The 265000-nt window shown below is 38.9% G+C and overlaps 12 protein-coding genes and 84 non-coding genes across 104 annotated transcripts in view; 89 read left to right on the top strand and 7 right to left on the bottom strand.

The window, feature by feature from the left end:
- ntd5 (ntl-dependent gene 5) overlaps positions 1-4935 on the bottom strand; it is a 10083-nt gene extending 5148 nt beyond the window's left edge. The window contains exons 1-3 of the mRNA XM_060869306.1: positions 4803-4935; positions 3587-3730; positions 3125-3316 (exon numbers count right to left, since the gene is read on the bottom strand). Coding sequence (XP_060725289.1) covers positions 3125-3316; positions 3587-3730; positions 4803-4869 — 403 coding nt within the window. The 5' untranslated portion in view covers positions 4870-4935. The remainder of the gene's footprint in view (positions 1-3124; positions 3317-3586; positions 3731-4802) is intronic.
- A 5337-nt stretch (positions 4936-10272) lies between these two features.
- Positions 10273-28324, bottom strand: dbpb (D site albumin promoter binding protein b). 2 transcript variants are annotated; one of them, XM_060870539.1, is made up of 5 exons: positions 27957-28324; positions 27582-27762; positions 23934-24314; positions 16951-17195; positions 10273-12311 (listed from the first exon to the last, which is right to left on the bottom strand). In XM_060870539.1, the coding sequence occupies exons 2-5, from the start codon at positions 27730-27732 to the stop codon at positions 12093-12095; spliced, it is 996 nt and encodes a 331-aa protein (XP_060726522.1). In that variant the 5' UTR covers positions 27733-27762; positions 27957-28324; the 3' UTR covers positions 10273-12092. The 2 variants fall into 2 exon arrangements, with proteins under 2 accessions (XP_060726522.1, XP_060726521.1); XM_060870538.1 differs by having other exon boundaries at positions 27546-27762; positions 27957-28314.
- A 1968-nt stretch (positions 28325-30292) lies between these two features.
- si:dkeyp-69b9.6 (uncharacterized) lies at positions 30293-38776 on the bottom strand. The gene is made up of 4 exons (XM_060870537.1): positions 38487-38776; positions 36961-37174; positions 34297-36609; positions 30293-34176 (listed from the first exon to the last, which is right to left on the bottom strand). Exons 3-4 carry the CDS (start codon positions 36356-36358, stop codon positions 31796-31798), a joined length of 4443 nt encoding a protein of 1480 aa, XP_060726520.1. The 5' UTR covers positions 36359-36609; positions 36961-37174; positions 38487-38776; the 3' UTR covers positions 30293-31795.
- A 1892-nt stretch (positions 38777-40668) lies between these two features.
- On the bottom strand, positions 40669-53833 carry LOC132846030 (protein shisa-7). 3 transcript variants are annotated; one of them, XM_060870536.1, is made up of 7 exons: positions 53342-53833; positions 53185-53228; positions 46402-48503; positions 46131-46282; positions 45458-45523; positions 45080-45268; positions 40669-43792 (listed from the first exon to the last, which is right to left on the bottom strand). In XM_060870536.1, exons 3-7 carry the CDS (start codon positions 47241-47243, stop codon positions 42867-42869), a joined length of 2175 nt encoding a protein of 724 aa, XP_060726519.1. In that variant the 5' UTR covers positions 47244-48503; positions 53185-53228; positions 53342-53833; the 3' UTR covers positions 40669-42866. The 3 variants fall into 3 exon arrangements, with proteins under 3 accessions (XP_060726519.1, XP_060726517.1, XP_060726518.1); XM_060870534.1 differs by having other exon boundaries at positions 53185-53833; XM_060870535.1 differs by lacking the exon at positions 53185-53228.
- Positions 53834-60917: 7084 nt separating this feature from the next.
- On the bottom strand, positions 60918-69079 carry ube2s (ubiquitin-conjugating enzyme E2S). The gene is made up of 4 exons (XM_060870533.1): positions 68531-69079; positions 64717-64864; positions 64413-64603; positions 60918-62702 (listed from the first exon to the last, which is right to left on the bottom strand). Exons 1-4 carry the CDS (start codon positions 68531-68533, stop codon positions 62358-62360), a joined length of 687 nt encoding a protein of 228 aa, XP_060726516.1. The 5' UTR covers positions 68534-69079; the 3' UTR covers positions 60918-62357.
- Positions 69080-72042: 2963 nt separating this feature from the next.
- On the top strand, positions 72043-78689 carry josd2 (Josephin domain containing 2). Its single transcript, XM_060870531.1, has 5 exons — positions 72043-72218; positions 72714-72887; positions 76969-77094; positions 77223-77417; positions 78371-78689. The coding sequence occupies exons 2-5, from the start codon at positions 72766-72768 to the stop codon at positions 78480-78482; spliced, it is 555 nt and encodes a 184-aa protein (XP_060726514.1). The 5' UTR covers positions 72043-72218; positions 72714-72765; the 3' UTR covers positions 78483-78689.
- A 3425-nt stretch (positions 78690-82114) lies between these two features.
- ttyh1 (tweety family member 1) lies at positions 82115-103931 on the bottom strand. 3 transcript variants are annotated; one of them, XM_060870528.1, is made up of 15 exons: positions 103371-103931; positions 98575-98731; positions 96369-96592; positions 93894-94005; positions 93288-93613; positions 93065-93160; positions 92194-92266; positions 90772-90847; positions 90371-90426; positions 89306-89398; positions 89075-89167; positions 88812-88951; positions 87133-87300; positions 85494-85572; positions 82115-83844 (listed from the first exon to the last, which is right to left on the bottom strand). In XM_060870528.1, exons 2-15 carry the CDS (start codon positions 98707-98709, stop codon positions 83761-83763), a joined length of 1755 nt encoding a protein of 584 aa, XP_060726511.1. In that variant the 5' UTR covers positions 98710-98731; positions 103371-103931; the 3' UTR covers positions 82115-83760. The 3 variants fall into 3 exon arrangements, with proteins under 3 accessions (XP_060726511.1, XP_060726512.1, XP_060726513.1); XM_060870529.1 differs by having other exon boundaries at positions 83749-83844; positions 87240-87300; XM_060870530.1 differs by lacking the exons at positions 82115-83844; positions 85494-85572 and having other exon boundaries at positions 87158-88461.
- Positions 103932-106880: 2949 nt separating this feature from the next.
- leng9 (leukocyte receptor cluster (LRC) member 9) lies at positions 106881-112474 on the bottom strand. 2 transcript variants are annotated; one of them, XM_060870526.1, is made up of 6 exons: positions 112126-112474; positions 110298-110397; positions 109786-109907; positions 109537-109694; positions 109279-109447; positions 106881-109003 (listed from the first exon to the last, which is right to left on the bottom strand). In XM_060870526.1, the coding sequence occupies exons 1-6, from the start codon at positions 112166-112168 to the stop codon at positions 108081-108083; spliced, it is 1515 nt and encodes a 504-aa protein (XP_060726509.1). In that variant the 5' UTR covers positions 112169-112474; the 3' UTR covers positions 106881-108080. The 2 variants fall into 2 exon arrangements, with proteins under 2 accessions (XP_060726509.1, XP_060726510.1); XM_060870527.1 differs by having other exon boundaries at positions 109786-109904; positions 112126-112472.
- Positions 112475-112754: 280 nt separating this feature from the next.
- flcn (folliculin) lies at positions 112755-127956 on the top strand. 2 transcript variants are annotated; one of them, XM_060870524.1, is made up of 13 exons: positions 112755-112904; positions 112998-113075; positions 113287-113496; positions 113659-113805; positions 113979-114200; positions 114840-114997; positions 115126-115217; positions 123751-123905; positions 123995-124108; positions 124358-124481; positions 126249-126374; positions 126476-126578; positions 126831-127956. In XM_060870524.1, the coding sequence occupies exons 3-13, from the start codon at positions 113287-113289 to the stop codon at positions 127036-127038; spliced, it is 1659 nt and encodes a 552-aa protein (XP_060726507.1). In that variant the 5' UTR covers positions 112755-112904; positions 112998-113075; the 3' UTR covers positions 127039-127956. The 2 variants fall into 2 exon arrangements, with proteins under 2 accessions (XP_060726507.1, XP_060726508.1); XM_060870525.1 differs by having other exon boundaries at positions 112781-112904; positions 113052-113075.
- Positions 127957-129533: 1577 nt separating this feature from the next.
- On the top strand, positions 129534-137628 carry zgc:174888 (uncharacterized protein LOC558116 homolog). 2 transcript variants are annotated; one of them, XM_060870521.1, is made up of 5 exons: positions 129534-129869; positions 130058-130170; positions 130315-130383; positions 134270-134401; positions 135116-137628. In XM_060870521.1, the coding sequence occupies exons 1-5, from the start codon at positions 129857-129859 to the stop codon at positions 135467-135469; spliced, it is 681 nt and encodes a 226-aa protein (XP_060726504.1). In that variant the 5' UTR covers positions 129534-129856; the 3' UTR covers positions 135470-137628. The 2 variants fall into 2 exon arrangements, with proteins under 2 accessions (XP_060726504.1, XP_060726505.1); XM_060870522.1 differs by lacking the exons at positions 129534-129869; positions 130058-130170; positions 130315-130383 and adding an exon at positions 131701-132792.
- Positions 137629-146592: 8964 nt separating this feature from the next.
- Positions 146593-155378, top strand: grwd1 (glutamate-rich WD repeat containing 1). Its single transcript, XM_060870520.1, has 7 exons — positions 146593-146846; positions 147302-147419; positions 147647-147809; positions 148270-148480; positions 148568-148713; positions 148858-149049; positions 154650-155378. The coding sequence occupies exons 1-7, from the start codon at positions 146630-146632 to the stop codon at positions 154956-154958; spliced, it is 1356 nt and encodes a 451-aa protein (XP_060726503.1). The 5' UTR covers positions 146593-146629; the 3' UTR covers positions 154959-155378.
- Positions 155379-157327: 1949 nt separating this feature from the next.
- Positions 157328-157396, top strand: trnaq-uug (transfer RNA glutamine (anticodon UUG)). The gene has a single exon. It is a non-coding gene; the product is annotated as a tRNA-Gln (tRNA).
- A 512-nt stretch (positions 157397-157908) lies between these two features.
- trnaq-cug (transfer RNA glutamine (anticodon CUG)) lies at positions 157909-157980 on the top strand. The gene has a single exon. It is a non-coding gene; the product is annotated as a tRNA-Gln (tRNA).
- Positions 157981-158573: 593 nt separating this feature from the next.
- trnaq-uug (transfer RNA glutamine (anticodon UUG)) lies at positions 158574-158645 on the top strand. The gene has a single exon. It is a non-coding gene; the product is annotated as a tRNA-Gln (tRNA).
- Positions 158646-159072: 427 nt separating this feature from the next.
- On the top strand, positions 159073-159144 carry trnaq-cug (transfer RNA glutamine (anticodon CUG)). The gene has a single exon. It is a non-coding gene; the product is annotated as a tRNA-Gln (tRNA).
- Positions 159145-159349: 205 nt separating this feature from the next.
- Positions 159350-159421, top strand: trnaq-cug (transfer RNA glutamine (anticodon CUG)). The gene has a single exon. It is a non-coding gene; the product is annotated as a tRNA-Gln (tRNA).
- Positions 159422-160017: 596 nt separating this feature from the next.
- trnaq-uug (transfer RNA glutamine (anticodon UUG)) lies at positions 160018-160089 on the top strand. Its single transcript has one exon. It is a non-coding gene; the product is annotated as a tRNA-Gln (tRNA).
- Positions 160090-160603: 514 nt separating this feature from the next.
- Positions 160604-160675, top strand: trnaq-cug (transfer RNA glutamine (anticodon CUG)). The gene has a single exon. It is a non-coding gene; the product is annotated as a tRNA-Gln (tRNA).
- Positions 160676-161271: 596 nt separating this feature from the next.
- trnaq-uug (transfer RNA glutamine (anticodon UUG)) lies at positions 161272-161343 on the top strand. The gene has a single exon. It is a non-coding gene; the product is annotated as a tRNA-Gln (tRNA).
- Positions 161344-161770: 427 nt separating this feature from the next.
- trnaq-cug (transfer RNA glutamine (anticodon CUG)) lies at positions 161771-161842 on the top strand. The gene has a single exon. It is a non-coding gene; the product is annotated as a tRNA-Gln (tRNA).
- A 205-nt stretch (positions 161843-162047) lies between these two features.
- trnaq-cug (transfer RNA glutamine (anticodon CUG)) lies at positions 162048-162119 on the top strand. The gene has a single exon. It is a non-coding gene; the product is annotated as a tRNA-Gln (tRNA).
- A 596-nt stretch (positions 162120-162715) lies between these two features.
- Positions 162716-162787, top strand: trnaq-uug (transfer RNA glutamine (anticodon UUG)). The gene has a single exon. It is a non-coding gene; the product is annotated as a tRNA-Gln (tRNA).
- A 514-nt stretch (positions 162788-163301) lies between these two features.
- trnaq-cug (transfer RNA glutamine (anticodon CUG)) lies at positions 163302-163373 on the top strand. The gene has a single exon. It is a non-coding gene; the product is annotated as a tRNA-Gln (tRNA).
- A 596-nt stretch (positions 163374-163969) lies between these two features.
- Positions 163970-164041, top strand: trnaq-uug (transfer RNA glutamine (anticodon UUG)). Its single transcript has one exon. It is a non-coding gene; the product is annotated as a tRNA-Gln (tRNA).
- A 427-nt stretch (positions 164042-164468) lies between these two features.
- Positions 164469-164540, top strand: trnaq-cug (transfer RNA glutamine (anticodon CUG)). Its single transcript has one exon. It is a non-coding gene; the product is annotated as a tRNA-Gln (tRNA).
- Positions 164541-164745: 205 nt separating this feature from the next.
- trnaq-cug (transfer RNA glutamine (anticodon CUG)) lies at positions 164746-164817 on the top strand. Its single transcript has one exon. It is a non-coding gene; the product is annotated as a tRNA-Gln (tRNA).
- A 596-nt stretch (positions 164818-165413) lies between these two features.
- Positions 165414-165485, top strand: trnaq-uug (transfer RNA glutamine (anticodon UUG)). The gene has a single exon. It is a non-coding gene; the product is annotated as a tRNA-Gln (tRNA).
- A 514-nt stretch (positions 165486-165999) lies between these two features.
- Positions 166000-166071, top strand: trnaq-cug (transfer RNA glutamine (anticodon CUG)). The gene has a single exon. It is a non-coding gene; the product is annotated as a tRNA-Gln (tRNA).
- Positions 166072-166678: 607 nt separating this feature from the next.
- Positions 166679-166750, top strand: trnaq-cug (transfer RNA glutamine (anticodon CUG)). The gene has a single exon. It is a non-coding gene; the product is annotated as a tRNA-Gln (tRNA).
- A 205-nt stretch (positions 166751-166955) lies between these two features.
- trnaq-cug (transfer RNA glutamine (anticodon CUG)) lies at positions 166956-167027 on the top strand. The gene has a single exon. It is a non-coding gene; the product is annotated as a tRNA-Gln (tRNA).
- Positions 167028-167623: 596 nt separating this feature from the next.
- trnaq-uug (transfer RNA glutamine (anticodon UUG)) lies at positions 167624-167695 on the top strand. The gene has a single exon. It is a non-coding gene; the product is annotated as a tRNA-Gln (tRNA).
- A 427-nt stretch (positions 167696-168122) lies between these two features.
- trnaq-cug (transfer RNA glutamine (anticodon CUG)) lies at positions 168123-168194 on the top strand. Its single transcript has one exon. It is a non-coding gene; the product is annotated as a tRNA-Gln (tRNA).
- Positions 168195-168400: 206 nt separating this feature from the next.
- trnaq-cug (transfer RNA glutamine (anticodon CUG)) lies at positions 168401-168472 on the top strand. Its single transcript has one exon. It is a non-coding gene; the product is annotated as a tRNA-Gln (tRNA).
- A 596-nt stretch (positions 168473-169068) lies between these two features.
- Positions 169069-169140, top strand: trnaq-uug (transfer RNA glutamine (anticodon UUG)). The gene has a single exon. It is a non-coding gene; the product is annotated as a tRNA-Gln (tRNA).
- A 427-nt stretch (positions 169141-169567) lies between these two features.
- trnaq-cug (transfer RNA glutamine (anticodon CUG)) lies at positions 169568-169639 on the top strand. The gene has a single exon. It is a non-coding gene; the product is annotated as a tRNA-Gln (tRNA).
- A 205-nt stretch (positions 169640-169844) lies between these two features.
- Positions 169845-169916, top strand: trnaq-cug (transfer RNA glutamine (anticodon CUG)). The gene has a single exon. It is a non-coding gene; the product is annotated as a tRNA-Gln (tRNA).
- Positions 169917-170512: 596 nt separating this feature from the next.
- On the top strand, positions 170513-170584 carry trnaq-uug (transfer RNA glutamine (anticodon UUG)). The gene has a single exon. It is a non-coding gene; the product is annotated as a tRNA-Gln (tRNA).
- A 514-nt stretch (positions 170585-171098) lies between these two features.
- Positions 171099-171170, top strand: trnaq-cug (transfer RNA glutamine (anticodon CUG)). Its single transcript has one exon. It is a non-coding gene; the product is annotated as a tRNA-Gln (tRNA).
- Positions 171171-171766: 596 nt separating this feature from the next.
- Positions 171767-171838, top strand: trnaq-uug (transfer RNA glutamine (anticodon UUG)). Its single transcript has one exon. It is a non-coding gene; the product is annotated as a tRNA-Gln (tRNA).
- Positions 171839-172352: 514 nt separating this feature from the next.
- On the top strand, positions 172353-172424 carry trnaq-cug (transfer RNA glutamine (anticodon CUG)). The gene has a single exon. It is a non-coding gene; the product is annotated as a tRNA-Gln (tRNA).
- A 596-nt stretch (positions 172425-173020) lies between these two features.
- Positions 173021-173092, top strand: trnaq-uug (transfer RNA glutamine (anticodon UUG)). The gene has a single exon. It is a non-coding gene; the product is annotated as a tRNA-Gln (tRNA).
- A 427-nt stretch (positions 173093-173519) lies between these two features.
- Positions 173520-173591, top strand: trnaq-cug (transfer RNA glutamine (anticodon CUG)). The gene has a single exon. It is a non-coding gene; the product is annotated as a tRNA-Gln (tRNA).
- Positions 173592-173796: 205 nt separating this feature from the next.
- On the top strand, positions 173797-173868 carry trnaq-cug (transfer RNA glutamine (anticodon CUG)). Its single transcript has one exon. It is a non-coding gene; the product is annotated as a tRNA-Gln (tRNA).
- Positions 173869-174464: 596 nt separating this feature from the next.
- Positions 174465-174536, top strand: trnaq-uug (transfer RNA glutamine (anticodon UUG)). Its single transcript has one exon. It is a non-coding gene; the product is annotated as a tRNA-Gln (tRNA).
- Positions 174537-174963: 427 nt separating this feature from the next.
- trnaq-cug (transfer RNA glutamine (anticodon CUG)) lies at positions 174964-175035 on the top strand. Its single transcript has one exon. It is a non-coding gene; the product is annotated as a tRNA-Gln (tRNA).
- A 205-nt stretch (positions 175036-175240) lies between these two features.
- trnaq-cug (transfer RNA glutamine (anticodon CUG)) lies at positions 175241-175312 on the top strand. Its single transcript has one exon. It is a non-coding gene; the product is annotated as a tRNA-Gln (tRNA).
- A 596-nt stretch (positions 175313-175908) lies between these two features.
- Positions 175909-175980, top strand: trnaq-uug (transfer RNA glutamine (anticodon UUG)). Its single transcript has one exon. It is a non-coding gene; the product is annotated as a tRNA-Gln (tRNA).
- A 515-nt stretch (positions 175981-176495) lies between these two features.
- trnaq-cug (transfer RNA glutamine (anticodon CUG)) lies at positions 176496-176567 on the top strand. Its single transcript has one exon. It is a non-coding gene; the product is annotated as a tRNA-Gln (tRNA).
- Positions 176568-177163: 596 nt separating this feature from the next.
- trnaq-uug (transfer RNA glutamine (anticodon UUG)) lies at positions 177164-177235 on the top strand. The gene has a single exon. It is a non-coding gene; the product is annotated as a tRNA-Gln (tRNA).
- A 427-nt stretch (positions 177236-177662) lies between these two features.
- Positions 177663-177734, top strand: trnaq-cug (transfer RNA glutamine (anticodon CUG)). Its single transcript has one exon. It is a non-coding gene; the product is annotated as a tRNA-Gln (tRNA).
- A 205-nt stretch (positions 177735-177939) lies between these two features.
- trnaq-cug (transfer RNA glutamine (anticodon CUG)) lies at positions 177940-178011 on the top strand. Its single transcript has one exon. It is a non-coding gene; the product is annotated as a tRNA-Gln (tRNA).
- Positions 178012-178607: 596 nt separating this feature from the next.
- Positions 178608-178679, top strand: trnaq-uug (transfer RNA glutamine (anticodon UUG)). The gene has a single exon. It is a non-coding gene; the product is annotated as a tRNA-Gln (tRNA).
- A 426-nt stretch (positions 178680-179105) lies between these two features.
- Positions 179106-179177, top strand: trnaq-cug (transfer RNA glutamine (anticodon CUG)). Its single transcript has one exon. It is a non-coding gene; the product is annotated as a tRNA-Gln (tRNA).
- Positions 179178-179382: 205 nt separating this feature from the next.
- On the top strand, positions 179383-179454 carry trnaq-cug (transfer RNA glutamine (anticodon CUG)). Its single transcript has one exon. It is a non-coding gene; the product is annotated as a tRNA-Gln (tRNA).
- Positions 179455-180050: 596 nt separating this feature from the next.
- On the top strand, positions 180051-180122 carry trnaq-uug (transfer RNA glutamine (anticodon UUG)). Its single transcript has one exon. It is a non-coding gene; the product is annotated as a tRNA-Gln (tRNA).
- A 427-nt stretch (positions 180123-180549) lies between these two features.
- Positions 180550-180621, top strand: trnaq-cug (transfer RNA glutamine (anticodon CUG)). Its single transcript has one exon. It is a non-coding gene; the product is annotated as a tRNA-Gln (tRNA).
- A 205-nt stretch (positions 180622-180826) lies between these two features.
- trnaq-cug (transfer RNA glutamine (anticodon CUG)) lies at positions 180827-180898 on the top strand. The gene has a single exon. It is a non-coding gene; the product is annotated as a tRNA-Gln (tRNA).
- A 595-nt stretch (positions 180899-181493) lies between these two features.
- Positions 181494-181565, top strand: trnaq-uug (transfer RNA glutamine (anticodon UUG)). Its single transcript has one exon. It is a non-coding gene; the product is annotated as a tRNA-Gln (tRNA).
- Positions 181566-182079: 514 nt separating this feature from the next.
- On the top strand, positions 182080-182151 carry trnaq-cug (transfer RNA glutamine (anticodon CUG)). The gene has a single exon. It is a non-coding gene; the product is annotated as a tRNA-Gln (tRNA).
- Positions 182152-182747: 596 nt separating this feature from the next.
- trnaq-uug (transfer RNA glutamine (anticodon UUG)) lies at positions 182748-182819 on the top strand. The gene has a single exon. It is a non-coding gene; the product is annotated as a tRNA-Gln (tRNA).
- A 427-nt stretch (positions 182820-183246) lies between these two features.
- On the top strand, positions 183247-183318 carry trnaq-cug (transfer RNA glutamine (anticodon CUG)). Its single transcript has one exon. It is a non-coding gene; the product is annotated as a tRNA-Gln (tRNA).
- A 205-nt stretch (positions 183319-183523) lies between these two features.
- trnaq-cug (transfer RNA glutamine (anticodon CUG)) lies at positions 183524-183595 on the top strand. Its single transcript has one exon. It is a non-coding gene; the product is annotated as a tRNA-Gln (tRNA).
- A 596-nt stretch (positions 183596-184191) lies between these two features.
- Positions 184192-184263, top strand: trnaq-uug (transfer RNA glutamine (anticodon UUG)). The gene has a single exon. It is a non-coding gene; the product is annotated as a tRNA-Gln (tRNA).
- Positions 184264-184777: 514 nt separating this feature from the next.
- trnaq-cug (transfer RNA glutamine (anticodon CUG)) lies at positions 184778-184849 on the top strand. The gene has a single exon. It is a non-coding gene; the product is annotated as a tRNA-Gln (tRNA).
- Positions 184850-185441: 592 nt separating this feature from the next.
- Positions 185442-185513, top strand: trnaq-uug (transfer RNA glutamine (anticodon UUG)). The gene has a single exon. It is a non-coding gene; the product is annotated as a tRNA-Gln (tRNA).
- Positions 185514-186027: 514 nt separating this feature from the next.
- On the top strand, positions 186028-186099 carry trnaq-cug (transfer RNA glutamine (anticodon CUG)). Its single transcript has one exon. It is a non-coding gene; the product is annotated as a tRNA-Gln (tRNA).
- A 596-nt stretch (positions 186100-186695) lies between these two features.
- Positions 186696-186767, top strand: trnaq-uug (transfer RNA glutamine (anticodon UUG)). Its single transcript has one exon. It is a non-coding gene; the product is annotated as a tRNA-Gln (tRNA).
- A 427-nt stretch (positions 186768-187194) lies between these two features.
- trnaq-cug (transfer RNA glutamine (anticodon CUG)) lies at positions 187195-187266 on the top strand. The gene has a single exon. It is a non-coding gene; the product is annotated as a tRNA-Gln (tRNA).
- A 205-nt stretch (positions 187267-187471) lies between these two features.
- On the top strand, positions 187472-187543 carry trnaq-cug (transfer RNA glutamine (anticodon CUG)). The gene has a single exon. It is a non-coding gene; the product is annotated as a tRNA-Gln (tRNA).
- Positions 187544-188139: 596 nt separating this feature from the next.
- On the top strand, positions 188140-188211 carry trnaq-uug (transfer RNA glutamine (anticodon UUG)). The gene has a single exon. It is a non-coding gene; the product is annotated as a tRNA-Gln (tRNA).
- A 514-nt stretch (positions 188212-188725) lies between these two features.
- Positions 188726-188797, top strand: trnaq-cug (transfer RNA glutamine (anticodon CUG)). The gene has a single exon. It is a non-coding gene; the product is annotated as a tRNA-Gln (tRNA).
- A 593-nt stretch (positions 188798-189390) lies between these two features.
- Positions 189391-189462, top strand: trnaq-uug (transfer RNA glutamine (anticodon UUG)). Its single transcript has one exon. It is a non-coding gene; the product is annotated as a tRNA-Gln (tRNA).
- Positions 189463-189889: 427 nt separating this feature from the next.
- Positions 189890-189961, top strand: trnaq-cug (transfer RNA glutamine (anticodon CUG)). Its single transcript has one exon. It is a non-coding gene; the product is annotated as a tRNA-Gln (tRNA).
- A 205-nt stretch (positions 189962-190166) lies between these two features.
- trnaq-cug (transfer RNA glutamine (anticodon CUG)) lies at positions 190167-190238 on the top strand. Its single transcript has one exon. It is a non-coding gene; the product is annotated as a tRNA-Gln (tRNA).
- A 593-nt stretch (positions 190239-190831) lies between these two features.
- On the top strand, positions 190832-190903 carry trnaq-uug (transfer RNA glutamine (anticodon UUG)). Its single transcript has one exon. It is a non-coding gene; the product is annotated as a tRNA-Gln (tRNA).
- A 515-nt stretch (positions 190904-191418) lies between these two features.
- On the top strand, positions 191419-191490 carry trnaq-cug (transfer RNA glutamine (anticodon CUG)). The gene has a single exon. It is a non-coding gene; the product is annotated as a tRNA-Gln (tRNA).
- A 596-nt stretch (positions 191491-192086) lies between these two features.
- On the top strand, positions 192087-192158 carry trnaq-uug (transfer RNA glutamine (anticodon UUG)). Its single transcript has one exon. It is a non-coding gene; the product is annotated as a tRNA-Gln (tRNA).
- Positions 192159-192672: 514 nt separating this feature from the next.
- Positions 192673-192744, top strand: trnaq-cug (transfer RNA glutamine (anticodon CUG)). The gene has a single exon. It is a non-coding gene; the product is annotated as a tRNA-Gln (tRNA).
- Positions 192745-193340: 596 nt separating this feature from the next.
- Positions 193341-193412, top strand: trnaq-uug (transfer RNA glutamine (anticodon UUG)). Its single transcript has one exon. It is a non-coding gene; the product is annotated as a tRNA-Gln (tRNA).
- A 427-nt stretch (positions 193413-193839) lies between these two features.
- Positions 193840-193911, top strand: trnaq-cug (transfer RNA glutamine (anticodon CUG)). The gene has a single exon. It is a non-coding gene; the product is annotated as a tRNA-Gln (tRNA).
- A 205-nt stretch (positions 193912-194116) lies between these two features.
- Positions 194117-194188, top strand: trnaq-cug (transfer RNA glutamine (anticodon CUG)). Its single transcript has one exon. It is a non-coding gene; the product is annotated as a tRNA-Gln (tRNA).
- A 596-nt stretch (positions 194189-194784) lies between these two features.
- Positions 194785-194856, top strand: trnaq-uug (transfer RNA glutamine (anticodon UUG)). Its single transcript has one exon. It is a non-coding gene; the product is annotated as a tRNA-Gln (tRNA).
- Positions 194857-195283: 427 nt separating this feature from the next.
- Positions 195284-195355, top strand: trnaq-cug (transfer RNA glutamine (anticodon CUG)). Its single transcript has one exon. It is a non-coding gene; the product is annotated as a tRNA-Gln (tRNA).
- Positions 195356-195558: 203 nt separating this feature from the next.
- Positions 195559-195630, top strand: trnaq-cug (transfer RNA glutamine (anticodon CUG)). Its single transcript has one exon. It is a non-coding gene; the product is annotated as a tRNA-Gln (tRNA).
- Positions 195631-196226: 596 nt separating this feature from the next.
- On the top strand, positions 196227-196298 carry trnaq-uug (transfer RNA glutamine (anticodon UUG)). Its single transcript has one exon. It is a non-coding gene; the product is annotated as a tRNA-Gln (tRNA).
- Positions 196299-196725: 427 nt separating this feature from the next.
- trnaq-cug (transfer RNA glutamine (anticodon CUG)) lies at positions 196726-196797 on the top strand. Its single transcript has one exon. It is a non-coding gene; the product is annotated as a tRNA-Gln (tRNA).
- Positions 196798-197002: 205 nt separating this feature from the next.
- On the top strand, positions 197003-197074 carry trnaq-cug (transfer RNA glutamine (anticodon CUG)). The gene has a single exon. It is a non-coding gene; the product is annotated as a tRNA-Gln (tRNA).
- A 596-nt stretch (positions 197075-197670) lies between these two features.
- On the top strand, positions 197671-197742 carry trnaq-uug (transfer RNA glutamine (anticodon UUG)). The gene has a single exon. It is a non-coding gene; the product is annotated as a tRNA-Gln (tRNA).
- Positions 197743-198256: 514 nt separating this feature from the next.
- Positions 198257-198328, top strand: trnaq-cug (transfer RNA glutamine (anticodon CUG)). Its single transcript has one exon. It is a non-coding gene; the product is annotated as a tRNA-Gln (tRNA).
- Positions 198329-198924: 596 nt separating this feature from the next.
- On the top strand, positions 198925-198996 carry trnaq-uug (transfer RNA glutamine (anticodon UUG)). Its single transcript has one exon. It is a non-coding gene; the product is annotated as a tRNA-Gln (tRNA).
- A 427-nt stretch (positions 198997-199423) lies between these two features.
- trnaq-cug (transfer RNA glutamine (anticodon CUG)) lies at positions 199424-199495 on the top strand. The gene has a single exon. It is a non-coding gene; the product is annotated as a tRNA-Gln (tRNA).
- A 205-nt stretch (positions 199496-199700) lies between these two features.
- Positions 199701-199772, top strand: trnaq-cug (transfer RNA glutamine (anticodon CUG)). The gene has a single exon. It is a non-coding gene; the product is annotated as a tRNA-Gln (tRNA).
- Positions 199773-200365: 593 nt separating this feature from the next.
- trnaq-uug (transfer RNA glutamine (anticodon UUG)) lies at positions 200366-200437 on the top strand. Its single transcript has one exon. It is a non-coding gene; the product is annotated as a tRNA-Gln (tRNA).
- Positions 200438-200951: 514 nt separating this feature from the next.
- Positions 200952-201023, top strand: trnaq-cug (transfer RNA glutamine (anticodon CUG)). Its single transcript has one exon. It is a non-coding gene; the product is annotated as a tRNA-Gln (tRNA).
- A 17173-nt stretch (positions 201024-218196) lies between these two features.
- Positions 218197-218268, top strand: trnaq-cug (transfer RNA glutamine (anticodon CUG)). Its single transcript has one exon. It is a non-coding gene; the product is annotated as a tRNA-Gln (tRNA).
- Positions 218269-252110: 33842 nt separating this feature from the next.
- Positions 252111-265000, top strand: part of pals2a (protein associated with LIN7 2, MAGUK p55 family member a) — a 14742-nt gene continuing 1852 nt past the window's right edge. The window contains exons 1-12 of the mRNA XM_060870519.1: positions 252111-252244; positions 256526-256628; positions 259452-259570; positions 260297-260449; positions 260739-260888; positions 261177-261404; positions 263027-263158; positions 263259-263355; positions 263521-263592; positions 263727-263888; positions 264014-264216; positions 264991-265000. The exon at positions 264991-265000 is cut by the window's right edge and continues 119 nt beyond it. Of these exons, the coding sequence (XP_060726502.1) occupies positions 256598-256628; positions 259452-259570; positions 260297-260449; positions 260739-260888; positions 261177-261404; positions 263027-263158; positions 263259-263355; positions 263521-263592; positions 263727-263888; positions 264014-264216; positions 264991-265000 (1357 nt within the window). The 5' untranslated portion in view covers positions 252111-252244; positions 256526-256597. The remainder of the gene's footprint in view (positions 252245-256525; positions 256629-259451; positions 259571-260296; positions 260450-260738; positions 260889-261176; positions 261405-263026; positions 263159-263258; positions 263356-263520; positions 263593-263726; positions 263889-264013; positions 264217-264990) is intronic.

Below are 265000 nucleotides of genomic sequence, written 5' to 3'. Positions count from 1 at the left end.
AGCTCCCTTTTACTCAATATTTACTTAATAATTATAATAATTCACAATAGTGACTAAATAATATACTTATGATAAATAATATGAATAGGTCCAGAGATTAAGGGGTTAAATGAAACCGACTCATGTTGGAAGGAAAGGCTGGCACTGCACTGGCAAAGCATTCTGTTGAAATAATATACTGTTTTGGATCCTATACTGCTCTATTCTGCTTTAGTTGGCTTTTGTGAACATGAATAAGAACAAAAAAATTATAATTTTCTTATTTATTTATTTATATTTTAATATATTGTTAATATAATTCTATGCATAATGCAAAAAAAACCAATAAAGCATATTATAACCAAAATAGATAGATAGATAGATAGATAGATAGATAGATAGATAGACAGACAGACAGACAGACAGACAGACAGACAGACAGACAGATAGATAGATAGATAGATAGATAGATAGATAGATAGATAGATAGATAGATAGATAGATAGATAGATAGATAGATTTCATTAAAGGAGATTTTGACCAGTTATGAAGCCAAAGCTTCATAGTGTGAGACGTCTACTTCGATGCTTAAACAATGCTGAATGTAACACCAGAGGACACAAAGGAGTGCAGGACGACTGGTGTTGTGTTGACGGATGGGAAGATGGATGAATGAGTGGGTGGGTGGGTAGGTGGAAGGGAGGACAGATGAATAGTGTACAGCTTCACAGCGATCCATCTGGAATGATCTGTTCACACATTCACTTGACTCATATCTGGCAATCTCTAACATGCGTGGGAGATTTAGTGGTGAAAAGAGAGGAAATCTAACACATTTACAATGTTGGCATGTGTGTGGATTCTCTGCTCTGTCATGTCACTGAGCTGCAGGTGCTGTCGTAGGAATGCTCTCTAAACGCCCACACCTCCTCTCTGCCTGCCGCTTTAGTCCTGGAAATATCTCTCAGTGTACAGAGTGTGTGGGTTCCTCTGCAGGCAGGTCAAGCTCATACAGCTCTCACTAGACTCTTGTACTTTAATGCCAGAGAGCTTTGCACAAATCATAGTGCACCTGTCTTTGTATATGATAGAGTGAGAGACAGAGGAAAGGAGTTAGGAAGATGATTTCCTGGTGATATTTATGTTTATCTATTTACTTATTTGTTATACTCTTTAGATTTTTAAGTAGTGTTTCTAAGCAAATATCAGTATTATGTGCACTTCTTATTCTGCCAAAAGATTGCTGTGCAGTGAAGATATTTATACCTGGACAATAATGTAAGCACACTTACAACCGTTTACTGTACTTGTCCTGCAGTCTTAGACAATTCTTATTCTACAGTACAATTTTTGTTCTCTAGGATCCCGTTGGTCCCTTATGTAATCAGGACCTTTGGAATCATCCACCCCACCTTTACAGCACCACTGCTATACACACTCTTCCGCAGTAACTCCATGCTGACATTTAACTAAGCTTTTCCTATGACTATATAATCTTAGTTATTCAATGCTTACAAAACTACCCAATGCTATACCTTACATACAATGCTTCATTCCAGAGCACTTCAGTACTCCATAGATCGAACTTGTTAGTACAGGACTTTGCACAGATGCTCGATCAAGACTCCCAGTCAATACCATGAACTCAAACCTCAAACCATTCCTGAACTGATATTGCAGTGTAGCAGGGCACATTATCGAAGACCGTTACCATAATTAGATGTACTTGGTATGCAAATCTGAGCACTCTCACTGGACTGCGTTTATGCTTAGCTAGATGAGATGCACTGTGTGTTCTGACACCTTTCTATCACAGCCAGTTTAAACTTTTTCAACAATTTGTGATACAGAATCTCTTCTGTGGGACCGGACAAGACAAGCTAGCCTTCGCTTATCTCTCACATCAGTGAGCCTTGGGTGCCAATGGCCCTGGTCTGGTTCACTGGATTTGCTTTCTTGGAGCAGCTTTTATAGATTTTAAGCACTGAATTCAGGAACATCACACAGCACTTGCTGTTTTGAAGATGCCCTAACTCAGTCGTATTGCCAGCATAATTTGGCCTTGTCAAAGTCATTCAGATAGTTACCCTTGCCATACATTTCGAGAACTGATTGTTCACTAGTTGTCTAATATATTCCACCCGTTGATAGGTGAAACTGTAACAAGAAAATCAGTGTTATTCATGTCCATTAAGTGGGTTTAATGTTATCGCTGATCAGTGATCAAACATGTTCCAGCCTAAGTTCTATAAATATATGCTTTGCCAAGTTTGGAGTGAAAGAACTCAAGTGGAACAGTGCCCTGATCTCAGCCCCACTGAACACCTTTGGGATGAGCTGGAATGTACACAAGGCCTCCTCCCAAATTCCCGCAGCCATACTAAGATCTAGTTGAAACTGCATCAGAAGAGTAGAGTTTATTATAGCAGCAAAGGGGGACTAATTCTAGAAATAGACCTAGTCTTAAAGTGGACAGTGAGTGTATATTATGCTTTTTTTAATCATTTAACTTGTTGATTACAACATGCTGCCTGTTCTTTGAAGTATTTGGTCACAAGATGTTTATATCAATGATTAAAAAAAGTAAGACTTCTTGAGTACAGCAACTCATACTGTACATTTCATTCAACATTTACTCATATAACGACAAACTGACCAGAGATTTTCTTTGTCAATGAGAACTGGTGACTTCTAGTGACATGAGAGGTAGTGACTGTTAGTGAATAGGTGTGGTGTGTCCAATGATGTGACAATGCTGGAAAAAGTTGAACTTTATGCAAATTTGGAGCTCCTTGGTGCAGCAACTTGCAATGTTAGTGAAGACAGTAGAACACAGTGATCTATGGCAAAGAGCACACAGTGTTTCTCCTTCATCCAGAATGATACATATATGCACTGCTGAATTATATATATACAAACACAATTAGTTGTTCTATCCACTGATAAACTTATTACTATGGCAACTTTTTTTAGGAATGCCCACTGGCGACCTCCTGGTACAGCGGCTGGCGACAAAATTGCTGGATGTGCAAATGTGGCATAAGTGTCCATCATAAAGGTTGTTTCTTACAACCTATCTGCTAGTGTTCATGCACTGCTGAATTATTTAATGTGTTTCTAAGGTACTTTTAATGTTGTTACTCACCTGTACACTCAGGATCATCACCACTCCATTGTCGGTCACCTTGGCACCGGCGGATAACAGCATTCAGGCCATTGGCCATGGTGTACCCAGGATGACAACGCACTTCCAGAAGAGCAGAGAAAGAAGGAGATGAAGAGATGAGAGCCACGTCGAAGTGTTCACCGGCAGGAAGAGGCCACGGACATGTCCGAGCTGTTGAAACGGTTTTAGAGTTACAAATCTTTACTAAGTTAGACTTTAAAGAATTTACATAACCTTTCTCAGAACAGACTTAAATTATTTGTGATGTGGATGCTAGCAATTATTTTTCTGCTCGGAAATGTTTTTCAGTGACATAGATATGTAGTTTTATAAATGTTTTATGAACAATAACCAGTTAGCACAAACTTTACAGCTCTTACATAACACTTTTACATATATAAGCATTGTGTAGGTGTTATTATAGTGTTGTAAGAATCTGACCTGGAGCCACACAGCTGAGTCCGCATGGTCCATCGCATAAACACTGGCGCTTGTTGCCACAATCATCATCTTGCTTGCACTTTTTAGGGCATGTTCGTGTCCTCTCATTACCCAGAATCCTATCTGGGCACTGTTCAACCACCTCTGTTACAGCAGAAAAGAAATCATATATATATAACACAATGAAGAGTGTTTATCACATAAAAGACACTTTATGTACCTTTGGCTATAATGTTACACACATCACTACACAAAAAAAAAAACTTCAACCAAATTAGTTGGTCTTAGTTGTTTTAGTTCAGGATTTAAAATATATTAAAATACATATTATGTATTTTAGAAAATTCCTCAAAAAAGCACTTGAGAAGGTTTTATTGACCTATTATAAAAAACAAGAGAGCTTTACTTTCTTTCATTTTGAAAGAGAAATTTTCTTTCATTTTGAAACAACTTTTTTTTTTTTAAATAAAATAATTAAATAATTGAAATGAAACAAAATCGATTCCTTAAAGTTTGAACAACAATTCAAAAACCCTGACAAAAAAATATAGAGAATATTATTGTATTTGTATGCATTTAGTTATCCTTATTTATATGTGAATAGATGACGGTCATAAAACACGTCAGTGCTAATGTGGTCCATGGAATTTATTTTACAGTTAAAGTGATCCCTTACTGCAAAAGAACCCCTGATTTAAAGATTACTAAAATCAGTGTGCATCCTGCTAGTAAGATAGTGCTAAAGGGGCTTCTATGTGCTAGTTTTATAAATACAGTTTATACAGCTAAAGGCAAAGAGAGAAGACCATGTAGAAGAAACGGATTTCAAGGAACTTTCTGCAGAGCCACTGATAAAGGGCCTCTTCCTAAATTCCTGAATGACTAATGTAATTAAATGTACGCACGCACACACACATACACATTAAACATTTTCTCCCAGACCTACAATAGGTATTACACTGAAATGGATAGAATGGTTAAAACACACACATAACATATTTATTAAGGAATAATATATGTATAAAAAAAATAATATTTTACCATATATATATATATATATATATATATATATATATATATATATATATATATATATATATATATATATATAAAATATATAATTTTACCATATTTTAAAACATTCAAGAGATGCTAAGTCATGACAACTCTGTCTCTGTCTCTCATTCTCTTTCACATGCACACAGTGTGTACTCACCTGATTGCCGGGACAGGCTGATGAGCGCCCACACACAGAGCAGAAGGAGCAGTTGAGATGTCTCCATCGTTCCCTGCTGTTTCACAGGAGATCTTATGACGGAGTAAAGCAAAGAGTGGGCTATAAAGATGGGGTAGAGGGGAGGTAGGAGGGGGGTGCTGTGATGGGGTGATCATGAGGGCGGAGTGGAGAAGAGGGCACATGCAGGAACTCACACACACACACACACATCTGGTTTGTGTTTTAAACACTTGCTAAAATTCCCTTGTAAAAGAACCTTTCACCCAATTCTCTTAATGCCTACTGAGTACAGTCACCCACACTCAATCACACACACACACACACACACACACACACACACACATACACACACACACACACACACACATACACACACACATGCAAAGATACAGAGACATGCACCTCGTATTGTTCTTTTTCTGTTTCTCCCTTTCTCTACCACAGACCACACAACTGCAAAAGTGTGATAACTGTCTCACACTTTAAAAAAAAAACAAAAACAATTAATATATAACATCCAAATGTTGACCTTGTGAACCTTGTGAATTATTGTCTTCAAATAAAGGTATATGGAAATACGCAAGCAAACAAGTAATTAAATAAATAAATAAATAAGTGTAAATGTATAAATGCACATCCTTGCAGTTTCAGCAACAAGTCAGCTAATTGCCAGGTGAAAACTTCTGTGGAACATCCCTCTCCATGCCACCAGAGGTAACCCTTGCCGGAGTACTAGCACTTCTGGTTCACGCTCACTTCCGGATTCACAGTATATATACAGACATAGTTAGAAACACGTTAGTGTTTTGCTTCAATTCCAAGCCGTTGTTTATCCATTGTTTCTCTGCTTCTTTGTTCATGACCATTGTTTTGTTTTTCATCTTTTTTGCTTTTCATATTGCGTTTTTCAGATTGCTTGTCTCGCTGACTTTCTATTCAGGTTACTGAACATCTGCCTGCTTCCTGTTAGTGTGTTTGCCTCGTGTTTTGGTTTGTTTGAATTTGGATTTACTATTAAAACTCTACTTATGGATTCTACTTAGTCGGTTTTCTTACAAAATAAGGAATCTTAAAGTTAGCGTGCTCCATGCCACAAATGAGCAGCTACTTACCGCTGTTTGTGGACTTCTGCCCTTACAGCCCCAATCAGCCAAGTTGGTTTCCTGATCAATTCAATAGCTCTGCAACACCAGTGTAATATTTACTTTGCCCACCAGCCAGAGGCCTTCAGAGATGAGGTGCCATTGTCTTCTCTTTGCTAATGGGTTCAGCCCTTGATATATATATATATACAGTATCTCACAGAAGTGAATACACACCTCACATTTTTGTAAATATTTATTATATCTTTCATGGGACAACACTGAAGAAACGATATTTTGCTACAATGTAAAGTAGTGAGTGTACAGCTTGTATAACAGTGTAAATTTGCTGTCTCCGCAAAATAACTCAACACACAGCCATTAATGTCTAAACTGCTGGCCACAAAAGTGAGTACACCCCTAAGTGAAAAATGTCCAAATTCTGCCCAAAGTGTCAATATTTTGTGTGGCCACCATTATTTTCCAGCACTTAACCCTCTTGGGCATGGAGTTCACCAGAGTGTCACAGGTTGCCACTGGAGTCACTTGCCACTCTTCCACTCCTCCATAATGACATCACAGAGCTGGTGAATGTTGGAGACCTTGCGCTCCTCAACCTTCCATTTGAGGATGCCCCACAGATGCTCAATTGGGTTTAGGTCTGGAGACATGCTTGGCCAGTCCATCACCTTTACCCTCAGCTTCTTTAGCAAGGCATTGGTCATCTTGGAGGTGTGTTTGGGGTTGTTATCATGTTGGAATTCTGCCCTGAGGCCCAGTCTCCGAATAGATGGGATGCTGGCATGATGGCATGCTCTGCTTCAGTATGTCACAGTACATGTTGGCATTCATGGTTCCCTCAATGAACTGTAGCTCCCCAGTGCCGGCAGCACTCATGCAGCCCCAGACCATGACACTCCCACCACCATGCTTGACTGTAGGCAAGACACACTTGTCTTTGTACTCCTCACCTGGTTGCCGCCACACATGTTTGAAACCATCTTGAACCAAAAAAGTTTATCTTGGTCTCATCAGACCACAGGACATGGTTCCAATATTGTATGCCCTTAGTCTGCTTGTCTTCAGCAAACTGTTTGCAGTTTTTCTTGTGCATCATCTTTAGAAGAGGTTTTCTTCTGGGATGACAGCCATGTAGATCAATTTGATGCAGTGAGCGCCGTATGGTCTGAGCACTGACAGGCTGACCCCCCACCCCTTCAACCTCTGCAGCAATGCCGGCAGCATTCATATGTCTATTTCCCAAACAAAACCTCTGGATATGATGCTGACGCGAGGCCTGTTCTTAGTGGAACCTGTCCTGTTAAACCGTTGTATGGTCTTGGCAATCTTCTTAGCCTACGCCATCTTTATGAAGAGCAACAATTATTTTTTTCAGATCCTCAGAGAGTTCTTTGTCATGAGGTGCCATGTTGAACTTCCAGTGACCAGAATGAGAGAGTGAGAGCGATAACACCAAATTTAACACACCTGCTCCCCATTCACACCTGAGACCTTGTAACACTAACAAGTCACATGACACCGGGGAGAGAAAATGGCTAATTGGGCCCAATTTGGACATTTTCACTTAGGGGTCTGCTTACTTTTGTGCCCAGCGGTTTAGACATTAATGGCTGTGTGTTAAGTTATTTTGCAGGGACAGCAAATTTACACTGTTATACAAGCTGTACACTCACTACTTTATATTGTAGCAATGTGTCATTTCTTCAGTGTTGTCCCATGAAAAGATATAATAAAATATTTACAAAAATGTGAGGGGTGCACTTACTTCTGTGAAACATTTTCACCCTGATTCTCTGCTACTTTGTTCATGACCATTGTTCTGTTTTTCATTATTCTGGTTACCGATTTTCTGCTTGCCTCCTGTTATTGTTTTTGTATAACGTTTTGGATTATATGACTTTTAAACTCAGCTATTAAAGCTCAGCTTATGGATACTACATTGTCGGTTTCCGACTCTTCCTTACGCTGTTACAAAAAATGTCCTCGCACACAGTTAAACAAAAATAAAAATAGTTTTAACTGTTCAAATGTTTCACTGATTTTTATTCTTAATCACCCACTGAATAAACTTTCGCTCTCTTCATCCCAGACTTTTGTTCAAATCCTATTCTTTGGATGACACAGAATCTTCTTCAGCAAAAATAATGAATTATTTGTTTTCAGCTTTGTTTTCTGTCTATATCATAGTTACATGTTTCTTTTATTCCCTGACCTAGTATCTGAAGGTCACATCCTCTCTGTGTCTGCATGCCTGATTGGGAAATGGGTGATAGATTATTATATTAAAGAGAAGCACAGTGCTCGCTCTCTGGAATGACTGGCAGTTAATAAAAATAAAAAATAAAAAAAAAGGTCATACAAAGGGTGCCACTGTTGTTTATCAGTTCAGTTTAAATTCAATCTAAATTAAATCTAATATTATTCAATCTAGTATTATATATACTGTATATATATAAAATACAATATATTAGAAAAATCTAATATATATCCCAAAGAATTTTATTTTTTCACGAAGTAAATCTCTTGTATTTATTCACTGTATAGCCAAAATATTTTGAACTCTTGAACATCACTCTTATATGTTTGTTGGATATCCCATTCCAGATTTAGTCCTCAATTGGTTTTGATTATAATTGCTTGTGTTATAATCTCCTCTCTTCTGGAAAGGTTTACCACTAGGTTTCGCAGCGTGGCTGTGAGGATTTGTGCTCATTTAGCTACAAAAGCATTAATAAGAGTATTGTTCATCAGAGTACTTAGAAACCCCATGAAACAGTCACTTCTGACCTCTTTAGGGTCAAAGATATGAAATGACAAATATGCAGACTTCATGGTTTACCTATTAAAATGAAAACATCACACACACAAGCAAAGTGAGACTGGAGTCTGTTGACCCTTGGCAAATCTGGCTCTAAATATATACACACTATATATAGTGCTCAGTATCGTACACAATTTATGCAGTGCAATGTATTAAGCCATGCAGATATATATATATAAATCAGCAGCTTCAGCCAATGTTCACATCAAACATCAAAATGGGGGAAAAAATGTGATCTCAGTGAATTTGACTGGCGTGATTGTTGATGCTAAATGGGCTATAAGTATTTCTATAATGATGATCACCTGGGATTTTCACATGCAACAGTCAGGAGTTTACTCAGAATGTTGTATGGCAATAAAGAAAAAACAGTGAGTGAATCACCTCGTAAATGAGAGAGGTTAAAGGAGACTGTTTAGGCTGACAGAAAGGCTACAGTAACATAGATATCCACTCTGTGCAATTGTAGTGAACAGAATTCCCGCATGTTTAACCTTGAGGCAGATGAGCTACCGCAGCAGAAGACCATGTCAGTTTACACTTCTGTCAGTCAAGAACAGAAAGCTGAGTCTGCAATAGACACAAACTCACCAAAACAGGTCAATTAAAGACTGTAAAAATGTAGACTGATATTCATAGTTTCTGCTGAGGCTCACAGATGGTTGGGTCAGAATGTGGCACCAACAGCAAGACTCCAACACCAACAGCATGGACCCAACCTGCCAACAGTGTCAACAGTCCAGGCTGGTGGAGGTGGTGTAATGCGTTGGGAATGTTTTCTTGGCACATTTTAGGCTGTTAATACCAATCAATTATCACTTGAATGTCACAGACTATCTGAGTGCTGATGCTGATCATGTGCTGCATCACGTCATGTCCACAATCTAACGGCTACCTCCAGCATGACAAAGCACCATGTCACAAAGCAAAAGTCTCTCAAACAGGTTTCATGAACATTAATAACAATAAGTGCATAGACAAACAATAAGTGATCTTCAGCCACCTTCCCAGTCACCAGATCTGAATCCAAGCCTTAGTGAAGATTTGAGAGAAAAGTCAGGCCCTACCCAGTATTTGCACAGTGTTTGAAAATAAAGTTCTCAGTAAGTGTCTGTTTGTATGTGTGCATTTACTCTCTAAAACCACATAGAATTAGGAAGATTCTATGACCTGGCCTGGAAACCTTCCTCACATCATCAAAACATTTGTCAGAGTGTCACAGTTGGAAGACCCCACAGAAGTTTCACCATGAGGTCACTAAAATATGTACAAAACCATGCCAGACTTTTTTTTTTAACAAGGTTTACAAGAATACAGGGACTGTTTTCTTTTCTATTAAAACAATTTAATAATAGCAACTGTTCTGCTTTTTAGAGGGGAAATGTTTCCTGCATATATTTTCCTGATGTTGCATGAAATTATTCAAATCTCTTTTTTAGAATTTCATGTAAAGTGTAAAGTGTATAAATAGTTTGAAAGCCTCCAGGCTGTAACTGTAAACAAGTAGACACAAAAATGAACAAGCTTGTGAATAAGAATTATTTATTTGTGTTCTCCATTAAAAGACATTTTCTGGAAATACTTTGGCTAAGAGCAAAGTGGTCACTGGGATGCATAACTCAAGGATGGTGTGGATGAGTGTCTTGTATTCGTGGGTCTGTTAAACAAGATGGGAAGTTGCAGGAAAAACATACTGTCACTGCTGACACAAAAGATATAGGTGAGAAAAAAAAAACAACAACAACAAAATAAAACACCTCAAACACCTACATCACCGATAAAGACTGAGCGGAATGTCTAAACAGAAATTAAAAGCGCTGTTCATTTTGTCAACAGATTGTGGTGACCACTGTGGCTCTATAATGCACTCTTCAAGATAAACAAATCCGGTGAGAGCTATCAAAGAAGAAGTGGCCTAAAACATGCACAATTAAGGAGAGAGTAGTGCATTTACGGGGACAGAAAAACAGAGCGAAGCTAAACGATAAAACTAAAGTTAATCCTATTACAAGTAAACATAATATTTAGTACATTAAGAATTCAAAGAACTTTATAAGTGATCTAGAGAAAGAAACAGATATAGAAGCAGAAAGGAGAAGTAAATAGCCATGGCACTATTAAAGGGAAGTGCATCACGCCATGATTTCAATGCAATTATAACTCAGATTCACAAAACTTAGACTCAAGAAGATTAATCCAACTCAAGGGCATGATGTATAACTATTCCTGGTCAGACTACGAGAGATGGAAAAGTAATGGTGCCTGGAACAGCTTTGCACACTCATGCAAGCCACCTACAAAAGCACAATCAGTCCAAAAATGCAAATCTGTCTGGAAAATATACTAAATATCTGTATACAATACAGACGGTATGTTCTACACAATCTGGTAAGGATAATTCTTTGTCATTTGTATCAGTATTATACAAGCGTATGCTTTGCACAGCAAGGATAATTTCTATAGAAGGTTCAAGTATGCGAGGGACTTAAACAATGTGGCACCAACAGTTCTGGTGATCACAGACATTGCAGTGTTAAACTGTGTGGGAGGAAAGATAGGAGGAAATGTCTATTTCAGTAATAGGAAAAAAGGAAACTGAGTACATGTGTGAAGATTCATTTCACTATACATTTAGAATTCAAATCAATGAAGAAAGAGTGAAGAAAAAAAACAGTCAATATTAAGCCTCACAATCCATCCCACTTTCTCTCTCGATGTCTTTTGCCCAATTATCGGCACAAAGTCAAAAGTTTAAAAGAAAGAAAAACAATCTAAAACTCTGCTAGAACTCTTTCATTACAAAAGCATAAAAAGTTCACAATTACTTAAGTGCTTGAATAAACCCAAACTATATATTCTTTTAGCAAATTTAAAAACTCACTTTAGCTTTCACAGTCTGAAATTATTATTCCACCAATTTGATGAAATCAAATTTACTCCAATATGACTATCCCTCCTCATCTGTTATAGCTCTGTAAGTGCTTTTTAAAATACCTGCGATATCTCTACATTCTCTCTTGATCTCACACTGTCCTGAAATAGTCTTTCATATATATATGAAATACAATAATACATCAAATATTCTCAAAAAGATTCCTCTTCCCACATTGTTTGCCTCTATTTATAAAAATATACATTTCTCTCCTGTATGGAAAAACATTTTATCCTATATTTAACTTCTCATCAAAGTATAAACAGGCTTTTTGTCCATTTCCCTGCATTACTCTTTCTGTCCATGTGTTTCTCTTTTCCTTTTGTGCCTCTGTGTGAGATTCGGCTCATGTCCATTGTCGCTCAGCACATTCAGAGATTCATATAGCTTTAGGTCTTTCTCTTCTTTCTTGTTCATAACTGCTCCAAGTAGCGGCTCTCGTATTTGTTGAGGATGTTACGGCAGCGGCCAAGCTCCTTGCGCATATTAGACACTTCCTGTCGGAGCGCAGCGTTCTCCCGCTCCAGAAAGGCGGCACGCACCGAGATCTGGTTCTCTTTCACTCGCCGCGCATCGCGAGAGCGTTTAGCTGCCTCGTTGTTCTTCAAGCGACGACTCCAGTATTTCTCATCCTGTACACACAGAGAGAAACAAAAGCCAGAGAAGTCAGAGAAACAAGTGATACAATAAGCACATAGATGCGATCGGAATCCTTGGCCGAACATACACACCGCGTGTCATCACAATAAGACATTTTTTGCTTTAGATATTAGACACTTTCTGTTTCTCTGAATTCGCCATAACTTTGTCGCCTCGCCATGGCAGCACCGTTCGAGATATCAAAAATCCCTTAGCAATTTAGCAAGTGCAATGTCTCGGCATCATGTTCACCACGTTTGATGTCAATTGCATGAATTCCCTAGGAGGAGTATTTGAAAGTCCATTGCATGCAACTGTGAAAAAATCCACCTTTGTGACTGACACACTTCCTGGTGCCTGTTGGTGGCGCTATGTCCGAGATTCACAACAGGCACATCGATGCGATTGGAATCCTTGGCCGAACATAAACACCGCGTGTCATCACAATAAGACATTTTTTGCTTTAGATATTAGACACTTCCTGTTTCTCTGAATTCGCCATAACTTAGTCGCCTCGCCATGGCAGCACCGTTCGAGATATCAAAAATCCCTTCGCAATTTAGCAAGTGCAATGTCTCGGCATCATGTTCACCACTTTTGGTGTCAATCGCATGAATCCTCTAGGAGGAGTATTTAAAAGTTCATTGCATGCAACTGTGAAAAAATCCACCTTTGTGACTGACACACTTCCTGGGGCCTGTTGGTGGCGCTATACCCGGGACTCACAATAAGCACATCGATGCGATCGGAATCCTTGGCCGAACATACACACCGCGTGTCATCACAATAAGACATTTTTTGCTTTAGATATTAGACACTTTCTGTTTCTCTGAATTCGCCATAACTTTGTCGCCTCGCCATGGCAGCACCGTTCGAGATATCAAAAATCCCTTCGCAATTTAGCAAGTGCAATGTCTCGGTATCATGTTCACCACTTTTGGTGTCAATCGCATGAATTCCCTAGGAGGAGTATTTAAAAGTTCACCACATGCAACTGTTGTGACTGACACACTTCCTGGCGCCTGTTGGTGGCGCTATGTCCGAGATTCACAATAGGCACATCGATGCGATCGGAATCCTTGGCCGAACATACACACCGCGTGTCATCCCAATAAGACATTTTTTGCTTTAGATATTAGACACTTCCTGTTTCTCTGAATTCGCCATAATTTTGTCGCCTCGCCATGGCAGCACCGTTCGAGATATCAAAAATCCCTTCGCAATTTAGCAAGTGCAATGTCTTGGCATCATGTTCACAACGTTTGATGTCAATCGCATGAATTCCCTAGGAGGAGTATTTAAAAGTTCACCGCATGCACTTATAAAACAATCCAAAATGGCCGACTTCCTGTTGGGCGGAGCTCATAGTTTAGAGCGCGAAAGTTGTTCGGGTCGATGAGATCTATATGCGTACCAACTCTCGTACATGTGCGTACATAATTGCCCGATCTGTGCACCAATGTTTGTTTTTGCATTACAGGGGGCGCTACAGAGCCCCCCTGCCACGCCCGTATTCCAACCTTTGTCCAATCCTAGTGTCGCGCGACTCTGACGTGTGTGCCAAATTTCAAGAGTTTTCGAGCATGTTAAGGGACCCCAATTGGCCAATGTGTGGGAAAAAATAAAAAAAAAAAAAAAAAAAAAAAAAAAAAAAAAAAAAAAAAATAATACTCCCGAGGAAAAACAATAGGGCTTCGCACCATTCGGTGCTCAGGCCCTAAATATAGCTGCAAGCAGCGATGACGGGCCTTCGCACGTTTGTTCATCGCTATACGGTGCCTTCCAGAAAACAATGCACGGTGGGCAAGTGCATCAAGTGGGTAAATATCAGTGGACTATTTTATGTTGTTACTGACCCATTTGGGGACTGTAGGTAAATGAAACCCCACATTTTAGACAAACGGGGGCGCTAGTGAGCCACTTAAGAGACACACCTTTGTCTGACCTTTTTGTCCACACTTAACAGCCGACAAATGTGATGTATGTGTCAAATTTCAAGTTAATCTAAGCACGCCAAAAGACTTAAATATGCCTGAAAAAGAAAGTAAAGTTTGACACGTTACCATGAGAACAGTGTTTGAGATATCAAAAATCCGTTCGCAATTTCGCATCTGCAATATCTCTGCACCATGTTGGCCAAGTCTGGTCTCAATTGCATGAATCCCCTAGGAGGAGTATTTAAAAGTTTACTGCATGAAGCTGACAAAAAATCCACCTTTGTGACTGACACACTTCCTGGGGCCTGTTGGTGGCGCTATACCTGGGACTCACAATAAGCACATAGATGCGATCGGAATCCTTGGCCGAACATACACACCGCGTGTCATCACAATAAGACATTTTTTGCTTTAGATATTAGACACTTTCTGTTTCTCTGAATTCGCCATAATTTTGTCGCCTCGCCATGGCAGCACCGTTCGAGATATCGAAACTCACTTCGCAATTTAGCAAGTGCAATGTCTCGGCATCATGTTCACCACTTTTGGTGTCAATCGCATGAATCCTCTAGGAGGAGTATTTAAAAGTTCATTGCATGCAACTGTGAAAAAATCCACCTTTGTGACTGACACACTTCCTGGGGCCTGTTGGTGGCGCTATACCCGGGACTCACAATAAGCACATCGATGCGATCGGAATCCTTGGCCGAACATACACACCGCGTGTCATCACAATAAGACATTTTTTGCTTTAGATATTAGACACTTTCTGTTTCTCTGAATTCGCCATAACTTTGTCGCCTCGCCATGGCAGCACCGTTCGAGATATCAAAAATCCCTTCGCAATTTAGCAAGTGCAATGTCTTGGCATCATGTTCACCACTTTTGGTGTCAATCGCATGAATTCCCTAGGAGGAGTATTTAAAAGTTCACCACATGCAACTGTTGTGACTGACACACTTCCTGGCGCCTGTTGGTGGCGCTATGTCCGAGATTCACAATAAGCACATCGATGCGATCGGAATCCTTGGCCGAACATACACACCGCGTGTCATCCCAATAAGATATTTTTTGCTTTAGATATTAGACACTTCCTGTTTCTCTGAATTCGCCATAACTTTGTCGCCTCGCCATGGCAGCACCGTTCGAGATATCAAAAATCCCTTCGCAATTTAGCAAGTGCAATGTCTTGGCATCATGTTCACAACGTTTGATGTCAATCGCATGAATTCCCTAGGAGGAGTATTTAAAAGTTCACCGCATGCACTTATAAAACAATCCAAAATGGCCGACTTCCTGTTGGGCGGAGCTCATAGTTTAGAGCGCGAAAGTTGTTCGGGTCGATGAGATCTATATGCGTACCAACTCTCGTACATGTGCGTACATAATTGCCCGATCTGTGCACCAATGTTTGTTTTTGCATTACAGGGGGCGCTACAGAGCCCCCCTGCCACGCCCGTATTCCAACCTTTGTCCAATCCTAGTGTCGCGCGACTCTGACGTGTGTGCCAAATTTCAAGAGTTTTCGAGCATGTTAAGGGACCCCAATTGGCCAATGTGTGGGAAAAAATAAAAAAAAAAAAAAAAAAAAAAAAAAAAAAAAAAAAAAAAAATAATACTCCCGAGGAAAAACAATAGGGCTTCGCACCATTCGGTGCTCAGGCCCTAATAACAGCCTTTCTTTCTTTAAGGACGCAAATAATATAGAAAGAACATGGAACATTCAAAACACTGTAAGCACTCCTCGCTCTAAGGAACTGGGTTTCACTGTATGATGATTATAAAGCTGAATTCAGGATGCATTTCCCTCAGGGATCAATAAAAGTCTCTCTCTCTCTCTCTCTGTCTCTCTCTCTGTTTGTATGAGCCAAGTAATAAAGCAGAGTTAGACAAAAATTGATTCTGGAAGAGAAAGACAGAAAGAAGACTGTACATGTGGAGTGACAATCTATTTCACAGAGAAGGGTGAAGTTACAGTTATCAACCCTTCTAAACACAGAGAAAAATGGAGTTAAAGATTGAGCTGCATCCCCAAGGAGCTCTGCTGTGGTTTAGTGGTTTTTATCTTAGCGTTAGAACAATGGTAAAAAAAAAATGACACCACGAGTGCAAGGGTAAACAGAACAGATCTTAGCTGCTGTGCAAGAATGTGTTATCAATTGCACAGAGCTTTGAGACTTCACTTTCAGGATAAGAAAGTAAGTACAGCAAAATACTTATTGGACATTTTTTCAATCTGTATAAAAAAATGAGTTATTATCACTACAAGTCTGATATAAAATTCAATGTGAGATGTTTTCCCTCTGTTGGGATAATCTTACACAGAATTTTAGAGGATGAAGACAAGACCTTTACAATTTTCAATGCTTATGATTGTTCGGTTTAATCGGAATAATCGGTTTGATATCACCATTTTGAAGACAGAAACATTTGTGTGAAAAAATCCAATAAGTTTTTTCTTTTCTCTGAAAATATTACCCCTAGTAGACTAGGTAAGGAAAGTCTTAAAGGGCTGATTGTCTTGTCTACTTATACTCTACATATAAACCATTAACCAACACAGTAATAGTTGCAAATTCCATTTTTTAGACTCTGATTGAAAAAAAAAAAACTTTAGAGAAATAAATTGGATTATATAATTTAACCCAATAAGTCTTTATGATGCTATTATATACAACACACAGACAGATTTTACCTTTAAACTGTCAGGGACGAGCATCTTCCGGGCCTTTTTGATCACAGGCTGTGGCTTGAGATCGTCTTCACTAAAGCAATGTGTGCGGGGATCAAACGCCTCCTGACCTGGGACACTGGACAGGGCCACATCAGCAGGGTCAGGGTCAAAGGTCGTCAGTATGTCATTGGCATTGGTCATGGGTGGGGCAGTGAGTGGAGGGCAGGAGGGTGATGGAGTATTCTCGAGGCTGCCCTGAGGAGGACCTAATTACACAGAGAGACAGTGGGGTGTGAGAAGGTAAGAGACAAGTTGAGACAATTGCTGTACTATATATATATATATATATATATATATATATATATATATATATATATATATATATATATATACTGTCCAGACCCTGAAGCACAGGATTGCATAGACTAAGCATCCAATGTAAATCACACAATATCTGATGCTCAGTTGCAGTATTGACGTGTTGTTTTTAAATCTGGTTAATTACATACAATTGATGGTTTTTAAACAAAACTATACTACACAATATATTAATATATTTTGCAGTATTTGACACTCAAATGCTTTATATACTGAAAAAGCACATCATTTTACCATCATTTTCAAGAACTTTTTAAGACCATTAAAATAAAAAAAAATCTGCAATAAACAGAAAAAACACTCAAACAGAGCAATCCTTTTATATATAAAAGACTTTTAAAAGACTAAAGTGTTTCAAATGGGCCTTCAGTGCTTTTTTCCCTATAGTTCCAAATTTATACAGTTTCCTGCAGCACACACAACTGAAAATGTATGGGTCAGTCTTGCTTTTTATCCATTTGTATATTTTGTATCTTCTTTCCATGCCTCATTAAATTTAAACTTATCCATTTTCAGGGTTCAAAATAACACCTGCCAACTGCACCTAAAAACTCACTTTCACTCATGAACACACAAAGATACACACAAATACCCTCTCTTCGCTAGGGATGCTGTATCATAGCTGACCCTGTGCAATTTAATATGACAAATAATCTTGCCACGGGGGATGAATGCCAGTGACTTCTGTGCCGGTCCCAAGCCCGGATAATTAGACAGGGTTACGTCAGGAAGGGCATCCAGCGAAAACGTGGCAAGTATAAATCGCCAGTTAGATTAGATGGTTTGGACATGTACAGAGGAGGGAGATGGTTAAACTGGTAGAAGGATGTTGAAGATGGAGCTGCCAGGTAAGAGGTCAGGAGGAAGAAGAAGAAGAAGAAGAAGAAGAAGAAGAAGAAGAAGAAGAAGAAGAAGAAGACAATGTTTTGAAATGCAAATCCCTCTGTCTCAAGTCTCTCACTGTCTTGTTCTGACTTTCTCACCCAGAACCTGGATTGAGAGACATGGATTTTCAATTGTTTGAAAAATCGAGATTTTTGTTGTTATGGAAACTGTATATCCCAGAACAAAATATCAATATGTCTTTCTTTGAATTCGGATTGTTCTTGACAGAGAGCGCTGTTTTTGCAATTTCATTCATTCATACATTCAACCCTGGTATGTCTTAAGGCTGGCTACTACAGTATATTCAATCTAGCAAGTTAAGACACAGTAAGGTAAGGTTTCGTTTGTTGTAATTAACTAAAGCTTTTAGTCTTTGTCATTTTGAAATAGAAAAGAGAAAATGTGTACATGAGATTACTACACATCCTTATTTATTGATCTGGGATCAATAAAGTATCTATCTATCTATCACACACAAACACACATACACACGCGATAAATGTACCTCGTTAACATTTTAGAGGTCTGTGTTCCTTTGCAATCCATGTGAACTAAAAGATTCAAATTGCAAATTTTCCTACAATATTAGTGTTAAGTTTAAACAAGCCTTTTACTTACAAAAGTGTCTGACGAAGTATCTTAGGCATTGTTTCACATTTACAGTAATAACTTGTAATTGGGTATAAACAACTACATAATATAAATTGTAAAACTCTAAAAAAAAATACTATGGAAAGAAAGAAAGAAAGAAAGAAAGAAAGAAAGAAAGAAAGAAAGAAAGAAAGAAAGAAAGAAAAGATTTGAGTGGTTGAACATGTCAGTTAAGTGTGTTGTTCAAAGCATACATTTATAAACAGTGCCATGCTGTCGATTCTAGACACAATAAAACACGGTTCATTTCAACTCCACTGCCAGTTGTTTATGTTTTTCTTACAGGAAAAGACTTTATAGTGCAGCAATAACTATAGAAATTGTATAATAGGGATATAAGTAAACAGAAACATACTGTATTATTCAGAAGGAACAGATAACGTGTCCTAAAGAAATATGAACAGACAAATGAACAAAAGATGCAGCATTTATTTTTGTTGCTGTTTTTTGGTGAGATTTTAGAGCTTTCCAGCCACAGAGACTGAGGTCCAGCAGGACAGATCATCCTCTTTTCTCAGTTGTTTTTGTGTTCAACAATGGTAATCTGTAATAAGTGTTTTTATATGTAGAACATGGCAACCCTGCTCAAAAAACGTCATGCTCATTAACACGACTATTTTATTATAATTTTATTGTCATGTCGTACGCTGTGTATGCAAAATTCTAACCGACTTCTATTAGACAAAATGTAGAAATCCTGGCAAACTCGTCAGATGTGACTTCTGTGAGTGAAAGATTAACGGATTTCTTTGTTTGTTAAATGCTGTAAATGTAATACATCCTGTATTTACATGACAACTCTTGTCAATCTATTACTACAACATGGATGGAACTGATTGCACTAACTACATTAAAAAAAAACCAGCTATAGCTGTGCAAACATCCAGTCATATGATTATAAAGGAATAAATTCCAGTGATGCAAAAAAACTATAACTGATTATGAAAAATAATCAATGTCGAATGTCGAGACAAACGAATGGCTCTGAAAGTCAGCGATTCAAAGAGCAGAGAAAAAGTAAGGAAATTGAAGAGCCATGAAGGTTTTTTTATATATATTCTCTTTTTTTAATCTCTTTGATCTCACTTCAGTCTCTGCAGGTCCCACACAGCCTCCATAACGTGCTTATGAGAAACCAGGTCATGATACAAGTATACATCAACACTTCTATAAAATATTTAGATTTGCCTAACACTTGTGCACAGTACTGCATCTGAATTAGCAGTTCTAAATGATCTCACAGTGCAGGTGATGGGACTCGGGACTGAGAGATGTAACAACACTCTGCCAGAACCCACGGCAAACAGCCCAAAGTTATTCAGTATCAGTAACGGGGATTCTGTGTGCTTTTCAGAAATAACTTCTGCAATGCTGGCAGCTGATACTGAACATGATTGTAAGACGATGGCCCTCACGATTCAAAAACAGCACGTAAGCATCATGAGCCAAAAAATTTGTCTTTGCAGTGCTTTAAAATGCTTGCTCTCCTAAGCCTGCTGTTAGGAAACAGCTCTAAATCTTGTTTCATTGTCAGCTGCTTCTCTAAAGCTCACAGACTGCCTTGTGAAGCCTGAAGAACACTTGTGCATGAAAAAAAAAAATCACCCTGACTTTTAAATGAGGAATGACGCGTGGCCACTCGTTTAAATCTTCTCATGAACCTTGTAAATGTCTCATAAGCAGAGCTCTAAAGAATTTATGGAAAAGCATAGCATTCTTTTCACTGAGGTGACAGCAGGTGATAGCATACTCTGTAAGCTTTCTGTATATATATGTATATATATATATATACACATATATGAGACATTTTCTGCAACATAGTCCACATCAAATAATCAAATATTTAATTTATTTTGCTATTCTTTACATTTCCACCGGAGGGCAGCAGGTAAATACAGCAAACATTTCATGACTGAACAACAATTCTGTATTTCACTCTGCTCTCTCACCCCAACACACACACACACACACACACACACACACACACACACACAAGACTAAAAAGAGACGACCTTATATTGTATTTATGATTTTTGATTAGAATTGTGAGACCTGTTGACCTCTTGAAATATCAATCAAAAGTTGACATGATTTAATGAAACTGATTTAATACTATCAGAACAAAATAAAAGAAAAGAGGCCAGAATCTCTCTCTCCCTCTCTCTCTCTTTCTCTCTCTATCTGCTGCTAAGAGTAAACATTTACTCTGAAGTACAGTTGTTCTATTGCACTGTCATGCACATGCACACACATGCACACGCACTCACCAGAGCACACACACATACACACACACACACCTAAATCCCTCCCACTCCTCCCCCTATCCCTCAGTCTGCTCCACACTTTGTCCTGGCACGTGATCGAGCATGTGCACATGGACCGTGTGTTAACACGCACGCGCACACACACACACACACACACACACACACACACAAGCACACACACACACACACACACACACACACACATCCTGTCATTCTTTATGTATGATTTTGTTCCATCTTGTCCTTCCATTCTCTTCTATTACTTTTCCGATTCACTATTGCACTCTCTATCATGTTTCTTTTTAACCCCCAATTCCACCCCTTGTCTTTTTTCTGCACTCTTTTATCTTGTGTAGTCGCTCTGTCAGCATGTGAGGACTGATAGCAGTTTACTTACAGTACATTCCAAACCCAACCCAATCTTAACTGCTTTATAACGCAGGATAAACAAGGGCCATACACACACACACAGACACACACATTAACCAAAGTCTTATAAAGGGTACTTTTAAACACTGCAATATTCCACAGTTACTGCAGCAATATCACAGAGATTCAATATTTGCATGCTTTTATATGTAAAATCCTACAAACCCCTGAAACCTTTTAATTAACATTTCAAATCCTACCACTGGATACAGGCCCCATGTGCTCACTACTGACAAACAGATAATACCACAAACATCCTCAGGATTTTAGACAGTGAAAAACCCAAAGGGAATTGGGATGCGAGTTCTAAGACATATATTAGAGCAGAGACTTCTGTTTACTGAGCTACTCGCTATGGACTTCTTTTTTTTTGTCTTATACATTTATACAAGTGCAGTCAATCTAGTTTCTAGTTCAGTTGAGCTTGCGCTTACACAGCAAACAATCATATTTCCTTTTTTCATTTTGTAGAAAATCTAAGAGATGTTATATTCTGACTCAAAAGATGTCGGTTCTAATATTTCTCTAATATCCTTATATTTCTTGAAATGTAGAAAATGTTAACATTCTTTCCTGTTATTCGTGTAGATATTTCTTAAGAGTCTGCTTATGTTTATATTTAGCATTTTAAATATCCATTAAATAAACGGGGACCAACTAGTCTTATTCTGATTCAGTGATTTGAATTTTAACTAAATTACCAGACCTGCCTACTGTTGTGCCTTTTGTGTAGGAGATCCAAAAATCATCTGGGTTATCACTACAAAAAATATCAAAAAATATAAAGTAAAATTGAAAATGAGCCAAATGATATGTGGAATGAGAGGCACAGGTGTTTAGACCTCTCTGATATTAACAAACCTTATCTCCTTGTTCCAGGAAAAATAGAGAATATATATTTACATTTCCAGCATTTGGCGAGACACCCTTATCCAGAGCAACTTACATTCATCTCATATTATCTCATTTTATACAACTGAGTAATTGAGGGTTAAGGGACTTGTTTAGGGGTCCAGCAGTGGTAGCTTGGTGGTCCTGGGATTGAACTCACAACATTCCTCAAATTGACCTCAAATTGTTTCTCCATCCCATCCCACGGATGATGGATCAGATTGAGGTCTGGGGAATATGGAGGTCAGGTCAATACCTTGAAATCTTTGTCATGTTCCTCAAACCATACCTAGACAGGGAGCATTATCCTGCTAAGAGGCCACTGACATCAGGAAATACTATTACAATAAAGTGGTATGCAATGATGTTTAGGTAAACAACACACATGCGTCAGACCAGGCCACCTTTTTACATTGCTCCATGGTCCAATTCTGATGCTCACATGCCCACTGTAAGCACTTTCAGCAGTGGACAGGGGTCAGCATGAGCACTCTGACTGGTCTGCAGCCCCATACAAACAAAGCACAGATGATCTGAGTGTTCTGACAGCTTTCTATCAAAGCCAACATTAACTTTTTTTGCAATTTGTGCTATGTTAGCTCTTCAGTGGGTTCAAACCCAACAGCCTAACTTTTGCTCCCCACTCACAACCATGACCCATGGCTCACCAGTTGTTCTCCCTTAGATCATTTCCCTTATGTACTAACCACTGAATACTGGCTATTGTCAGAGTCACCCAGATCCTTACACTTGCCCATTTCTCCTGCTTCCAACACATCAACTTTGAAAACTGATAGTTCTTTTGCTGCCTTATACATCCCACACCTTGACAGGTGCCATTACGACGAGAAGATAATCAATTTTCGGTTTTTCGTCTGAATGTCAAAAAAGTCAAGCACTTTTCAGTTCATTTTAATGGTAATGATAAGAAAGTGATTCTTATCGAGATACTGTTTTGTTTTGTTTTTCCTTTTTGATCATATTTCTCTTGCACTCTCCTGTTCTCCTATCAGCAGCATCAACAGTAAAAATGTCAGTTATGGTAATGTAAGTCAATCAATTTGTAAAAGAATTAAATTGAAATGTGCTGTTCTGTTTCTCTAACTGTTTAATGCACATACTGCATTTATACATATACTATAACTATACTAGCTGTGTTTTCTGCACAGCTGCTAACATTATTTCACTCTTTAAAATAATAGTACTTTTTTAAAACAGGAAATAGTTGCGATGCATGTGTGCCGATCTCTTTTAGGCTAATCGTTCCGGACATTTATAGCAATATTTTAAAATGGAAAATCACAATCATGGAAAAAATCAATATCTCACAAGCCTGCTGTACAGCCTTATTGCGTCAGAAAACTACTTTGTTCTAAAATTAGCTGCATAATTGTGAATTATTATTCATATGCCATCTAAGCAATAATGTTTTTTTGCATGCCCCAAGTCAAGGTTAAAGTTTCCCATCTAGCACCAGAAATAAATGAGCCCACCAACCCAACTTACTGTGCAAGCATCCGGCAGCTCCCAGCATGCTCTGCTGCACCTGCATGTCCAAGCCAAGCAACGTAGGTGGTGAACCGGCAGAAGCTGAGGATGAGGATGAGGACGAGCAGGGAGAAGGGGATGTGGAGGGGCACTGCGAGCTCTGGGATGGGATCTGAGCTCCGTGCATGGCCATGCCGTTCTCCGTCAGGAACTCGCCCAGGTCCATGTAGTGTAGCTGGTACAAACCGGGATCAGAGGCCACTGTCCGCTCCCACAGGCTCTGAAAGGTACCTGTCCCTGTCCCTAAACCGCTGCCATCTGCTCCCTGCCCATTGCTGCTCCTGTCCCGGCTCGTGCAACGTCCCAAAGAATCCTCATCCATTTCCAACCGGTCCTTATCTGAGATGCAGAGAGGAAAGAAATGCAATGAAATACAGTATGCATATTGGTGTAAATAAACCACCCCTTGACCCCTTTTCCCCTTTGTAGCTAATGCTTTGCACTATGCTGCATATTAGGATTTCTGCTATTTCAACTATTTTTATTTAAATTTCTTTTATTTAGTGCTTTCAGCTTTACAGATTTCCCAAGATATAGATTCCTAATGAGAACAATAAATTCTCTATGATTACAGCAGCAGTTCTTAAAAACATATCCACAGATTATTCAATAAAACAAGGTTTTGCCTTAGCATAAACTGATTTCCCGACGTCTGAATTCGAGATGCTCTGTTTAGTGTCATTTCAAAGATTTACAAACTCAGCATTTGTCTCCTGGAGCCAATGATGTAACCGAATCATCAATGAATTATGATAAAGTGATATATATATATATATATATATATATATATATATATATATATATATATATATATATATATATGTAGATAGATAGATATATAGTCATGTCCAAAAGAAATATACTATACTAATCATGCTTTCACATGACTGTCATTTTTTTTCTGTAACAGAATTCAACCCTGAGTTCTCGGTGCATGTATGTTCACCTCAGTAGCTTATCTCTGTTTGCAAGGGCTTGAGCTTCTACAACATACTCGACTAATATACATCACGCCCATTCTGTAGGTCACTCTCTTGCATATGCTCGTGCTAATCTCCACACCATATGCTGCTACAAACATGAACTATCGTTCTAAAACGGATCAAAAAATAAAAGCAAGGAAAGCTGGATGCTAACCTTAAATCTGAAATGGCCACAGCTTTAGGCAGAGACAAAACACAAGAAAACTGTAAAACTTGAGCTTCAATCATACCGCATTAGTCTCATCATGCCTGGAAACTGCAAATCCACTTCTCACAGCAGATGCTGCTGCTATTATAGCCTGTATTATTGGAGTTGTCATTAGTAGTCTCACTGCACTACTGATGCTCAGCAGTGATAGTATAATAGTCCGTTTGACAATTAAAACACCGATTCATAATAGGATGTCATTAGCAATCGACTCCACATCATTTTCCAGAGATCGTTCAGGGTGGATATAATATACACTTGTGTTTCATGAGACTCGTAAAAGACTCTTTTTTTTTTTTGGACTCCGTTTTTAAGAATCCATCTATTGCCATTTCAACAAACGTGAAAACGGCTATTACGTTCATTTGTCATAAGTCATATCGGACGTGTGAGACACATTATCTGAACTAGAAATTATTTCATTATAACTACTGGCACTGCAGAAACGTGCATACGTTACATTTCCAGTAACGTTAACCTTTACGCTCTACTGTAGTGATAATAACACTATGAAGCGTAGACACTACTGATGTTAATAATTAGTTATAATACACTTAGACTTCTCACAGTTAGAATAACTAGTGAATGAAAGTATATCTGTAAAATGGAGCACTATCTTTTTTAACATGCATTTTAGATATGCCAATAAGCCTCTCGTTATGTTTTTTCTTTTTCTGTGCATCGTGACCTAACTGATGACGTTCTGAATTGCTACAGAGGTCCTGTATTTAAATCATCATTGCCTTCTGGTTATTTCAAATATTTCATGAATGGAAAAAAATCAATGTACTGATCCTTTTTTATAACTGAATGGCAATAAATCCCATATGCTTGACCGAGTGTAGTTAAATGCTTCTGGGCTGGCATTTGAGCTGCAAATAAACCTTTGGAATTAATAGAGCAGGTGGCTTTTCACTTGGTTTATAATCAGTCTAAGATCAAAATGCCTGATCCTTGACCAGGTTAATCATACACCAATTTTTGCATAGTCACTGTACAAAAGTAAAAAAAATAACCCTCGGTTTTCACTTTAGAGCAATACATAGGATCTCTTCTCATAAAGCTGATCTTGTGGACAACAGCTGTCAACATCTCCTTCTGCAAGGACATCTGAATGTGGGGCACTTTTTGATTGAGTGCATCAAAGCTGAAAAAATCTTCACTGATTATAGCAGATTCTGCCTCTGGTTAAACCATTTGCTGTGGTCTGTACTGCTGTGTATTCTAGTAAAATTCAATTGCTGCTAATGTATTGCCCCTTTATAGAATCCACATAATAGTCACATCCATTTTTCTTGGTTGTTTTTGGTGCATGTTCTTAAATAAACAACATTTAGTTATCTAAAGCTCAGCCACAGACCCTTTGCTCATCCAAACACTGCTGAAATACACCACCCATCTGAAACACTCTTTACAAAACATTCACATCAAACCAATGTGAAATTCTCTAATACTTCTTTTTTCAGTTTCAGTATTACTCTAACTGTATTTCTAATTGTCTAGTGAGTCAAATGGCAAAAGCAAAATAACAACATATGCCCATGTCATCTACTATAGAAAATAAATATTAAACAGTTATGGAATAAAGCTAGTTTATTTTTAGTACACCGTTAAACTTAGTGCATTTCTACTGAGATACTTTTAAGTTTTTTTATGGATGTTTGACAGTTTAGTTGACAGCAGATGAAGCAACAATTGACAGGGTTAAACCTGATGAAGCAGTTGGCAGGGTTAAACTTTATGCAAATGAAAACCGAACTGCAGTTTTCTAAACACGAACCAGCGCAGATTCTGCAGCAGATCCTTTCTTGTGACCAATCGTGCTCGTTAACATCAATTATTAAGCTGCAGACAGTTAATCAAGAAAGGAAATTTTTCTCAGACCTTCATAGACTGACCCACTTTGGTCTGATTGGTGAAATGACTACACTGCTTGTTCAAATGATAAACCAGTTTCTTATTGTCTGCGTCAAATTCAAAAGTCAAAAGCAAAAATATGACATGGTAGTGTTGCAAAACCATTCCAAAACCAACATAACCACTTTAAATCCATATTAACCCGCCATGTTAATTGCTTATCCAAACCTAGGCATGCAAAGAAATTTATATATATGTAGAGCGTCACAAATTTTTCTTGAATATCCCTGCCACAGACTGTACTGTCAAATGCTGATATTCACTACGTTGGCTACAAGCTCTACGTGTTTTATAAATAAAGATAGTTTAGTTTTTCCACTGCAAATAGCTATGTAGTTTTGGCATCCATGAGCTACTAGGAAAACCATGGAAACTAGCAAACTGGCAAACCAACATTGAATGACTGGCAAAAAACTGCCAGGGTTTGACAGTACAGACATCAGCTAGACATGTGTGACGTACCCTTTATTTCACAGCAGTCTTTAAAGCGCTGATCACCTTTGAGTGGGGTCTGGGGTGATTTAAGGTCAGGGCCGGTGTTGACTGGTCCAGTGATCAGTGAGTCTCCTCCTGCATGATCTAAACTCCTGAAGTGTGTTTTAGGTCCAGGAGGGGGCAACAGGCGCTGAGATGGAGGCCCTGCCATCATCCAGTCCACTATGGAGAGCTGGACACTACACTACTCAACACACAAACAACAAATCAGAGTGCTTTAAAGTAGAAACAGCAACTTTACTGTATAACTGTATAACTAACCAGAACAAGGCCCATGCAAACTAAACCAATTATTTATTATTCATATTATTACAACTATCATTAAGACATGCATTTAGAAACACTATTAATAGTCTTTCACTGTAAGTGGATATTTACCTTTAGTCTTCTTGAGAGCTCAGAAAAAAGGAAAGAGTGTCATTTTGTTGCACTTGGTGTCAGTCCAACGGATAAAACGCCCACTTAAGTGGTAGCAGAATATTTAACTTTAAACAGCTCAGTTTTGTCATGTATGTCCACACAGACCCTCACAGGCTGAACTGTCAGACAGCAGGAGAAACAGGTCTTGCAGAAGGAAAAAAGTTGCTCCTAGGAACACAAGGAACGATCATGTTTAATGTCCAACCGTGTTGAAAAGAACAGCCGTGAAAAACTAAGCCAAGGAAACACCGTCGTGTACAAAATAAAATAAAAAACAACGAATGAAAACAAAAAACGAAGAAAAAAAATAAAAGCATGCAGGACACGGGTGCAGCTGCGCAGTGCCGGTTGGTTGGACGTTATCGCTTTTTTTTTCTGCACCCGTTCCTCATCCTCCTCCTCCTCCTCCTCCTCTTTGAGCAAGCACGTGAGCCTCGCGCACAGCCGGAACGAACCAGGGGCAGTCACGTGACGTCACATCTCCCGCGAGCTCAGCAGACCGATTGACTGAATGGAGCGAGGAGACAAGAAGGCTTAACAAAGTGTACGTACAGGTAGCCAGAGAGCTGAAGGTAAATCTGGTAGCTCGTTTGCATTCACGGCGTACACTGAGACGAATAAAAAAAAATGTCCTGTCCTAATCCTAATCCTAATCCCTGTGCACACACCAGGACGATACGTGTGTATGCTTGTGGATGTCGTGTGCGAGGGAATTCCGTGTATCATCAGTGTGAAATATCTGATGCGTGTGTAGTAATGACACGCCATGACATCTCATGACAGTGTTTATAATTTAATCTGAGCGGTTGTCATGGGATTATATTATGGGATCGTTGGGACAGGGGGCTGTGTGTGAGTGTGGTGTTCATACTTGAGCAGAATTCTCAAGCAAACAACAGCCGTTTTTAAAGTGTTTATGTTCTCTATAGACGTTGGTATGGGTTGTCGACACGTCGCCCGATGGAAGAATTATCACAGGATTTTTAAAAAATGATCATTTTTGCTCCTAATCCGCGGACATATTTGGTCTCTTGTCTTCACAGAGAACATGTACACGCACGTGTACACAGCACGCGGAGAAGCCTGTGGCCGTGTCATCCCCCTCTTTGCTATTGGCTAAAAGGAACAAGGTTTCCGCCCCTTGAATCCGGTCATTGGCTACCGCGGTGTAATCAATCCCGCCCCCGTAATCTCGCCAGCCACAGCCGCGTGAGACTACTCAGTTTGTACCTCGTGTGTGTGTGTGTGTGTGTAGAATGTGCGTGCATGGTGCAGTGTGTGTGTGTGTGTGTGTGTGTCTGAGAGTGTGTGTGTAGAATGTGCGTGCATAGGGGCTGTGTGTGTGTAGAATGTGCGTGCATAGGGGCTGTGTGTTTGTGTGTGTGAGCGAGCTACACAAATGTAAGAAAAGGCTTATTTAATACATAATGTGTTCAAACATATTCTCATCCACTTTCAGTGTAATATTCAGTTGCTGTCTTCCTTCTGCAAACATGACAGGTTTAAATTTAAAGTCAATTTAATACTCCATGCATTCTCTAATTACCTAATAATTCTCTAAAAAACTAATTACCTACCTGCTATTTGCATTTTATTTTTTTAATGCAGCATAATTGACTGCTGTGTAGCCCTGACAGACTGCATTTCCCCTATTGTAAGCACATAGAAAAAAAAATGCAATTATGTTTTCTTGGAATTTAACATAAACATCAGAAACCCTTATTCTGCCACCTTGTGGTAAAAAGGGAAATGTGCAGCTTCAGATAGCAAAAAAATTATCAAGTACTTCTGTGTTACCAGGTACTAAACTGAGCTAAACATTACAGGACTGCGTTAAATTAAAACATTAGTTGAGTAAGGAAAGTAATTATACCCCAAGCAATTTCTGCTTAACTACTGTAACCCCAGTAGCATTCTTCATTTTGTGACAGTATTATCTTGGTTAAGAAGTGGATAAATAACCTTATAATACTAGTCATAGATCTCATGTCTGCAATGCATAAAGTAGGGCATTATACATAGGGGAACATATTTATCAGTTCACAGCATATTGATATGTGCTCAGGCATGCAAAAGTGATCAGAAGGTACTATTTAATAAGATAATCTGTAATGACATTTACTTTCTTGCGGTTCTGGAAAGGCAATTTATTCTCTCTCCTCTAATAATGAATTAATGGACCTGGGGTAAAAGCTGAACATATGGGTGTAAATAACGTAGAGATGTATATGGGGAAAAATGAGTGTTATTTTGGCAAACCAAATACAAGGGAATGCAGTGACAATAGAATGAACAAAGATAGAAGCTTTTAAAATTTTATTAAATGCTTGGGTATCATCAACAACCAGCTTATTATAGGTAAATAAAGTAATAGAAACATACTTGTTGGTTTACTTATTCTCAAAAAAAAAAAAAATTGAGCTATGGGTAGTATGGCCTCACTACATATGAAATTAAGAGAAAAGTATAAGGGATGCTTTCATAATTGGCAAGTGGGCAGACTATGTCTGACACATAATACAATAAGTAAGATATGAAAGTGATAACTTCCACTATCATTCCAAACTACCTGCAGTGTACCTATGATAAAAACATATTTCACCTTTGTTTTAAAAAAATCATAACAATAATAAAATATTGACACGATTTATATTACAGTACACTTGTTCCTCCCTATTTCTAGCTTAGACTCTATATATAAAAGCTTCACCATGCCAATAGGTGAAATTTCAAATTAAACAGGCTTTTTCACATTTTTGTGAAATTTAGATATTGAATTCTATTGTTATTAATGTATCTTCCAACCTGTTCCTTGAGAGCAACAACTGCAGAACATAATCTCTTCATAATCTACTGCTGAGTATGGGTATACCTTACATTTCTCACTCATTTGGATGCTCTGGAACACTCTAATTTTGTATTATAGTTGGTTAAAGAAATAAACCATGCGTGCAAGTAGCTCTCAATGAACAGGTTTGCATGTTTTTTTGTTTTGATTGTTGTTATTTATTATTTCTGGAAGCCTTTTTTCATTTTAAGTGCTCATTCTTCCTTCATGCTAGTTTTCACTCCAAAATTGGATACATCTCTTCTTCTGACTTACTCACTAGTATGAAGATGAGGGTACAAAGGAGTGCTTATTCTGGGATCGTTTTTTTTTTCTTCAATTTTCTTTTATACATTTCCAATTGTATTTCATATGGAACCAACCTATAGTCAACATTCATTCAACACATTAAGACCAGTGCTCAACATGCACAGATTTGAACAAAACACTGACCTTCCTAATACCTCCTTTCTTTTCTTCTTATGCTACTAATGCATTGTTACAAAGATCAAATCCCACACTTGTTCTAAGTGAACTACACATTATACATACCAGCGACAGAATAATTCTACAGAGCAACTGCTGACTTACAGTGAGTATTACCATTAAGGGAAATACTGTATTAGTAAAATGACTATAAATTCACCTAATGTCAGTGAAGGAGCCAAGATGTTGTTCAACACACACAATTGTATAAGACCCTTTTGCAAATGGAGCTGGGAATTTGAAATGTTGGTATCTTTATAAAAGACATCTGCAAAGCATTTGTAATTTTGCTTGTAGCAGTTCAGTTTGGACATTCGGTTTATGTGAGGAACCATAATGGTTAAATAGAAAAGAATAAACTAAGAGCAATCATCCTGACCTTCTGACAGTCAGATACCAAGCCTTAGTCTCTATTTTTGTCATGCAAAACACAATGTCCTTCTTGGTACTACATATTGAAGTCATTAAGCTTAATGAAGCACACTCAGTGACTGTACTGTATTTGCAGGGCTGAAATATTCCCTTTACTGTCTCCTCTTTTAAAGATTTTTCCTGTTGTCAATTTCAAACAAAGAGCACTTCCTCGTGTTAGTTCTGTCAGTTTTCCCCGGCAAGTTCTTTTGTGTCTTGTAAGGAGTGCTGCATTCCAGAAACGAGAAGGACAGCGTTTACAGGAAAATGCTCTATTAGATAAGTGAGAGCTTCTATGAATAAGGGCTGAAAGTAATTTGCGAGATTGTTTTCCACAAACTGCACATCTTAATCGACCCGAAGGGTAACTGACTCTTGGGCAATGTCTAGCTGCTATGTGGACCATAAGTGCTGCTCGTCGTGAAAATGTTGTGAGAAAACAGAAAGGACAAGGGAATCGTTTAAGGGGAACTTGAAAAGAGAGCAGTCTATATAGTTCTAATCCTCCTGAAGGGCTCAGTTCATACACAACTCTGCTTCCACTGCTACCTCTTCTAATCCTTAAAAGCATAGCCATTTTTTTTCTAAATTTACGTTGCCTTCTACGAAACGTTTTTCTCATTCTTCTCTGAAGTTTTCTTGTCTCAATTTTCTTCCTTTCCCCAGCTAAGAGATCCATCTGAGCCCCGTCCATTTTTGTGGTCTGACCCCATTCGTAGCCTATCTTCTCTCTCCCGTTCCGTCTTTTTTTTTTTTTTTTGCGTCGTCTTAGTTCCTCTTCACTGTGAAAGCTGTGGTGGTGGTGGTGGTGGTGTGGCTGAACATTAGCTGGATGCTGCTGGGTGAGAGAATGGTGTTGATGTTGCTCAGCTTGAGGCATAACAAGAGGGTGGATGGGTAAGTTTGGGTTGAGTGCATGTCTTTGGCCAGCTTGATACATGGGCTCACCTTTTACACCTGAATGCTGATGAGAATGTAAAGACGAACTTGAAGGTAGAGGCTGGGAGTATGGTGTGGCATTAGAGGAGGAAGGGAGAGATGTACTGGCATCATAGAAAAGAGGTGAGTACCCAGCTTGTGGTTGTGGTGGAGCATGCTGGTGACTATGAAGAACCCCACTGTGAGAATCCTCTTCTCCCTGGTTTCCACCACTGGGTGTCAGCTGGAGCAAAGCATTTGTGGCAGCTTCACTCTCAGATACTGAGCCAGCAACACTGCTGTCTTCTCCAGCGACACTAGTGCTCCCTTGTGGCGTTCCATGACCAGTACGGGTGAGGCCATGCTGAGAAAGCCTGTGTCTTGTAAGGCTGTTGGAATATGCAAAGGCCTTCCCACACACTTCACAAGAAAACAGCTTGTCACCCCCGCCTTCATGCACTGTTTGATGATGCGCAGTAAGATGGAAGTGATGACGGAATGACTTCCAACATATAGCGCATGTATAAAGTCTGGGAGGAGGATGGGGATTTGATCCTTGGGGTTTAACATCTTGTGGGTAAGGATAGAATGAAGAGTTACCTTGACCACCTGGGATCATACTTGCACCAGGAGCTGGGTAATTGCTAAGATTATCTCCTCCGGGTGTTGTAGGTACTTCTTCCATTTCGCCTTTCTGGTGTAGCTTTCCGTGTCTCTTAAGGCTTTGGGCATATCCAAAATCCTTTCCACAAAGAAGACATTTATAATTTTTCTCTCCAGAATGCACTGTGTGATGCTTACTAAGGTGAAAAGCCTCTCTAAAGTATTTGCCACACACGGTACAGTGATGAGGCTTTTCCCCAGTGTGAATTCGGTCATGCCTTCTTAGCGTTTCTCTTCTTGCAAATCCTCGACCACAGATGCTGCACAAATACGGTCTAACATCCCCTAGGCCCCCTGCTGACCTCTGGGAGGACTGCCGTCTTTTGGGAGGTTCTGCACCTGCTGGCCCAGGTTCCTTCTTTTTACGTGGCTTCCGAGGGCGTTTGGGTTTTCCACCTGGTGTCTGTTGAATTGATTGCTGGTGAAGTGCCAGGGTATCCTGGTTTTCACCACCTCTAAATGACTTCTCCATTCCAGATGTTGAAGATGGACCACTGGGTGAGCCAAGAGGGCCTAGTCCAAGACCTCCAAGTAGCCCGCCAATTATATCTCTTCTGTCGTGTTCCCGCCCACTATTGTTAAGCTCACTAGTCATGCAATTTGCTGCTGCAGCAGTGATAGCAGAAATAGCATTATTGACAGAGCTCGTAACATCGTCTTCAGAATCATCTAGTAGAGCAGAGAGGGGTAGATGTGGGTGTTGGTGAAGCTGCTGGTTTTGGCTTTGTGGGTGTGGGTGCAGAGTAGGAGCTAACGGTGCTTTCCTTAGTGCTGTTCCTGCTATGCCTCCACCACATGAGGATGTTCCAGCATAAAGGTTGCCTTGAGAGCGCTGGTCTTTGAAGTTATTGTAACCCTCACTCCGGTAAGACCCTGCATAACAAATCAAACAGTATGAATGCTGCATATACAAATATCTCCTTAGCACATCATACAGCACACGTTTATTTGCCGCACACACATACTATCCTGTAAGATAAATATGTGACTCACCCACTGCACTAGTTACCATTCCATCACTGGAAGCCCCTGTCTTACTGTTCTTGCCACCAACTATAGAGTTGCTACTATCACTCTTCGGTCTTGGTCCTCTGCCTGATTTGCCACAAGTGCCTGAGGCTGCATGGTTCAACAAAGAGGTACTCTCACGGAAACAGCGGCCACAGGCTGGACAACGAAAAGGCTTCTCTTCGTGTATCTTTTCGTGACGGGTGAGGGACTCACGCCGATTAAAAGCACGGCTACAAGTACTGCAGGCAAATGGTCGTGCACCAGAGTGGATGACACCATGCTGTAGCAGGTGTCCCTTTTTTTTAAATCCTTTTCCACAATCTGAGCAATGGAACGTCTTGTCAGGACTTTGGCATAAGGATGATGCTGAACTATCCTGGGTCGAGTGAGGAATACTTGGATCAGCAGGATGCAAAACAGGATTTACAACATTACTTCTTGTGCCTGCTGTGCCTGCAGTGGTCAACTCATGACTGCGCAAGTGCCTGCGCAGACTGGATAGGTGAGTAAAAGTTTTTCCACACTCTCCACAATGATAAAGTGGTTCGGGTTCATGTTGAGATGAACGAGGGTGCATGGAGCTATGATTGTCAGGTTTAGAACTGTTTGTCACCAGAACAGATGCGGATGTAGAAGTGGGAGCAGAGGAAGAGGATGATGACACAATTGAGGAGGATGATGGGGGAGTTAGGTGGGAAGGCGGATCTCTACCAAGTCCTGACATACCAACACGGCCACCTTCACCAAAGCCAGGTGTAGAATCTTGGCTAAGACCCCCTGTAGTGCTACTACTGCTGGAGTTATGATTTGCAGAGCCATGACTATTGCTGCTGCTAGTGTTACTGCTGCCATCAGTCTTCCGCTGAGGCAAGTACCCAGCCATTGCTTTCTTTCTCCTGCCTCCTCCACTTCCTCCTATTGCACTGTCTATTTTCCCATCATCCTTGGAGAGGGATAAATGTAAGGGCAGAGGAAGTGGTAAACCAGTTTCCTGTTGCATCAGAGATGCTAGCTGGTTTGAGGAGAGGACAGGGATCCCTTGAAAGTCAAAACTACTTAATGAGGAAGGTTGAGATGAGGAATGAAGAGGGTGATGTGGATGGGGGTGTGACAGAGTGTGAGTAGGCAGCTGTTGTTGTTGTGGTGGGGGCTGCTGGGGCTGGGGCAAGGCGCTTGAGTGGCTATGTGTGTGTGAGGAGTGGAGCGCAGGAGGTGGTGCAAGACCTGAACTCGATTCAAGACCTAGATGGTTGTGGCTTCCTTGCTGTACCAAAAATTGCTCTAGGCTGGAATTGGCTGGTACTCCAGATAGAAAATACTGATTAGCAGCTAGCATGCAACTAAACTGTTGATGCAAGCTTCGTGCATCAGACTGAGCCCCTGTCAATTGGTGACCAATGGAAGTTACTGCACTAGTGCTGGAAGGGTTGTTGGAGCTAGAACTTGAAGGAGATGGGGAAGAGGAGGATGGTCCAGGAGATGCTTGGGGAACAGAGAGGCCAGGATGTAATGGGGGAGGTGGAGGTGGAACAGATGATACTAGTCCGCCAATTCCTCCTGCACTTCCTCCACTTCCACTACTGCCTGCAAAATGGTCAAATCGCCCAACTCCTGGATGTAGTTGCTCTTGGGCAAGGGCTGCCTCAGCTGGGTGAAATGAACGCAAAAACTGAGGGTACCCACTCACGTGACTTCCTCCACTGCTACTGCTCCCAGACATCTTGCTTGATTTCCTTGAACTTTGTGAAGATGAAGACAGTGACTGCTGCTGTAGAGGAGGAGGGGGTGCACTCATTTTTGCAAAAATTGATGCAGAATCAGAAAAGGCACTGCTTCTAGTTCCTTGCAATGGGCCTAAGCCAAGTCCAGACAAAATGGCCCCAGAGGATTCTACTTGCTGCTGCTGCTGCAACTGGTGCTGGTGAAGCTGCACTTGCTGCTGGTGTTGTAGTTGTCGCTCTAATCCAAGACTTTTAAACTGATGGGCTTGGTGTCCACTGAGCATCTCTATGATGTCCACATTGTATTTTCCAAACTGGAACATTTCCCAGTTACTGAAACATGGGTGTGCAGTGGCAACACCTTCTGCTCTAGGAGCAGTAACAACAATCACACTAAAATTGCCAGATGAGGTGTTATAATGACAATCACTGTTGTTTCTCTAACCTGTTTCAACTCACCCTTGTGTATGGCCTGCTTTGAACTGATCTGCAGTTGACAATCACCAACTGTTGTGCCAAGCAGATGCTGCAGCGTAGAATGGATTTTCGGTATGGATAGTGATATTCCAAAGTTCTGCAACACACAATTCAAAGGCTGGATTTGATTTTTGAGTCTTTAACAGTTTTGTGGTTTATTGCTTGATGGTTACTTGAGTCATTGTCTGTGGTTAAGAAGTTGTCTTTCTTTTCGGTTCTTTTCTTTCATCAGTATCCTTGTCAGTAATGTTTTCCTTGAAATGCACTGAACTGGTCAGTCCATCATTAATGTTAATGGATTTGATTTGGTCTTTTATATAATATAAGTGAGAAGATGTGCAAATCACATATGGTGACACTTTATTTTCACATTTTGAAAGTGCTTATTGATGCTTTTGTTATGAAACAAAACCAAGATGACTAGATAAGACTGTTCTTGGTTACATACTTGAGTTCATGACCATCCTAGATACGGATATATATTTCCATGTGCCATGTGTTAGTTCATTGAAGTCAAAGACTGTTAATGTTTAATCCATTCAAGCCCAAGTGATATGCAATTCCTTTTCCATGTTTCAGCAAATATGCTTGGCATCTTTTCCATTTTTGAAGAAATTATTCTCAGATGCACGGGACGTTTCTCCACACCGCTCCTCTTCTCACTGTGAGACAGAAAGAGAGTGAATAGAAATGTAAATGTGTGAAGTCAACTTATTTCACACGCCCCTTGCTTCCCACCGCTCTGTGCAGTTAAAATTTTTCCCCTGTTCTTACAAGCCTCATTTAACTAATGAAATGTTGATAAATAGCTGATACAATGGATTTGGTAAGATAGAGCAGAAAAACAGGAAAAATCTATACCAGGCTTACAAGTGGAGTTTGAGAGCCTTATCCATAAAACACTGAAACACTGCATGTGAAACAAACCTAGAAGTGAAGTGGTGGCAGTGGTTATGCAAAACCTGTGCATCAGTGAACTATTTCTGTAATGTACACTTACTTGATTTTGTGCATGAATATGAAGAATTTTTTTTTTCTTAAATCAACCGATAAGAAAATGCCATATTCTTTATTACATGTGCAAAATGAAAATGTTTGTAATATAATACAAAACTGACTTTAGTAGTTATCATCCAGTTATAATATATCTGTCGTATTATATTATTATATAGCTGTTGCTTATTTTGTAACTAGACATTAAAAAAAAGTGATGCTTTAATTACTGTGTGGTTTTCTCTTGCCTCGTCTCTGGTCAAATATATCTTTATGTAAAAAAAAAATCATCTAATTCTTATATTTAATAAAAAAATGTACGGGGGAAAAAAAAGAGGCTCATTAATTGAACACGTCAATCACATCATTTAACACCTATAAAATGTTTCAGGTTTTTGCAGAGGGCCAAGTGAAAAGTGAACCTGCACGACGCTCAATTTCGCCATGCAATAAAAAAAAAAAAAAAAACACGATGCAAACGAATGTGGAGAAGTTGCACTTCTACTTGCACATTAATGTTTCCTTACACATTGCGTGCTGCTCGCATTGTGCAGGAAAATTGATGCTGCGGTGCCGCGCGAGTCAGAGGTGTGAATTTCAAATAATTATTACATCTGCGATACCGCTGTATGTCACACAAAAGGAGAAAAAAATGTCCGGGGAGCTCTGAAATCGACAAACGGATGCGCACATGCATGAAAGCAGCGTTACTTCAACATGTTACAGCGCGACACATTACAGATGCGCAACACCAGGAAAACCGTCGGCGTAGTCAACATGTCGTTAGCATGCAAAACATCTGGCTAATAGCACATAATCTGCTGCTATGTCATCGGTACATATGATGCGCAACCAAACATCTGCAAGCCCTGGATTGTTATTATTATTATTATTATTATTATTATACAGGAGCAACAACTCCAATAGCAAAACGCGTCGCAACGAAATCAAAGTCGAGACAATAAAACAGGCCTTTTTTACCTATGTATCCATCTTTTAGATTGGGAAAGAGATGAACGGGGCCTGCTACACTCTCCCACCCTGCCCCTCTTGCTCATATGCCCCCTTGTTCTGCGTGCTGTTTTCCAATCGTTAGCCAGATAGCTAGACCTTATGTTCGCCGCAACCTCGCTTCGTTCACACAGGCTCTTTTGTCCCTTATTCTTAAGTGCTAAACATTCTGTTCTATTTTAAACGACACCAAGCTTTGGTTGTAAACCGACGCACGTTTTAATTTTTTTTTGTCGGCTAAAATATTTAGGACCGTCTGTGTTTTTCTTTTTTTTTTTTTTTTCTTTTTTTTTTTTTTTTCCTTTTGGAAAGTAACGAATGACGTGTGAGCGTCAGGCGTTTCCGGATTTTTTTTTTTTGTTAGAGTACTTCCGGTTTTTTTGGGGTTTTTTTGGAAGTGCGCAATTTGTTTATAGTTAAGACTACGGCTTGGGTTTGATTCTGTCGCTGATAAATACAAACGGAAATTGTAGACCAGTAGTAATAATAACGCGATTATTGTGTTTTGTTTAAGTGTTTTGTTTAGAATTTCGCTAAACTGACTTTGGCGAAGCTAGAGGATGGAAGCTAATCAGTTAGCGCGCTAGCTTAGCAAGCCGGCTAACTAATATTGATGGCGTCGATTAACACGAGAAGTTTTTCTTACACATTTTTAAATTAGCAGTGTGTGTTTTATTTTTTTTTATTTCATTTTATTTTTTTTTTGTAGTAACATAACCGGGTAGAATTTGACAACATAGGACGTAAACAGGCAGTGGCCATTTTATTACAGCTTGACAGCTCAAAGTAAAAGCCTAAATGTCCGCATCAAAATGGCTGCCTCGGGTTGTTTTGGGTTTTTTTTGCACCGCTTTTGTGCAGGTGGACAGTGAATTCGGACAGTCCTGTGTAGTGTCTGATAAACTATATAATGTAGACGTTAAAATGTCGTGTGCTTTTAAGACAGTAATCTCAAAGACAGTTTTCATCAGTTGACTTTATTTTACAAAGGTAAACAATCATATTAGCCTTATGTGTAATCGAAGAGGGAAATATAAAACAAAGTGCTGAATAAAACAATAATGTGATCTGGGCATTTCAGCGAGTAAAATATTTCACCTTTGACCAAACCTCTTGTCTGTTGCTTGTTTTATTTTTATTTCATTTTTTTTATAAAGGTACATTTAAAGCTATTCGGTATTGGAGAACTTTTTTCCCCAAGTAAATGATTAAATTGGGTTTTTCTCAGGGAAATGCACGATTGACTGTTTTCTGCACATTATGAATAAAGCATCTGCTCTAGTGTAATAAAACTTTCATAAAGTTTAGGGTTTTATTACTTAAATACCAGATAGAATATTTCCTTTAAGGGTCCCATTCAGGGACAAATTGAAGACAAAAAAAAACATTCTACCTGGAGCTTTTAAAATGTGTAGGCTTTATATCCTACATTTAATAGAATTTTGATTATACTTGCCATTAAAACGTCAAATGCTATGTCAGCACAACTGATGGTTATCTTATTCTTTGCAGTTTTAAGTTTAAACATCTCATAAAAACTTAGTTATGGCTTGTGGGTACAAAACTGAACAGACATTGCTACAGACTTTTTAAGACAAAAAAAATGCTAAATCAATTTAGCTATTCTAATATTCCCTGAAATAAACATTCAAACAGCTGAAATTGAATTCAAATCAACCTATTATTCATTTACATACACACTATGACATCATATCAACCCATTGGGATGTCATTGCCACAATGACACTGGCAAGCTTCTTTATGATGGTCACACTATGACATCACACTAAGGAATGTTTCAGTGCACTCATCAAGATGCACTGGGAATTGGTAAAGAATGAGTGCCTGTTTTTGTGCTTGTATTTTGTATTTAGAATGCAAAATAATTGAATGAGAAATATAGATACCTAAAAACAAGTTAACACTAAAACCACAGAAGAAAATATCACCATCATAATGTTAAGATAATAGAGAATAAACAGCAAGAATAAATATCACCAATAACCATAATATTAACTGTCATATTAATGACAATAACAAACACGTATGTATAAGAGAGTCTGTAGGAAGATTGTCTCTAAGTTTTGTTTGTAACGCATCAAGATCCATTTTAATTTCTGTCAGAAATAAGTGAATGTAGTCTACTGCCACCACATGAAGAACTTCTTTCACTTCTCTGCCTCAAAAAATACTAGGCAATTTACTCCAAACTACTTTTACTGGGAGAAATACGTTGGAAATAACTAGCTAATACTAAAATGTTTACTGTTACTTGCTGTGAACTTTTAGAAATGAACAAGAACTTAAACGGTTTACACCATAGCCTGTCCTGTAGGCTACACTGAGGTCATCTTTACCTCACTGCCTCCTTTTGCTTCACAGGATGAATTTCTCAGTCTATGTACATTAATAAATTTCTGTCATTAGTGTTCTCATCACCTTTGAAATATCACTTAATAAACTGTGCCTAGGCAGTCTACCACTGATGCACATGTAGTATAGCCCTTAATATTGATAAGCATTATTGATTATGGTATTGGGTTGTGTCCATTTCTGGATGAAAGCAGATCAACTGTGTGAGATGACTTTTACTCTCCCCCTGGTTCAGTCGTCACTTTAACAGCGCAGACACATGGCTTTAGGGAGATTTCAACAGCAACCCAGCAAGTTTGTTAGTAAGCTCATCGAAGTGTCTGTGCACACCTGAGCTAAATTCTGATGTTGGCCAATGTTGCCAACATTTACTGTGCTGTACTGCCTTAATAAACATAAATGACCCTTAACAAACCTCCCTCTATATAAAACTGTGAACATCTGGATTCCTGTTTTCCTCATCTAAGCCACATTTAACAGTTTGAGGCATCCTTAAAAATAAAAACTTTTCAACAATACATAGAGTACGTGTAGAGCTTATGACGGCACCAAAGTGTGCACATCCTTACAGAATTCTGTTTTAGTATTCTTTCGAATTCATGGCCAACGTCCTTCAGCCAAGGCAAAAATGTTCTTGTCAAGTCCCTGCCCTTGGACGTAGAAGGAAACCATTGGCTTAGAATCCAAACAAAGTGCCACTGATCATTAATGAGTTCATTTCAGTTGGTGAAAGTTGATGATTGTCAGATACATCTCATTTTTCCCCCATCTGGCCAGGCCATGTTGCCCAAACAGAATGGCTTTTGAAGTTTAGCTATCTACCCCATCACTGGGATTTTTAGGTTGGGGACAAAAATGAAAATTATTGTTTTTTTTTTATCTTACCCCACACAGATATTGATTTCTGTCAACTTTATCAAAGCTAGCTCCAACAAAGCAGTCTTCATCTAGTAAATCCAAAAGCAATTCTTCCAGAACTTGTGATGCAAAGTTTGGTGTGTATGAGCAAGGCAATAGTGATCATGGGTCTATCCTAAAGCTGATGCAGTTTAGTTTCCCTTACTCTATGCAAAAAAAGATCATTTTTGATCAAATAGTTTTTCTGACATTATCACGCCATCACCATATAGTCTCTTGTTTTGTGACTGTAGCTCTGATATCCCATATTTTTGTTGAGCTCCTTCTGTACTTTGACAGGTTATCAATATCCTGATGTGGTTGTTTTAACACTCACTTCTGTTTCCAATATGTAGCAGCACAATCCAATAGCTGGATTAACATATCTCTGGTCTGAAGGGATCTTCGGATGTAAGTAAATGGTATGCAATGTTTCCCTCAGTTATTTTCCTTTCTGTTCTTCCTTTCTTTTCTTTTTTGATAGGATGAATGTTCCATTGGACATTACTTGAACATATGGCTCTATAGTGGCATTAAATGTCATGTAATATCCAGTAAAAATAACATGACACAGTGACATGAATTTATCTTTCACTTGGTTTTCCCAGTCTTTTTATGTACTATATTCTTTTCTGAAATGTTTTCTAAGGTGGCTATCATCAAAATTATTATGAAAATTACTATACTGTAATTATGGCTGATTTTTTTACAAAGAGAATAAAACAACAACTTTAAAGTTTTAATCTTGTCTACAAGACCATTTTGTTCTCTCTGTATTTACAGCTTCTATTTCCCTTATGGTTTCCTCTACTTCTCCATCTGTTATTCTTTCCTTTCATGCCCTTGTTCTCTCTGTACTTTTTCCTTCATCCGCTCTCTGTCTCTGTATCCTTTTTTCATTCGTTCTCTTACCTATACCATCCTCCCACTCCTTTTACACTCTCCTTTACACTTTTCACTCCCTTGTCTGCCCACTCACTTATTCTTTCTTCGTTAATCCCTCCATTACCATCCCACTCAATCTCACCTTCCATATCCTCCATTTTCCTTAACTCTCTCTCAATCCCCTCCATCCTCTTCTCACACAGTTACTTCATTTTTGCTCCCCGTCCGAACGCCCTGGTTTGCGGCCACCCCGCTTCCGCCGCTCCCTCCTCCTCCGGGGATGAAGTGTAGTTGCTCGATGGTATTTTGCCTTTTTGCAGCAAAAGCTAGCCTCCTGGCACTATGACCTCCTAGTGTTCCTGTGCCCATAACAACCCCGGTTCCTTGCATTTCGTTCCAACCCATCCCTCCGGCTCCACCTCCTCCCAGGTGACCCGACATGGCGACTGTGTTGCGCTCTTGCTCGCGGCCCGAGGTCGGGTGTGAGTTCATCTTGATCATGTGATGGCGATCAAGAGAAGGGGTGGCACATTGCACATTCTGCTGTGATTGAGCCTTCTGGTGGCTCATGCGGGGTAGAGTAGGTACCATGCCCCCTCCCACTGTGTAGTCGCCCATGCCCATGCTCATACCACCCCCGCCACCTCCGTAATCAACTCCACCCATGCCCACTTCCTCCTCTAGATGATCAGGTGACATCAGCAGCCTCTCCTTAGACTTGCGCAAGGTGTTTTGAGCATTGGAGTTTTTCGCTGCTGCAGACTTGTAGTACTGGTGCTGCTGGTTCTTGGGGATCCGTGATAAGGTGCTGCCATCCGCAAGGGCAAGGAGCTGATCTGTTGATTTGACTCGGCGAGGTGGTTTGGAGAGAGTGTCGTAGTTCTGGTTGGTCTTGGTTTCTGGAGGCTCCAATGGATAGGGGTTAGGGGTATGGCTGGGGGCAGACTGAGGGTGGGGTATGCGAGGACGGGTGGCATGGGTGGGGAGTGTGCCTCTCCCTCCTAGCGTATAGTCACCGCCCCAAGGTAAGTGGTGCTGTGATGAGTGGAAGGACGGAGGGGCGTTGTTGGGTCTCCGTTTTGTGGTGCAGTAACCTGAATATTCCTCCAGACCTCCTTTTTCTGTGGTTAGGAAGAAGAACAGATGTTTTCAAGAGATTGCTCATAGAGGTTTTCAATTTAGTCAGAACTGTTTATCATATTTTCAACTAAACTTTACAATTAATAAACAAATAGAAAATAGTGATAATGCCTAAAGTATTTCTGCAAGTTATTTTTGTTTGATTGTGCAAGTGTTATTTACAGCAAAAGCCTAGTGTATTATGCATTTGTGTATAACTTGTTTCCTTTATTTTCTGTGCTAAATCATGGTGGCCAATAATACAATACATATTTTTATTGCAGCCTAAAATCACATCACTGAGAAATATCAGATGTTTGGTATTGTTTTGCTGGTTGTATAAAGCTTGGGTTTCCAACCAAAATCTATTCACAAAAACTCTGCTGGGTTTTGATTTATATCTGAATATTAATTTTGTTTTGATTCCTAATCCCACATAAAACTACTCAAATATTCTTGATCTATGGAAATAGTATAGGTCATTAGAACATCAATAGCACACACAGTATAATAATCCATTGTCAGTAACTGCTAGAATCTGGGCAGTGTTCCTATGAATTTAGAGCATATCCTATGAACAATGAGCGGGAGGCAGGAATATGCCCTGTATGGGAAACGTGCATATCAGGCCACCATGCATGCACACACACCTTCATACACTTATGTTCACACCAGAGGCAATTTCACAAAGCCAATCCACAGACTGGATTTTTTTTGGACTGGAAGGTGGACTGGAAGCAAAGAACCTTTAAAAATCTGCACATGCAGTAACCCGAGCCCAGGATTGACCTTGAGCTCCTTAATCCTTGACCTTGATTGACCAGTATTAACCAGTGTGCTGTCAGTGCTCACTTCTGCACCACTGTGCTGCCCACAGCAAATTAAATTAATACTATTATACCCTTGTACATCATAGCATATATCATATTCACCCATAGAAACCCAAGCTGTATAGCTTAATGTCTTTCAACTGTATTTGCCTAATTTTGCTGTCCTCTGGTTTTCCTGCTAGACCCCCCCAATGGCTTGACGCACTTAATGCTAAAATGCTCAGATCTGGCCACATTACAGTGACCTTCACAAATATTCAGAGTTGGCTGCCATTTTTGTCACAGAACTCTGATGCTAATTGAAATAAAACCACGTGCATATTTTTTAAACCAAAGTGTTACACTATAACGTGTAACTGAGGATCCATTTAAATGATTCTTCTAACCCAGTGAGTAAAAAAGAATTTTGGTAACTGCATGAATGTCCTGCTTTAAGTGAGGGTGCTCCGTTAGACTCACCCAGCCTTTTGAGGGAAGAATATCTGTTGAGCTCAGGCTTCATCGCAGCCTCGTACGAGGGAGGGAGCTGAGCCAGGTTATGAAGTGAGTGATGAAACGAGGGCTGAGGCTTCATGGCGTTAGTATGCTTATTTGGTTTCAGTGTTCCACCAGCGGTCATCTGCATGTTGTTCATACGCGGTGCACGCTCTGGACAGCAGCAGTATGTATACACTTAAATTAGTTTAGACAGGCTAACAAATACAAATATAAATAAAACATTAACTGCACATTTATGCATGCACCAATTTGAAAATATATATTTTTTACATACACATTAACTAATTCCTTAAAGCTCTAAAAAACAGATTGTAAAAGTATAGACTTGAGTTGACTAACCAATAGTGGCAGTGTGTTTGGGGCTGGAACCTGAGGTATGGATGAAGTTATGCTGCAGATTTCCCACTAAAACAAAGTAAGTGCGAAAGAATGAATGGAAGACAAGCAAGCGTTGGATATTTTCCTAGCAGAAACTTTTTTTTCCAACAAATTGCTGTACTGATTTATCTTTGGCTTGTCTAAGAAAATAAATGCATACTAAATAGTGCTACAATACATTTAAAAAAAAAATACATTTTACTATAAATTTTATTTGTTTTTGTTTTATATTGTATTTTTGTTTACATAAGTATTACAGCAATTTCTATAAAGCTTTGAAGTTATTAAAACTCTTCACAACACCGAGCATAATAATTAGAGCAGTTTGCACGACTGCATCTGTTTTGAAAGTGCCCCTCATTGTGAACCCCCCGGGTGAAATACTGCTGCTGAGACGACTGATGCCATGAGCATCTGTTCCCTGTAAATGATTGCTTGTAAAAGACTCTCTATTGCACTACAGTATACTTGCAATATAGAAGACAATTCTATGTGCATGACAAGCTTCTGATTCATGTAAGACAAGACTATATATTAAATCTATAATAGAAGACATAAACTAACCCATTAAGCAGTAAGCAGATCTCATTAAATTACTAAAACAGCAAAAAAGAAAAACGGTCACTTGTCTCACATCGGTTGTCTTTGCTCTGCAGAGTAGGGTACAGGTTTTTAGGAGGCCGCCCAAGAGTTCCCTCTCCCCCTCCACTGCCCAGGGCAACGCTGTTGTTTCTTTCCCCCTGTTGGACTGGGCTAGATTGGTGGCGCAGCATATCCACCAGAGCTCTGAGAGCACAGATAGAAGATAAAAGGTAGAGACAAAGTTCAGGTTCAAATTAAAAGTCTGTTTGACATGATCACTCGATCCTTGATCCTTTAAAATAAATATTTCTGTCTTTTCTTACCTGGGCATATTGAGCTCTCTGTTGCGTGCCTGCCGCGAGGCCTTGTTAAACGCCAGCTTAATGGACACAGCCACAGCCACAGTGAATGAGATTACTCCACCAATGACGTATATGGTATTGTTGCTCTGTTCGATGCGACTGAGGTCAGGGTCAGTGAGGTGATGGGGCGGTTTAGTCCCTGGTGGTGCTGTGTTGGCCCATTCTGGTGAGATGTAGTTATGGCAGATGTTCTGGTCGAGCCGGCGGGAGCGGTCTGGACAGCAGAAGCGGTAGTGGCATGTCCCGCAGCAGTAGATAAAGTCATCCTTAGAGCAGTTGAAGGTAACGTCATACTGGCCCATAACATCATAGTAACCACGGCACACGTCCACTTCCACCACTCGACGTGGAGGTGGAGCCACCTGTGCAGCGCCGAGCGGAGGTCCCAGGGCATCAGCTGTGGCATTTTTAGAAAGCATGACTTGAGCCTGGGGTCTGGGCGGTGTCTCTGGCCATCCTGTCGACCCTTTCCCTCGCCCATTTCCTCTTCCATTTCCTCCACCTCTGGACTGCAGTAGTAAGAATCCCCAGCTACTGGGCCTGGGGCTGATGGTTGGACTGCTTGTGGGCCTTATGGGTGCATTTCTGGTTTTAGAGGGATCCGAAACACTAGCTGCGGACGTGTTAAACGGAGCAGCAATTAACAGGAAAAGGAGGATGACACGTGTTCGGGGTCCTGAGGTGGCCATCATCTTTATGCGACTAACACGACTATTTTCTCTTGCTGACTCAACCCAATGTTCAGTGCAAAAACCTCCTTTAAAATCCCAGTCCTTAACACCGCATGTAAAAATGTAAGTCATGGGCTTCCACCCATAAGATGTTTGTTTAAAAGTTAGTAAAAATGGCACTGTGCACTGTTCTGTGAGAAAATGAGGGGGGGCACTCCAGGGAAACTCAGATCCACATTTCTTCAACAGAACAAAGTCTGAGCTACTGGCCTAATAGTTCTTCCTTGAGACGAAGTAAACTGAGAGACACTCACTTCTCACCTTATGTTAAAAATGTTGCTTTAAAAGAAGCTAAAGTGGATTTATGTCTCAAGAATAAAATGGCTTCCCTTATTAAACAAACTGAGTAGGTAGTGTTATGCTTTTAAAAGGCTTTTTAGTTAATAAATGTATGCATTCCCACAACTTCCAGTATGTAATATACACTCCTTGTTTTGGCACTTATTAAGATGAGTTTGCTTATAGAAGCAAAGGGCAACTGTAAACACCATAAAATGTAAACTAATGCACTGTCTTTTATTGTCTTCTAGATGACTTCTATACAATTTGGGCACTCTTTATAGTCAAACAGTGGCACTTATGTCATTAGGAATTTCCCTGAACCGTAATACTCCCTGAATGCAATTTTCTTATAATTGTTAAAAACAGTTTAAGAACCAACTATATCGTTGAGATAATTAACTAACGCTAATATAGATTTACGTCTTTAGAGGACTACTTATGGTGGTGAAATCTTTGGAATGGTTAAGGTCAGTGTGATGGGGAATCATTTTGACTGTGCAGCCCTTCAAAGGCTGTTCTCACTAGACACCGAACCGGTGTTTATTTCTGCTCAGAGCAGAGCAGCATACATTCCAAACAGCATACAATCCAAAAATGGCGCTTCTACTAATCGCATGAAAGAGCATTTGCGTGGATGAAATAAAACGTATGAATCCCTTTACCTCCAAGAAATCAACTAAATAACTTGTACATAATATTTCCTTATCTAGCTGTTGAAATGTGATTACAGCGTATTTAGAAATGCAAATAAAAAATGAGGAAGAAAACACTTATTTTGATGATTTAAAAAAAGGAGAGAGAAAATGACTTTCCACTTGAATTGTCTGCATTTCAAAGCAACACACGGTTTGGGTGCAGCAGCAGATTTGTTCAGCCACGTCTTCAGCAAGAAAAAGGAACCTTTAGAAACATATGATGCATGTGAGCAGAAAAATAACAAGAGTGGAATCCCAATCTTCAATCCTACAGTATTCACGTCCGATTGGTTGGCTTTGGAATCTGGCAATCTTTATAAGCAGTGCTATTTTCTCAGGGAGGTGTGATGAGCTTCTGAAATATAGAACAAATAAATTGATTTACAGACACATCATAGACCGACAGACGTGCAAATACAGTACATGCAGGGTCATACTTTCACTGCACGACCGTGGCCAAATACAACACAGGTATTCTTTACAATTGTCATAAAACACTGGGTATATTAACGGCTAATTAACAGATTCAACAACAAAGCAACAGATGCATTTGTTCCTTGCTAAATCCATGAGCAGAAAAATGGTAATGCATGCTTTGTGAAAGCCTTTCAAGCATTTCAAAGCCCATTAAGGATAATTGGTGTTCAGTTGATTATCCTGAAGACTATATCACAAACATTGCAGGGGTAAATTCCAGCGTACGCTTGGAGACAAGAAAAGGAATGGTGCATAATAGTTGTGCTGCATGGTGCAGGGAAGGGTAATGGCGGTTTGTTTGATGTGTTACTATGTGCCAGTGTGAGTCAGAGGCATTGAGAGGTCTGAATAGTAGCGATGATCTGAACAAGCAGTGATCAATTCCTTTCATAAGGCACATGATGAGGCTGCTGGTGGGTGCATTATTATATGTGTCAGTATGTTTATGCGCTGTGCGTGTGCATGCGTGTGAAAAAGGGAGAGAGAGAGACAGAGAGAGAGCTTTTTGCTACTCCTGAGATGTCTAAATTGCATCTGATTTTTAAGGTGGGGGGGTTTGCTGCATTTTCAGGGCAGAAAAAATTATGAAGGAAGAGAAAAATTTAAACGGAGGAATACAAGCGAGTAAGAGAAATGCATTAGGAACAAACAGAGCCAGAGGTATGGCAAAAAAGCTCTGTGTGTGGTGATGGTGAAGTGTGTGTGCAAGTGTGTGGGAGTTCAGCGAGTGGGTGGCAGAGAATGGAAAGCTTTCTGTGACACCGCTTACCAGCACACACATGCACATGTAGCATACAGCACAGTGTGTTCATGCATGTTCATGCAGCAGGTACAGAGCGACAAGAACACGTTCAAGCCGTACACCAACACAATTCAAGACGGGAAAAAATTCAATGCATGCAATAAAATAAAGCACAGAAACATGTGTACATCTACATCCAAACATGACTGGTGTGTGGATCATTGCATACAAAAACACAGGTGCAGCTACAGAATAACTTTTTTTTTTATTCTGGATTAATTTCTTTATTGCTGTTAAATTGTAACAATTTAATAAAGCCATTCCTAACAATTGCACTCTTGTCACTCTTAGCCACTCTTGTCTCATCACTTAGGCAGCGTAATGAAGTTCTGTTAATAAGTTGCTGTAATTATACTTTAGCACTAATCAAATCAAATACATGAAAAAATATATCAAATTGGGTGGGTAGTATGAGGAAGATAAGTCTTATGATACATGATATGTATGTTTGCAAACACTTTAGCTGCAGAATATAACTATTTCATGTTTTATTTAAAATCCTATACAGTAGCTTCTATGATGATGATGATGATGATGATGATGATGATGATGATGATGATGATGATTACAAACCCTATTATTATTATTATTATTATTGTTATTATTATTATTATTATTGTTATTATTATTATTGTTATTATTATTATTATTATTATTATTATTATTATTATTATTATTATTATTTGTCACAAACCCTAAACACATTCACATAAACAAAGCACTCAAATCTAAACAAAGATTCACATTATTTATCCAGCATTTCACAAAACAGGCAATCCCCAGGGACAAGCTCTGCTTTTTTTGCACTATTCGTCCCTGATTCACAAATGTCTGTGCACTCAACAATGATTTCCATTTAGCAGTCAGATATTCCAACCATTGATGAAGTGGCCCTAGCTGAGAACACATGCTCTCTTATTAAATAGACCAGGCTTTTTTAGGCTTTATGATCAATTCAGCTGCCATAGGATAAGTGGTGGTGGTTGAAAATAACCATGAATATAAATATTGTTATTTTGTTCTTTTCAAATAAAGCATGTTTTAAAGCCTGAATCTAGATGTAATGCTTTACAGGCTAAACTAAGGCAATCCTTAAAGGCAGTTTCTTTTAGCCTTTTAGACTTTATTCCTAGGAAATTGTGAACTAATGTTGTGTAACTAAAGAGTTAATGTAATAGTACATAATGTCCCAATATATCTGCATCTTTTCTATTCCATCAAATCCCTCTGTGGAAAACTGATCTCTCATACAGTGCTTATTTGAACACAGGCAATCAGGTTTAATCTAATCCAGGAATGTAATGGCTCACATGAGAATTTAAAACTGTTTTGCTTTTCATTTAATCGTCACTATTGATTTGCTAACTTAGTCTAAACACTTGTTTTGTATTTGTGTTTTTGCTAAAACTACATGTAAGAAGATTGGCTTTATATAGTGTTTCTCAACCTGGACAAAAAAACTAGTCAAAGCTAGATTTATGATCATCTGTACCTTCTAATGACTGAACTGTTGAGGATATTGTGCTATGCAGCACTTATCATGTATGCAGGGTTGTCATTTGATTTCAATCTCTTTGTACTCTATGGAGTCAACAACTGATTCCACTGATCTAGTGAAATCCAAGCTAGCACAATTGGATGTGCACGACAACATGCTTGCGATGCAAGTACGATATTCAACATCTGCCGTGTATTATCCATTTATGGATTTTAACACAGTTTAAAAAAATCATAGTCGACAATATTCCTGAAATCCTGTTTGTTTTTTTCGACATAAAGAGTAAAGCATAGAAAAATGGTGCTAAAAATGCGTAGGCCATTATAACACCTTAGGAGCTATGTGGAACAGTTCAACCTTCTCTGTAAACTGGATTAGCCTTTCTTAAGCACAGTACCCGTCAGCAAGAGACTGTGGGCGATTTGAGAGAGATGTGCCACTGAAGACGTGGCGCACTGACAAAGAGTTTCCATAACACTCCGACTGCTGAGTTTATCAAGGACCGGCGATCAGACCATCAGATTCGACTGCAGTGGTGTGAAATGTTGCTGTTCTCTTTATTCCAATCTACTAAACAGCACATCTGTTTTGGACATTTTCTCCTTTTCTCCTCTTTATTGCTCGCACCCTCAGTTTCTCTCACTTTCTCCCTTTCTCTCTCTCTTTCTCTCTTTATGATATTCAGTGCGTGGGTTGAGGCAGCTAGCTCTCTCTCTCAGAATAGCACTGCAGCAGTTCATACTTATGTGGAAGGAAAGAGGGAGAAAGAGAATGACAGAGAGGACAAGAAGACCTTTGTTTCCCCTCTGAGGCGTCTTTCCTTTTAGAAGACATGCTCTTCTCGATTTTTTCTTCTCAAAATCACCATTTTTTTCTTCAGCTTTGCATGAACATGATGCTGTTGGTACTTGCATAATCTACAAGATTTCTTGTAGTTAGTCCCCAACAGATGTCACCTAGTTTGACTCTTGAGCAGTGACATTAGGTTCACGCTGCCAGTGCAGTCACAGGGAAATTTGCAAATGGGTTGCTTGGCATTCAGTGTCCCTTATCTCACTACTCAGTTCATCACCCGAATGGTGGAATTATTTCACGCCATGTGCTCACTTGTACAAAATGCTTTCAGAAGCATTTGTCGAACAATTTCCATAGAAAAATACGGATAAAGATCTGTCTGACTGGATTGCATAAGAGATCAAATACATTGACTGTAAGACATTGAAGAAGCAAGGGTTGAGTGAATCACTCTGTCTACACTTGACTGGCATTGATGTGGGATAACTCTTCATCTGGTGGGAGTAGAGGGCAGTGGCGCAAATTATGTAGAACAGCATAAGTCTGTAATTGTGTGTGTGTGTGTGTGTGTGTGTGTGTGTGTGTGTGTGTGTGTGTGTGTGTGTGTGTGTGTGTGTGTGTGTGTGCATGTGTGGAAAGAGACAAACAGGAAGAGAGAGGGAGACAGACAGACAGAGAATGTTTAGGTCAGGCCTAACATGGACATTTCTGTAACTCACAAAGGTGAAGAGCAAAATCCCACAACTTTTCCCTTAGCACATGCCAAAATAAACAGTGTTAAATTAACACCTTACACCGACAGTGCTAACAATGTGGTTTCACCTTTCATACGCTGTAGGTAAAAATTTAACACTGGCAAAAAGGCATGCAGAGTTTTTGTAGATTTACAGACACATAGCATAGAGCTGACACATTCAACAGTCAGTGAGACATGCAGATCCACAGGCATGAAGCACAAGTGCAATGGGAGTGCAGAACTAAGCAGAATAGCTTTCTCTGCAGTGATGTGAGCATCCTCCATTTCTGGTCTCACCTATGGCTGTACCTATGTGAAAAGAACTGATTAGTAGTTATACATGTCTGATACTGGCCATGGAGTAGCACAGAGCATATAGTACTGGGAGAGTAGGTGGGTATAAGAGCCAGTGAGACTGCACTGAATGGCCGCCTGCGTCGGCGTCAATGCATGTGTGGATTATGTGGTTGCTTCGTCTTCACTACACTTTTACATGGATGTCTGGATCCTTCAACCTAGATTATCTGCATGCTGGAACAAAAAGCCTGATCAACAGCATTCTGCTTCTCAACACCTGACTACACCCTGAGGAAATAATGGTTGTCGTAGTGATAGAAGAAAATGAAGTAAAACTCAGGCACAAGAAGAAAAAAAGAAAAAAAAAACAAAGTCCTTTTGTCTGATGACACACACAAATGAAAAATGTAAAGGCTAACTTGGCGACTTACCTGAGTTGTGTTCTCTCTATGGAGAGATGCTGAAGATCCTCGCACTGCGTTCCACAACATTACATTGCATTTAATCCTGATATCACGACGCACTTTGATTTGTTTTTCACGCATGCTGATAAAACTTGTTCTGGGAAATAAAAACTGTTCTGCTCACCTGTTTACGACACGATTTCCTTCTTATCTACCCAGCATAGCTGCCTCCATGTTCGTGCTGAATGATGAAGGCTGAAATGACGCCTGTACACGTTCCTGACATGCGAATTTAAACTTAGCTATAGAGCTTTAACTGGGTTTTCTTTTAATATATTAAGTCGGTTATGGCACTGCGAAGGTATGAAGAGAGTAAAAAGCTCCACATTTTTCCTCGGCTGATTTAAAAAGGCAAAATAACGCAGTTTGAGTCGTGGTATAAAACTGCTGACGCGCTTTAACACTGTTTTTTTTTTTTTTTTTTTTTTTTGTCGCTGAGCTTTAGATACTCCTTCAGGTGGCGTTTGCTCGACGCAGCGCGGCTGTACAGTGTGTCCACAGGAACAGCGGCGCAATGAAGCGGTGCAGCTCTTACACAGGTCCACTGGACTCAGCAGTGCGTTTTAATTATCTTCCATGGCGCGCTCAATGAAACCGCTTCTGCACCGTTTTGCCTGTTTCCTATCAGTCGCGCTTTTTTCCGCGAATATGGCTGGCAAAGCAGTTGGGGAAGGAGGGGGGTGGGGGGGGCTCTGTTGCCACAGCAACGGTGTCATTTCACTGGTGACCGACTCGGGGTGATGGAGAACCTGGACAGTAAAGAAATAAATAATTTAAACCTATAATCAAAAGACTATTTTCTTAATACGTAGTTGAAAAATACCCTGTTTAGTTGCGCAACATGATAGTCATCGGCGTCTTGCGTCGTGCTTTTCGCTTCCCAAACCACAGCAATCAAACATCCAAGTGGTCATGATGTTTATTCCTGTTTTGTTTTCTTTAAACATAAATGCAATGTAATATGCGCCATAAGGACGCTGCCGTCACTATCTCAGGCAAACAGGTTGCAAATATTCGCATGTAGAGAAGCTGCTTTAAATTGAATTAAGCAGTTATTGTACTTTGGTAATGGTGATAGATCTCTACAGACTAAAATAACAATCTCTCTATATATACAGCACTTTTAGTACAAACTTTGTTATAGATTTTTATTTTAAGACTTCTATCTTATCGAGACAGAACTAAAACTATTTCCAAACATTAGTTTTTCAGCATAAACCTAAAATGTTTAAAAAAAAAAAAAAAAAAAAAAACTATTTGCATGTTAGTAAAGAAAGCAGCATGTTACGTAAGAGACCACTTTTCAGACAAAAACATAATGAAGACTGTTGAGTTTTTCATGCAAAAAATAAGAAGCAAAGTCAAAGTCTCCAGAAAAACCGTTACAGGTAATTGTCATATACAAAAAGCATAAATTGTACCAGAGCCTATTTCATAAAGCAAATGTTCTTCACTTCAAATATTGACTTTGTTTCATGTATTACTGTATAATGTTTCGTATAGTGTTTTTTAAAAGCAGAAAAGGTATCTTCAAAAATGATTTACAACATTTATTTGCATTTGGCTGAAACCTTTGCACAGTAATGTGTTATTACATAACAATGCCCCTTATTAGATAGTAAATACAAAGTAGTTCAGATGTGTCATGTTACAATAAAACATAAAGGCAGCAGGAACCGGATTGGTTCGCTTGATTTATTTACAAAATGCATCACAAATAAATAAGAGAATTCTGATGAAGAAAAGCTTCCAGTAGTTGCAGCTGATTGACTTTTCTATCGGGTTGTGGAGTTTGTTATTCGTTGTCACATTCAGCACCACGGACAGCGCATGGTTGAGTTTAGACGTGGAAAAATGACGGACAACACGTGAATCAGTTTGGCCCAGTACTCGCATACTGTATAAAGTTCGAAAAGGAATGGAGATGCAAATTACTGAATGACAAATAAAGCTGTGACTTCCTCTCCACGGAACCAGCATCCTCACACGCCTCTGAGCAGAAGATCAGAAAGTAAATCAACAGCCAGTAAATCAAAACACACACAATAATAAGGTTATTGACAGCCATGGCAGAAAAAGCTACAACACGGCGGGGGAGAAAATGCAGTCTTGTTGCTGTGTGTCTGTGTGCGTGTGTGTGTGTGTGTGTGTGTGTGTGTGTGTACGTGCGCGCGTCTTAGTGCGTACGTGTGTGTGTGTGTGCTGTTCTCACACGGGTCCGCTCAGGTCTGTGAGGCGCTCTCAGTGAGTTCTGCTCACTTTCCTTTCTTTCTTCCATGTATTTTCTTTACGCTAATATGACCGACACGTTTTATTAATTCTGGGCCTCATAATCCTTCGATTTCTGTGTCGTTAAGGCAAAACCCTCCCCCAGTCAGAGTTTTTTGCTTCCCACAGACAGTAATTAAGAATTGCGCTAGACTGCTATTCCTATACAGGTGGGTGGGCTGCTGTGCAGGTCTCTCTCTCTCTCACTCTCTCTCTACTCTCTCTCTCTCTCTCTCTCTCTCTCACTCTTTCTACTCTCTCGCTATCAGAGAAAGCGCTCAGCCGTTTCTAAGTGGCTCAAATTACAGCCTGCGTTCACACACACTCTGGAGATCAGCACGCCACAGAACATCGAGATGGCGAACACAACCGAAAAGTCGCTAAATGAAGCAAACTAATAATTTCTTTTTTCTAATAACGTCTGGTGTTTTTTTTTTTTGCCTGATGAAAAACCCAGGCTGCTTGGCTATAGCATAAATAAACGAAGGCGGTTCTGAGATTGTTTAATGCTACAACGGAAAATAAATTACTGACGCTGTCAGGAATGTTTCAAATTAAAATAGTAGCAGAAATTCGTTCAGAGGTTAAAGTTTCCCAGTCCTGAGCTTGTGATACCTTATCTAAGTCCTAACAAATCCCAGTCACAGGTCCTTGTTTATTTAATTCAGTCTATTTACTACCCTATTTGTCAAAGCCCAGGGGCAAATTGACCAGTGGGAAGTTTTGTAAGGAGTTTCTGTTTTGTAAACATTCCCCTTTGTCCGACTCTCTCTCTCTCTCTCTCTCTCTCTCTCTCTCTCTCTCTCTCTCTCTTTCTCTGTCTCCCCTCTCCACCCCTCCCTCTCTCTCTCTCTCTCTCTCTCTCTCTCTCTCTCTCTCTCTCACACACACACACACACACACACACACTTGTATTTCTGTATGGTGGAGACCTGACAACCTGACAGCTAATCTAGCTAACGTGTTGTTTTTGAATTGCCTACTAATAGCAATATATTCATATAATATATATACATACACATATATTCAGAGACCATGTTTTACAGAAATGTTTATATCTTTAATGACTATATCAAACCCATATCTGATCTCTGAGAAGTGCCCCAAGTGTTTTTCGTATGCATGTAAAATTTGAAATCTGAAGAAAAAAGAAACTCACAATGAGTTTTTTGAAAATCTCACAGTTGAAAGCCAACAGTGACCTGACTTATTTGATATCAGACTTATTGAAAATGTACAATAAAAGAAAAAGCATAAAACATATTAATACATATCAGGAACTGAAAAACATGTTTATAAAAAGCACGAGTGGTGTTGTATCTTGCTTAAGCTCAGTGGATTGTGCCTGCATCTGAAAGGCAGCGCAGTTATGCAGCTAAAATGAGCCAGTTCCAGAAAACTAAAATGTAAATGCTTTAGGAATGAACAGCAGTCAAAAATGGCTGTATTGCAGTGCTGGCAGGGTATCAGCCAGGAAAATTCCCAGCATCTGCTGACGCCTTTGGGTTACAGCCTTCAGACACTTTTCCTCTCCAGATGGTTTGCAACAAAGTACTGAACAGGACAAGCACAGAATTAAATCTCATTACTAGCACAATAATCCTAGTAATAGTAGGGCTAGTTTTATAGGGGAAAGCTATTTTTAAATTGGGGTGGAAATGAAGGCGGATTGAGGGATGTAAAATCAGCACTGTAAAAGAAAGTAGCATACATTAACAGGGCATCATCTTACTGCTAGACATTACTACCCCAGCTGTGTCAGGTGCAAGCCTAGAGCCAGGGGTCTCTGAAAACTCACTGAAAACACACTGTCATATGGTAGAGGTTAAGAGTGAACTTCCTTACATCAAGGTTAATTATACATCAAGTGCAGATTTTCTTGTCTGCATTGTAATAAGAAAGAATGGTATAGTTAAGTTATTGTATTCTTTTGCAGTACAGATGTTCTCTGGAAGTTTCTCAACTCCATTATTTATTGACTAAGCCTTCTCATTTAAGGCTACACATAAATAATGAATGAAAATCAAGCAAATGTCAATAACAGCAAATCCTTCAACCCAGCCATCATATTTAGACTATACATTTTGAAATGTATTAAATATATAGATAGCTTAGTATATCTGAGTCCATTGGATTTATTTACATATCTTCCAGACTGATACATTAATAAATCATAAGCAAGATGAAAAAGAAACATCAGCTTAAAATGTGATTACCTGGAAAACCTTTCATGTGCGATTTTTTATGTCTTACTATATATAAAATTCTGATAAATGCATATTTTCGTAAATTGAAATGTTCCTATTTTGTACACATCAGTGACAAGTTATAAAATCATTTTATCATTCATTTTGGTTTTCCCCAACAGTAAAATTTCCACCTTAAAATATTCCATTCTTCAATTCTTGAAGGTGAGGTGAACACCAGTCATGGTGCTTTACCAGGAGCCTCATCGCTCTGGCCTCGATCAATTGTTGTTCCTACGTCTGTGCTGAAATAACTTCACTAAGCTTTATTACATTATTAATTTTATTCACTTATTGTCTCTTACCATCTGTACATTGTATCAGCCTTGCTGATAATTTAACAGCTGCTATTCAGACCTTTTATAAACCTAATCTATTATGTTTATGTCTGTTTTACTGTAATATGTAGCCAACAACTTACTGAGAAGACACACGCTGAACTAGCAATTAAAAACATTTAGGAAGCCTGATTGGTTTATACAACCATGTTGCTTAAACTGGCTTCTCACGAACCTAACAATATCCTAAAAGCCTAAAAGTTAATAAATCTACACAGAATTGTTGAAATAAAGCCTATCAATATTTCCTTGTCATTATTGAAATCATTCTTGAGTTTTACCAGATTTCAGGTACCGTGACATCCAAGCGGTCATCCCAGATGGTCACATTTCAGTTATGTTGTAGATGTAATAAACTCCAATGTTCCAAGCTACATGAATTATTTCCATCCTCTCTGATGTCTAACATTTCCATGCAATTTATTTCAAACCACAAGCCAAGTACTGAGTGCCAGAACATTTGCACACAAATACTTTTACAAAAGTTGTAAAAGTATCACTCCAATCAATCCATAAAAGTGTGCGATTCTTCCCCAGTGTTGCCACAATGACACAATGATAAGAGAGAACAGTAGCATTACAGTTTCCCTTCTCTGGACCTAAGAGCATGACAATACCAGCTCTATGAAGACATGGTTTGAAAAGGTTGGAGTGGAAGACCAGTGTTGGGCCTGCACAGATCTCAGACCTCAATCATACTAAACACCTTTGGGTTGAAGTGGAACACTGACTGCACACCAGACCTCCTTACATGACATCATGTCTGATTTTACTAATGATCTTGTAGCTACATGAGCACAAATCCTTACAGCCACACTCCAAGTTGTAGTGAAAGCCCTTCCCAGAAAGGTGGAGCTTATTAAAGCAACAGAAAAAGGAATAAATATGGAATTGAATGTTCATACAAATGTGAGCCCAAAAACATTTGACATTATATAAACACCTACTTAATGCTTCAATGATTATGCATTTTGATAACAATACATTTTCTTAATTAGTTCATTATTAGACTTGTCATGTACACCATCTACAGTCGTATGCAAAAGTTTAGGAACCCCTGACAATTTCCATGATTTTCATTTATAAATATTTGGGTGTTTGGATCAGCAATTTTATTTTGATCTATAAAATAACTGAAGGACACAGTAATATTTCAGTAGTGAAATGAGGTTTATTGGATTAACAGAAAATGCACAATATGCATCAAAATAAAATTAGACAGGTGCATAAATTTAGGCACCAACAGAAAAATCACATCAATATTTAGTAGAGCCTTTAGCAGAAATAACAGCCTCTAGATGCTTCCTGTAGCCTGTAATGAGTGCCTGGATTCTGGATGAATGTATTTTGGACCATTACTCCTTACAAAACATCTCCAGTTCAGTTAGGTTTGATGGTTGCCGAGCATGGACAGCCCGCTTCAAAAATCACCCCACAGATGATATTCAGGTCTGGGGACTGGGATGGTCATTCCAGAACATTGTACTTGTTCCTCTGCATAAATGCTCAAGTAGATTTTGAGCAGTGTTTTGGGTCGTTGTCTTGTTGAAATATTCATCCCTGGCGTAGCTTCAACTTTGTGACTGATTCTTCAACATTATTCTCAAGAATCTGCTGATATTGAGTGGAATCCATGCGACCCTTAACTTTAACCAGATTCCCAGTGCCAGCACTGGCCACACAGCCCCACAGCATGATGGAACCTTCTCCAAATTTTTACTGTGGGTAGCAAGTATTTTTCTTGAAATGCTGTGTTCTTTTGCCGCCATGCATAACGCCCCTTGTTATGACCAAATAACTCAATCTTTGTTTCATCACTCCACAGCACCTTATTCCAAAATGAAGCTGGCTTGTCCAAATGCGTGTTTGGATACCTCAAGTGACTCAGTTTGCGTGTGTGCGGAAAAGGCTTCTCTCGCATCACTCTCCTGTACAGCTTCACCTTGTGCAAAATGCGCTGAATTGTTGAACAATGCACAGTGACACCATCTGCAGCAAGTTGATGTTGTAGGTCTTTGGAGGTGGTCTGTGGGGTTTTTATCCATTCTCACCATCCTTCACCTTTGCCTCTCCAATATTTTAACAAGAGTGGTCTTCCATTTCCTCACTATGTTCTTCACAGTGGACAAGGACAGCTTATATCTCTGCAATAACTTTTTGTAGCCTTCCCCTAAACCATAATGTTGAACAATCTTTGTTTTCAGGTCATTTGAGAGTTGTTTTGAGGCCTCCATGTTGCCACTCTTCAGAGTCAAAGAGAACAACAACTTGCAGTTGGCCACCTTAAATACCTTTTCTCATGATTGGATGCACCTGTCTATGAAGTTCAAGGCTTACTAAGCTCACCAAACCAAATGTGTGTTCCAATTAATCAGTGCCAAGTAGTTACAGTTATTCAAATCAACAAAATGGCAAGGGTGCCCAAATGTATGCACCTGTCTAATTTTGTTTTGATGCATATTGCACATTTTCTGTTCATCCAATAAACCTCATTTCACTGCTAAAATATTACTGTGTCCTTCAGTTATTTGATAGAGCAAAATGAAATTGCTGATCCAAACACCCAAATATTTATAAATAAAAATCATGGAAATTGTCAGGGGGTTCCTAAACTTTTGCATACAACTGTACTATACAAGTCTTTAAATGAGTTGTTACCAAATGATAACTCAAGTGTGTTAATATGCACCCATGATTCAAATTACAGTTGGAACTATTCCCAGAGTTGTGCTTTTATAGAAAACTATACTCTTCAGGGTTTCAATTTAAAATAAATAAACAGTGGTTTACGCAACAAATTACAAAATATGAGGAATATACAACTGAAAAATGTTCAACACAACTCATATGTAACAGAAGATACTTTATTTTTAATTTAAATAACTTAAATGGACACAACTGCCCCAAAGTCCACACAGAACCTCACAAAATGGTAAAAGGTTACCCGTATGCACAGTCTTAGCAGAGCCCAGAGCCTTTAAAAGAGAGCTTCCTTGGAAACTGTAAGCCCCCTGTTTTGACAAAATGGACATTGTTAGATGTGCACTGAATGTAAATGCACCATACAAGAAATAACACAGCTCCAGTTTGCATGTGTACGGGGTGTTATAGCTAGAACGCTTTTAAACACGAGTCACATTATTGGATTAAAAATAAAAGTGTACAATAATCAGGGAATAGCACAAATGCTTTTTATTTTAATTGAAAAGGGACTGTCTCATTCTAGATATAAAAAAATAAATTTGTAAGACCTTGATCTACCCCTTCTGCTTCATGGACATGATCTCTGACAAAAGCCAGGAGCGAAAACCGTTAACACATACATGGTTTAAACAGGAAAACGTATAAAACCAACAACATGGAAAAAGACATGACCACATTTCAACCGATTCTATGCTTTCCCTATTTTTTTCTTTTTATACTTCTTAATGTATCAACACACTACACAGCTGTATAATATTGTATGGGAAAAAGTTGCAATTTGTCTACATTGTATTAAATAATATATATTTAACCATTAAAATCACTCAACAGCAGGACATTAGTCTTGTGTACTATCCAAGTGAAGCACGATGGAACTCATTAGGCCACTTGATAAACCATCAGCTTACTCACACTATGAAACACCTGAAGACTTGGTTCATTTCTTGTTGTCATGTTTAATTAAAAGCCATAGAGCGTGTCGAGATGTGCTGCAGATGTGTGCTACTGAAACTCAAACAATGAGTCCTGCTTGTACATTTACACTTAACCAAAGCAATTTTGTTCAGCTGCTGGTTGTCTAGTAGGTGACATACATGCTGTACTGGCACGTTCCTACCTGTAATATTGGCCGAATAAGAATGGGTAGTTGCTGTCTAGATGACGTGGTGCTTTTCTTTTTAAAACGCTGCTTTTGCTGTTTAATAGTAACTTTACTCTCTTCACAGGTGTTTAACTGCCACCATGAGCTATAATCCTGGTGATAAAGGTTTATCTTGGTGATGTGGTGATGAAGGTTACCTTCAAGAATTTTCAAGAGACATAAATACATGTTTGATTGAAAACATTTCCTTTTCCATGCGTGATCTACATTGTCATCATGAAAGGCAGAAACCTGAGAGCAGAGTGTGAATGGGACAAACAATTATGAAAGGAATTCATGGAGGATGCTAATCACAAAACCAATAAAAAAAAAAAAAAAAAAAAAAAAGGAGGTTATTTTCTAGAACACAGGAGGAAAATATGGTCTCAATTCAATATTTACAGACAAAAAAAAAAAAAAGAAAAACAAAAGGATTATTCACTATTATAGTCGCCTCAGGGCTCGTTTTTTGTCAGTTTTCTTCTTAGCTATTCCAGTATTATTGCTACTGCTTGTACCACTGGCACTGCTACTATTTGTGCCATTTGATGTAGCGATTGTATTTGCAGCGCCAGCTGTAATTGCACGTTTGCTTGGATCTCCTGCATGTTTCTTGGGCTGTGGTCCATCACCAGGTTCTGGAGCTCCTGAGCTTCCTCCCATAGCATGGATTTCGGTCAATAGATGAGCACGCGACGCATATTCTGCATAGTCCTCTAACAGTAACCTTCCAGCCTCTTCGTTTAGAGCCGACTCTGGATTTGGGTGGATCAGTAAACATTTAATAGTCTGAGAAAGGAGAGAGAAGATAATGAGATTTTGCAAAAAGGAAAACATTAATTTGTGTAACCTTTAGAATTTTAGGGAGCCATCAAATAAACATTTACAAAATCATTGAAACTGTGGCAGGTAGTAACAGGGGACAGTCATATGGCTGAGCAATCTGGAAAATCCCTTATAGGTCAAACAATTACATTTTTAAATAGGAAAAAAAATACATGTTGGTGCAAATCAATTTAGAAGACTAGCTCCAGGCTTAAGCCTTGCTTCAAGCTAGAATGTTTAGATTTGATCATGCTCGTTCATCATGAAATGTCCGATTTCAGGAGATTGGATCATCCATTAAAAGCCCTGCCTTTTTAAATCATGCCAGCTAAAAAGTATTAAAACTATACCAGACCAATGTAGAACAAAACTTAAAGTATTTCAGTTCTTCAAACTTTCATATAAAATGAAATATCCATCACGTTAGTGAGTTACTAAGCAATTTGGCAAAAACAAACCCAGACTTGATTGGAAGTCGTGTTGGACGACGTTTCTCAGTCGTGCATACCTAAAGATTTATGCTGAAACAATGTACACGCGGTTCTGTGAATTGAATGGGATTCATCCAGTTATGTACGTGTGTGAGGATGAGAGTAGTTTTGTGCACACTTCTGACCATGCGTATGCAGGAACCCCTAGTGCTGAAAAAGTGTAACAGCAGGTAAACGGATTATGAAAAGCTTCCACACCAATTATTGTGTCATATTAGCATTTTTAAGAAATTGCTTGCATGACTCAGACAGAGACCATGGACGGAATATAAAGCAAAATCATATGAAAGCCACTAAAGCTTGACTAAGATTGAGTCTTGTTTGAATACTTGACATACAGTTTCACAGAGGGAGGAACATGTTTTTAGAGAGAACTGGGAAATCGACACTGAGTGATGAGCAGCTCATCAGGCCATTTTGTTTGCCCAGGGCAATTTCAGTTGATCTCTATTCTAGGGTTTTTAGCTATGGGCACATTTCAATGGGAAAATAGAGATGGCACAGACAACCAACAATAAGTTGAATGATGCCGCATCTTACCTTCATTCATGCCACAATAAATTACATTTCCAAAAACCAGTGGCGGAAATGACAGCAAAAATGACACATTTTTCCAGCATTGTAGAGTGTGGCAACAGAATGCACAGGTAATACTATTTTAAAAACAGTAATCGTGTAGACAAAATTATATATATATATATATATATATATATATATATATATATATATATATATATATATATATATATATATATATATATATATATATACATATATATATATATATATATACATATATATATATATATATAACACACACACACACACACACAAACAACAACAAAGCCCCTCTCCAATCCCCAAATACATAAACACCGTGCTCCTTCATGTGATTTTTAAAACCCACTAATTAAGGGCAAGTTTCAGTTGAGTTTAGTTGCTTATTTACTTATTTTTTAATACTGGGGGAAATCCAGTAATAAAATACTTTTAAAATAATAAAATCCTACAACAAATCTGAATAATTTTATTTCATTTTATTTCAAGTCTTACGACATTTTTAAATGAATATTTTTCTTCTGGAGAATCATATCAGTTTTAATGTAAATATTTGTGGCAGCCCTATTCCAGAGAAAACAATCAAGATTATTCCAACAAAACAATGGTGATCCGTGACACTTACCAGTAATACATGCCTGAGGCCGAGCTCTGCCTTCCAGTCTCTCTTCAGTACATTGACACAGATCTCACCCTTGTGTCCAACATTTGGATGAAATATCTTGGTCAGGAAATAGCCCCGGGGAGGTACGGCAGGAAAATCCTTCCCCAAGACCAAGCGCATTCTGAACACGCCTCCTGCATATGGGGTCCCTTCTGTTCAAGACGAACACAAAATGCACAAATGTTGAAGAGCTTCTATAATCATCAAAGCATGTGCAGATTATTCTATTTAAAAGAGCACACAAGACAAGACAATGAATTACTACCTGGCCCCTCAATGGCAGTGTGGAGTTCTGTGATGTCTTCCTCACTGGGGTAAATTTTGATTCCCTCTGGTGGGTCTGCTGCCAGTGCAGAAACTTCTTTATACACCAGTCTCAAAACTTGGGGAGGCAAATTCTCCACATTCGAATTCTGCGCACAAGAACAGATGCACAATAAAAATTTAAGGTTTCTTTTAGGGAAAACCTGAGCAAGCACAACATACAAGTCGGACACTCAACCCTTACCAGATATAATACTCTGATGTCTGATAGTCTGATGTCCAGTCAGACTATCAATCAACCAATCAAATCAATCAATCAATGCTAGAATTTCTGTTGAATAAACTGAACTCTAAAATTTTTGAATGGTGGGGGAAAAAGATAAATTTAAAAAAAAAAATAAAAAAAAAAATTGGGGGTCTCTAAATCACATCCGTACGTTTCAGACACAATACAAAGTAAAAGATTATCGAGAACTCTTTTATTCTGTATCCCCAACAGCAAACATATCCTGTGCTGCAGAATGAAGAAAAGCAACCTAATTGTCAAACAATTCATATTCCTGATGCTTAGTTAAGTGTGAGATGACAAAAGGTATGTGATATGAAAATTGCCTCCAGGTGCACTGGTGGGCACAGCGATGACAGCAGAGAAATTTCAAGGTTGTTTGAACTATATGGACGCCGTGTGCAAATATATGGCTCTCTTAGATTGGGGATTAGTGGAGGAACAGGTTGATCAATTATCTCCCCCTACATGTGCATGGTGTAGGCATAAACAGTTATTTAGACAAACAGATTAATCACCTCACATTTACTTCATAATGGAGCCATGTTCATATTACAGTATTTCTGCTGTAATAGATACCAAGTAAATCTCTCTAATGTGTGGTTCCATAAAGAACTTCATACAAAACATTTATATCTTAATTTTCAGCATTTATACCATCCACTTTAATACAAACACCAGTATACATGCGTGTGCAGTTACCAATTCAGCTGATGTAGTATTTATCTAGAAGCGACAAATCAGGACCTTTAGTTAATGTTTACTCTAAACATCAAACTGAAGAAAGTTTGATCTGACATTGTAGCATAGACGGTACAAGAATCTGGCTTAAGTATTTCAGAAACTGCTTCCCTCCTGGATTTTCCCACATATAACTGTCTCTAAAATATACACAGAAATGTTCCATAAACAAAATCCACAGAGTGAGTGACAATTCTATAGGAACTACCTTGTTAATCCAAAGAAAAGGTCAGACAGTAATGGCCAGATTGCTTCGAGCTTCCAGAACAGATATACTAACTCTCAATCACACTTTACTACAGGAACAGTTCTTGAGGTGGATGCGCTACTGCATCAGGTTCCACTCCTGACAACCAAGAACACAAATTTGGGGCTACCATGGGTACAGACTAATCCAAAATGGACAGATTTAAAACAAAAAGCATAAAACAAAAACAAAATTGACAGACACTTTCTCATCTTACAGGAAATCACATTGTAATTGCAGGCACTTTAAATAAATGAGTGTTGAATTAATAGGGATTATGATTTGCATTCTTAGACTAGTTTATACATTCTGTTGATTATTATGGCTAATTAATTGGCACAGGTAGCACTATGTTTGTTGTCTTGTAAGCGTGGTTAAAAAAAAAAAGTGTATATAAAACATATATTCAGATAACCTTTTTTTTTTTTTTTTTTTTTTACATGGAACTGTATTAAATTAATATTTTGCAGTAAATGCATATAACTATGAATTTTTTCCATTGTATACAAATGTTTTATTTGGGTGACTAATGCATTGTTGCCCCCTCTGGACAAACACAGGAAGTTTCATCAACATAATGAATACAAACTATTAAATACAGGGTGCAAATGCATATTGCAATAATCATGAATAATAATCAATTATATATTTCTTTTAAAATGCCCAAGCCTTTACTTTAAGACCAGGGTGTCTGCACTATATGGCATCAGGTATAAATGCCATTGTCAGTTGATGCATGTCTGTACATGTTGTATGCACATTATAATGCTTTTTCTTATGATATGAATGTTGGATAGGAGCCCTGCTGTATTGTGAATATGTCCGAGTTGTTAAATGCACATATGCTGGAGAAAATGTACACGGTCAGTCTGGTAAAAAAATATGTATACTATGTGCATGTATTTATAGTCTACGGTTTATTATAAACATACATATAACAAAAAGTATGTTTCTAAACAAAATTTCCATGTTTATAATTACTAGCTAGTTTTTAGGTCCTTAAAAAAGTTTTTTATTAAAAACGTGACTTTTTGAGCAGTATTACTAACTGTCCTGAACACAGTGCAGCTCTCTCTCTCACATTACAGCTGCTGGTTATACAAGTTGAGAGCAAAGGATTAGTAAACACACATCCAGTGTGTAAAGCCTTATGCATACATACAGCGAGTCACAGCGTCAAACTGACCGGAAACCATTATTTTCACCAAGGGTTTGTTGAATTGTCACCCAACCATGGGTGAATTGATGGGGTCCATAGACACATCAAAGCTGCGAAAGGTTTAACTTTAGTTCCAAAGATGATTTGGAATGTTATTTGCACCACCAAATAATAATGTTATTACTACACCAACCAGTAGCGAGAAAGCCTACTGGTGACTTTATAGTACAACAACTGGCAGCAGTAATTGTGTTGAAGCTTAGGCACTTGCCCATTAGGTCAATTTGCAATGTGTACAATGTGCAGAAAAAGTTTTGGTAGCAGAGTTCCTTTCCTGTTTACCGTGTGACATCAAAACAACATGGCTATGTTTGTCTTATGCATCATTATAATGTCCCGTTAATATACACAGTTTACTTCATAACGGAGCTTCGTGTATATTACAGTATTTCTGCTTTAATAGATAGCAAATAAATCTCTCTCGTGTGTGTGTGGTTCCATGAAGAACTTATGATACAATACAGTTATATCTTAATTTTCAACATTTATACAATACACCACTTAGTTAAACCTGTAACACTGACCATATTAAGCCCTGCTTTCAGGTCATAAACCTTAAAGTTATCAAAAAAAAGTTTGCTGGCTGTTCTGTACAGAGACCCATCAAAATGCACAACATGTTCATTAATAAATGAAATGCTTCAAATTATGCCACCATCACACCAGGTAGGTATTATTTTTGTATATTGTTATTGCTGTTTGTTAACGTTATAATGCTTACTTGACATGCAAATGATCACAGTAGTTAACATGAGACTTAATTAGTCTGTGGCGTCATCTGGCGACTTCTCGAGGACACAGTTACTTTTCTCTGAATGAACTGGGAAACACTGCATGTGTGTACAGTAAACTTGTCCTTTTTCCATGTTCACTAAAGAAAATAAGTTTCGAACAAAGTTTCAAAACGCGAAAAGAAAAAACAACTAATCATTCTGACCTGAGTTTAAAGGATTAAAAAAGAAAACTAGCCGAATAATTCACTTTATTAGCCTGCCGTTATCCTGCTACACAGACACTGTACATCTACACTGGCATAAAACTTCACACAGCTAACACATTACTGTGGCAGACTGACTACTGAGCGATGATTAGTCGTTAAATAAAACACGTTAATATGTCGAATTGTTACATTTCCCGTTGTTAAGTCATCAATCTACCCACCTTATGTGATTTATACGTTGTTTATCACTCAGAAAAACTCAAAACTCACTTAAAAAAGTAAGCTGTAGCTAGCTGCTACCTTGCTAGTATAGGAGATCTGTAGCTGACACGAGTTAATACTTTATTTACACCAGTAAAAAAAATGGCCATGGTGGTCTTACCATATCGACTGTAATTAAAACAGAGAAGCTGAATCCAGTCCCAACAGCAGCTTGTTCCGAGGCTCACCGGCCGGCGGGTTTAGTGCTAACGTTTGCTAGTTGTATATTAAAGTTACGTTGTGGTTACAACCGCTCTAAGATGGTGAAGGGGTCCACCATAACGTCAGTAAATGACAGCACGTTAAATGAATTCACAAAAAAAAAAAAAAAAAAACCTGGTTTGTTTAAAAAAACGCAAAATTCGTTGAGGCACTGCTTGGCTAGCTAGGTTTGAAAAACAACTAGCAAGATTGCTAACGCTAACTTCACTGTCGGTCTTGATAGATTCTCGACGTGAGAAGTTTACAGTCGAGCTCAGAAACGTCGGTTAAACAGTTAAATATAAAATTATAAAAAACTTGCGTTTCTTGTAACAGTTTTTAACCGCCGATGGCTAATATGCCTCAGTGTTTAGCAAGCTAGCGGTTTTTGACACAGGAACAAAAATACGCACACGTAAAAAAGCAAGGCCTGACCAATCACAGTTTCATACACAACTACGTCTTCAAACAACTACACGAGTCCAACCAATCATAGCGCGTCAGAGTAGTGACGTATTTACTCTTGGTAACCCCGCAAACCGGCTGAAATGAAGAATGCGAAAAATGCTCTCGTGTGATTGGTTCGTTTGAAAAACTCACACCCGCCCCAAATACAGGGACAGCCTACAGTATGCAAATTTATTTTTTGTGGTAATTAGTACAGGTGACAATTAAGTAACCATGAACACAAAAATCTGTTTAAGTGTTTTGCAATTTGTGGCTAAAGAAAAAAAAACTCACTAATTTGACAAGTAATCAATTAAAAAAATTAAAATGTATTATTTTACTGTACATCAGAAAACTGAATCAAGTTTACAGCCTTATTATTATTTTTTAACTAAACAAGCTCTAAGAGTTTAAGAAGTCAATTAGCATAAGTATAAAAATTGTGCAGTGTGACAGAACCTATAGTACACATACATTAGCCATATTTTTACAGGATTAGGTTGAAATAAGGATGTAGGTTTAATCTCCTGTGATTTTACTCTCATGTTTTTCTCTGTCTCTGTCCTGCCAAATGCTGTAAATGTAAATGTAAGTGTTTCATATATGGTGACATGAAACGCCCTTATCAGACGCCTTTATCCAGAGCGACTTACATACAGTAAGTGCTTACATCTCTAACATTGGATACACTAATGATGGCTCACTAGGTTACATACTTAAGATACCATGAGTTTAAAACATTGCTCAAAGTTACAATGACTAAACACTTCCTAAAACCTGATATCTAAAATATATTTTTTGATTGTTTTGGTTACATTTTCATTTTGTTTCTGGGACCCTAGATTGCCCCAAACTGATTAAGAGTAATCACTTCTCTACTTCAGTGCCATAACACACAATTAAATAAATAAAAAAGGGGATTTACCACATATTTTTTTGTAAATGCTCCAAATATTTTCAAATAAGTCTATGTTTATCTAGCTATGTTTATCTAGCTATGCTTATCTAGCTAGATGATGATATTGATGGTTATTGTTATTGTAATGCAGCTAATTAATAATATACCTATAAATATCACTGAAGGGAAAAAGGTATTTTTTTTTTTTAAATAAATCAATTAAAAAAAATCTATTATTTTACTTTACATCAGAAAACTGATTCAAGTTTACAGCCTGATTCTTTTTTAAATAAAAAAGCTCTATGGGTTTAAGAAGAAGTAAATTAAAATAAGTATAAAGATTGTGCAGTATGACAGAACCTATAGTACACATACATTAGCCATATTGGTGTTAACAATCACCACTGTACTGTCACTTTTCTTCTTTGTTTTGCACTATTTTGCACCACTTTAAAATCATGCATCCTTGCACCACCCAAAAAAAACTATCATTACACTTCTGTGTGTCCATCCATATTTATTCTGTGTAGTCTGTGTGTGTGTGTGTATATATATATATATATATATATATATATATATATATATATATATATATATATATATATATATATATATATTATATATAAAAACCACACTATATATATATATACCCTTATTCAGTTATATGTACATATTACTACACCTTCTGTAAAACCTCATACCCTTATTTATTACACTGCCACTTGTAAATAAGCCATCTATGCACTTCTGGTTAGATGCTAACTGCATTTCATTGGCTCTGTACATGTACCTTGCACAATGACAAAGTTGAATCTAAATCTAAAAATCTAAATATTCTTACAGGTATAGGTTGACATGGGGATGTGGGTTAAATCTCCTGTGATTTTATTCTCATGTCTTTCGCTGTCCTCCTCTGAGAAAATTACAGATCAAATTACCTATTGATTGTTGGTTGGTTGTGATTATTTATTTATTTATTTATTTATGTCATTTAATCATTTTAGTCCCATGTAAATGTCCCATATGCCTACACAGATGTCACCAGATATGAAACACTCCCCAAAACCTGATATCAAAAATATATTTTTTGATTATGAGTTATATTTTCATTTTGTTTCTGGGACCACACGGTTTTCCCCAAACTGATTAAGAATAATCACTTCTCTGCTCCAGTGAATTAACACAAAATTAATTAAATAAATAAATAAATAAATAAATAAATAAAGGGATTTACAACATATTTTTTTTGTAAATGCTCCAACAAAAATTTTCAAATAAGTCTATCTATGTTTATCTATCTATGTTTATCTATATATGTTTATCTATCTGGGGGCACAGTGGCTTAGTGGTTAGCACGTTTGCCACACACCTAGATTCCCGCATCCGCCTTGTGTGTGTGGAGTTTGCATGTTCTCCCCGTGCCTCGGGGGTTTCCTCCGGGTACTCCGGTTTCCTCCCCCGGTCCAAAGACATGCATGGTAGGTTGATTGGCATCTCTGGAAAAAAATGTCCGTAGTGTGTGAGTGCGTGAGTGAATGAGAGTGTGTGTGTGTGTGTGCCCTGCGATGGGTTGGCACTCCGTCCAGGGTGTATCCTGCCCAATGACGCCTGAGATAGGCACAGGCTCCCCGTGACCCGGGGTAGTTCGGATAAGCGGTAGAAAATGAGTGAGAGAGAGAGTTTATCTATCTGTGTTTATCTAGCTAGATGATGATATTAATGGTTATTGTTATTGTAATGCAGATAATTAATAATATACCTGTAAATAACACTGAAGGAAAAAAAAGTATATTTTGTTAAAAAATAAAATCAAGGTAAAAACTGACAGATATTCCTGTCCTTGTGTGGATATTTGGTCCCCACCATTATATAATAAATATGTCTTCAAACCCACACGTTTTTTCTTGAGATGGTTAAATAAAATGAACAACTTTTACTAATAGTTTTTGTTCGACTAAATTGCTTGCAGAAGCGAGGTGTTGTTATTTCAGCATGCCACTGTAGTAAAAGTGCCATTTGACACGTGAGGGGCGTTTCCATGGGTGTCGCCATCATGGTTAACAACAATAACAACAGCAACAGCTCTGCTATTTCCGGTTCACCATTTCACGGAAGACACTACAGCATCCTGGATACAGGGAAGCAGGAAAGCTGTTCGTTTAAATAGACATGTTCGTAGTTCTTGAAGAGTTGTTTAGAAGTTCGGTTTACATCTGATTTACGGGTAATTGGCGTTTACGCTCAGTGTATTCTGTGAATAAAGGTGAGTAGATACACTAAATAGTACTGCTAGCTACTAGCTAGCTTCTAGCTAAACGCGGTAGCTGTATGTTTGTGAGAATTACGTGATTTTAAATGACCTACGGGAAGTAGTAGCTTTTGAAGTTGATCTTATTTTGAAATTAAAGGTCTGCTTTTTGCTATAACACGGTGTAATGATTACACAATAACATGGTGTAGTCATTAAAATGAGCCTGTCACTGTCTGTGTGGGGGGGTGGGGGGTCCGAACCCAGGTCCGAACCCAGGTCCGAACCCAGGTCCGAACCCAGGTCCGAACCCAGGTCCGCCAAGCTGCCACTGTTGCTGCCCCTGAGCAAGGCACTTAATTGTAAATGCCCTTAACCCTCACTTTGTCTAAAAATGAGAATGTAAGTCACTCTGGATAAATGCTGTCGTCTGCCAAATACTGGAAATGTAAATGGAAGTGTGTGTGTGTGTGTGTGTGTGTGTGTGTGTGTGTGTGTGTGTGTGTTTAGCCCCTTTCCAGCTGGATTACAGCAGTGTGTGTATATATGTGTGTGAGTGAGTATGAGTGGGTCGGAGGTGTTTCATGAGAAGCAGAGGTTGGAGCTGTGTGCTATTCACGCCCTGAATAACGTGCTGCAGGAGAGAGTATTTACCAAGGAGGGAGCCGACGACATCTGCAAGCGGTGAGAGCATTATTAGTTTATGCATGCATGTAAACATTTATTAATTAATTTTGTATTTATAACAGCAGTCAAGATTGAGTGCTGTTTGAGATTCACCATGATGTAGCTGCCTGCTTTTAGCCAGATTAACCACTGTCAGTGAAAGAAAGAGCTTCAGTGAGGAAAGGCATTGTGCTGAGGCCTTAGTATACTATATTGCAATTGAATAAGTAGATCATCTAGGTACTTGAAGTGCACTTCTTCTTGTTGGACTTTTCAGTGTGAAAGCATTACTCGCACTATTGATACTACACAATGACATAGAAAAGTGCATAACCCTTCTAATGAAATTGCTATGCTTTTATATCTCTTTCCTTACTGTCATCTTAGCTGATATCAGGGAAGAGGTTGCCAAATGAACCACACAGACACAGAGTTCAATTAGCGAAGCTTTCCAATTTTACTGAGACAAGGCAAGAAGTTATTTAAAAAAAAAAAAAAATGAACAAGACCTTTATATTCAACACCAGCAACGCCGGCTTAAACAGGAAAATACGGGGTAGTATGGGTACAAGATGTGATATGGTTACTGTGACATTGAATTTAATAAAAAAAAAAAAAAAAGGACATGTATGTAATATTATATATCGGATTGTAGCATTTGTTGAAATTACAAGCAACTTCTATGAAGCATTGGCATTGTCACTGAATTGTCATCATGGATGTTAGAAAGAAGGACACTTATACAAGGAGTTGTTGTGAGAAAAGGCAGTGCACTTAGCCCAAACTTTAGAGAGTCACAGATGTCTCCATACATCAGAGACTGTGTAAATTATCTCAACCTTGTGACGGCTTCCTTAACTAACTAAGGTAATGTGCAGTGCTGTATAGCCAACAACAGATATTACTTTTGTTTAGTCGTGTATGTCAGTGGCGTGTTCTCCTGTGCGATAGCAGTTGTGATAAAGTTATGAACAGGGTAGGAGTGATAGCAGAGGTAGCAATGTAACAAGATTGGTCCAGATGTTTATAGATAGAAAAGAAAATACAGTGATGCCTCGAGATACGAGTTTAACTCGTTCCGTGACTTTGCTCGTATCTCAAATTGCTCGTATCTCAAAACAGTTTTCCCCGTTTAAATGAATTGAAATCCCATTAATCCGTTCCAGCTCGCAAAATTCCACTCCAGTTGTTTTGTTTGTGTTTTGAATATGAAACATGTACAGTACCTGTATTTATAAATGACAAATATTGTATAAAAACATACAGTAATAAAACAGAAGGTTAAAAAAAATAAACTGGTTTTACTTTACGGAAGATGCGCACGGAGGTTGAGGGAGGAGTAAACAGGAGGAATTTTGTCTCGTACGTACACTTTCGCTTTCGTTCACTTACTCGCTACTGTACACTCTTAATGCTACTTTACACTTAAATGGAACTTAACTAAACTTCAGTAAAATTAACGAACTTAAATCAAGCATCGCGTTAGTTCTGGCAGGCCACGTCGTCAAGCGTGCATCAGCTGTTCATCAGCTGTCCACGACGCGCACCAATCCGGTTACGACACCCATATTACCCGACAATTTAAATTCCCATTCATAGAGCCGCTCTAGCGCTTCGCTGCTGCCGTGATCTAAACTCCCTCCTCCAACCCCGACTCCACCATGCCGGAACCTGTGTTCGTTGTACCAGTTTACGTCATAAATCTCCGCATATTTTTCTCTCTCTCCCTCTCTCTCTTATTATTGAATTATTTATTTATCAATTCATTCATTTATTACTTTCAAAAACGCGTAAGCAAGCATATCTAATACTATGCATGATTAGTGGTTCTGTTATACAGGGGTGTATTCTATTTTCTAGTCGCTGCTCTTCCACCCAGCTCTGTCCACGCATGCGCACGGACGGGCGCGTGGATTCTTGCCCAGAACAGAACCATACCGCCAACACTAACTGTATGCATATCATCTAATAAATTCTCTTTTGACAAAGTGGTCCTGACTGAACTGAAATTCTCTTAACTGAACTTAATTGCTACAATTTCTGTTTTCTTTGCATTCATTTTGCTTAATTTTCTTCATCGCTTTTCTCTTCACTTGTTTTTGCCTTTTTTGTCACTCTTTCCTCACTAGCATCTGCCGGTCGTTTTAATAAAAACCTGTCCGGTCGGCATATCAGATGCAGTGTAGTCGCACGTTACATTTTTTACATACTCTCCATAGGAAATGAATGACTTCCTGTTTATCGGCCGTCGTTTGACGTGTGCAGTGCAAAGGCGGCTTTAACCGAGTGAGACGCGGGAAGCTGAGGCAGGGGAAACAGAGCACACAAGGTTGTTGGGGATCTTTGTTTCGGCGGCGGCTCGGATACTCGTATCTCAAAAATTTGCTCATATCTCAAGCCATAAATATGGTCGAATCACAGCTCGTATCTCAAAAAATTTGTATGTCAGAGCACTCGTATCTCGAGGCATCACTGTATTAGTTTTATATAATTGTAACAAGAAGGTGCAGGAGTTTAAGTATTTAGGGTCAACCATACAGTGTTACGGGAAGTGTGGAAAAGAGGTGAAGAGCCAAGTGCAGGTGGGTTGGAGTGGCTGGAGAAAAGTGTCAGGAGCTTTGTGTGACAGAAGAGTGTCAGCAAGAATCAAAGGAAATGTGTAGAAGACAGTAGTGAGAGCAGCTATTCTGTTTGGGTTAGAGACTAGCAGTGAGGAAAAGACATGAGGTAGAGATGGAGGTAGCAGAGATGAGGATGTTTTAGATTCTCTTTAGGAGTGATGAGGATGGACAGGATTAGGAAGGAGCACGTCAGAGGGACAGATCAGATTGTCTGTTTTGGGAACAAGGTCAGAGAGGCTAGATTGAGATGGTTTGGACATGTACAGAGGAGGGAGATTGGTTATATTGGTAGTAGGATGTTGGAGATGGAGCTGTCAGGTAAGAGGTCAAGATGTAGGCCAAAGAGGAGATACATGGAACTGTTAAAAAAGGACATGAAGTTAATTGGTGCGAGAGTAGAGGATGCCGAGGATAGAGTTAGGTGGAAACTGATGATTCATTGGGAAAAGGCAAAAAAAAAGGAAGAATTATGCTTACCTTTGTCAGCTTTTGCACTGTATATCTTGTTGTGTAATGCATACAAACTAGGTCAAACTATGACAAAGACATTTAGAGAACACTTAATAGTTTCATGTGCATCACACAATCTGGGCTAATTTAAAGACATTTGTAGGATGTCTGGTCTACCAGGGTGGCATTGGCGATCATTCAATTCAATTCAAGTTTATTTGTATAGCGCTTTTTACAATAGACATTGTCTCACAGCAGCTTTACAGAACGTAAACATGGAAAAGGAAAGGAAAAACTCCCTTAGATGGTAAAGGAAGAAACCTTGAGAGGAACCAGACTCAAAGGGGGGCCCATCCTCATATGGGTGACACTGGAGGGTGTGATTACAAATATAAATTCAAACAAATGTTGTATTGGTGTAAGGATCACAGAGTCCAACTGGAGCTGGTAGATCTGTAGATGTCTCAGGATTCTCACAGAGTCGGCCTCATCTCAGTGGAGGTCCAAAAACTTAATCGCACAGAAGACGATCGGAGCTGGTACAATGTCTGGATGCCTCGGGATGGGTAGAAAGCAGTGTAGAGGGATTAACATATCTGCTGTTTATAAAAAATGTGCAAGTCTAATGTAATAGTGCACAATATTATGGGATGTATAATATCTTGAACACATATCCCACTCTTTGTCTTTTTACACATGAACAAGTATTCTTCAAGAATCAAAATTCCTGAGATGCACTTCGCCTTGTTGGAACCTTCACAGTGAACACAGTATTGACACTTTTTATGCTACAATATGGCAAAGAATAGTGATTTGGGAGGGATCTAATGAAATTGTTATGCTAGTATACCTCTTTTCTTTTAGAACATCGCTATAATATCAAGCCACACCCATAAAGTATTGCCACTGGCACTGAATTGTCATCATGTATGTTGGAACAGACTAACAGCCATTTCTGAATATATCTGATGAAAGAATTGATTTTTCTTTTCTTTTCTTTTCTTTTCTAACTATGTTTGCCACGATAGTCTTGCTCCCCAGTGTGTGGTAAACCCGCACCGCTCCGTGCTGGGTACGGGGAACTATGACGTGAATGTGATTATGGCGGCTCTCCAGAGTCGTGAATTGGCTGCAGTGTGGTGGGACAAACGTAGGTCAGTTTGTTTATCTATTTCACAAAACAGTAAACCTTTTTACCCATACATCGATTGCTCATCTTGTCACTCTTACAACTGTAATATATTCTCACATGTTAAGACTTTGTGCCTTTCTTTTATCTCAGGTCAGTGCATAGTCTGTGTCTGGAGAAGGTGCAGGGTTTTATTTTGAACGTCCCGTCACGGGTGTCGCTCGGGATCGTGTCCCTCCCACTGAGACGTAGGCACTGGCTAGCAGTTCGGCAGGTCAATGGGCAATACTACAACCTGGACTCTAAGCTTAAGAGTCCTGTCTGGATCGGAGGAGAAACAGAACTTAGGTGAATTTCAAGCATCTAAAGCTACTATGACTATGACTATGTGAATTGCATTGCAATGTCCAGGACAACACACACTGGCTTTATAGCCAAGCTTTTGTTCTTGCTGAATGACACTCTTTCTTTATAGTTTTTTAAGGCTTGGCTCACACTGTACTGATACCAATATTTAGACATAACCTGTATTTTATAGTATGTCCATAGTATACTTTATATTTCTTTTTATATATCTGAGTTGTTGTATTTGGCTTTTTAAAATTGAAGTATGTTTCAAGGAAAACCTTGAAAATAGCCTTTTATCAAGTGGTGCTTAAAAAGTGCTTGAATGATTAAAAAAAAACGGAAAACTCTACATAAGAGTTAAAAAACGGAAGGGTTGCGTCAGGAAGGGCATTCAATGTAAAACCAGTGCCAAAACTAATATGCAGTCCACGTCATCCGCAGTGGCGACCTCAAACAGGGAGCAGCCGAAAAAAAAGAAAGACACAAAAAACTAGTTTCATTTTGTCAGCAGAATGGAAATCGACCATTTTCAATTTTCAATCAGTATAAACAAATTAATTATTTTATTGTCACATGTCTGATATAAAATTAGTCCCGATACTAATTGCTTTCAGTGTGAAATGTTTTGGTTTCTGCTTGGATAACCTTACACAGAATTTTTTTATTGCAGACTTTAGATGCTTATAGCAAGCATTTAGAGAACAGAAATGGGTTTGATATTTACTTTGAAGCTATAAACATTTGGCTTTAAAAAATGTTTTGGGTTTATTTTTAAACTTTTCTATAGTAGGTTAGGTAAAAACAGAATTACGTACCAAAAACATGACCTCTGGCGATTATAACTGTAACAGAACACAAGAAACTTAAAAAAAAAAATCAATGCTCAGTGCATCTGCCCTTTTAGGTTGTAATATTTCCCACAAATGTCTCTCTGTTCATGTCTACGTCTCTAGGCAGTTTCTCGGTGAGCAGTTGTCTCAGGATGTTGCTGAGATGCTTCTTGTAGTCCAACGAGAAGTAGAGGAGGACGGAACATGGCTTATTTCAGATGACCGGGAGAACTGAAATCTCAGGAAGTTCACTCAGACTGTTTATGCACAATGCAAAATGTATTGGTTTTTATTTTTAAACAGGACAGTCCTGTGCAGAGTTGCACTACCAAAGAGGAAGTAAGCACTCCCAGATGGTCACACTTACACACAGAGATGAATTGAATGGTTAATATAAGACACATTTCTGCTGTAAAGGATTTTTTTTTTTTTTTTTTTTTTTTTTAAAAAAACAAAGGGTTCAGGCAGGATTGCAGTTGCATCATCTGCCTCTCTTCTTTTTCATTCTCTTTTCTCTCAGGATAAGTGTTCGAATTTAAAATATAACATTTGAACAGTCTTATTTGTTCTGCATCTATGCACTGCACTGCTGAAGTTGATGAAAGTGTGTATCTAACTATGCACAGAAATTCTTTGTAAATATAATTAAAGTTGCTGTTCATCCAGCTCTGCATATTTCAGGGGAACTATTTCTCCTGACTTGTCTTTATATTTGCTTGTGTTTTTTTTTTTTTTCCTCTTAGTTTGTTCACATCTCAGAGGATTTAAGTGGAATGAAAATATTCACTAATAAAGTGACTGTTAGTTAAAAAGTAAAATATTGTTTCCACAATTTGTGACAGCACTTGCATCAGTGTAATATGTATATTATGAATATTAAATTATCAATTATTCTCTCAAAATTAAACATCAGGTAGAAGAAGAAGCCTTTATTTATGTTACATTAACATAACTGAACAGTGAAATAAACTACTTTGCATATATCAGATTGTTAGGAGTCTGGGGTAAGAGCATAAGGTCAACCAAGAAACAGTGTCTCTGGAGCAGAGATGGTTAAGGGCCTTGCTCAAGGGCCCAACATTGGCAGTGCTGTGGCCTGAACACTGACTTTCCAGTCAACAAACTAGAGACTTTAAGCCACCACTGCACTTTTTATATGTGGCTCTACTCTATCTTTTTTTTTTTTTAATTCATGCATTTCATAAGATTCCTGTAGTTGGCTATATATTTGAGACACTGTATAAATGGACTACTGCTTCTAATGTTGTAAATCTCCATTGTACGTACCTCAGAAGCAGGAAGTTGGCAGTCAGAATTATGTCCTCCTCAAAAAAAATGATCTGTATTGTCAGTGTCATAGATTTAAAACTCTGTATGTTGATTGACTTAAAGCACAATTTTACTGATATACTGTGCACAGTTTTGTTGATTTGATGTCACTTGTATTTTCTTCAACTCTTTCAGGTTTCCAAGTAGAGATTCTGAGCTGAAATGTGTTTTCTTTGGGTCTTCCAGGAATGATGAGTTGCAAGCCATTGTCAAATATAGTATATCTACAGTATCACATTGTCAGTTGTCAACTTCTTAAAAAAAGGATCAAAACATTCAAGACACAGTATATCTGTGGTATCAAGACACAGGGTATCTGTGGCAAATTGTACAGGTGACCAAGATTCTCTCCAACATGCTGGAGGGACAGCACCAGAGAGGAAAACAACAGAGAAAGTAATAGTGGGGTAGATGTCAAGCTGCTACACCTACTGACCTTATGCACCTCATTACAAAACCTTGAGGAATCTATCCAAGCTTTGAAACAATCATTGAGGCTAGACACACTGATTTTGTTTAATTTTTTTATTTTTTGATCACCACTGTCACAATAGATTTAGAGATCTCTAGAGAAGAGGAATTGTTTTTTGGCAATAGATTTGAAGGCAGCTTTGTATAGTATTCCAGCCTCTGTATAGTGCATAGCATACTGTTCTACTAGGGATGGTCTCAAGCAAAGGTCCAACCCGGTGAACCTAAAGGACACTTTGAATAAGTTTAGTGGCAATATGGGAGCTGATGGCATTTCCACCAGTAGGAGGCTCATCTCTGGCTCACGTTCTGCACCATCAAGAAACAGACAATGTAATCAGTCTAAGATATGTCTCCTCCCATGTGGCTGCTGAGGGTGTGAGTGGGCCAAGTGAAAGAGGGAATTGTTTTCTGACACTTGCCAGCACCAGAAGCTTAGTTTGATCCCCTCAATTCATAGCAAGTTATTATAGGAGGCCATCCCAGATAAAACAATGTTGTCCGATTAAATATTGGGCCTATTACAAGTTACATAGGCTGCTCACCTGAATAAACAGAAAAAATAGGGACTCAATTTGCTCAAAACTGAGAAACCAAAGTTAGTTATTTCCATAAGGACAAACTACACTGCCTTGGGCCTCTTTGAAGTTAGTGAGGCTTTCCCGCAGCAGTGGAGTGGTGTCCTGTGTCTGTGGGCACAGGGTAATATAAGGAACGTCTTGAGATGCTTGCTACTCTGAACACAAGAAACACACTATACATGCTGTGTACAATTATGCTGAATTTTCACCAATCAGACTAATTTATTGTCCCCCCACTATAGTTAGCTCTCCCTGTGATCCTTCTGAAGGTGGGGAGCGATGGCTTCTGCTGCATTTGACTACCTTTGAAGTGGGAAGTCAGGCTTCAGAATGATGTCACTTTCTACTTCTTCACATTCAAGCTACAAAAGTACAAAACCACCATGGACACCATGTTTTATATATATATAAATATATGCTATATATATATATATATATAAAGAGAGAGAGCAGAAAGCCAGCCACCTAACAGTGATGACTGATAGATTTTCTGTCTCAAAACAGCAGTCAGCAAATATTTCTACGATAATCAATTTAAAGCAAATACTTTTAGAGTAGGGGGGCACGGTGGCTTAGTGGTTAGCACGTTCGCCTCACACCTCCAGGGTCGGGGTTTGATTCCCGCCTCCACCTTGTGTGTGTGGAGTTTGCATGTTCTCCCCGTTTCCTATGGGTACTCCGGTTTCCTCCCCCGGTCCAAAGACATGCATGGTAGGTTGATTGGCATCTCTGGAAAAATTGTCCCTAGTGTGTGATTGCGTGAGTGAATGAGAGTGTGTGTGTGCCCTGCGATGGGTTGGCACTCCGTCCAGGGTGTATCCTGCCTTGATGCCCAATGACACCTGAGATAGGCACAGGCTCACCGTGACCCGAGGTAGTTCGGACAAGCGGTAGAAAATGAATGAATGAATGAACTTTTAGAGTACTATACAAGTATTATTCCTTTAAAGGTAAAAAGTGCCTATTGTGTTTAATGCTGATGTTTGCAATCATGTTGATTGGATGTTGATGAACTCAATTTCTTTGATTTTTACTTCTCTGTTCATAAATTACAACTTCCTTCTGCAGTGTCCACATCATTGAGCATATACCTCATCCTGCTCCATAATAAGCGTCAGCCATAAGGCAGTCTAATAGGTCAAACTTTTGACCATGCATAAGGAAACATTCAATGTTAATTTATACTGAAATTTTTATACAGTATCAATTGAATCTTCATAAAACAAACAAAACAACAAACTAGCTGCTTTTTATGGTGCTGTGCTGTGTTACGGTTTAGTAAGTCCTTTATTTATTTTAGGAAAAGCTTTTTAGAATGACATCAATAGAAATGTTTCAATTCTGATGTCATTTCTATAACAGAACCCAAATGGCAATGGTTTGGTAGTTTACTCAAAGATTAATTAACTGATGTTGGAGTAGTGATATGATAAATTAAGAAAATTCTTTTCCCCATCATACCAAAAAACACACACAAAGGGTCTGGTTATTCCATATTTGTTAGTTTTATTTTTTTATTTGTATTTAGTCTCAGTAGTGAAAAAGTAGTCCATTCAAAGGAGCATTAAAACCATAGAAACACAGGGCTATTGGATTAATAAGAGTAGGATAGGAAAGGGCAGGATTAATGCAATGGCAGATTGAGTATATTTATATGTGTATACATACACACAGAACATCTCAAGAGGACCCTGAATCACCCAAAATACACAAACATAACACACAGTGTTTGTTTCTTACTTGTTTCAAGTGAGAGAACAATCCTGCAAATTAGGGTGGATACACTTCATCTAGTCACATTTAACACTAACCTCTGTGAACAAAACGTTTCACTAGAACCTCTAATGTTATTAAAAAAAAACAACAACAACAAAAAAAAAAGTTAATTTGTCTGGTTGGGACTGACATTATCACGCCAAAAAAATGCAGATCTTTTTTTTATTTCAATGAACAATCTGCATAGTGTTACTTCAAAAAATATAATTAGTTGTAGAAAGTAAAACTAAGAATAGGCACATCTGTACAATTTTGCAGAAATATTCACTTTCTCATGGCTATATGCCAAATAAATTCTGTTTTCTATCAATATTAGATGGACAATCTAATTAAAACTGAAAACAACTGTTATTAATAACTTACTTATTTATATATTATATTTTTATTATGTTATTAGGAAACCAAATGATGTTCCTAAGAAGTGATCGTTTTTTCCAAATCATATATAGCATCAGAGCATATAGATCATATAGAGCATATAGATTCTGCTGAACCTCTGTAAAGTTATTACTATGTTATTATTAGAACATTAACCCTAATTTGCAGACGTGTGCTTCATCATTAAGAAAACAGTATTATTGCTGTGTACATTATGGCTACTGCACTGCAACCAATGGCAGACGTTGTTTCGCTGCAATGCTGTCGGGAAATTTATTTCCATACGTAACCAAGCTTGAGAGGTTGGTGCCACCATAGCTCTCTCATTATTATTGTTATTTTCATATTGTCCTTACTTCTGAGCATCAAAGTGCATTATCCTTCACACATACAGAATGTACAGTGAATATACAGTATATTTTTATCATATAGTAATATGCTATTTTATATAGTATCAGAGGGTATACAAGATAGATAATACACAGTTGCCATCTATATATGTATAAAGTCAAATAAAAAAAAATATATAGTAATAATCCAGCGCCCATTATGCAGTCATACAGAAAAATTGTGCCATTATTCTCATGTGTTTGTGACTTAGCATACAATATAAAAACCTCCGAAACAAAGTAGTATTACATTTAAAAATAGAGTAATAAAGTAACATCAGTCTGGTAACGTCAGTACCATTCGCTTTCCTGTCTCCGGTCACTAAGACAGTGAACAGATTGAAGGGGAAATCATGTCTTACACAACTCAGACATATCTAAACTTTTGTTTTGTTCTTTCCTCTTAAAATTGCACTGGTCCTGACGTCCTGCAGGTTTTTTCCCCCCACATCTAGCATTCCAATATCTCTTAAATTACTATCTCAGTAAAATGTCCATCCATATTAAAACTAAACATTTGCTATATATATATATATATTTTTGTATATATATATATAATTATTATTTCTTTTAATACTATACATACAAATTAGCGTGAGTACAGGTTCCTTGAATGGGCAGGGTTGGGGTGTGATTGACTACCCGTATAGCCTGTCAGCATGCTGGGAGAGTACTATATTTTCAACATGGCCACAATGGGATTGGACAGACATGGAACCACACAGCCAGACAGACAGATCCAGGAGAAGACAGATGCAAAAAAAACAAACAAACAAACAAACAAAAAACAAGAAAAGCAAATGTCAGTATGCAATGAATGAACAATCAGAGTTGCAAACTATATAAAATGAAATTATATTTGTAGGGCTTTATTTTCGTGTCAGTGCAAAAGAAGTTTACTTTTTTAACACCAGAGTGTTGAGGTTTTGGACTGTCAACCAGATAAGCTGTATTTGTGCTCTGTAGTTATTTTCATGGTCATAAATGATCAGGGAAGCAGAGAAATATTCAAAATCTGACATTTTGTTTTTAAAAAACATTTTGGCCTTCCTGGATCCTGTCTTAACAGCCACACTTCCAAAACTGTATGTTTCTGACTTCAAAATAAATATCCTAATATAAAAAGGCACTTCACCCATTTAACAGAACGAAATAGAAACAGAATGGTATCATTAATTACGTATGACATCCAACAACAGAACAAACAAAAACAAACAAATCCTAGTTACTGAATGGCAAAGCGTTTAGTTTTTGTCATAAACCTACTGAAATCTGTGCAGACATTAATAACATTATGGTATTAAAATAACCAAGTTATTTCTATCATGGTCTACAGTATTAGCCTCCAATATCAGCAATTCATATAGAGTTGATCTGCTGAGTTGTTGTTCTGTACATGCACTTATTATCTCATGACTTTATGTTATGTTTTGTCAAAAGATCAAAAGCTCTCCTAAATCTCATCTGAATAACCCTAATAACCCTGCATATGGATATATAAATAAAACACCCATAGAATCAAATAGTCTTTATGTGCTGTTGGAACAACAAAATGTTGTATCATTCTGTCCTAAAGCCTTTTTATTAAACATTGTGCACATTTTATGTTTTACATTTTAATCTCTGCAGTTGCTTGATTTCAGGCGGCTGCGATTTCTAATAAATGTATATAAGTTTATATCCAAGAGGTTATTAAACTACCACTGCAACATCAGTATAAACTCTAATGACAGTGAAGTCAGAAAACACATTTGTTGCAAGTTTCTGTCATCTAGCTGGTTATATTTACCACTAATATTTAGATGAAATCTTTACAGTGTATATATACGACGCCATGATCTCATGCCTTGATCACGAAAATAGGGCCCATGATGCCTTATCAGAACTCAGGGCTATATATAATAAAATTCATTATTTCATTTAGATACTTTTTATTGATTTATTTATTTTTAATAAAATATAGATCAAATGTAAAATAACAACAATGATGTTATGTTTACGTTTAAATTAATAACATTTTAAAAAAAACATTTCATAAATGGCATCTTCAACACTCCAACAAACTCTGTGTATTTACTTAAACAAAGTCCCAGTTAAAATCTATTCACTCAGGACTGAGGGTCATTTTTAATAAGTGCTATAATCTATTCACCAACTCAGAAATACACCACAGGGCAAGAATTAAAGTTTAAGTCACTGTATACAAGTTTATAAAGCCCTTTTGTGGAAATACTACCTAGAACCAGTTAGAAACCTGGCATAGATAAAAACCAATGGGAATGCCATGAGTCATGATGATGGCACACAGACAGGGGAACTCACAGAGGGGGGTGGGGACTGCCTGTCACTCAGAGGCAGGCTCTCATAACCAGGGTTGCCATTGGAGGAAGTGTTTGGAGTCCTGCATAGAAACACAAAGAGAGGGACAAGAGGAAGGAAAAAGGGAGGAGTAGCAGGGAGGGACACCGAGAAGGCCCATGCCACATTCACAGAAAAGTAAAGGACGAAAAAAACAGGACCAAGGATGGATAAAGAGAGAGAAAGGGGTGGAGGATAGTTAAAGAGATGAACACACACTTTATATAAGACCTTATTCATTACAATAATCCATTTATAAGTGTTCTGACAGGAAAGAAGCAAGGTGATAGCTATGGGTAACGGGGAGTGCGAGAGAGTAGTGCGGTGAGCTCTTAAATGTACAAAATTAATTAAGCAATTTGGCACAATAACATCTAGTCAAAAGCCCCTCCTAACAACATAAATGCACATAAAAAAAAAAACTGCAGCCCAAGCAAAGCACAAGTCATGCAAAAGCAAAATAAGAGAGTGTGAGAAATGCAAAGGTAGATTGTGGAAGCGCAAATTTGATTTGGGAGAAATTCCTGGAGAGGGTGGGATTTTTACCTAAAACATTCAGTCTGATCGTCTCTGGTGGATTTATGTCTGTCTTGAAAAGATGGACAGACTGATAGACAGACACACAGACAGACAGACCTCTGGACTTGTGTCTGTTCATTTGACTAAGCTGCACTCAACTTGTCCACCTGTCTGTGTGTCTGTGTGTGTGTGTGTGTGTGTGTGTCAGTGTGTGTGTGTATCCGTCTGTAAGGGCATGTGCAGCTATCTACATGTGTCTGCTTGGACTTGAACAAAAGTACAGTACTGTGTAAACGTCTTTCTGAAGACAATCTGTAAAGCGAAAATGTCAGAAAGATTCTTATGTATTACTTAGGTGTGGACTAACAAATCTCAATCTGGTAATCTGCCTTTAAAAAAAATCAGGGATCTTAGAAAATCTACTAGCAGGTTTTTACTAGCAAATTTACAGTTCTTTATAATTCTCATTTGTAACACTGATTTTTATTATTCAATTTCTTATCTGTAACACAGAATAATTTTTTTCTTTCTTTCTTTCTTTCTTTCTTTCTTTCTTTCTTTCTTTCTTTATAGAAAGAATGTTTTTTGCTGGCATAAATATAATAAATTTCCTGGCACTTCCTGTAACTCTCTATATAAATATTGGGTAGATCAGGCATTTGCAGAGTACTGCATGTCTTTGATTGTCAGTAAATAAATGTTTGTGATTGTCAGTGATAAACAGTTATATGTCGGTGATTGTCAGTACGTCTTTCTACATTGTTTTGTCTAACCCTGAATGGAGTGTTGACTGCTGACATGCTGATGTGTTGATGTGCCAAAAAGACTAAAAAAACTGTTCTAGCATCTAATAATTTCTACACTAGCATCTTTACCTCTCTAAAGCTAAATATCATGAACTTTATACATATGATCCTATGTAGTTTTTCTGCATAAAACCAGTGCATTCTAATGTGTATGGATATATATATATATATATATATATATATATATATATATATATATATATATATATAAAACTGTCTATATGATCCACTGGCTCATTCTGTCTGTCTGTCTGTGTGTCTGTGCATGCGTTACTCACGGCAAGGGAGGTGCGCTAGAAAAGGGGGAAGTCCAGCCAGCCCCCTGGTAACTATAGAAGGGGGGCAAGGCCCCGCGCTGGGACCCCCTGGCCGTCTGTCTACGTGCCTGATGGGAAGTGAAGGGGTCCTCGCTCTCGCTGTCCGAGTCGTCGTACTCCTCTGAGTCTCTGCGCCATGAATTGGGAAATGGGTGAAATAAATGAGTCACAGTACACAAAGACAACATGCAACATAATGAGTGTTAGCATGCTCAAAAGGAACGACTGTCTAGACATACATACATGTAGCAATCCCCCAAACTACGTACGTGTCAGATATTTCCTTTATACAATATACAGAAGTGGTTATTCAGAAAGAAATCAGTTTAATATGTCTCTTATAAGCCTAAAAAAAAAAACGAGTCCCACTAATTTATGAATTCGTCTACAGTCTACAGAACAGAATTAAAAGCATTACATATTTATAGTTACATATACACTTTTCAGCCACTTTATTAGGAACACCATATTAATACTGCTCCAACAGCCTCAGGTCACTATGGCATGGATTTGTAATTCCTGGCGACCTAAGTGCATCACGTAGTTGCTGCAGATTTGTCAGCTGCATATTTAGTCTCTCATATTACCACAGTACTTGCTGTTGGGAATCATGTGTCATCAATTTGAATGTATTTTCTCATTCCTTTAGTCAAGAGGTTTTTCTCCATTCTGATGTCTGATGTGAACATTAACTAAAGCTCTTGGGCTGTATGCATGTGATTTTTATGCTGCCACTGATTGCATAAATACATGAATAAGGTGTTCCTATTATAGTGGCTAGTGATTGTTTACTGTACATATTTGTTTTAATGGATTCAGTGTGCTATGGTTATTAATGTGGTTATTATAATTGTAATGTGTTCCACTTGCTCACTGCTGTTTTATTATTTTTCTTGCTTTATGTACACAATTTGATCATTTAATGATGAATTTGATGGTGGCCTAAACCATATGACACAGTTGTGTGAAAAAAAACATTTATTCAGTAGATTTCTTAGTACAGTTCTATTGGATTTTTAAATAACAAACTTTCCCTATACGGTAATACACAGGATATTTTTTATATTGATATTAAAACTGACATGGCCTTGTGCGCCACTCATGGACACAAAGAGGGATGTTCATCAGGTGAGGATTTTTTTTGATTGTTTTTTTTTTGGAGAAGAATTCTGTTTCGGAAAATGTCAAGGAAATGGATGTTTACATTGTGGTCAATATTTTCATCTATTTGCAACAGGATGTCTGAATTATCATTAGAAATCATCGGGAAAATGTAGTATAATCTCTTCTCTAGAACAGAAAAAGAAGAGAAATGATGAATTATGATGCAAACTTGCTTGAGAAATACAATTCATATAAATAAATGTGTAGTAAAAAATATAATCTCTTGTATAAAACAATCAATACAATATGTCATTGTTTTAGCAAAATTCAAATGTTCTATACAGTGTGTGTGTGTGTGTGTGTGTGTGTGTATTTGTGTGTGTGTGTATGTGTGTGTGTATGTGTGTCTGTTTGTGTTTGATATAATACTCTGAATATATAATTTGAGTCCTGCTAAAAATGTTATGTCCTTCAATGGATTAATCCAAAGTACATTCACACTGTTAATGTAAAGCAGCTCAAACCGTTCACGGTACCTGGAAAAGCTCCTCCAGGCTCCAGGAAGGGAGCAAAGGATGGCAGTGAAAGCCAGAGCAGAGAGGAATGAGTACAGTGAAAGATAAAGCAATCCCTCCATCCCATCATAGCACAGACCTTTCAGAGAATCAATGTAGTCCTGAAAGAAAAAGACAGAGACAGAGATAGATTGTAAGATGAATTAAGATGCACACATCTTTTGTCTAATACACATTATATGTCAAAGCAGTCTGCTTTGGGGAAGGCAAGTTGCTATGGTTACCTTGTTGAGGCTTCGGCAGTTGAGCAGCGCCACCAGCTGGTGGAAATTTCCCTCAGTAGAGTTGAGCATCTGCTGCACCTCCCTCAGAGGCTTCTACATGGGGAAAAGAAGTACGCAGCTACAGACAGCGGCCATTTTCTCACACACGCCTTCCATATGTGGTTTCTGATTTCAGGTTTGGAGACAGCGGTTTCAGAGATGCATCGATTTAAGAGGCACATGTTCACTCACGTCTGCTTTGGGGAAGCGTGGGAGAGCATCTCTCTCTAAGCTGGAGAGGTGGGAGTGAATGCTAGACAAAGCTCTCTGAGACTGGGTCAGCAGCTACAGCCAGTTTAACGGGCGGACACCCACCCACACACACACACACACACACACACACACACACACACTCAAAATTAGAGAGTAGAGAGCAGACCTGAATCAAAACCTTAGCAGAAAAAAATACTACTTCAGTTGTACTGCTACAGTGTGACATAGATCCTGATTCCGTATTTGTCAACCTGTAGGTATATACACGTTATTCTCAAGAAGCATCTTCCAAAACTGGTCCATGCATGTAAATGCATGGATGCCCAAGCTATCTTCTGTTTTTTTTTTCCATGAAACACAAATGTCTATACACAAGCAGTTTAATAACACGGTGCACTTGAACTCGGTCCAATATTCTATAAAGAAAAAAGACAAGGCAAATTTGTCTGCTATGGTTTCTATTAATCTATAGCATAAGTTTCTTAAGCCTAATAAAGCATCCCACTATTAAATAAGTGCCATTTATGAAAACAATAAATGTAATTTTGTTAATGTACAAATGATGCAACGCAATAAGAAGATATTTTGAGCTTAAAACATGCTTTTGTTTTTTAACTAGTAAACATTTTATTTTATTTATTTACAAAACACTTCAATATTATTGGCACACTGAGTCGAACATGATTGTAACGGGAGGTTAATCCATTCCTCCATGAAATAAATGTTTAATCTTGTTCACATTATTAGTTTTTTTTATTTTCCTTTGGCTGTCATTGTTCAATTCACACCACAGGATTTCAGTAGGGCTCAAGTTGCTTCTGTAGGATCATTTTTTAATCTACAGTACAAACATTTTTAATGCAAACTCTTCATGACTGCGCTTTTATTCCAAGCCGATGATGCCAGAAAGATTACAGAGAAATGTTAATTAATAGGTACAATCGTAGGTGATGAGAGACAGCGCAGAGTTTGCCTTCTTCTATTCTAGCACCTTGATAGTATTTTGATCATTTATTATGATCTGTAGTATAATAGAGCGGCTACCTGCTGGAAGGGGCTGGTCATTTTTCTGCTGCAGGTCAAGTAGTAATCCAGGATTTCTGGAGATAGAGACATTTGTTAAGGTGTGTGTATCCAGTGTGGGTGTGTGTGTTTTTCTTTTGTTATGTAGGGACTTTGGCTAGTCCCAATGACAACTTTTTTGTTTGTTTTGCAGACTTTATTTGAAAAACTAAAATGGCTAAATGTTTAATTTTGTTTTCTGACATTAATCAGGCTTAGTGTTAATAATTGATATTAACTATTATGTCAATAGAAGGTCCACAGAAAGACAGTAAAAAGTATGTGTGGGTTTGTGTTTGTGTGATAAAGAGAGAGAGAGAGAGAGAGAGAGAGAGAGAGAGAGAGAGAGAGAGAGAGAAGAAAGTGGTGACAGAGAATAGCACCTGTACTTGTCCCGGCATTAAAATGTGTGGAGTTGAGAACAAATGTGTTTGGGTCGATGCAAAAATCACTGAGTGCCTGCAAGAAAAAAAAATACAGAGATAGAGTGCGAGAATGAGTAGAAGAGAAAACACAGGGGAAAGATTTTAGCAATGTGACACGGTGACCGAATGACATACTTCCCTCGTCTCCCCACCACCGCCACTGCTATTGATCTCCAGCACTCACTGACATAGATACAGTACATCTCTCACTCTCACTCTGTCTCTCCCCTGACGCTCCCACACACTCTACTTCTTCTGGAGTGCTCCAGTTTTTCTGTTCTTCTTCCAATCACACTGTCACTGCTATAGTCTATGTGTTTTTTTTTCCACACTTGTTCTCCTTTGTGGTATGTGAAGACATGTAATTAATCATTGTTATCTTTAAATAGGACTCAGCACAACTACAATAGGAGCGGAAGAAATAGAGAGAGAGAGAGAGAGAGAGAGAGAGAGAGAGAGAGAGAGAGAGGGAAATAGAAAGAGAAAGAGGGGGCGGGGGGAGAGAGGGGGGAGAACGGGGGGGGGGGAGTGAAAGGGAAAGAGAGAGAGAGAGAGAGATGACTGTTCCTGTCGGCTGCCTCTGGACAGTGAGACTCTGTGTTAAGAGCCAGCTACTGCCATCTCCTCCAGTCACTCTTTCTTGTCTTCCTGTCCCAGGCCTCTCACTGCCTGATTAACAGAGTGGTAGTCCAGTGGGAATCTTCCTCTCACATCTCTCACATCTCTCTCTCTGCCATCTCTCTTTGCTTAGCCTTTCTTGATGTCGCTGTTAATACCTCTCATCCACATCTTCCCCACATTGCACAAAGAGCCACTCAGTATGACACACACACACACACACACACACACACACACACACACACACAAACACACACACAGTCTTTCTCTCCTGCAACACTCAGTATGACACACATACACACACAGTCTCTCCTGCAACTCTAGCCCTTTTATTGCCCTTTTGAAACAGTGCCAGGACTGCAAAGTTTCTAAAGGGACAAGCTTTACACAGTTTAGCACACACACGCACACATACACTCACACACTCACTCACACTCACACACACTCGCACTCACACACAATCACTGACACTCACTCACACTCGCACACACACACACACACTCACTGACACTCACACACACACACCTCACGTTTTCTCATACTAACATATATACATATATACACAACTAAACTGCTAAAATTTTATGATTCACATCAGTACTACTTTGTTTTTTGGGAGCTCGCATTGACAAAAAAAAAATCTAACAAACACACACATAATCACACAAGAGCTATTATATTCTGAATGCCCCGCCTGTGGAGAGTTGCTTCTTTGAATAGAAGTTAGAAATGGGCAGCAAAAGCCTTATCCTGAATACTCACAACTACTGTGGCTGTCTCCAGGCCAAGAGAACCCCAACTCAAAAACAGAGCCAACCAGGCCAGTATGGTCATCCTGTAAACACACACACACGCACACACACACATGCACACGAACGCACACACACGCATGCACGCACACACACACCATGTGAATTTGTGTCAAATAAAATGTTTTTAATTAACAGGTTTCTGTCTATTGACCTAAGGCTAAGTGTGCATTAGTTCATTTAAGACTGTATCCTTTAATAGACTAAAACTATTGCAAAGCAAATCAACAGTTCTGTCCAATTTTATTTCACTTGTCATACTGTCCTGTGAGATAAAGAATGTGTTTTTCTTTTTAACATCCTGTTATGACACTGTTTATCACAGATGTGTTAAACAGTTAGTGTATTATTATTATTATTTCTTTTTTTCTGTGATATTTTACGATTAGAGCTTAACACAGTGCAGGAGTTGTGTGTAGGAGAACAGACCCTGTGATAACGTGTCGTTCATGTCAGATTATATGATGCCATTTTAATCACAGTGATATACACAATGGCAGTTTCAACTCATGACGGAAGAATTATTTTAAATAAGTATGTGTGATTTTTAGGATTTGATAATAAAATCAGCCTGAAAAATTGTACATTCAAGCTTTATCATTTGTCAGTCATTCCAGGATATTGTGATTTTTCCAGCTGCAAATTAACGTAAAAAAATCAAAAACCAAAAGTCAAAGTACATACATGTGCATGAGTAGTACTGGTACTTGTAGTAGTTTTAAAGCAGAAGCCTGTGCTTGCAATTTCTCCAATACAAGTCATTTTACAGAAAAAAAAACAAAGCTGGGTCAAATTGTCGTATAATAACAGTGATTGACACTTACAGGATGAGGAGCCACCGGGCCTGTTTGGCCAAGCCTAGCAGAATAAAGAGACACACCACCAGATCCAAAAGGAGAAGGAGTACATAGGAGAGCCACCTAAACAGAATAGTTAACAATGTAGAATATGTATCATCTGAAATGGGTCCACAACGTTTTCCTAAAACTCATATGATATTCAGCCTAAATCAATTGCAACATACATGAACAGCACTCACTACTTTACCTGTAATCCTCATTCACCATGAGTGTGCTCGCTGCCCAGCCTGGGGTGAAGGGCGCAGGGCTGCCGTGTGAGCCCGAGGTCACAGCCTGGGGCATGGAGGGAAGAACTGGGGTCACAACCCCCACCATGCCATCACTTGCATTAACAGTGACCGAGCTCAGTCCTTTTCCTAGAGTGAGCGAGGAGAGAAGGGACATCACACGCTCAGAGAGACGTCTGCAGGACCGAGTGGACACCAAAGCAGGTTTATTTCCTCCAAACACATTCTCCAGCGAGGTCAAGGGCCCTGAGATGGACTGCTGCAGAGCTGTTACGGTGTCTGAAACCTGGGCTCAGGATAAAAAGAACGAAAGAGAGGAGAGGAGAGGAGAGAAGAGAAAATGTGGAAGATGGGCACACAGGAAACCTGACACAGAGATGATTGAGTGACTGCATAAAGCAAAGTTAATAAAATGTATGGACATTTGTACCAACATACACATTCTCATAAATCAATCAGATTATTCTCCTATTTATTTATTTATTTCACATGAAAATAATGGGCCTCTATTTATTCTTTTGGAAGGGCAGCCGTGTAGACCACTGACAGACTGAGTGTTTTCTCACCAGCAAATCGATGGAAGCCAGTGTGTGATTGGCAGTGAGAAGAGAGGAGGTCAACTGATACATCCCGTCATTCGCCTCACTGTTACCGTAGAAACCAAAGCCTATAGCAACACTGCGAGAGGCCAAAACAGAAGAATGGCGTCAAGGGAGAATAAGGACGGTGTGTTTAATTCAGTAAATGTCTCAGCATTAGTGAATAAAAAGCACTGCTATGGCAATGTGAAATAATTTCTCTAATTCTGAAAAGCTTCCTTTACTGTACTTCACTCTTATATATTCAAAAATGTAACTGAAAGCTTTGTAGCAGATGTTATCCAGATTCACTGTTTGACCCAGATTAAGGAAAAAGACAGTGGGGTGAAGGGACGCGCGTGTGTGTGTGTGTATATATATATATATATATATATATATATATATATATATATATATATATATATATATATATATATATATATATATACATATATCTTTATATATGTATATATATATATATATATATATATATATATATATATATATATATATATATATATATATATATATATATATATTCGTATTGTGTAACAAGCAACAAACATGCTCTTGATCTTGGTACATGTGTGTGAATGTAAGATTACACCCACTGTTTTCGCTGAGTACATCATTAGAGTTGAGCGGTGTCTGGTTGTCAACATTTTTTCAGCCTGAGGGTATAAGACATTTCACTTCAGACTGGAGAGTCACTCATTAAGGGCACTTCTACAGTGACGGCTTTCATGCCACGTGACTTCTCTTGTCACATCCAGATACCTATTGCAAGCCTGGCTTAAGGAATGCAGAGTTTAACTTGTAATGGAGGTCAGACTAACATTTCACAAACAATAAATGGAAAGAAAACAATTCCAGTATAATATGGATGCTAGGAATTCTCTGCACTGAATAATAATACATTCTTTTGCTATATTGTTTCTGTCCTGTGGTGTGTTTGTTAGTGTATTTTACATCTTCTAAAATCAGGTTTAAATTGCATTCACAAGCTTCCTGATACCGGTCCCGCCCTTGTCATGCTAAATCTACACCGCAATCCACACTGGAAGAAGAAAGAAGGCAACATGGAGGGGAAGAGGATGATGTCATCTTTGTATGCCCACTGGCTAACCAGATGCAACATTAGGATGCCTGTGTATCGTGATATCACATACAATCAGAAAGTAGATCTGAACAATTTGATCCTGCTCTGCTTCCTACTTCAAGCCTGACATCAAACCGGACAGAATTCCTCCCTTTTTATAAGTTTCTGTTTACTTATACCCCAAGCCATATTGCCTTTAACGTCTCTCTCAAGATCTGTATCCCAAAAAACACACGTAACAAGGAATCTCAATCGAGTGTGAAAGCTTACAGTACTACAGGAAAAGTGTGAAATGGTGAATCTGGATCTTTTGACTATTGCAGTTACTATGTAGACTTTAATACGGCATACGTGACCTCAAGAGTTTGTGCCAAATTTCTGTTGGCAAACTCTTGTGCCAAGGGATTACAGCATTAAAAAAAAGAACACAAAATAGATGTAGGCAGCTGTATGACACACTAGCATTACAGTATTAAAACCGTTATTTTCTAAGTCAGTGAGAATAAAAAAAAAGCCATGTTTAGAAGTATTTTGATGCTGAGAGCAGCACTGTTGTGTTCAAGTTAGACAAAGCTGTTACTCTCATGTGAAGCACAGACGGTCAGCGCAAAGTAAAATACTGAAATAATTTTTTTTTTTGTTTTTTTTTTACCATCATTCGGTATAACTGTATTACAAGCCTTCAGATAAGTTCATGTAAACACCAGAAGACACACTGCATGCGGGGCAAATCTCAATTAGTCATTTTGGTGTCGCTGACTCGTTAGCATGAATAGTGAGACATAGTGTACGTGTATGTATCTTCGAATCTCAGCTGTGTGTGTGATGCAGCATGACAGGGAGGTAGTGTGTGCTGAAGACTAGATCTTGTTGTACCAAGCATGGAAGGAAATGTGATCTTTGTGATTTTGGCTGTGGCATTATTGTTGATAAAAGATAAATTGGTTTGCGTATTTCTATAAATGCTTATCTGCTTTGATTTTCACAAACAACAGCCTCTAGACCTCACTCATAATGTGGCAATAAAGAAATAACAACTCAGAAAAGCATTAGTGGTGTAATGGTGTGGGGAAAGATTTCCTGGCACAATTTGGGTTGTTAATACAAATCGATCACCTGAATGTAACAGAATATTTGAGTATTGTTACTGATCATGTGCATCACTACATGTCACATCACAAAATGTCACAAACAAACAAACAAACAAACAGTTTTGGGATCCCCCCCCCCCAATATCATCATAAGCCATTAGAAAAACATTTAAATAAATAATATAGAATATAATTTTTATATATAACCAAATCTGCTTAGATTACAGGTATTGCATTGTACAACTGCAGTGTCACTTGTTTAATGTACGTTACCAGCACAGTGTCACTGCTGCCACAGACACCCATGTGACACAACAGATGCGCCGCCCCTTCCTGCCACCGTATCCATGACCACCACTGGCGTCGTCATCTTCCTCTTCCTCGTCCCTGCCTGCATCACCGCGGTGACAACAGCAGTAGTGAATAAGGAACGAGAGGACGACAAGAAGCGAGAGGATGAGAGCGATGGCTGAAGCACTAGACAGAACCAGGAGAGTCTGTGTGCAGCAAAGGAATAAAAGAAGAGAACGGAAAAGAGAAATGTTACTTAAGAAATGTCACGCGACATCAGTATGAAGTATAGTTTGATAGCGAATAATCAGCCTTATCGTCAACTAATTGTAACCAAAGCTTTTAGATTTATATAAACAGTGTTGTCTGAAGCTGTGCTGCTTTTTTCATGTCTATATTTTATGTACACGAGTGTAGACCAGAATATACAGAGGCAGCAAAGAGAGACCATACATTTCAACATAAAATGGAGGCCATCGCTTGTATTTCCTTGGATGATACCGAATGGAGGCTACTCTCCTGTGCTCTCGTGCAAACCAAATGATGCAGAAGTGATTTAATTAGAGCAGGTTTTTAGCATGTCAACACATGTAACACAGACTAAACACTTCACAAATCTATACAGCACAAATCTGCAGTATTATCTGTGTCCATCTGGCTGTTCTGGCTTTTCTGTCTATCTGTCGCTCTCTCCTATCCCCTGGATCCTGTTCCCCCTTCCCCCATTCATCTTTTCCCTGTCTCTTCCCATAGTCATTCCCCCTCTCACCTCCCTCTTGTGCCCTCTCCCTCACGCTCGTACACTCTCCATCACGGTTGCCTTCCCACTTTTTCCTTTCTATCCATGCCAGTGGATCTCTATTAATAATATGTGACCTACTTAAATACATTCATGGCTTCACGCTGTTGTTTTACGCCTCTTGATTTCTTCCTCGTTCACAAAGGGTTGTCTATTCCATCAACACTCTAGCTATCATTCACCTCCCTCTTGCTCCTCTCCTCTTCATTCTCTTCCTGCTTCCACGCATGCCTTACACGCTCTGACTCTCGTTCATGGTCAGGTCAAAGGTTTGCATCGGTTCAGTTTCTACACTGAAAGCATAATCGTCATCATTCTTTCTCCTGCCCACATGGCGTGATCTGATGAAAATCATCTCTTCTGTTCTTGTGAACTAAAATTAGACTGTTGCTGTGTATCACATAGTGTAGCACTGCAATTTGACACAGTCTTCCACCTCACTGCGTTTCAATACAGCTCGGTAGCCACGGTGCCAGGTCTCACATCAAATTGCGACACGGCCGAGCTCTGCAGCTGTGCATCAGTGTTGAACTATTGCCTGCAGCATTCAGGCTCGTCCAGGTGAGCATCATAGCAGGTGTTTTAAAATCTGTAAATTCTGACACGGCCAGAAATCTGTCACTGTCTCTTTTTAGTCACAGCGTCACTGAATTTTGCTGGCAATGAGCATGTCATATCACAATCCATCTCAAACCTGTGTAAACCTGATTTTATACAGATATACCTTTACTGTTAAAACACTAATTCAGTTTGTGTGTGTGTGTAGAATAAACATGCCTAATAATTGTGATGTCAGCCTGATATACAGGATGCTTTAAAATACGGGTCACATGAATCTCTGGAAATAACTGAGGTTCCATGTGGAGTAAACAATAATCTACATTTTTAAACAGTGCATTCAATTCTAGATAAAAGCAATTTTATCTGCTTTAATTATTTCAACACAAATACAAGACAAAATACTGTTTACCCATTTGTTAAAAATACAAGCTGGGAATTAACCGAATGATCCCTGATTTAATTCATTATTAAAAACTTCTCCTTAGAGGCCATGCTGCTGCTCTGATCGCAAACCTACAAAGCATTAGAATTTAAGTGTTTGAAGTTAAATGATTCCAGATTAATATTCCAGATTATTCTTTCCAATTAGAAACTGCAGTATAATTCTGGTCTCATGCTCAAATCTAGATATTATGAGAGAAGAAAAGAGTGAACCAGTGAGGAAAAAATTAGACACAAAGACAGAAATAGCGTTACGTGTCTCCACACGTTGAGTCTACCCACTTGTACCAGCTGTCAGGTGTGAAAATTGCATCTGATATAAAGAAGGAAACAGAAAGAAGAGCTGAAGGGGAAGAGTAATACAGCTTTCTAGGAAGGAAAGAGAACCTGTTGGTATTCCCAGCTGTCAGGCGTGAATATGTTGTCTCGCATCTGCATGGTCAGATCGAAGCGAGGGAGAGCGTGGCACATCTGCACCCATATCGAAGGGCTGTAACTGGGAATGGTCTCGATGGCAGCCATTAGTCCTGAGGACCACCTAAAGCTATCACAATACAGAGAGAGAGAGAGAGAGAGAGAGAGAGACAGAGAGAGAGAGAGAGAGAGATTGAACTGAATCTTCACATCAAACACGCTTGTATTGTATTAATTATATCCACTGTACAGTATGTAATTAAAAGGTTTTTTTTCCTTATACTAGTAAAGACAGGTTAATTAATTCAATCAAACAGACCAGCTAAGAAAAAGTACTGCAGTGAGCCATTAAGGAAAAACGAGGGGCGGGCAGATACCAGAAAAAAGGAAAAAGGGAAAGTAGGTTAAGTAGAGAATCTGGGAACATCCAACTGCCACACACATACACACCCCAGATTGTGTATTGATGTGACTACAACCGTGGGGCTGAGTGGGGCAGAATTTAATAAGAGATCAAATAGGCGGTGTATGTGTGTCTATTTCATCTTCTAAAAGACAAGCAGTGATTTTAACTGAAACATTTTTGGTCTTTAATATACAGGTCATGGACAAGCTATTTTATATCGATTGAACCTGAACCTCAAAAGCTCAAAATGAAAAACACGAAAACTCACCAAAATTACATACATAATTACTGAGAAAATGAAGGTTACATAATTACCTGGTGCAGATAAAAGTATCATGCTAATATAAAGGCAGTTCATAAAATGTGAAATTCCCTTTCTATGTAATGTTGGATTTGTTTCTTTTTAATAGATATTTTGAGAAGTTAAAAAATTATCTGTCTATATATGTGTGTTAACTGATAATAAAGCTTCATAAAAATTAACATTTGAAGTATTAAGGTAAATCAATGCAGAGTACGATAAGGACTAAGATCATTTTTACAGGTAGGTACGACTAATCATTACCTAAAGCATAAACTGTGTCATGCTGCTTTCAGATTAGTCACTAGGGAAGCTCTTGTTGAAGAAGAACTTTCACCTCTCCAGCTAAACCTTTTGGGGATGCTGACAACCTGCTTTACAGGGTCAAAGAATGAGAATGATTACACAGTATTGTTTCTAGTCTCTCCAAACACACTTCAGTCCTGTGCGGAAGATTTGGAGAGGATAGAGGTCTCTAATGGAATAGCTGTCCCAGTCACTGTCTCTTAACCATTAACCTGGTCACAAAAACTGTCAGCTCCACAACCCCGCAAGAGGAACCGAACCTTTAGGGATTCTTTACCCATATAAAATAACCAACAGAGGATTCCACTTCAAAATAGCAATCCTGGTAGTAACCTTCAATGAAGTTAAAAAACATGAATTATCCAAAAACTACTAGACAACCCTTCTTTCAGAGAATGTGTAGTCTGAGTGATATTTTGTTACTGTGCCAACTTACTAACTCAATGAGCGCCTCAATCTGCATCTAGTAATTGCAAATTAGCAATGAAAATTTTCACTCTCACACACTCACACTCTCACTCTTACACTCACTAACACACTCACTGTTTGAATCTCTATCCTATCTGACCCTTTCATATCTTACCCTAACCTATCCTGCCTTATAATACAATTTCAATATTTTACAATATCCTATACTATGCTGTCTTTTCCTAGCTTCTCCTTTACTGTCTAATCCTATCTTATTCTGTCATATCGTATCCTATCCGTTCCTATCCAGTCTTATACCATCCTATTCTTTCTTAAGCTATGCCATCTTATCTTATCCTATCCCCTACTATTTTATCTCAAACTATCTTACCTATCATATACAAACTTATCCTGTATGGCACTCATGTCTGATTTGGGGTAATTTATCAGTTATAGTCAGTTATATTTTCAAAGTTGTTATACCCCAAAACTATTAATAGGCATTATAGAAGAAATGTCAGATGGTTAAATATTTCAATCATCAGTCTTTATTAACAACCTAAGCTCCTGAGCAAACTATTAAGTTATTAGGTCATATAGATCACAAACTGACAAAAAAGTGGGGCAATTAGAGAGGAACCTTAAAACACAGACAGTGATGCACAACATGCATTAAACCAAATTTAGCTAGAGCTCTAAACTTCAGAGATTAACTTTCAACATAGTATAAAATGAAAATAACATAATACAATACAATCATTATCAACATTATGGTCATACATCTAAAAGCATGATGTACTTAAATAAAAATTGATAAATTATCAGAATCAGAATCAGAATCAGCTTTATTGCCAGGCATGTTTTCACATGCAAGGAATTTGTTTTAGTGACAGAAGCTCCACAGTGTAACAGAAAGACATATACGGTATAGACCAAATTGTATGTACACATTTACAGGTGTGAAATGTGCAGTTGAAATATACATATACAATATAGGCAATTATTAAAATGATTAAATAAACACTTAGCAACACAAACCCTTATGTGTGGCTTGACGTGACATTCTCTGTCTGCTTGTTATCACAGTGTTAATTATGAAAGGTGAGTTTGTTCTCAGAGCACAAAGGCAAGCATAGTAATAAATCAAAACCTGGCACTGGTTCTACACAACACCGTGTTTCGCTCTATGATAATACTAGTCTTACAAACTTATGACTGAAGCCGCATAATAACCGAATTATGATTGTGATGAGTTTATTGTACGGCACACATATTTCAGTGCACCTTTTCACAGATACATAACTCTAATGCAGGAGTGAACTGAATCTACAACTGTGGCGTGACATTAACAAATTCAACAGGATATTAACTGCTTAATAATAAACACTCTGTAAATCCTTACAGACCATCATGAAATATCCCAGCTAGTATAATACTTTGAAATAAAGTCTCATAAAATGTAAGAATCAGTACATAATGTTGTAAATATTCATACAGCATTAACATTTTAAAACGCTCTTAGGCCTGCATCTGACTAATGATCTGGCATGTCTTTATCTCAGCTACTCCATGAGGGGTTTCCTACAGTGTCCTCAATATTTTATCGCCTTGAAGGCTTTCTGTAACATGCTGGAACAAATGCACCATAGCAGACCAGTCACGACCATGATCCTGAATTATGTTTGTTACAGGGTCCCTAGGAGCAGTGGTAAGCAATAATAGTGTACTGTTTATTTTAAGGTTGTACAAAAACAATTATGTTTGAAACGGCATAGTATTATACTTAAGATATAAGAATGATGTGGCGCCTATATGTGGTATTGTTTGCCATGCTCCTTCCTTGCCTGATCCTTTCACCTCATTAGCTAATTTAAAAGCCTTTAGATAGATGAAAATGCGTTGTTAGAACATGGTAAAACAATACATCTTCCTGTTTTACTAAAATTGGAAAAATTGAACTGAAGTCACCGTAAACATCCCAAATTAAGTTTAATTGATTCGTCATTCATTCATCTTCGATAACGGCTTTATCTTGGTCAGGGTCATGGTTCCTCAAGTGGATGTTAAAATCCAGAGATAATTCCAGGCAGTAAGTCCAGTTAGTTCATCGTAAAAGCACACATCTGCACACATATTCACGCCTAGCTGGAATACATTTCTTACATTTGATGAGTTTGAATCACAGGACCAGCAAGCTGTCACTGTTGGGCCCTTGAACAAGGCCCTTAACAATCAATTACTCACTCACTCACTCACTCACTCACTCTCACTCATTTTCTACCGCTTATCCGAACTACCTCGGGTCACGGGGAGCCTGTGCCTATCTCAGGCGTCATCGGGTATCAAGACAGGATTCACCCTGGACGGAGTGCCAACCCATCGCAGGGCACACACACACTCTCATTCACTCACGCAATCACACAGTACGGACAATTTTCCAGAGATGCCAATCAACCTACCATGCATGTCTTAGGACCGGGGGAGGAAACCAGAGTACCCGGAGGAAACCCCCGAGGCACGGGGAGAACATGCAAACTCCACACACAAGGCGGAGGCGGGAATTGAACCCCCAACCCTGGAGGTGTGAGGCGAACGCGTTAGCCACTAAGCCACTGTGCCCCCCATCAATTACTCAGTTGTATAAATAAGCAAAATGTAAGTCACTCTGGATAAGGACATCCGCCAAATACTGTAAATGTAAATACTACCCACTGTGCCACCATGCCACCACCCCGATTACATGATTAAATGTATTCAGAATGCACCAAGCGGTAAAATATTATCACAGCGCATTTGTCCATTATGTTAAAAAAAATTAATAAAAACAGTGGGCTCTAAGTCTGAGTGGAAAAAACGTGGAAAAACCAGGGTTATGATGTCATAAAACTTAAGAGCCAATCAGGTTCCAGTATGCAGAGCATGCAAAACGGTTCACTAAGGGTAAGGGATGGGATGTGAAGTGTTGGGGCATTTTTTATTTTTTTTTTTCAACTTGCACATTCTTAAGAATGTGGAATTCTTGATGTGGGTAAAACTGTGGGCTGTTTCTGGGTCTGGGTATGTACCAACAATTTTTGTGGGTGGGAAGAAAGAAAATAAAATTGAAACTCTAACTTTTATTACATCAATACAAACCATTTTGATCCCTAAAATTGATCCATTTTGAATGATTTGTTTGACTGATTATGTGAACAAAGCAATATAATATATTCCAGAGTGGCTGAAACACTTCTGTGTGTTGAATGGTGCATTTCATTCACAGGGGAAAGAGAAAACATGGATCAATTTAAACGAATATAAACTGATAAACGAGTTACAGATGATATTGTTCGGTAAATATTTGCTTACCTTTAATCGTACTTTGAGAAGTTTCCCGTTGTTCCCCTTCCTGTGTTTCTGATTAGAAGCCTGATCTCAGCCTCTTCTGCTGGCCGACGAGTCGCTTTGTTTGCCTTGTGAACAGAAGCATAATAAGTGACAGACGTCGCTGCGTTGGGGAGAAAAAGCAGCGCGTTTAAGCGTCGATTCACTGTTTTTAAACAGGCTGCTCGCAGACAGAGAACGATAAGGAAATAATTCCGCGTATGGTAATAAAATAAACGACGGTTTTGCGGTGATAAATGACTGAAGAATCTGTTTAGTGGCTGGATAAGAAGCTCCTCATGAAGGCATCAGTCCTGCAACACCAACTTCATCATGGCACTCAGCAGCATCCCGGATGGCGGCAGGATTTCTTCTCTAATCCCCTTTTTGTAATTTTAAAAACACCGAGTATAAAAACGATATTTAGCCTGTTAAAAAAATCATTTGTTCTTTAAAAAAATGTCAGACGTGAATAGGGTGAATAAAAGCGCAGAGCAGCGTTCGAGGAACTAAATCTGGCGTTTAGGCTGCGTGCTTATAGCTCCCTCAGAGATGTTACAGAGGGAAATAAAGGCAAGTGGAACTTGGACACACGCGAGCGCACGCGCACACACACACGCACGCACACACACACACACACACACACACACATATGTGTGTCTTACTATCCATGTGAGGACCTAAAGATGACATAATGAAGCCGTTATAATTAATGCTGTGTATACATACATCTATCTAAACCCTAACAGTAACCTCAGTAACCAGAAGAAAAGGGTTTGTCTCATGTAGTGTTTTCAAATTTTAAATAAAATAAAAAAGATCATTAAAAAAACAATTGTAAAAATACCTTTTTTTTTAAATATTTGAGTCCTTATCAAGGCAGAAAAACATGCCCAACACACACACACACACACACACACACATACACAAAAGGGGGGGCTCTATTTAGAGAATACAGCCTCTGATGGAATGGAGGCTGGAAGTCAAAGAGCACTTTTAGAAAAGAACAGAAAACACACAGATAAACGCTGTCTAGAAAGAAATGATTCCAGTATACACCCTGCTAACATGACACGAGCAAATACATACAGCATCAAATCAGTAATTAGGTGAATTATGATGTATGCATATGAAAAATGAGGTCACAAAGTAATAAGCAACGCCAAATCTGATATAATTTGGTGCTTCATTGCAAAAAAAAAAGGGTAATTAAAAGCTGTGATCACATCCAGAATTTCTTACGTGAAAAGAACATTGGACTGGAATATGAGAAAAGGGAAAGACATAATGTTGCTCTGCAGCTCTGCCAGGGTTTGACCAACATGGAAGGATTATAAAAACACAATGAAGACAAATGGAGCAGTGAGCAAACAGAGAGAGGGAGAGGGAGGGAAAGAGAGATGAGATTTGAGGATGGAGCATGACTGTGTGAAAGATAAAGAGAGGGGAAGCGCAGAGGGTTTCTGTCCTTCTATAAGAATGAGGAGGCCATGGAAGAAAGATATGATTATGCATGAACTTTGGCAACTGCAGCATGCAGTATATGACAAATACATCAGAAATCACGTCACACAAAATCTGCAAAATGATCAAGATTATGATTCGTATTATGGTTTGTATTGTCATTGCATCTTGTATTAAGCCAAGAATGCCCACAAGGTCCCACAAAAAAAGGCCGTTTGAGTGACAGTATAACTGTATTATTTTCAAGTATATGTTTCACGCTCCAGACAAATTTAGCCTGCCGAAAAACAAAAACAAAAATCATAGCTAAAAGCCATGAATCACAAGAAAACGATATTTTATAACAATAAATACATTTACATTTACAGCATTTGGCAGACACTCTTATCCAGAGCGATGTACAAAAGTGCTTTTAAGGTTCTATCATTGACTATTAACTCTGGTTCACTAGGTTACAGACTTAAGATACCATAAGCCTAAAACTCTGTTCTAAGTTTTTTTTTTTTTTTTTTTTTTTTTTATGAAGTAGGTCTTCAACCATCATTTGAAAATAGCCAGTGACTCATCTGTCCGGACCGCTAGGGGAAGTTCATTCCACCACCTTGCTGCAAAGATTGTGTTATACTCTTTATACTGTACTTTATATGTATCCTTGTATACTTACCTCTTACCCTGAGAGATGGTGGGACCAGTCAAGCAGTGCTGGTATCTCTGAGGGTTCGAGGTACAGTGTGGGGAGTGATGCGGGTTTTGAGGTAAGTGGGAGCTTAACAACAAGAGGAATATCCTTTTGTATGTTTTAAATAGGAACAGGAATGTACAGTAGGGATGACAAAAAGAAGCCTTCAGATACTTGGGAATATTTTCAAATTACTGAAATTGTTTGGCATATAGAACAGAAATCTATTACTATATTGCCAATATGCAGAAGTGCCTCAACACATGTTCAGGAGAGTTTTGTCACTGCTAAATAATTCACAGCTTTGGCCATAAAACATTTGAAATACACAGCGCATTATTAATTCATGTCCAGTCAATTTTGATTTGACCAAGTTATTACCAAGCCTTACAGTACATAATGAGGTCTGTTATAATTGATGATGCATTTAAAATCCTAGTTTACAGACAGAGAACTCGTCTAGCAACCAGGTGTGTTGTACAGTGATGTATTAGCATGGTGGTATTTAAAGTCTGTATTTAAGTGGCACTGTTTATTCAAGAGAGAATAAATACTAGAAGTATATAGTGAATCTTCATTGCCAGCAGTCACCCTGGAAACCCTAAAATGGTAATTCTTATTCAGAGATGTCAGGTCAAATTTGGAACGCTATTTTTCTGACTCATTGGTCATCACGAATGCATCATGTGCCATAACATGACAGCCTTTGACAGCTGTAGCCTGTAATGAAGCTACTTTTGAGCCAGACCACGATAAGGGGATTGCCATGCTCTATACAGCATATGTATACATATACACACTTGCTGTCCATTTTAGTAAGCACATGCTAGTTGTGCAATTATCCAGTGATTAAGAGAGAGGAGAAAAGAGGTCTGAGGAAAATGTCCAGATGTATTTAAGCTGACAGGAAGGCTATGATATCTCAAATAATTACATTTTATTACTGTGGTGAGTAGTAAAGCACCTGAGAACACACAATGCATCATACATTCAGGTGGATGCAATACAATAGCAGAATACCACATGGGGTTCCACTCTTATAAACCAAGAAACTGAGGCTATAGTGTGCTCAGATTCAGTCAAACTATACAACTGAAGATCAGAAAAACAAACAAACAAACAAAAAAAAAACCACATTGGGTGAGTCTGTGCTCATGATAGTCTGGGATAAAAGGTAAGGATCCTTTGCTAAAGTCATGATGCCAGATACAACAGCACACATTTAGAGGTCTTGTGGAGTCTATACGTCGGCAAGTCAGAGCTGTTTTGGTTGCACAATATTAAGCAGATTATTTTAATCATGACACAATGCTTTCAAGAAAATAACAATGGAGAAATGTAGACAGATCAGCTGTTTCAGGATGTTATTTATTGGCCAACTTATGAAAACACACATCTTATGTAATTTCTATAATAAATCTGAAAGGCCTAACTTGTACATATTGCTTCTGTGACATAAATATGATTACAAAATCAAATGACTGTGAATTAAATCAGTTGAATTAATTGCTGTATTAACTGTGACAAGCTGAGTAATCTATGGTTGTCTATATCAGATAAACCTGCACAATAAAGAGGTAATAAATATTACAAACCTTCTTCTCAGAGTTACATGTAGATTTGTATTACTATCAGAGAGGTCTCCAAACTCCTAAACCCTCCTAAATAATAATTTTTAACATACCCTCACATGCTGTCCTCACATTTTTAAAGGTGCCCTTCCACACAAAACCCTTTTTACTTGGATTTTTTTGGTGTGTTAGGTCCATATGTGTTTGTGTTGTGTCGTGAATTTGAAAACGAACCCGGTCAGTTCTAGCCACTTAAAAGAAATAAGGGGAGAAATCAGGTCAGTTGGAAAAGCTGCTCAGTGTGACGTAGTAATGATTGAGCTCATTACTATTCATGAGCTCTCCCACTTGAGACCGCGCCCCCAGAATTCATGTAGCTCAGTGAGTTTCCTATACGGCAAGGATGGCTGAACGTCAACGGGCTTGTGAAGAAGCCATTCTGCCGCAATTCAAGGTGATTGTAAACAAATTTCCTCTAGCCTAGGCTACTTATTGTGCTGGGTGAATGAATAGTCATGCTCTCATATCCTAGCGGTTAGCCAATCGGAGCCAAGCAGCATAGCTCATTTGAATATTCATGAGAACTGGCGCAAAAATCGAGCTGAGTCTTCCTGCAGGCTTTCTATACCACACTAGAATGGCTTGAAACAAGGTAATCAAGGCATTTTTTCCACAAAGAAAGTTACAGAGTCCATGGTAAACTTCAGACATTACCACAAAACTAATGAAATACGTGTGGCAGGGCACCTTTAAAAATGGCAAAAATTATCAAGGATGTATTTAAAAATGATCAATTACAAGTTTCTTTAAATTATCTTATCATTAATTAAAAATACACATTATTAAAATATGGACATTAGACATTGTGTAAACATAGATATTATGATACAGACTCAGATCCAGATTTTTTGTTTGTTGCTTGATATGTAAGAAATGACTCGTACTATTATTTCTTCATAAAAATCAAGAATCTTGTTGCTGTTATACAGTGGGCCATGGCACAGAACACACCGTCTCATAAAAACCATCTGCGGTGCGTGGAACACTGTTGACACACAGGTACAAATTACCCACAGTTAGTTTCCCAAAGTTCAAATCCTTAGCCAGTTTAATCTTCCACACGTCTTCAAATATCCTTTCTTCTTCCACGTCTGTTACTTTAGCTAGCGTGAGATGGTAGGTGGGGTTTCGTGAGTCACGATGTAGCCAACCTTTCTCCCTGAATGCTTCCTGAAGGGGAGCGTTCAGGGTCTGGATGTCTGAAAGTGGCTGAGGGGCTACATGGAGAACTTTTCCATTGAAATGCCTCAGTCTAGGAGTGAAGAAGACAGAGGTGGGTGGTTTGTAGAAGTTTTTGACCAATGAGCGAAGGAGCTCGCTAGCAGCAAAGACGTCCGCGGGGCCTTGAAGAACGAGTAGTGATAGAGTAATGTGCAGTGACTCTGGTTTCACCCACCATGGCTCTGATTGAGGCAGGTGGGTCATAACTTTCCTCTGGACAAGATGGAAAGCCCGCAAGGCTGCAGGTGAGTCCACACGGAAGCAAATGAAATGAGTGGGTTTACGTCGTTGGCGGCCTGGGCGTGGCTCTTGAGGTAAGGGCTGCACATGCTCTGCCTCTTCATCCTTCCCTTCCTGCTTGTCCCAGCTGTCTATCCATTCATCCTGTTTTGTGATATGTTCTTTTCCGGGTGAGATGGATAGTCCCTCTGCCTGCTGAGCTAGATCTGCCTCCTCACAGCCTTTGTCCATTTGTATATTTGGGCTACAGTCTGACGTTTCTTCAGCATCACCAAGAGTTTCTTGGTCTGCAGCTTCCATTAAGCTGTGGTTTACGGAACCCTGCTCGTTTTTATCGACAGACAATCCTTCCTCATCTTCTGCTGTGTGTGGAGCAGCAATTTCTATGAATTGTGTAATTTTAGTAATGAGACCAAAGGGAACAAACATTAAGGATCAACATTAGACAACATTTCATAAAAAGACACATTAAATATGCATCGTTTAACACAGTGATTAGACAGCAGGGTGAATGAGGCTGCACTAATGAACTGCTGAAAATGATATTAATTTGAACTGATATAAATATACATTGCTTAACACCAGCATGATTAGATAGAACAGTGAGTGTAATGCGTAATATGATTCAAGCGTGGCATAAAAAGTCTTTGAGTCTCACCTTGTGGTTGATCCCCCGTATCAAATGGGGACATAACTGACTGCCCTGTGGAGCCAAACACATGGTCAGTTCGACTGTCTCTGTCCCACACACGCTGGCCTTTATAGCTAAAGTACTGGATCCTGTGACGAGGAATAGCCATTTCCTCTGAATAGTCACAGTCACACACCTGTGAAGATAGAATACCGCAAGTGATTAGACAGTGGATATGCAAGGTCTTTATATCTGATCTGAATAATTAGAAAGTGTATCCTGCACCTGAGTGTCCCATGAGAAGTCACAGAAAGGGCGTTCCAGAACTCCCAGAAAGCGGTCCAAGTGGCCCACTATAAAGTCCGCTGGGTCCACAGAGTTATCCCACAGTATCCTGGAGATGACATCATCTGCTGTGCGCATTCGCTGCCTCTTCTGAGGCCCTTGAAAATAAAAATAAAAAGTAAATGAGATTTTTCAGTAATAATGTGTTACAGTTCAAGAATAAGTATGCTGACAGTTCATATAACACACCGTTGCTTTCATCATCTTGGGCCTTGTATGATTTGCCTGACTTTCTTCTGGTTTTACGTTTCTTGCATCCTTTCTCTTCTGTTTCTTCTGATTTATGACAAGTTGCAGATGTAGATGCACTACTTTAAAAAATATGGGAAGGGGGAAACAAAACAGAAAGGATTGGATGGTGCATTATTCACTTAGTGTGGTTCAGACGATTAGGCTCTATCAAACCTTTTAGCTTTTACCAAGCAAAATGCTATAGAAACTATGCCACCTGCTGCATAAAAACTCTACTACAAAACAGTATAGGAAAGAACATCTCTATGACAATGTATTCTCTATAGATAAGAACGATAAGTCGCTAGTACAGAACACCTATCTAAACAAACTCTTTGTATTTTATTAGTCTTTTCTACGTGTTATTGTATCGCTCCGGTTCAAAGTCCAGCATGACAATCTAGGTTCAACATCCACATCAGTAATTACAATAAGTGACAATATGTCCAGTGATATAGTGGCAGACAAACCTATGAGACAGGCGACATCTATCTCCAAAATGACACTTGCCCCTCAGGAAATACTTGCAGATGTCAAGGTCTGCATGGTCTTGTTTAGATGCATCAGGATCTGATTGAGAACGATAACAGATTTGTTTTTATGGATTTAGCATTCTGTCATAAATCAATAACACATACATTTTTTTTTAAATTAAAAACTCCTTTTCATCCTGCATCAATAAATTAGTAGCTATAACTACAGACTAGTAAAATATTAGCAAACTATTTAAACCAGTTTCAAATTCACTCAATACAGCTGCAAATAACTAAGTGCATCCATAAAAAGATAACATATAATGTAGCATACATGTAATCCCTTAAATGTGAGACATAACAAGACAATTGCAGATTTTCACAATACCCCAATTTAAGATGCTGTAAAATACAGCATCATAACACACAATTTAAGTTCTTAAAAGTAAGGTTTAAAAAAAATATATCAAATAGCTAAAAATTAAATTGGATATATGCGTTTTGTTCGTAAGCCAAGCATCCTATTGATATAAAAGTACTCTGTAACAAAGTAACAAGTTTTTATTTATTTATTCATTTTTTGACAACTATAGTGCCACTGTGAGGCTGATATTATAGAGAGCCCCTTGGAGGTCTACATTCCCTCAGTCTCCAGCCCATATCTTTTGGTCAGTTTCAGGGCAGGATAATAAAAATAAGAATAAGAAGTATCCCTAGAACAACATGGTGAAACCATAATAAATGAATGAATTACCTACAAAAGTAAGCAGGCTTATTTCCACAGAGAGGGAGCTCTTGCTTTAGACTACACTTGCTAAAAGAAAATACTAATTATTTAAAACATTACTTTGAACGTATTATTATTGCTTTGCTTCTTTATTATTTATTAGTTATTTATTGTCATCTTATTCGATATATGTCATCTAGTTATCTTTATTATTTCTGGATACTAGGAATTGTTCTGTAAATAAAATCAAATAAGAAAAAAATGTAGTTACAAGAATGATGGATGTAAATGTGGCACATCAGACATGTAACTAGTTAAATGTACTGTAAAAAGGAAAATGACAGCTTTCTTTTCATATTTCAACCTTTGAACCTTTTACCTCGCCACATTTTCCTATTTAGCAAAGCTTCTCTAAATGATAAAGGTTTAGTTAAAAAATACTTAAAAAAAGAATATATCTGATCTAAAAACTCTGCACTCTTTTAAGAGGAGTTCTCCTGCTTTCCATTTCAAGTGTGTCTGTAGATTATAATACATTTCTGGTTCTTTTTAAAAAACTGTAATAATAACCATAAATCTGTGTGAGTCAGAGAAGGGTGCGTCACTTCTTTACAAGCTACTCACCTATGTATCGGGTTTCACTCACATCAAAAACATATAGGAAGTGCCATTTTTGCCCAGAGTACAACAACAAAAAATAAAACTCATGTTTTGGGGTTACAAAAATCATTAACAACATGTCTTCATAACAAAAAAACTGATGTTCTGGGGTTACAAAAATCAATGACAACATGTCTTCATAACAAAAAAAATGATGTTTTGGGGTTACAAAAATCATTGACAACATGTCTTCATATACATTTAGCAGACACCCTTATCCACAGTGACTTACAACTTTATTCAATTTTATTCATACAACTGAGCAATTGAGGGTAAAGGGCCTTGCTCAGGGACCCAGCAGCAGCAGCAGCCTGATGGACATGGGATTCGAACTCATAACCTTCTGATCAGTAGTCCAACACCTTAACCACTATTCTGAGTACAATCACACAACAGTTCTTTACACGTGCTATAATTATGAAAGGTGTAAATAAATACCTGCTTGTGTTTCTCCTGTTGGCTTGTCTTCATTGGGCTCCATAATAAATTTGTAAACTTAAAAACAATGATGACTTCTTGAAATGTTCAATTACAACAGCTGTAGATGTAAAAGGCTTCGAGAGCTTTGCCTTTAGTAAGGTTAAAAAGAAAAGACAGCGAGCTTATCTGAAAGGGTGAAGTGGCAATGAGGAAGTAGATGTGAACGGCTTTAGTAAAATGTGCCGTCATGACATCATCCTGTTTGCATTGTACCCTGTTCACACTGTCATTCCTGGGAGGACACCATTACAGGGTGTCGCCAAGCTACACGTTATGTTACAGGACTCACATGAACACATGGTTACTTCCGTGTGCGTCACATGACGTCACACGCCCTGCGTATGGGAATTGTAGTTTTGTTTAAACAAATTTTTTTAAATTATTATTAAAGCCAACGCATTCAGACCATCACGGTTGGTTCCGAATCAGTTTGAACATACTGCGTAAATTTCGTAAACATAAATAAATAAATAAATAAATGAGAAAAAAAAAAAAAGGTCGACGGAATTCTATCGCATTCACAACCCGTTCTATATCAGCACGCGGCTGGTCACGCGCTCGTTGTTATAAACATAGCGCGTGACTTTCAACCACGTGATCAGCGGAAAGACAAGAAGGGCTGCGAGTCAAATCAAACACGATTGTTTATAACATGCCAAAATGCTGGACTTTGAGCCGGAGCGACACAATAACACGTAGAACAGCCTAACTAATAAAATACAAAGAGTTTGTTTAAGGTAGGTGTTCTGATCTATGGAGGATATTTCGGAAGTACTTCTTACTAACCTGCTGAACTGAAGGTTTTTGTGTGTTTTAACTCATGATTGTAGCTGAAAAGTGAAAATGTGTTAAGACTCTCAATAAGTCAGACCTCTGTCAAGTAGGTGACCATCAAGAAGACTGAAAAGGTGAGTAATATATACGTTAAATATACCTTAAATATATATAAATATACATTCCATTTCTTCACTAGATGTATCCGTTCTAAATCCATCACGTACTGTATAATATTACATAATATGCTTAGGTCGAATTTATATTAACCTTTAATTTAAATGAATTTTGAAACTCAGACATTATTTCTCATCTTATCTCCAAACCTTAATGAAATATTTACAGATGAACGCATTAGTTGCCCTTTGCCACTTCTGCGAACTTCACGGGCCTCGGACTCTGTTTTGCACCGAAGCTGTTCATCCGCCATCGCCTTCACCTCCTCAGCATGGATCAGCGATGATGCCTGATCGAGAACCTGAAGGAGACCGTGATGGAGAAGGACTCACCATGAAGGCCAATGGCTCAGACACACACAGAGCTGACATGTGCGAGGTCTGAACTATAGTAGTGCTCATTTTAAATGCGTTTGTCAAGTGACAGAAGAAGAGCAGTTGAATTGATAAACAGCTTCATTTTTCTGCTTAGGTATGATCCTATGTTCTCTCTCCGTTTCTGTTTTGGTGTCTGATGTCTTTTAATCTCTTGTATACTAAGGGCTGTCGCTCCCTACCTGCTTCTCACCCCGGTTTTGTGAGTGTGGACAGTGAGACCGGGATTCGCTTCCTTAGTCATCAGCATCCACGACAGCCACAGCTGTTCAGCATGGTGCGTCAGGCTTGTGTGCGCAGTCTGAGCTGTGAGGTGAGTACTTTATTGTGTGTGTGTGTTTTATGGGGAAATAAGTTTTTTGTGATTTTTCAGGACACCACATTTAGATTCATATACATGTATAGAACAAAAAAGATTCCTTTCTCCAAGAAAAATGTGTTAAATCAGTTTGGTCTGAATATAAACACTGGTGCTTTTTTTTACAGGTGTGTCCAGGTAGAGAAGGACCCATCTTCTTTGGGGATGAGCAGCATGGCTTTGTGTTCTCACACACGTTCTTCATCAAAGACAGCCTGGCTCGTGGCTTTCAGCGTTGGTACAGCATCATTATAGTGGCCATGGACAGAATCTACCTCATCAACTCCTGGCCTTTCCTGTTGCGCCACCTCAAAATCACCATCCAGAGTCTGCAGAGCACAGCACTCCAGGTAGCAGAAGTCCAATCCCAGTAAACCCACAAAAGCAAAGGGCTATGATTAAAACAAAACCACCTGACTTATAACAAAATTAAAGTGCAATTTATTAATTACAGTTCAAAGAGACACAAAATGTGTCAGTAAGATTAGAAAAACACCACCTGAGCTTCAATTCAATTCAGCTGTCCAGTTTCAGTAAGTCCATGCCCACTGGAGGCTTTAATTCATGTTCTTGTTTGTCAGAATTGAGACATGATGTGGTCTGTTGCTGTGGTGGTCCACCTGCCTCAATAGAATGTTTATTTAAGAGTGTTTATTTGAGCTGCCATTGCCTCCCACTCTGCTTGAATCTGGCTAGCCTTTCTCCTCTGATCTCTCCCATCAACAAAATCAGAATCAAACACACAAGGATTCAGAATCACACAGTTGACAAACATGTAATATGTCTGTAAATGTCATGTAAACATGTACAGACATAAATAACAGTATACTTTACATTTAGCTTGGACTATACAAGACAAAACAAACAATACAAGACTAAACAAACTAAAAATTTAGCCTGTAATGCACATGAACGCATTAAATGAAGAAGAATTTATGTCTAAAGCAAAAGATGACTGACTCGGTATCTGTTTTACTCTTTAATTTCAGGTGTTTGAAAGTGAGCAGGTGGTATGCCCGCAGAGAGCAGAACGGATTTTTTCACCAGCAGGCTTTCCTCATCAACGCAACGGCAATGCAGCTCGCTCTCTAACTTCTCTTACCCAGCATCCCAACCTGTGGGCCAGCCTGCATACTTCTTTCAGTTGGTAGGACATACACAAAAACAACTGACACAAACAGCTCACAACATGGACACTTGATTTACTTTACTGACCTGTGTAAATCAGTGGCAGGGTGAATGCAATGTTGAGCCTAATGTTTGTACATCATGCAGGCTGCTAAACGCGTGTGGGAGCCGACTGACTGAAAAACTACTTGAGGGAGCACCTACTGAAGATACACTCGTCCTCATTGAAAGACAAACAGGTAAAGGTCCTGTTCTGGTGAGATGTGCTCAAATATACCCTGAGTTATAACCCTGATATTGGGTACAGGACCTATATTGAAATAAGGTGATGAAAGTGATTTTCTTATAAAAACAAATACAGCTTGTGAATATAAACAATTGTTTTATTGGCTTGATTTACAATGGGGAACAGAAATGAATTAATCAAGATGGATACGAACAGCTTTATGGATACATTGCTCATATGAGCATTTGCATAAAATAAATTGGTATTTATTAAATTCCTATAAATTAAAAAAAAAACGTAGACATGAGAAGATGAACTTCGAATATTCAGCTTTAAATCTTATCATTTGCTGTGAGTTACTGTATATTTATGTATGGATTATGTTGTCAAGTTCAAGTCACATTTATTCCATATATGCATACAAATGTCTATCTTTTACTATTTAAATTAATATATCAGTTAAGATGAGATGATAAATGGAGGACACGCTAGTCTGAGCAGATGGTTGATGTACACTAATGCGGTTCAAATATCAGAGCTGATCTTACAGGAAGAGTTATCATATGATGCAAAAGATTTTCCCTGGAGGATGAAAGGTGACTAATAAGTCGGTTCCCTTTTTGCCATGTCATGTGGTTAATTTTAAAAAGCTTTGTCATGGTTTTGCCTCCCCTGGTTGGATGATACAGACCTCATGTCTATAATATTTCTTTTGTATTTTGGCCTTTTTGGATGCTGTGATTCACCTGGGTATGCTGCTATATAATATTTTCCTATGGATATGAATAATAACTACTTCAGCTTCTGCCTCAGAGAAATTCATCAACAACAACTGTGGCAAATAAGAAGAAAAGCAGCATTTAGGAATCTTCTGTATACACAGTGTGTTCTGTAAACATTTAGTTTAATTTGGCTTAAGCAAATATTTAAACCCAGCTTTACTCAGAGATTTCTGAATGAGGCACTTTATTTGGAAATATGTAGAAAATAACTAGTTTGACTTTTTTCATTTCTCACATCAGATGGATCCCTAGTTATATAATGTGTTTTCAGCATGTCAAGCCTTGGATGTTATTTATGTTCGGATGAAGTTTAACAATCACTTCCAAAGATATTTGGACATTTGAAATAAACACTGAGCTATACAATAGTTCATAGTTTCAGCTTTAGTTTGTTGGAGGTGTAGGAATTACAGCACTCTTTTTATGTGCTTCCCCTTTTAAGGGTCCTAACATAATTATGTTGGCTTTGTAGAAGCCAACATTCTGATTTCCTTTATAAGCTTATTATTATTATTATTATTATTATTATTATTATTATTAATGGTGCTTGAAAAGCATCATTATTGTTATTCTGCATACTTATTATTATTAGTGGTGCTTGCAAAGCATCATTATTGTTATTCTGCATACTTATTATTATTGTTATTAATGGTGCTTGAAAAGCATCATTATTGTTATTCTGCATACTTATTATTATTATTATTATTAGGGGTCAAGCCCCGAAGGGGCGTAGACACCTATTGTTATCGTTAGTCTTCTTCTTCTTCTTCTTCTTCTTCTTCTTCTTCTTCTTCTTCTTATTATTATTATTATTATTATTATTATTATTATTATTATTATTATTATTTTGTCCGTCATTGAAGTCAAAGGCAGCCCATAGAACCGTACGTAGGAAAGTTATGAAATTTGGCACACATGTAGAGGCCAGTCTTAGAAGTTACTGTAGCAACTTTGGTGTGTCTAGCTCAAACCCTCTAGCGCCACCAACAGTCCAAAAACCCAATTTTGTGCTGAATCGTAAGGCCTAGAGGCAAAATTCTTGCAACATCAGAATCAGAATCACAAAGGTCTTTATTGCCAAGTATGTTTAGGCAAAATTCTTGCAAAATCAGAATCAGAACCAGAATCAGAAAGGTCTTTATGAGGGACACACACACTTACACACACACTTACACACACACTTACACACACATTTACACACACATTTACACACACACACTTACTCACACTCGCACACTCACATACTCACACACAGACGCACACAGACACTCACACACACTCACACAGACACACTCACACACCCACTCACACTCACAGACACACACACAGACACACACAGACGAGGAACACACACACTTACACACACATTTACACTCACACACACACTCTCACACACACACACACACTCACACACTCTCTCACACACACACACTCTCACACACACACACACTCACACACACACACACATACACTTACACACACATTTACACACACATTTACACACACACACTTACTCACAATCGAAAACATACTCGCACTCGCACACTCACATACTCACACACACACACACTCTCACACACACACACAGACAGACACACACACACACTCACACACACTCACACACACTCACACACACTCAGACACACTCACACAGACACACACACGCACCTCACACTCACACACACACTCACACACACACAGACACTCACACACACCCTCTCACACACACACAGACACACACAGACACTCACACACACAGACACACACAGACACTCACACAGACACACACACTCACACAGACGAGGAACACACACACTTACACACACACTCGCACACTCACATACTCACACACACACTCACATACACAAACATTTACACACACACTCTCTCACACACACTCTCTCACACACACTCACACGGACACACTCACACGGACACACTCACACGGACACACTCACACACACACTCTCTCTCACACACACACTCTCTCTCTCACACACACACACACACTTTATTGTCAGGTATGTTTTCACATACGAGGAACACACACACATTGACACACATACACACACAGACACACACACTCACACACACACTCACACACACACCCTCTCACACACACAGACACTCACACACACACACTCACACAGACGAGGAACACACACACTTACACACACATTTACACACACACTCGCACACTCACATACACACACATTTACACACACACACTCTCTCACACACACACACACAGACAAACACACACAGACAGACACTCACTCACACTCTCTCTCACACACACACACACTCACACAGACACACTCACACGGACACACTCACACACACACTCTCTCTCACACACACACACACACACTTTATTGTCAGGTATGTTTTCACATACGAGGAACACACACACACACTGACACACACATTGACACACATACACACACAGACACACACACTCACACACACACTCACACACACACCTTCTCACACACACACAGACACTCACACACACACACACACACACACACTCACACAGACGAGGAACACACACAGACGAGGAACACACACACTTACACACACATTTACACACACACTCGCACACTCACATACACACACATTTACACACACACACACTCTCTCACACACACACACACAGACAAACACACACAGACAGACACTCACTCACACTCACACACACACTCACACAGACACACACATGCACTCACACACACACACACACTCTCACACAGACACACTCACACAGACACACACAGACACACACACTCACACAGACGAGGAACACACACACTTACACACACATTTACACACACTCGCACACTCACATACACACATTTACACACACACACTCTCACACACACACACACACACACACACACGCACTCCGCCATGCAATGCCATATCGCTACGAAACTTGGTATGGTTCATCAGAGACATGTTCTGAGCGCATCTGATCGGCTTGACCCCGGTATCGCTGCTTGCAGCTATATTTATTATTATTCTTCTTCCGGACACTTTTTCGGCGCGTAACTTGTCCCGCAGCTTTTGTCCTAGACCCATGAATGAGGTGTCAAATCGACCGGCTCGTTGAGGACAGGTGTGCTATGACTTTTATAAGCGATCGGAATTCCGGAATTCCCGGTACGGAAGCTCAAAGGGGTTTTTTTTTCCCATAGACTTGAATGGGGAATTCTTAAAATTCTTTTGTTCTCTCTGTAGATGTAAAGGAGACTCTCAACACATGTAACTATCAACTCCACACTATCAATCCAATGTTTCCACAAGTATTGGCCCCCAGTCAATACACTTTTGTCCAAAAGTATTGGCACCCAACCGGGTATTCACGTGACGTCATGTGTAGCCCCGCCCCCAACAAACTGTTCTATGCAGTATAATATTAAGTAGAATTCCATAATGACTGCAGTTTTGACATGAAATTTCAAAACACTTAGTAGTCACTTTTGAAATGTCAAAACACTTAGTAGCCACTTTTGTCCAAAAGTATTGGCACCCCACCGGGTATTCACGTGATGTCACGTGTAGCCCCGCCCCCAAAATAAGCGAAATCATAAATTTTGCACAACATGGATGTGTCATATATCAAAACACTCAGCCCAATGAGGGGAATTGCCTCACGTGTGTTTTGGTGAAGTCACGTGACGTCACGTGTAGGCCCGCCCCCAAAATAAGCGAAATCAAAAATTTTGCACAACATGGACATGTCATATATCAAAACACTCAGCCCGATGAGGGGAACTGCCTCACGCGTGTTTTGGTGACGTCACGTGTAGACCCACCCCCAAAATAAGCGAAATCAAAAAGTTAGCACAACATGGACATGTCATATATCAAAACACTCGGCACGATGAGGGGAACTTGCCACGTGCAAGCACCATTCACATTTTCTTCAGGAAATGTACATTCTAGTTATTATTATTCTTCTTAGCCACAAATTTATCAAGAGTAACTCCTCCTAGGGCTTTTGAGCCACATGCACCAAATTCGGATATGTCGTAGACCCTGGTCTGAAGTTTGTTGCTATTACTTTTCTAAGCGATCGGAAATTCCGGCATTCCCGGTACGGAAGCTCAAAGTGGCCTTTTTTCGTATCCACTTCCATTATAAACTTTGGAGGTTTATAACTTGGCAAGTTTTCGAGCGATTTACACCAAACTCGGACAGGTTCTTTAGGACGTTACTCCGGACAAAGTTCCGACGGAACTTTCGGTTTTCCCGTAGTTGACGATGGAACGTCCCATAGACTTGAATGGGGAATTACTAAAATTCCTCTAAGCTTTCACACACGCAGCGTGCGCAGAACTCAGGCACGGCTTCTCTCCTGTGTTCTATACAGTATAATAATAAGTAGAATCCCATAATGACTGCAGTATTGACATGAAATGTCCAAACCCTCAGTAGCCACTTTTTGCCAAAAGTATTGGCACCCCACCGGGTATACTGATGACGTCACGTGTAGCCCTGCCCCCAGAATAAGCGAAATCAAAAATGAGCACAATATGGACATGTCATATATCAAAACACTCAGCCCAATGAGGGGAAGTGCCTCACGTGTATTTTGGTCACGTGACGTCACGTGTATAGCCCCGCCCCCAAAATAAGCGAAATCAAAAATTTGCACAACATGGACATGTGACATATCAAAACACTCAGCACGATGAGGGGAACTGCCCCACGTGTATTTTGGTCACGTGACGTCACGTGTAGCCCCGCCCCCAAAATAAGCGAAATCAAAAATTAGCACAACATGGACATGTGACATATCAAAACACTCAGCACAATGAGGGGAGCTGCCTCACGTGTATTCGGATCACGTCACGTGACGTCACGTGTAGCCCCGCCCCCAGAATAAGCAAAATCAAAAATTTGCACAACATGGACATGTGACATATCAAAACACTCAGCACAATGAGGGGAACTGCCTCATGGGTATTCGGATCACGTCACATGCTCATGTCCGCTCGCCTCCAAAAGTATTGGCACCCTAGCGGTCCAGTAGCTTTCACAATCTTTCTGTCCACTTGCCTGCAAAAGTAACACTGACCCTTATGTCCACTCGCCTCCAAAAAGCACCGGCCTTTGCGAATACTTGCACCGTCAAAGCCAACATCAAAGTTTGTCTCGACGAACTTTACAAATCTAGTTAGACAATTGGTTGCTTAGATGTTTCATGGTCATGTGTGTGTTAGTTGTGTTTGTTACAAAGTGTTGCATCATTATATCAAGTACAAGTCATCAGATATAAATTACTTTTAAGTTAATTTCGTGTGTGGCGTTTGCATTTGGAATCTGTAGCTGTTAAAGCTCAGTAAGAAGTCCAAAGAGCTGTCAGTGCCAGTGAACCAAGCTGAAAAATCAAAACAGTAAGTACTTATAAAGAATGTTTCATTGGAAAATATGAAAACAACATTAGAGTTTGCCAGAAACATCAAAAAAGTTAGTTTTGGAGCATCATCCTGTAGACTGATGAGACAAATTTGAAGTTATATCTGTTTGTTGAAAAGAGAGTAGTAAGGAAAAGGGAAGGAACTACACACGATCCAAAGCTTGTCACTTTATCTTATTGCTTGGCCAGTGAACAAGCTTCCTTGCCTTTACTGATGGTGTCACTGTGGTGAAAAGCAGCAGTCTGAACTGCTTTACTGTATTGATAGAGCTAAAATCAAAAAAAAGTTTGTGTCCAAATATTTATGGACCTGACTGTACAGGGCTTGTATTAGCGGTACATACATTACGAAGTAGTGAGAGAGAATCCAGCATTAGTGTATTCAATGTTAGAGATTTAAGCACTTATGTATGTCGCTCTGGATAAGGGCGTCTGCCAAGTGCTGTAAATGTAAACCTGCAATAACAAGAATTAAAATTATACATGAATGACTTTAGAACACTGAGTTTTGGCCTAAAGGAAGTTTCAACTTTTACTAACAAAATATTGATTTCTGAGGTTGTAGATATAGTGTGATAAGCAGGTCAAGGTAATTATTTACTGCCTGCTGACTCACTTTACTTAAGGTGTGTAATTATATCGCTCCATGGTTCAGACAAGTTGTCTATATGTAGTTTCACATGATTTCAATTTGTCTGTCTGGTTTTTATCACACCACACAAGAACCTGCTGGGATTTGGATTTGCTACACAAAAAATTGCTCCTAGCCTGTGTTGTGTCTGTGCATGCATGGGTCCTTCCCATCCTGAATGTATTCATGCCTCACTAACACAGACTCTGTATACTCCACAACCCTGGCTAAGATTAAAAGGTCACCAGAAAGGAATGACAGATTTGTACTTGAATGAACATTGAATCCTCCACTCCCACACATAGTGGAAAGTAACTTCCATTAAAGCTACGCCTACAAACTCTTCCTTGCAATCTCTTATATATAAACATGTATTCATATCTCTGCCTATTTGAAAAAATCTGGTTGAGACTGGGAGAACATTTATTAAGCATATAAAGATTGCAAAAATCTGTAATGGTATTCTATTAAGAGTCAAGTTACTGTAACACTTGTCTGAATGGGACTGAATGTGTGTTTATCTGGCATCGCTAACAGACATGTAAATTTGTTCATAGAAAAAATAAATGCTCTAAACTTCATGCCGTATCTCACTAGTTCAGCAAGCAGCAGGGATTTAATTAATTTATTTAATTTGCTGATTCAGCTTTGTAGCACACCATCACGTTGCATTCTCTTATTTAAAGTCATTTTAACTTATTTTATGCACTGCACCATAATACACTACATATGCAAAAAAGTAGTGCAAAGGGAGTAGATGCCAAATGTCACATAGATGCCTAGATGTGCTAAAGTGAAAGTAAGTTTCACCAGGCAGCATGCCGATACAGGCATAATGATGCATAATGAAAGAATACATTAGTTCATTTATTTATTTATTTATTGTCTGGCATGGCGTTTCCATACTGTATACTCATATGCATAGGCACCATGATTCTTGTCTTAGTCATTGTGAAATCGGACATTTTCACATGGCAAATCAAAACCATAGTGATTATGGATGGAAGAGAACATGGAAAAGTGAATAATCTGAAAGTTAGTATTGAATTTAACTGAAATGAACTGGAATCCATTCTGTGCGTACACACACATATGCACACACATACACACACAATTTATTATTGATGCAACATTGACAAATATATCATCCCCAAACATAGGTTGCTTAAACACAGTCAAAGTTGGTTCAGATGTATGTAAGACTACCCTTAATCCAGCTTTCTGGTGGTAAAAGAGGGTGGATTTGATATCTGCTCTGGTTCCTCTATGTTTCTTCATACTCCTGTTCTCTCATAGAATCTTTATTTTGTCATAACAGACTTTTTCTTGCTGATTAAAGAGTTATCTCAACATCCATATTTCTCTTAGGTTGTTTTGCTAAATTTACAGTGAAACTGAATTAAAAAACAGATTTCAGATTCAGATTTGGACTCATGAAAATGCTTTACACAGTCCAAATGTAAATTCCAGTGCAGGGTAAACTCTCCCTGCCCCAACACTGCATATGATTTGCCAAGTCATAATATTTAATTTAAGAAAATTTACATTACTAGGCTCCTTCAGTAGATTAAAAAAACATTACCCACTTGCTTTATTAGATACATTTACTAGATACATTTTTGCTGTCTCTTTCAGCCTTTCATACATGATTTCATTTACCTTGCTCAGATACACTGACTGAATTTTCTGATTTCTCTGTTTTCCATAGAAGAAGAAGAGGAAATGAATGCTGAAGGAGTCGGAAGTACAGCTCAGGACAGCCACTCAGACACCACACACGACACAGATTTTCTGTGTGGTGATGATGGAAAAGGCACAGAGTCTCTTGGACCACATTTCAAATCTCTGAGACATTTACGTCAGGTAGATTCATGTTAAAAACATGTTCATGTTTTGTGTGAATTAATTCAGTTGCCATTTAAAGATGCATTATTATTTGAATCTATTGGCAGGTCCTCGGTGCGACAGAGTTCAGACAGCTTGCATGGCATGTGCTAATGGGAAACCAAGTCATATGGAGAGGGCAGGACTGTGGTCTCATCCAGTCAGCTTTTAGCATGCTCAAGGTGAGTTAACAATCATTTAAATATTAAATCAGTGCTAAGCATTTCCAAACAAGACTTGCCATTTGAAATGCATAGGTCACAACAACATATTTAGTTCTGCTGTGGGTCTGCTTGACTATTATGGATTCATAGAGATACATTAGATACTGTTTATTTTAAAGACAAAATGTGAATCTTTATTGATGCAGATTTAAAAGACCAATTTACAACTTCTTTTGATTTCTGGATGCCTTTTCTTCCCCCCAACAGGCATTGCTCCCAGTAGGCTGTGTTCGTGTGGTACCCTACAGTACAAAGTATGAAGAAGCATATCGATGCAATTTCCTCGGTCTGAGCCCTGATGTGCAAATCCCAGCTCATGTCACTTCCTCAGGTATGGCCAGTATTTACATTTACATTTACAGCATTTGGTAGATGCCCTTATCCAGAGCGACGTACAAAAGTGCTTAAGTCTCTATCATTGGATACATTAACTCTGGTTTATTAGGTTACATACTTTAAGATACCATGAGTCTAAAACACTGTTCAGATTTTATATATATATATATACTATATAAGTAGGTCTTCAGCCGTCGTTTTGAAAATAGCCAGTGGACTCAGCTGTCCGGACCCCTAGAGCAGAGGTATTCAACTAAAATTGAAATAGGTCCAGTAAGAGAAAATTTCTTGAAGCAAAGGTCCAGAAGATCATAATGTCTAACTAGTTAGTGTGATAAATATTTATGTAGCCTAGTAGTTGTATCAACATCTGCAAGCAATCAATACCTGACTGTCAAATCAAATGAATGCAGTACAATTCAAAAACTTTTTGACAATATTTATTGTCACATAACATAGATCTGAACATATGTATGACTGTAGATATGTATAATGTTCTCTCATTAAATGAATAAAAGTAGGGCTACATTTCAAAATAAGAGAAAATAAATAAAATGTGAAAATTGTGTGTTTAAATAAAGTGCTTAACTTTCCCTTTTATATCTCAGTGAGAGAACTGAGCTCTAGCTTGGCTTGGCAGGATTTTAATCCTGGGCTTGAATGGAGTCAGGGCCATTCTCATACACATGTGGAGGTGCTCATTAGTGACCCTGGAACCATATTTAGTTTTGATTATGTTCATTGTAGAGAAAGCTGCCTCGCAGTTGTATGTAGAGCCAAACATGGTCAGGATGTATAGGGCTACTTTCCTCAGACCTGAGAAAGCTGTCTCAGGGATGCTGTCTTCAGATTTGAGTGGATATGTTTGTTCAAAACCTTTATGTTTTGTCTGGTGGAACCAGTCGAGCAGTGCTGGTAGATCTGAGGGTGCGAGTTGCAGTGTGAGGAGTGATGAGGGCTTTGAGGTAAGAGGGAGCTGGTCCATTTTTGGCTTTGTAGGCCAGCATCAGTGTTTTGAATCTGATGTGTGCAGCTACCAGAAGCCAGTGGAGGGATCGCAGCAGCAGGGTAGTATGCGAGAACTTAGGCAGGTTGAAAACAAGCCATGTAGCTGCATTTTGGATCATTTGCAGAGGATGAATTGCTTTCATAGGTAGACCTGCCAGCAGTGCTTTGCAGTAGTGCAGTCTTGAAATGACAAGAGACTGAACAAGTACCTGAGCCGAATTTTAGGTTTCCTCTAAAAGCTAATTAAAGGTAGATCACATGCAACTTCCCAGGTTCAAGATACAATACATTCTAAAGGTACGTGATGTTGCCTAGTGGCTATCGACACCTTAATTAATTGCTGAGAATATTTTTGGCAATCAGGTGTATTACCTCTTTCCTTTAGCTTTTATTTTCCATCGTTTTATTTTCCATCATCCGTTGTATGATCAGCGAGAACAGTCTGGGGCTTCGGATTTAGCAGATGACTGAACTGGGGAGAATTCTGTAGGGGCAAAAAAATTAGCAGTGATGCTCCGAATGGTAAATATTTATATTCATGAGAATTTATAACATCATGTGGAATGTTGCGTTTAATACAGCTGATTGATTGAAAGCCACTGCTGTGTTCATAATTAAGCGTAGATTCTACCTCACTTGTAAAAATGCAATACTTTTTTATAGGATTTGTCATCAGCGGTTACACAGTGACACGTAAAACAAGGTCTATAGCCAGTGTACTTGTTAATGTTTGACTGTATTCCCTCTCTTTCAGAGTACATGGTGTTGGTAGAGGTGCTGAACGTGGAAAGGGGCAATGCGTATCCTGCGTACAATAGTGACATCCTTTCAATGTACCAGTTCAATATCAGCAGTGCAAATACACAACCAACAGACAAAGGTGAAAACTGATCAAATATAAACAATTTGCACACAAACACATCTGAAGCTCATGCAATGGCATGACATATTGTCTCTTTTTCTTCTATTTGAAATCTGCAGGACCGTTGCTATTGAATAAGATCGAGCTGGCATTAGCTAATGAGAATTTGTCTGTGGAGGTGGTGTCTCACTGCTTGCTCTGTCTAAAGGAGGAGTGGATGAAGTCAGTGCAGCTCTAACTTTAACTCTTTATATCAATGGCTTTTACTTATATTATGCTAGACTTTTAAGTTAACCTTTTAAAAATGTTTCTTAGAGTTTTTAATGTTCCTAAGTGTTTCTTTTTACTTAGAAAAATGTTCATAAGCTGAATGCAGTGATGTAGGTTCACTGCTGATAACACAAGCTATTAGTAAGTCTGCCATTTAATGAGCCTTCTAACATTGTCTTCTTGCTTCCTTCTTTAATTTCCCAGTAAAGTGAAAGTGCTGTTTAAGTTCTCAAAGGTGGATGGAAGAGGTAAGGAGGACACACTGAAGGTTTTAGCCCTGCTAGGGGCTACTGGTCATGGAGAAGAGGACAACACGCGTCTCCTTAAGTTCTGGATGACAGGACTGAGCAAGACATACAAGAGCCATCTAATGACCGCCGTCCGAGGAGGAGAGAGATCCATGAATCAGTAAGCATGTGAGAGAGAACATGAACATCACTCCAAAACGGTATCCGTTGTGTACATGTGGGTCAGAGGGTTTTTGCGTTACATATGGCGTTTTATAGGTAAATTAAAAGTCTCAGAGTAGCCACCTACAAATCTGTTCTACTTCCTGGACTTTTGCTTCAGCTGTCACATTCCTCTCACATGCAAGTTTATATAATTTCTTTTCCTGCTCAATATCTGATTCATTTTCAAATCCTCAAATAATTATTGCAGAAGTCTTTTTTTTTTTTTGGTACCATTCTTTGCTGTTGGCCCAAATGCTAAATACACAATGTACCAAAATGCTTTAGACAGATGTTATAACTTGCACATGATGAATAATCTTGCCGCACATTTTCCAGCGTTTTAACCTGAGCTCTCGTGCTGTTTACAAACGTTGGGTTAGGACTACTGTAATTATAGTTTTCATCATCACACAGCTTGGATTATGTATTATGTTAATAAGGTTAAAAAAGTGATCCATTTTGCTAAACTGAGCAGTCACTTCTGCATTTATTCTGTGTTGTTTAAAGCACATAAGTCGTATTTATTTGAGATATTTATGCATCTAGTATGTTTCAGGTAATATTTTATAAGAACAACTACACATTAAATTATGCTCATTTAGTATGCATGAAAATATTTGTTATAAAATGTGTGTGCTGTTTGTCATGTAGCAGGATTTTAAAAATCACTCCTGTTTGATGAAGAATCTGCACTCATTTCAATCGGAGTAGGACAGTGTCTGCGTTTTACTGTTTTAGTCAGAGATGAGTCGTTTGTTTTTCACCTTTTTCTGATGTCTTTGTTGACTACGAATATGTCATAATCTGTAACTTGCTGTGAATATTTGGCTTTTTACTGTAAATATAAATGCTAAATAAATCATTTGAATTTGAAACCATCCTGTTACTCCTCACATCTACATTGTCTTGGTGTTGTTGATAGAAAGGATAATTTTTCTTATTTCTTCTCCCTCCATTTCGACATACCTAAACTCATAAAGATGCCACAGTGTGTTCAGTAATTATTTGTAAGCACTTTTGTGTATTTGACTTGTACCGGGAGCCTGGACTCTATCCCATGGGATTTGGAGCACACCGCAAGGAAACACTGGAAGCATAATCACACTACAGACAATTTAGAAATGCCAAGACATGTCTATGATGTATATCTATCTGGAAAGAAACCCACAGAGGACAGGGAGAACAAAAAAATAAGGTGGTAAGGCAAGAATTGAACCCCATTCTCAGAATTGTGAGGCAAATGTACTAATGTGTTTTTAAACAGTATAAATGAATGTAAATGCAGGTCATTGGTGGTAACAGCTAACAGTGGGTGTAAACCGTATATATCAGTGACCTAATACACTAATAAATCATTTCCAGTATACAGACTACTTCATAGTCATTTGCAATTTTTTTTGGCTGACTGCCCTGACATTCCTTTTCACCTCCCTTAGATATGTTTCCTGATGAAATTATCCAGCCATATCATAAAAGTAATTCATGTGTGGGAAAGTAACACAGATATTTACTTTTAGTATAAGCTGGATATAGGGGTGCTTAAGAATTTTCTGTTGGATAATGGATAAAGGTGCATCATTAGGTTCTACTTGAACCTTTCTTTCATCTCCTTTAACTTTTATGTAAGGTAATGGGGATTTTATTGTCACTGAATTGGTACCAATCATGGTCACATTTCATGTACATTCACATTTCAGTCATTTAGGACACACCCTTATCCAGAGTGACTTATATAAATTCAAGAAAAGAGCCAGCCATGGCATACCTGGGATTCAAACTCATGACCTTCCAATCAGTAGTCCAACACTTTAACCACTTGGCTACCACATCACATACCTTTAGAATGCATTGTATCTTGAACCTGGGAAGTTGCATGTAATCAACCTTTAATTAGCTTTTAGAGGAAACCTAAAAACTTTGATCACAGATTGAAAAAATGATATTAAGATGATATGATGATAATGAACATACCCCATCATTTTATGAACAATGAGCACTGAATGGTCCCATGCACAATAAAACACAAAGATGTTGTACCATTCATGGTACCACAGGAGTAACCAGAATAAGTTTGGTGTACAAAAATGTTTTGGACAAACCATGAAGTAGGGGTGTGGATAAGGGGATTACTTTTGGTGCACCAAGCTGGGAAGTGTGCAGAACTGAAGAAAGCCGTCAACAAACTGGGTCACTGCTCAGAGAGCACATGATGCCCTGGAGTGACTTAAATTGCTCATCCAACAGAGATGACTAACAAGCACGCTTTTAGTCATTGAAACAGACCCTTTCGTAGAGGGAGCTGAAAAATAAGAAAAAAAAAGGCCTGTACTGGCATGTGCTTGTTTTCAGCCCGACTGAGAGCATAAAAGTGACGGAGGCGGGGAGAAGTGGTGAAAGGAAAGGGAGGAGAGAACTGGAGCGGGGATATTAGGGGCTGGAGTGGCCAGGACTTGCACACTGGCTGCAGCTACTGTGTCTAGGACAGGATTGGATGAAGAAAAGTAGAGAGGGGGAGACAAGGGGGCACAGAGTGAAAGTAAAAACTAAAGGATATAATTGAAAGGTATTTGAAAGGAAAGTACCAGAACTGCACACTGAACACAAGCCTCAGAAGGAGAGAAAGAGGGAAAGCGAGTGCGCGCAAAAAAGGGGTGTGCTCCTGAGCAGGACATTGTCACGCACACGGAAAGCGCCTCTGATTTGGTCGACAATCATTAAACTTTCAGTCGCCATAAAGTGGAACGATGGGTAAAACAGAGAGGATTGGCCGGTAGAAGCATGTTACCGACAGGTAAGCATTATTAACATGTAGGTTTTAAAGAAACAACGTTACAGTAAAGACACCTTGTAGCAGCGACGTGTGTGCTAAATGACTGAAATGTGAATGTGTGCACGGAGATGTGAATATTGCTCTGTTGTCTGGAAATACATGTTAGAGCCAGCGTATGTGTTTAATCTATTCCTTTATCTGCCTTTTAGTTTTATTGCTTCTATCAGTCTTCACTGTTCGAGGAAGCACGTGTGATGATTTGAAGAGAGCAACAATCAATAATTTGCAGGACACCATCAAGGATGAAGAAAACAAGGGATTTGTGAGTCAATGTGCCTGTTTGTTATATTGTGCAGAATGTTTTCATTTGTTTATTATGTTTGAGACTGTGTGAGAGTTGGAAACAAGAGTGAGAGTTATGTCAGAGACTGAAGTGATTGATGGTCATTTTGTATCTTCGTTTCAGCTTGAAGTTTTTCCAAAAAACTACTACGTACAGCATCATTTCAATGGCAGCACTCAGTGTGAAGACTCGGTGAGGAAGTGTTTATCAGACAGTGGTTTGTGCTTCCATCACAGCATCCTGTGTACTAAACTGTACATCTGCTTGTCATCTTCAACCTTTTGTTCCTTTAGTGTGTTACATGTGCATGATGTGAATTACTCACTGGTTAATGACTCACAGTGACTGCTCAGGGTCACACAGGATTCATAACACATACACATTCAAACTCGGAGGCATGGTGAGCCAGCTCAGAAAATCTATTCAGACAGTAATACAAGCTCAGCGTTAAATAATTATACTAAAAGTCAATTAAAGGTAAAGTAAAGCTCCTTAGCTTACAATTATTTAACGGATTATTAAATGCACACAACATTCATTTTACCATGTACAGTATAAACAAGTGGTACAAAAGATGTTTTGTTACAGTGTAGAAAATCTCAAGCTATTATTTGTTTAAATGTTAAATTCTTTTAGGTATTAAAATATTTGACTGGTCATTTGAATTAAGTAGGTTTAATCACAATCATTTATCCACCTGGATAGAAATTGACTTATTCTTAATTCATTCATTTACACAAGAAATGTTTGTATCCTGTTAATGCCTCTGACTGTATGTCAATTTATGTAAATTTTGATTAATGAGGTTCAAATTCTATAAATTGCAAAGGAGTTATAACTCCTGAGTTATTTTAATACATTATTTTATTTGAATACACTGTTAAGTTTAAATGTATTATTAATTGTAATTACAAACAGATTTAAGAATTTTTTGAACAATTCCAGACAATATTAGTGACAAAAAATATATATAAAATAAAAGCTAGAAAACCCAAAAGAATAAAATGGGGGTGGGCTGAGGGTGGGCTGCTCCATGCTAAATAATATTTTATTAATTCTCATACATATAAGTAAAATAGAGTATTGTTCAAAAGTCTTAAGCACCGTGTTTCTTAGTAGAAATTTTGTTATAGATGTTTATTTTATGACTTCTGCATTGTTGAATCAATAGAAAAACATTTTATAACTTCAAAATTACTTTTTCAACATTAAATTAAATGTTACAGGCAGATGTTAGTCAGTAAAGAAAGGCAACATATAAAAGACCATATATAATAGACAAATAAATGTAATAAAGCCTGCTGGGTTCAACATGGAAACATGGAGTAAGATCAACAGCCAAAGTCTCCGGAGGAACTGTGGGAGATTCTCCAACATGCTCATTAAAACTTACTGTGCAATTTCCATATTAAAACATGGAAATAGAAATAAAGACACACACACACACACACATATATATATATATATATATATATATATATATACATATATATATATATATATATGTATGTATGTATGTATGTATGTATATATATTCCTGAACAAAATCTTAAGACCAGGGAAAATATTACAAGCTGTAATGAGTCTGTCTGTGTTTTGCCCTGTTTCTGTCTGCTGTCTGCCGTGCTGTTAATTGTTTGCTCCGCTCACTCATTGGTTACCATGGACACTAATTGCACTCTATCTCCCCCCCAGGTGTATCATGTTAGTCACTGATTGTCTCTGCTTGGTGATTGGTTCCTGCTTGCTATATCTACCCTGTTTGTGCACTTCCCTGGTGTTGGTCGTTGTTGTATGTTGGTGTTGATGTTCCCGTTTCCTGTGTGCTCAGTATTCTGCCCTGTTTTGCCTGCCCGTTTGTTTGCCTGTTTCTTGTCTTGGTTTATTAAAAGTCTAAACTGCACTTGGATCCTCACTCGCCTTTGTCTCGTCGTGACACAAGCATTTACAGTACACTTTGCACTGGTGGATTGTAACTAGGTTGTAAGTACTTCTTCAAAATGCCAAAAGAAGAAACGAGCAAGAGATAACAAATAGAGAGTAGGCAATTTATCAAAAACTACATTTAAACTCAAACATGATCTCCTGATGGCAAAAGCAAAAAGGCTTTCTTTTTTTTTAACGTGGCAGGATTGTTGAGCTGCAGAAGCAAGGGCTATTGCAGCGTGCTGTCCCAAGGTTGGGACGCAGTAAGATCATCTTTTAAATTTCTTAAAAGATCCTGAGTTATGGGATAAAAAAAACAAGTGGTAGACCCAAAAAAAATTCACCTGCACTGAGCTGGAGGAACCGACGGGCTTTCCGTGAAGACACAGGCCGATCCTCCAACCAAATTAAGGCCATTACTGATACTGTCTGCAGTCCAATAACCAATATCCTTCAATTGGAAAATAGAGCTTCAGGTTGTGTTCCCCTGATCTAAATCCCCTTGAGAATGTTTGGGGATGGATGGCATGGGATGTTTACAAAAATGGTTCCCATTTCCAGACTGTGGATTCATCTTCACCACATGGAGCAATGTTCCCACCAGCCTCCAGGAAGCAGTTGCATCGAGCAGGAAACAAGTGTTATCGAGCAGGAAACAAGTTATCAACAAGAATGGTAGGGCTACTCACTACTGAGTCCTTTTTTGATACTTTTAGTTCTGTTGTGGGTATTTTTGGGCTATGGATTAAACTTTCGATTATCTGATGAACAGCCTGTTTAAATGCAGTTTTCAATAAATTGCCAATTTTTTTTTTTTTTTTTTTTTTTTTTTTTTTTTTTTTTTTTGTCTTTTGCTCATTTTTCTTCTTTTGACATTTTGAAGCAGTTTTTACAACCTGGTTATGATCCACCAGCAAGAAATGCAAATAATTGGAATGTTTCCCCCGGTCTTAAGATTTATTTATATATAAAAGCAAAAGTTTGTCACACCAAATATTGACTTTGTATGATTTACTACTCTATACTTTATACTCTTTACTACTAATATGCTGTGTAAAAAAAGTGTTTTTTTTTTTTTTGTTTTTTTTGGCATGTGCCTAAGCCTTTTGCACAGCATTGTACTCCCACTTCTGCCTTTGAGAAAGGCCTTTTTTTGGCCATTTAGTTCCCATTTTACTCTTTTTAAACTGTGAATCTTGCCTTTTATGGAGTTAACTAAATACAAATTAGCTGTGCTGTGCTTGCACCAGATACTTTACAAGTGATTACCATTTATAAACAAATACAAGTGCGTATGGTAATAAATAGGTGAATCAGAATATATTTTAAAATGTTGATAAATGAGGCCAACCTTCAGTAACCAAATATACCTTTAAATAGTATCAGCTATACTGACCAAATGTGTGCTGTCAGGTTTAGAAATGAGCTTTAACTGTTTATTAGGCTGTTTACCAAATGATACATGTAAATAATGCATATGTGCATACATGTAAATAATTAGCTGAATGTTTATATACTTGGTTTATGTACACAAAAGAAATATGTACTGAGTGAATACATGGAAATTATTTTACAGTTTAAGGGGTCCTTTGTCTGACTCTGTCAGCCAGATTCCTTTTGTATACAGTTACTGTGAACCAAAATGCGTTAATATCTGGTGGTTAAAAAAGTAAGCAAGTAAATGTCTACAGAACTTAAAGAAGTTAAAACCTGCTTTATGTATAATTTGTAAAACCCATCCATAATTGCAAACTAGGTACTTAATTTATAATTATAAAAATAACTAATTGTTTTATTTCCTTTATATATTATCTCTCACAGCTAGTTCTGAATTATGTGACTATTTATTGTAAATTATATGTCAGTTAGTTAATAAAATATTTTATTTACAAGATGAAAAACACTCTGTGGACAGCTCTGCCTACAAACTTGGGAATTTAGTCTTAGTATGTCATCTCTGGCGTACTGGAAATGTTTACGTTGTCCACATGCTTTGTATTTACATTTATGAATGAACTAGTATGAATAATGCAAAGTTGACCATTTCTAGTTCTGTGTGTGTGTGTGTATGTGCGCGTGTGTGGTTGTGTGTGTCCCCGCATGTGTGTGTGTCTCTGTGTGTGTGTGTGTGTGTGTGTGTGTGTGTGTGTAGTGCTGCGTATCCAGTGCAGCCTTCCTCCTGGCAGACTCATGGAAGCAACTCCTGCAGCATATTGAATTGATTCACATCAAACACAAGTTTATCACTGAACTGATCGGTCATCTTAATACCATTTGGGAAGAGGTATGAACAACAATTATTTTGTAATTAATTATTCTTTATAGTAGAAAAATCTGTGAGATCTGTTATCTGAAGTTATACTAAGCTCATAATTTGTATCCAGAGCTTCTGAAACGTATTGTAGGGAAGTTATTGTACTTCAACTGCAAAATAAATTTCACATAATAAAGCTATAGCAGTTCCTAAACTTGACCTTTTCACCAATAAACGTACATCCGTTTTTATTTCCATCACGGTAATAAATTCCCAGAAAAAATCCAAGACCCACAGCTATGGTTCAAAGGCATCTTGACCTAATTTTGTGAACCACTGGACAAGACTATATATATATATATATATATATATATATATATATATATATATATATATATATATATATATATATATATATATATTTTTTTTAAATATACTTATTTTAGTTACAACCTCCTTTAAACAATTAACTCTGTCATACTGAAGATTAATCAGTGATGTGCTTAATTTATGTTTGTGGTGCTTAGTGTACATATGTGAAAAAATCACTTGTTTATTATTCTACAACAAGACATTTTAGAAATCCTGCTGTAGTCTTGACTTCTACAGAAAGGCAGCACTTTATTTCAGTGCTAGGGCATTTGCGGATTTTGAACTCTTGCTAGTGCCAGCTTAACACTGCTGAATCACTTGGCTCTATATTACTGTTCCCACAATGAGTCTTTATTATCTGTGTGTAAACAGAGTTTCCAGGAAACACCAAATCCCTCTGTCTTCCCGTCAGGCCCCTCCTCCCCAAGAGCTCTACTTACCTACACCTCTGATGTCCTTTCTAAATGGCTGGCCTTGAACTGCCATGTTGAGATATGTGTATTCCTCTCTCCAACTCCTCAGCAAGAAAAAGAACACAGTGGTATTGACAGAGAACCGGCTGAGGAGGAGTCCATATATGGGACAGAAGGAGAAAGAGGAAAACGGTGGCTTACTGTCGTTGCAAATAACGGGGATGTGGGGTCGTCTGCTTGTCCATCCTTCTTCCTTTGTATTCTTTGTTGTCTGAGGATGCTGCTGGATGTAATGCTGAAAGAGCTTGGATGAGGACGGAGCTTCATCCTGATTGGAAAACTGAGAGATTGTGGCTAATATGCCATGACACTTAGCTACTGTGGTAAGCTTAGTAGACTGTATTCAGTCAGATCAACATTTATATGTAATGAAGAAGATGTGTTTGCTGCTTCTTGGTGCTGAGGATTGAATGGTGGTCAGTTAATAGCTATGGCATCCCTTCTTAGCTTGTTCCATATAAACCTTGAGGCCAGTGGATCCTACGATAGAAAGCGGTGTTTCAGCATGCAAAATGTTGATTGGTAGAAATATTTTTCAGACACAGTCTTCAGTAAACACTTTGTCTCGTGCAGGATCCTGCGAGCAGATGAGCGAGGTGGTAATACACCTCAGATAAGATGCCAGTTCATTGATAAGCAAAGAAGTACTAACATGATATTACAGTGATATTACAGTGTCATTCTGATTCAAAATAACATCTAGAATACAGAAATGCTAAAAAAAAGGGAATATAAATAAGGTCCAAAGCCCATAGGCTTCATTTAACTTTAAGCACTTTACTAACCATAGTATAACATTTACTATAAAACATGCAGTTTTGTAGAACGGTTGTCAGGTTTACAGTAGTTTTGGATCCTCCTGAACTTATAATACAATCCTAGTGGATTTATCTCCAATAGGAAAACTATTGAATGTTTAGATTATTATTATTATTTTTTTAAAAGATCGTTTGCATGCATTTAAAGGAACAAATGCTGAAACCCGTGTCCGTGACTCATTTTGTATGGTTTTCTTTGTCCTGAGGATGACAGATAAAGGCAAGGAATAGTTTGAACAGGACAGTGTGTAAATATAGTGTATAAATAGTGTACACCCTCATTCTAAACACATTTTGAAAGGGAAGGAAACCAACGGTTCACTTACCCCACTGTGTAGACACTAACATTCTGATAATCCAGACAAATCCTTAGGCCCGAGGGAATGTAAAAGGCAAAATGAAGGTGTACTTGTATATGAAATTATTTTGGAGGTTACAGCAACTGCATCAAACAGCATCCTTTTTGCCTTTATAAGTCCTCCGTCATATTTCTAAATAGCTGCTGTAAAAGCTTTGTCGAATTCAGAAACTTGTCATCTAATGAATATTGTGGAAAAAATCAAATCCAAATTCAAATTTATTTGTATAGCTCTTTTAACAATGGAAATCGTCTCAAAGCAGCTTTACAGAATATGGACATTAAACAAAAAGTTAATATAAATATTAATATAATAGAATAATATTAGACTTATATTACGTGTTTGCATTTATCCCCAATGAACAAGCCTGTGGTGACAGTGGCAAGGAAAAAATCCCTTAGATGGTAAAGGAAGAAACCTTGACTCTTGGAACCTCATCCTCATTTGGGTGACACTCTAGGGTGCAATTATAAATATACAGTTCGACAATTGTGTATTGATGAGGAATTTCTTGTTTTCAAAGACCACATGTAGTAGACCACATCTCCTCTTAGAATGTCAGAACATTTTATGAAGCAGAGTCCAACTGGAGCGGGTACATCTCTAGATGCCTCAGGATCCTCACAGGGTTAGCCTCATCTCAATGAAATCGAAAATCTGACAAAAAGTCTTCTATATTTTCACTGCAATAATAATTTTCATCCCTGTTGGTTGTGTTTTTGTCTTGCTAAAGGACATTCCTTTAGTGTGGTGCAGGGTGTGACCTTCTAACTACATTTTTTAAATAATTTCTTTACCAATTTTTTGACTGTATGACTTAATCTTCCAAGATTGCACAATTAAAAAAGTATGATTACAGGAAAAGCTCAGTATTAACACCAGTGTCACATGATATGAAAGCATTGCATTGAAAATAACCCAGTTGCAATAAGCTTATAGAGATCATGTTAACTCTGTACACAAGTGTTCAAAATATTATCAACAGTATTTCAGGAACAGTTCTGCATTGTTATAATGTTTACATGATTGAAACCGATGGCTTGGATGCTACCGATAAATAGCTCATGTTTTTATCTGATACTATATATCATGCAAATGAATCAATGTCTTTGTATGGTTTGAAGATAAATACATGTATATGGAATGTACAGAATCTGTGTATATATCTAATATACAAATTGTGGAGAAAGAAATAAGTAAACATTACAAGTGTTAATAAAATATGCAATACACAATCTTTTTTTCCTATCTGAATTATTATAATCATGTGAAAATCATGTATGGAATTAGACACCTAAATTCTCTTTGCAGGCTTTGGGGATTTTCCTAGGAGGAATTTGTGTAAATACAAAAAGAACAGACCTCTTTTAGTCAATATTATGGTGTTTTAATATTAATATGTGTTGCTCTTCAGAAGGTATCGCAGTGGTGCATCAGGAATCATTTATTCAGTGTGTTTTTGAATCTATACACAAAGTACTTTGGAGTAATCTTTGCTAAAAAATGGTCTGTGTTGAGTAATGCCCCTTATCCATAAATAAAGCCTAAATAAAATAAAATAGTATGTTAATAAATATAAGCTAGTAATAAGTAGTTTACAGCTCCAGGTTTCCAGGTTCGATCCCAAAACAGTTGTATCCAGATGGGATCATGTTAATCTAAGGCTGGTTGGCAAGGGAGCAAAAGTAACTGCTCTGTGGGTGGGAGGGCTGGTGAATTCCCTCTTTTGGGAATGTGGGGATGTGTTTACATGGTATTCTGTGACAGTATATTGCTATAAATTTTGTTGTGGAAAAATAGTAATACACTTTATCTGTTCAGAGAATTGTAACTTCAGAAAAATGAAAATTAATACAAAAAATATAGTATTATTTTACCTTAAGTAAAATTCAAATGAGTAGTTAGTAACATGACCAGAACATAAATGGTTATGCATATCAACCTGTGTTACATGTTGTACTGTACTAATACACTTGTTAAAAACATGTATTGACAGATGTGTGGAGTTTGCCAAGCATTGTACAAACTGTTGTGTAATTGTGAGACACTGTTACCTGGGAAACGGTTTGAAAAATCAGAGGAATTTAAATGTGCAAATCACAACATAGTGAGCAATTAAAAAAAGTATATGTGAGTCAATTTATTAAAATAGCGTCCACTCTTAGTCACTCTTGAGCTCCTCCTGGCACCAATATACATCTACCCAGGGCTGGTGTGTGGATAAGGAGGATGTTTGGATCAGTCTGAATAGACTAACTGTTTGCAGTCCAAGTGTTATCCAAATTATGCTCAGGCTGAGCTCACGATAAAACTGGTTTTATGACGAGTATCTTTTGGATTTGTGTACTGATGGATTACTGGTGCTTATGGTATTCTATGATCTTATTTAAGATGATTATTTTATTCTAAACTATAGATCTAAATAGCTAATTAAACAGATAAACAGTTAGAGTCATGTAGACTAAGCAAAAGCCTTATTTCCATGGTCTACACCAGTGTTACTCATTGCGCGGCTCGCCAAGCTTTAATATGCGGCTCGCATGGCAGTAAATAATACGATGATATGATCATGTGGTTAAAATTTATTTTTTCATTTAAATAACATTAAAGACAATCAGGGAAGCATAGAAAAACGAATGTGCTCTATTACAAATAATAATATATATTTATATATATTATTTGACTCGTCACTGACTCACTGCGTTCTGCGCAATAGCCAGTTTTTGGCGGCCTGCCAGAAGCTAGTTTGTGTTTCATGCTAGTTAACAACTTGTGTTTACTGTACACACGGACTAAAATATGGATCGATTTCTTATCAAACAATCCCGCGCACAAAATGAACAGCAACAAAGCAATGTGACAGTGACAAAAGAGGTAACTGATGGGGAGCATGCATCATCCGCAACTCGATAGGAAGACGGAGACGGAGGTTGTGGAGAGTCCGCGCGTGCTAAAAAAATAAAGGTGCGAGTCATACAAGATGAGCATAGAAAATTTCAAGAAAAGTGGACAGATGAATTTTTATTTGTCCTTCACGGATCGAACCCTTGACAGGTGTATAATAAAGAATGATTTTTAAGTAATTATTGTATTGCAATATTGTACATTGTATTTAAGCAGATAAGCTATTTAAGACTGAATAACTTGGCATATTTTGCGGTGAAAGTGGCTCTCCTATTGACTTTGTCCTATCAGTGTGGCTCGCATGAAAAAAATAGTGAAGACCACTGGTCTACACCATAGGTCACTAACAGGCGGACCGCGGTCCGGGTCCGGACCCAGAAGCTGTCCAATACGGACCCGAACCCACGGCCAAAACAAAAGGTTATGATTTAAAACTTGACGAAGCGCTTTTATTTTATCTAGCACAGCTTTTGCAATATTTACGGTAAAGGTAGTGGAAACGCACAGACCAATTGCATGCGAGTTAATCCATCCCACATGATACGACTCAGCCAAACAAGTCTGTGCATTACTGAAGTAAACACTGCGACTCAACAACGCAAGACAGATGAGAGAATTAGAGTGAAGTTACACATGAAAGAAATATAGCGATACATGTAGAAAACAAAGGGAGAGAAACAGACGAGTGAGACGGAGAAAGAAAGAATAAAGAACAAATGGCGCTCTCCAAAAAAGAAAAGTGGACAGCGAAAACATTTACTCCAGAATATACAGACTCATTTCTGTTCACACTTCACACTAAACCAGTGTGTCTCATATGTACAGAAACCGTGGCACTTATTAAAAGTGGCAATGTGAAACGCCATTATGAGACAAAACATAAAGGTTTTGAACAAACATATCCACTCAAATCTGAAGACAGCGTCCTTGAGACAGCTTTCCCAGGTCTGAGGAAAGTAGCCCTATACATCCTGACCATGTTTGGCTCTACATACAACTGCGAGGCAGCTTTCTCTACAATGAACATAATCAAAACTAAATATGGTTCCAGGGTCACTAATGAGCACCTCCACATGTGTATGAGAATGGCCCTGACTCCATTCAAGCCCAGGTTTAAAATCCTGCCAAGCCAAGCTAGAGCTCAGTTCTCTCACTGAGATATAAAAGGGAAAGTTAAGCACTTTATTTAAACACACAATTTTCACATTTTATTTATTTTCTCTTATTTTGAAATGTAGCCCTACTTTTATTCATTTAATGAGAGAACATTATACATATCTACAGTCATACATATGTTCAGATCTATGTTATGTGACAATAAATATTGTCAAAAAGTTTTTGAATTGTACTGCATTCATTTGATTTGACAGTCAGGTATTGATTGCTTGCAGATGTTGATACAACTACTAGGCTACATAAATATTTATCACACTAACTAGTTAGACATTATGATCTTCTGGACCTTTGCTTCAAGAAATTTTCTCTTACTGGACCTATTTCAATTTTAGTTGAATACCTCTGGTCTACACAGTTAAGTCCAATTAAAATATTTTCCCAGTTTTCATAAGCAAATCATTTCCAGTTTGATGTGTTGCAACAGTCTTTTGTTGATCACTTGTGTGCAGATAAGCAATTTCAAAATGTTATTTTTAATGTCATCAGTCTAAAGAGAAACCATATCATATCATATAACCATAACCATATCTACATAGCTTCCAAAAGAACAAAATTGTTAAAAAACAATTGTTAATGTTAAAAAACACATATCATAAATATATCATAACATATATATACAGGTGACTTTATTAGGCAATGAGCTAAATATTTCTTTCTAATTTCTAATCTTCAAGTGTCCAGTTTTGATGTGTCTTCAGCCTTCTTTTTTTTACAGTCAGGAGTGGAACCCAGTGTGGTCTGCTGTTGTAGCACCAGGGTTGATGTTTTATGCAGGCTGAGATGCCTTATATGTTTACCATGGATGTAAACAGTGATTATATGAGTTATTTTATTCTTCCTAGCAGCTTGAATGAATCTGGCCATTTTCCACTCACGGATCTGTCACTTACACGGTTTTTAATTTATTTAAAGAAAGAAAAAATATTAGACCCCTTTTCCTTCTAGTAAGCATTTATGTTTATTAAGATGTTTTTAAGTAATGTTAACAGTGAATACATATTGTGTGTTTGAGGACAGAGAAAAAGTCAGCTGGACTGGTCTGCTGGACAAGGAATCTTAGATGTTGGCACAAACAACAACAGCTGAATAAAATGCTATTGTTGACACTGTGTTCTTGTGGCTGCAGCAAAACAGCAGGGTTAAAAGCAAAAAGCCTGCTGTTATGTGACAGACATACATCCTATGTGTACACATATGCACATGCACAATATTTATCAAAATATTGACAATGATATCATTTCTGATGGATCTCTTAAAAATAATGCATATTCAAAAAGGTATCTACGTGGACTTTCACAATCTCTTCTGGTCTGTTTACCCTAAGTTCTCTAATTTCCGCCCACCCTCCCAGAACATGCCAGTATGTGGGCTGGCAACACTAAATTGCCTCTAGGTACCTTGTGATGGGCAGATCCTGGGAAAGAATCCAGCTAAAAATGCAGTCGAAGTGAAAGTGCAAATGTTCATTTTCAAGTATTAAATGTCGTTTTTTTTTAAAGTTAGTGTCATGTTTTCATGTGAAAGCAACTTTTATTATCTTCTAAAAAGATTTTTGTTTCAAAGCAGCTATACCATTTAACCTGAAAACATTCAGTTTCTGTAGGTTTGTCTGTTATAGGCATAACTAACACTGCATAATTTGGTAAACTGAATTTATCATGTGTATCATAAACATTTTAAAATTAGATTAGTTCATGTTTCTGTTGAGGCAAAGGAGATTCTCTGTTCAATGCCCCTCTTTGCTTACTCTAGCATGATAAAACTTTTACTGAGGTGAAAGGTAAAAAGTAAAAAACTTTTACTGAGGTTGAGCCGAGGTGCTTACCACAAGGTGGAAGCTTATTCATAGTCAGATGCACACAGGTATAAAACTATAGCTATAGCACTAACTACACTAATACTACACTAACACAAGATAAGAAGGTTCTTAAGAAGTTTCCCGTCATGATTCTTGATAGTTTATTCTAAACTGATTAACTTTATTCATTTATTGGATGCTATAAACTGGAATGTAAGTTAAAATGCGCTGGACAAACATACAGTCACTGACAAAATGAGAGAAGAAGAGATTTGTAACAAGTACACTTAAGAACTAAATAAAAATGTATGGAGAAAAGAGTTTTTTTTCAAGTAAGTGTACAATTCTTCAGTTGAAAACGAAAATGTGGTGACAGATGGGCTGCTTCAAGGGCGTCGATTTTGGTAGGGACGGTAGGGACATGTCCCTACCAATATCCAGGGAACACTCAATTGTCCCTAGCAATAATTCGACCAAGCCTATATATATATATATATATATATATATATATATATATATATATATATATATATGTATATGTATATATACAAATACATATATATATATATATATATATATATATATATATATATATATATATATATATATATATATATATATAGGCTTGGTCGAATTATTGCATATCGAATTATATGTATGTGTGTGTGTGTGTGTGTGTGTGTGTGTGTATACACATAACCACTGATGTCCGTCTGTGTCTTGTGCATTTTTACTTATTTCATTTAACATTTATCCAGGAATCATTAAATAAGATACAAATATTTTACAACGGCATTCTGTAAAAAATAGCGCAACTTGTGCAACACAGACGGTTAACAGATATACCCCCTGCAATGAATCCCACCTCTGTAACTCACCTCTCTAAAAGGATTGGCCTTTGTCTTTTTTGAGTCCTGTCTCTCTAACCCACGTCGCTGTTTGATTGGTTTTGTCTTTCTCGCTAATGCGTTGAGGTAGGAGGCTGGAGCTATATTCCGTTGTACGAAGCAATATGCAACGTGATTATTCACGCTACCGGTATGTGAGTAAGAAAGTATTCTTATAACAACAGTTTTATGCACAAAATACGGGGAATGTTGTCCCCACCAATGTCAAATAAATTATGTCCCCACCAATGTCAAAATCAAACTTACGCCATTGGGCTGCTTTAAGTATTTCAGAAACTGCTAATCAAGAATAGTCCAAAAACCAAAAGCATCCTGTGTGGCGATGAACACACGGGATTTTTTTGAAACACAAAGGCTCACTTCCTATGTGCTTTTATTCTCTCCCTGTTCGAGGTCGCCACAGGTTTTACGCCGGATACCCTTCCTGATACAACTTTCCCATTTTATCCGGGCTTGGGACCGGCACTGAGAGTTAACACTTCAGTGGCTGGGTTAAGTTTCCTGCACAGGAACTGAACTCGGGCCACAGCAATGAGAATACAGGATCCTACCGCTGGACCAGCAGAAGGCTCGATTCCCTTCTGTTAAGCTGTTAAAAGGCTTAAAATACCACTTAGGTGGTAGTAAAATGCAATGTTACCCCTACATTGATGCCCCCTAATATTATCCCCTGGGATAATACTTAACCAATTTGTCAGTATTATCCTAAACAAATACAATTCACTCACTGTGAAGTGCTTATTCAGTCCCCCTCATTGTGACTGGTTTCTAGTTGAAGGCAGCAGTACATCAGTGGTTAAGTCATTTGAGTTATAGGTTATGAGTTCAAATCCCTGCACCACTAAGCTGCCACTGCTGGGCTCTTGAGGCCCTTAACCTTCAACTTCTCAGTTGTATAAATTGTTTCTCTGCCATATGTTGTCAATTTTTTGGTTGTTTTTTGGGAATATGATAAAATTTCCCTAGACTGCATCCAGAAGGCAACAGCTTGAGTTAATTACCAATGTCACTCCACTGCTGTATTCCTGACACTAGATTCCTGTAGCTACAAATCCAAAAATAGACCAGCCGTCCCTACCCGATGTCGGTGATCAAATGACAAAACATATCCCAAGCCAACTGAGGCAAGTATTCCTTATAGATATAAGGAATAATCATATTTTTAAAAAAGTCAAGCATAAATCACTTCTCTGTATCCAGTGTTTGGAATGAACTTGTCCCGTCTCTATAAATGTCAAATCAACATGGGTGAAATATTAGTGTCCTTTGCCAAGTAGATTTTTTTTGTATTTGGCTCACTATGAGCAACCAACTGCTTCACCACACTTCATTTTTCACTCATTCTTCTTTAAACAGTTGTAATAATAATCTCACTTTGCAATCAGTTAATGATTATCTTTAGTTTCAGCTAAATCAGTAATATCTCAAAGTAAGACAACCCTATATAAATAGATATGAATCTGACTTTGAATCCTATCTCTGTAGATCTTTTTTTTTTTATTCTTACAGGTTTAATCATATCTTTATATCTGGCTCATATTGATGTGAAGGACCATTTTGACTAAATCTCCTACAGTGAAATAACAAAGCAAAAATATTAAAGTTATTATATAGCAATTTATTTTGCATTAAGAAATAAATCAGATAGTGTGCAATTAAATAAGTTAAGAAACCTACTTGCCCTTGCAGTGAAAATGCTTGATAGAAATCAAACAGGAAATGAATAGGTTTAAAAGCTGATATTTATGCTTTGAACTTGATTCAACCCTTACTACTGGAAATAATACTGGATTGTTTTTGTATACAAAAATTGTAGAAGGAATGTAGAAGGCTTTTGGTCTCTGACTGGTTGGCCACCCCTGAACTACACACTTTGGCTTTATCGGTCACTATAATTTTTACTTATATACTTCAGCGTTGCAGGTGTGTTGTACGTTCCTGTTTTCGTACATCATTATGTTGGCTTTGTAGAAGCCAACATTCTATTTTCCTATTTAAGCTTAGACAAAAATTTATAAAATTTAATGCAGCCTAGGGCTTTCTAAGCAAGGCCGCATAAAATTTTATAATGCTTTTCTAAGCAATCCGAGTACCGGTACTTCCGGTACCGGGTCTCAAATTGGCCTTTTCTCTCCATAGACTCCCATTATAAAATTTGGAGGTTTATAACTCGGCAAGCTTTCGAACTATCTACACCAAACTCGGCCAGCTCCTTTAGGGTGATACTCTGAACAAAGTTTTAAATTGGTGTACCGACTGGCCTTTCGGTTGTGCCGCAGCCCCGCCCCCAAAATATGCAAAATCAAAAAACTTTTTACAACATGGACATGTGACATATCAAAACACTCAGAACAGTGAGGGGAATACTTGTCATCCTCAGGAGTATTCTGATGACGTCACATGCTCGTCTCCACTTGCCTCCAAATGTTTTGGCACCCTATCTTTCTGTCCACTTGCCTCCAAAAGTAACACTGACCCTTATGTCCACTCGCCTCCAAAAAGCACCGGCCTTTGCGAATACTTGCCTCATCAAAGCTAACATCAAAGTTTGTCACGACGAACTTTACAAATCTAGTTCTATGTGAAGTTAAATAGATGAAATAGGTTTGTACTCTCAGCCCCTTATTACCCAGAGTTAGTGAACTGGTTGTCTTTTGTACAGGATTAGCTCTGTTCTGTAGTTACCTGTAATTACCACAAATTTTTACCGTTCTCATCACTGATCTGCTAATTTATGTGTTATAAGAAACAGTCATATGGTTAATAATATTCATTCATTCATTTTCTACCGCTTATCCGAACTACTCGGGTCACAGGGAGACTGTGGCAGGCGTCATCATGCATCAAGGCAGGATACACAATGGACGGAGTGCCAACCTATCGCAGGGCACACACACACACACACACTCTCATTCACTCACGCAATCACACACTATGGACAATTTTCCAGAGATGCCAATCAACCTACCATGCATGTCTTTGGACCCGGAGCAAACCCCCGAGGCACGGGGAGAACATACAAACTCCACACACACAAGGCGGAGGCGGGAATCGAACCCCGACCCTGGAGGTGTGAGGCGAAATGGCTTTATATATAATGTATAAAATAAAATGGCTATATATATATATATATATATATATATATATATATATATATATATATATATATATATATACTTACATACATGCATGCATACATACATACATACATACATGTATACATATACATATATATATATATATATATATATATATATATATATATATATATATATATATATATATATATATATATTAGCCATAGTCTCACTTTTTTTATCCTGTTAATAGAATCAATGGATTTAAACGAGCAAATTTTAGCAACACATAATAACTTTAAAACGCTGGCAGGGCGCTTTAAATGACGTCACAGGAAGTGTGCCCTGGAGTGCTTCTTGAGTTGTTCTCAAAATGGCTGCGCCCGAAGAAGACACGCTTCCTCGTGAAGATGAAGAAATTGAAGAGATGGAAGCGGGTGACAGCGATGAAGATGAGATGGAGGAAGAAGATCAAGAGGAGGAAGCTGGGGAGAGTGAAGTGTATGTGCCTGGCGTTAAGCCGCTTCAGCCGGGAGAAGAGCTAGAGATGGACCGCTCGGCTTACCGCATGTATCACGAGTGCCAGACAGGTGGGTCAATTCCAACCAGTCAAATATTTACATGCTGTCCTACAAGATATTATTTGATTCAATCGTCCTTCGATAAAGACTGCATTATTCTGCAGTTTGTTTGCATACCTAATATGCTGAGAAGCACAAGTAATTGTTTTGAGTCTTTTGAATTTTCAAATCTTCAAATCCTTTGATCAGAAACAATAAAGTCTAAAGCAATGTCCTGATTAGTACAACAAGCAGAAGACCAAAACACACAGACAATGGTGATTCGTTTACCATTGATTTATTAAGATTATAATTTCTGTCTTAGGCTTATAGTAAATACTCTCTCTCACTCACTCATTTTCTACCGCTTATCTGAACTACCTCGGGTCACGGGGAGCCCCCCCCATAGTAAATAGTTAATGGTATTTCTGCTTTGGTGGCACCATCCAATAAACCTCTCAATGTATTCGCCTATATGTTTACAGGTGCCCCTTGTTTGAGTTTTGATGTAGTACGTGATGCTGAGGGAGAAGGAAGAGAGAAGTTTCCAATGTCCATGCTACTGTGTGCAGGTACACAAGCAGACACGGCTCTCAGTAACAGGTCAGTACATTTCTCAGGCCAACAAATGATAACTGTATGCACATCAAACTATTATTGGGGGCTTATGGGTGGCCTAAGAGCTCAACTCAACTAATCTAAATTAATATTGTGACTTTTGTCTTTTTGATTACAGTTTTACATATACATATAAATGTTTGTGAAACTGGCAATAGGTAAAATAAAAATCCAAAAATACAAGATTCAACCGTTTTCCTCTTTCTGCCAAGACTCATTGTCATGCGCATGCACAACCTGTATGGGACTGAAAAAGAGACAGAGGAGGAGGAGAGCAGTGATGAGAGTGGTGATGATGATGATGATGAAGAAGAGAATAAGCCACAGATGGAGTTGGCCATGGTGCCCCATTATGGAGGAATAAATAGAGTCAGAGTGAGTGACTGGTTATGATACTTTTAACTGTTTATAAAGTGGCATGGGGGTTTCCTCCGGGTACTCCGGTTTCCTCCCCCGGTCCAAAGACATGCATGGTAGGTTGATTGGCATCTCTGGAAAATTGTCCCTAGTGTGTGATTGCGTGAGTGAATGAGTGTGTGTGTGTGCCCTGCGATGGGTTGGCACTCCGTCCAGGGTGTATCCTGCCTTGATGCCCGATGACGCCTGAGATAGGCACAGGCTCCCCGTGACCCGAGGTAGTTCGGATAAGCGGTAGAAGATGAATGAATGAATGAATGAATGAATAAAGTGGCATTAAATAGACATCTTTGCAAAAGTGTCATAGATATGTAATAAAATGTGTGCTTGGTCCTAAAGTCAGTCAACAGAAGAAAAGCCTGTATTTATTTCTATATGTTTCTTAAAAGTACATTTTGCCTTTGGTTTGGTGTCTCAGGTGACCCAGAATGGTGAGCAGTCATTGGCTGCTGTTTGGTGTGAGAAAGGTCTGGTGGAAATTTTTGATCTTCGGCCACAGCTGGAAGCAGTTCACAGCTCTACTGCCATGGCAGCATTCATTAAACAGCATAAGGAGGCTACACCTTTGTTCAGTTTCTCAGGTCATATGACAGAAGGCTTTGCCATTGACTGGTCTCCTAAAGTACCAGGTCAGTGATCACAATGGAATTTGTTTCCCAGAAGAAAAGAAAAACAAATCTCACTCATCATTAATGTTGTCACACTTTGCTTCCAAGGCCGGCTTGTGAGTGGAGACTGCAAGAAGAACATTCATGTGTGGGAGCCAAGAGAAGGTGGAACTTCCTGGAAGATTGACCAACGGCCTTTTAGCTCGCATAACAAGTCTGTTGAGGACCTACAGTGGTCACCAACTGAAGCAACAGTAAGTCAGTAAAGCCAACAACTGTCACTTGTGACTGATTAATGCTGTAATATTGAGTAATTGGTTCAACTTTGATTCTAATTCTGCATATAAACGGTTCAACTTTTCATCATGAGCTTAAGGTTGTTTTATTCTGATGCCCAGGTTTTTGCCTCCTGCTCAGTGGATCAGTCCATTCGCATTTGGGATATCAGAGCTCCACCAAAATCCATGCTTTCAGCCAATGAGGCTCACTCGTCAGACGTCAATGTCATCAGTTGGAATCGGAATGAACCGTTTCTGTTATCTGGAGGGGATGATGGGCTTCTGAAGGTGTGGGACTTGAGGCAGTTCCAGGTGAGCTGTTTAACTACCATATTAGCTACTTACATGGCTACAGACACTTACATGGAACCCATACTTACAGAGTTTTCTTCATACTGTAGAACACATAACTTTCCAGAACAGGAAATTTTATATATAAAATGGCTTGTAGCACACTTGAGGCTTTAGGAATTGGTCAACCATGAATTCATGCTAAAGCATGAACAAGAACAGTCAACAGTGAATCTTTCTATATAGCTAACAGTTGGGTAATTGCAGGCCTTGCTTGCATTCTGAGCAAAAGAAAATCGCAAAAGCTGAATTAAAGAAAAGCGTCCGCCACTTTATGTATATTTAAAAGTCTTGTCCGAAGAAATCACCTGTTGTGGTATTGTGTGCATCAGATCACTGGACTGGTCTAGGATTTATCACAATGTAGGGCTGCTTTATTTCCAGACTCAGTGATATTGGTTATTAAACATGCCGTTATGTACTCCATCAAATACATAGAGCTATATTAAAGGTAGATTAAATCTGTCTGTAGCTGGGACTTTTGTCTAAAACGGAATTCCCAAATCGCTACAATGTCATGAGCACAGAATCAAGTTTATACAGTCATCATTACAGTTCAGTAAAATAAAGGTTATTGAACTTCTGAGAGGTGAACTGGAAAGAAGTGTTTACCAGGAAGGACTCTGAAGGATGTTGAGAGGTTTTGTAGTTGGAAATGGTTTCATTTACAGCATTTGGAAGACGGCCTTATCCAGAGCGACGTACAAAAGTGCTTTTAAGTCTCTATCAATGAATACATGAACTCTTGTTCACTAGGCTACAGACTTAAGATACCAGTCTAAAACACTGTTTAATGTGGGATTTTTTTTAAACAAGCACACACACACACACACACACACAAATACAACCAACAGGGAAGAAAATGCTTGTTGAAGTGTTTAATGAATAAGTAGGTCTTTATCCCTCATTTGAAAATAACCAGTGACTCCGCTGTCCGGACCCCTAGGGGAAGTTCTTGGTGCCAGAACAGTAAAGAGTCTTGTAGTATGCTTACCTCTTTACCTGTGTGGACAAAAATGGCCAAATTCTTCTAATGTTGTAGAGAAGGAGTCGACATGAGCGTGTCACATTAGCAATATGCGAGGAAAAGGACATTTGAGTGTCCATTGTTACCCCAAGGTTGTGAGATGTGACTAAAGGGGAGATCAGATCGTTATGCAAGGATATTGTAAGATCATGACCTGGGGATGAATCACTTGGGATGATCAGCAGTTCAGTTTTGCTACAATTGAGCTTCAACTGATGGGCCGTCATCCATGATGATATGTCTGCCATACATGCTGAGATGTAAACAGAAGCTGTGGTAAATGTCACTTGCACCTGAGTATGCTGATCCGCAAATCTTAAGACAGTTGGACAGTTGACAGTTTGGCTGATCTAGCAGCATGTGATTTCTCAGAGACTTCCAAATGGGCTGCTTTAAAGCCAGACTGGTTGGGATCTTGGAGGTTGTTCTGTGAGAGATACAGTATTGTTCAAAATAATAGCAGTACAATGTGACTTACCAGAATAATCCAGGTTTTTAGTATATTTTTTATTGCTACATGGCAAACAAGTTACCAGAAGGTGCAGTAGATTCTCAGAAAACAAACAAGACCCAGCATTCATGATATGCACGCTCTTAAAGCTGTGCAATTGGGCAATTAGTTGAAAGGGGTCTGTTCAAAAAAATAGCAGTGTGGCATTCAATCACTGAGGTCATCAATTTTGTGAAAAAACAGGTGTGAATCATGTGCCCCCTATTTAAGGATGACGCCAGCACTTGTTGAACATGCATTTGAAAGCCTGAGGAAAATGGGTCATTCAAGACATTGTTCATAAGAACAGCCTACTTTGATTAAAAAGTTGATTGGAGAGGGGAAAACCTATAAAGAGGTGCAAAAAATTATGCTGTTCAGCTAAAATGATCTCAAGTGCCTTAAAATGGAGAGCAAAATCAGAGAGACGTGGAAGAAAACGGAAGACAACCATCAAAATGGATCGAAGAATAACCAGAATGGTAAAGGCTCAGCCAATGATCAGCTCCAGGATGATCAAAGACAGTCTGTAGTTACCTGTAGGTACTGTGAGAGTTAGAAGACGTCTTTGTGAAGCTAATCTATTTTCAAGAATCCCCGCAAAGTCCCTCTGTTAAAAAAAGGCATGTGCAGAAGAAGAGGTTACAATTTGCCAAAGAACACATCAACTGGCCTAAAGAGAAATGGAGGAACATTTTGTGGACTGTGTGGACACTGCTATTTTTTTGAACACACCCCTTTCAACTAATTGCCCAATTGAATATCATTCCCATATCATGAATGCTGGGTCTTGTTTGTTTTTCTGAGAATCTACTGCACCCACTGTTAACTTGTTTGCCACATAGCAATAAAATATATACTAAAAACCTGGATTATTCTAGTTAGTCACATTGTACTGCTATTATTTTGAACAATACTGTAAACAGACAGTTGATTATAGACAATGCGTTCAAGAATTTTTGAAAGAAAAGGCAGAAGTGATACAAGTCTGTAGGTGCTGATGTCTGATGGATCCAGAGCAGGTTTCTTCAGGATGGGAATAACAGTTGCTCTCTTGAAGGTAGTTGGTACATGACCAGATGTTATGGATCAATTTATGATCGTGGTAATGAGGGGCAGAAGGTCCTACGAGATGGTCTGGAGCATAGTGGAAGGGAGTGGATCCAATGGGCAGGTGGTAGGATTGCAAGACTGGATAAGTTGTAAAATCTCTTCTGCTGCTACGGATGAGAAATGCGACAATGGAGGTGTAGGGGAATCCTGACTGTGAGATGTAGGTGCAGTTAGGGCAGAAGTGAAAGTCTTGCAGATTTTCTCAATCTTCTCGCAGTATAAAAAAGCAAAATCTCCTGCAGTCAGGGAGGGTGGAGCCGGGGGTTGAGTAGAGAAAAGATGATGTGGAGCTTCCTTTTGTAGAAGGAAGTTTAGGCAGAAGTCACATCTGAAGAGAACATGACTAGGAGTCAAGACAAGTCAAGAAGCTTTTTATTGTCATTTCAACCATATATATACACTATGCAGTACATAGTGAAATGAGACGTTTCTCCAGGATCAAGGTGCTACATAAAAAAAAATAAATAAATAAATAAAAAAAAACAGAGCTAAAGACTTGTAAGTAGTTTTAGCCACATAAAGTGCAACTGTGCAACCTGGTGCAAACAGTGCAGGACAAGACAGACAAGACAGTGCAGGACAAAAGACAGTGCAGACACAAAGTTACAAGACAATACAAAAAGTACAAAAAATGCAATACACAAAAGACAATAAACAGCAACAGAAACATATTTTTGATAAGTATCAAATATATAAGTGCATTTAAGTCTCAATAAAACATGTTATAAGAAAGCCTGTATAAAAAGATAAGTCTTAAGACGCGCTTTAAAAGTCAGCAAGCACTCGCTATTGTGAACATTGAGGGGAAGAGAATTCCATAGGCGGGGGGCAACATAACTAAAAGATCTGGCACCCATAGGAGTAAGTTGAATCCGAGGTACCACAAGAGAAATTGAAGATGAAGATCTGAGTGCACGTGAAGGAGTGTAAACCTGGAGAAGTTGAGTAAGGTATTGTGGTGCAGGATTACGAAGTGCCTTTATAAGTGAGTAGCAGGATTTTAAACTGAACTCTATATTTTACTGGAAGCCAATGCAATTGCTGAAGAACCGGAGAAATGTGATCAGTATAAGGTGTTCTAGAGAGAACACGAGCTGCAGAATTCTGAACCAGTTGAAGCTTATGCAGCAATTTGGAGGGAATACCTGTAAGAAGAGCATTGCAGTAGTCTATACGTGAAGTGACTAGTGTGTGAATGAGAACTGCAGTATTATTATTTGAAAGAAAGGGACGGAGCCGATTAATGTTGCGCAAATGGAAGTATGCAATCCGTGACATATTATTAATTTGAGCTTTAAAAGATAGTGTGCTATCCAAGATGACACCCAAACTTTTAACCTGAGAGGAAGGACAGTATTGTCAATATGTAAAGAGAAACAGTTAGATTTAGACACAACTGATCTAGTGCCAACAAGCAGAGCCTCGGTTTTATTGCCTTTTACCTTCAAAAAGTTCGCTGAGAGCCAGTCTTTAATTTCAGCTAAACAGCTTGACAAAGACTGCGGAGGAAAAGAACCAGTGGGTTTGGCAGACAGGTAGAGTTGGGTGTCATCTGCATAGCAGTGAAAATTAGTACCATATTTCCTTAAGATATCACCAAGAGGAGCATATATAATGAAAAGAAGTGGGCCCAAAACAGAACCCTGTGGAACACCAGTGATGACTGTAGATGTTCTTGAACTAAAACCTTTTAATTGAATACGCTGACTGCGCCCAGATAGATATGACCTAAACCAAGACAGAACAGTGCCAGTAATACCAATGGAAACTAATCTGTCAATAAGTATCAACATCATACCAAAAGTAAAATATGGTGGTGGTAGTGTGATGCTCTGGGGCTGTGTTGCTGCTTCAGCACCTGGAAGACTTGCTGTGATCAATGGAACCATGTATTCTGTTGTCTACTAAAAAATCCTGAAGGACAATGTGCGGCCATCTGTTCGTGACCTCAAGCTGAAGCGAACTTGGATTCTTCAGCAGAACATTGATCCAAAACACACCAGCAAGTCCACCTCTAATTGGCTGAAGAAAAACAAAACGAAGACTTTGGAGTGGCCTAGTCAAAGTCCTGAATGCATGAATTGGATTCCGAATGGCTGAATTACAACAATTCTGCAAAGATGAGTGGACCAAAATTCCTCCACAGGGCTGTTGGATTTTGTTTTCCCTTAATAATAAAAACCTTCATTTAAAAAACTGCATATTGTGTTTACTTGTGGTATCTTTGACTAATATTCAAATTTGTTTGATGATCTGAAACCTTAAAGTGTGACAAACGTGCAAAAAAATACAAAATCAGGAAAAGGGCAAACACTTTTTCACACCACTGCATTTCATTCAGCGTTATAAAAGAAAACTAGTACTGTTGTCTTGGATAAGGTGCAGTAGTGCATTAGGTAATGTAATGGTATCAATAACTACAACATTATTCCCCAATAATAATTGAGTGATGTTGATTTGACTTCTGTCATTTGATTTCACACAACAATTCAATCCATGCACAGGATCCCTCACGCTCTTACAGATTTCCATCACCCTCATTTAAAAATAAACATGCAAACATTTATTTTTCTCTACTTTCCTTGTAAGAATTTAGGCAAAGCAGCTCAAATGTAGATTATTTATTTTCTATGCAACAAAGTCATATCAAATCACCATGTCATGCTAAGCACAGCCATTTTTTCATACACATGGTAAAAGAAGTTCCTGGTGACTTTTTGGTGAAACAAACCTGCACAGTTTTGAGCAGATTTGAGCACAAATGCATTTTGATATGTGAGCAGAAATTAATAGAGCACATCGTATTCATGCTCGTGAATTAAACGGTCGTGCTCTCAACATTAACTTGGTGTTCCTGTTTGTTCTTCTAGTTTCTCTTATTTGATATGTTTTCCATATTGTTCCTTGTCCTATTTTTGTCCTCTCTTTCAGTCTGGGCATCCAGTGGCCAGCTTCAAGCAGCACAGTGCCCCGATCACTTCGGTGGAATGGAGTCCCATCGATTCCAGTGTGTTTGCCGCGTCTGGAGCAGACGACGTTATCAGCCAATGGGATCTGTCGGTGGAGTCATGTGACATAAGTGAACAAGCTGAAAGCTTAAAGAAGCTTCCTCCACAACTGCTGTTCTTGCATCAGGGCCAGAAAGAGGTCAAGGAGCTCCACTGGCATCCGCAGATCCAGGGCACTCTCATCTCCACTGCACTGTCAGGATTCAACGTTTTCAGGACTATTTCAGTGTAAACGGCAAAGTGGTTTTGTGCCTTATGACAATAGTAAAAATAATGTTAAATGCCATCATCATGACGCTAATCTGTGTGGGTTTTTTTTTTTTTTTTTTTGGGACTAATCAATACATTTGATTCTAGGTCCTCTGGATTATGTTTCAAAATCTAAGACAATTTCACAATATGGCCTTGATACACTTCATTTTAATCTACAGAGAAACTGGTGAGTTCAGCTGGTACTCTAGGTGACAGGCAGCCAGTGCAAACAGCTGTGTCCTAGATCTGAAGTTCACTCCTGCTACAAAGCTCATCCAGTTGTTGAGAAATGTCTTTACCCTTTTATTATCTCATGAGTAAATGCTATTTTCTCAAGTCATATTTTATATTATTGTCTCTGTAACCTTCTGTGTGTAATTAAAATCAGTTCCTTATTGGCTCAATGTATATGAAAGCATACAATGCCAGGGCAGTGAGTGTAAGGAAGCAAAGATATCCATTACACTCTATCAGTCTAAGTCAAGGTAACTTACTGTAGAGATCTATTGACTCTCTAACATAGTGTGGGCATCAGTTTGAAAAGATGTGGTAGCTGAATTCATATCTCTCTAAGGATGCCATGCAAGCCGTGAACCTGCTCCGTTGGTAGTGATTTGAAAGAAGGGAATTGACAGATGAACAAATTGGTATAAAATAATAAAAAAAAAAAGTTGACATGTTTTGGTTGTAACTGATGCTAAAGATGATGACGGTGTAATGGTTAAGACATTGGACTTTAAAAACAGAGATCCAAGTTTAAATACCACATTAGCTTGCTGATAAGCCATGTTTCTTGTTGTGTTGCAACAAATTTTCGAGAGTACCTCAGTTTTTTTTTTATGTAATTTTGTTCTAAAGCAAGAGGTCAAAAATGCAAGATAATAGTTTTATAATCATAATTTTATGATTATAATCAACATGGTAATGAGATATTACCAACACTTTCTTAACATTTTAATAAGAGTAGAAGGTAAGAATTTTGGAAATACATTGTTAAAACACAGTCGTAATATCCTGGTACTTGCACGGTAATAAGACAACATAACAGATCCGACCCATGAGTAATGCATGTTAGGCAAGTCATATGGGGGTTTCCTACAAAATCTAAGGTCTCAAATTTATGTGGGAGCTTAGCCTGATTTGGCCAGGACTCATTCCTCAGAGTGCTCAGGGTAGCAGTCTGTGTTTAATGATTGCTCAATTTTAACAAAGCATTCTGTAATATGGAGCTAACAATGATGAAGCAAAACCCTTTTACACAATGGCGTAAGTTTGATTTTGACATTGGTGGGGACAATTTATTTGACATTGGGGGGACAACATTCCCCGTATTTTGTGCATAAAACTGTTGTTATAAGAATACTTTCTTACTCACAGCCTGCATAATCACGTTGCATATTGCTTCATACAACGGAATATAGCTGCAGCCTCCTACCTCAACACGTTAGCGAGAAAGACAAAGCCAATGAAACAGCGACGTGGGTTAGAGAGGCAGGACTCAAAAAATCCTTTTAGAGAGGCCAATCCTTTTAGAGAGGTGAGTTACAGAGACGGGATTCATTGCAGGGGTAGATCTGTTAACCATCTGTGTTCCACGAGTTGCACTATTTTTTACAGAACGCTGTTGTAAAATATTTTTCACCTCATTTAATGATTCATGGATAAATGTTAAATGAAATAAGTAAAAAAGCACAAGACACAGACGGACATCAGTGGTTATGTATAAATATATATATAGGCTTGGTCGAATTATTGCTAGGGACAATTGAGTGTTCCCTGGATATTGGTAGGGACATGTCCCTACCCAAATCGACACCCTTGCTTTTACAGCTTCTAAAATCTTATTAATCTTAAAATCGTAATTTACCTGCCAAGTCGCAACAAATCAACGGTTTAGAACATCGGCTGAAAGCACTCATCCTGCTTTGGTTCCATGGTGTCCAAAGTCCAACTATCCGACTCTGAATCCAGCGATCCGAGTTCAAGTCTCAGTGGGACCTTCCAAAGATTTTTTTTCCTGGTACTTGCACGGTAATAAGACAACATAACAGATCCGACCCATGAGTAATGCATGTTAGGCAAGTCATATGGGGTTTCCTACAAAATCTAAGGTCTCAAATTTATGTGGGAGCTTAGCCTGATTTGGGCAGGACTCATTCCTCAGAGTACTTTGCACCAAAGGGTAGCAGTCTGTGTTTAACGAAAAACTTTAACGAAGCAGTCTGTAATATGGAGCTAACAATGATGATACAAAACCCTTTTACATGTTCTAAAATCTTATCATCATAATTTATGTGCCATGTCGCAACAAATCAACGGTTTAGAACATCGTCCGAAAGCGCTCACCCTGCCATGGTGTAACGGTTAGCACTCTGGACTTTGAATCCAGTGATCCGAGTTCAAATCTCGGTGGAACCTGTTTAAGTTTGAATACTGGGTGGGAACTTGGACCCTCATCACAAATGCTACCCAATGAACTAAGCTATGTTTAGAAAGAATTTGCAAGGTAGTACAAATTAAGCAAGGCATTTGGTGCTTTCTATGTTGTGCCACTAAAAGCTTTTTAAAAGTTTGTGTGTGACAAAACAAAGTCCAAATGTCCTTCATAAAATCATGGTCAATCAAAGATTGTCTGCATTATGCAAGGGACCTGGAGCTTCACCACGATTGCTACAAAGTGAAATTTGTTTGTCTGGGCTCTTACCTGACAAAGCACATCCTAATTTGTGCCTAGCACTGACAGAACAAAACTATCTTACAGCTTCTCAGATCTTACAATAGGTAGAACGGATACATACCAGGCCAAACGATTAACATACAAACAACAAAGGTGCTTTCTATGTTGTGCCAGTAAAACCTTTTTAAAAGATTGTGACAAAACAAAAAAAACTATCCTTTATAAAATCAAAACAAAGCTTGCCTTGCGCAGTGGTTCCATGGTGTAATGGTTAGCACTCTGGACTCTGAATCCAGCGATCCGAGTTCATGTCTCGGTGGGACCTTCCTGAGCTTGTAGATGAGATTTGTTTCCTCTTGTGACAATATTTTATGTGTACCTCAGATTTACAAGATGATGTGTTTTTTATTATGTAATTGCGTTGGTCTAAAGCAAGGTGTCAAAAATGCAAGACAATAGAGTCATTTCATGATTTTAATCAACATGGTAATGAGATATTAACAACACATTCTTTACATTTTAATAAGACTAGAAGGTAAGAATCTTGGAAATGCATTGTTAAAACACAGCTGTTTTTTTTCCTGGTACTTGCACGGTAATAAGACAACATAACAGATCCGACCCATGAGTAATGCATGTTAGGCAAGTCATATGGGGTTTCCTACAAAATCTAAGGTCTCAAATTTATGTGGGAGCTTAGCCTGATTTGGGCAGGACTCATTCCTCAGAGTACTTTGCACCAAAGGGTAGCAGTCTGTGTTTAACGAAAAACTTTAACGAAGCAGTCTGTAATATGGAGCTAACAATGATGAAACAAAACCCTTTTACATGTTCTAAAATCTTATCATCATAATTTATGTGCCATGTCGCAACAAATCAACGGTTTAGAACATCGTCCGAAAGCGCTCACCCTGCCTTGGTTCCATGGTGTAACGGTTAGCACTCTGGACTTTGAATCCAGTGATCCGAGTTCAAATCTCGGTGGAACCTGTTTAAGTTTGAATACTGGGTGGGAACTTGGACCCTCATCACAAATGCTACCCAATGAACTAAGCTATGTTTAGAAAGAATTTGCAAGGTAGTACAAATTAAGCAAGGCATTTGGTGCTTTCTATGTTGTGCCACTAAAAGCTTTTTAAAAGTTTGTGTGTGACAAAACAAAGTCCAAATGTCCTTCATAAAATCATGGTCAATCAAAGATTGTCTGCATTATGCAAGGGACCTGGAGCTTCACCACGATTGCTACAAAGTGAAATTTGTTTGTCTGGGCTCTTACCTGACAAAGCACATCCTAATTTGTGCCTAGCACTGACAGAACAAAACTATCTTACAGCTTCTCAGATCTTACAATAGGTAGAACGGATACATACCAGGCCAAACGATTAACATACAAACAACAAAAGGTTCCAGCCCTGGTGGTTCCATGGTGTAATGGTTAGCACTCTGGACTCTGAATCCAGCGTTCCGAGTTCAAATCTCGGTGGAACCTGTTTAAGTTAGGGTAGGAACATGGTCTGGTGTTGCAAATGAACTGAGCTTTGCTTAGAAAGAGCTCACAAGGCTCTTGGGGCTTTGCTCAAGAATGGAATTAGGTGCTTTCTATGTTGTGCCAGTAAAACCTTTTTAAAAGATTGTGTGACAAAACAAAAAAAAATATCCTTTATAAAATCAAAACAAAGATTGCCTTGCGCAGTGGTTCCATGGTGTAATGGTTAGCACTCTGGACTCTGAATCCAGCGATCCGAGTTCAAGTCTCGGTGGGACCTTCCTGAGCTTGTAGATGAGATTTGTTTCCTGTTGTGACAATATTTTATGTGTACCTCAGATTTACAAGTTGATGTTGTGTTTTTTATTATGTAATTGCGTTGGTCTAAAGCAAGGTGTCAAAAATGCAAGACAATAGAGTCATTTCATGATTTTAATCAACATGGTAATGAGATATTAACAACACATTCTTTACATTTTAATAAGACTAGAAGGTAAGAATCTTGGAAATGCATTGTTAAAACACAGCTGTTTTTTTTCCTGGTACTTGCACGGTAATAAGACAACATAACAGATCCGACCCATGAGTAATGCATGTTAGGCAAGTCATATGGGGTTTCCTACAAAATCTAAGGTCTCAAATTTATGTGGGAGCTTAGCCTGATTTGGGCAGGACTCATTCCTCAGAGTACTTTGCACCAAAGGGTAGCAGTCTGTGTTTAACGAAAAACTTTAACGAAGCAGTCTGTAATATGGAGCTAACAATGATGAAACAAAACCCTTTTACATGTTCTAAAATCTTATCATCATAATTTATGTGCCATGTCGCAACAAATCAACGGTTTAGAACATCGTCCGAAAGCGCTCACCCTGCCTTGGTTCCATGGTGTAACGGTTAGCACTCTGGACTTTGAATCCAGTGATCCGAGTTCAAATCTCGGTGGAACCTGTTTAAGTTTGAATACTGGGTGGGAACTTGGACCCTCATCACAAATGCTACCCAATGAACTAAGCTATGTTTAGAAAGAATTTGCAAGGTAGTACAAATTAAGCAAGGCATTTGGTGCTTTCTATGTTGTGCCACTAAAAGCTTTTTAAAAGTTTGTGTGTGACAAAACAAAGTCCAAATGTCCTTCATAAAATCATGGTCAATCAAAGATTGTCTGCATTATGCAAGGGACCTGGAGCTTCACCACGATTGCTACAAAGTGAAATTTGTTTGTCTGGGCTCTTACCTGACAAAGCACATCCTAATTTGTGCCTAGCACTGACAGAACAAAACTATCTTACAGCTTCTCAGATCTTACAATAGGTAGAACGGATACATACCAGGCCAAACGATTAACATACAAACAACAAAGGTGCTTTCTATGTTGTGCCAGTAAAACCTTTTTAAAAGATTGTGTGACAAAACAAAAAAAACTATCCTTTATAAAATCAAAACAAAGCTTGCCTTGCGCAGTGGTTCCATGGTGTAATGGTTAGCACTCTGGACTCTGAATCCAGCGATCCGAGTTCATGTCTCGGTGGGACCTTCCTGAGCTTGTAGATGAGATTTGTTTCCTGTTGTGACAATATTTTATGTGTACCTCAGATTTACAAGTTGATGTTGTGTTTTTTATTATGTAATTGCGTTGGTCTAAAGCAAGGTGTCAAAAATGCAAGACAATAGAGTCATTTCATGATTTTAATCAACATGGTAATGAGATATTAACAACACATTCTTTACATTTTAATAAGACTAGAAGGTAAGAATCTTGGAAATGCATTGTTAAAACACAGCTGTTTTTTTTCCTGGTACTTGCACGGTAATAAGACAACATAACAGATCCGACCCATGAGTAATGCATGTTAGGCAAGTCATATGGGGTTTCCTACAAAATCTAAGGTCTCAAATTTATGTGGGAGCTTAGCCTGATTTGGGCAGGACTCATTCCTCAGAGTACTTTGCACCAAAGGGTAGCAGTCTGTGTTTAACGAAAAACTTTAACGAAGCAGTCTGTAATATGGAGCTAACAATGATGAAACAAAACCCTTTTACATGTTCTAAAATCTTATCATCATAATTTATGTGCCATGTCGCAACAAATCAACGGTTTAGAACATCGTCCGAAAGCGCTCACCCTGCCTTGGTTCCATGGTGTAACGGTTAGCACTCTGGACTTTGAATCCAGTGATCCGAGTTCAAATCTCGGTGGAACCTGTTTAAGTTTGAATACTGGGTGGGAACTTGGACCCTCATCACAAATGCTACCCAATGAACTAAGCTATGTTTAGAAAGAATTTGCAAGGTAGTACAAATTAAGCAAGGCATTTGGTGCTTTCTATGTTGTGCCACTAAAAGCTTTTTAAAAGTTTGTGTGTGACAAAACAAAGTCCAAATGTCCTTCATAAAATCATGGTCAATCAAAGATTGTCTGCATTATGCAAGGGACCTGGAGCTTCACCACGATTGCTACAAAGTGAAATTTGTTTGTCTGGGCTCTTACCTGACAAAGCACATCCTAATTTGTGCCTAGCACTGACAGAACAAAACTATCTTACAGCTTCTCAGATCTTACAATAGGTAGAACGGATACATACCAGGCCAAACGATTAACATACAAACAACAAAAGGTTCCAGCCCTGGTGGTTCCATGGTGTAATGGTTAGCACTCTGGACTCTGAATCCAGCGATCCGAGTTCAAATCTCGGTGGAACCTGTTTAAGTTAGGGTAGGAACATGGTCTGTTGTTGCAAATGAACTGAGCTTTGCTTAGAAAGAGCTCACAAGGCTCTTGGGGCTTTGCTCAAGAATGGAATTAGGTGCTTTCTATGTTGTGCCAGTAAAACCTTTTTAAAAGATTGTGTGACAAAACAAAAAAAAATATCCTTTATAAAATCAAAACAAAGATTGCCTTGCGCAGTGGTTCCATGGTGTAATGGTTAGCACTCTGGACTCTGAATCCAGCGATCCGAGTTCAAGTCTCGGTGGGACCTTCCTGAGCTTGTAGATGAGATTTGTTTCCTGTTGTGACAATATTTTATGTGTACCTCAGATTTACAAGTTGATGTTGTGTTTTTTATTATGTAATTGCGTTGGTCTAAAGCAAGGTGTCAAAAATGCAAGACAATAGAGTCATTTCATGATTTTAATCAACATGGTAATGAGATATTAACAACACATTCTTTACATTTTAATAAGACTAGAAGGTAAGAATCTTGGAAATGCATTGTTAAAACACAGCTGTTTTTTTTCCTGGTACTTGCACGGTAATAAGACAACATAACAGATCCGACCCATGAGTAATGCATGTTAGGCAAGTCATATGGGGTTTCCTACAAAATCTAAGGTCTCAAATTTATGTGGGAGCTTAGCCTGATTTGGGCAGGACTCATTCCTCAGAGTACTTTGCACCAAAGGGTAGCAGTCTGTGTTTAACGAAAAACTTTAACGAAGCAGTCTGTAATATGGAGCTAACAATGATGAAACAAAACCCTTTTACATGTTCTAAAATCTTATCATCATAATTTATGTGCCATGTCGCAACAAATCAACGGTTTAGAACATCGTCCGAAAGCGCTCACCCTGCCTTGGTTCCATGGTGTAACGGTTAGCACTCTGGACTTTGAATCCAGTGATCCGAGTTCAAATCTCGGTGGAACCTGTTTAAGTTTGAATACTGGGTGGGAACTTGGACCCTCATCACAAATGCTACCCAATGAACTAAGCTATGTTTAGAAAGAATTTGCAAGGTAGTACAAATTAAGCAAGGCATTTGGTGCTTTCTATGTTGTGCCACTAAAAGCTTTTTAAAAGTTTGTGTGTGACAAAACAAAGTCCAAATGTCCTTCATAAAATCATGGTCAATCAAAGATTGTCTGCATTATGCAAGGGACCTGGAGCTTCACCACGATTGCTACAAAGTGAAATTTGTTTGTCTGGGCTCTTACCTGACAAAGCACATCCTAATTTGTGCCTAGCACTGACAGAACAAAACTATCATACAGCTTCTCAGATCTTACAATAGGTAGAACGGATACATACCAGGCCAAACGATTAACATACAAACAACAAAGGTGCTTTCTATGTTGTGCCAGTAAAACCTTTGTAAAAGATTGTGTGACAAAACAAAAAAAACTATCCTTTATAAAATGAAAACAAAGCTTGCCTTGCGCAGTGGTTCCATGGTGTAATGGTTAGCACTGTGGACTCTGAATCCAGCGATCTGAGTTCAAGTCTCGGTGGGATCTTCCTGAGCTTGTAGATGAGATTTGTTTCCTGTTGTGACAATATTTTATGTGTACCTCAGATTTACAAGTTGATGTTGTGTTTTTTATTATGTAATTGCGTTGGTCTAAAGCAAGGTGTCAAAAATGCAAGACAATAGAGTCATTTCATGATTTTAATCAACATGGTAATGAGATATTAACAACACATTCTTTACATTTTAATAAGACTAGAAGGTAAGAATCTTGGAAATGCATTGTTAAAACACAGCTGTTTTTTTTCCTAGTACTTGCACGGTAATAAGACAACATAACAGATCCGACCCATGAGTAATGCATGTTAGGCAAGTCATATGGGGTTTCCTACAAAATCTAAGGTCTCAAATTTATGTGGGAGCTTAGCCTGATTTGGGCAGGACTCATTCCTCAGAGTACTTTGCACCAAAGGGTAGCAGTCTGTGTTTAACGAAAAACTTTAACGAAGCAGTCTGTAATATGGAGCTAACAATGATGAAACAAAACCCTTTTACATGTTCTAAAATCTTATCATCATAATTTATGTGCCATGTCGCAACAAATCAACGGTTTAGAACATCGTCCGAAAGCGCTCACCCTGCCTTGGTTCCATGGTGTAACGGTTAGCACTCTGGACTTTGAATCCAGTGATCCGAGTTCAAATCTCGGTGGAACCTGTTTAAGTTTGAATACTGGGTGGGAACTTGGACCCTCATCACAAATGCTACCCAATGAACTAAGCTATGTTTAGAAAGAATTTGCAAGGTAGTACAAATTAAGCAAGGCATTTGGTGCTTTCTATGTTGTGCCACTAAAAGCTTTTTAAAAGTTTGTGTGTGACAAAACAAAGTCCAAATGTCCTTCATAAAATCATGGTCAATCAAAGATTGTCTGCATTATGCAAGGGACCTGGAGCTTCACCACGATTGCTACAAAGTGAAATTTGTTTGTCTGGGCTCTTACCTGAAAAAGCACATCCTAATTTGTGCCTAGCACTGACAGAACAAAACTATCATACAGCTTCTCAGATCTTACAATAGGTAGAACGGATACATACCAGGCCAAACGATTAACATACAAACAACAAAAGGTTCCAGCCCTGGTGGTTCCATGGTGTAATGGTTAGCACTCTGGACTCTGAATCCAGCGATCCGAGTTCAAATCTCGGTGGAACCTGTTTAAGTTAGGGTAGGAACATGGTCTGTTGTTGCAAATGAACTGAGCTTTGCTTAGAAAGAGCTCACAAGGCTCTTGGGGCTTTGCTCAAGAATGGAATTAGGTGCTTTCTATGTTGTGCCAGTAAAACCTTTTTAAAAGATTGTGTGACAAAACAAAAAAAAATATCCTTTATAAAATCAAAACAAAGATTGCCTTGCGCAGTGGTTCCATGGTGTAATGGTTAGCACTCTGGACTCTGAATCCAGCGATCCGCGTTCAAGTCTCGGTGGGACCTTCCTGAGCTTGTAGATAAGATTTGTTTCCTGTTGTGACGATATTTTATGTGTACCTCAGATTTACAAGTTGATGTTGTGTTTTTTATTATGTAATTGCGTTGGTCTAAAGCAAGGTGTCAAAAATGCAAGACAATAGAGTCATTTCATGATTTTAATCAACATGGTAATGAGATATTAACAACACATTCTTTACATTTTAATAAGACTAGAAGGTAAGAATCTTGGAAATGCATTGTTAAAACACAGCTGTTTTTTTTCCTGGTACTTGCACGGTAATAAGACAACATAACAGATCCGACCCATGAGTAATGCATGTTAGGCAAGTCATATGGGGTTTCCTACAAAATCTAAGGTCTCAAATTTATGTGGGAGCTTAGCCTGATTTGGGCAGGACTCATTCCTCAGAGTACTTTGCACCAAAGGGTAGCAGTCTGTGTTTAACGAAAAACTTTAACGAAGCAGTCTGTAATATGGAGCTAACAATGATGAAACAAAACCCTTTTACATGTTCTAAAATCTTATCATCATAATTTATGTGCCATGTCGCAACAAATCAACGGTTTAGAACATCGTCCGAAAGCGCTCACCCTGCCTTGGTTCCATGGTGTAACGGTTAGCACTCTGGACTTTGAATCCAGTGATCCGAGTTCAAATCTCGGTGGAACCTGTTTAAGTTTGAATACTGGGTGGGAACTTGGACCCTCATCACAAATGCTACCCAATGAACTAAGCTATGTTTAGAAAGAATTTGCAAGGTAGTACAAATTAAGCAAGGCATTTGGTGCTTTCTATGTTGTGCCACTAAAAGCTTTTTAAAAGTTTGTGTGTGACAAAACAAAGTCCAAATGTCCTTCATAAAATCATGGTCAATCAAAGATTGTCTGCATTATGCAAGGGACCTGGAGCTTCACCACGATTGCTACAAAGTGAAATTTGTTTGTCTGGGCTCTTACCTGACAAAGCACATCCTAATTTGTGCCTAGCACTGACAGAACAAAACTATCTTACAGCTTCTCAGATCTTACAATAGGTAGAACGAATACATACCAGGCCAAACGATTAACATACAAACAACAAAGGTGCTTTCTATGTTGTGCCAGTAAAACCTTTTTAAAAGATTGTGTGACAAAACAAAAAAAACTATCCTTTATAAAATCAAAACAAAGCTTGCCTTGCGCAGTGGTTCCATGGTGTAATGGTTAGCACTCTGGACTCTGAATCCAGCGATCCGAGTTTATGTCTCGGTGGGACCTTCCTGAGCTTGTAGATGAGATTTGTTTCCTGTTGTGACAATATTTTATGTGTACCTCAGATTTACAAGTTGATGTTGTGTTTTTTATTATGTAATTGCGTTGGTCTAAAGCAAGGTGTCAAAAATGCAAGACAATAGAGTCATTTCATGATTTTAATCAACATGGTAATGAGATATTAACAACACATTCTTTACATTTTAATAAGACTAGAAGGTAAGAATCTTGGAAATGCATTGTTAAAACACAGCTGTTTTTTTTCCTAGTACTTGCACGGTAATAAGACAACATAACAGATCCGACCCATGAGTAATGCATGTTAGGCAAGTCATATGGGGTTTCCTACAAAATCTAAGGTCTCAAATTTATGTGGGAGCTTAGCCTGATTTGGGCAGGACTCATTCCTCAGAGTACTTTGCACCAAAGGGTAGCAGTCTGTGTTTAACGAAAAACTTTAACGAAGCAGTCTGTAATATGGAGCTAACAATGATGAAACAAAACCCTTTTACATGTTCTCAGCTTACAGCTTCTCAGATCTTACAATAGGTAGAACGGATACATACCAGGCCAAACGATTAACATACAAACAACAAAAGGTTCCAGCCCTGGTGGTTCCATGGTGTAATGGTTAGCACTCTGGACTCTGAATCCAGCGATCCGAGTTCAAATCTCGGTGGAACCTGTTTAAGTTAGGGTAGGAACATGGTCTGTTGTTGCAAATGAACTGAGCTTTGCATAGAAAGAGCTCACAAGGCTCTTGGGGCTTTGCTCAAGAATGGAATTAGGTGCTTTCTATGTTGTGCCAGTAAAACCTTTTTAAAAGATTGTGTGACAAAACAAAAAAAAATATCCTTTATAAAATCAAAACAAAGATTGCCTTGCGCAGTGGTTCCATGGTGTAATGGTTAGCACTCTGGACTCTGAATCCAGCGATCCGAGTTCAAGTCTCGGTGGGACCTTCCTTAGCTTGTAGATGAGATTTGTTTCCTGTTGTGACGATATTTTATGTGTACCTCAGATTTACAAGTTGATGTTGTGTTTTTTATTATGTAATTGCGTTGGACTAAAGCAAGGTGTCAAAAATGCAAGACAATAGAGTCATTTCATGATTTTAATCAACATGGTAATGAGATTTTAACAACGCATTCTTTACATTTTAATAAGACTAGAAGGTAAGAATCTTGGAAATGCATTGTTAAAACACAGCTGTTTTTTTTCCTGGTACTTGCACGGTAATAAGACAACATAACAGATCCGACCCATGAGTAATGCATGTTAGGCAAGTCATATGGGGTTTCCTACAAAATCTAAGGTCTCAAATTTATGTGGGAGCTTAGCCTGATTTGGGCAGGACTCATTCCTCAGAGTACTTTGCACCAAAGGGTAGCAGTCTGTGTTTAACGAAAAACTGTAACGAAGCAGTCTGTAATATGGAGCTAACAATGATGAAACAAAACCCTTTTACATGTTCTAAAATCTTATCATCATAATTTATGTGCCATGTCGCAACAAATCAACGGTTTAGAACATCGTCCGAAAGCGCTCACCCTGCCTTGGTTCCATGGTGTAACGGTTAGCACTCTGGACTTTGAATCCAGTGATCCGAGTTCAAATCTCGGTGGAACCTGTTTAAGTTTGAATACTGGGTGGGAACTTGGACCCTCATCACAAATGCTACCCAATGAACTAAGCTATGTTTAGAAAGAATTTGCAAGGTAGTACAAATTAAGCAAGGCATTTGGTGCTTTCTATGTTGTGCCACTAAAAGCTTTTTAAAAGTTTGTGTGTGACAAAACAAAGTCCAAATGTCCTTCATAAAATCATGGTCAATCAAAGATTGTCTGCATTATGCAAGGGACCTGGAGCTTCACCACGATTGCTACAAAGTGAAATTTGTTTGTCTGGGCTCTTACCTGAAAAAGCACATCCTAATTTGTGCCTAGCACTGACAGAACAAAACTATCATACAGCTTCTCAGATCTTACAATAGGTAGAACGGATACATACCAGGCCAAACGATTAACATACAAACAACAAAAGGTTCCAGCCCTGGTGGTTCCATGGTGTAATGGTTAGCACTCTGGACTCTGAATCCAGCGATCCGAGTTCAAATCTCAGTGGAACCTGATTAAGTTAGGGTAGGAACATGGTCTGTTGTTGCAAATGAACTGAGCTTTGCTTAGAAAGAGCTCACAAGGCTCTTGGGGCTTTGCTCAAGAATGGAATTAGGTGCTTTCTATGTTGTGCCAGTAAAACCTTTTTAAAAGATTGTGTGACAAAACAAAAAAAAACTATCCTTTATAAAATCAAAACAAAGCTTGCCTTGCGCAGTGGTTCCATGGTGTAATGGTTAGCACTCTGGACTCTGAATCCAGCGATCCGAGTTCATGTCTCGGTGGGACCTTCCTGAGCTTGTAGATGAGATTTGTTTCCTGTTGTGACAATATTTTATGTGTACCTCAGATTTACAAGTTGATGTTGTGTTTTTTATTATGTAATTGCGTTGGTCTAAAGCAAGGTGTCAAAAATGCAAGACAATAGAGTCATTTCATGATTTTAATCAACATGGTAATGAGATATTAACAACACATTCTTTACATTTTAATAAGACTAGAAGGTAAGAATCTTGGAAATGCATTGTTAAAACACAGCTGTTTTTTTTCCTGATACTTGCACGGTAATAAGACAACATAACAGATCCGACCCATGAGTAATGCATGTTAGGCAAGTCATATGGGGTTTCCTACAAAATCTAAGGTCTCAAATTTATGTGGGAGCTTAGCCTGATTTGGGCAGGACTCATTCCTCAGAGTACTTTGCACCAAAGGGTAGCAGTCTGTGTTTAACGAAAAACTTTAACGAAGCAGTCTGAAATATGGAGCTAACAATGATGAAACAAAACCCTTTTACATGTTCTAAAATCTTATCATCATAATTTATGTGCCATGTCGCAACAAATCAACGGTTTAGAACATCGTCCGAAAGCGCTCACCCTGCCTTGGTTCCATGGTGTAACGGTTAGCACTCTGGACTTTGAATCCAGTGATCCGAGTTCAAATCTCGGTGGAACCTGTTTAAGTTTGAATACTGGGTGGGAACTTGGACCCTCATCACAAATGCTACCCAATGAACTAAGCTATGTTTAGAAAGAATTTGCAAGGTAGTACAAATTAAGCAAGGCATTTGGTGCTTTCTATGTTGTGCCACTAAAAGCTTTTTAAAAGTTTGTGTGTGACAAAACAAAGTCCAAATGTCCTTCATAAAATCATGGTCAATCAAAGATTGTCTGCATTATGCAAGGGACCTGGAGCTTCACCACGATTGCTACAAAGTGAAATTTGTTTGTCTGGGCTCTTACCTGACAAAGCACATCCTAATTTGTGCCTAGCACTGACAGAACAAAACTATCTTACAGCTTCTCAGATCTTACAATAGGTAGAACGGATACATACCAGGCCAAACGATTAACATACAAACAACAAAAGGTTTCAGCCCTGGTGGTTCCATGGTGTAATGGTTAGCACTCTGGACTCTGAATCCAGCGATCCGAGTTCAAATCTCGGTGGAACCTGTTTAAGTTAGGGTAGGAACATGGTCTGTTGTTGCAAATGAACTGAGCTTTGCTTAGAAAGAGCTCACAAGGCTCTTGGGGCTTTGCTCAAGAATGGAATTAGGTGCTTTCTATGTTGTGCCAGTAAAACCTTTTTAAAAGATTGTGTGACAAAACAAAAAAAAATATCCTTTATAAAATCAAAACAAAGATTGCCTTGCGCAGTGGTTCCATGGTGTAATGGTTAGCACTCTGGACTCTGAATCCAGCGATCCGAGTTCAAGTCTCGGTGGGACCTTCCTGAGCTTGTAGATGAGATTTGTTTCCTGTTGTGACGATATTTTATGTGTACCTCAGATTTACAAGTTGATGTTGTGTTTTTTATTATGTAATTGCGTTGGTCTAAAGCAAGGTGTCAAAAATGCAAGACAATAGAGTCATTTCATGATTTTAATCAACATGGTAATGAGATATTAACAACACATTCTTTACATTTTAATAAGACTAGAAGGTAAGAATCTTGGAAATGCATTGTTAAAACACAGCTGTTTTTTTTCCTGGTACTTGCACGGTAATAAGACAACATAACAGATCCGACCCATGAGTAATGCATGTTAGGCAAGTCATATGGGGTTTCCTACAAAATCTAAGGTCTCAAATTTATGTGGGAGCTTAGCCTGATTTGGGCAGGACTCATTCCTCAGAGTACTTTGCACCAAAGGGTAGCAGTCTGTGTTTAACGAAAAACTTTAACGAAGCAGTCTGTAATATGGAGCTAACAATGATGAAACAAAACCCTTTTACATGTTCTAAAATCTTATCATCATAATTTATGTGCCATGTCGCAACAAATCAACGGTTTAGAACATCGTCCGAAAGCGCTCACCCTGCCTTGGTTCCATGGTGTAACGGTTAGCACTCTGGACTTTGAATCCAGTGATCCGAGTTCAAATCTCGGTGGAACCTGTTTAAGTTTGAATACTGGGTGGGAACTTGGACCCTCATCACAAATGCTACCCAATGAACTAAGCTATGTTTAGAAAGAATTTGCAAGGTAGTACAAATTAAGCAAGGCATTTGGTGCTTTCTATGTTGTGCCACTAAAAGCTTTTTAAAAGTTTGTGTGTGACAAAACAAAGTCCAAATGTCCTTCATAAAATCATGGTCAATCAAAGATTGTCTGCATTATGCAAGGGACCTGGAGCTTCACCACGATTGCTACAAAGTGAAATTTGTTTGTCTGGGCTCTTACCTGACAAAGCACATCCTAATTTGTGCCTAGCACTGACAGAACAAAACTATCTTACAGCTTCTCAGATCTTACAATAGGTAGAACGGATACATACCAGGCCAAACGATTAACATACAAACAACAAAGGTGCTTTCTATGTTGTGCCAGTAAAACCTTTTTAAAAGATTGTGTGACAAAACAAAAAAAACTATCCTTTATAAAATCAAAACAAAGCTTGCCTTGCGCAGTGGTTCCATGGTGTAATGGTTAGCACTCTGGACTCTGAATCCAGCGATCCGAGTTCATGTCTCGGTGGGACCTTCCTGAGCTTGTAGATGAGATTTGTTTCCTGTTGTGACAATATTTTATGTGTACCTCAGATTTACAAGTTGATGTTGTGTTTTTTATTATGTAATTGCGTTGGTCTAAAGCAAGGTGTCAAAAATGCAAGACAATAGAGTCATTTCATGATTTTAATCAACATGGTAATGAGATATTAACAACACATTCTTTACATTTTAATAAGACTAGAAGGTAAGAATCTTGGAAATGCATTGTTAAAACACAGCTGTTTTTTTTCCTGGTACTTGCACGGTAATAAGACAACATAACAGATCCGACCCATGAGTAATGCATGTTAGGCAAGTCATATGGGGTTTCCTACAAAATCTAAGGTCTCAAATTTATGTGGGAGCTTAGCCTGATTTGGGCAGGACTCATTCCTCAGAGTACTTTGCACCAAAGGGTAGCAGTCTGTGTTTAACGAAAAACTTTAACGAAGCAGTCTGTAATATGGAGCTAACAATGATGAAACAAAACCCTTTTACATGTTCTAAAATCTTATCATCATAATTTATGTGCCATGTCGCAACAAATCAACGGTTTAGAACATCGTCCGAAAGCGCTCACCCTGCCTTGGTTCCATGGTGTAACGGTTAGCACTCTGGACTTTGAATCCAGTGATCCGAGTTCAAATCTCGGTGGAACCTGTTTAAGTTTGAATACTGGGTGGGAACTTGGACCCTCATCACAAATGCTACCCAATGAACTAAGCTATGTTTAGAAAGAATTTGCAAGGTAGTACAAATTAAGCAAGGCATTTGGTGCTTTCTATGTTGTGCCACTAAAAGCTTTTTAAAAGTTTGTGTGTGACAAAACAAAGTCCAAATGTCCTTCATAAAATCATGGTCAATCAAAGATTGTCTGCATTATGCAAGGGACCTGGAGCTTCACCACGATTGCTACAAAGTGAAATTTGTTTGTCTGGGCTCTTACCTGACAAAGCACATCCTAATTTGTGCCTAGCACTGACAGAACAAAACTATCTTACAGCTTCTCAGATCTTACAATAGGTAGAACGGATACATACCAGGCCAAACGATTAACATACAAACAACAAAGGTGCTTTCTATGTTGTGCCAGTAAAACCTTTGTAAAAGATTGTGTGACAAAACAAAAAAAACTATCCTTTATAAAATCAAAACAAAGATTGCCTTGCGCAGTGGTTCCATGGTGTAATGGTTAGCACTCTGGACTCTGAATCCAGCAATCCGAGTTCAAGTCTCGGTGGGACTTTCCTGAGCTTGTAGATGAGATTTGTTTCCTGTTGTGACGATATTTTATGTGTACCTCAGATTTACAAGTTGATGTTGTGTTTTTTATTATGTAATTGCGTTGGTCTAAAGCAAGGTGTCAAAAATGCAAGACAATAGAGTCATTTCATGATTTTAATCAACATGGTAATGAGATATTAACAACACATTCTTTACATTTTAATAAGACTAGAAGGTAAGAATCTTGGAAATGCATTGTTAAAACACAGCTGTTTTTTTTCCTGGTACTTGCACGGTAATAAGACAACATAACAGATCCGACCCATGAGTAATGCATGTTAGGCAAGTCATATGGGGTTTCCTACAAAATCTAAGGTCTCAAATTTATGTGGGAGCTTAGCCTGATTTGGGCAGGACTCATTCCTCAGAGTACTTTGCACCAAAGGGTAGCAGTCTGTGTTTAACGAAAAACTTTAACGAAGCAGTCTGTAATATGGAGCTAACAATGATGAAACAAAACCCTTTTACATGTTCTAAAATCTTATCATCATAATTTATGTGCCATGTCGCAACAAATCAACGGTTTAGAACATCGTCCGAAAGCGCTCACCCTGCCTTGGTTCCATGGTGTAACGGTTAGCACTCTGGACTTTGAATCCAGTGATCCGAGTTCAAATCTCGGTGGAACCTGTTTAAGTTTGAATACTGGGTGGGAACTTGGACCCTCATCACAAATGCTACCCAATGAACTAAGCTATGTTTAGAAAGAATTTGCAAGGTAGTACAAATTAAGCAAGGCATTTGGTGCTTTCTATGTTGTGCCACTAAAAGCTTTTTAAAAGTTTGTGTGTGACAAAACAAAGTCCAAATGTCCTTCATAAAATCATGGTCAATCAAAGATTGTCTGCATTATGCAAGGGACCTGGAGCTTCACCACGATTGCTACAAAGTGAAATTTGTTTGTCTGGGCTCTTACCTGACAAAGCACATCCTAATTTGTGCCTAGCACTGACAGAACAAAACTATCATACAGCTTCTCAGATCTTACAATAGGTAGAACGGATACATACCAGGCCAAACGATTAACATACAAACAACAAAAGGTTCCAGCCCTGGTGGTTCCATGGTGTAATGGTTAGCACTCTGGACTCTGAATCCAGCGATCCGAGTTCAAATCTCGGTGGAACCTGTTTAAGTTAGGGTAGGAACATGGTCTGTTGTTGCAAATGAACTGAGCTTTGCTTAGAAAGAGCTCACAAGGCTCTTGGGGCTTTGCTCAAGAATGGAATTAGGTGCTTTCTATGTTGTGCCAGTAAAACCTTTTTAAAAGATTGTGTGACAAAACAAAAAAAAATATCCTTTATAAAATCAAAACAAAGATTGCCTTGCGCAGTGGTTCCATGGTGTAATGGTTAGCACTCTGGACTCTGAATCCAGCGATCCGAGTTCAAGTCTCGGTGGGACCTTCCTGAGCTTGTAGATGAGATTTGTTTCCTGTTGTGACAATATTTTATGTGTACCTCAGATTTACAAGTTGATGTTGTGTTTTTTATTATGTAATTGCGTTGGTCTAAAGCAAGGTGTCAAAAATGCAAGACAATAGAGTCATTTCATGATTTTAATCAACATGGTAATGAGATATTAACAACACATTCTTTACATTTTAATAAGACTAGAAGGTAAGAATCTTGGAAATGCATTGTTAAAACACAGCTGTTTTTTTTCCTGGTACTTGCACGGTAATAAGACAACATAACAGATCCGACCCATGAGTAATGCATGTTAGGCAAGTCATATGGGGTTTCCTACAAAATCTAAGGTCTCAAATTTATGTGGGAGCTTAGCCTGATTTGGGCAGGACTCATTCCTCAGAGTACTTTGCACCAAAGGGTAGCAGTCTGTGTTTAACGAAAAACTTTAACGAAGCAGTCTGTAATATGGAGCTAACAATGATGAAACAAAACCCTTTTACATGTTCTAAAATCTTATCATCATAATTTATGTGCCATGTCGCAACAAATCAACGGTTTAGAACATCGTCCGAAAGCGCTCACCCTGCCTTGGTTCCATGGTGTAACGGTTAGCACTCTGGACTTTGAATCCAGTGATCCGAGTTCAAATCTCGGTGGAACCTGTTTAAGTTTGAATACTGGGTGGGAACTTGGACCCTCATCACAAATGCTACCCAATGAACTAAGCTATGTTTAGAAAGAATTTGCAAGGTAGTACAAATTAAGCAAGGCATTTGGTGCTTTCTATGTTGTGCCACTAAAAGCTTTTTAAAAGTTTGTGTGTGACAAAACAAAGTCCAAATGTCCTTCATAAAATCATGGTCAATCAAAGATTGTCTGCATTATGCAAGGGACCTGGAGCTTCACCACGATTGCTACAAAGTGAAATTTGTTTGTCTGGGCTCTTACCTGACAAAGCACATCCTAATTTGTGCCTAGCACTGACAGAACAAAACTATCATACAGCTTCTCAGATCTTACAATAGGTAGAACGGATACATACCAGGCCAAACGATTAACATACAAACAACAAAAGGTTCCAGCCCTGGTGGTTCCATGGTGTAATGGTTAGCACTCTGGACTCTGAATCCAGCGATCCGAGTTCAAATCTCGGTGGAACCTGTTTAAGTTAGGGTAGGAACATGGTCTGTTGTTGCAAATGAACTGAGCTTTGCTTAGAAAGAGCTCACAAGGCTCTTGGGGCTTTGCTCAAGAATGGAATTAGGTGCTTTCTATGTTGTGCCAGTAAAACCTTTTTAAAAGATTGTGTGACAAAACAAAAAAAAATATCCTTTATAAAATCAAAACAAAGATTGCCTTGCGCAGTGGTTCCATGGTGTAATGGTTAGCACTCTGGACTCTGAATCCAGCGATCCGAGTTCAAGTCTCGGTGGGACCTTCCTGAGCTTGTAGATGAGATTTGTTTCCTGTTGTGACAATATTTTATGTGTACCTCAGATTTACAAGTTGATGTTGTGTTTTTTATTATGTAATTGCGTTGGTCTAAAGCAAGGTGTCAAAAATGCAAGACAATAGAGTCATTTCATGATTTTAATCAACATGGTAATGAGATATTAACAACACATTCTTTACATTTTAATAAGACTAGAAGGTAAGAATCTTGGAAATGCATTGTTAAAACACAGCTGTTTTTTTTCCTGGTACTTGCACGGTAATAAGACAACATAACAGATCCGACCCATGAGTAATGCATGTTAGGCAAGTCATATGGGGTTTCCTACAAAATCTAAGGTCTCAAATTTATGTGGGAGCTTAGCCTGATTTGGGCAGGACTCATTCCTCAGAGTACTTTGCACCAAAGGGTAGCAGTCTGTGTTTAACGAAAAACTTTAACGAAGCAGTCTGTAATATGGAGCTAACAATGATGAAACAAAACCCTTTTACATGTTCTAAAATCTTATCATCATAATTTATGTGCCATGTCGCAACAAATCAACGGTTTAGAACATCGTCCGAAAGCGCTCACCCTGCCTTGGTTCCATGGTGTAACGGTTAGCACTCTGGACTTTGAATCCAGTGATCCGAGTTCAAATCTCGGTGGAACCTGTTTAAGTTTGAATACTGGGTGGGAACTTGGACCCTCATCACAAATGCTACCCAATGAACTAAGCTATGTTTAGAAAGAATTTGCAAGGTAGTACAAATTAAGCAAGGCATTTGGTGCTTTCTATGTTGTGCCACTAAAAGCTTTTTAAAAGTTTGTGTGTGACAAAACAAAGTCCAAATGTCCTTCATAAAATCATGGTCAATCAAAGATTGTCTGCATTATGCAAGGGACCTGGAGCTTCACCACGATTGCTACAAAGTGAAATTTGTTTGTCTGGGCTCTTACCTGACAAAGCACATCCTAATTTGTGCCTAGCACTGACAGAACAAAACTATCTTACAGCTTCTCAGATCTTACAATAGGTAGAACGGATACATACCAGGCCAAACGATTAACATACAAACAACAAAGGTGCTTTCTATGTTGTGCCAGTAAAACCTTTTTAAAAGATTGTGTGACAAAACAAAAAAAAACTATCCTTTATAAAATCAAAACAAAGCTTGCCTTGCGCAGTGGTTCCATGGTGTAATGGTTAGCACTCTGGACTCTGAATCCAGCGATCCGAGTTCATGTCTCGGTGGGACCTTCCTGAGCTTGTAGATGAGATTTGTTTCCTGTTGTGACAATATTTTATGTGTACCTCAGATTTACAAGTTGATGTTGTGTTTTTTATTATGTAATTGCGTTGGTCTAAAGCAAGGTGTCAAAAATGCAAGACAATAGAGTCATTTCATGATTTTAATCAACATGGTAATGAGATATTAACAACACATTCTTTACATTTTAATAAGACTAGAAGGTAAGAATCTTGGAAATGCATTGTTAAAACACAGCTGTTTTTTTTCCTGGTACTTGCACGGTAATAAGACAACATAACAGATCCGACCCATGAGTAATGCATGTTAGGCAAGTCATATGGGGTTTCCTACAAAATCTAAGGTCTCAAATTTATGTGGGAGCTTAGCCTGATTTGGGCAGGACTCATTCCTCAGAGTACTTTGCACCAAAGGGTAGCAGTCTGTGTTTAACGAAAAACTTTAACGAAGCAGTCTGTAATATGGAGCTAACAATGATGAAACAAAACCCTTTTACATGTTCTAAAATCTTATCATCATAATTTATGTGCCATGTCGCAACAAATCAACGGTTTAGAACATCGTCCGAAAGCGCTCACCCTGCCTTGGTTCCATGGTGTAACGGTTAGCACTCTGGACTTTGAATCCAGTGATCCGAGTTCAAATCTCGGTGGAACCTGTTTAAGTTTGAATACTGGGTGGGAACTTGGACCCTCATCACAAATGCTACCCAATGAACTAAGCTATGTTTAGAAAGAATTTGCAAGGTAGTACAAATTAAGCAAGGCATTTGGTGCTTTCTATGTTGTGCCACTAAAAGCTTTTTAAAAGTTTGTGTGTGACAAAACAAAGTCCAAATGTCCTTCATAAAATCATGGTCAATCAAAGATTGTCTGCATTATGCAAGGGACCTGGAGCTTCACCACGATTGCTACAAAGTGAAATTTGTTTGTCTGGGCTCTTACCTGACAAAGCACATCCTAATTTGTGCCTAGCACTGACAGAACAAAACTATCTTACAGCTTCTCAGATCTTACAATAGGTAGAACGGATACATACCAGGCCAAACGATTAACATACAAACAACAAAAGGTTTCAGCCCTGGTGGTTCCATGGTGTAATGGTTAGCACTCTGGACTCTGAATCCAGCGATCCGAGTTCAAATCTCGGTGGAACCTGTTTAAGTTAGGGTAGGAACATGGTCTGTTGTTGCAAATGAACTGAGCTTTGCTTAGAAAGAGCTCACAAGGCTCTTGGGGCTTTGCTCAAGAATGGAATTAGGTGCTTTCTATGTTGTGCCAGTAAAACCTTTTTAAAAGATTGTGTGACAAAACAAAAAAAAATATCCTTTATAAAATCAAAACAAAGATTGCCTTGCGCAGTGGTTCCATGGTGTAATGGTTAGCACTCTGGACTCTGAATCCAGCGATCCGAGTTCAAGTCTCGGTGGGACCTTCCTGAGCTTGTAGATGAGATTTGTTTCCTGTTGTGACAATATTTTATGTGTACCTCAGATTTACAAGTTGATGTTGTGTTTTTTATTATGTAATTGCGTTGGTCTAAAGCAAGGTGTCAAAAATGCAAGACAATAGAGTCATTTCATGATTTTAATCAACATGGTAATGAGATATTAACAACACATTCTTTACATTTTAATAAGACTAGAAGGTAAGAATCTTGGAAATGCATTGTTAAAACACAGCTGTTTTTTTTCCTGGTACTTGCACGGTAATAAGACAACATAACAGATCCGACCCATGAGTAATGCATGTTAGGCAAGTCATATGGGGTTTCCTACAAAATCTAAGGTCTCAAATTTATGTGGGAGCTTAGCCTGATTTGGGCAGGACTCATTCCTCAGAGTACTTTGCACCAAAGGGTAGCAGTCTGTGTTTAACGAAAAACTTTAACGAAGCAGTCTGTAATATGGAGCTAACAATGATGAAACAAAACCCTTTTACATGTTCTAAAATCTTATCATCATAATTTATGTGCCATGTCGCAACAAATCAACGGTTTAGAACATCGTCCGAAAGCGCTCACCCTGCCTTGGTTCCATGGTGTAACGGTTAGCACTCTGGACTTTGAATCCAGTGATCCGAGTTCAAATCTCGGTGGAACCTGTTTAAGTTTGAATACTGGGTGGGAACTTGGACCCTCATCACAAATGCTACCCAATGAACTAAGCTATGTTTAGAAAGAATTTGCAAGGTAGTACAAATTAAGCAAGGCATTTGGTGCTTTCTATGTTGTGCCACTAAAAGCTTTTTAAAAGTTTGTGTGTGACAAAACAAAGTCCAAATGTCCTTCATAAAATCATGGTCAATCAAAGATTGTCTGCATTATGCAAGGGACCTGGAGCTTCACCACGATTGCTACAAAGTGAAATTTGTTTGTCTGGGCTCTTACCTGACAAAGCACATCCTAATTTGTGCCTAGCACTGACAGAACAAAACTATCTTACAGCTTCTCAGATCTTACAATAGGTAGAACGGATACATACCAGGCCAAACGATTAACATACAAACAACAAAAGGTTCAGCCCTGGTGGTTCCATGGTGTAATGGTTAGCACTCTGGACTCTGAATCCAGCGATCCGAGTTCAAATCTCGGTGGAACCTGTTTAAGTTAGGGTAGGAACATGGTCTGTTGTTGCAAATGAACTGAGCTTTGCTTAGAAAGAGCTCACAAGGCTCTTGGGGCTTTGCTCAAGAATGGAATTAGGTGCTTTCTATGTTGTGCCAGTAAAACCTTTTTAAAAGATTGTGTGACAAAACAAAAAAAAATATCCTTTATAAAATCAAAACAAAGATTGCCTTGCGCAGTGGTTCCATGGTGTAATGGTTAGCACTCTGGACTCTGAATCCAGCGATCCGAGTTCAAGTCTCGGTGGGACCTTCCTGAGCTTGTAGATGAGATTTGTTTCCTGTTGTGACGATATTTTATGTGTACCTCAGATTTACAAGTTGATGTTGTGTTTTTTATTATGTAATTGCGTTGGTCTAAAGCAAGGTGTCAAAAATGCAAGACAATAGAGTCATTTCATGATTTTAATCAACATGGTAATGAGATATTAACAACACATTCTTTACATTTTAATAAGACTAGAAGGTAAGAATCTTGGAAATGCATTGTTAAAACACAGCTGTTTTTTTTCCTGGTACTTGCACGGTAATAAGACAACATAACAGATCCGACCCATGAGTAATGCATGTTAGGCAAGTCATATGGGGTTTCCTACAAAATCTAAGGTCTCAAATTTATGTGGGAGCTTAGCCTGATTTGGGCAGGACTCATTCCTCAGAGTACTTTGCACCAAAGGGTAGCAGTCTGTGTTTAACGAAAAACTTTAACGAAGCAGTCTGTAATATGGAGCTAACAATGATGAAACAAAACCCTTTTACATGTTCTAAAATCTTATCATCATAATTTATGTGCCATGTCGCAACAAATCAACGGTTTAGAACATCGTCCGAAAGCGCTCACCCTGCCTTGGTTCCATGGTGTAACGGTTAGCACTCTGGACTTTGAATCCAGTGATCCGAGTTCAAATCTCGGTGGAACCTGTTTAAGTTTGAATACTGGGTGGGAACTTGGACCCTCATCACAAATGCTACCCAATGAACTAAGCTATGTTTAGAAAGAATTTGCAAGGTAGTACAAATTAAGCAAGGCATTTGGTGCTTTCTATGTTGTGCCACTAAAAGCTTTTTAAAAGTTTGTGTGTGACAAAACAAAGTCCAAATGTCCTTCATAAAATCATGGTCAATCAAAGATTGTCTGCATTATGCAAGGGACCTGGAGCTTCACCACGATTGCTACAAAGTGAAATTTGTTTGTCTGGGCTCTTACCTGACAAAGCACATCCTAATTTGTGCCTAGCACTGACAGAACAAAACTATCTTACAGCTTCTCAGATCTTACAATAGGTAGAACGGATACATACCAGGCCAAACGATTAACATACAAACAACAAAAGGTTTCAGCCCTGGTGGTTCCATGGTGTAATGGTTAGCACTCTGGACTCTGAATCCAGCGATCCGAGTTCAAATCTCGGTGGAACCTGTTTAAGTTAGGGTAGGAACATGGTCTGTTGTTGCAAATGAACTGAGCTTTGCTTAGAAAGAGCTCACAAGGCTCTTGGGGCTTTGCTCAAGAATGGAATTAGGTGCTTTCTATGTTGTGCCAGTAAAACCTTTTTAAAAGATTGTGTGACAAAACAAAAAAAAATATCCTTTATAAAATCAAAACAAAGATTGCCTTGCGCAGTGGTTCCATGGTGTAATGGTTAGCACTCTGGACTCTGAATCCAGCGATCCGAGTTCAAGTCTCGGTGGGACCTTCCTGAGCTTGTAGATGAGATTTGTTTCCTGTTGTGACGATATTTTATGTGTACCTCAGATTTACAAGTTGATGTTGTGTTTTTTATTATGTAATTGCGTTGGTCTAAAGCAAGGTGTCAAAAATGCAAGACAATAGAGTCATTTCATGATTTTAATCAACATGGTAATGAGATATTAACAACACATTCTTTACATTTTAATAAGACTAGAAGGTAAGAATCTTGGAAATGCATTGTTAAAACACAGCTGTTTTTTTCCTGGTACTTGCACGGTAATAAGACAACATAACAGATCCGACCCATGAGTAATGCATGTTAGGCAAGTCATATGGGGTTTCCTACAAAATCTAAGGTCTCAAATTTATGTGGGAGCTTAGCCTGATTTGGGCAGGACTCATTCCTCAGAGTACTTTGCACCAAAGGGTAGCAGTCTGTGTTTAACGAAAAACTTTAACGAAGCAGTCTGTAATATGGAGCTAACAATGATGAAACAAAACCCTTTTACATGTTCTAAAATCTTATCATCATAATTTATGTGCCATGTCGCAACAAATCAACGGTTTAGAACATCGTCCGAAAGCGCTCACCCTGCCTTGGTTCCATGGTGTAACGGTTAGCACTCTGGACTTTGAATCCAGTGATCCGAGTTCAAATCTCGGTGGAACCTGTTTAAGTTTGAATACTGGGTGGGAACTTGGACCCTCATCACAAATGCTACCCAATGAACTAAGCTATGTTTAGAAAGAATTTGCAAGGTAGTACAAATTAAGCAAGGCATTTGGTGCTTTCTATGTTGTGCCACTAAAAGCTTTTTAAAAGTTTGTGTGTGACAAAACAAAGTCCAAATGTCCTTCATAAAATCATGGTCAATCAAAGATTGTCTGCATTATGCAAGGGACCTGGAGCTTCACCACGATTGCTACAAAGTGAAATTTGTTTGTCTGGGCTCTTAGCTGACAAAGCAAATCCTAATTTGTGCCTAGCACTGACAGAACAAAACTATCTTACAGCTTCTCAGATCTTACAATAGGTAGAACGGATACATACCAGGCCAAACGATTAACATACAAACAACAAAGGTGCTTTCTATGTTGTGCCAGTAAAACCTTTTTAAAAGATTGTGTGACAAAACAAAAAAAACTATCCTTTATAAAATCAAAACAAAGCTTGCCTTGCGCAGTGGTTCCATGGTGTAATGGTTAGCACTCTGGACTCTGAATCCAGCGATCCGAGTTCATGTCTCGGTGGGACCTTCCTGAGCTTGTAGATGAGATTTGTTTCCTGTTGTGACAATATTTTATGTGTACCTCAGATTTACAAGTTGATGTTGTGTTTTTTATTATGTAATTGCGTTGGTCTAAAGCAAGGTGTCAAAAATGCAAGACAATAGAGTCATTTCATGATTTTAATCAACATGGTAATGAGATATTAACAACACATTCTTTACATTTTAATAAGACTAGAAGGTAAGAATCTTGGAAATGCATTGTTAAAACACAGCTGTTTTTTTTCCTAGTACTTGCACGGTAATAAGACAACATAACAGATCCGACCCATGAGTAATGCATGTTAGGCAAGTCATATGGGGTTTCCTACAAAATCTAAGGTCTCAAATTTATGTGGGAGCTTAGCCTGATTTGGGCAGGACTCATTCCTCAGAGTACTTTGCACCAAAGGGTAGCAGTCTGTGTTTAACGAAAAACTTTAACGAAGCAGTCTGTAATATGGAGCTAACAATGATGAAACAAAACCCTTTTACATGTTCTAAAATCTTATCATCATAATTTATGTGCCATGTCGCAACAAATCAACGGTTTAGAACATCGTCCGAAAGCGCTCACCCTGCCTTGGTTCCATGGTGTAACGGTTAGCACTCTGGACTTTGAATCCAGTGATCCGAGTTCAAATCTCGGTGGAACCTGTTTAAGTTTGAATACTGGGTGGGAACTTGGACCCTCATCACAAATGCTACCCAATGAACTAAGCTATGTTTAGAAAGAATTTGCAAGGTAGTACAAATTAAGCAAGGCATTTGGTGCTTTCTATGTTGTGCCACTAAAAGCTTTTTAAAAGTTTGTGTGTGACAAAACAAAGTCCAAATGTCCTTCATAAAATCATGGTCAATCAAAGATTGTCTGCATTATGCAAGGGACCTGGAGCTTCACCACGATTGCTACAAAGTGAAATTTGTTTGTCTGGGCTCTTACCTGACAAAGCACATCCTAATTTGTGCCTAGCACTGACAGAACAAAACTATCTTACAGCTTCTCAGATCTTACAATAGGTAGAACGGATACATACCAGGCCAAACGATTAACATACAAACAACAAAAGGTTTCAGCCCTGGTGGTTCCATGGTGTAATGGTTAGCACTCTGGACTCTGAATCCAGCGATCCGAGTTCAAATCTCGGTGGAACCTGTTTAAGTTAGGGTAGGAACATGGTCTGTTGTTGCAAATGAACTGAGCTTTGCTTAGAAAGAGCTCACAAGGCTCTTGGGGCTTTGCTCAAGAATGGAATTAGGTGCTTTCTATGTTGTGCCAGTAAAACCTTTTTAAAAGATTGTGTGACAAAACAAAAAAAAATATCCTTTATAAAATCAAAACAAAGATTGCCTTGCGCAGTGGTTCCATGGTGTAATGGTTAGCACTCTGGACTCTGAATCCAGCGATCCGAGTTCAAGTCTCGGTGGGACCTTCCTGAGCTTGTAGATGAGATTTGTTTCCTGTTGTGACGATATTTTATGTGTACCTCAGATTTACAAGTTGATGTTGTGTTTTTTATTATGTAATTGCGTTGGTCTAAAGCAAGGTGTCAAAAATGCAAGACAATAGAGTCATTTCATGATTTTAATCAACATGGTAATGAGATATTAACAACACATTCTTTACATTTTAATAAGACTAGAAGGTAAGAATCTTGGAAATGCATTGTTAAAACACAGCTGTTTTTTTTCCTGGTACTTGCACGGTAATAAGACAACATAACAGATCCGACCCATGAGTAATGCATGTTAGGCAAGTCATATGGGGTTTCCTACAAAATCTAAGGTCTCAAATTTATGTGGGAGCTTAGCCTGATTTGGGCAGGACTCATTCCTCAGAGTACTTTGCACCAAAGGGTAGCAGTCTGTGTTTAACGAAAAACTTTAACGAAGCAGTCTGTAATATGGAGCTAACAATGATGAAACAAAACCCTTTTACATGTTCTAAAATCTTATCATCATAATTTATGTGCCATGTCGCAACAAATCAACGGTTTAGAACATCGTCCGAAAGCGCTCACCCTGCCTTGGTTCCATGGTGTAACGGTTAGCACTCTGGACTTTGAATCCAGTGATCCGAGTTCAAATCTCGGTGGAACCTGTTTAAGTTTGAATACTGGGTGGGAACTTGGACCCTCATCACAAATGCTACCCAATGAACTAAGCTATGTTTAGAAAGAATTTGCAAGGTAGTACAAATTAAGCAAGGCATTTGGTGCTTTCTATGTTGTGCCACTAAAAGCTTTTTAAAAGTTTGTGTGTGACAAAACAAAGTCCAAATGTCCTTCATAAAATCATGGTCAATCAAAGATTGTCTGCATTATGCAAGGGACCTGGAGCTTCACCACGATTGCTACAAAGTGAAATTTGTTTGTCTGGGCTCTTACCTGACAAAGCACATCCTAATTTGTGCCTAGCACTGACAGAACAAAACTATCTTACAGCTTCTCAGATCTTACAATAGGTAGAACGGATACATACCAGGCCAAACGATTAACATACAAACAACAAAGGTGCTTTCTATGTTGTGCCAGTAAAACCTTTTTAAAAGATTGTGTGACAAAACAAAAAAAACTATCCTTTATAAAATCAAAACAAAGCTTGCCTTGCGCAGTGGTTCCATGGTGTAATGGTTAGCACTCTGGACTCTGAATCCAGCGATCCGAGTTTATGTCTCGGTGGGACCTTCCTGAGCTTGTAGATGAGATTTGTTTCCTGTGACAATATTTTATGTGTACCTCAGATTTACAAGTTGATGTTGTGTTTTTTATTATGTAATTGCGTTGGTCTAAAGCAAGGTGTCAAAAATGCAAGACAATAGAGTCATTTCATGATTTTAATCAACATGGTAATGAGATATTAACAACACATTCTTTACATTTTAATAAGACTAGAAGGTAAGAATCTTGGAAATGCATTGTTAAAACACAGCTGTTTTTTTTCCTGTACTTGCACGGTAATAAGACAACATAACAGATCCGACCCATGAGTAATGCATGTTAGGCAAGTCATATGGGGTTTCCTACAAAATCTAAGGTCTCAAATTTATGTGGGAGCTTAGCCTGATTTGGGCAGGACTCATTCCTCAGAGTACTTTGCACCAAAGGGTAGCAGTCTGTGTTTAACGAAAAACTTTAACGAAGCAGTCTGTAATATGGAGCTAACAATGATGAAACAAAACCCTTTTACATGTTCTAAAATCTTATCATCATAATTTATGTGCCATGTCGCAACAAATCAACGGTTTAGAACATCGTCCGAAAGCGCTCACCCTGCCTTGGTTCCATGGTGTAACGGTTAGCACTCTGGACTTTGAATCCAGTGATCCGAGTTCAAATCTCGGTGGAACCTGTTTAAGTTTGAATACTGGGTGGGAACTTGGACCCTCATCACAAATGCTACCCAATGAACTAAGCTATGTTTAGAAAGAATTTGCAAGGTAGTACAAATTAAGCAAGGCATTTGGTGCTTTCTATGTTGTGCCACTAAAAGCTTTTTAAAAGTTTGTGTGTGACAAAACAAAGTCCAAATGTCCTTCATAAAATCATGGTCAATCAAAGATTGTCTGCATTATGCAAGGGACCTGGAGCTTCACCACGATTGCTACAAAGTGAAATTTGTTTGTCTGGGCTCTTAGCTGACAAAGCAAATCCTAATTTGTGCCTAGCACTGACAGAACAAAACTATCTTACAGCTTCTCAGATCTTACAATAGGTAGAACGGATACATACCAGGCCAAACGATTAACATACAAACAACAAAGGTGCTTTCTATGTTGTGCCAGTAAAACCTTTTTAAAAGATTGTGTGACAAAACAAAAAAAACTATCCTTTATAAAATCAAAACAAAGCTTGCCTTGCGCAGTGGTTCCATGGTGTAATGGTTAGCACTCTGGACTCTGAATCCAGCGATCCGAGTTTATGTCTCGGTGGGACCTTCCTGAGCTTGTAGATGAGATTTGTTTCCTGTTGTGACAATATTTTATGTGTACCTCAGATTTACAAGTTGATGTTGTGTTTTTTATTATGTAATTGCGTTGGTCTAAAGCAAGGTGTCAAAAATGCAAGACAATAGAGTCATTTCATGATTTTAATCAACATGGTAATGAGATATTAACAACACATTCTTTACATTTTAATAAGACTAGAAGGTAAGAATCTTGGAAATGCATTGTTAAAACACAGCTGTTTTTTTTCCTAGTACTTGCACGGTAATAAGACAACATAACAGATCCGACCCATGAGTAATGCATGTTAGGCAAGTCATATGGGGTTTCCTACAAAATCTAAGGTCTCAAATTTATGTGGGAGCTTAGCCTGATTTGGGCAGGACTCATTCCTCAGAGTACTTTGCACCAAAGGGTAGCAGTCTGTGTTTAACGAAAAACTTTAACGAAGCAGTCTGTAATATGGAGCTAACAATGATGAAACAAAACCCTTTTACATGTTCTAAAATCTTATCATCATAATTTATGTGCCATGTCGCAACAAATCAACGGTTTAGAACATCGTCCGAAAGCGCTCACCCTGCCTTGGTTCCATGGTGTAACGGTTAGCACTCTGGACTTTGAATCCAGTGATCCGAGTTCAAATCTCGGTGGAACCTGTTTAAGTTTGAATACTGGGTGGGAACTTGGACCCTCATCACAAATGCTACCCAATGAACTAAGCTATGTTTAGAAAGAATTTGCAAGGTAGTACAAATTAAGCAAGGCATTTGGTGCTTTCTATGTTGTGCCACTAAAAGCTTTTTAAAAGTTTGTGTGTGACAAAACAAAGTCCAAATGTCCTTCATAAAATCATGGTCAATCAAAGATTGTCTGCATTATGCAAGGGACCTGGAGCTTCACCACGATTGCTACAAAGTGAAATTTGTTTGTCTGGGCTCTTACCTGACAAAGCACATCCTAATTTGTGCCTAGCACTGACAGAACAAAACTATCTTACAGCTTCTCAGATCTTACAATAGGTAGAACGGATACATACCAGGCCAAACGATTAACATACAAACAACAAAAGGTTTCAGCCCTGGTGGTTCCATGGTGTAATGGTTAGCACTCTGGACTCTGAATCCAGCGATCCGAGTTCAAATCTCGGTGGAACCTGTTTAAGTTAGGGTAGGAACATGGTCTGTTGTTGCAAATGAACTGAGCTTTGCTTAGAAAGAGCTCACAAGGCTCTTGGGGCTTTGCTCAAGAATGGAATTAGGTGCTTTCTATGTTGTGCCAGTAAAACCTTTTTAAAAGATTGTGTGACAAAACAAAAAAAAATATCCTTTATAAAATCAAAACAAAGATTGCCTTGCGCAGTGGTTCCATGGTGTAATGGTTAGCACTCTGGACTCTGAATCCAGCGATCCGAGTTCAAGTCTCGGTGGGACCTTCCTGAGCTTGTAGATGAGATTTGTTTCCTGTTGTGACGATATTTTATGTGTACCTCAGATTTACAAGTTGATGTTGTGTTTTTTATTATGTAATTGCGTTGGTCTAAAGCAAGGTGTCAAAAATGCAAGACAATAGAGTCATTTCATGATTTTAATCAACATGGTAATGAGATATTAACAACACATTCTTTACATTTTAATAAGACTAGAAGGTAAGAATCTTGGAAATGCATTGTTAAAACACAGCTGTTTTTTTTCCTGGTACTTGCACGGTAATAAGACAACATAACAGATCCGACCCATGAGTAATGCATGTTAGGCAAGTCATATGGGGTTTCCTACAAAATCTAAGGTCTCAAATTTATGTGGGAGCTTAGCCTGATTTGGGCAGGACTCATTCCTCAGAGTACTTTGCACCAAAGGGTAGCAGTCTGTGTTTAACGAAAAACTTTAACGAAGCAGTCTGTAATATGGAGCTAACAATGATGAAACAAAACCCTTTTACATGTTCTAAAATCTTATCATCATAATTTATGTGCCATGTCGCAACAAATCAACGGTTTAGAACATCGTCCGAAAGCGCTCACCCTGCCTTGGTTCCATGGTGTAACGGTTAGCACTCTGGACTTTGAATCCAGTGATCCGAGTTCAAATCTCGGTGGAACCTGTTTAAGTTTGAATACTGGGTGGGAACTTGGACCCTCATCACAAATGCTACCCAATGAACTAAGCTATGTTTAGAAAGAATTTGCAAGGTAGTACAAATTAAGCAAGGCATTTGGTGCTTTCTATGTTGTGCCACTAAAAGCTTTTTAAAAGTTTGTGTGTGACAAAACAAAGTCCAAATGTCCTTCATAAAATCATGGTCAATCAAAGATTGTCTGCATTATGCAAGGGACCTGGAGCTTCACCACGATTGCTACAAAGTGAAATTTGTTTGTCTGGGCTCTTACCTGACAAAGCACATCCTAATTTGTGCCTAGCACTGACAGAACAAAACTATCTTACAGCTTCTCAGATCTTACAATAGGTAGAACGGATACATACCAGGCCAAACGATTAACATACAAACAACAAAGGTGCTTTCTATGTTGTGCCAGTAAAACCTTTTTAAAAGATTGTGTGACAAAACAAAAAAAACTATCCTTTATAAAATCAAAACAAAGCTTGCCTTGCGCAGTGGTTCCATGGTGTAATGGTTAGCACTCTGGACTCTGAATCCAGCGATCCGAGTTTATGTCTCGGTGGGACCTTCCTGAGCTTGTAGATGAGATTTGTTTCCTGTGACAATATTTTATGTGTACCTCAGATTTACAAGTTGATGTTGTGTTTTTTATTATGTAATTGCGTTGGTCTAAAGCAAGGTGTCAAAAATGCAAGACAATAGAGTCATTTCATGATTTTAATCAACATGGTAATGAGATATTAACAACACATTCTTTACATTTTAATAAGACTAGAAGGTAAGAATCTTGGAAATGCATTGTTAAAACACAGCTGTTTTTTTTCCTGATACTTGCACGGTAATAAGACAACATAACAGATCCGACCCATGAGTAATGCATGTTAGGCAAGTCATATGGGGTTTCCTACAAAATCTAAGGTCTCAAATTTATGTGGGAGCTTAGCCTGATTTGGGCAGGACTCATTCCTCAGAGTACTTTGCACCAAAGGGTAGCAGTCTGTGTTTAACGAAAAACTTTAACGAAGCAGTCTGAAATATGGAGCTAACAATGATGAAACAAAACCCTTTTACATGTTCTAAAATCTTATCATCATAATTTATGTGCCATGTCGCAACAAATCAACGGTTTAGAACATCGTCCGAAAGCGCTCACCCTGCCTTGGTTCCATGGTGTAACGGTTAGCACTCTGGACTTTGAATCCAGTGATCCGAGTTCAAATCTCGGTGGAACCTGTTTAAGTTTGAATACTGGGTGGGAACTTGGACCCTCATCACAAATGCTACCCAATGAACTAAGCTATGTTTAGAAAGAATTTGCAAGGTAGTACAAATTAAGCAAGGCATTTGGTGCTTTCTATGTTGTGCCACTAAAAGCTTTTTAAAAGTTTGTGTGTGACAAAACAAAGTCCAAATGTCCTTCATAAAATCATGGTCAATCAAAGATTGTCTGCATTATGCAAGGGACCTGGAGCTTCACCACGATTGCTACAAAGTGAAATTTGTTTGTCTGGGCTCTTACCTGACAAAGCACATCCTAATTTGTGCCTAGCACTGACAGAACAAAACTATCTTACAGCTTCTCAGATCTTACAATAGGTAGAACGGATACATACCAGGCCAAACGATTAACATACAAACAACAAAAGGTTCCAGCCCTGGTGGTTCCATGGTGTAATGGTTAGCACTCTGGACTCTGAATCCAGCGATCCGAGTTCAAATCTCGGTGGAACCTGTTTAAGTTAGGGTAGGAACATGGTCTGTTGTTGCAAATGAACTGAGCTTTGCTTAGAAAGAGCTCACAAGGCTCTTGGGGCTTTGCTCAAGAATGGAATTAGGTGCTTTCTATGTTGTGCCAGTAAAACCTTTTTAAAAGATTGTGTGACAAAACAAAAAAAAATATCCTTTATAAAATCAAAACAAAGCTTGCCTTGCGCAGTGGTTCCATGGTGTAATGGTTAGCACTCTGGACTCTGAATCCAGCGATCCGAGTTCATGTCTCGGTGGGACCTTCCTGAGCTTGTAGATGAGATTTGTTTCCTGTGACAATATTTTATGTGTACCTCAGATTTACAAGTTGATGTTGTGTTTTTTATTATGTAATTGCGTTGGTCTAAAGCAAGGTGTCAAAAATGCAAGACAATAGAGTCATTTCATGATTTTAATCAACATGGTAATGAGATATTAACAACACATTCTTTACATTTTAATAAGACTAGAAGGTAAGAATCTTGGAAATGCATTGTTAAAACACAGCTGTTTTTTTTCCTGGTACTTGCACGGTAATAAGACAACATAACAGATCCGACCCATGAGTAATGCATGTTAGGCAAGTCATATGGGGTTTCCTACAAAATCTAAGGTCTCAAATTTATGTGGGAGCTTAGCCTGATTTGGGCAGGACTCATTCCTCAGAGTACTTTGCACCAAAGGGTAGCAGTCTGTGTTTAACGAAAAACTTTAACGAAGCAGTCTGTAATATGGAGCTAACAATGATGAAACAAAACCCTTTTACATGTTCTAAAATCTTATCATCATAATTTATGTGCCATGTCGCAACAAATCAACGGTTTAGAACATCGTCCGAAAGCGCTCACCCTGCCTTGGTTCCATGGTGTAACGGTTAGCACTCTGGACTTTGAATCCAGTGATCCGAGTTCAAATCTCGGTGGAACCTGTTTAAGTTTGAATACTGGGTGGGAACTTGGACCCTCATCACAAATGCTACCCAATGAACTAAGCTATGTTTAGAAAGAATTTGCAAGGTAGTACAAATTAAGCAAGGCATTTGGTGCTTTCTATGTTGTGCCACTAAAAGCTTTTTAAAAGTTTGTGTGTGACAAAACAAAGTCCAAATGTCCTTCATAAAATCGTGGTCAATCAAAGATTGTCTGCATTATGCAAGGGACCTGGAGCTTCACCACGATTGCTACAAAGTGAAATTTGTTTGTCTGGGCTCTTACCTGACAAAGCACATCCTAATTTGTGCCTAGCACTGACAGAACAAAACTATCTTACAGCTTCTCAGATCTTACAATAGGTAGAACGGATACATACCAGGACAAACGATTAACATACAAACAACAAAGGTGCTTTCTATGTTGTGCCAGTAAAACCTTTTTAAAAGATTGTGTGACAAAACAAAAAAAAACTATCCTTTATAAAATCAAAACAAAGCTTGCCTTGCGCAGTGGTTCCATGGTGTAATGGTTAGCACTCTGGACTCTGAATCCAGCGATCCGAGTTCATGTCTCGGTGGGACCTTCCTGAGCTTGTAGATGAGATTTGTTTCCTGTTGTGACAATATTTTATGTGTACCTCAGATTTACAAGTTGATGTTGTGTTTTTTATTATGTAATTGCGTTGGTCTAAAGCAAGGTGTCAAAAATGCAAGACAATAGAGTCATTTCATGATTTTAATCAACATGGTAATGAGATATTAACAACACATTCTTTACATTTTAATAAGACTAGAAGGTAAGAATCTTGGAAATGCATTGTTAAAACACAGCTGTTTTTTTTCCTGGTACTTGCACGGTAATAAGACAACATAACAGATCCGACCCATGAGTAATGCATGTTAGGCAAGTCATATGGGGTTTCCTACAAAATCTAAGGTCTCAAATTTATGTGGGAGCTTAGCCTGATTTGGGCAGGACTCATTCCTCAGAGTACTTTGCACCAAAGGGTAGCAGTCTGTGTTTAACGAAAAACTTTAACGAAGCAGTCTGTAATATGGAGCTAACAATGATGAAACAAAACCCTTTTACATGTTCTAAAATCTTATCATCATAATTTATGTGCCATGTCGCAACAAATCAACGGTTTAGAACATCGTCCGAAAGCGCTCACCCTGCCTTGGTTCCATGGTGTAACGGTTAGCACTCTGGACTTTGAATCCAGTGATCCGAGTTCAAATCTCGGTGGAACCTGTTTAAGTTTGAATACTGGGTGGGAACATGGACCCTCATCACAAATGCTACCCAATGAACTAAGCTATGTTTAGAAAGAATTTGCAAGGTAGTACAAATTAAGCAAGGCATTTGGTGCTTTCTATGTTGTGCCACTAAAAGCTTTTTAAAAGTTTGTGTGTGACAAAACAAAGTCCAAATGTCCTTCATAAAATCATGGTCAATCAAAGATTGTCTGCATTATGCAAGGGACCTGGAGCTTCACCACGATTGCTACAAAGTGAAATTTGTTTGTCTGGGCTCTTACCTGACAAAGCACATCCTAATTTGTGCCTAGCACTGACAGAACAAAACTATCTTACAGCTTCTCAGATCTTACAATAGGTAGAACGGATACATACCAGGCCAAACGATTAACATACAAACAACAAAGGTGCTTTCTATGTTGTGCCAGTAAAACCTTTGTAAAAGATTGTGTGACAAAACAAAAAAAACTATCCTTTATAAAATGAAAACAAAGCTTGCCTTGCGCAGTGGTTCCATGGTGTAATGGTTAGCACTGTGGACTCTGAATCCAGCGATCTGAGTTCAAGTCTCGGTGGGACCTTCCTGAGCTTGTAGATGAGATTTGTTTCCTGTTGTGACAATATTTTATGTGTACCTCAGATTTACAAGTTGATGTTGTGTTTTTTATTATGTAATTGCGTTGGTCTAAAGCAAGGTGTCAAAAATGCAAGACAATAGAGTCATTTCATGATTTTAATCAACATGGTAATGAGATATTAACAACACATTCTTTACATTTTAATAAGACTAGAAGGTAAGAATCTTGGAAATGCATTGTTAAAACACAGCTGTTTTTTTTCCTGGTACTTGCACGGTAATAAGACAACATAACAGATCCGACCCATGAGTAATGCATGTTAGGCAAGTCATATGGGGTTTCCTACAAAATCTAAGGTCTCAAATTTATGTGGGAGCTTAGCCTGATTTGGGCAGGACTCATTCCTCAGAGTACTTTGCACCAAAGGGTAGCAGTCTGTGTTTAACGAAAAACTTTAACGAAGCAGTCTGTAATATGGAGCTAACAATGATGAAACAAAACCCTTTTACATGTTCTAAAATCTTATCATCATAATTTATGTGCCATGTCGCAACAAATCAACGGTTTAGAACATCGTCCGAAAGCGCTCACCCTGCCTTGGTTCCATGGTGTAACGGTTAGCACTCTGGACTTTGAATCCAGTGATCCGAGTTCAAATCTCGGTGGAACCTGTTTAAGTTTGAATACTGGGTGGGAACTTGGACCCTCATCACAAATGCTACCCAATGAACTAAGCTATGTTTAGAAAGAATTTGCAAGGTAGTACAAATTAAGCAAGGCATTTGGTGCTTTCTATGTTGTGCCACTAAAAGCTTTTTAAAAGTTTGTGTGTGACAAAACAAAGTCCAAATGTCCTTCATAAAATCATGGTCAATCAAAGATTGTCTGCATTATGCAAGGGACCTGGAGCTTCACCACGATTGCTACAAAGTGAAATTTGTTTGTCTGGGCTCTTACCTGACAAAGCACATCCTAATTTGTGCCTAGCACTGACAGAACAAAACTATCTTACAGCTTCTCAGATCTTACAATAGGTAGAACGGATACATACCAGGCCAAACGATTAACATACAAACAACAAAAGGTTTCAGCCTTGGTGGTTCCATGGTGTAATGGTTAGCACTCTGGACTCTGAATCCAGCGATCCGAGTTCAAATCTCGGTGGAACCTGTTTAAGTTAGGGTAGGAACATGGTCTGTTGTTGCAAATGAACTGAGCTTTGCTTAGAAAGAGCTCACAAGGCTCTTGGGGCTTTGCTCAAGAATGGAATTAGGTGCTTTCTATGTTGTGCCAGTAAAACCTTTTTAAAAGATTGTGTGACAAAACAAAAAAAAATATCCTTTATAAAATCAAAACAAAGCTTGCCTTGCGCAGTGGTTCCATGGTGTAATGGTTAGCACTCTGGACTCTGAATCCAGCGATCCGAGTTCAAGTCTCGGTGGGACCTTCCTGAGCTTGTAGATGAGATTTGTTTCCTGTTGTGACAATATTTTATGTGTACCTCAGATTTACAAGTTGATGTTGTGTTTTTTATTATGTAATTGCGTTGGTCTAAAGCAAGGTGTCAAAAATGCAAGACAATAGAGTCATTTCATGATTTTAATCAACATGGTAATGAGATATTAACAACACATTCTTTACATTTTAATAAGACTAGAAGGTAAGAATCTTGGAAATGCATTGTTAAAACACAGCTGTTTTTTTTCCTGATACTTGCACGGTAATAAGACAACATAACAGATCCGACCCATGAGTAATGCATGTTAGGCAAGTCATATGGGGTTTCCTACAAAATCTAAGGTCTCAAATTTATGTGGGAGCTTAGCCTGATTTGGGCAGGACTCATTCCTCAGAGTACTTTGCACCAAAGGGTAGCAGTCTGTGTTTAACGAAAAACTTTAACGAAGCAGTCTGAAATATGGAGCTAACAATGATGAAACAAAACCCTTTTACATGTTCTAAAATCTTATCATCATAATTTATGTGCCATGTCGCAACAAATCAACGGTTTAGAACATCGTCCGAAAGCGCTCACCCTGCCTTGGTTCCATGGTGTAACGGTTAGCACTCTGGACTTTGAATCCAGTGATCCGAGTTCAAATCTCGGTGGAACCTGTTTAAGTTTGAATACTGGGTGGGAACTTGGACCCTCATCACAAATGCTACCCAATGAACTAAGCTATGTTTAGAAAGAATTTGCAAGGTAGTACAAATTAAGCAAGGCATTTGGTGCTTTCTATGTTGTGCCACTAAAAGCTTTTTAAAAGTTTGTGTGTGACAAAACAAAGTCCAAATGTCCTTCATAAAATCATGGTCAATCAAAGATTGTCTGCATTATGCAAGGGACCTGGAGCTTCACCACGATTGCTACAAAGTGAAATTTGTTTGTCTGGGCTCTTACCTGACAAAGCACATCCTAATTTGTGCCTAGCACTGACAGAACAAAACTATCTTACAGCTTCTCAGATCTTACAATAGGTAGAACGGATACATACCAGGCCAAACGATTAACATACAAACAACAAAAGGTTTCAGCCCTGGTGGTTCCATGGTGTAATGGTTAGCACTCTGGACTCTGAATCCAGCGATCCGAGTTCAAATCTCGGTGGAACCTGTTTAAGTTAGGGTAGGAACATGGTCTGTTGTTGCAAATGAACTGAGCTTTGCTTAGAAAGAGCTCACAAGGCTCTTGGGGCTTTGCTCAAGAATGGAATTAGGTGCTTTCTATGTTGTGCCAGTAAAACCTTTTTAAAAGATTGTGACAAAACAAAAAAAAATATCCTTTATAAAATCAAAACAAAGATTGCCTTGCGCAGTGGTTCCATGGTGTAATGGTTAGCACTCTGGACTCTGAATCCAGCGATCCGAGTTCAAGTCTCGGTGGGACCTTCCTGAGCTTGTAGATGAGATTTGTTTCCTGTTGTGACGATATTTTATGTGTACCTCAGATTTACAAGTTGATGTTGTGTTTTTTATTATGTAATTGCGTTGGTCTAAAGCAAGGTGTCAAAAATGCAAGACAATAGAGTCATTTCATGATTTTAATCAACATGGTAATGAGATATTAACAACACATTCTTTACATTTTAATAAGACTAGAAGGTAAGAATCTTGGAAATGCATTGTTAAAACACAGCTGTTTTTTTTCCTGGTACTTGCACGGTAATAAGACAACATAACAGATCCGACCCATGAGTAATGCATGTTAGGCAAGTCATATGGGGTTTCCTACAAAATCTAAGGTCTCAAATTTATGTGGGAGCTTAGCCTGATTTGGGCAGGACTCATTCCTCAGAGTACTTTGCACCAAAGGGTAGCAGTCTGTGTTTAACGAAAAACTTTAACGAAGCAGTCTGTAATATGGAGCTAACAATGATGAAACAAAACCCTTTTACATGTTCTAAAATCTTATCATCATAATTTATGTGCCATGTCGCAACAAATCAACGGTTTAGAACATCGTCCGAAAGCGCTCACCCTGCCTTGGTTCCATGGTGTAACGGTTAGCACTCTGGACTTTGAATCCAGTGATCCGAGTTCAAATCTCGGTGGAACCTGTTTAAGTTTGAATACTGGGTGGGAACTTGGACCCTCATCACAAATGCTACCCAATGAACTAAGCTATGTTTAGAAAGAATTTGCAAGGTAGTACAAATTAAGCAAGGCATTTGGTGCTTTCTATGTTGTGCCACTAAAAGCTTTTTAAAAGTTTGTGTGTGACAAAACAAAGTCCAAATGTCCTTCATAAAATCATGGTCAATCAAAGATTGTCTGCATTATGCAAGGGACCTGGAGCTTCACCACGATTGCTACAAAGTGAAATTTGTTTGTCTGGGCTCTTAGCTGACAAAGCAAATCCTAATTTGTGCCTAGCACTGACAGAACAAAACTATCTTACAGCTTCTCAGATCTTACAATAGGTAGAACGGATACATACCAGGCCAAACGATTAACATACAAACAACAAAAGGTTTCAGCCTTGGTGGTTCCATGGTGTAATGGTTAGCACTCTGGACTCTGAATCCAGCGATCCGAGTTCAAATCTCGGTGGAACCTGTTTAAGTTAGGGTAGGAACATGGTCTGTTGTTGCAAATGAACTGAGCTTTGCTTAGAAAGAGCTCACAAGGCTCTTGGGGCTTTGCTCAAGAATGGAATTAGGTGCTTTCTATGTTGTGCCAGTAAAACCTTTTTAAAAGATTGTGTGACAAAACAAAAAAAAATATCCTTTATAAAATCAAAACAAAGCTTGCCTTGCGCAGTGGTTCCATGGTGTAATGGTTAGCACTCTGGACTCTGAATCCAGCGATCCGAGTTCAAGTCTCGGTGGGACCTTCCTGAGCTTGTAGATGAGATTTGTTTCCTGTTGTGACAATATTTTATGTGTACCTCAGATTTACAAGTTGATGTTGTGTTTTTTATTATGTAATTGCGTTGGTCTAAAGCAAGGTGTCAAAAATGCAAGACAATAGAGTCATTTCATGATTTTAATCAACATGGTAATGAGATATTAACAACACATTCTTTACATTTTAATAAGACTAGAAGGTAAGAATCTTGGAAATGCATTGTTAAAACACAGCTGTTTTTTTTCCTGGTACTTGCACGGTAATAAGACAACATAACAGATCCGACCCATGAGTAATGCATGTTAGGCAAGTCATATGGGGTTTCCTACAAAATCTAAGGTCTCAAATTTATGTGGGAGCTTAGCCTGATTTGGGCAGGACTCATTCCTCAGAGTACTTTGCACCAAAGGGTAGCAGTCTGTGTTTAACGAAAAACTTTAACGAAGCAGTCTGTAATATGGAGCTAACAATGATGAAACAAAACCCTTTTACATGTTCTAAAATCTTATCATCATAATTTATGTGCCATGTCGCAACAAATCAACGGTTTAGAACATCGTCCGAAAGCGCTCACCCTGCCTTGGTTCCATGGTGTAACGGTTAGCACTCTGGACTTTGAATCCAGTGATCCGAGTTCAAATCTCGGTGGAACCTGTTTAAGTTTGAATACTGGGTGGGAACTTGGACCCTCATCACAAATGCTACCCAATGAACTAAGCTATGTTTAGAAAGAATTTGCAAGGTAGTACAAATTAAGCAAGGCATTTGGTGCTTTCTATGTTGTGCCACTAAAAGCTTTTTAAAAGTTTGTGTGTGACAAAACAAAGTCCAAATGTCCTTCATAAAATCATGGTCAATCAAAGATTGTCTGCATTATGCAAGGGACCTGGAGCTTCACCACGATTGCTACAAAGTGAAATTTGTTTGTCTGGGCTCTTACCTGACAAAGCAAATCCTAATTTGTGCCTAGCACTGACAGAACAAAACTATCTTACAGCTTCTCAGATCTTACAATAGGTAGAACGGATACATACCAGGCCAAACGATTAACATACAAACAACAAAGGTGCTTTCTATGTTGTGCCAGTAAAACCTTTTTAAAAGATTGTGTGACAAAACAAAAAAAACTATCCTTTATAAAATCAAAACAAAGCTTGCCTTGCGCAGTGGTTCCATGGTGTAATGGTTAGCACTCTGGACTCTGAATCCAGCGATCCGAGTTTATGTCTCGGTGGGACCTTCCTGAGCTTGTAGATGAGATTTGTTTCCTGTTGTGACAAGATTTTATGTGTACCTCAGATTTACAAGTTGATGTTGTGTTTTTTATTATGTAATTGCGTTGGTCTAAAGCAAGGTGTCAAAAATGCAAGACAATAGAGTCATTTCATGATTTTAATCAACATGGTAATGAGATATTAACAACACATTCTTTACATTTTAATAAGACTAGAAGGTAAGAATCTTGGAAATGCATTGTTAAAACACAGCTGTTTTTTTTCCTAGTACTTGCACGGTAATAAGACAACATAACAGATCCGACCCATGAGTAATGCATGTTAGGCAAGTCATATGGGGTTTCCTACAAAATCTAAGGTCTCAAATTTATGTGGGAGCTTAGCCTGATTTGGGCAGGACTCATTCCTCAGAGTACTTTGCACCAAAGGGTAGCAGTCTGTGTTTAACGAAAAACTTTAACGAAGCAGTCTGTAATATGGAGCTAACAATGATGAAACAAAACCCTTTTACATGTTCTAAAATCTTATCATCATAATTTATGTGCCATGTCGCAACAAATCAACGGTTTAGAACATCGTCCGAAAGCGCTCACCCTGCCTTGGTTCCATGGTGTAACGGTTAGCACTCTGGACTTTGAATCCAGTGATCCGAGTTCAAATCTCGGTGGAACCTGTTTAAGTTTGAATACTGGGTGGGAACTTGGACCCTCATCACAAATGCTACCCAATGAACTAAGCTATGTTTAGAAAGAATTTGCAAGGTAGTACAAATTAAGCAAGGCATTTGGTGCTTTCTATGTTGTGCCACTAAAAGCTTTTTAAAAGTTTGTGTGTGACAAAACAAAGTCCAAATGTCCTTCATAAAATCATGGTCAATCAAAGATTGTCTGCATTATGCAAGGGACCTGGAGCTTCACCACGATTGCTACAAAGTGAAATTTGTTTGTCTGGGCTCTTACCTGACAAAGCACATCCTAATTTGTGCCTAGCACTGACAGAACAAAACTATCTTACAGCTTCTCAGATCTTACAATAGGTAGAACGGATACATACCAGGCCAAACGATTAACATACAAACAACAAAAGGTTTCAGCCCTGGTGGTTCCATGGTGTAATGGTTAGCACTCTGGACTCTGAATCCAGCGATCCGAGTTCAAATCTCGGTGGAACCTGTTTAAGTTAGGGTAGGAACATGGTCTGTTGTTGCAAATGAACTGAGCTTTGCTTAGAAAGAGCTCACAAGGCTCTTGGGGCTTTGCTCAAGAAGGGAATTAGGTGCTTTCTATGTTGTGCCAGTAAAACCTTTTTAAAAGATTGTGTGACAAAACAAAAAAAAATATCCTTTATAAAATCAAAACAAAGCTTGCCTTGCGCAGTGGTTCCATGGTGTAATGGTAAGCACTCTGGACTCTGAATCCAGCGATCCGAGTTCATGTCTCGGTGGGACCTTCCTGAGCTTGTAGATGAGATTTGTTTCCTGTGACAATATTTTATGTGTACCTCAGATTTACAAGTTGATGTTGTGTTTTTTATTATGTAATTGCGTTGGTCTAAAGCAAGGTGTCAAAAATGCAAGACAATAGAGTCATTTCATGATTTTAATCAACATGGTAATGAGATATTAACAACACATTCTTTACATTTTAATAAGACTAGAAGGTAAGAATCTTGGAAATGCATTGTTAAAACACAGCTGTTTTTTTTCCTGGTACTTGCACGGTAATAAGACAACATAACAGATCCGACCCATGAGTAATGCATGTTAGGCAAGTCATATGGGGTTTCCTACAAAATCTAAGGTCTCAAATTTATGTGGGAGCTTAGCCTGATTTGGGCAGGACTCATTCCTCAGAGTACTTTGCACCAAAGGGTAGCAGTCTGTGTTTAACGAAAAACTTTAACGAAGCAGTCTGAAATATGGAGCTAACAATGATGAAACAAAACCCTTTTACATGTTCTAAAATCTTATCATCATAATTTATGTGCCATGTCGCAACAAATCAACGGTTTAGAACATCGTCCGAAAGCGCTCACCCTGCCTTGGTTCCATGGTGTAACGGTTAGCACTCTGGACTTTGAATCCAGTGATCCGAGTTCAAATCTCGGTGGAACCTGTTTAAGTTTGAATACTGGGTGGGAACTTGGACCCTCATCACAAATGCTACCCAATGAACTAAGCTATGTTTAGAAAGAATTTGCAAGGTAGTACAAATTAAGCAAGGCATTTGGTGCTTTCTATGTTGTGCCACTAAAAGCTTTTTAAAAGTTTGTGTGTGACAAAACAAAGTCCAAATGTCCTTCATAAAATCATGGTCAATCAAAGATTGTCTGCATTATGCAAGGGACCTGGAGCTTCACCACGATTGCTACAAAGTGAAATTTGTTTGTCTGGGCTCTTAGCTGACAAAGCAAATCCTAATTTGTGCCTAGCACTGACAGAACAAAACTATCTTACAGCTTCTCAGATCTTACAATAGGTAGAACGGATACATACCAGGCCAAACGATTAACATACAAACAACAAAGGTGCTTTCTATGTTGTGCCAGTAAAACCTCTTTAAAAGATTGTGTGACAAAACAAAAAAAACTATCCTTTATAAAATCAAAACAAAGCTTGCCTTGCGCAGTGGTTCCATGGTGTAATGGTTAGCACTCTGGACTCTGAATCCAGCGATCCGAGTTTATGTCTCGGTGGGACCTTCCTGAGCTTGTAGATGAGATTTGTTTCCTGTTGTGACAATATTTTATGTGTACCTCAGATTTACAAGTTGATGTTGTGTTTTTTATTATGTAATTGCGTTGGTCTAAAGCAAGGTGTCAAAAATGCAAGACAATAGAGTCATTTCATGATTTTAATCAACATGGTAATGAGATATTAACAACACATTCTTTACATTTTAATAAGACTAGAAGGTAAGAATCTTGGAAATGCATTGTTAAAACACAGCTGTTTTTTTTCCTAGTACTTGCACGGTAATAAGACAACATAACAGATCCGACCCATGAGTAATGCATGTTAGGCAAGTCATATGGGGTTTCCTACAAAATCTAAGGTCTCAAATTTATGTGGGAGCTTAGCCTGATTTGGGCAGGACTCATTCCTCAGAGTACTTTGCACCAAAGGGTAGATTAACGAATCTACCCTTTGGTCTGTGTTTAACGAAAAACTTTAACGAAGCAGTCTGTAATATGGAGCTAACAATGATGAAACAAAACCCTTTTACATGTTCTAAAATCTTATCATCATAATTTATGTGCCATGTCGCAACAAATCAACAGTTTAGAACATCGTCCGAAAGCGCTCACCCTGCCTTGGTTCCAAAAAAGATTGTGTGACAAAACAAAGTCCAACTATCCTTTATAAAATCAAAACAAAGATTGTCTTGTGCAGTGGTTCCATGGTGTAATGGTTAGCACTCTGGCCTCTGAATCCAGCGATCCGAGTTCAAATCTCAGTGGAACCTGTTTAAGTTTGAATACTGGGTGGTAACTTATACCCTCATCACACATGCTACCCGATGAACTAAGCTACGTTTAGAAAGAATTTGCAAGGTAGTACAAATTAAGCAAGGCATTTGGTGCTTTCTATGTTGTGCCACTAAAAGCTTTTTAAAAGTTTGTGTGACAAAACAAAGTCCAACTGTCCTTCATAAAATCATGGTCAATCAAAGATTGTCTGTATTATGCAAGGGACATGGAGCTTCACCACGATTGCTACAAAGTGAAATTTGTTTGTCTGGGCTCTTACCTGACAAAGCACATCCTAATTTGTGCCTAGCCCTTACAGAACAAAACTATCTCACTGCTTCTCAGATCTTACAATAGCTAGAACGGATACATACCAGGCCAAACGATTAACATACAAACAACAAAAGATTCCATGGTGTAATGTTTAGCACTCTGACCTCTGAATCCAGTGATCTGAGTTCAAATCTCGGTGAAACCTGTTTACGTTAGGGTAGGAACATGGTCTGTTGTTGCAAATGAACTGAGCTTTGCTTAGAAAGAACTCACAAGGCACTTGGGGCTTTGCTCAAGAAGGGAATTAGGTGTAGGAATTTTTTAATAAAATAATGCATAAATACACCATGGACTAGAGGAAAGGTAAGATGGGGAGAAGAAGCATACATCAAGAGTCAACTTTTATACTGTGCACAGGCCATTAGAAGCTAGCAGGTCCTAGGCGTATGCCATCAAAAGTAGAAAATGATTAACCACCCCTATAGGCTAAGAATACACAGAAACCAACACACACACACACACACAGAGGCAGAAAGGACACGTGCGCACACAATATTAAGGCCCAAAACTGAGCAGAAGGGTTTTAATAGGGAGATGCAAAATCATAAAGAGTCACTTCTTAATATAAAATGGTTTGACAGCATAGCGTGGAGGATATTGAGTCTTTTTGTTAACACGGCATGAAGCTTGAGTAGCTTGTGTGCTTGTGGATGAGGCTGAAGGAGTTTGAGTAGACTTGGTAGCAACTGTAGCAGTCTGAGTTGAGACATGGACCCCCTTGACAGCAGATGTGTCACTGGGCCGACCACTACTCTCCATATCCTGGATATAATGAGTAATGACCTCAGTGAGAAGATCAGCAGTAGGTGATGGTGTAGAAAGGTCAGTTTCATCCAAAAGGTGTGCTACCCATGCGGAGATTGAAGCTAGAACACACCACAAATAGAGCCTCAGCAAGCATATACAATACTCTGGCCACTGGGTTAATAAGTAAACCAATGACTACTGCACACCATATCCAAAGAGACTGAACAGTAGAAGAACAGGTTTGAGTCATATAGAAGAGAAAATACTGGAGTACAAGAAAATCCATACATACCCATGAACAAGTGTGTTATGTTGAGTTGTGTTGAAGAAGACACCAGAAAAGAGAATAAGTCTAAAAGCACATAAAACCAACTTATAAGCTCCATGGCCTGATGACGTAGGCCCAAGGACTATGGGGACGGGGCCCCTCGGTTGGAAAATAATGGGAATTTAGATGGCCTAATGCGTGGGCAAAATATTGACCCAATGTACGGGCAAAACATTCCAATTTGGAAATAATGGTAATTTCCTAAGCGGGCGAAACTGTGTACTTGAGCGGTATTATGATTGGATAACGAAGGGAGTATGGCAAAAAGGGGGGCATGTCAGAACTGTATATAAGCTTACTGTAATCAGCAGTGCTTCGGTGCAAGTATCGTCTACTGGACAAACTTGTATCCCTGGTACCAGCGGGTTGATTGCTGTCTATATGACTGTCAATAAACCTACCTCAACTGAATCCAGTCTTCGTGAGTTTGGCTGATCATTTCTTCTTTGAATTTTAACTTAGAATTATTGTGTAAACCTCTAGTCAGATTGCAGGAGCCAGCCTGGGCCAATGTAGGTTGGAGGCGATTTTCTCCTACATTGTTTTGGCGAGCCAGCCAGGAGAGTCTATGGGGACCCCGAACCCCGGATGTGGGGAGGCGTAGCCCCGCCGTCCAGACCAGACAACTTTGGCCATCATAGGAAAAGGTAAGCAGAACGCCTGTTAGATCAAAGTTTCTGCTATAGTCTTGTGTGGTCTGTACGGCCAGAGCAGCCCCAATACTGGGACGGATCAGTTCCGTGACTCTCCTAAAAGAACCTAGCAAGAATTTTTGATTTTATAAAACCCAGAAAGATTTATTAAAGTTTTAATTGACTTATAAAGAATCCAAAGGATTTTTAACAAGAAATTTTTGATTAATTATAAAGATCCAAAAAACCAAAAATTACTGCGTGTTTCCACGTGAATATAAAGACTGGATTTGGAAGAGACTGTGTAGAGTTTGCAAACATTGGTAGGTGGAAAAGTATATATGAGATTGAGAGTGATAAGTGTATGTGCGCATTGAGATTATTGTTTAACCTGTGGCTACCACTGTCTCTGAGTAAAGACAGGTCTGAACGGACAGGTTGTGCGAGTTAGTTGAGTTTTCCCGATATACCGCTGGGGTATGTTGCAGCACAAAGGTGAATAGAGGAAAAATAGATTCATTGTCTTTATATAGAGAAGGAAAAAGCAAAGGTGGGCAGAAAGGAGTGTGTGAAAAGGCTCATTGCGAACTGTCAAGCGAGACAGTAATCTGAGTGTTTACTTCTCTGTATAAACAGCTGCCCCAGGGCTGCATGGTCGGAAGGATCTGAAATACCGCTGTGAAAGGCACAGGACGGTGTGGACAGATCAGCGTAAAGATATTGTGTTAAAAAGCTTGGGAGAGAGCACTGAAGTGGAGTTGCATTGCTGTGTTTGATTTCATGTATAAAAAAAAGAGCTGGAGTTGATTTGCATTGCTGTGTGTGTGATTTTATGTGACAAACGTGGATTTGCATTACTGTGTGTATGTATGTGACAAGAGTGGATTTGCATGGCCATGTGTGATCATTGTGTGTGATTTTCTATGACAAAAAAGCTGATTTCCCTGCTGTGTGTGATTTTGAATGACTAAGCTGATTTCCCTGCATTGTGTTTCCTAATGTGTGTTGGCGTAGGAATATTGTCTTATTTGCTTTTGTAGGTGTTGGTATATTACCAGTGCCCCCGCCTAGCATTGTCAGTTCTGTTGGCATGTCATCAGCTGCCTTAGAAATAGCCCTTGCTTAACATATAGTGGTCCATAGAACTGTATAACACTCATTAAGTGCTCAAAGTAATCTGAGCAAAGGGATTCCTGAAGAAACCCCAGTAATAGATTGCAGAAAAAGTTAAAATAATATGAAGATTAAACAGAATACACATTGAATATAACACTGCAAAATACATTTAATAGGACTAAGATAAAGTAAAAAACAGCCCTGAATGACGCTTCACATGTTGGTTCCATGCTGTGTAGGCATTGAAGAAGGTAATAACGTTAGCGTAGCCTCAGAAGTCTGTCACACAGTAGCTCCTAATCATCCAATTGTGCAACTGTTGTCAGAAAACCCAACCTATGATTTAACAGAGACCAGACTAGAGGGCGATAAGCTACACTTCATAAGATACAGATTAATTAGACCCCACAATCAGTATAGACTAGTGATAAGATACGTTGAAAGCACCATTGAACCAGAAGAAGAATCCTTAAGGTAAAACTCCACAATAAAAAAACGTAGGTTTGAACCTGGACCTACAATGAACATAGAATAATCCAAAAATATTGCTGAAAGATCCCTATGTATGACTACATGGTGGTACACCGTCCTAGCACTATACCCAAGTTTCTTGAGATTTGAGGAAGAATATAGGGACCAGGTTCCCCCAAGAATATTGACGGTGTCAGCTGACAGCCCACTAGTGTTACTACTCCTTACCAATTAAGGTCGTGACTTAATAATCACTCAGTATTACATCAATGTGTTAGAAGATTTAAGCTCCAGTATTTTGCAGGTGGCTATATAGTGGTAGTTAATGAGTTTTATGACGGTCTGTATTGTAGAAATATTGAGACACCAGAAGAAACTAGTATCTAAAGGACGAGCAGAGTAAAGCCCCGTGAGAGTAATTCTCACTTGGTACTGTTGGCTCCCTCTGGTGGCTGAGGGTCTTGTGTCAGACAAGTTAAATAGTTAATGGCACCACAAGATATACTTATAGAGACGAAAGGCATAAGAGCACACTTTTGGGACAAATGAACGTTTAAAGATAAGTGTGGGGTTGAAAGGTGGCAGTCGGAAGAATTAATTGCTGCTAAATTGTGGTATCTGACTAAGTAGAATAACTTGTTGAATTTACAGGTTGAGTTTCCTGAGATTGATTGGACGCAAACGCTTAAAAAACTCTGGGAACCCACACTCCTAAGCCCAATATTACGGAGACTGGTGGAAGATCCCAGTGCTACTAAGGCCACCATCCCTTTGTTTGATTTCCTAAAGGATCCAGACAGTGAAAAAGATGAGCCTGAGATAGATTTAAATCGAGCTCGACCTATCCAAAACAACTACTGCTCAGGACTTACAGCAATAGTTACTGTAGAGTTAAGGAGTGTGAATTGGGAGAGAGGATTGGCAGTATCTGTATTGATAGACAAGATAAACACATTATCAGAAGGATACTGGAGGAAAAAACAGTCAGGCCAGCAATAACTGTCAAGCAGATAAATGTACATTTGGTTTGGTCAAGAAACAACAAAAACTTAGGAGAGAGAAGCAGTGCCCACAGGGCACGACAAGGGTGTGTCATGGGAAAAGTAATAAAAACAAGCCAGCCAACACCGGCAGAAGTGGTGATAGCTAAACACAAAACAGATGAGAAATACATTAAAAAATGTATGATGAAATGGCATGACAGGACGCAGGGAGTGTTGCAATGGCCTAAGGAAGGGACATTTAGGCTAAGAAGGTGTGAAGAAGTGAAAGAAATGTTGCGACATTGGAAAGTAGGGAAAGAAGATGATAAGACGAGAGTAAAGAGGATAAAGTGGCTAGAAATACTTAGCTGGTTTGAAGAAGAAGGCAAAGAAATAGAGAGAAGAGAAGAAGCGATACAGAAAGTGATACAGAAAGAAGAAGAGGAAGAAAAAAGAAGACAAGAGGGAGACGGGTGCAGCGAGGAAAAACCCCCACCCTATGCGACACATCATGGACAACAGACACACAGAAAACTGTATCCAAATGTAACACAAATGGTGGTACAGGAAAACGATGGGAAATAGACGAAAATTGAAGGAACAATAACTGGAAGAGTGAAGCTGTGCGGAGAAGAAGACGGAGTGGAATCAGCCAGTCATCTGGACAGTACAACAGAAGATCAAGATGCACCCATAACAGCTAAAAGAAAGTTGCAGCTGAAGGAACTAAGAGAAGAAAGCAACAATTATCTGAAAGAAATAGGTCTCTCTACCAGCACACCCTCGGCACCAGAGGAAAGCGAAGTGGAAGAAGAATGTCAATCTAACAACCCCAGAAATGAAAAACACTCCACAGAACAAGGACGGTGGAGAGAACTATCAGAGGAAGAAGACACCAGAATCTGGACAACACCAGATAATAGTGGTGAAAGAAATACAAGTGGACTTGTTGAAAAAGACACCAGAATCAGGACAACACCAGATAACAGTGGTGAAAGAAATACAAGTGGACTTGTTGAAAGAAGAGTGAAGGGAACACTGTACATAGAGCCAGAAGCCACAGCATTGAGAAGAAAAGAAGATCAACAGCTGCATGAAGAACTGGTAAAGTCACTCGACCGACTGGAACAACAATTGAAACGTACTGAGGAAATTGATGCATAAGCTAAAAGGACACTGGAGAGAAGTACTGCAGAAATGGAAGAAAGAATGCGACAAATAGTAGATGTAATCCAACAAGAAGACGACAACCCAGCCGAACTGGAAAAGAAAGAAAATCGCAGGCGCTGGGAGAGTAACTGGCCCAGTAATGGACGCAGGAAAGGACGCGGGAAAGAGAAGCCGGAGAGTACACAACAGAGAAAGTCAGGAAGAATGGTAAGGGCTCCACGAAGATTTGGGACAGAAGAAGACCTACCAGCGACTGTGATGGAAGAACCGGAAGTGAGTCAGTGCCCCTTAATAGCCAAAGGAGGAGAAGTGCGATATGTGCCCTGGTCATTCATGGATATGACTGGGTTAGCAAACCAACTCCCAGACATATGCCAAGGAGGGCAAAAGTGGATAACAAAGTTTGAAGAAAAAAACAACTGGCCACCTGCTGGCAATCGGAGATATCAAGGCCATACTGGCCCAAGTGATAGGGAAAGTTAAGGCGACTGAAATACTGTCAGAGGCAGGACTGAAGAGTGCGATGCATTCAGAAAGAGATGACGACCTAGCCTTTGGAGCCTACAGGAATCGCGTGTGGGATGCAATACGTGACATGTACCCCACCAAGATGGACCCAGGTAAACTAGAAGCCACAACAATGGGCGAAGAAGAAAATGCATTAAAGTTCATCCAGAACTTCCAGACCAAATGGCTAGAAGAGACGGGTACAGCCTGGAACCTGAATGAGACAAACCAAGGCTTGTTCAAAATGATGCTAAAAAGATGCATGCCGGCAGCAGTACAAGAAGCACTAGAAAATGTGGTCGGACTGAATACCCTACCCTGGGAAACATTCCAAGCTCATCTCGTACATCACATAGAACAACACAGGAAAAAGAAGAGAGAAGCTAAAGATGCAACTGAAGCACTAATGACACAACTATACAAAACTCAACTGGGAGAGCTCACCAAAGCCCGAAGAGAAAAAGAAAAAACAGGAAAGGTACAAGCTTAACTGCAAGCCCCAACGATTGAAGCAGCAGTAATGGTACCTGCTACATCAAATGTAACCCAGATGACACCGACCCAAGCACCCCGAGTAACGACACAGACATATTTGCAACAACATATGCTGCCTCCAGCACAAATACCCCCAAGTGCGCAACAACAAATGCTATCGCAAGCAGCTATGCCCCCAATACATGTCCACCTCGGCACTCAACAGGGGGCACCGCACAACCGCCCTATGAGGGGACCAGGCCAGAGACAAGGACCAGGACGATGGCAAAGATGGCCCCAAGGCCCAGGGCCAAGACAGTTCGGGAATCCCCAGGCTGGTGGAAACAACCCACGAGCACAGGTACTTGAATGTTGGGGGTGCAGTGGAAAAGGACACACTAGAAGAAACTGTCAGATCAATCCATGGGAAAGCCAACCAGGACAGCCAGAACACAGAGGTCAGCAAGGGACACCATCAGGTCCCAACCAATGGTCAGGACAAGCAGGATCCTGGACAGGGCCTGCAGCGAATTGGAGTTGAGGATGCCCAGAGAAGCCGGAGGGGGAGAACATGCAGTACATCACCACACTGCATCCAAGGCAGGAACCAACAACTATGGTGTCTATTAACGGCATGAAATCAGTTCCCTTTATGATAGACACTGGTGCCACTTTCTCGTGTATAGGACAGGAAGGCTCCGGACTCCCCCTCTCACACAACTCGATAAAAACCACTGGCTTCTCAGGGACAACACAGATATTGAAATTCACGGAGCCCCAGACCTTAATAGTTGAAGACACCACGATAGTGGCACCACTCTTATACTCAGCCCAATCCCCAGTGAACTTACTGGGAAGAGATCTACTGTGCAGACTGGCAGCAAAAATACACTGCAGCTTAACAGGAGTCTGGGTAACTTTCCCAGATGAAACGTTGGCAGGTCAACACTTACTAACAGAAACGAACAAGAAGAGGACACAGGATACAGTGTATTGGCTGGAATACATCGCCCCTAACACATCTGGACTTAACCAGACCTACATGAAATGGAAAATGTGGATACAGGCCATGCGGCCAGACTGCAAGGAACCGAAGAGCCCCTTGCATTGTACCCTATACTATGACTATGACAGCGAGAATGAGGAATATGGACAACTGTGGAATGGATTGATGGAGACGAAACAGTTTGAGATAATGACAACAGACGTGATAATAGGCCCACAAGGAGTGGCCACCATGGTAATCCTAAAGGATGAGCTAGAGGCATGGCATCATATTTCAAACGCTGCCCCACATATCTCTCTCATGGTAGCAGAAGGATTTGAATCAAAAAATTTAGGACCAATAATTAGGGATGCAGCGCAGGTCAGAGAATGGAAACCGACACATAATTCCTACATACACATCTCACCAGACAGCAAGTACACACGAATCTCACAAACGGCAGTAGATAGCGTGGTAGCTACACACACATGGATAGAGAGGCACATGCCGTTGTCATCGCATACACTTACACTCAGGACAGAGAATGGAGCCAATGAAGACGAATCATTGCTAGAAAGCGTGCCAGATATCTTGTGGGCAAAACATCAGACTGATGTAGGATTAGATAAATCGGCAGGTCAAGTCCAAATTCAGGTTAAACCTAATGTTAGGTTACCTTACCAAAGGCAATACCCATTGTCAGTACAGGCAAGAGAGGGAATTAGACTCACAATTCAAGAGTTACTTGAAGCAGGCATCCTAATTCCAACTAACAGCTCTTGCAACACCTACTATTTCCTGTCAAGAAGCCCAACTCTGACAAATGGAGACTTGTGCATAACCTATGGGCAGTCAGTAGAGTGGTACAAGCGGAGACGCCTGTAGTGCCTGATCCGCACACTCTCCTGTCAAATATCCCAGAAGACTCAAAGTGGTACACAGTAATAGATTTATGTTCAGCTTTTTTTAGTGTGCCCTTACATCCAAATTCAAGACATCTGTTTGCATTCACATACGAAAGTAAGCAGTATACGTATACAAGGCTCCCACAAGGGTATTGTGAAAGCCCGTCGATCTTCAACCGTGTGTTAGCAGAAGACTTGGCCTCAATTGACATTTCTAGCATTTTAATTCAGTTTGTTGACGATTTATTGATATGTAGCCCAACCAGAGAGCAGTGCAGGAAGGACTCACTGGCAGTGCTTAACATGCTCGCAGAAAATGGACATAAAGTCAGCCGAGAGAAATTGCAGTTTTGTAAAGAGAAAGTTGAATACCTTGGTAGGGTGTTACAAGGAACAGATAGGTCTCCCACCCCAGCTCATGTGGAAGCGGTACGTACCGCCCCAAAACCTCAGACAGTAAAACAAATGCTTTCTTTTCTAGGCATGGTGGGTTATAGTAGACAGTGGATCTGTGACTTTGCGTTGAAAACAGCTCCTCTGCGTGCACTGATACATGCAGCTGATCAGAGAAATGAAAAAGCATCCCTTACTTGGACCACAGAGGCCCTCGCAGCATTTGAGCTGCTAAAAGGTGATCTGTGTTCCGCACCAGCTTTGGCTGGACCAGACTATAGCAAACCATTCCACCTATATGTCTCAGAAAAACAGGGTTTTGCAACTGCGGTTTTAACTCAACAACAGGGCCAGGGGAAGCAGCCGATTGCCTACTTCAGCACATCACTTGATAACGTTGAAAAAGGAATGCCTCCTTGTTACAGAGGGTTAGCAGCAGCCGCTTTTGCTTATCAAAGGCATCCACAATTACTATGGGCCACCCAACAACCCTGTATACGACCCATGCACTGCATGCCCTCTTGACTAGCCCAGCATTCGTAATTACCCAAGCATGAAAAACGGGGTATGACTTAATTCTTTCAGCACCTGAATTGACAATCCAGAGGTGTCGTATGGTAAATCCGGCGGACAGAATGATGACCCCTTTAGAAGGAGAGCCACATGACTGTCATGCTGTCTCCAGTGCACATTTAAAAGCACGACAAGATCTCGAGAATCAGCCACTGCCACATTCAACCCTAACTTATTTTGTCGAAGGATCGTGTTTTAGGGGAACGGAAGGGAACCGTGATCTCTCATCCTTTGAAACCGTCCAAGCCCTGCCTGTGAGTCAGCCCTGTTCAGCCCAATAAGCGGAACTAAAAGCGTTGACAGCAGCATGTATATTGGCCAGTGGACAAACGTGCACAATTTACACTGACTCAGCATATGCCTATGGAGTATGTCACTTATACGGACCAATCTGGGCCCAGCGCGGGTTTCATAGGGCAGATGGCTCACCGGTCACGCATGGTCAGGCCATTTCGGAACTACTACATGCCATCACAATTCCAGCTAAACTAGCTATTGTGAAGTGTGCCGCACACAAAACAGATGGCATATTCGTGTCTAGGAGTAATGCGGCAGCGGATGAAGCCGCTAAAAAGGTGGCATCACAGCGGATAGATATCCTAGCAGTTACTGTCCCACACGGCACTCCTCCACCAGAGACCAACTTAGCATCCTTAGCTGCCTCACAGAATGCAGCATCAGTCCATGAGACTACACGTTGGGAGGAAATGGGAGTGCACAGGCACAGGCAAACTGGCCTGTGGCGAGGGCCACATGGACACTTTGTAGCCCCCATATCACTTTTGACTACCCTAATCAATACTGCGCATGGTTTGGACCATTGCGCAAGGGGGAAGGTAGTGAAAAGGCTTAAAAGAACATGGTGGTCACCATTTTTAGGCCCAACAATCGATCACGTATTAAGCTGTGAAATATGCGCCAAACGTAATATCAGGAAAAACTTCACCGCTCCAATAGGGCACATCCCACAGCCAGATTTCCATTCCGACATTTAGTGATTGATTTCATTGACATGATTGAAAGGAAAGAAAGGAAAAGATACGTTTTGGTGGTAGTAGACAGGTTCAGTAGGTGGGTGGAAGCCCACCCAACAGCACATGCTGATGCTGAAATGGTAGTGAAATTTCTTTGCGGAGAAGTGATACCCCGATTTGGAATTCCTGATAAGATCAGTTCGGATAATGGTATGCATTTCTTGAACAAAGTTGCCAGCAAAGTGACACAGGCCTTGCGGATAAAGCACAGGTTTGGATGTGTATATCATCCGCAGTCGCAGGGGATGGTGGAAAGGGCTAATGGGATGCTAAAAGCAAAATTGGCTAAAATCTGCACAGAGACCAAATTGACATGGGTACAAGCACTACCATTGGCATTGATGAGCATGCGCATGCAAACAAATCGCATCACACATTTAACACCACATGAAATGCTTACGGGTCGACCCATGCCGGTGCCATACTTGAGAGGCCCCTACAAAGGGCCCCCACTCGAACAATTAGAAGAAGAACTTGCCAGTTATGTAAAACATCTAACCCAAATACACAGAACTTTGTTTCAACAGGTGAAAGGGGCAACAGAAGCAAGAACGATAGAACTACCCAACGAACTACGAAAAGTAGGACCAGGGGACTGGGTGTACATCAGAGCCTTCAAAAGGAAGTGGAACGACGTAAGAAGGACAGAAGGTAACACTAGCCACACCAACAGCCATAAAGGTAGAAGGTAAGGCTGCATGGTACCACCTCAATCATTGCACACGTGCACAAGACCCGACTGCACCCTCAGCCCCAGAATTACCCACAGGCAATTACAAGATCCAGCACCTGAGACACCTGAGACACAGAGAAATGAAGACTCATCAGCGGAGGACCCACCACTGTAGGAAAGACAGCCCGACGAGACACAAGAAGGAAGGGCACCACCTTCAGAGAAGCAATCTGATCCGCGTCCCACACCGCTAGAGGTGCTACCTGAAACATCAGTAGAAGGAGCCCCGGGAGACGACAAAAGGGGGGGGCAGCCCGAGGAAGGAACCTCCCAGACAGCGATCAGCCCACAACAGGAGAATCGCTGGAGGATAGGAGTAGAACAGGTACTAGATGAACTAAGACGCGAGGTGGAACAGATTCCTGAACCACCCCAGGCAGCAAGAACGCAAGAACTGGCCGACAGTCCAATATCACCGGAGGCTGAGATACCGTCTACCATTAACAGGGCAGAGTGGGAACAGATACTTGCTGGGTGGGACAGCATAGATCAAGGGGTAGAAAATATAGTGCCTGAAGATATAAGGGGTGGGCCAGCATCTAGAACAAGAGCAAGAACTCGACAACAGGAACTCAGCAACAGACTGGAACCCGAGAGCAGCTGAAAATGGCCCCAAGAGATACCAGAGAGCAACTGAAAATGACCCCAAGAGACACTAGAAGAGTAAGCCCGACATCTGCAATATTAATAACAATAGCAATAGCAGCCATTCTCATAATAACAGCAGGATTACTGAGGACCATAAAACGAACAAAGGTCCAGATAGACTGTACTCAAATATGGAATATAAAAACTGAAGGCACGAAAGGCAGTAAGGTGAAACTGTACACCCACAACATGACCAGCAGGAGCCGGAAAGAGAAGAACCCAGACGGTATCCAACAAGCATGGGTACAACGTGAAGCAAAGCAAACAATACTGGAACACATAGACGAAGTCAACCAAGGAACAGAAAATCTGTACCTGAAATGGCTAATGTTTACTGCCAAAGAAACTATGAAGACAGACTGTGTAATATGTGCTCAGAGGAACTTACCTGCTAGGGTAGTCCCAATTCCAGGAAATTTAGCGACGTGCCAGATGCGTGGCTGCAAACCTATGTCAGCATGCACATACCAAGGATGTGTCCCGTTCTGTCTGAATCGTTTCTTCGACCCAACCGTTCCATCAGTGAAAAGACCAATAATATAAGCCTGGAGAAAAGCCAATACGATATGGCTACAAACATTTGTACGAAGAAAGCTGCGAAAGCATCATCTCCCTAATAACAAGACCGGCAGTTCCCAAGCCACCTGGAAACATAAAAATAGCACACAACCTATGGTTCCCCCATTGCTACAGAGGATATGGACATAAAATGCTGGGAAAAGTACAGAACTGTGAAGAAGTGTGGGAAGCCAACAAAGATGCACAAGTGCAAGCTGTGGGGGAAAATGGAAAAATAGTGAAGCATACTTGGACAATCTCAGACCTGGTGAAGAAGGGAACACTGCCAATAGCAGATGTATTCTGGTATTGCGGACAGGGAAAATCATTACGGCAAAGACTCCCAGAGCAGTGGGGAGGAATCTGTGCCCCAGTAATCCTGATTAGGGCCCTAAGGGTTCTTCCCATAGGACAAATAGAGAATCCTTTGCCGACTCCTGTGCCAAGAAGACGGAAAAGATTCAGCTATGCAGAGGATAAATCTGTCTATGTTGACTGGGGGGGAATCCCGGTAGGCATCCCCGACAAGTACAGAGCACAGGGACAACTCGCCGTGGACAACCTCGTAGTGTTTTTTCGCGGAATGGAACGCGGAATGCATCAACTACATATGGTATAATCAACAGCGATTTGTAAACGCCACTATCCTAGCTTTTCAAAGAATCGAGCGACAATTGCATGCAGTATCTGTAATGGCATTACAAAACAGACTTGCCATCGATACAATGAGAGCACCTGATGATGGAGTGTGTAGCCTGATCGGAGATGAATGTTGTTCAGTAATTCCGATGCATACAGGGGAAGGAGGTAACCTCACCTTTGCCCTCAAAGCACTGGAAGATCTGCGCATTGAGCATGTACGAAACACCCACAAACCAGATGCAACCGGAGGAACTTGGTGGTACTGGTTGTTTTCAGGAAGCTGGAGAGCTATTCTAACACGAATGGGGACAGTGCTAGCAACATTCTTGTTAATATTAATGCTGAATACTTGCTGTGTGATACCTTTAATTCGTAAAATGATTTCCAATGCCACACAATCTATATTTGGACAGAATCTGCAGATTGTAGAAAACAATGAACCAGAGTACATGGAAATGAAAACCTTCGGGGTATATGACATCCCTAGAAAGGCACAGGTTTGCCCGGACAATATAAGATTCCTGTAAATAAAATGTAAATATGCTATGTTATGTTAAGCATACAATGATTAAAATGAAACAAAAATAAATAAAATAAAGTGTAGGAAAATAAAATTACATAAAACAAAAAATAAAAATAAAAATATATAAAAAACCACCTCAAGTTAGAAATCAAGTAGTATACATTGTGTAGAAATACTTATAATCTAGAAACAAGAATGGTGTTATGTGGTGTTTGTCCCCGTGTTCTCTGTGTCCTATAATTAACAGGGAAAGTGTGGAGAGAAAATGACGAATATGGGACAAGGAAAGGACATCCTGATGGATGAACTTGGAGAGTGGAGATTGACCCACTGGGAGAACCCAATTCCCCGACAGGCAGACTACATCACCATGGACAGAAAGTGGGTAGCTGCACGGGAGAAACAGGTGTATGGGCCCTTGAACAAGGAAGGTGTCCAGATCTGGGTAACATCGCGTAATATTACCTGATGCGAGAGATATCGTATGGACTCAAGGTGGGAGGACTAGAATGGCTTTCCTTGAACTGACCCATGTGGAAGAACATGGAGATCATCACGATTTGTGCAGGGACTGATAGACTGTGGGCTAACCTACCTGTGAAGGTAGAACAGCTCTTGGAGGCCTTGCCATGCACAAGGACAGGAATGCAGACTAGGGAACGGGGTGAAGTGCTGGTAACCTCTCCCCTGTTCCCCACCAAGCCTCTCTACGTGGTGCAAAGCCACAAGGGGCAGAAGTACACCGTTCTAAGGGGCGACAGAGGACAACGAAACAAACCTACGCACAAAGAGTGATAGATAACCTTCACTAATAACATATGTAATGTGTAGAGCACGTCAGTAATCTATAATGAATGTAACCTATCAGTAATCTATAATCAATATAACATGTAACGCATAATCAATATAACATGTAACACATATAGCATGTCAGGATGTATACATTTGTGTATAGAGTCCAGGTGATGAATACACTGTCGAGCACAAAACGCTGGCAAGGTGAGAATTTTTCCTTATCGATTGGCAAGTATGAGAGGGTTTTTTCGCTCACCTCTGGACCAAGGCTTTAAAACTGAATGATGCATGTATACTGTGCTAGCATAAAATGAGACATGCTTCCCTTCACCACCCACCACTAAGTCCATTGGGTTTTGTAGCTTTGCAGCTGCAAAAGGGGGGAATTATGTGGGAATTTTTTAATAAAATAATGCAAAAATACACCACGGACTAGGGGAAAGGTAAGATGGGGAGAAGAAGCATACATCAAGAGTCAAATTTTATACTGTGCACAGGCCATTAGAAGCCAGCAGGTCCTGGGCGTAGGCCATCAAAAGTAGAAAATGATTAACCACCCCTATAGGCTAAGAATACACAGAAACCAACACACACACAGAGGCAGAAAGTTCACGTGCACACACAATATTAAGGCCCAAAACTGAGCAGAAGGGTTTTAATAGGGAGATGCAAAATTATAAAGAGTCACTTCTTAATATAAAATGGTTTGACAGCATAGCGAGCAGGATATTGAGTCTTTTTGTTAACACGCCATGAAGCTTGAGTAGCTTGTGTGCTTGTGGATGAGGCTGAAGGAGTTTGAGTAGACTTGTTAGCAACTGTAGCAGTCTGAGTTGAGACATCGACCCCCTTAACAGCAGATGTGTCACTGGGCCGACCACGACTCTCCATATCCTGGATATAATGAGTAATGACCTCAGTGAGAAGATCAGCAGTAGGCAACAGTGTAGAAAGGTCAGTTTCATCCAAAAGGTGTGCTACCCATGCAGAGATTGAAGCTAGAACACACCACAAATAGAGCCTCAGCAAGCATATACAATACTCTGGCCACTGGGTTAATAAGTAAACCAATGACTACTGCACACCATATCCAAAGAGACTGAACAGTAGAAGAACAGGTTTGAGTCATATAGAAGAGAAAATGCTGGAGTACAAGAAAATCCATACATACCCATGAACAACTGTGTTATGTTGAGTTGTGTTGAAGAAGACCACAGAAAAGAGAATAAGTCTAAAAGCACATAAAACCAACTTATAAGCTCCATGGCCTGATGACGTAGGCCCAAGGACTATGGGGACGGGGCCCCTCGGTTGGAAACTAATGGGACTTTAGATGGCCTAATGCGAGGGCAAAATATTGACCCAATGTACGGGCAAAACATTCCAATTTGGAAATAATGGTAATTTCCTAAGCGGGCGAAACTGTGTACGTGAGCGGTATTATGATTGGATAACGTAGGGGGTATGGCGAAAAGGGGGGCATGTCAGAACTGTATATAAGCTTACTGTAATCAGCAGTGCTTCGGTGCAAGTATCGTCTACTGGACAAACTTGTATCCCTGGTACCAGCGGGTTGATTGCTGTCTATACGACTGTCAATAAACCTACCTCAACTGAATCCAGTCTTCGTGAGTTTGGCTGATCATTTCTTCTTTGAATTTTAACTTAGAATTATTGTTTAAACCTCTAGTCAGATTGCAGGAGCTAGCCTGGGCCAATGTAGGTTGGAGGCGATTTTCTCTTACAGGTGCTTTCTACAGTATGTTGTGCCAGTAAAAACTTTTTAAAAGATTGTGTGACAAAACAAAGTCCAACTATCCTTTATAAAATCAAAACAAATGATAAATTGATCAGTGGTTCCATGGTGTAATGGTTAGCCCTCTGGACTCTGAATCCAGTGATCCGAGTTCAAGTCTCGGTGGGACCTTGCAGATGAGATGTCTTTCCTGTTGTGTTGTGACAATATTTTATGTGTACCTCAGATTTACAAGGTGACGTTGTGTTTTTTTATTATGTAATTGCGTTGTTCTAAACGGTTTCCTGGTACTTGCATGGTAATAAGACAACATAACAGATCCGACCCATGAGTAATGTATGTTAGGCAAGTCATATGGGGTTTCCTACAAAATCTAAGGTCTCAAATTTATGTGGGAGCTTAGCCTGATTTGGGCAGGACTCATTCCTCAGAGTACTTTGCACCAAAGGGTAGCAGTCTGTGTGTTGCAGCAATCCACCTGTCGCCCCGCCTTCCCTTATTAGAACCAGGCTAAACAAATCCAATCTGTTGCGTGTGCCTCGGCTGGATAAGGAAGCGCTTTTTTGCTTTTATTGTTCTGCACTGGGAATTGAAGCCACGGCAAAGAGCAGCGCTAACTTAACAGAAAAGGAGTATCAGAGCTTGATATAAAAACATTGTGCGGGAGCGGGTACTAAAAAAAGAGCTCTGAAGTGACAGCCGGTGAACTGAAGCTTTGCTGGCTAAAGAACGCTGTGCGTAGTAACTGCTACCAGAATGAATGAATGAATGTAGTAGGCTATTCAATGACGCAATGTAGAGCGTGTTTTTGGTTTGAGTAGCGTATCCTCAATTCATGAGGGGTTTGTGTAGTGGGTTAATATGTTTGTATATGTTTATATTTTGTTTAACAATTAGGGTTTGTTAATTATTTACCTAAATTTGATTTATCTGAATTTGATTTAAGCTTACCTGGTTTAATTTGGTAATTCATGATTTGGATAGTTTAAATACTTTAAATACTATAAAAAATATTGCTTAAAATTCATGTGATATAAATTAGTGTATAAAAGATTTAAGTGATCTGACTATATAATTAAATATGAATTGTTTAATTATTAAAATAGCAACTAATTGATAAATATGATTAAAAGCATGTAGTTAGAGTCCAGTAAATTAAGCTATACAAATGTGAGATATTTACCAACTCCTAGGTCTGGCGAAATATTCTTGGTTTAAATGGTTTATTAATTTAAGGTACTGAATGTTTTGTGTAAAGTTATAATCAAGTCATGTTAAACCTGCTAATTTCTGCATTTTATTGGGCTTGATGGTAATTTACACTGTATGTTTGTCTTTAAAGGTTTTTCACCTACATAGATTAATGCTATGCCAAATAAATGGATGAATGAAATTCACAAGGCTTAATCATTGAGTGGAATCCAGTTTAATCATTCAAACAGTGAGACCTATCCTCTTCAAGTGTGGGAAAGCACACAGTTGGAAAAAACACTTGACAGTGAAAACCCGTGTCCAGGATTGAAGGATTTCATCTGAAGGCCTGGAAAAAGAAAGGTAAACCGCCGTGGTGTGCATTATTAGTTAGCCATTCCAACCGGAGAGTATGGCGGAGAAAAGGTCATTGGAGCAGCTCAGAGTTGAAAGAACCAGTGCAAAAAGACTCTTCTCTCGGCTCGTCAATTCCATTTCAAGGACCCATACAGACATGTGCGAGGAAGAGCTCAGAGAAAGCCTCAACAACCTTTCATTTCAAGCCACAAAAGTCATGGAAGCAAATGAGGATATGGAGGCTGCTTTTATTGTGGAGGGTGAGGCTGAGTTGGATACAGAGGCTGTACCAGCATTAAGTTTACAACAAAAGGCTGATGTAGAGAAGACTGCAAGAGAATGTGATAAGAAACTGAAGGAGAGCAAAGATCTAATAATGAATACTCTCTGGGCCAGTTTTGGGAACCCCCAAATGTCCCTGGCTTTCCAAGTGGCAGAGGCGGAATGTGACCGGGTCTTTTCTATTCAACCTTGTGCAAACCTGGAAGTATATGACTTCATGCTGAGCCATCTGGGAGGATTGGTTAAAGCTGCAAGAGAAGCGCATATCCGGTGGAATCGCTGGGCCCTGAGAAAAAAGACTTTAATAGCCATCTGAGGGAGCTTGAGGTTTGTTTCCCCAAGCTGGTTTTCAGAAAGTCTGAATTTATCCAAGCAAGATTCAAGCAGGATTCTGAGAGAGAAGCAGCTACAGCCCACAGTTCTCCAAGGCCTGCCATCAAGTTGAAACCTACCTCCCTTCCCAAGTTTGCTGGAAACAAACGTGATTTTCATCGCTGGAGGAAGGAGTGGGAAGCTCTGCAGAGGCAAGGTGAACCAACCGGGTCAAAGGAAGTGAAGAAATTTCAGCTGCTGGATAGTCTTGATGATAAAGTGGAAAAGAGTTCCGACTGACAGCTTATAATACAGCAGAAGAAATATTCCGTGTCCTGGAGAATCGTTTTGGGAATAGAGCTGCTATTGCCCTCAAAATTGTGGAAGAGCTGCAAGCAATGCTACCAGTAAGAGGTCACCAAGCCAGGAAAATAGTGGAGCTGATTCAAACGATTGAAAAGGCCCTGTATGACCTAAGTGAGCTTGGAGACACCGGGGCCATGAAGAATCCCTGGGTGACAAAATCCATAGAGAGCAAACTCCCGGAGTCACTGAAGAAGAAATGGCTAGTTTATATTGCTGGTGAGAAAAATGCTGTTGCACCACACACTCGTTTCGACAAGTTCCTTGAATTCCTTAAAGAACAGGAGACAATATATGAGCAGCTGGAGCAGTTAAGAGAAGATGAACCAAGCAGGAAGGAGGCCAGGCCTGACCCAAGGCATGCCAGATCAAGAGCCACCAAAGCGAGCAGTGACTCAGCAGGTTGTATCGTATGTGGAGACAGCAAACACAAAATGAAGGTGTATTTCTGCAAGAAATTTAAGACCCTGAAACCTTCAGAGAGAAAGGATGTGGTACTACTATCCTTTATAAAATCATGGGCAATCATAGTTTGTCTGCATTAGGCAAGGGACATGGAGCTTCACCACGATTGCTATAAAGTGAAATTCGTTTGTCTGGGCTCTTACCTGACAAAGCACATCCTAATTTGTGCCTAGCACTGACAGAACAAAACTATCTTACAGCTTCTCAAATCACTGGAATCATTGTAACATATAAATCCCAGCCCAAGTGATTAACAAACAACCAACTGCTCTGTGACTCCATGGTGTAATGGTTAGCACTCTAGACTCTAAATCTGGCAATCTGAGTTCAAGTCTTGGTGGGAGCTTGCAGATGAGATGTGTTTCCTGTTGTGTTGCAACAATATTTCACGTGTACCTCAGATTTACAAAGTGACTTTGTGGTTTTTTATTATGTAATTGCGTTGTTCTAAAGCAAGGTGTCAAAAATGCAAGACAATAGAGTCATTTCATGATTTTAATCAACATGGTTGATTAGATATTAACAACACAACATTTTAAGTCTAGCAGGTAAGAATTTTGGAAATGCATTGTTAAAACACAGCTGTTTTTTTTTCTTGGTACTTACACGGTAATAAGACAACATAACAGACCCGACCCATGAGTAATGCATGTTAGGCAAGTCATATGGGGGTTTCCTACAAAATCTAAGGTCTCAAATTTATGTGGGAGCTTAGCCTGATTTGGCCAGGACTCATGCCTCAGAGTACTTTGCACCAAAGGTTAGCAGTCTGTGTTTAACGAAAAACTTTAACGAAGCAGTCTGTAATATGGAGCTAACAATGATGAAATAAAACCCTTTTAAATCTTCTAAAATCTTATCATCGTAATTTTCATGCCACGTCACAACAAATCAACGGTGTAGGACATCGGCTGAAAGCAATCATCCTGCCTTGGCTCCATCGTGGTATGGTTAGCACGCTGGACTTTGAATCCAGTGATCCGAGTTCAAATCTTGGTGGAACCTGTTTAAGTAAGGGTAGGGACGTGGTCTGTTGTTGCAACTGAGCTTTGTTTAGAAAGAACTCAGAAGGCACATGGGGCTTTGCTCAAGAAGGGAATTAGGTGCTTTCTATGTTGTGCCACTAAAAACTTTTTAAAAGATTATTTTTGACAAAACAAAGTCCAAGTGTCCTTCATAAAATCATGGTCAATCATAGTTTGTCTGCATTATGCAAGGAACATGGAGCTTCACCACGATTGCTACAAAGTGAAATTTGTTTGTCTGGGCTCTTACCTGACAAAGCACATAGTAATTTGTGCCTAGCACTGACAGAACAAATCTATCTTACAGCTTCTCAGATCAGTGGAATCACTGGAATGTATACATTCTAGCCCAAACGATTAATATACAAACAACAAAAGCTCCCAGCACTGGTGGTTCCATGGTGTAATGGTTAGCACTCTGGCCTCTGAATCCAGTTATCCGAGTTCAAATATTGGTGGAACCTGTTTAAGTTAGCATTTTAGGCTATGAACTTGAGTTGAATTCTTAGTGTAACCTTTTTAAATTTGCATATTAGGCTAGGATCATTCTCCATGTGTGGCGTGACTGCTAATTGCGGGAAATGGAAATGTAATGTGACGTGACTGTTTGCATTGGTCCAGGTGTTGAGGTGTGTAGCATTTCTGCTGAATGGGTATGTTTGTCTATAGAATGGTATTTTTTAGTGTTTATACCTCTATCATTATTCTGTTCATTTATGCTGTTTTCCTAGAGTTCTGCCTTTTTCTGTCCCTTTTTCCTTCTCTTTTCCGTTTGCCTTTTGTTTATTGCTTCTGTTACTTCATCTTTCTTTGTTTGTAATGTTTTTTTTGTCTCTTGATTCCTCTAGTTGTGGGATTGAGTGTTTTTAATTGAGTTGGTATTTGTTTGGAGGGGGACATGGTGGCTTAGTGGCTTAGTGGTTAGCACGTTCGCCTCACACTGCCAGGGTCGGGGTTCGATTCCCGCCTCCACCTTATGTGTGTGGAGTTTGCATGTTCTCCCCGTGCCTTGGGGGTTTCCTCCCCCGGTCCAAAGACATTGCATGGTAGGTTGATTGGCATCTCTGGAAAATTGTCCGTAGTGTGTGAATGAGTGTGTGCCCTGCGATGGGTTGGCACACCGTCCAGGGTGTATCCTGCCTTGATGCGCCGATGACGCCTGAGATAGGCACAGGCTCCCCGTGACCCGAGGTAGTTCAGATAAGCGGTAGAAAATGAGTGAGTGAGAGAGGGTATTTGTTTGTATGTAAGTTCTTGTTTTGTGTTCTATTTGCTTAACATTTTGTGCAGGGTCAGTAAACCAAGGTTGAATGCCCTGGGTCATTATGAGTGTTTGGTTTTTTGCATGTGTTTCTTTGTAGTTGCAGTAGGTCAGTGGGATTGTAGCCAATTAACCTAGCAATTGCTACTGTAGCTGGAGAAGATACATACTGTACACTCCAAAAAATAAAACGCTGGCTCAACTTATAAAAATTAAAGTAACAATTTGCATGCATCTTTTAAGTAGCTTCAACTCAGTCATAATTAAGTAGATATCATGAACCTTTTATAGTTAGACTAACCAATTTGTTTAGTACAACCAACAATATTTTGACTTAACCTCTAAGAGCTTAATTAAGTTGAAACAACTTAATTTTAATTTCAAAGTTTTGGTGATATTAAGTGGTCAAATTACATAATTTAAGATATTCTAACTTCTTTATTTTGATTCCATTCTACTTAGATATGTCCATGCAAATTGTTACCTTAATTTTTTTGAATATAAGTAACTTATTTCACTTCAATCAGCAGAAATAACACAGCAGTTTCAGTTTTATGATGAAACTGGTTTATTATAAAACCAATGTCAACTTATGTACAAAAAGGTTTTAACAATGCTTTGACAAAAAGATAATTATCCAGGACTAAAGTATTTTTCAAGTAAAGTCAAGTACAGAATCAAGTATTTTTCTTAGTAACCTGGTAGGTACATATCAGAAAAAATAAAATAAAATAATAATAATAAATCACAGGGAACGTGAAAAATGAATTCCAACAACAGACACAATTGCCAGATTATTGGGTCCACCTGGCTGAAACTAAAGGTTTTCTTCCCTTTTTTTATATTATTGCGAAGTATTAAATTTTACCTTCATCACATAAACTACAGCCCCATAAAGTCTCAAACAAATACAACACTGTAACCTTCATGTAAAAAATTGTCACAATTACAGCTGCTTTACGTGTATGCACAACAAAAATTTTACACAAACCATTTCAGGAATACAACAGTTTATTGTTTAAAGACATTACCTTTGGGCTTGCTTTCAGACCCTTCAGCTCAAGAATTATGTTCTGAAACACCTCAAAAGTATTTTTTAGTTCCTTTGGGTAGCTGAGGTTGAGAGCATATATCAGCCCCATTAGCAGGGCACAGGCTCTGGATACATCCAGGTCTTGCAGGACTTCCGTTCCCTCAATAATAATAATGCTGCCATTGGCTGGGTCAAAATTTGTGGCACCTCATCATCCTACAGTAAGTAGATCAAAATCAATGTCAGTGTTTTAAGTCATATTTAAAAATGAGTAATACAAAGTACAATGTATTTGAGTCTAAATGTCTGATTTACATACCAAGTGCTCTTTAAAGAGATCTTCCTCCTTTTCTCCAAGATATACTATTAAGCAATGTATAGCAGTCTCTGTCCTCCTTTACACAGAAGCATCCTGTAAAGAACAGGACATTCATGGACACAGGAGTTAAATCTTAGGAGTTAAAATTTACTACACATGAAAAATTGCAAACTAACCATCAAACATAATGCAGCAGATTGTATATGAAAGAAAAATAAAAACTCAAATGTTGTAATGGCAAATTTACAAAAAGCTCAAGGTTTACAAGGTTACAAGATGGATCAACTGTGAAACTTGCTTATTATTTAACTATTTAGCTTGTTACAGGTTTATGTATGTATGTATGTATGTATGTATGTATGTGTATGTAGGTATGTATGTAGCTATGTATGTATGTATGTATGTATGTATGTATGTATGTGTATGTATGTATATGTATGTATGTGTGTGTGTGTGTGTGTGTGTGTGTGTGTGTGTGTGTAAGTCTTAATCAACCCAGTGTAAACTTTAAATTCGGACAACACTAAACATGTTCGATGTCAATTAACATCAGTCTATTTTGAACACACTAGCTAGCTAAACATCTATTAACTTTAGAATCGATGAATTGGCTTAGGTCAAACAGTCTTTTCAGTTTAGTGTGTGACAACAACGATTTACTTGTTGGCCGCATATTCCGCATATTCATTTTGTTTGGCCGCATATTCATTTTGTTTCATATTTAGGTTTATATGTATTTTGTCCACCGCGGATTAAAGCTGATTTTGAGGAAAACGTGGTTGTAGCTGCGTCTCTACATTACTATGATAGAAAAGAGGTGTTATTTGTGTAGTAACAGCGTTTAGGGAGGAGTTATTGACTCAGGAAACTCCAATCTATGAATATGCAGCCAACTTTACTTAAGTCAGCGATTTTTTGTGTATACAGTTGGTAGCTGCTGAGATTAAAACAAAGCAAAAATATTAACTTACCTATATAGCCTTGATTCTCCTGTTTCTCTGGCTCCTAGTAGTCCCGCTCTGGCAGCAAAACAAATCCGGGCAAATTCAGTCTTAACTCAGCTTTTAAAGGATGCTCACTAAATATACAAGTTTCACCAACTTAATATTTTTCTGTTGTTACGTGAAGGTAAAAGTGTTTGTTCAAAATCGATATATAATTAAGTTAAGACAGTATTCTTTATTTTCATTTTGAAAGACTTATTAAAATGAGTTATCAACTCACCATTACAAGTACATATTACAAACTTAATTTTTTTATGCTGAAAATGTTGTTTATTTTAAGTTTTACAAACTAACCCCATGAATCATTTTTTAGAGTGTAGTGGTTATTGTATGTTGAGCAGATAAGTTGATCTAAGTCATGTTCGGAATTCTTGCTAACAATAGTTCTTTCATATCTTCTCCTTTGGATTGAGGCTGACTGAGTCGACAGTGGTGGAGTTTCCCTTTCCTATCTTCGTGCTGTTGCGCACTAATGTCATTTTCCGTTGTGTATTTGGTGTGTCACTGGTGTGCTGCCTAGGATTTCCTCCTCCCTCCTCTTAGTGCAGTCTATAGCTATCATGTAATTTCCAGCCTGTCTTCTGCTTTGAGGATTGGTGTGATAGTATTGAGTTTTGTTTGTATGGTTTGTAGCAGCCCTTGGCATCGATAAATGAACAGAGAGTCTCTATACGGGTGTAGATCATTTATTGGGATACGTCTTCAGTTCACGAGTCGTACTCTTTAACATGAAGCATCCACCGTTCACCACCGTTCAGCACCATGAAACTTAAATTAAAGAAAGAAAAGTACACATATATTCAAAATATAAACAAATGACATACACCCAATAAAAATCAAACTTAACAATGATAAGCTTTACGCTATCATAGCCAGATTCACATTAAAACAAAAACATACCTCGCTCCGCTTTACCAAGGGTGCAAAACATTACCAACTCTGCTAACCTCCGACAATCCAGTACCGGTGTTCAAAATAAAAAACACAAAAAATATGTAATCCACACTATTGCTCAGAACACATGCAGAGACAAAACCAACAGCTAACCAAAAAAAAGGCACATGCTGTGAACATGCGCAACATAGATAAATTCCTCAATCTCATCCCGAACAAAGGTTCCGCCTACACACACAACCCTGCACATGAACAACGGTTCAAACAAATGAAAACCCAATGCCACTTACATGGTTTAGTTCATTCTTTTATTATGTTGCTGTGCTTCTCGTTTTGGGACATTCCACTTGATTCATACGAACCCGAATCTTGCATCACAAACACTTGTGAAAAAGACTCAGAAAATTTTTTTCAAAAATGATTTTGGTGCTATAATGTGTGCATTGTTGTGAGTTTTGTTTAACTGCTCCTGTATGCTTTCTTTTCCCAATATCTGAGTAAGGCACCTTATCTCTACTGTGTCCCACAACCTTCCCTTGCCACTCGTGTTACATGTGTGTTTTGGGGAAACTAATGTCTTCATTGGCTACAACACATGTACAGGTTGCTTTACCTCCAGAACAAGTGCAGACCTGAGTATGAGTTGTCTAAAGATTCATGGGAAACCGATGCAAACGAACTCACACCATCTCCTACAACTATTCTTGGGTTCAGTATAACAGTGCCCTTCCCAGTCCACATTACAGCTTTCATTTTATGCAAGCTATGATCTGTTTCAGACTAAACACCCAGTGTTAAAGCAACCTTAATGCATACATGTCAACCAGCATGCCTTATTCAGGGCTAGTTGTCCTTTCCATGCAAAATCTAAAGGGGCAATAAACTTTATCCAAAGTGAAAACATTCTATTAAAGCACAAAATGGCCCTGTCTGAAATCATTTAGATTGCTTTTTGTACCATCTTTGAAGTAAAAGTCTAATTGACTGGTCTGTACAACCCTAAACACCTCATAAAATCATAGTTAAGATGGCATGGTAAGACTTAAAGACCTTAAAACAAGCATGTGAGTATGTGAGTGTCACAGTGTGAGTATTGTATCACATTTACACTTACATTTACAGCATTTGGTAGTTGCCCTTATCAAGAGAAATGTATAACATTGCTGTGAAGTCTCTATCAATTAATACGTTAACACTGTTTCACTAGGTTACAGACTTAGGATACTATCAACCTAATTAAACTCTGTTTTTTTTAAATATGCACATAAAACAAACAGGGAAAATAAGTATAATCTAGTTTGTGTTTGAAGACAGCCAGTGACTCAGCTGTTTGGACATCTAGAAGTTGCTCATTCCATCACCTCAGGGCAAGAACAGAAAAGAGTCTTGCTGTATACCTACCTCTAGCAGTGCTAGTTGCTCTAAGGGAGTGTGGTACAGTGTGAGGAGTGACAAGAGCTTTGAGATAAAAGGGTGCTGGTCCATTGTTGGCTTTGTGGGTAAGTCTATAATGCCCCTTTTCCACCGAGGCAGTTTGAGTGCTGGTTCGGAGCCAGAGCCTAATTTAGAACCAGTTCTTTCTTTTTTGACAGCCAAAGCACCGGATCTGAACCAGGAAAAGTGGTTCTTATGTAGCACCAAAACGTTGCTGGTCTAGACTTAAGAACCGCTTGTGGGCGTTTATACCTCCGTTGGGACCTCCGTTTATACAGATTACATGGAGCTGCATGTACACGTTGGATTCGCCGCGTTTGGGTGTTAATGTAGGTTCACAAAGACACGAGCATTAACAGTAAAGCAACATCCGCCATTGTTGATGTGTTTGTGTTTGCCGCTGCTGTGCTAACGTTGATGGCACACGTGACACGTATACAGTGACGTCAGACTCGGCTCTGTGATGGCTCTCTAGTCGGTGGAAAGACAAACCAGTTCTTAGAAGGTTCGCCAGTGGAACCAACTTTGAACCAGCACCAGCAGGAGCTCTGAACCAGCACCCAGTTATTTTTGGTGGAAAAGGGGCATAAGTGTTGTAAATCTGATGCGTGTAGATACCAGAAGCCAGTAGAGGGGTCGCAGCAGTGGGGTGGTATGTGAGAACTTATTGAGAAACAAGTGGTTAGTTGAAGGACCTAATGAACAGCAGGGAGCAGACTCATGGTTTTCTACCGCAAATGACTTCCTTCTTGTGTTTGGCAGTCCATGATTAGTGATTGCTTGAACAACCTGGAGGCATTTAGGTGAAAATAAGCTGACAGTATATCTAGTTAATAATTAATCCACAATTTGTTTTTAAAAATAATTTTAATAGACTCAAGTTAAATGGATGTCAACAGTGAAAAATGTGTCAGTTGTTTAAAACTGTCATCTGTCACTGATGGCTGTATTTTTTCAGTCTCATCAATGATGTTCAGGATAATTTTTTATAGTAATTCTGTGAATGGAAAAAGTGGAGATATGTGACAGATAAGACCATCTGTGCCCTGAGCGAGCACTGAGCAGCCAGCACCAGCAAGGTACAGAGCATACACAGTATATGTAAGGAGCTGGATAGTGTGACAGAGTCAGTAGAGGAGGTAGAATCTATATGTGATTTTAATTGGCAACAATCCAAGACAAACAATTCCAAAACGTAGTCAAAAGCGAGGTGAAAGGTAGGCACAGGTCAATAAACACAATGAAATCATTCCACTAGGCAAACATATCCGGCAAGGGCAAAACAAAGAGAAGTAGCCAAAAAAAGGGAGCAATATAAAACACACTAGAGCAATGATACAAAGAAAAAAGGCTTGATACATAAAAAAATAACAATACTTCACACTAAAGTCGGTGTGAGAATGGTAAATTAAATTATAAATTACATATTAGAAATTATAGCACGTTCACCTCACGCCTCCAGGGTTGGGGGTTCGATTCCCGCCTCCGCCTTGTGTGTGTGGAGTTTGCATGTTCACTCCGTGCCTCGGTTTCCTCCCCCGGTCCAAAGACATGCATGGTAGGTTGACTGGCATCTCTGGAAAATTGTCCCTAGTGTGTGATTGCGTGAGTGAATGAGTGTGTGTGTGCCCTGCGATGGGTTGGCATTCCGTCCAGAGTGTATCCTGCCTTGATGCCCAATGACGCCTGAGATAGGCACAGGCTCCCCGTGACCCGAGGTAGTTCAGATAAGCGGTAGAAAATGAATGAATGAATGAATATTAGAAATGATAGCCCTTGAAGCAGGAAGTGGCTTACAACTCAGGTGAAGGCTCCCTCGGTTGGCATGTAGCCTGTTGTGAATGTTACAGATATTAAATTACTCATAATTGAATCATTTATTGCTGCTATCAGTGTGTTTTTATGCAGGGATTAGTTGTATAACTAATCCCTGCATAAAAACACTTTGTTAAACAAATAGTGATGGGAAGTTCGGTTCTTTTACACGAACCGGTTCTTTCGGACAGTTCGATTTAATGAACCAGTTCAAAAATCCAGTTCACCAGTTCTTTTACGTCCTGACGTAATGACGTCATTCACAATGACGCAAATTCCATCATCCCGCTGCCGGCAGATATTAATACAATCAATTTAACACATTCGAAAAGTTCTTTGTAATCATAACTTTAGTTGAATACGTTTCCTACATTTAAGTTTTGCAACTAAAACACCCAGTACAGGCATTGACGTGCAAACATGGATGTTTTACGTGTCTTAAAGATATAAAGTTAATAAACTAATCTTCATCAACTTACAAAAAGTGTATACATATAAAAATACAGACTAACCTGCACAATAGTCAATAGTAAAATTAACTGACATATATTGAGTGAACAGTTGTATGATTTTTTTTTTTATAAAAATGTTTAATAGCCTATGACTAGTTACTATGCATATCCCAATATGTATAATTTGCTCTGAGGGTTCACGCATGCGCAGTATCAACAGCTAATCGGTTCTCAGTATGTCGGACGCGTCCGAAACAAACAGTTCTCAGTTCAGTGTACTGATGATTCGCTGTATCAATAGCTCATTGGTTCTCGGACGCGTCCGAAACAAACAGTTCTCAGTTCAGTGTACTGATGATTCGCTGTATCAGTTCAGTTATTCAAGCATGCGCAGTATTAACAGCTCATCGGTTCTCGGATGCGTCCGAAACAAACAGTTCTCAGTTCAGGGTACTGATGATTCGCTGTATCAGTTCATCGGTTCTGTGACGCGTCCGAAACAAGCAGTTCTCAGTTCTGTACTGATGATTCGCTGTATCGGTTCAGTAATTCACACATGTGCAGTATCAAAAGCTCGAGCTCACAGTTCTCTCAGCACAACATGTCTCAGTTTAGTGTACAGGAGTTAAATATACTCCGGGATATTAGTTTATTTAGAGTCGGACCGACTGTCAGGCATGAACGAAAGTAAGTAGGTAACTTTAGTAACTTGTGGATCAGCGCTGACTCAAGACGCGAACTGTTTAGAACGAATCAGTCCGATTTGGTGAACCGGTTCATCCAGTTCACTAAAAAGAACTGGTTCAAAAGAACGATTCGTTCACGAACTGGCCATCACTATAAACAAAAGGATTTGTATAAATCCTTAAATCTGCTTGACATGAATTTTTCATTGTGTTTCTTATGTACAAAATCTACTGTATGTATTATTGTGATGTAGCATTTCCAAAAACAGCAGCATCTACATTGTGACCTCTGAAAGATCATTAAAATATTAAATGGTTAAGAAGAGAGCAGAAAGCTTAATACTGTTCAGTTATTATGAATGATAAAGAGTTGTTTCCTGTTAATAGTTAAGAGGTGCTGCACACCTACAGCAGATGACCTCTAATACATACATTAGTTTTAATTTTGCTCCGTCATGAAAGTTTAGACACAGTGGTCCTTAATTACAGTAGTTTTGACAAAAACTTTAGCCAGAATATCAATTACTTGAGCTGATCAGACTTGTCACTTGTCAGATAAGCTGTATAAGCCTGAGATTCTAAGGAAAAAGGAAGATGCCACACAGACAAAAATGTCCTTACTTCTACATGTGAAAATATAATATTTAAGCTATGTTTTAATGTTACAACAAATTTACAACGTTTGACACAAACCATGACATTTTGACTGCTGTTAGAGAAAGTTTCCCAGATAATCAGCATCAGTTTTTCATGAGTGTCTGTAACTTAGCTAACAGTTTTACAGCCTGTTCACTGACAACACCTGCTCAGAACAAGTAGTCTAGGCCCCTGGTTCCTTTTTTCAAAGGTGACTGGATTGAACCAATTTGGAAGGCTATCAATGGTTTAGCCTTGGTTTTAGTGCTACCACATTATAATGCTGATGCCGAAAAGCTATTTTCGATGGTCGGTTTGAACAAAACCTCAACACGAAACAGCTTGTCTCTGTCAAACTGTTTTAAATGGGAGCCAACATTACAAATGATAAAGGAGTCCAAAAAGATGTCACTCTGGCATGTCATCAAAACTTGAGAGACCTGCTAACCTTTGACGTGTATTATGAGTAACTGGATAATATTCTGTTGGTTAACAGAAAAACAAATTGTACTTGGTGTACTTGACATGATGTATGAATATAATTGCTGTCATTGTTTGTTCTGCCCTTTATCTCAAACGCCTTGCTTGAGTATGCAGTCAGATAACGCCCTCCAAAGATGACAGACTCAATATTGATTTTCAAGATTTACTGCTGTCCATGGAGTAATGTAAAACTGTAAAAATACAAAATAAAGAACTCTAAGCATACATATTCAACAATATGTTCACATAAACACAACAAAGGCTCTACACATTCCTTGTAGTTAGCATCAACTATTTCCAGAAATAGACTGTATACCTTAAATTACATACTGAAAGTACGGTGGCCGAGAAGTGCAAAACACATTAACAAATCCGAAAACAAAACAACAAATCCGAAAACACATTAACAAATCTGAAAACACATTAACGAATCCAAAAACACATTAACAAATCCGAAAACACATTAACAAATCCGAAAACACATTAACAAATCTGAAAACACAATGACAAGTCAGACAACCCGGAAAAGGTAGGTATAGTTTGCGAAAGGAAACTTACTGATCATCGGACAAGACACCTGTCATTCACCTGTATATCTTGAATGACAGGTCTCTTGTACAATGATCGGTAAGTTTCCTTTCGCAAACTACCCTGCTAAAAAAAACAGCATTGCTGGTCCAGCATAAGGTATGTTTTGCATGCTGGGACCAGCTTGGGATGGTGGTATGCTGGTCCAGCATTAGGTGCTGGTTGCCGGTGTGCTGGCCAACCAGCTTGGGATGGTGGTGTGCTGGTCCAGCATTAGGTGCTGGTTGCTGGTGTGCTGGCCGACCAGCCTGGGATGCTGGTGTGCTGGCTGACCAGCTTGCGATGGTGGTATGCTGGTCCAGCATTAGGTGCTGGTTGCCGGTGTGCTGGCCGACCAGCCTGGGATGCTGGTGTGCTGGTCAACATATGTTGTCTTTTGGATGCTAGTATAATCCCAGCAAGACCACGACAAAACCCATTTGTTACATATCACATTTCTTAGTGCATATACATAGTTAAATAAAGACCAAGCCAATTTTCTAGAGAATTGCAATTCACTTTTTAATAAAGAAAAACATTCTTGATATTCCTATCATTTACATGGCTTTCTGTATACATATATATATATATATATATATATATATATATATATATATATATATATATATACACATATATATATATAGATATACACACACACACACATTATTCATTCATTTTCTACCGCTTATCTGAACTACCTCAGGTCACGGGGCGTCTCAGGCGTCATCGGGCATCAAGGCAGGATACACCCTGGACGGAGTGCCAACCCATCGCAGGGCACACACACACTCATTCACAATTTTCCAGAGATGCCAATCAACCTACCATGCATGTCTTTGGACCGGGGGAGGAAACCGGAGTACCCGGAGGAAACCCCCGAGGCACGGGGAGAACATGCAAACTCCACACACACAAGGTGGAGGCAGGAATCGAACCCCGACCCTGGAGGTGTGAGGCGAACGTGCTAACCACTAAGCCACCGTGCCCCCCCACACACATTATATATATGTGTATATATATATATATATAAGTTTGTTTAAAATATTTATTGGACAAGGACATTTGCCATCACACTGTAATATACACACATGCACAAATAACGTTACACAATATAACCTTTACAACACACATTTTTGGTCTTAGCTTCCGCTCTCTCTTTTAGCGAGGAACAAGTAGTATGTGGTGGCGATGACCATGTTTTTTTAAGAGGTGCTACCCGGAGTCGTTTGCCTTTAGACAACTCCTGCTCTGTCTTCTTTATTCTCTGAAAAATAATAGAAACAAAATAAGAAACAAAACTATATATCACTCATTTGTTTATATTGTGCAGTGAATGAGTTACGATAAAACAGCTACTGCTTAAGTTACATACCTTTAAGCTTCAGTATTTATGCCCTGAAGAAGCCTCGCTTCCATTGTAGCTACCCAATAAACCTGAGTTTGGTCAAACATGTCATAGTTAATGTCCTTAATTTCGCTAGGTGAAACAACTGCCGTGCAGCCGTCATCCAGGTACCTCACATATGCAAACATTCTGATTCCCAGTGATCAGCAGATTCGTCGTGTAGAAGCGGAAGCTTTTTATTTACCCCAAAACAAAATCCTAATTACGGTGGCAAAAACATGATGATCTGGAATATGTGCACTTATACTAATTTCGATAAACACTGTAAGGTATATAATGTAGTCAAAAACATTGTGAGATTTATTTTAGGAAAGTGAAGGAACTACATTTACCTTCGTGAACATAGTTGCTTTAAAGGTTGCATAGCAACGCTGATGCTGGGTAATATCTCTTCACATTACCGCTTTACAAAAAAAACAGACAAACAACTTAACTACTTCTTAATTGAGACAAATGGATTATATATACATATATATATATACTGATGTAATTATACTGACGTACTTGTCCCTTAGCGACACGTTTTCGGATTGCGTAGGAAACCCTGCACGCCCCTGCTAAGGAATGTGTCTTAATTGGCACAGAGTCGTGTTGGAAACACAAGATCAACTATCAAAGTTGGTCTTACCTTGAACGCAGGTGTCCTTTGATGTCCCTTCGGTCTTCTAACAAAGGCTCCTCTCCAAGGCCTTCTACTTAATCTATTGTTTGAATCTTTAAGTGAAGGAGGCAGACTTATACCTTTTTGTCTTTTCAGGATCCTCACAATGGGAGGCCTTGTTTTTATTAAAAGTAGTGTAATACAGATAGGTGTGTGTAATATATGTAAAATAAAAAGAAAAAGTTACAAATAAAATCTTCCTTCAAATAATCAAACAGTACTAGAATAAGTAAAAGGTATTAAGATGCAAATATTATAACAAACCAAGAAACACTCTCCAAGTGTAAACTTGCATTTGTTCCATGATGCACCTAAAGTATAACATGCACTAAGGCTGTCTACAATAGAATGCACACCCAATGTCATTCAAGGCGGGCTTTTATATGGTGGCCAGTTGAATTTTTTACGGTGGCCAGTTGAATCTGGCTGTCAGGTTTGGTTGGCTGCATGCCTTCTAGAGGCTACCATATTATTTCATAAACACTTCTCGGTTTCCCAAACATATCTCGCCGTCGACTTCTGTGTGCGCTGCTAATGTCTATATATGGTCATATGGTTGCAGTTAACTTCCTGTAACTTGTCAGGCCATGATTTTATATGACTGAAGCTTTCTCTCGCCGTGGAATTCGACAGCAAGCTATAAAACACTACACGTATAGGTCACTCCCCACAGATACACAGAAAGCTTCATTTCAACAGCAGGCCTTGAAACACTTTGTGTGCAGATACTCCCTGGTGGTAATTTATAAGCATTCACTACAAGAAAGTTTACAGTAAAATAAACAATATTAATCTAACCAACTCTATTACATGCGAATACATGTTTATAATAAAAAGAAAAGCATTTCAGAATTTTCTTGAACATTCTGAAAATAAAACATCATAACACATAATGCATTATAATCTTCTTTTCTTTTGGAACCAGCTGTCTAGGTACAGCGTCTGATCCCTCGGTGTCTTCTTCTAAACACTCATATTCAAATTTTTCAACTCTTCAACCAATTCTTCAGCTTTTTGTATTTTTACATCAATCTTTCTTTGTTTATTCACCTTACATTTCACTTTTCTTTCCCTATTTCTCCTTCTCTTTGTATTATCTATGTCTGTCTGTCTACTGATGGATAAGTTAATAATTGGTTGTGGTGTACCTTTATATTTATTATTATTTATTTGCTGAGAACCAGTATTAAGAAAACCAGTATCAGGAGTCCTGCAACTCCATCCAGTACATGCCAGTGTCTGATAACACAATAGTGCATGCCACTGGCTCTCAACAATACATATCTTTCAATAACCATCATTCTGTATGATTTATATGCTGCTTCCCTCATGGAGCCCGGGAAGTCAACATTTGTTGGTATTACTATATTTAATTTGTGGAGACACTTTAATCCCTAACGAACAATTTTTAAATGTTTTTATTCTTTGTTATTCAAAGCTTTTTGAGCTTTGTTATTTCAGTTCTTTATTCAAAAGAGTGAGCAAAAGAAATAACACACTTATAATTAAATATATTCCAATATACTGTGTTTTAATCTTATATTAATGTGTTACATAGAAACATACACAAGCTAAAATAAAGGTTGTTCCCATGAAACTCATTCTAGCAAGATCATACTGGTTAACCAGCTACACCAGCCCCATTTTGCTTGATAACACCATGACTATGCTGGCCACCCAGCTATACCAGCACTATACCAGCACTGACCAGCATTATACCAGCACTGACCAGCATTATACCAGCACTATACCAGCATGAACCAGTAAAAACCAGCCTGGACCAGCATGGAATTCATGCTGATTTATGCTGGATTTTTCAGCAGGGTATACCTACCTTTTCTGGGTTGTCTGAATCGTTGCACGAAAGACATTACCAAATCCAAAAACACATTAACAAATCCGAAAACACGACAATTCAGACAACCCGGAAGAGGTTGGTATAGTTTGTGATTGGAACACTTACCGATCATTGGACCTGTCACTCAAGCTATACATGAAGCTCAACAGTCTGCTGCAGGGAAAAGTTGGAATGGATGGATGGAATGGATTACATTCAACAAGCGCTACAAAAAATGTTTGTAGAGAACAGCACACTCCCCTTCTGGGATTCGGGCAATACCAAACCCTTTCAATTGAGTTTAAACCTGAATAGTCTATTTAGAATCTTCAGGAATAAGGAGTACTCTCTCATTGATATGTCTCAGAAACTGTTTGGGTACATCTTTCCCGATGATTTTTACTTGCACTTTCCGTACTCACCCATCTTGGCTGGGCCCATCTGTCCCAGAAGGTATTTGCAAGACTTTGCACCGTGCGCCACTGTTGCTTGTACAGATCAGGTTTTCTGAAGTCCCCTGTTGGAATGGAGCTAGCATCAGTCTTTTTGGGTTAGTAATGTGGCAGGTGTTAGGATGAAAGGATCTGCTGGATCGGGTGACACGGGTATCAGTGGCCTATTGTTTATAATGGCAGTGACTTCAGCCATGAAGGTGGAGAGTACCTCATGTGTTAGTTTAGAGGATGTTATCTGTAGAAGCATAGAATCCAAGATCCTGTGAGCAATGCCAATCATCCTCTCCCATGCGCCCCCCATGTGAGATGAATGCGGAGGATTAAACGTCCACATGCAGCCGTGATCTGACAAGAATTGTTTTACCGCCTTTTCATCGAAATTAAAAGAAATTTGCAAATCTTTACAAGTTCCAATGAAATTGATGCCTCTATCGGAGCGAATCTGTTTCACTGGACCCCGGATTGCCAGAAACCTCCTTAAAGCATTAATGAAACTGGGGGAGTCCAGGGACTCGATCACTTCTATATGAATCGCTCTGATGCTTAGACATGTGAATAGGACTGCCCATCTTTTGCTTTCTGCGTAGCCGCCTCTTGTTCTATGGGCAGATACAGACCAGGGGCCGAACACATCTAATCCCACATGTGTGAAGGGAGGCTCTGTGCTAAGCCTGTCTATGGGCAGATCTGCCATGTTTTGAGTCTCGCAGACCCTCCTGAGTTTGCGGCATATAACACAGGAATGGATGAGATTGTTCACATGCCTTTTGACTCCAATTATCCAATAGTCAGCAGATTTTATCGCCCCTTTGGTGAAGTGGCGACCCTGATGATGCGTCTGCTCATGAAAGTGTCGTATTAGAAGCAACGCTACATGATTCTTGCCAGGTATGATGAGGGGTCTTTTTTCCTCAGAACCTAGATCTGCTTTATGCAAACGACCTCTGACCCTCAACAATCCACTTTTATCAATGAAGGGATCTAGACTTCGAACAACTTCTGCTCTCTGGAGTATTGTGTCAGCATTTAAAGGAAGTTTGCAACAGTGCCATCTTTTGCATACCTGAGGAGTGCCTTTTTGATCCTGCTTATAAGAGCGTGCAATATGAATCAGCTTTCCAACAGCTCTGACTAGTCGGCTCCAGTCCGAAAACCGTTCAAAGCGATTTGAGACAGTGCTATATACAACACTGTAACCTCTGGGCAAACTTCCAAATCTTGATCAGGATCAACAAGTGCAAAGGGTTCTTTAGGTAAGGTCTAAGCTTTTGGACGATGCAAGAATGGTGGTCCGCTGAACCATATGGTCTCCTGCAATTTGGTTGGAGCTATCGGTCGTGTTGCAACATCAGCTGGATTCTGCTCTGAGCTCACATAATTCCATTGTTCTGGATTGCTGCTGTTTCGGATTCTTTGTACACGGTTGCTCACGTAGACATGAAATCTACGTTTCTCCTTATAGATATATCCGAGGACCACTCGACTATCCGTAAAGAAGGTAATCTCGTCAAATTTGACAGCAATCGCTGCAGTGATCATTTCCATCATGTTCACAGCTAAGACAGCAGCACATAGTTCCAGACGAGGTATAGTGAGCTCTGGTTGTGGTGCTAGCCTTGATTTGCCTGCGATGAACCCCATGTGACATTTACCATCCGAGTCGGCTGTTTTCAGGTAAGCGACTGCTGCGATCACTCGCTCGGAAGCGTCATAAAACATGCAGAGCTCTTTGAACTTAGCTTCTGACAATGATGTGGGCCCGTAGCTTCTTGGGACTTGTACATGTTGCAGTTCTTGCAATGATCCTCTCCATTCCTCCCACGCTTTTCATTTGTTTGTGGGTAAGGGTGCATCCCAATCAGCAACATTCTCAGTTAGCTCTCGCAGTATTACTTTGCCTTGAATCGTGATAGGGGCCACAAATCCTAGTGGATCGTACAAACTGTTGATTACAGACAGCAATCCATGCCTAGTATAAGGTTTACTATCCTGTTGGACATTTAAGTTGAAGCAGTCTGTGTCCAGATTCCAAAGCAAGCCAAGACTACATTGCATAGGAAGTGAGCTAACACCTAAATCCAGTTCTTTCAGTGAGTTTGCGTAATCATCAGATGGGAAAGCTCTCATAACCTCCTTGCTGTTTGAAGCTAATTTATGCAACTTCAAATTAGACCCAGCCAACATGTCCTGTGTCCTTTTTAGAAGATCTACTGCCATCTCTGAGGAGGGTAAGGATTTCAATCTGTCATCCATATAAAAGTCTTGCTCTACGAACTGTCGGCGTCTTGACCGAATTCCTTTTCTCCTTCTTGAGCTGCACGAAGGAGACAGTAGATGGCCACTGTCGGAGAGGGACTGTTCCCAAATAAGTGTACCTTCATACGGTATTCCATGACCTCTTTCTCTGGGTTATTTTCTCAAAACCAGAGGAACTTTAGGTGGTTCCTGTCTGCAGACCGAACTTTGAAGCAGTGGAACATTTGTTGTACGTCTACTGTGAAGGCAACAGGCTAAAATTTGCGAAAATGCATAAGGTCTCCAAGGAGACTGTTGTTGAGGTCAGGACCCGTCAAGAGAACCTTGTTCAGTGATGCATTGAGCGCTCGAGTCAAAGACCACTCGGATCTTTTTTTCAGATCTTTTTTGGATGGTATACACCAAAAGAAGGTAAATACCAACACTGTTCATTGGGACCAACTAAAGGAGCTATTTCTGCATGGTCATTTTGAAACAGTCTTTCCATAAAGGCTGAAAAAGGCCAGAAAATGTCCTTTTTCATCTTGGGCTTCCTTCTGAAAGATCGTAGAAGTGAATTGAAAAGTTCCACAGCTTGTGGATGATTGTTCAGGATATATTGCCTTGGCAGTCTGAATGGGAGTGGTGCAACCCATGAGTTTTCCTCGTCCTTATTAGTGTTAATTTCGTCAGACGAGACGAGACAAAATATGTTCGTCAACAACCTTTTTTTTTCACGACTAAGATGAGACGATGACAAGACTGCACCGCTGTCCAAAAACGCTGACTAAGACTAAATTAACATGCATTATTGTTGACGAAAAAAGACGAGGCGAAAATGTTTTGTATAAAATAAAATCTAAGATAAAATCTCTTCATTTTTGTCTACAATTGTCTCTGCTTTTTCATCAGCTGTTACGCCTTTAAAATATTCAGAACGAGTTCGCGGCTTCGCGGTGTTGCTCAAGTTACAAGTCTCATACGCCTGTGGCTGCAACACGAAACTGCTGAACACACAACACCCAAAGCGAACACGAGTGATGAGCGATGACAACATGCTAGGTCGAAGGAAGAGGCTCGATATTTGGTTGCATTTTAAGTACAATGATACTGACAAAAAGTCAGAATGTGTCATCATAACTGACGGGAAACACTGCGGACAAAGAATTTCGGGGAAAAACACCACCAACCTTAAACGACAGCTAAAGGCTAACCACCCACACATTCAGGTAAGTTAACCTAAATTAACATCTCATAAGCTAATGCTGATTTTAGGCATCTATGCTGTAAATCAACCAGTTAGCATTGGTGTTTTGGCACATTAAGCAGGTTATATATATTTTATGTTAACTTACTTATTTTGCCACATGCATGTGTGGGTCTTCACATCATGGGCGTGGAAAGTGGGGGTGCTGTAAATGCATGTTTGTTCATTAACATTTATTTGTAATAAACACTCTGAGTTGGCTATTTAAAAAGTTTTATTTTTATGTTTACTTATGTAAGGGATAATGTAGAGCGAGGCGGTTGTATAGCTAATACAACCCCAACAGCCTGATTAGGACCCCGACGCAAAACGGATCCCGCTTATTACATTGCTACCTACCAAATAAATCAATAATTTGACACAAAATGATGATTTAAAAAGGAGTTTATTGATTTAAAAACGATTGTATTGCTTCCGCTAAAGAAAATAGTGCGCTCTGTCTCTACGGTTAGAATCCTGTGTGTCCATGGCAATGCTCTGTTTTTCATGGCAACGGTGTGTTATAGTTAGCAGCGGTCTGTTATCAAGAAATAAAATAGTGTGTGCATAGAAAGAATTTGTCCACACGCCGCTCAAAAAATAAATAAATAAAAAATAATCCTGAGCACAAGTCCACAGTCTAGGCAGGCTTTTTGTGTTAAATTATATTTCCTGTCGCTGTGCAGGCTCTTTTATTGTACATGACAGCTTATATTCCGATGACCGGTCTTTGCATTACGATTAAAAGCAGTATCAATAAAGTAAAAAATGTTATGTGCAGTCAAGTTCGAGTGTATTCACTGTTTAAACGAGTGTTCTCATCTTCTCACTGATACTTTTGTGAATTGTGGAGTTTTGACAAGTTTTAAGCCTTGATATTGTTTCTTATTCAAAAGTGGTGACAGAAAAAACTCAGCACCCCCAACCTGAAACCTCTTCCAACGCCCCGTCACAATCACATCATAATCAAAATTAATAATTAGGCTTAAAAGCAAATGTATATGTAAGGGAATCAAGTTTAACAATTACATGTAATATTGCTCCAAATATCATCAATAATGGTGTGTGCAATACCATGTATAACTTGCATTAAGTTGGTTATTTACTTAATTTAATAAACCTTCAGTTTTGATCTTAGGCTTTTCATTAAGTTATTTATTTCCACTATAACACGTGTTCCTGATATTGCATTTAATGAGGCCTCGTTGTATTTATTCTTACAAAAGATTCCAGATCTGGTCAAGCAACCAGCCAGGAAAGAGGCGAGGCCATCTATGTCAGGTGCATTCTTTTCTCACATCAAGTACAAGCCAGACTCCCAGGAACAACGTATTAAAGAGGAGGCTATAGCTAAATGGGTAGCTTGGACAACCGACCCTCCACGGACAGTAGAAGATGAGGAATTCATCAACATGATGGAGAAAATAGATAAAAGACCAAAATTACAAATCTAGTGGACCAAATGTACCTAGCTGAAAAGGTCAAATTCAAAAACAGACTGGCTATGGCCCGCAAAGTAACCATTGGCATTGACATACGGACTAAAATGGGGCTCACTGCCTCCTTCTTGGCTGTCAGTGCTTGCTATTTCAATGTTCAGGACAGTAAAGCTGAACACACACTACTAAACCTAAAGAAAATGGTTCACCCACACACTGCTAATTCTTTTGTCACTCTTGTGGAGGAATGCACAGAAGAATGGGGGATCCCAAAGGAAAAAATTATCATGATAATAACTGATAATGGAAGCAACATGGTTTCTGCATTTCGCATTGAAGAAGAGCACACCAGTTCTGATGAGAACGATTTCAAGGATAGTGATGAAGAGGAAGAGGCAGACGAAAGGTCAGTCTGTGGTGTTTTTTATTATAAAGAGCTTGTTCACTGTAATAGATATTTGATATTGAATCTAAAAATAATCTGAAATAAATGTTTAATTAATTTTATGTAGTGATAAAGTGCTATTGTATAGATTAATAGTTACTGTAGGATTTAATGAAAATAATTGTTGTTTTGTGTTAAACTTGACTATCAGATATGGAACCTTGGTGAGGACCCCATGTGTGGTCCATACCCTTCAGCTTGTCGTCAACATGGTCAAAAAGGAACAAGCAATCAAACATCTACTGAACAAGGTCCGGCATCTTGTGAGACTGACTTTTGATGCCAATCATCTTTTGCCACAGAACGGTTGCTGGAACAATGTGGACTCATTCTCATCAAAGACTGTGAAACCAGATGGTCCAGTTCTTTTTTGATGTTGTCTCATTTACTCGAAGTAAAGGACCACGTGACATCGGTGGCTGACAGCATGGGCTGGGACTGCCTGCTGCCCAGTGAATGGCAGAAGGTGGCCATCCTCAAAGATTTGCTCCTTCCTTTTGCAGAACACACAAAGGTGCTTGAAAGTGACACGTGTTGTTTCATTCAGACGTGGTGCTTGCTTGGTAGAATGCGACTCGCATTGCGTCTCTGCCTGTCGGAGATTTTTTTTTCTTTTTTAAACCTTCAGCTGTCTCTAACCAGTAACCAGACACTGAGTGTCTGACACGTTTTTGCTGTATTTCATAAAAACATAAAAGGTAGTAAGCTAGTGTTATAAATATTACAAATTAATTATTACCGGTTAAAGCCCGCCCATTTCAAGTTAGGCCCCACCCACTCCGAGTACAGATACAGATACAGATAATTCATATGGTTAACAGATACAGATACAGATACAGATAATGCTGTACTCGCTCATCCCTAGTAAACATAAGTCTAAAGTCACAATGAACACTTAACAATTATCTCTTAACATTTAAGGTGCAAAATGAAAGAAAATGTAAGAAATGCTTAATAAAGTGCAAGTTCACTAGCTGTTCACCTTCTGGTGAATAAAGTGTTTTAAAATATGTGTAGTGTTTTTAAACATAAATAAAACTGAGGTAGACTGAGATACATCTGTAATATAAAAAACAAACCCGATACCGTACAGTAACATTGTCAGAAATATAAAACCTGTAGAAATATGAAAATGTAACAAGTTATTCTTACTCTAATCATACTTGAAGTTGAACTATTCAAGTATATTTTTGTAGACTTATAATTAGGGCTGTAACTATTGAATATTTTAGTAATCAAGTATTCTACCAAAAATTTCATCGATTAATCAAGTAATCTGATAAAATGTATTTTTGCTTAATTAAAGAGCAATATTAAATATACAAGAGAGAATAAGACGGTCTCTTAAAATGAACAACTAATTGGTTTCTTTTTTTTTTAAAAAATCAACTTTTATTTTTTAAATGCATACAACAATATTTTCTATCAAAAATAAACATTTAGATATTACCCACTGTTTCTCTGTCTGTACTTGTACTGAGATAAATGACAAAGTTGACTGAGAAGAATTAAGTACATTTAAGTGACAAACATTCTGGGTTTTAAATGAACCCTTTTCTGAGATGCAAAAACAAAAATATAATAATACAAAAATACTGCCTTTAAGTCATGCAACTTAACTTTCAGAACTAAAAGATTCTAAATCTACAGCTCAGGCATAACATAAGCCTTTACTGTCTAATTTGGAATGCTTTATGGTATTTAAGAGGCAAAAAACATGGACAGGAACTTGGACCCAGAGGCCATGCATGGTTTCACACCGAGTGCTTTAAGCATATATATTAATCAGAATATAAAAGTCTCTCTCAACGTGTGTGCTTTAAAAGTCTTTAAAGGAGCACGTGAATACAATGAAGAAAGATAAGCATATCAACATGCTCAGAACTGAGGCTTGCCCTGCGCTTTGAAGCAATGTTTCCTGCTGCTGAAAACAGACACTCTGATAGTGTCCCAAACCTTGGACATTTTCTGTCGTTTTCTCGTGTTTGTTTCTTCTCTTTGCTCATTGACATTGTTATTGCGCCCTTCTATTTTGCAGCCCGCACACGCACGCGCCCTCAAATCAAAAGACCGCTAACTCCTCGCGTGTCCTTCTGCTTTGATGTAAGCGCATTGTCGCACACACACAAAATAATTGCACAAGAACGTGATGTGAGCTTTAAAATGAATTAAAAGAGGCTTCAAGGCAGAGGAATTTGCCTGGAATAATTTTTGTAATTGAGTTACTCGAGGAATCGTTTCAGCCCTAATTATAATATCCAAAAAACTGCCATACTGGCAAGCTGACTTTTCCTCTTTTATTTACAATTTCCTCGCTCGCTGCGACTCATTTTCTGCTCATCAGTCGCCGGTTACTGAAGAGGAATCCAGCACCAGCACGAGACAACAATATGGCACAACCAAACTTAATACTGTTACATGACTGTTACCAAAGAGTGGGTGCCTTTGTTAATGCAAGCAAACTTGCATCACAACCTCTGTTTTCTTCCGACGAAGAATAAAAAATATCGAACGTTTTATCGAGCACATTTTCTATCGCTATCGATCACGTGTCTATCGCGATACATATCGTTATCGTTTTATCGCCCAGCCCTACTCCCTGGTTGTCCCTGCAATACTGGATTTGAGGAGCCACCTTTCAGACTTCTCCCTTGCTCATGCCAGGAGCTACAGGAATGTAGGTTACACTGGCACAGAAGATGTCTGCAAACATGGATTTATGCTTCAGCTGTTTTCTGGATGTGTTGGAAAACAACTATTCTCCTCTTGCTGCAGCTGCTTGTTTTGTTGACACTAGTGTGTCAGCAGAGACCCTGATTGACAATGATAATGATGGCATACAGAATCTCCTCAGTAAAGCTGAAGAGTACATCACTCGCAGTGTACCATACCAGGAAGAGGTGACAGATGATGAGGACATTGGAAATGCAGAGGTCTCAGAGGCACCTCTGCAAAAGCGGCCTAGATTCAGGTTTTTTAGTGCCCATCGGCCATCAAGGGGTCCAAAAATTCAAAGAATCCCTGTCCCATGCAAACCCAGAAGAATCCGGCATGGATTTCTGGTCTTCTCAAAGCTCCAACATGTATCCACTGCTGAAACCCCTGGCATTAGACCTTCTGGCAATACCGGCTTCCGAAGCGTTTGCAGAGCGGGTCTTTAGTTTAACTGGAGACCTTTCAAGTGGCCGCCACAACAGAGCAAGAGTTACATTAGAAAGAAGTGCTTTTCTAAAACTTAAAGTCTAGCGTGATAACTGCAATACTGCTCGGGTTAAAGTTTGGTTAGAGTTTTTTTTCTTTTACTTTAAATAACCCTCAATGGTTTGGATTTTGCGTTCTGTTGAAAATCTTGCCTTTGAACTTGATTGTTTAATTCATTCCTAATGTGGAAGTTTAAACAGCTGTAGTAAGCTTTAGTATCAGCAGCTGTGGTAACAACAGCAGAACTGTTAATTGTTGAGCCTTGTTAAAGCCTTTTTAAATCTTATGTCATTTCCCAAGAGATCAATCTAGACTGTAAATAGGTTGTATTTTAGGCCCACAGTAAAGTAGGCCTATTCTTTTCAGTTTTTCTGAGTATATTTATTTTATTTCTGATTTGAACAGAAACATGAGACACAAGGCAACCAAAACAGTTTTAAAAACCTTTGTAACTTGTCAGTCGGAGTCTGTTGGGCCCCAGCTTTTGAATTGTGTTGGTTAAAATAAAATACTCTTCAGAACAGGTTAATCATTTGTGAATGTGTCTCCTAAATCAGAAATTGAAAACCAGACATGTTTAACATTTGCATTCAACAAAAATCATTCAACAAGTGTATTTTGTCAGGTAATTATGACATTTAACCAATGTTTGAGATATGTGAAACACTTTTTTACTGAAATGTTTATCAGTAATAATCTCAGTAATAATGTGTTATTTTAAAAAAAAAAGACTACAATTTTTTGACTAAAACTAGACTAAAATTAAAAGACTTTTAGTCGACTAAAACTTGACTAACAAAAAAGATATGTGAATGACTAAATATGACTAAAACCAACAAGGACATTTGGCACAAAACTTAGACTAAATTAAAAATAGGTGACTAAATTAACACTAGTCCTTTTAGACTTCTCTGTCCATGATCTGCAGAAACTGTCTGTCCTCTACTGACAGAGCTGTTAGTTCTTGAGTTTCCTCCTTGATAAGGAACTTCGTGAATGATACGATTTGGAACCTATCCTTTACAGTGTAATTGTTAGGACACAGGTGAAAATATGTAGACTGCCCATTTTCCATAACGTTGGTGTGGTAAACTTTGGATGAAGGTAGGCTTATGAACTTTCCCAAGGCACATGTCTCCAATGATGACCCATCCCAAGTCCAACTTTTGCGCAAAGGGAGCATTTGGTGGGCCGTTCACCTGCTTATGGGCTTTGTGGACTCTGATCAGATCTTTGCCAAACAGGAGAAGAATAGGAACTTGATGATCTGGCTCTGGAATGTACCTCGCAAGATGTTTTAGGTGTCTGTGGTTACTAACCGCTTCTGGAGTGGGGATTTCAGAACAATTGTCCGGAATTTCGTTACACTCAAGAAGCACTGGTAAGGGCAAGACTAAGCTTCCATCAAAGGATTCTACTTGAAAGCCTCGTGCTTGTCTGCCTTCTGTTTCGACTGTGCCTGCACATGTTTTGAGAGTATAGGCTACACTACACTCTGTAATGCCAAACAGATAGAAGAATTCTGATCTTGTGAGCGATCTGTTACTTTTGATCGTCTAATATCGCATACATTTAACTGCTTTCTCACGGTGGCTTTCAGGAAATACTTTCACTAGACAAACCTTGGAGCATGAGCGTGGAAGTTAACTGCCTCCGCATACCTCTGTACAAGCTGACTAAACCTCGGATTCCACGGGTACTTCCTCACTCACTTTGTGATCTTCTGAAGTAGGGGATTGTGGTTCTCTGGTCCATGGTGCTGGACCTGGATGGAGTGCTGCCATGTGGGAGATGGTGCCGCATTCTGAACACTTGACAGCCTGATCACAGTTCTTTGCCATGTGTGCTATGGAGCTGCAACATTTGAAGCATATGCCTTGTTGTTTAAGCAATAACTTTCTCTCTTCCATAGGTTTCATCCTGAATCCTCTACATCTGGACAGAGGATGAGGCGTATTGTGTATGAAGCACTGTTTTGCTGGGTTTACTTTATTTTTTAGTTCACTGGGAGCTGGCAAACTTTCAGAAGAGACCTGAGTCTTGTGTGTGGCGACGGCTCTGCGGAAAACCGCTTTGTTTGATTGTCTGTTTGGTTTGGACGATTCTTCTTGTACTGCTGTGAGAAAGAAGCTTGGATCGTTGCGCATTCTAGCTTGCTGGTACACAAAGTCTACTAGAAACGTGAATGGTGGAAAAGAGACTCTGTAGTCCTTTTTGTACTTAGATCCCACTGTGAGCCATTTTTCTTGTAAGCTGTATGGTAATTTTTGTATTATCGGATTCACTCCCTGTGGTGTGTCTAGATAGGAAAGACCCATCAAATCGCCATTCTGCTTAGCTGCTTGGATCTCCATGAGCAGATCTCCCAGCTCACGCAGTCTCCCAGTCTCTGTTTGATATTTTTGGGAAGCTCTCCAGTTTCCCAAATAGAGCACTTTCTACCATTTCCGGCGAGCCATACGTTTCATAAAGTCTGTCCCAAATCAGACTGAGTCCATGTAGTGGATGGTTAATGTGCACAGCTCTAATCCGTTTTACATGTTCAGCTGACTCGCATCCCAGCCATTTTACTAGCAGGTCCCTCTCCTCGCTAGGTGAGAGGTTAAGTTCTTTAGTGACATTTATGAAGGATGCCCTCCATGCTCTGAAAGTCTCTGGACGATCATTAAACTGCGTTAGGCCAGTGGACACTAATTCACGTCTTGCAAGAAACTTGACGACATCAGACGTTTGGTTATTTGCATGAGGATTGCCTTGATACGGCCCAACTTGTAAGGGTGTAGCTGACTGGATTGGAGAATAGTCGAAAGTCACTCACCTATCTCCGCTCCTTTCCTCGTTGCCTTGAAATGCCGTAGAACGTGAGTGATACACGTCTTGAGGTAACCTGGAGTACGTGTCATGATGGGCTGAGCGTGTAAAGCGTATATCTGTGGATTGCATAATGGTAGGGTACTGCGCGCCCTCTGTGTTGACAAACTGAGACTTGGGTGGTGTGCCATAAGGACTATGCTGACCCTCCTGCTGCAGCACAGTAGTCTGTGTTTGTTGTGATTCGGAGACGTTTGTGTATCCGTTATCAGGAAATGGCCAATCTAGCACCGGCATTTCTGTATCCACAACTCTATCTGCTTGTTCCGCTAAGTAAGCCTGTGTGCGTTCTTGTGTGTTCTCTATAGGTAACTCTGTTATACTCAAATTTTCTCTACTTTCTTGCTCTGCAGCTGCTTCTAAGGTCTTGGCCTTCGCTTGTATGGCTGCAACTCTTTTTTCCAGCTTTAAAGTGTCTAATGATGCCTGAAGCTGTGCAAATGCTATTTCCGCTTTAGCCGCTTCGACCTCTGCTCTAGACATCGCGGCAGCGGCTGTGGTTATGGTCGATGAGCCTCGTGAGAGTCGTGACGAACATAATGCATTAGATGCTTGCCTCTGTTATCCAGACTTGCAGCTTGACTTAGACATTGTAGAAGGAAGTTCACATTATGACCTGGCTAGCGCCCCGCCGTGGAGTTTGATACGGAAGTTGATCACCGAAGAGGTTTCATTTTACTGTTATGCCCTTTATCTCATACGCCTTGCTTGAGTATGCAGTCAGATAACGCCCCCCAAAGACGACAGACTCAATATTGATTTTCAAGATTTACTGCTGTCCATGGAGTAACGTAAAACTGTAAAAATACAAAATAAAGATCTCCAAGCATACATATTTAACAATATGTTCACATAAACACAACAAAGGCTCTACACATTCCTTGTAATTAGCATCAACTATTTCCAGAAATAGATTGTGCCATTCACGAAAACAAAGAAAGATAAATTAATGTCTGGCATACAAAATATAACAATTTACTATAAATATGCCTGGAAACTATAATGTAGCAATATCTACATACCGAAAGTGCCTTCAAACCAACTTAAATCAAGGAGCAGTAGCCATGACCGCATGCTCTTCCCTGCTGCTGCTGAAAACTAGACTCACGTTTATGACGTCATCATATGAGGACTTAAACAATAATATGCAATACCCCACTTGAACAGAAGGGGTCACTCTAGAACAACATTTCAACAAGCGCTACAAAAAATGTTCGTAGAGAACATCACATTGTTGTGAGCTGTGTAAAAGTACATTTTCCTAAAATCTCAGCAGTTACCTGGCGAGTGAAACTACAGTTGGTGTGTTGTAGTCAGATGAGAGTAAAGTTAAACACACTGCTGACATGCTGGATTTGAAATTATGTGGAGAGATGAATCATTAATGCTTTGTAGCTGGAGAGTGTATTCTTAAGGCCTGAGATAATGAAATAATACACACCAACACACCAAGTGGTTGCATGACACAGATACGAACTCTACTGGAAACTTGTGGTCTGAAATGAAGTGGACCTAGGATTTGATCTCACAACCTTCCGAACAACAGCCCAACACTTTAATATGAGCTGTGTCATTGGGTTGATCCTGAAAGACAAAGATTTAATGCTTTGAGCCTGATTTCAGAACAAGTAAACAAAAAATATGAACTCTTTTACTTAAAAAAAACTTTCAGTCCCACACTCTGAAATTTCATTCAACCACTATTTGCTTCAATTATGACATACATTAGCTGTGGCGTTGTTTCAGTAAGTATATGCGTGTCACAACCTTTATTTCTATCCAGAGATTTTTTTTCCCCGCACACATTTGTTTCCCTGAATATGATGAATATGACCATTATTCTTCCAGGTTTTAATAATGCACTGGACAGTTCCTCACCCAACTTTAGTACACTGAAACATGATTTTGACCCCTTGTTACATTGATCAATCAAGCTCCTTTCATTGATTATAATGTGTAATTTAAGTCTTTTATAATATTTAACTAAATCCAGAATATATTGTACAAGCCACATTCAGAAATGATTTCGGTAAGGAAACTCTGATCACTAAATGAATGTGTTACTAGCAGAAAAATTATACAGTAGCTTCAGTTCTCTGTCAGTGTCTACTCTGGATAACTGTAGCCACAGAACTTCTTTTAGCTCCATCCCAACCGAAGTCAGAGTCCAGCCAGAATGATGTACTTTGGGTTATAAATGCTATGTCAAGGGTAAAATGATATGAGTAAAGTTCACTACATGCAAAATGCATATTATCTGTGTACCATAAATTAAACTGCCACAAAATATTCAGTATTGTCTTTTTAATGCTGACACAATGGATCATAGTGCTCTGGGTTATTTTTAAGTCAACATTGTGATGCAACAACAAGAAGCCCGAATGTGCTAGTTAGTGCTAGAGTTAAGTATCCATATCATAAAATACATCCATATGGTCAGTATGGTCATGTTTTGTCTTTAATACTCATGGCTTTTAAGCTGTGCACTAGAAACATATCTGATGTATGCATGATGTTATTGCACAAGTACAATATAACAATAGCAAATCACCTTCAGAATATCATCAATATCATCTTCAGAAACTTTTTTCAATTTCTCATCAAGAAAAGCTTAAGCTATAAGAATAAACAAGTTACATGGATAAATAATAATGTTTTCCTTATGTGTCTTACAGGAGATCAAAGTAAAAAAAATCTCCAGAGAGACATACAGAAGCCCATGACATATACTGTGTCATCAGCAAGGAAGGTGGAGAAGTCAGTGAATTGCCATTTTTGTTGAAGGAGTGGCCTTTATGGACCACATTGGCTCTGCAGCTTAAGCTTGTGCATTGATGCTATAGTCATCTATTCACTGAACATTTCTTACCCTAAGGAGCTGAAATACTACTGCAAGTTCTGAAAAACAAAGGGTTGATGTGCACTGTTTTTTGTTTTTAGTGCATTTAAATCTCTGCATTGTTTTTATGAATTCTTTATTTACATTGTCAGATTTTCTTTATTAATGTTTTGAATCATTTGTTGTTGGATCTGATATAAAAAAAAAAAATCAGAAATCTAGTATCAGAAATAAAATATAGTGTGAAATCTGATCTGCCAAAGCAGGCATTTTTGTTGTGACCAACTGAATATATTGTTTGTTTTAATTAACTATTAATAATTAAATGAAATTAAATTATTTTTTAGGAATTTGTGAATAGAAATGTTAGGAGTGGAGTAACTGCCATATCAGATGTAACTGTGTTTAAGTGTTAATTACAGCCATTTCCAAATGGCTATAAATACGAACAACATATTTATTTTTTAATGTAATGAATTTTAAATATAATGAAAGATTAAATATATGTAGTTTTACTATGATGGGGTCCTGACTTTTAAGGGTACTCTGAATTTTCTTTTTGTGAATTCCACCTGTAAAACAATGTTAGATTTAATAAAATGCAATGTTTTTAACACTGATTATTGAGTATTGGATTAGATAAACAAGGCTCTGTTAAAGCCATCAGAATCGTGTAACTTCTATCTGCATCGTAAAGGGGCGTGCCAGTTCGTCATTGAGCAGAGACGTCACGGATGGAGGCGGTGCTAATGATTTTGATTGACAGTAGAGGATTAGATCTTGCTCTGCTGTGAGATATAGTGTGTGTGTGCGTGCGCGCGCGCGCTTGAAAGTGTGTGTGAGTGAGTGAGTGAGTGAGAGAGTGAGAGAGAGAGGTGGGGGGGGAGATCTGTGCCCATCTTACCGGGACGGGACCATACGGGAATACCGGGTAAGTCATTTTATTAGCAGTCTACTGGTCCACTCATGTTCGTATTGTTAGCATGGAGTGACAGTGTTGCGGGCCTGCACGTGGCTGCGTGTTCGGTTGAGACAGGATTAGCCTCTGCCTTATTCATACCATACAGATAACCAGTTAGCTATCTCGCTAATAATAACCAGCTGATACTGGTTGGCTAAACAAGAGTTTTTTAGCTGGCTACAATCAGCCACTTTAACCAGTGACTAATAGAACCCAGTAGAGCTCGGACGACGTCTCGTAACCCAGCACGGTTTTAAGCTGAAAGTGTCTCATGTAAACTTTTTTTTAATTCCCGATATTATCGATAACATTTCGCGAAGCTAATTGGCTCAGCCGTGTGCTTCCCAGCCGGTCCTCGCGCTAACCGTGCTAGCTAAGCTAAGCTAAGAGGAGCGTGTGTACTTGTGGTTTAACGTCCACGAGACTCATTCAAGTACTGCTTACTCTCGGCGGCTCGCTTTCCTGTTTATACGTTACTCTATATCCGCTAAGCACATCACGTGAAAGAATAAACGTGGGGAAGTAGTTCAGTTTACTGTCAGTGAACATGGCACAGCTCGCTACAGGTTGGAGTCTTAGAGCTGTAAAGCTATAACTACGACATATATATAAAAATGCCCCAGCTTACTCCAGTTTGTCGACAGTATCATGGCTGGTGTTCAAGCCTGTCTCTTTTCTTATTCTTCTGCGTCCTGTCTGTACACATGTCCTCTAACAGCTTGTACTGGAGCTTTCACACTCCTCTAAACTCAGCATGCTGGAAGTAAGACATTGTGCAGAAGACACACAAATATAGACAGGCCTTTATGGGTGGGCTGTCTATAATGAGCACATGTCTTTATGGCTATAAGTCTGTCTAAGGCAGGATGTATAAGTCTTTATTTTTATGTCTTTTTTTATATGATTATTGTTTCCACATAATATGACTGATTATGGGGAGGTTTATTTTATTTGTATCCTATCATCTCTTTATCTTTGACTTTGTCCCACCAGGATTATTTCATTCAACTGTTTGTCTGGATCCAACTGCATATAACGAGTATTGCATCCACAAAAAACAGTTTTTACAAAGAGTTTTTTTTTTCTAATTGGTTACAAGGCCGCTTTTATTCTATATAAAGTTATATGCTCTATGTATGTGGGCATGTCTGTCTAAATGTATCATTGCCATTTCTTGCTCATACGTGTTTGTGATGTGATTCATATAATGTGAGGCGTTTTACTCTGGGGTGGAAGCAGAAATGTCAAAGCCTTTCATGACAAAAGGTGACAGTCTGTGAAATACTGGATTGTGCAAGCATGGTTTCAATACTGACTTTAAACACTGTTAATAACTAGTTACTCTAACAAACACATAGGGATGTAAGAGTCGCATTTTCACAAACACAATGCAATTCACAAGACAGCAATGAATTTTTTGATAATACTTTTGAATCCGATGCGGTGTGATTCGATTGAGTTAATTAACCACAGTGGGCCAGTGTGGCTACATATTGTCATTCTAATGAAGCATCTGATTCCACCTATTTAATCAGTTAATCTTGGCTTTAGGTGGGCTCTGGTGTGGCTTCAGCTTGGTTGGAATAAAATGCCTCACACAGGCTTGATGCCACGTTGATGTGGGAATGGTATGGTAGTATGTGTGGCAGTGGCATTGGACAGCGTCACTGCTGGGTTGAGACCTAGTCTGCCAACCAAATATATCCAGCCACCAGCAGTGCTGTGGTCTGAAAGTGTCACTGATAAAAGGCTGGTGGACATTGGTCTAAGCATGGACCAACAAGGTAGGTGGGTTCAAGTGGTCAGAGTACACAGTGTTGTTACACTCACACCAGCCCAACACACACTACAGCGTCAGCATTGTGCTGAAAATGGACCACCAGCCAAGTAATAATAGTGTCAGTTTCCACTGATGGATAGAGGGTAGAGTGGACTGCCAAGTGCCAAGATTATAAGTGTATGTCTGTATAACTATGAATTTGTTGGAATAAATGGTTGATGTTTTATTTTTTATTTGATAAAGTAATAATAGAGTCCTTTTGTTTGGAATTAATTTTACTGGTGGGATATTTGCTTCTGTCTACATTGTCTTGTAGTGGATCAATGCAGTAGGATTGTGTCCAAACGATGTATTCTAGCAGGTATAGAATACCCATAATGCCCCTTTTATATTTATAGAGACTAGAAGATGGTGTGCAACTTCTTATGCCATTTACAGTTTTACTGCTGAACCTGGTATTGACTAATTACAATAAATCTTGTTTATTTGAGCAGGTACAGTGGTAAAAAGTGCTGCACTCTGACTTTTTAGAACCACAGCTATTTGAAAGAACTTTCCATAAGATAATTTAATAAGACTAAAATAGTGGAAATGTCCCAGATGTTCCTTCGGTTTTATTCATGAGCACTGTTACCAACTTAAAGTACTTGACAAATAGAGGTGAACCAGTATTTTTTTTTTTCCTATGTGACAAACAAAATATATATATTTGACAAACAAAATAAATATTTTTCAAACAAAATATATGAAATTATAATGTTCAAAGGCTGAAGTTGGTGTCACTGTTACTGTTTTATATAATTTCCCCTTCTTTATGCTATTTTCTAAGCCTTTTTCACAGCAACAGATGTAAAATGTCCTGCGGTGTGACACCACACTACAGTAAAGAGAAAATATACAGATATTACTGATTTCAACTGCAAATCACATATGTTAAAGTTTAAGAAGCCTTTTCTAAAAATCATCATTGAAATTCAACATAGTTTTTTTTTTTTTTTCAAAAAACTGTACAGTATGTTGTTTTCACAACTGTTTTTCAGTTCCACTCCTTACTTTCACCTTCTTTTCTCACTCACTCGAATAGAAATATTTCATAAAATGAGAGTCTTACTGCACTGTTTATTTTTTGTGATAGTTAAATTATGCAGTGCTACATCATGATAAAAATCTAATTAACTTAATTAAGGCATTTAGTTGGATTTAAAGTGATGTCACACCACATGACTTCCATGCCACACCACAGGACGGCACTTATGTTACAAAATTTTGCTTGTTGTAAATATTCCTGTATATTGTTTTTGTATGTAAAAACCTTTTTTTTATTAAGTTAATATTTGTAAAATAATGCCAAAGCTCTTATGAATTATTCCAAATGTTGCTGGTTTATTTTATAGCTGTTTATATTTCATGTCTCATTTATGTTACAGTCACACCGCAGGACATTTGGCATAAAAGCCTTTAAATAAACAGGAACAAAAAATATTTTTTTATCCAAAAATAAAACTACAACATAAAATACAGTAATTTGCTTCATTTACATATGATTTTTGTAAGAAATAACACATTTTAGTGAGTATTTACACTGTTACATTAAAATCACATGTCACGTCAACCACCCACTTGCTCAAAATCTGTGAGCAGGCAGAGATTCTCACAGATTCGTTTCTTATTTGAATAGGGTGCGGCCTTGATTTGTTTGCTAAAATGACTGACTGTGCCCTCGACAATAATAGCTTTTATAGGAGGCTGGAAGATTAGACATATGCTGGCTTTTACATAAATGGACATCTTTTACACAGTTAAAAAAGTACAATTAATATTATTAGTTCTTGATATCACAATGTTTGGTATGTGAACTTTGCCTCTGTCATGTTCTGAGTCTGCTAAATCAGGAACAGTTCAGTTGGTAAATGTTATGAAAGTATCATGACTTCCATGCTACTTATCACTCAGCCCTAGTTTCAGATGTTGATGGTCAAGATTTTAGTCTGTAATGGACTGAATTACAGCTAATAGGATTGTTTTTGGAAAGCCTACATGTAAATGGATATTTATTCATTATTTTTCAGTAACTGCTGTATCCTGATAAGGGTCATACCTAGAGGCAATATAGCTTAGCCAGTTCACCTAAAAACATTGTTTGGGACATGAAATAGATTTGGAATATGGTATAATATCAGTGTCCCTGAGCTATACATCATTTTGTCAGTACTTCTAGTTTAGTGTATATTTACTGTAAATTACTGTCTGTTATGTCAATTATTGTTTATTTCAACACCAAGACAAATTCATTGTATTCTTTTTCAAGAAATAAAATATTTAATACTGTGATATTTTCTTATGAAGCCAAGCTATTGCCTGTATTAACCAGAACATGCTTTACCTTAATGTAACATCAACATTCACAGTCGTTCACTTCTATATAAGTGTCTTTTCTCATGTAAAGTTTCCGTCTCTATCCTGTCATCTAGGTGTGCTGATTTCTTTCTGAAGACTTCACGAAGTTTTCTTTAAGCTGTGACTTTACCTGAGATCTAGGAAAAATGACTGTTGCTAATGCCAAGTCCGGTACAGGTAAGCCGCCGAGGAAGAGATGTGCTGATTTGTGACTTATTGTATATTACAGTCCAGTATTTTTGTGTTCTTACAGATATGTACACAGTGAAACCTGCAAGGGATTTCAAATAATAAAAAGCTTTTAGCAGCAGTCACATATCTTTATAGCCGAATTTAAATCGTTTTGAGAAAAAAATTATAAACAATAAAATAAACAAGCTGTATTTCATTAAAACCAAAAGCATATCCTGGTGCTTCTTTAATCGTCTCCAAGAATTATGACGACAGCTGTGTTAAATGTTCTGTTTGTGTTGTGAGTAACCAGTAACTGCTCATACCTTACAATGTTTACAGTGGCTTAAATAAAAAGGCGACACATTTAAAATTTTCTTTATTTTCTTAACTTAATTTCTAAATTTAGAAGTAGAGTGGGTCAAATGATATTTTTAGTTTCTGGCAAATTCTTGTCAGTTCAAATGAAGAGAAATAACTGTAGAAAAACTGGTGATAATAGTAATTCTGGAACCAGTATAGTGTGTTTTGTAGTTGTACAGTTTGTGGCCTTGCTTTGTGAGAGGTTTGTGTGTGGGTGTTCAGTAGTATGCAAATGTAGTCACTTTGTGATGAATCGTCCCATTCAGAGCCACTCAAGTTGTTGTTGTAGCTTGAGTACTTTTGATGCATTAGTATTGATCCATTTGTTCTGCCATTTGGTACTGATGGTGTGGCGGTGCTACATGACAGGTGACTTTAATGTGGAGTTTAACTGATATGCCTTGTTCTTTATGGTCTTGAGGTCCAAGACAGTTTTAATGAGTAGTGACATGAGACACCCCTTCACATGGTCAGATTTGGATGTTTTTTCTTTTACTATATATTGTTCTTAAAACTACAGGCTTTCCTGGCCTGAAATCTACTTCCTTTTGGCATTATAAGGTCTGGTTACCCCAGAACGTAAAAGGAAGAAACTTGCATCTAAAAATTACACTTTAGGTTTGCTGACTATATGTCCTGTTATTCTTTTAAATAGGTCACTAAAACATTTTAAGTTTTGAGCACAGCCATTTGTCCAGTATGTGTACAAACTCTTGTTAGTTTTGATGGTGGTGATGAGATGGTACAGGACATTTTAAATGCTGGTGTCTGATTATAAACTCAATTTTTTAGGCTTCTGTCCAATCTCTAAGGCAGATTTGTCCATTTTCCCAGTGAACCCCACTTCCTTTTTTACCTTTTCTTATTTTATCACATTTACTAAGTAGGGGACACATTTGATGGACTTTATTTCAAGATAATGAGCTTTAAAAATCTCCACTTACTGTGCATGATAACATCTTTCAGTTTTGCATATTTGGTCTGGCTCATTTTTCATGTGAAGCTCTTACAAAAATGTCTTAAGGTTGGCTTGTTTGAATTCCTGAGCTCTAAGGAATGTAACTATCCAAAATCTACAATTTCAATGTCCTTGTTTTATTATATTAACTTTTCTTACAGTAGAGATGTCCAAGTATGTTATTGGCCAAAAAAGTTAGTTTTGTTCGAAAACAAATTTTCCAGAATTCAGCCACGGTGATGCGCGCGCACACAGAAATTTATACATTTATATTTTATAAGTATGCTTTGTCCATTGTTAAAAGCAATCTACAAATAAAATTGAATGGAGTACATTCACAGTATGAACAGTACTTTATATCAGTATTTATTATTTTGTTGTGAAAACAAAAGCTAAATTCTGATATTTTATATATTAAATCATTTTTTGTTCCATTTCTTAAATTTTATTAACAAAATTGTGTATGAATTTTTGTGTATTTTTTTTTTGTGTAATTGTGTATGAATGTAAAAATAGTGTTAAATGTTAAAACAGTAATTGTGTATGAATGTAAAAATAGTGTTAAATGTTAAAACAGCATTGCTAAATAATACAGTTAGTGCTAGCTAGTGCTCCTTCAGCCCCACACGTTGATAAACAGTTGTGTTTTGCCATTAATTACGCTTAATTATCCTTGGCTCCTTCTATAAAATATTAATGAAGGAAAGGTAATGAGCGAATGGTGCAAATGGGACAGGAAACTGAGATGGGTTAATAGCATTCAAGAACTCATAGAGTTCAAGGTTGCACGATTGGCCTCTGGTTTAAAACTTGCCCCCACTTGACTCAGTCAGATCCAAGATAGCTTTGGCAAATTATACTTATTATATTATAATTTATATTCTAGAATTTATACATTGTTGTTTGTTTTTGTTTTTATTTATTTTTTGTTATTTTTAACTGTTTTTTGGCTTGTAGTGATTTAGAAACAGCCCAGTCACTAGGAAGTGCTTGCTTTGGTGACATTGAGAATGTATCAGGATTTGATTGTAGAAAAATGTATTTTTAGCCACCATTTCAAATCCTATTTATGATGGAACTAATTTGAAGTGTTATTTGGCTGTATTTTGTACAGTTTGGGTTCTTTTAAAAATGTACAACTTAACAAAATTACATATAGTGAATGGGAATATTTATTTTAATTGTATTGTTTTAATCTGTTCTTAAGACTGACTTATTTTGAAGAGGAGTGATGGAGTTGCAATTTTACTGTTATTTCAGTAGACATTTATATTTTAGAGTGCAGAGTGTCAATAAAAGTAATATTCTAATATTAGTACTATTAGAATTGTTAGTTCAACTAGAATGCTGAAAAGATGACAGGTCTACTAGAAGATTTTAAAATTATTTTAAATATATTTATTTCATCATTCTGTTGTAGAAGTATAGATACATTCTATCTGAGACTGGAATAAAATTTATTACAGGTGCATTTTTGTCTCACGTAAATTGCAACATCTCTCCTGTAGCTATGCAGAAAGTTTTGGATAACCTCAGGGAGCTGCCTCCGTCCACCGACACCAAAGACATTGACCTCATCTTCCTCCGTGGAATCATGGAGAGTCCCATAGTCCGCTCTCTAGCTAAGGTACCCAAAACCATGCCTGCTTATTAGCTTTCTTGATTAACAGTTTGCACAAACATGTCTATTTTCATATTATATATGAGCATGAATTAATTTTCATTTTAGCTGTGTGTGTGCCTGTATGCCTGCAGGTAGGTGTGTGTGTGTGTGTGTGTGTGTTCAGCATTGTGATATTGTATGTGTTTTTGTCTATACCCAACACAGTCTGTTACCCTGAAGAAGAGTAATGTCTGCATTGAGCAGAAATATTTTTATTATATTCCCCCCCTAGAATGGCCAGGGGAAGAAACAAGAACGTGATAAGCAACTTTGAAATAGATTTATTCTGGTGGACGACATTAAAAAAATTTGCATTAAAGTTTGTATGTGATTAAGTTCAGTTTTTGGCTCAGTTTTTTTTATTTGTATGGAAAGTATTTGTAAACATTTGACTTAGTTAATGCATAATGTCTCTCAAACTCTCATGAAGACCAAGGGACTATCAATACAAGTCTGGAGCAATGTTGTGGAATCAGGGTTTGAATATGAATATTTTATATTATGAATATAAAAGAATATGGCAGTGGCACAGCCATGACTCTGCATACTGTGAATCAAGCATCAATGACTGATTATAGAGGGGATTATTCAGAAAAGCAGAAGGCCAAGTTTGACTTTCAACATGATTCTACTTTGCAAAGGTCCTGTAAAGTTCTGTCTGTAATCAGTGCGGTCTATCCCTTTCCTTAGGCTCATGAGAGACTGGAGGATGTGAAGCTTGAGGCAGTACGGAACAACAATGTGGAGCTGGTAAGCGAGATTCTGTCTGACATCAGTTGCCTGGCTGTGCAAAACGACAGTGCAGCAGAGCTCTCCAAGATCCTCAAGGAACCACACTTCCAGGTAAACCTGGTGTTATGACACTATATCTTCACTAATTCGTGAGGACTGGAAATACATGGTGTTTAATGTGCAGCTGACAATGTGGGTACATGAAAATGATTTCCCTGGTCAAATAAATTTTATGTTATTCAGTAGTTAATTGCTATTTATAATACATGATTTCCATAGGGGGTTTAAAAGAGGCAGTGCCTGTGGCCTGCTCATATGGGTTAAGAGGTCTACATAAGGATGTATGTATTTGATTTAGTTTGTTTGTTTTGATATAGTTGATATGTTTTCATGTTTCCAGTCCTTAATAGAAACTCACGATCAGGTGGCTGCTAAATCTTTTGAAACCCTTCCGTCTGCGGCAAACAACACTACCATGAGCAGCACTTCTCTTATGCCAGTGGACACTGTACGTATGATCAGCATCCAGAAGAAGGCAGGAGAGCCACTGGTGAGGAAGCATATGTACTCTTTCAGAACCTGAATCACATTTTGTGTTCTCTAGACTTCAGACTATATTTTGTTTTATTGCTCGAAATATGTCTTAAATAATGCTAAAGGTTTTTTTTTCTAACATTTTTGGAGGCAGCATAATCTAACACACAATGAAACTACCCATTTAAAAATAAATATTTTCTCAGATTTTTCAACAGTCAGAATTTGGCCTTATCATTACTCCAAATTTCACAAAGGTGAAATGTGTGCATGCAAACTCTAATAGATTTATGGTCTTTTTAAGGGTGTGACATTCCGAGTTGAGAATGGCGAGCTTGTGATCGCACGCATTCTTCATGGCAGCATGATTGACAAGCAGGGCATGCTGCATGTGGGCGACGTCATCCGGGAGCTGAACGGCCAGGAAGTTGGAGGTGATCCTACAGCATTGCAGGAGATGTTGAAGGACATCAACGGAAGTGTCACCCTCAAAATCTTGCCCAGCTACAGAGATACACCCACACCGGCACAGGTGGGTGACGGAAAACAGCAAACTATCACACGTCGGTTTAGCTAAACTACGTCGTAATCTAAGCTTCACAAACTGTAGGTATATATATTTCAAAGGGTATCAGTATGAAGGAAATAGATTTCTATCTACTGTGCTTAGCTATATGGGTTTGATTTTTATCCAAGTCCAGACGTGCAATTGTCTTTGGCTGCAGTCTCTTTATTTATCTCATAACTGGGTTTTGTTGAGGAGTAGAAGTCTGATTTTACACACAAGGAGGTGAGAGTTGCCCTCGGGCTGACTCAGAAGAATGCCACTCTGCTGAAACTGAACCTGCCTGTTCCTATTAATAACATACTCTGGGCTATCTAGGGCAGATGGGAGGAGAGCTTTGGAGAGAGGAACATGGGACACACACGCACGCACGCACACACTTATTAAGGAGGTCTGGTATGTGATAGCAAATAGGTTAACTCAAACTTTTTGGCGGAAATCTTATTTACATTTATTGATAAGGGTCTATTAGCAACCTTATATGATCAGACAGGTAATATAATAAGCTGTTTCTCACATGCTGATGAACTTTGCTCTATTTCACTGAACTCAGAACAGGCAGAGCTTGCATGTTGACAGTACACACAACAGGAACTAAGGTTAAAATCCATCTAAATATTTCTTGTAAAAACATACTATGCATTTGTGGTTGACATTTTCTCCTTGTCCTTAAGCATAGAGCTTCATGAAAGACAAACTAAGAGACCAGTTTGAAGTTTATACTTATGAAATACAGCATGTTAATCATATTACTTTGTAAAATTAATAATATCTCATGCAAATATTTCAGATCTTCTCATTTGAAGAGGACTGACGGTCGGTTTATTAAGTTAAAAACTTCATTGATGAAGTTACTGAAATGCTTGATGTACACTTTGCAATTACTTGGACAAAAAAAAATCTAATTCTCATAAATTTTCCCTTACTCTAAATGTAGTCATCTTACACGTTTGTTGTTTGGCATTTGCTTCTTTTTTGGTTTTGCACTTAGCATGACCGCTTTACTTGCTTCAAACATTTTTATGCTACAAAATGTAATATAGCAGGGATATAACACATTTTTAAAAATTCAAGTTCAGAATATGACTATATGATGTAGAAAACCATTTTATATTGATCATAATTTGACTTCAACATTAAAAGATAGCACTTAAGGTCCAGAATAACATTGACCTGTGCAAAAAATATTGCTTGTTAGCTCAAAGCTAAAGATGTAGATATCAGACAGCAAACACAGTTTTTTCCCCACCAAATCATTTGTTAAAAAAAACAATCAGATGCCATTTGTTTCTCCTGACACATGCAAATAGACTGAGAGCACACAATTACACATGCATACACACCATCTCCAGCATGAATACAGGCAGCATGTCAGCCATTTGCATGTTCTGAAGATGAAGATTGCCCTGTCCTCCTTTACTCAGTATTGTGACCACATTTAATTTCAATGAATTTTTTTTTAGTTACTCTTACTTGAGTCACACCTACTTCATGCACTTGCATTTTTCCCTCCTACGGTTTACTCTAAACTTAGATAGATAGTACTTTCATTTAACATTCACTTAAAAAATGGAACTTTCTCTTTTTAGGTGTATTTGCGACCTCATTTCAAGTACAACCCTGAAACGGACAACCTCATTCCCTGTAAAGAAGCAGGGCTGGCTTTTTCCAAAGGGGAAATCTTGCACATTGTGAACCGGGAGGACCCCAACTGGTGGCAGGTACTGTTAATGTAGAGTTGCATTAAAGTAAATTAAAGGCAAGCCATTGAGTTGTGTAAGCACTTACAGACTATTTAAGGTTACCATCTTTGACCCTCAGGCACGCAGTGTAGTTGGAGGCCGAACTGGACTCATCCCAAGCCAGTACTTGGAAGAGAAGAGGAAAGCATTTGTACGGAGAGATTTGGAAGGCTCAGGTATGTTATGATTTTGTTTTTTGTATAAAACCTTACACTTATTAATATCTCTCAATTTGTTTTATGATATTTATTTGAATGCTGTTATTAGACTGGAGATGAGTGTGAATTTGATCTTAGTCATGCCTCGCTCACCAGTGTGATTTCCATTTTATAAAATTCCAGGAATTCTTTGTGGAACAATAACTGGAAAAAGGAAGAAAAAGAAAATGATGTACTTAACTGCAAAGAATGCAGGTTGGAACAACAGAAAGGTGTTTTAATGTATCCTGTGGAAAAAAGTGGAAAGAATTTCGATTATGAGAAATCTGACGCAAAGTCAGTTCTAATATTTTCTTTCTCTGTCCTGTTTCACTTCCTGACTATATTAGAATTTGATCGTCATGAGCTGCAGATCTATGAAGAGGTAGCTAGGATGCCTCCATTCCAGAGGAAGACACTCATCCTGATCGGTGCTCAGGGTGTGGGACGCAGAAGCCTGAAGAACAGGCTGATTGTGTTAAACCCACTGCTCTTTGGCACCACCGTACCCTGTAGGTTCTATAACTGCTCCTGAAGTGCATGTCTTTCTCACAAAATCAGTCAGTTTAGTATTTTCAATAGTATGTTAGCAGATATTTTGTTGAGAAATACAGATTGTTTCTTTATTTCCCATCAGTCACGTCTCGGCGGCCACGTGAAGAAGAGAAAGATGGACAGTCTTACAGCTTTGTGTCCAGAGCAGACATGGAGATGGACATTAAAGCAGGCCGTTACCTCGAGCATGGGGAGTATGATGGGAATATGTATGGCACGAAAATCGACTCGATCCACGAGGTGGTAAATGCCGGGCGTACCTGCATACTGGACGTCAATCCTCAGGTGCACTGAACAGAATGTTGTTTTTTTTTGCAGTAGCAACAGAGACAGTGTGGCTTTGTAGCTTATAATCAGTGCAGTAGTTGCAGACGTTTTATGCAGAAGTGAATAGAAATGTTTACTGACTTATCATTTTATCACTAGAGCAATACTATAAATAAATAAAGAATAAAGTTTATGGCATGAAAGCATAGGTTTATCCCAGGCACAGTAAAAAGTGGCACAGACATACTTTCTACTGTGTCTGGGATCTACCTGTAAACTTTATTCTGATATCATTCTTGTGTGTATTAGTATAGTATGCACAAGAAGTCCCCACAACCCAGAAACGGTGATGACGTTTGTGTGTGTGTGTTAGTTCATCTTTGCTTAACAGAGTGATCTGTCACAGTGGTCTTAGCATTGGTCAATGTTGGTTGAAATAAGAGGCATTAAACACTTTTTCACAAAAGCTCCATATAGCTACAAGTAGAAATGATGTAAAAGGAAATTTAATTCAGCTTGCTCTGTGTGAATCTCCTTATTGCTATGACATCAGATGTGGGGCAGGGACTTGGATCGGAAGTCAGGTTTTCCCAGTACAACATGTTGCCTCATTAATCTGCAATGGTGTTCTTTGTACTGTATGTACTAAAATGACATCTTATGCAGAGAACATACTGTATCTAGTGGATTGGATGCCATTTGGGATTCGGATCACTGCGTGGGTCCTAAACCATATTTTATGACCGATAATATAATTACAATAAATCACTGAATAATTAATGTCATCACCAGGCACTGAAGG

This window comes from Tachysurus vachellii, chromosome 5, assembly GCF_030014155.1.
Source record: "Tachysurus vachellii isolate PV-2020 chromosome 5, HZAU_Pvac_v1, whole genome shotgun sequence".
Taxonomy (NCBI): Eukaryota; Metazoa; Chordata; class Actinopteri; order Siluriformes; family Bagridae; genus Tachysurus; species Tachysurus vachellii.
The sequence above is the reverse complement of the archived record's forward strand: the minus strand, read 5'-3'. Positions and strand labels throughout refer to the sequence as shown.

Bases quoted from the DNA above. Each gene is read 5' to 3' on its own strand.
- ube2s (XM_060870533.1), bottom strand. The intron at 64,604-64,716 runs GTAGTAATTCAT...CGTCTTGAACAG, and splicing joins CACTGCCATTGAGGGGCCAG to AAGGGACCCCATATGCAGGA. The intron at 62,703-64,412 runs GTAAGTGTCACG...CTCCTTTCTCAG, and splicing joins GCCTCAGGCATGTATTACTG to ACTATTAAATGTTTACTGAT.
- LOC132846030 (XM_060870534.1), bottom strand. From the start codon at position 47,243: ATGACTTACATTTTTACATGCGGTGTTAAGGACTGGGATTTTAAAGGA. The intron at 46,283-46,401 runs GTAAGAAAAGAC...CTGTGCTCTCAG, and splicing joins AGAGAGCTCAATATGCCCAG to AGCTCTGGTGGATATGCTGC. The intron at 45,269-45,457 runs GTTAGTCAACTC...GCTGCTGTCCAG, and splicing joins CAAACACACTGCCACTATTG to AGCGTGCACCGCGTATGAAC.
- ttyh1 (XM_060870528.1), bottom strand. From the start codon at position 98,709: ATGGCTGCCATCGAGACCATTCCCAGTTACAGCCCTTCGATATGGGTG. The intron at 89,399-90,370 runs GTAGCCGCTCTA...AACTGGCTGTAG, and splicing joins TGACCAGCCCCTTCCAGCAG to CTGCTGACCCAGTCTCAGAG. The intron at 87,301-88,811 runs GTACCGTGAACG...TTCATGGCGCAG, and splicing joins GCCTGGAGGAGCTTTTCCAG to AGACTCAGAGGAGTACGACG.
- dbpb (XM_060870538.1), bottom strand. From the start codon at position 27,732: ATGATGGCAGGGCCTCCATCTCAGCGCCTGTTGCCCCCTCCTGGACCT. The intron at 24,315-27,545 runs GTACGTCACACA...TCTGCATCTCAG, and splicing joins AGACTGCTGTGAAATAAAGG to ATAAGGACCGGTTGGAAATG. The intron at 17,196-23,933 runs GTAAGTTGGGTT...CTGTGTAATTAG, and splicing joins AGCTGCCGGATGCTTGCACA to GTCCTCCTCAGGGCAGCCTC.
- josd2 (XM_060870531.1), top strand. From the start codon at position 72,766: ATGAGTGGGTCGGAGGTGTTTCATGAGAAGCAGAGGTTGGAGCTGTGT. The intron at 77,095-77,222 runs GTCAGTTTGTTT...CTTTTATCTCAG, and splicing joins GTGTGGTGGGACAAACGTAG to GTCAGTGCATAGTCTGTGTC. The intron at 77,418-78,370 runs GTGAATTTCAAG...CTACGTCTCTAG, and splicing joins GGAGGAGAAACAGAACTTAG to GCAGTTTCTCGGTGAGCAGT.
- leng9 (XM_060870526.1), bottom strand. From the start codon at position 112,168: ATGGAGCCCAATGAAGACAAGCCAACAGGAGAAACACAAGCAG. The intron at 109,695-109,785 runs GTGTGTTATATG...TTTATTTTCAAG, and splicing joins CCAAGATGATGAAAGCAACG to GGCCTCAGAAGAGGCAGCGA. The intron at 109,448-109,536 runs GTGCAGGATACA...CTATCTTCACAG, and splicing joins ACTTCTCATGGGACACTCAG to GTGTGTGACTGTGACTATTC.
- zgc:174888 (XM_060870521.1), top strand. The intron at 130,171-130,314 runs GTGAGTCAATGT...TCTTCGTTTCAG, and splicing joins ATGAAGAAAACAAGGGATTT to CTTGAAGTTTTTCCAAAAAA. The intron at 134,402-135,115 runs GTATGAACAACA...GTGTGTAAACAG, and splicing joins TTAATACCATTTGGGAAGAG to AGTTTCCAGGAAACACCAAA.
- flcn (XM_060870524.1), top strand. From the start codon at position 113,287: ATGAACGCATTAGTTGCCCTTTGCCACTTCTGCGAACTTCACGGGCCT. The intron at 113,806-113,978 runs GTGAGTACTTTA...TTTTTTTTACAG, and splicing joins TGCGCAGTCTGAGCTGTGAG to GTGTGTCCAGGTAGAGAAGG. The intron at 124,109-124,357 runs GTGAGTTAACAA...TCCCCCCAACAG, and splicing joins CAGCTTTTAGCATGCTCAAG to GCATTGCTCCCAGTAGGCTG.
- grwd1 (XM_060870520.1), top strand. From the start codon at position 146,630: ATGGCTGCGCCCGAAGAAGACACGCTTCCTCGTGAAGATGAAGAAATT. The intron at 147,810-148,269 runs GTGAGTGACTGG...TTGGTGTCTCAG, and splicing joins GAGGAATAAATAGAGTCAGA to GTGACCCAGAATGGTGAGCA. The intron at 148,481-148,567 runs GTCAGTGATCAC...TTTGCTTCCAAG, and splicing joins CTGGTCTCCTAAAGTACCAG to GCCGGCTTGTGAGTGGAGAC.
- si:dkeyp-69b9.6 (XM_060870537.1), bottom strand. From the start codon at position 36,358: ATGTTCCAGTTTGGAAAATACAATGTGGACATCATAGAGATGCTCAGT. The intron at 34,177-34,296 runs GTGAGTCACATA...TTTGTTATGCAG, and splicing joins AATGGTAACTAGTGCAGTGG to GGTCTTACCGGAGTGAGGGT.